General features: G+C 48.1%; 107 protein-coding genes across 107 annotated transcripts; 55 read left to right on the forward strand and 52 right to left on the reverse strand.

Annotated features, from left to right (window-relative positions):
• Positions 1-1328: 1328 nt before the first annotated feature.
• Positions 1329-3435, reverse strand: N7508_007077 (transcription factor domain-containing protein; the record flags this gene model as incomplete). The annotated part of the gene is made up of 7 exons (XM_058465142.1): positions 1329-1548; positions 1615-1832; positions 1881-2366; positions 2422-2705; positions 2756-3174; positions 3236-3357; positions 3409-3435. 7 exons carry the CDS (start codon positions 3433-3435, stop codon positions 1329-1331), a joined length of 1776 nt encoding a protein of 591 aa, XP_058318995.1.
• Positions 3436-4232: 797 nt separating this feature from the next.
• On the forward strand, positions 4233-8582 carry N7508_007078 (ABC transporter permease/ATP-binding protein; the record flags this gene model as incomplete). Its single annotated transcript, XM_058465143.1, has 9 exons — positions 4233-4412; positions 4467-4544; positions 4605-4720; positions 4774-4828; positions 4890-5491; positions 5544-6120; positions 6168-6738; positions 6791-6963; positions 7020-8582. The coding sequence occupies 9 exons, from the start codon at positions 4233-4235 to the stop codon at positions 8580-8582; spliced, it is 3915 nt and encodes a 1304-aa protein (XP_058318996.1).
• Positions 8583-10316: 1734 nt separating this feature from the next.
• N7508_007079 (uncharacterized protein) lies at positions 10317-12217 on the reverse strand (the record flags this gene model as incomplete). Its single annotated transcript, XM_058465144.1, has 3 exons — positions 10317-10993; positions 11042-11906; positions 12146-12217. 3 exons carry the CDS (start codon positions 12215-12217, stop codon positions 10317-10319), a joined length of 1614 nt encoding a protein of 537 aa, XP_058318997.1.
• Positions 12218-13163: 946 nt separating this feature from the next.
• N7508_007080 (uncharacterized protein) lies at positions 13164-14414 on the reverse strand (the record flags this gene model as incomplete). The annotated part of the gene is made up of 3 exons (XM_058465145.1): positions 13164-13734; positions 13784-13906; positions 13957-14414. 3 exons carry the CDS (start codon positions 14412-14414, stop codon positions 13164-13166), a joined length of 1152 nt encoding a protein of 383 aa, XP_058318998.1.
• Positions 14415-15973: 1559 nt separating this feature from the next.
• On the forward strand, positions 15974-16219 carry N7508_007081 (uncharacterized protein; the record flags this gene model as incomplete). Its single annotated transcript, XM_079040912.1, has 2 exons — positions 15974-16008; positions 16054-16219. 2 exons carry the CDS (start codon positions 15974-15976, stop codon positions 16217-16219), a joined length of 201 nt encoding a protein of 66 aa, XP_078897041.1.
• Positions 16220-16564: 345 nt separating this feature from the next.
• Positions 16565-17659, forward strand: N7508_007082 (LLM class flavin-dependent oxidoreductase; the record flags this gene model as incomplete). Its single annotated transcript, XM_058465146.1, has 1 exon — positions 16565-17659. One exon carries the CDS (start codon positions 16565-16567, stop codon positions 17657-17659), a length of 1095 nt encoding a protein of 364 aa, XP_058318999.1.
• Positions 17660-18334: 675 nt separating this feature from the next.
• On the reverse strand, positions 18335-19808 carry N7508_007083 (MFS transporter; the record flags this gene model as incomplete). Its single annotated transcript, XM_058465147.1, has 4 exons — positions 18335-18390; positions 18435-18608; positions 18667-19653; positions 19712-19808. The coding sequence occupies 4 exons, from the start codon at positions 19806-19808 to the stop codon at positions 18335-18337; spliced, it is 1314 nt and encodes a 437-aa protein (XP_058319000.1).
• A 2555-nt stretch (positions 19809-22363) lies between these two features.
• N7508_007084 (uncharacterized protein) lies at positions 22364-23926 on the forward strand (the record flags this gene model as incomplete). The annotated part of the gene is made up of 1 exon (XM_058465148.1): positions 22364-23926. One exon carries the CDS (start codon positions 22364-22366, stop codon positions 23924-23926), a length of 1563 nt encoding a protein of 520 aa, XP_058319001.1.
• A 593-nt stretch (positions 23927-24519) lies between these two features.
• N7508_007085 (isocyanide synthase family protein) lies at positions 24520-26425 on the reverse strand (the record flags this gene model as incomplete). Its single annotated transcript, XM_058465149.1, has 3 exons — positions 24520-25647; positions 25696-26012; positions 26065-26425. 3 exons carry the CDS (start codon positions 26423-26425, stop codon positions 24520-24522), a joined length of 1806 nt encoding a protein of 601 aa, XP_058319002.1.
• A 637-nt stretch (positions 26426-27062) lies between these two features.
• N7508_007086 (putative C6 transcription factor) lies at positions 27063-29440 on the forward strand (the record flags this gene model as incomplete). Its single annotated transcript, XM_058465150.1, has 4 exons — positions 27063-27077; positions 27151-27636; positions 27693-28075; positions 28132-29440. The coding sequence occupies 4 exons, from the start codon at positions 27063-27065 to the stop codon at positions 29438-29440; spliced, it is 2193 nt and encodes a 730-aa protein (XP_058319003.1).
• Positions 29441-29659: 219 nt separating this feature from the next.
• N7508_007087 (uncharacterized protein) lies at positions 29660-30469 on the reverse strand (the record flags this gene model as incomplete). The annotated part of the gene is made up of 1 exon (XM_058465151.1): positions 29660-30469. The coding sequence occupies one exon, from the start codon at positions 30467-30469 to the stop codon at positions 29660-29662; it is 810 nt and encodes a 269-aa protein (XP_058319004.1).
• Positions 30470-30759: 290 nt separating this feature from the next.
• Positions 30760-31485, forward strand: N7508_007088 (uncharacterized protein; the record flags this gene model as incomplete). The annotated part of the gene is made up of 1 exon (XM_058465152.1): positions 30760-31485. The coding sequence occupies one exon, from the start codon at positions 30760-30762 to the stop codon at positions 31483-31485; it is 726 nt and encodes a 241-aa protein (XP_058319005.1).
• A 423-nt stretch (positions 31486-31908) lies between these two features.
• On the reverse strand, positions 31909-33468 carry N7508_007089 (isocyanide synthase family protein; the record flags this gene model as incomplete). Its single annotated transcript, XM_058465153.1, has 1 exon — positions 31909-33468. The coding sequence occupies one exon, from the start codon at positions 33466-33468 to the stop codon at positions 31909-31911; it is 1560 nt and encodes a 519-aa protein (XP_058319006.1).
• Positions 33469-34392: 924 nt separating this feature from the next.
• N7508_007090 (glutathione S-transferase family protein) lies at positions 34393-35194 on the reverse strand (the record flags this gene model as incomplete). Its single annotated transcript, XM_058465154.1, has 3 exons — positions 34393-34818; positions 34882-35105; positions 35158-35194. 3 exons carry the CDS (start codon positions 35192-35194, stop codon positions 34393-34395), a joined length of 687 nt encoding a protein of 228 aa, XP_058319007.1.
• Positions 35195-37452: 2258 nt separating this feature from the next.
• On the forward strand, positions 37453-39587 carry N7508_007091 (C6 finger domain protein; the record flags this gene model as incomplete). The annotated part of the gene is made up of 3 exons (XM_058465155.1): positions 37453-37634; positions 37691-38021; positions 38046-39587. 3 exons carry the CDS (start codon positions 37453-37455, stop codon positions 39585-39587), a joined length of 2055 nt encoding a protein of 684 aa, XP_058319008.1.
• A 167-nt stretch (positions 39588-39754) lies between these two features.
• Positions 39755-41818, reverse strand: N7508_007092 (uncharacterized protein; the record flags this gene model as incomplete). The annotated part of the gene is made up of 1 exon (XM_058465156.1): positions 39755-41818. The coding sequence occupies one exon, from the start codon at positions 41816-41818 to the stop codon at positions 39755-39757; it is 2064 nt and encodes a 687-aa protein (XP_058319009.1).
• An 844-nt stretch (positions 41819-42662) lies between these two features.
• On the reverse strand, positions 42663-43176 carry N7508_007093 (uncharacterized protein; the record flags this gene model as incomplete). Its single annotated transcript, XM_058465157.1, has 2 exons — positions 42663-43071; positions 43103-43176. 2 exons carry the CDS (start codon positions 43174-43176, stop codon positions 42663-42665), a joined length of 483 nt encoding a protein of 160 aa, XP_058319010.1.
• A 1060-nt stretch (positions 43177-44236) lies between these two features.
• On the reverse strand, positions 44237-46667 carry N7508_007094 (uncharacterized protein; the record flags this gene model as incomplete). Its single annotated transcript, XM_058465158.1, has 7 exons — positions 44237-44522; positions 44584-44684; positions 44743-45017; positions 45069-45307; positions 45352-45527; positions 45592-45780; positions 45828-46667. 7 exons carry the CDS (start codon positions 46665-46667, stop codon positions 44237-44239), a joined length of 2106 nt encoding a protein of 701 aa, XP_058319011.1.
• An 880-nt stretch (positions 46668-47547) lies between these two features.
• On the reverse strand, positions 47548-48061 carry N7508_007095 (uncharacterized protein; the record flags this gene model as incomplete). The annotated part of the gene is made up of 2 exons (XM_058465159.1): positions 47548-47841; positions 47888-48061. 2 exons carry the CDS (start codon positions 48059-48061, stop codon positions 47548-47550), a joined length of 468 nt encoding a protein of 155 aa, XP_058319012.1.
• Positions 48062-48282: 221 nt separating this feature from the next.
• N7508_007096 (ATP-dependent RNA helicase ECM16) lies at positions 48283-51955 on the forward strand (the record flags this gene model as incomplete). Its single annotated transcript, XM_058465160.1, has 2 exons — positions 48283-48486; positions 48533-51955. The coding sequence occupies 2 exons, from the start codon at positions 48283-48285 to the stop codon at positions 51953-51955; spliced, it is 3627 nt and encodes a 1208-aa protein (XP_058319013.1).
• Positions 51956-52205: 250 nt separating this feature from the next.
• Positions 52206-52883, reverse strand: cwc21 (U2-type spliceosomal complex subunit CWC21; the record flags this gene model as incomplete). The annotated part of the gene is made up of 1 exon (XM_058465161.1): positions 52206-52883. The coding sequence occupies one exon, from the start codon at positions 52881-52883 to the stop codon at positions 52206-52208; it is 678 nt and encodes a 225-aa protein (XP_058319014.1).
• A 1382-nt stretch (positions 52884-54265) lies between these two features.
• Positions 54266-57119, reverse strand: N7508_007098 (mRNA-binding protein PUF3; the record flags this gene model as incomplete). The annotated part of the gene is made up of 5 exons (XM_058465162.1): positions 54266-54678; positions 54726-56312; positions 56350-56835; positions 56883-57024; positions 57078-57119. 5 exons carry the CDS (start codon positions 57117-57119, stop codon positions 54266-54268), a joined length of 2670 nt encoding a protein of 889 aa, XP_058319015.1.
• A 3915-nt stretch (positions 57120-61034) lies between these two features.
• N7508_007099 (uncharacterized protein) lies at positions 61035-61565 on the forward strand (the record flags this gene model as incomplete). The annotated part of the gene is made up of 1 exon (XM_058465163.1): positions 61035-61565. One exon carries the CDS (start codon positions 61035-61037, stop codon positions 61563-61565), a length of 531 nt encoding a protein of 176 aa, XP_058319016.1.
• Positions 61566-62621: 1056 nt separating this feature from the next.
• On the forward strand, positions 62622-65908 carry N7508_007100 (mannose-ethanolamine phosphotransferase GPI13; the record flags this gene model as incomplete). The annotated part of the gene is made up of 2 exons (XM_058465164.1): positions 62622-62812; positions 62917-65908. 2 exons carry the CDS (start codon positions 62622-62624, stop codon positions 65906-65908), a joined length of 3183 nt encoding a protein of 1060 aa, XP_058319017.1.
• A 3573-nt stretch (positions 65909-69481) lies between these two features.
• On the reverse strand, positions 69482-74134 carry N7508_007101 (putative GTPase activating protein (Tsc2); the record flags this gene model as incomplete). The annotated part of the gene is made up of 1 exon (XM_058465165.1): positions 69482-74134. One exon carries the CDS (start codon positions 74132-74134, stop codon positions 69482-69484), a length of 4653 nt encoding a protein of 1550 aa, XP_058319018.1.
• Positions 74135-74877: 743 nt separating this feature from the next.
• Positions 74878-76866, forward strand: N7508_007102 (putative CTP synthase; the record flags this gene model as incomplete). The annotated part of the gene is made up of 5 exons (XM_058465166.1): positions 74878-74915; positions 74977-75009; positions 75061-75163; positions 75218-75283; positions 75345-76866. The coding sequence occupies exons 1-5, from the start codon at positions 74891-74893 to the stop codon at positions 76864-76866; spliced, it is 1749 nt and encodes a 582-aa protein (XP_058319019.1). The 5' UTR covers positions 74878-74890.
• A 343-nt stretch (positions 76867-77209) lies between these two features.
• N7508_007103 (uncharacterized protein) lies at positions 77210-78318 on the reverse strand (the record flags this gene model as incomplete). Its single annotated transcript, XM_058465167.1, has 5 exons — positions 77210-77675; positions 77735-77907; positions 77960-78103; positions 78151-78219; positions 78265-78318. 5 exons carry the CDS (start codon positions 78316-78318, stop codon positions 77210-77212), a joined length of 906 nt encoding a protein of 301 aa, XP_058319020.1.
• Positions 78319-78498: 180 nt separating this feature from the next.
• Positions 78499-80856, forward strand: N7508_007104 (uncharacterized protein; the record flags this gene model as incomplete). Its single annotated transcript, XM_058465168.1, has 4 exons — positions 78499-78564; positions 78612-78700; positions 78752-79113; positions 79163-80856. 4 exons carry the CDS (start codon positions 78499-78501, stop codon positions 80854-80856), a joined length of 2211 nt encoding a protein of 736 aa, XP_058319021.1.
• A 166-nt stretch (positions 80857-81022) lies between these two features.
• Positions 81023-82355, reverse strand: N7508_007105 (uncharacterized protein; the record flags this gene model as incomplete). The annotated part of the gene is made up of 2 exons (XM_058465169.1): positions 81023-81844; positions 81909-82355. The coding sequence occupies 2 exons, from the start codon at positions 82353-82355 to the stop codon at positions 81023-81025; spliced, it is 1269 nt and encodes a 422-aa protein (XP_058319022.1).
• Positions 82356-83041: 686 nt separating this feature from the next.
• N7508_007106 (sugar porter family MFS transporter) lies at positions 83042-84640 on the forward strand (the record flags this gene model as incomplete). Its single annotated transcript, XM_058465170.1, has 2 exons — positions 83042-83157; positions 83215-84640. 2 exons carry the CDS (start codon positions 83042-83044, stop codon positions 84638-84640), a joined length of 1542 nt encoding a protein of 513 aa, XP_058319023.1.
• A 543-nt stretch (positions 84641-85183) lies between these two features.
• N7508_007107 (uncharacterized protein) lies at positions 85184-88319 on the forward strand (the record flags this gene model as incomplete). Its single annotated transcript, XM_058465171.1, has 6 exons — positions 85184-85244; positions 85301-85611; positions 85665-85835; positions 85888-87596; positions 87645-87824; positions 87872-88319. The coding sequence occupies 6 exons, from the start codon at positions 85184-85186 to the stop codon at positions 88317-88319; spliced, it is 2880 nt and encodes a 959-aa protein (XP_058319024.1).
• A 284-nt stretch (positions 88320-88603) lies between these two features.
• N7508_007108 (peptide chain release factor family protein) lies at positions 88604-89467 on the reverse strand (the record flags this gene model as incomplete). Its single annotated transcript, XM_058465172.1, has 2 exons — positions 88604-89233; positions 89300-89467. The coding sequence occupies 2 exons, from the start codon at positions 89465-89467 to the stop codon at positions 88604-88606; spliced, it is 798 nt and encodes a 265-aa protein (XP_058319025.1).
• An 875-nt stretch (positions 89468-90342) lies between these two features.
• On the forward strand, positions 90343-90770 carry N7508_007109 (serine palmitoyltransferase small subunit family protein; the record flags this gene model as incomplete). Its single annotated transcript, XM_058465173.1, has 2 exons — positions 90343-90460; positions 90529-90770. The coding sequence occupies 2 exons, from the start codon at positions 90343-90345 to the stop codon at positions 90768-90770; spliced, it is 360 nt and encodes a 119-aa protein (XP_058319026.1).
• A 703-nt stretch (positions 90771-91473) lies between these two features.
• On the reverse strand, positions 91474-91852 carry N7508_007110 (uncharacterized protein; the record flags this gene model as incomplete). The annotated part of the gene is made up of 2 exons (XM_058465174.1): positions 91474-91740; positions 91802-91852. 2 exons carry the CDS (start codon positions 91850-91852, stop codon positions 91474-91476), a joined length of 318 nt encoding a protein of 105 aa, XP_058319027.1.
• Positions 91853-92200: 348 nt separating this feature from the next.
• On the forward strand, positions 92201-93098 carry N7508_007111 (dodecenoyl-CoA isomerase; the record flags this gene model as incomplete). Its single annotated transcript, XM_058465175.1, has 2 exons — positions 92201-92391; positions 92462-93098. The coding sequence occupies 2 exons, from the start codon at positions 92201-92203 to the stop codon at positions 93096-93098; spliced, it is 828 nt and encodes a 275-aa protein (XP_058319028.1).
• A 197-nt stretch (positions 93099-93295) lies between these two features.
• cdc123 (cell proliferation protein CDC123) lies at positions 93296-94622 on the reverse strand (the record flags this gene model as incomplete). The annotated part of the gene is made up of 2 exons (XM_058465176.1): positions 93296-94445; positions 94498-94622. The coding sequence occupies 2 exons, from the start codon at positions 94620-94622 to the stop codon at positions 93296-93298; spliced, it is 1275 nt and encodes a 424-aa protein (XP_058319029.1).
• A 181-nt stretch (positions 94623-94803) lies between these two features.
• N7508_007113 (COG1/VPS51 family protein) lies at positions 94804-97265 on the forward strand (the record flags this gene model as incomplete). Its single annotated transcript, XM_058465177.1, has 3 exons — positions 94804-94946; positions 95009-95178; positions 95227-97265. 3 exons carry the CDS (start codon positions 94804-94806, stop codon positions 97263-97265), a joined length of 2352 nt encoding a protein of 783 aa, XP_058319030.1.
• A 1794-nt stretch (positions 97266-99059) lies between these two features.
• N7508_007114 (CCDC90 family protein) lies at positions 99060-100454 on the forward strand (the record flags this gene model as incomplete). The annotated part of the gene is made up of 2 exons (XM_058465178.1): positions 99060-100215; positions 100270-100454. 2 exons carry the CDS (start codon positions 99060-99062, stop codon positions 100452-100454), a joined length of 1341 nt encoding a protein of 446 aa, XP_058319031.1.
• Positions 100455-100708: 254 nt separating this feature from the next.
• Positions 100709-101905, reverse strand: N7508_007115 (uncharacterized protein; the record flags this gene model as incomplete). The annotated part of the gene is made up of 1 exon (XM_058465179.1): positions 100709-101905. One exon carries the CDS (start codon positions 101903-101905, stop codon positions 100709-100711), a length of 1197 nt encoding a protein of 398 aa, XP_058319032.1.
• A 373-nt stretch (positions 101906-102278) lies between these two features.
• On the forward strand, positions 102279-103937 carry N7508_007116 (purine-cytosine permease family protein; the record flags this gene model as incomplete). The annotated part of the gene is made up of 4 exons (XM_058465180.1): positions 102279-102448; positions 102517-102690; positions 102751-103390; positions 103452-103937. The coding sequence occupies 4 exons, from the start codon at positions 102279-102281 to the stop codon at positions 103935-103937; spliced, it is 1470 nt and encodes a 489-aa protein (XP_058319033.1).
• Positions 103938-105682: 1745 nt separating this feature from the next.
• On the reverse strand, positions 105683-107554 carry N7508_007117 (uncharacterized protein; the record flags this gene model as incomplete). The annotated part of the gene is made up of 4 exons (XM_058465181.1): positions 105683-106257; positions 106314-106981; positions 107032-107307; positions 107364-107554. The coding sequence occupies 4 exons, from the start codon at positions 107552-107554 to the stop codon at positions 105683-105685; spliced, it is 1710 nt and encodes a 569-aa protein (XP_058319034.1).
• Positions 107555-107779: 225 nt separating this feature from the next.
• Positions 107780-114003, reverse strand: N7508_007118 (AP-1 complex accessory protein LAA1; the record flags this gene model as incomplete). Its single annotated transcript, XM_058465182.1, has 2 exons — positions 107780-109351; positions 109405-114003. 2 exons carry the CDS (start codon positions 114001-114003, stop codon positions 107780-107782), a joined length of 6171 nt encoding a protein of 2056 aa, XP_058319035.1.
• Positions 114004-114191: 188 nt separating this feature from the next.
• N7508_007119 (post-initiation translation factor DPC29) lies at positions 114192-115069 on the forward strand (the record flags this gene model as incomplete). The annotated part of the gene is made up of 2 exons (XM_058465183.1): positions 114192-114393; positions 114444-115069. 2 exons carry the CDS (start codon positions 114192-114194, stop codon positions 115067-115069), a joined length of 828 nt encoding a protein of 275 aa, XP_058319036.1.
• A 205-nt stretch (positions 115070-115274) lies between these two features.
• Positions 115275-117611, reverse strand: N7508_007120 (Mis6 domain protein; the record flags this gene model as incomplete). Its single annotated transcript, XM_058465184.1, has 4 exons — positions 115275-116351; positions 116407-117434; positions 117492-117539; positions 117596-117611. The coding sequence occupies 4 exons, from the start codon at positions 117609-117611 to the stop codon at positions 115275-115277; spliced, it is 2169 nt and encodes a 722-aa protein (XP_058319037.1).
• Positions 117612-118154: 543 nt separating this feature from the next.
• Positions 118155-120157, reverse strand: N7508_007121 (CLPTM1 family protein; the record flags this gene model as incomplete). The annotated part of the gene is made up of 3 exons (XM_058465185.1): positions 118155-118958; positions 119013-120071; positions 120119-120157. The coding sequence occupies 3 exons, from the start codon at positions 120155-120157 to the stop codon at positions 118155-118157; spliced, it is 1902 nt and encodes a 633-aa protein (XP_058319038.1).
• A 199-nt stretch (positions 120158-120356) lies between these two features.
• On the forward strand, positions 120357-121728 carry N7508_007122 (short chain dehydrogenase/reductase family protein; the record flags this gene model as incomplete). Its single annotated transcript, XM_058465186.1, has 5 exons — positions 120357-120625; positions 120694-120779; positions 120835-120999; positions 121052-121122; positions 121180-121728. The coding sequence occupies 5 exons, from the start codon at positions 120357-120359 to the stop codon at positions 121726-121728; spliced, it is 1140 nt and encodes a 379-aa protein (XP_058319039.1).
• Positions 121729-122022: 294 nt separating this feature from the next.
• Positions 122023-123839, reverse strand: N7508_007123 (uncharacterized protein; the record flags this gene model as incomplete). The annotated part of the gene is made up of 4 exons (XM_058465187.1): positions 122023-122976; positions 123027-123506; positions 123564-123732; positions 123796-123839. 4 exons carry the CDS (start codon positions 123837-123839, stop codon positions 122023-122025), a joined length of 1647 nt encoding a protein of 548 aa, XP_058319040.1.
• A 70-nt stretch (positions 123840-123909) lies between these two features.
• N7508_007124 (SNAP receptor SEC22) lies at positions 123910-124740 on the forward strand (the record flags this gene model as incomplete). Its single annotated transcript, XM_058465188.1, has 4 exons — positions 123910-123943; positions 124001-124035; positions 124087-124196; positions 124272-124740. The coding sequence occupies 4 exons, from the start codon at positions 123910-123912 to the stop codon at positions 124738-124740; spliced, it is 648 nt and encodes a 215-aa protein (XP_058319041.1).
• A 139-nt stretch (positions 124741-124879) lies between these two features.
• N7508_007125 (Elongator subunit IKI1) lies at positions 124880-126046 on the reverse strand (the record flags this gene model as incomplete). The annotated part of the gene is made up of 3 exons (XM_058465189.1): positions 124880-125607; positions 125661-125805; positions 125888-126046. The coding sequence occupies 3 exons, from the start codon at positions 126044-126046 to the stop codon at positions 124880-124882; spliced, it is 1032 nt and encodes a 343-aa protein (XP_058319042.1).
• Positions 126047-127409: 1363 nt separating this feature from the next.
• N7508_007126 (SNUT3/LISCH7 family protein) lies at positions 127410-128164 on the forward strand (the record flags this gene model as incomplete). Its single annotated transcript, XM_058465190.1, has 2 exons — positions 127410-127713; positions 127776-128164. 2 exons carry the CDS (start codon positions 127410-127412, stop codon positions 128162-128164), a joined length of 693 nt encoding a protein of 230 aa, XP_058319043.1.
• Positions 128165-128568: 404 nt separating this feature from the next.
• On the forward strand, positions 128569-129851 carry N7508_007127 (NAD(P)/FAD-dependent oxidoreductase; the record flags this gene model as incomplete). Its single annotated transcript, XM_058465191.1, has 2 exons — positions 128569-128608; positions 128674-129851. The coding sequence occupies 2 exons, from the start codon at positions 128569-128571 to the stop codon at positions 129849-129851; spliced, it is 1218 nt and encodes a 405-aa protein (XP_058319044.1).
• Positions 129852-130027: 176 nt separating this feature from the next.
• Positions 130028-132668, forward strand: cwh41 (mannosyl-oligosaccharide glucosidase; the record flags this gene model as incomplete). Its single annotated transcript, XM_058465192.1, has 4 exons — positions 130028-130271; positions 130342-131407; positions 131462-132365; positions 132420-132668. 4 exons carry the CDS (start codon positions 130028-130030, stop codon positions 132666-132668), a joined length of 2463 nt encoding a protein of 820 aa, XP_058319045.1.
• A 326-nt stretch (positions 132669-132994) lies between these two features.
• N7508_007129 (MMtag domain-containing protein) lies at positions 132995-133793 on the reverse strand (the record flags this gene model as incomplete). Its single annotated transcript, XM_058465193.1, has 2 exons — positions 132995-133703; positions 133756-133793. 2 exons carry the CDS (start codon positions 133791-133793, stop codon positions 132995-132997), a joined length of 747 nt encoding a protein of 248 aa, XP_058319046.1.
• An 84-nt stretch (positions 133794-133877) lies between these two features.
• N7508_007130 (uncharacterized protein) lies at positions 133878-134063 on the reverse strand (the record flags this gene model as incomplete). The annotated part of the gene is made up of 1 exon (XM_058465194.1): positions 133878-134063. The coding sequence occupies one exon, from the start codon at positions 134061-134063 to the stop codon at positions 133878-133880; it is 186 nt and encodes a 61-aa protein (XP_058319047.1).
• Positions 134064-134152: 89 nt separating this feature from the next.
• Positions 134153-136532, forward strand: N7508_007131 (uncharacterized protein; the record flags this gene model as incomplete). Its single annotated transcript, XM_058465195.1, has 5 exons — positions 134153-134200; positions 134258-134265; positions 134320-134368; positions 134423-135701; positions 135757-136532. The coding sequence occupies 5 exons, from the start codon at positions 134153-134155 to the stop codon at positions 136530-136532; spliced, it is 2160 nt and encodes a 719-aa protein (XP_058319048.1).
• A 346-nt stretch (positions 136533-136878) lies between these two features.
• On the reverse strand, positions 136879-138453 carry N7508_007132 (uncharacterized protein; the record flags this gene model as incomplete). The annotated part of the gene is made up of 1 exon (XM_058465196.1): positions 136879-138453. The coding sequence occupies one exon, from the start codon at positions 138451-138453 to the stop codon at positions 136879-136881; it is 1575 nt and encodes a 524-aa protein (XP_058319049.1).
• A 323-nt stretch (positions 138454-138776) lies between these two features.
• N7508_007133 (uncharacterized protein) lies at positions 138777-139808 on the reverse strand (the record flags this gene model as incomplete). Its single annotated transcript, XM_058465197.1, has 2 exons — positions 138777-139673; positions 139719-139808. 2 exons carry the CDS (start codon positions 139806-139808, stop codon positions 138777-138779), a joined length of 987 nt encoding a protein of 328 aa, XP_058319050.1.
• A 1104-nt stretch (positions 139809-140912) lies between these two features.
• Positions 140913-142877, reverse strand: N7508_007134 (RBR-type E3 ubiquitin transferase; the record flags this gene model as incomplete). Its single annotated transcript, XM_058465198.1, has 1 exon — positions 140913-142877. One exon carries the CDS (start codon positions 142875-142877, stop codon positions 140913-140915), a length of 1965 nt encoding a protein of 654 aa, XP_058319051.1.
• A 629-nt stretch (positions 142878-143506) lies between these two features.
• Positions 143507-144302, forward strand: N7508_007135 (phosphatase PAP2 family protein; the record flags this gene model as incomplete). Its single annotated transcript, XM_058465199.1, has 3 exons — positions 143507-143554; positions 143605-143794; positions 143851-144302. 3 exons carry the CDS (start codon positions 143507-143509, stop codon positions 144300-144302), a joined length of 690 nt encoding a protein of 229 aa, XP_058319052.1.
• Positions 144303-144867: 565 nt separating this feature from the next.
• N7508_007136 (FAR11/STRIP family protein) lies at positions 144868-148229 on the forward strand (the record flags this gene model as incomplete). Its single annotated transcript, XM_058465200.1, has 5 exons — positions 144868-146829; positions 146877-146986; positions 147040-147176; positions 147229-147358; positions 147419-148229. 5 exons carry the CDS (start codon positions 144868-144870, stop codon positions 148227-148229), a joined length of 3150 nt encoding a protein of 1049 aa, XP_058319053.1.
• A 209-nt stretch (positions 148230-148438) lies between these two features.
• Positions 148439-149605, reverse strand: N7508_007137 (tellurite-resistance/dicarboxylate transporter family protein; the record flags this gene model as incomplete). Its single annotated transcript, XM_058465201.1, has 1 exon — positions 148439-149605. One exon carries the CDS (start codon positions 149603-149605, stop codon positions 148439-148441), a length of 1167 nt encoding a protein of 388 aa, XP_058319054.1.
• Positions 149606-149951: 346 nt separating this feature from the next.
• N7508_007138 (NAD-dependent malic enzyme) lies at positions 149952-152029 on the reverse strand (the record flags this gene model as incomplete). The annotated part of the gene is made up of 9 exons (XM_058465202.1): positions 149952-150283; positions 150337-150433; positions 150486-150722; positions 150760-151021; positions 151078-151211; positions 151263-151391; positions 151460-151642; positions 151695-151916; positions 151964-152029. 9 exons carry the CDS (start codon positions 152027-152029, stop codon positions 149952-149954), a joined length of 1662 nt encoding a protein of 553 aa, XP_058319055.1.
• A 635-nt stretch (positions 152030-152664) lies between these two features.
• On the forward strand, positions 152665-153879 carry N7508_007139 (lactate 2-monooxygenase; the record flags this gene model as incomplete). Its single annotated transcript, XM_058465203.1, has 1 exon — positions 152665-153879. One exon carries the CDS (start codon positions 152665-152667, stop codon positions 153877-153879), a length of 1215 nt encoding a protein of 404 aa, XP_058319056.1.
• Positions 153880-155134: 1255 nt separating this feature from the next.
• On the forward strand, positions 155135-155593 carry N7508_007140 (uncharacterized protein; the record flags this gene model as incomplete). The annotated part of the gene is made up of 2 exons (XM_058465204.1): positions 155135-155249; positions 155301-155593. 2 exons carry the CDS (start codon positions 155135-155137, stop codon positions 155591-155593), a joined length of 408 nt encoding a protein of 135 aa, XP_058319057.1.
• Positions 155594-157220: 1627 nt separating this feature from the next.
• Positions 157221-158267, forward strand: N7508_007141 (sterol desaturase family protein; the record flags this gene model as incomplete). Its single annotated transcript, XM_058465205.1, has 1 exon — positions 157221-158267. One exon carries the CDS (start codon positions 157221-157223, stop codon positions 158265-158267), a length of 1047 nt encoding a protein of 348 aa, XP_058319058.1.
• Positions 158268-158905: 638 nt separating this feature from the next.
• N7508_007142 (Zn(II)2Cys6 transcription factor domain-containing protein) lies at positions 158906-161394 on the reverse strand (the record flags this gene model as incomplete). Its single annotated transcript, XM_058465206.1, has 2 exons — positions 158906-161263; positions 161320-161394. 2 exons carry the CDS (start codon positions 161392-161394, stop codon positions 158906-158908), a joined length of 2433 nt encoding a protein of 810 aa, XP_058319059.1.
• Positions 161395-162268: 874 nt separating this feature from the next.
• Positions 162269-163935, reverse strand: N7508_007143 (aldehyde dehydrogenase family protein; the record flags this gene model as incomplete). Its single annotated transcript, XM_058465207.1, has 4 exons — positions 162269-162419; positions 162480-162549; positions 162616-163817; positions 163928-163935. The coding sequence occupies 4 exons, from the start codon at positions 163933-163935 to the stop codon at positions 162269-162271; spliced, it is 1431 nt and encodes a 476-aa protein (XP_058319060.1).
• A 735-nt stretch (positions 163936-164670) lies between these two features.
• On the forward strand, positions 164671-165850 carry N7508_007144 (zinc-dependent alcohol dehydrogenase; the record flags this gene model as incomplete). Its single annotated transcript, XM_058465208.1, has 3 exons — positions 164671-165336; positions 165399-165753; positions 165804-165850. The coding sequence occupies 3 exons, from the start codon at positions 164671-164673 to the stop codon at positions 165848-165850; spliced, it is 1068 nt and encodes a 355-aa protein (XP_058319061.1).
• Positions 165851-167915: 2065 nt separating this feature from the next.
• On the forward strand, positions 167916-169206 carry N7508_007145 (uncharacterized protein; the record flags this gene model as incomplete). The annotated part of the gene is made up of 8 exons (XM_058465209.1): positions 167916-168106; positions 168177-168266; positions 168315-168418; positions 168488-168541; positions 168599-168667; positions 168724-168899; positions 168972-169108; positions 169158-169206. The coding sequence occupies 8 exons, from the start codon at positions 167916-167918 to the stop codon at positions 169204-169206; spliced, it is 870 nt and encodes a 289-aa protein (XP_058319062.1).
• Positions 169207-171311: 2105 nt separating this feature from the next.
• On the forward strand, positions 171312-171701 carry N7508_007146 (uncharacterized protein; the record flags this gene model as incomplete). Its single annotated transcript, XM_058465210.1, has 1 exon — positions 171312-171701. The coding sequence occupies one exon, from the start codon at positions 171312-171314 to the stop codon at positions 171699-171701; it is 390 nt and encodes a 129-aa protein (XP_058319063.1).
• Positions 171702-172309: 608 nt separating this feature from the next.
• On the forward strand, positions 172310-176363 carry N7508_007147 (uncharacterized protein; the record flags this gene model as incomplete). Its single annotated transcript, XM_058465211.1, has 5 exons — positions 172310-173285; positions 173346-174174; positions 174253-175477; positions 175536-175824; positions 175975-176363. The coding sequence occupies 5 exons, from the start codon at positions 172310-172312 to the stop codon at positions 176361-176363; spliced, it is 3708 nt and encodes a 1235-aa protein (XP_058319064.1).
• Positions 176364-177061: 698 nt separating this feature from the next.
• N7508_007148 (high-affinity nicotinic acid transporter) lies at positions 177062-178737 on the forward strand (the record flags this gene model as incomplete). Its single annotated transcript, XM_058465212.1, has 5 exons — positions 177062-177184; positions 177237-177376; positions 177434-177549; positions 177659-178324; positions 178376-178737. The coding sequence occupies 5 exons, from the start codon at positions 177062-177064 to the stop codon at positions 178735-178737; spliced, it is 1407 nt and encodes a 468-aa protein (XP_058319065.1).
• A 1504-nt stretch (positions 178738-180241) lies between these two features.
• On the forward strand, positions 180242-182620 carry N7508_007149 (uncharacterized protein; the record flags this gene model as incomplete). The annotated part of the gene is made up of 3 exons (XM_058465213.1): positions 180242-180649; positions 180718-181616; positions 181816-182620. The coding sequence occupies 3 exons, from the start codon at positions 180242-180244 to the stop codon at positions 182618-182620; spliced, it is 2112 nt and encodes a 703-aa protein (XP_058319066.1).
• A 1765-nt stretch (positions 182621-184385) lies between these two features.
• N7508_007150 (uncharacterized protein) lies at positions 184386-185135 on the reverse strand (the record flags this gene model as incomplete). Its single annotated transcript, XM_058465214.1, has 1 exon — positions 184386-185135. The coding sequence occupies one exon, from the start codon at positions 185133-185135 to the stop codon at positions 184386-184388; it is 750 nt and encodes a 249-aa protein (XP_058319067.1).
• Positions 185136-186968: 1833 nt separating this feature from the next.
• N7508_007151 (uncharacterized protein) lies at positions 186969-191589 on the reverse strand (the record flags this gene model as incomplete). The annotated part of the gene is made up of 11 exons (XM_058465215.1): positions 186969-187358; positions 187412-189335; positions 189383-189660; positions 189714-189999; positions 190072-190096; positions 190151-190315; positions 190366-190542; positions 190606-190804; positions 190851-190901; positions 190961-191296; positions 191368-191589. 11 exons carry the CDS (start codon positions 191587-191589, stop codon positions 186969-186971), a joined length of 4053 nt encoding a protein of 1350 aa, XP_058319068.1.
• A 2641-nt stretch (positions 191590-194230) lies between these two features.
• N7508_007152 (uncharacterized protein) lies at positions 194231-194589 on the forward strand (the record flags this gene model as incomplete). Its single annotated transcript, XM_058465216.1, has 2 exons — positions 194231-194445; positions 194541-194589. The coding sequence occupies 2 exons, from the start codon at positions 194231-194233 to the stop codon at positions 194587-194589; spliced, it is 264 nt and encodes an 87-aa protein (XP_058319069.1).
• Positions 194590-195525: 936 nt separating this feature from the next.
• N7508_007153 (uncharacterized protein) lies at positions 195526-195711 on the forward strand (the record flags this gene model as incomplete). Its single annotated transcript, XM_058465217.1, has 1 exon — positions 195526-195711. One exon carries the CDS (start codon positions 195526-195528, stop codon positions 195709-195711), a length of 186 nt encoding a protein of 61 aa, XP_058319070.1.
• A 980-nt stretch (positions 195712-196691) lies between these two features.
• On the forward strand, positions 196692-197335 carry N7508_007154 (guanylate kinase; the record flags this gene model as incomplete). The annotated part of the gene is made up of 2 exons (XM_058465218.1): positions 196692-196701; positions 196761-197335. 2 exons carry the CDS (start codon positions 196692-196694, stop codon positions 197333-197335), a joined length of 585 nt encoding a protein of 194 aa, XP_058319071.1.
• Positions 197336-201157: 3822 nt separating this feature from the next.
• N7508_007155 (uncharacterized protein) lies at positions 201158-201994 on the forward strand (the record flags this gene model as incomplete). The annotated part of the gene is made up of 1 exon (XM_058465219.1): positions 201158-201994. The coding sequence occupies one exon, from the start codon at positions 201158-201160 to the stop codon at positions 201992-201994; it is 837 nt and encodes a 278-aa protein (XP_058319072.1).
• A 114-nt stretch (positions 201995-202108) lies between these two features.
• On the reverse strand, positions 202109-202596 carry N7508_007156 (uncharacterized protein; the record flags this gene model as incomplete). The annotated part of the gene is made up of 2 exons (XM_058465220.1): positions 202109-202315; positions 202372-202596. The coding sequence occupies 2 exons, from the start codon at positions 202594-202596 to the stop codon at positions 202109-202111; spliced, it is 432 nt and encodes a 143-aa protein (XP_058319073.1).
• Positions 202597-203210: 614 nt separating this feature from the next.
• N7508_007157 (Serine/threonine-protein kinase HT1) lies at positions 203211-204122 on the reverse strand (the record flags this gene model as incomplete). Its single annotated transcript, XM_058465221.1, has 1 exon — positions 203211-204122. One exon carries the CDS (start codon positions 204120-204122, stop codon positions 203211-203213), a length of 912 nt encoding a protein of 303 aa, XP_058319074.1.
• Positions 204123-205828: 1706 nt separating this feature from the next.
• N7508_007158 (uncharacterized protein) lies at positions 205829-206360 on the forward strand (the record flags this gene model as incomplete). The annotated part of the gene is made up of 2 exons (XM_058465222.1): positions 205829-205847; positions 205897-206360. 2 exons carry the CDS (start codon positions 205829-205831, stop codon positions 206358-206360), a joined length of 483 nt encoding a protein of 160 aa, XP_058319075.1.
• Positions 206361-208422: 2062 nt separating this feature from the next.
• Positions 208423-209694, forward strand: N7508_007159 (uncharacterized protein; the record flags this gene model as incomplete). Its single annotated transcript, XM_058465223.1, has 1 exon — positions 208423-209694. One exon carries the CDS (start codon positions 208423-208425, stop codon positions 209692-209694), a length of 1272 nt encoding a protein of 423 aa, XP_058319076.1.
• A 2598-nt stretch (positions 209695-212292) lies between these two features.
• On the forward strand, positions 212293-213448 carry N7508_007160 (uncharacterized protein; the record flags this gene model as incomplete). The annotated part of the gene is made up of 3 exons (XM_058465224.1): positions 212293-213019; positions 213070-213235; positions 213286-213448. The coding sequence occupies 3 exons, from the start codon at positions 212293-212295 to the stop codon at positions 213446-213448; spliced, it is 1056 nt and encodes a 351-aa protein (XP_058319077.1).
• Positions 213449-213455: 7 nt separating this feature from the next.
• On the reverse strand, positions 213456-213650 carry N7508_007161 (uncharacterized protein; the record flags this gene model as incomplete). Its single annotated transcript, XM_058465225.1, has 1 exon — positions 213456-213650. One exon carries the CDS (start codon positions 213648-213650, stop codon positions 213456-213458), a length of 195 nt encoding a protein of 64 aa, XP_058319078.1.
• Positions 213651-216324: 2674 nt separating this feature from the next.
• N7508_007162 (guanine nucleotide-binding protein alpha-2 subunit) lies at positions 216325-217237 on the reverse strand (the record flags this gene model as incomplete). The annotated part of the gene is given in 3 exon segments (XM_058465226.1): positions 216325-216696; positions 216750-217078; positions 217096-217237. 3 exon segments carry the CDS (start codon positions 217235-217237, stop codon positions 216325-216327), a joined length of 843 nt encoding a protein of 280 aa, XP_058319079.1.
• A 607-nt stretch (positions 217238-217844) lies between these two features.
• Positions 217845-218925, reverse strand: N7508_007163 (uncharacterized protein; the record flags this gene model as incomplete). The annotated part of the gene is made up of 2 exons (XM_058465227.1): positions 217845-217892; positions 217957-218925. The coding sequence occupies 2 exons, from the start codon at positions 218923-218925 to the stop codon at positions 217845-217847; spliced, it is 1017 nt and encodes a 338-aa protein (XP_058319080.1).
• A 1731-nt stretch (positions 218926-220656) lies between these two features.
• N7508_007164 (uncharacterized protein) lies at positions 220657-222459 on the reverse strand (the record flags this gene model as incomplete). Its single annotated transcript, XM_058465228.1, has 1 exon — positions 220657-222459. One exon carries the CDS (start codon positions 222457-222459, stop codon positions 220657-220659), a length of 1803 nt encoding a protein of 600 aa, XP_058319081.1.
• Positions 222460-227219: 4760 nt separating this feature from the next.
• Positions 227220-227977, reverse strand: N7508_007165 (uncharacterized protein; the record flags this gene model as incomplete). Its single annotated transcript, XM_058465229.1, has 2 exons — positions 227220-227843; positions 227915-227977. The coding sequence occupies 2 exons, from the start codon at positions 227975-227977 to the stop codon at positions 227220-227222; spliced, it is 687 nt and encodes a 228-aa protein (XP_058319082.1).
• Positions 227978-228957: 980 nt separating this feature from the next.
• Positions 228958-229338, forward strand: N7508_007166 (uncharacterized protein; the record flags this gene model as incomplete). Its single annotated transcript, XM_058465230.1, has 1 exon — positions 228958-229338. One exon carries the CDS (start codon positions 228958-228960, stop codon positions 229336-229338), a length of 381 nt encoding a protein of 126 aa, XP_058319083.1.
• Positions 229339-229503: 165 nt separating this feature from the next.
• Positions 229504-230211, reverse strand: N7508_007167 (uncharacterized protein; the record flags this gene model as incomplete). The annotated part of the gene is made up of 2 exons (XM_058465231.1): positions 229504-229873; positions 229925-230211. The coding sequence occupies 2 exons, from the start codon at positions 230209-230211 to the stop codon at positions 229504-229506; spliced, it is 657 nt and encodes a 218-aa protein (XP_058319084.1).
• Positions 230212-231779: 1568 nt separating this feature from the next.
• N7508_007168 (patatin-like phospholipase family protein) lies at positions 231780-233985 on the forward strand (the record flags this gene model as incomplete). Its single annotated transcript, XM_058465232.1, has 4 exons — positions 231780-232374; positions 232404-232792; positions 232874-232986; positions 233043-233985. 4 exons carry the CDS (start codon positions 231780-231782, stop codon positions 233983-233985), a joined length of 2040 nt encoding a protein of 679 aa, XP_058319085.1.
• Positions 233986-234163: 178 nt separating this feature from the next.
• On the forward strand, positions 234164-234599 carry N7508_007169 (uncharacterized protein; the record flags this gene model as incomplete). Its single annotated transcript, XM_058465233.1, has 2 exons — positions 234164-234355; positions 234405-234599. 2 exons carry the CDS (start codon positions 234164-234166, stop codon positions 234597-234599), a joined length of 387 nt encoding a protein of 128 aa, XP_058319086.1.
• Positions 234600-234881: 282 nt separating this feature from the next.
• On the forward strand, positions 234882-235522 carry N7508_007170 (uncharacterized protein; the record flags this gene model as incomplete). Its single annotated transcript, XM_058465234.1, has 2 exons — positions 234882-235261; positions 235309-235522. The coding sequence occupies 2 exons, from the start codon at positions 234882-234884 to the stop codon at positions 235520-235522; spliced, it is 594 nt and encodes a 197-aa protein (XP_058319087.1).
• Positions 235523-239279: 3757 nt separating this feature from the next.
• Positions 239280-239822, forward strand: N7508_007171 (putative proline-glycine rich protein; the record flags this gene model as incomplete). The annotated part of the gene is made up of 1 exon (XM_058465235.1): positions 239280-239822. One exon carries the CDS (start codon positions 239280-239282, stop codon positions 239820-239822), a length of 543 nt encoding a protein of 180 aa, XP_058319088.1.
• A 56-nt stretch (positions 239823-239878) lies between these two features.
• Positions 239879-240945, reverse strand: N7508_007172 (uncharacterized protein; the record flags this gene model as incomplete). The annotated part of the gene is made up of 3 exons (XM_058465236.1): positions 239879-239926; positions 240057-240268; positions 240315-240945. 3 exons carry the CDS (start codon positions 240943-240945, stop codon positions 239879-239881), a joined length of 891 nt encoding a protein of 296 aa, XP_058319089.1.
• Positions 240946-242474: 1529 nt separating this feature from the next.
• Positions 242475-243914, forward strand: N7508_007173 (uncharacterized protein; the record flags this gene model as incomplete). Its single annotated transcript, XM_058465237.1, has 1 exon — positions 242475-243914. The coding sequence occupies one exon, from the start codon at positions 242475-242477 to the stop codon at positions 243912-243914; it is 1440 nt and encodes a 479-aa protein (XP_058319090.1).
• A 384-nt stretch (positions 243915-244298) lies between these two features.
• Positions 244299-244547, reverse strand: N7508_007174 (uncharacterized protein; the record flags this gene model as incomplete). Its single annotated transcript, XM_058465238.1, has 2 exons — positions 244299-244352; positions 244419-244547. The coding sequence occupies 2 exons, from the start codon at positions 244545-244547 to the stop codon at positions 244299-244301; spliced, it is 183 nt and encodes a 60-aa protein (XP_058319091.1).
• A 418-nt stretch (positions 244548-244965) lies between these two features.
• N7508_007175 (uncharacterized protein) lies at positions 244966-245645 on the forward strand (the record flags this gene model as incomplete). The annotated part of the gene is made up of 2 exons (XM_058465239.1): positions 244966-245137; positions 245203-245645. The coding sequence occupies 2 exons, from the start codon at positions 244966-244968 to the stop codon at positions 245643-245645; spliced, it is 615 nt and encodes a 204-aa protein (XP_058319092.1).
• Positions 245646-246467: 822 nt separating this feature from the next.
• On the reverse strand, positions 246468-249356 carry N7508_007176 (uncharacterized protein; the record flags this gene model as incomplete). The annotated part of the gene is made up of 7 exons (XM_058465240.1): positions 246468-247296; positions 247347-247998; positions 248049-248386; positions 248455-248564; positions 248611-248862; positions 248911-249133; positions 249181-249356. The coding sequence occupies 7 exons, from the start codon at positions 249354-249356 to the stop codon at positions 246468-246470; spliced, it is 2580 nt and encodes an 859-aa protein (XP_058319093.1).
• A 1785-nt stretch (positions 249357-251141) lies between these two features.
• On the forward strand, positions 251142-251791 carry N7508_007177 (uncharacterized protein; the record flags this gene model as incomplete). The annotated part of the gene is made up of 3 exons (XM_058465241.1): positions 251142-251346; positions 251392-251454; positions 251505-251791. 3 exons carry the CDS (start codon positions 251142-251144, stop codon positions 251789-251791), a joined length of 555 nt encoding a protein of 184 aa, XP_058319094.1.
• A 1676-nt stretch (positions 251792-253467) lies between these two features.
• On the reverse strand, positions 253468-254770 carry N7508_007178 (uncharacterized protein; the record flags this gene model as incomplete). The annotated part of the gene is made up of 4 exons (XM_058465242.1): positions 253468-254229; positions 254286-254446; positions 254499-254600; positions 254683-254770. The coding sequence occupies 4 exons, from the start codon at positions 254768-254770 to the stop codon at positions 253468-253470; spliced, it is 1113 nt and encodes a 370-aa protein (XP_058319095.1).
• Positions 254771-255625: 855 nt separating this feature from the next.
• N7508_007179 (uncharacterized protein) lies at positions 255626-257727 on the forward strand (the record flags this gene model as incomplete). The annotated part of the gene is made up of 9 exons (XM_058465243.1): positions 255626-255925; positions 255980-256081; positions 256138-256302; positions 256394-256481; positions 256538-256631; positions 256685-256752; positions 256825-257053; positions 257111-257350; positions 257412-257727. 9 exons carry the CDS (start codon positions 255626-255628, stop codon positions 257725-257727), a joined length of 1602 nt encoding a protein of 533 aa, XP_058319096.1.
• Positions 257728-258176: 449 nt separating this feature from the next.
• On the forward strand, positions 258177-259931 carry N7508_007180 (uncharacterized protein; the record flags this gene model as incomplete). The annotated part of the gene is made up of 1 exon (XM_058465244.1): positions 258177-259931. One exon carries the CDS (start codon positions 258177-258179, stop codon positions 259929-259931), a length of 1755 nt encoding a protein of 584 aa, XP_058319097.1.
• A 124-nt stretch (positions 259932-260055) lies between these two features.
• N7508_007181 (uncharacterized protein) lies at positions 260056-261060 on the reverse strand (the record flags this gene model as incomplete). Its single annotated transcript, XM_058465245.1, has 1 exon — positions 260056-261060. One exon carries the CDS (start codon positions 261058-261060, stop codon positions 260056-260058), a length of 1005 nt encoding a protein of 334 aa, XP_058319098.1.
• A 758-nt stretch (positions 261061-261818) lies between these two features.
• On the forward strand, positions 261819-263432 carry N7508_007182 (uncharacterized protein; the record flags this gene model as incomplete). Its single annotated transcript, XM_058465246.1, has 1 exon — positions 261819-263432. The coding sequence occupies one exon, from the start codon at positions 261819-261821 to the stop codon at positions 263430-263432; it is 1614 nt and encodes a 537-aa protein (XP_058319099.1).
• Positions 263433-264324: 892 nt separating this feature from the next.
• N7508_007183 (DUF3433 domain-containing protein) lies at positions 264325-268026 on the reverse strand (the record flags this gene model as incomplete). Its single annotated transcript, XM_058465247.1, has 1 exon — positions 264325-268026. One exon carries the CDS (start codon positions 268024-268026, stop codon positions 264325-264327), a length of 3702 nt encoding a protein of 1233 aa, XP_058319100.1.
• Between the last annotated feature and the right edge of the window lie 558 nt (positions 268027-268584).

The raw sequence follows: 268584 nt of genomic DNA on the forward strand, positions 1-268584 counted from the left end.
TGATATTTCTGTTCACGACCAACTGGGCCGCGGTTGCCCTATCCGGGACAGTGCATGCAATAAAAAAGATTCCAAAAGATTCGGTAACTTACAGCGAAGACTCAAACAAGCTGAGAGGCATGCTTGGTGCCGCGTTCAATGTCACTTTTTGGGGAGTTTTGCATGCGGCTCTGCAACTCTACGTTACTTGCAGCAGGTCTGATAATTTTCGTATCAAAGCTAGGACTCATCGCGTAAGGACTCTCGCTCTTGGCCTGTTTCTTCCATCGCTGGCCTTGATACGATCGATGCATCATGCAAGCAACGATTTAGTGCCAGCTTTGTACTGGCAAGGGATGGAGTCCTCCCACCATGTGTTCGTTATGGTTCTTGCAACTCCATCGGGAATACACATATTTCCTTTGATTGTTGCTTTGATATTCTACTTGGAAATAATGCCATTCCTTAGAGTGATTTCCAGGAAGTTAAAAAGAGTAACTGCTGGAGGCGCAATTCCCTGGGCGACATTGCGGTACTGGATGCAAATCTTACAGCAACTAATCTTCATTGTCGATCTTCTTTTACTCGGAGTCAGCACTATTATGTTTGCAATAACAAGGAGCCAAATATGGGCTCTTGTTCAATTTGTTGCAGGGATTCCATTTATGAGCCTCCACTTAATCTTTTTGGCCCCGATATTTGCATTTTCGTGTTTGCTGTGTGCCGCCGCGTATTACGCTTTCAGGGCTTACGTGACTCACGGTGTGAAGGCCTTTGAGTCTTGTTTCTTCATGCCGTGCGCTCCGCAGTCCATTAAAGAAGAAATTCAATCTTTTGCTTTGTTTGCGGGTATTTTGCTTTTTCTGGGGTGGGAAGTCTTTCCCGTTTTGACGAGGTGGTTTAAGGAACGGTATCAGAACAGGAGGGGATTCTTTCAAGACGTGGAAAACCGAATGTGGCAACTTGAATTGAGAATATTGATGAGATCAGTGTACAGTGGTAATGAAGCTTTTCGGAGGAACCGGAGTCAGAGAGAGGATTGACCGTGGAGCTTTTTTTTGACTTGACCGAGGAACGTGCTGAGAACTTTGGGCAGATCAAGAAACACTATCCTTACATTATGCGTTCGACAATACAACATTGAAATTAGCAGCTCAGATATAGCTGAATGGATATACCTGCTAATGAGAGCTCCTAACACTCTGTTTTGAACCTCACTTATACTTTCACTCCTTCTTCTACTTCTATTTCTACTACGCACGGTAGAGTAATTCAAAGTAATACAGTAGAGCCTTGGCTCTCTTTCTAGAAACTTACTCTTGGTTTATGTATCATCTGACATTAACGACTCAAGATGGACAACTTCGACCTCGATGGCAAGCAAGCACCATAGCCTTCATGATAATCATTACAGGTGTCAGCTCTGTTCGCTCCTCAACCATTTTTTGAACATAATCACTGATCCAGGTCACTGAAATAATATCTGCTTCAATCCCAGGACGCTCAGGATTCCCAATGATATCCAAGCATAGTATAAAGAAGGGAATGAACTGGTGCAGTAAAATGAGACTGGATTTAGGAAAGCTTTTAGTGACGCAACAATCATGTTGGAATGGGATGTGGCTTTTTGCATACCTTATTCCCCAGAATGCGTGTAGTGATGACCCGACGATAGACTGGAACATTTGAACCGATTTTCTGGAAATATCCACACTTTGAGGTGGTAGTTTGTGCCTGTTCTGGTTGCATTTCTTTGACTGGTGAAGAACAACGAGGAATTTGTAGCTGCTAAACACCATGTCAACGCAAAACCATGTGTCTACTTGGGTCTTGGCCATTCTAACAAGTTCGTCCTTTCTTAGGTCAGCATAGGTAACAAAATTCAATGGGGTACATCGTACTGTATTCCAGTCAGACATAATCAACTGCACCTCTTGAAGGAAGCTGTCGATTGTTGCATCGTGCAATACTGGGTCTAGATCTGGAGCCAAGTCCATCCAGTCCAGGTACTTCAGCACGACCAAGGCTTGTCGCATAGAAGCTAGGAAATGGATCTGGATAAAACGAGAGCCTTCATCGTCGATGCCAGTAATAGTGGGATCAGGGAAATTGACCTTCCAGGACCCAGCCGGCATAAGAGTGGGCTTGCCGAAGGACAATCTGAACAGACAATCCGTTCGAAGCAGGTGCCAGAACTCGAAGCGCTTTCTGTTTTTATCTGTTTCAATTTCGTTGATATTCAATCTTTCTGTGAGAGGTGGCTGGCCATCTGTTCCTTCTGGATTCCCGTCAACGGAGAAGTAACCCAATGCCTTGGCAATCTTGCAGGCGTGGCCCAGCATCTTCCAAGCCACATCGCTATCGCAGGCTTCTAGCGCCATTGATGTCTAATTTATTGTCAGTCTTATTTAATATCAACCAAAGTTTGGTCGATTCACTTGCCATCAAAACTGCAACAAAAAGATCGGGGTAAGCGTTCTGAATATTCTCTAGCCAAAAATCGCTGAGAGCAAGGCACTTTCTGTATAGATGTCTAATCAGACTGCCGTTATCCTTGTATGGTCTGGGATCCAATATAATCCCTTGAAGGCGAATAGTATGATAGATAATTTGTGAAGTATAGTCAAGCTGAACGTGAGGGTTATCGAGTAGGTCGGGGATGGATAGCAAGAAACCCTTCTCCAAGGGAATTTTGAATCCTTCGAATTGGTAGCACTCATAATAATCTGAGGAACACATTAGCGAACAGTTGATTTAATACAGAAAACAATCTTACTTTGAATGAAACTCCTTGTAGCTTCTTTGGGTATTTCGGGAATCGTTGGGGTTGGGTCAGCTGCTGCGTTCTGCAAATATTCAATTTCAGACATTGCAGCAGCGATGGCTCCCGTGCAACGTTCATTTTCGAAAAAAGACGATTCGACCGTTCGCAGATGACTGAAAACATTGGAGAAGAGCAGTGCCCGACTCTGTGGGTCTTTGATGCGACTCAAGATACTCTCAATAACGCTTGGTATGGTCGGAGCATGGGAGTTATCCGAACATAAAGGTTGATCAATATTGGAAGAAGACAATGATGTCGGAATATCGCCATGATCATTAATATCTGGAGACTTCTCCAACCCCCAGCGATCTTCTAGGCGTTCAAGGCGGCGAAGAACGTCTGATAGAACACCATTTTCATTGGTATCGCTGCTATAGTCCGTCAGTCAAACACGCCTGGGCTATTAAAGCCAGATCATAAGCGATCAGTTACGCTTGCTTCTTCGTTCGTGGCTTGCGTGGTACATATGTACACTCCGCACCAATAGATTCACATTTGTCACATCGAGGGGCGACTCGATCACATCGAATCTTTCTAGACTGGCAACGACGGCACTAGTATTTTTGATTAGACGTATGCTCTCATTATTAGCTAAAGAAGCTCACCGAAATATTCTTCAAGGGGGTCGTCATATCGCGTAGTTGATAAGAAGAGGTTGGAGAAGCGGGAATAGCAAAGTCCGAGAGTCCGCATACGAACTTGGAATATGTGGGTCCTACGGTGTCAGTTCTATTGGCTAAAAAACCACTCTGTTGCCTACATAGCCTCACTTTAGCCAGACTTTGCTCTTACTTTCATAATACTCTGTCCTTACTTTCGTCTTAGATGCATCTTTAGTAGGAGCTATAATTTTTGCTTGGTGGAATTAATAAAAGTATAAAGGATATATACACGAAACCCTCAAAGCGACCGTTTCGTTATATGTCATTTTTGCCCTACTCGACCTCTCCTTGATCGCGTCTTTTGTCGCATCTATTATACTTTTATTCAAGTGTCTCGAGTTGAAACTATCTTGCAACATGTGCTATCTAAGGAAATATACAAATATGGGTTATAATATGAAAAAAAAGCAAGAGTCACAAGCGGTAAAAGGGGGAAATGACTTATGAGCTAATGGCATCAAAAAAACAGTTCTACTATATGTCCGAAAGTCCGGGCTCCACTTTGCCCTCTTAGGCCCAGTCCTACCACAATTCAACTATATCCCGATGGGAGGCCTTAGCTATTCTATTCTTCGGCCTGGAGCGATCAGTGCACTCTACCTATCAGAATCAAATAAAATCGCCGAACCACTTTCCCGACTCTGGTTTCGTTTTTTTGCACCTTAAGCCAGTGTGCACGTCTGCCTTCATATATATATCTTGGATCTTCCCCTCTTTGCGGAATATGCTTCATCTCACATATTGAAACTACGCGTCTTCCCAGAAAGATGGGAGCATTGCAAGATGTGCGTTCACAAGAGACCGCGACTGGAAAAGCGACTACAATTGAAGAGTCATTTCTAGCATCCACAGATGATCATTCCAACGATCAGGTCATGGATCTCTCGAAAGAGACCCCTGAGGTTAAAGATGCGGCCCAACAGCCTACTTCACTCAAGGATTATTTTGTATGTTGTTTCTCGGGTGAGATTTGGATGTGATCCTGTGCTGAAACATCTCAGAGAATTCTATCGTATACGACCACGAAAGATCGCATGGTCTTCGCGGTCGCCTTGGTATGCGCTGTGGGGTCTGGTGTGGTATGTCATTTCACTATTCTCTTCTACCAACCGGAAGATCTGAGACTAACCATAGATCAGCCCTTACCGATCATGAACATTATCTTTGGTGGACTGGTTGGTGAATTCAATTCATATTTCACCCCCGGAACGTCGACCACTGAAGCCGAGTTCAAGAAATCAGTCAGTCGGCTGAGGTAGGCAACTAGTTATTTCACTCTGTCTCCTAGCAAAACTGACTCTCTGGAAGTCTGTACATTGTGTATCTCTTTATTGCAAAGTTCACGTTGACCTACTTCTCCATGGTAACCACCCAAGGCCCCAAGATATTCAACATTTGGAAGAAGCTGATCCACTAAAACTCAGTACTGCTTCCGTGTTATCAGTCTTCGAGTCTCCGCTGCCCTGCGACTGGAGTATATGAATTCGCTTTTCGCTCAACCAATCAGCAAGCTTGACCAAGTTTCAGCTGGAACAGTCGTCAATACAATCACCACTCTCTCCAACTCGATCCAACAGAGCGTATCTGACAAGCTGGCTATTTTATTCCAGTCTACCGCTCTTCTAATCGCTGCATATATCATCGCATTCAAATACTCATGGGCCTTGACCCTCGCCACCAGCTCTTGCATTCTGTTTATTCTCGTCGTCTGCAGTGTAACGCTACCCGCCATCTCCCAGATCCAACAAAAGACGGACAAGGCGGACGAAAAACATTCGGCGATTGCAGCGGAAGTCTTCGGCTCAATTCGAACCGTGATTTCGCTGGGAGCCGAAGCGCCTCTAACCAATAAATATAAACAATGGGTTATGGAATCCCGAGACAGAGGCCGGAGCATGGCTGTCTTTCTAGGGTTCCAGTTTGGACTAATTTTCTTTGCCATGTACGCCAGTTACTCTCTGGCATTCTGGCTTGGCTTGAAACTATACCGAGAGGGTCACATCCATGACATTAACACTGTCATTATGTAAGTGATTCCGCTACTAGTTACTATTTTCTCATTCTGATTAATCATGCAGTGTATTCTTCTCGATCATGATTGCAGTGAGTGTTCTTGGGAGTATTGCAGCCCCCTTGACGATGGTGTTCAAGGCAGCCAGTGCATCGACCACATTCTTTGAGATCATTGACGCAGAGAAGATTGCCGCAGGCGGCCTTCGTGATTCGGAAGCACTAGCTCAGGGTGATATTGTCTTCCAGAATGTGGACTTCACATACCCCACGCGGCCGGATAGCAAAATCTTCCGGGGACTAAACGCTCGATTTGAAAGAGCCAAAACCACAGCGTTGGTGGGTCCATCGGGGTCTGGAAAAAGTACCATTGTCGCTCTTCTAGAGCAATGGTATACACCAGAGCAAGGAAGTATCTTCCTGGGTCAACGAAAGATCGAAGACTTAGATGTCAAATGGTGGAGGTCTCAGATAGGACTCGTGCAGCAAGACTTGTTTCTCTTCAACGATACGATTTTCAAAAATATCTCATTTGGTCTTGTTGGTACAAAGTGGGAAAATGAGCCTGATTCTGTGAAGCTCGACTTGGTCAAGAATGCATGCAAAGAAGCATTTGCAGATGAGTTCATCGAGCGTCTTCCAAAGGTACGTCAGCTGTACTCCTCACGGTTGCGTTTCTCTGATTGTTAAAGGAATATGACACAATTGTGGGAGAGAATGGTACAAAATTGAGTGGCGGCCAAAGACAGCGTTTGGCTATAGCCCGAAGTATCGTGAAAGAACCTACTATTTTGATTCTGGATGAAGCCACTAGCGCGATTGACGTCCGTGGAGAGAAAATTGTCCAGGCAGCCCTTGATCGAGTCGCCGAAAATCGGACCACAGTCGTGATTGCACACAGGTTGTCCACTGTTCGACGCGCAGATCGCATTCTGGTTCTCAGGAACGGTATTAATGTTGAGGAAGGAACCCACGAAGAGCTTCTTGCCATAGAAGACGGGCTTTACAGGAAACTTGTCAATGCCCAAAGACTCGAGAGCGCCGCTGACGAGGATGACGAAGCCGGTCCAATGGAGGTTGCGGAAGTCTTGAAAGAGGAACTTGAAAGGTCCACTGCTGTCGTTTCTGAGCAGCAACAGGAAACGGACAAGAGGAAGGTAAAGCATCGTGGTTTTTTCCGAAGCACGGGTGTCTTCATTTACGAAGCAAGAACGCATTGGTTCCTTTGCCTCAGTGCTTCGTTGGGAATATTGGGTGCTGCGTGTGAGTCCTTGGCTTTGATTATGTTGCAGTGCTGGGCTAACTTGTTGTTAAGCTGCTTTTCCATTACAAAGTTGGCTATTTGCAAACCTCATCGATGTGTTCCGTCTCACAGGACAAAAGCTTAGCGATGCCGCCAGTTTCTGGGCTTTGATGTTCTTTGTTCTATCCCTAGGTATAGCCGCCTGCTATGCTCTGGTCGGGTACTCAGCCAACAGGCTCTCCATTGTAAGTGATTAGCTTCTTTCCTCACGTTAGAAAATCATGGTCTAACCAAAATTTAGGAAATCTCCTCGTCTTGTCGAACAGAATACTTCCAAAACATTCTGAGCAAGCCCGTGCCATTTTACGACATGAACGAAAACGCCTCCGGCTCCTTGGTTTCGCGTCTAGCCACTGACCCGAAGCAAATTCAGGAATTGATCGGTTTAAACGGAGTTTTCCCAATCATTTCAATCTGCAGTACCATAGGTTGTATCGCAATCGCCTTCTCCTTTGGCTGGAAACTAAGTTTAGTGACGGTGTTTGCTGCTCTGCCCTGCATCTTCCTTGCCGCATTCATGCGCATCCGATACGAACTGGAGTTTGAAGCTTTAAATACAGCGGTATATGCTGGGAGCTCCCAATTCGCAGCAGAAGCTATCGAAGCATTCCGGACTGTGTCGGCCTTGACCATGGAGAATTCAATCTTAGATAGGTACTCCGGTCTTCTGAGAGAACAACAAAATCAAGCTTTCCGCAAAGCTTGGATTGCGACATTGGTGTTTGCTTTCTCTGACAGTGTTGAGCTCTGCGCTATGGCACTTACCTTTTGGTATGGCGGGCAGCTTCTGGCTTCCAAGGAGTACCAGCCAGCCTCTTTCTTTGTCGTGTACATGTCGATCATTCTCGGTGGTCAACAGGCAGGTCAATTCTTTAGTTTCGGCCCAAATATTGCTCAGGCTACATCGTCCGCGAATCGGATTTTGAACTTTCGACCGGGCTTGGAAGATACCAGTGCCTCATCTGGACAGCCCATGGCTGACCAATCTCGCACCACTGGAGCTCAAATTGATTTTCAAAATTTAGGATTCAAATATGCATCACAGGAAGTCCCCTTATTCACGAGTCTTGACGTTAGCATCGAAAGTGGCCAGTTTGTCGCGTTTGTAGGCCCATCAGGTTGCGGCAAAACCTCTTTGATATCGATCCTGGAGGGATTCTACAACCCGTCTCGAGGGACTGTTCTCATAAATGGCCTGGATATCAGCTCCGTTGATCAAAAATCATACCGAAGATGCCTGTCACTGGTGGCTCAAGAGCCGCGACTTTTCGAAGGAACAATCCGTGATAATATCACACTCGGACTCGATAACTCCGAGTATACAGAAGAAGAGCTGGTGCAAGCATGCACCGACGCCGAGATTCACAGCTTTATCATATCACTTCCAGATGGATACTCTACAGAGCTAGGAATAAAAGCACAGACAGCTCTTAGTGGAGGCCAGCGGCAACGTTTGTGCATCGCGCGGGCCCTATTGCGGAAACCTAATTTGCTCCTCTTGGATGAGGCCACGTCGAGTCTTGACTCGCAATCCGAGAAAATTGTCCAAGCTGCCCTTGAGCGACTGGCGGCACGGAGAAGTATGACCATCATTGCGGTTGCACACCGACTGGCGACCATTCAGAAAGCAGATGTGATCTTTGTCTTTGGGGAGAATCTCAGTGGGAAAGGATCGCGTGTTGTTGAACGGGGCTCACATCAGGATTTGCTTCAAAATAGGGGGATGTATTGGCAGATGGTTCGCATCACATTCCTTGTCTCACCACTTGTGCTTGAAAACTTACTTACCATTTTTCAATTTTAGTGTCAAGCAAATGGGCTGGATCGATAAAGGCCGTCCACATACATTACGGCAAAGAAAATTTCTGGGAGGGAATGGCCAAATTGATCATTAGGGCCTTTCTAGGCACGTGCACGAGCCACCCAATCTTGTATTATAACATCCAACTCATCTCAAGGACTGAATATAATTTCCACTATGTCAAGGAAAAGGATTGTAGGGTAGTCGATACAACATGCAAGGTGAAAGTCACGGAATCTGTTGGTCAAGGGCAATTTAGGCCAAATTTTGTTTGCAGGTGATGGTTATTTCAGCATTAGAGGAATTCCTCATGCTTGAGAACTCATCCTCGCTCTTCTTTTAGTCCTTAGGTTTCGCAGAGCCATTGATTTTTCCATTCTCTTTAGGGCGTGGCCGTAGTAAACTGCCGTAGCGGTAACGAAATGTGCGGTCAATGCGGAATGGGAAAGCGTCTGCGACACGTGTATCTTACTTTTTTACCTCCCGAAATTGCTTTAGACCTAACTTGGCCCAACTCTTACATAGTTACAATTATCAAAGTGCTCTATCATCAAAATACCACACTGTTACTTACGTTGGCTCTGGTTCATACGCTAAACTATGATACTTTTCTAGTATAACCTCCTCGAAAAATCAAGAATTAAGCAGAATAATCGATATTTCTTATTACTAACCACCTTTTCAATTGGCAACTTTGGGGTGCAACTTTTACATTTAGTAGAAGTTTGCGTGATCAAAGTGTATACAACACTTGTACCTTTGGAGATTAGATATAATCACAACAGAAATCTGATGTTCCTTCTTTAGTTTGAGTATTTTGTATTAAATAACTGGCTATATATCAATTGACTATAGTAGTCTAGTATATAGTAAGATTATATTAATCAAAGGTGTTTTTTGGTAGTGTTAACCCTGATTGTGAATATCTATGATGGGGGTAGGATGAAACTTTTGAGGACTAAGGGGTAGGATTTAGGGTGGAAATTAGATTATTACTACGTTTTAGCTAGGGTTTCTGGGTTTTCTAGGGTTTCCCTACGATATTAGGTTCGGCGTATATAGAGGTAGGGCACTCTAACTAATTAGTCACCGTCTTGAAGTAAATTTTTATGCAATTGATATATCGCGTTTGTAATATTCACTATCTATAGTTATTTTTATATCGTTAGTTTCTCTATTCTCTCTTTGTCCCTTATGTACATTCTTATGCAATTTATTACATCGCAAAGTTAGTAGTCTAAGTTTGCATCCTCTCTTTACCGTAGTGATCAAGAGAATCTAAGCTATCTTACACTATCTAACTATATTTACTAGCCAAAGGATAAAGTCCGAGATCTCAACGGATCCCAGGATTAGTAAATCGTTTTCTGGGTCCTGTTGAACTTTTTCTGAGTCCCGTTAAACTGGAACTCGCGTCAAAACTAGCAGTTTTCTGAGCCTAATTTACCATCACCTACCGTTGTGATGTAAACCGAACAGTTAGATTGGAGTAGGAGGAAGTGGCATCATGGTTGAAAGCTACATCCTCGCGACAGGGCACATAACCTAACCGAAAGGTTACATTTGATCACTGAAGTGGTTGTCCTTTCGGTACAAGAGCTTCTCTCCGGATGTCGATTTCGTTAGGCGGTCATGTATGTATAAGAATAGCCTTGCTCTAACATTGCAACGAAACTCCATCTTGAATTGACGACCATCAGTAGTTGTTGCCAGGGATATATACCTCCACGAGCCGAACTAGCCAAGACGGGCGTGACGGTCTTCTGCGCGCTGCTTTCGCAACCGCGAAGCATACCTGACGCCAAAACCATGCTTCAAAACCTCGCGAATTTCTTCAAGATGTAGTCCCGACATTTCAGGGTAGAAGAGTATGATCATCACCCAGCCTATGAACGTCAGACACGCATAGAACCCAAAGGCGCCGGATGGCGTGATTCCTTTCATCATAGACCAAAATGTCGAGGATACAATGAGATTTGAACCCCAACAGCAGCAAGTCATATACATAGTACCAACGGCGCGAACCTCCATAGGGAAGAAGTCTGCACTCATCCAGGCGGTGTTGCCAATAGACACGCCGTAAAAGAGCACGAAGAAAATGATAAACACTAGAACGATGATAGCCGGTGTTGTAATGGACTTCGTTGTCACTTCAAGTGTTTCCAGGTCTACGGGGATGTATGCGAATGATACTGCGACTGCGACTAGGCTGGCTGACATTCCCCATGCTGTTGTTATCAGGAGACGTCGACGGCCGAAGGAGTCCACGACTAGCATGTTGACTAGAGTCATTCCTAGAATTGTTCCTGATACAACCAGACCGACTGCGACGGGATTGGAGAAGCCGACTAGTGCGAAGAGCATACCGGAGTAATACATCAGGACATTGAAGCCTGACATTTGACTGATGGTCACTGGATGATGTTAGTCAAGTGCCTCGCAAAAAGAGATGACAAACTTACTCAGACCACAGGCACACACCAAAGCACGGAAATAAGCGGAGTTGGTGTGGAGTTGATTCAAGATGGACCACCTGGTCTGGTTACCAGTAGAAGCCCGCGACTCCCGGACACCAGCTTCAATAAGAATGGTCTTGTCCTGAACCTGCTCAGGAGTTGCAGTCATGAAAATACGGTGCAGGACTGCTTGTGCTTCCTCATACTTGTCGTGATACACCAACTGGCGTGGAGACTCCGGGCACAGCGGAAGCAAGACGGCCAAAAGTATACTAGGAACGCCGCCCAAGCCAACCATATACCGCCATCCATTGGGGACACTAGAAAATGCAGCACCCAGGCCATAACTAATGACCCGCCTTCCAGTCATGCTAACATTGTTCAATCCGATCATGCGACCGCGGTGCTTGGTAGGTGCGATTTCAGCAATGTAGGCTGGCACAATCATTGCTGCAGAGCCAACTCCAAAGCCGACAATAAATCTACCAACTGCCATCTGTGGAACAGAGTAAGCCGTGGCTTGTAGAATCGCTCCCACTGTGAATAGAGCACATCCAATATACATAGGCGCTTTCCGTCCATATCGGTCGGCTGTCAGACCAGCAATGATAGATCCCACAAATGCCCCAGCAGAACACAGAGATGTGATCATCTCTTTCTCGCTTGCTGACAGCAGATGACCCAGACCGTCTTCGAGGTATACCAGGACGGCTGAGATGATTCCGGTGTCGTATCCAAACAGCATGCCACCGATAGAGGCAGTTAATGCGATGAGCCAGATGTACCATCCCGTGTCTGTATGCTCGATCTCATCAAGGTCGACGGCATCGTGAATTGTTGCTTTTGCCACTTCTATCTGGGTGCTGTTGGGCTTTAACTCTTAGTCTTTTTCAAGCGATTTTCGCCCGTCTTTGAGTGATGTAGAGGACATAATTCAAGTGTAGTAGGATTGTACTCAGCGTTATAAAAGCTGATGCTATTACGATCATTGACTAGGGCTGAATGCCTCCTTTATATCTGTGAACCAAGTCAAGGCATATCTCTACAGTCCATAATCGGCAAGTCTGCCCTGTGGAGACATGGAGATCTGGAGTAATGCGGGGAACATACTGGGGTAGAATACAGACAGCAATCGCCGCCGAGATTGTCTCGATTTCTAGTCAACGGCCCAGTCTTGTACATTTTCAGTCTTGGCGGCTAAAATTCCTTTTTTGGGTAACTTGGCCCCAAACTCACTCTGCGCCTCTGGTATGTTCTTATTGGCTGGGACTGCGGAATGATGCGAGTACAACCCCCTTCATTGGTGCTCGCTACAAATGACACCTTAATGAAGAATGCAGGTGTGGCTAGACAGTCGCACCTACCAAAGCAGGGAACACGCGCCGCCGTTTGCCTCACAGGGGGAAAGTTCTGAAACGATAGTATAACCCTCAAGCTCTTCTACGGCAAAAAGTGACGAGGAAAGGAGGCATCATCAGTCAGTTGTGCATGTGCAACCGGTGAACAGGCATTTCAGCTCCAAGGTGTTTATTCGACAGCAAGATGCATTTAGCAGATTGGCACCAACAGTAATCCAACGTGGGATGATAACCCGCTTTCTTTTTTTTGTGAGAATATGTCAAGCATGTAGCTGGTTTACCAGGTGATATGCTCGACTAAGCCAACAGATTGTTTTGATTTAATAATTGTTGTTCAGTCCTAACTCACCACATTCCTAGTAGACGCCGTCCCTTCATGTGGTTAGGCGCCTTCCTGTACAGAGTCAAGTTAGAGTACAATTGTGCCTAAAGACTCGTCCGATTGGCTATAATGCTTGTTCGTTTGTCAAAATCACCTTGAACTTAGACGCATAAAACACCGCCAATAGCCCTGCAACACAGTACACTATCTAATTATTTGAATTTAGGCGCTAACGATGAGGCTCTGTGATGGAGGTGAAGAAGTCGCGCCTATACGCGCCCCATGTTTTATCTGTTTGCACTCTGTATACTCGTACTATGTGCAGACTCGAACCATAGTATTCATAGAAGAAAAGCAGAATATTAAGATACATGAGTGAATGTTTGTCAAGCAAATATGAACTAAGATCATATGTAAAGACGTCCCAAGAAACCAGCCATCCCCAAACCTAGTCGTCATAAGCCACAATAACCTGGCGACTAACGACAATATCAGCCTGTCCGGGTCTTTGACCGTTATCAAGAATATCCTTCTGGCTATCGCCATCACTCAGACTGCCCCGTCGGTTGTTTTCGATGGCAGACGTGGTGGTGACGTTCTTTCCGTGCTCGGCGAGCTCATAGTTTCGTGAGAACATTGCGCCTCCAGTGCGGTGAGAGCTGAGTCCGGGTGACTGGTGGTAGTTCTTATAATCGGAGGTCTTGCGATCGCGGAGGATGCGGAATAGAGGTCGGAGAGTTGCGATATTTCCAACGATCATACCGAGGCCGTTCTCTGCAAATCCCCAGATGACGACGTTGGAGACCTCGTATAGGAAGTCGGTTTGGTTGGTGAGTGCGACGGTATATTTCAGACGGACACAGGCTGAAAGAGAGGCACTATGGGTAACAAATGTTAGCTGAGGGGCGAGCGAAGGAGGGAAATTCAGATTCACACACAAGATACCCAGGCCCATAAGACCAACGATTGATATTTTGGTGTTGCGGTTGATCTGCACGTTCCAAAGGAGAGGAACTGGCCTATTTCTGTCAGTCTGTTGTTGCAGATAGATATATCGGCAACTCTTACAAGAAAGCTGTCACCCAATCAGTGAGGATGTTCACAGCAGTACAGGCATAGTAAACGTCGGCAAGGACATAGCTTGGCTGACATTTGCCTCCATTGTCGAGGGCTTCTTGACTCCAGGCAGCTCTGTAACTAGGTAAGCGGGTTTCTTGCAGTTGGATCGTGGAAAGACCTACTCGACGGGAATGCAGTTGATCAGAATGAAGACCAAGGCGATAATGTTCATGACCACGAATGTGGCAATAACAACATATTGTACATAGAGGTACATCTTGCGACCTTCTGCGACTCGAATCAACATCCAACTGATGCTGAGCTTGATGGGAATGATCGCAGCGCAGTAGCCGACTTCGAAGATGAGGAAATACTTATTTCCTTCAGACGAGTACTTTTCATTGCCAGGCTCCGCAAGTGTCGAGTTGTGAATTCCAATTCCATTGAATGCGCCTCCAACACATCCTGCCACTAACACAGCAAATGGGATCAAGGCTCCTGTCATGATCCAATCCTCCATTCCCCATGACTTGCGAGTCAACCTGCAGTAAACTCGCAAGCCAAACGTCAACAGACCCAATATCGTCAGCATGATCGTGCTGCCAGCTAGAGCCGGGGCCGCATCGGTGTAGATTGCCATGGTGTTGTCAATGGCGATGTCACTCAGCCTTAGGGTGCTGTCAAGGGCCGGTTTGTCTCAAAATCTCGACTCCTGTCAACCTGGGGTTGAACTTTTTTGTGGAGCGATTGCAAGGGTGATATAAAAAGGAGGGTCTTTGCCACTGCCGATGGTTGTCGAGGCCTAGCTCAGCTAGTGTGATACTCTAGTGTTGTTTTAGGATGGCCGGGAAACGATGTTGCTGGAAAGCCGGCACTTCGGAATACGAAGACCCTCCAACCTAGAGTGATCGTCCATTGCGCTTGGCGGTCCGAAGGGGATACTGTTTAATAATTGGTTCTGCCCAGTTCAACCCTATGGAGATTGCCGATAGCGCTGCTGATTTGACGTGGAAGGCGTGGAACTCTGCCGCAGAGGAGAAGGAAAGTGGACGGAGTCTCCACACTCAAGCCCTAGTGTCGTCTAGACCTGAAAAAAGGACAGCCACAGGCGACTCGTAGATGATTATCGTCAGGAGTTGTTTCAGATGTCGCATGATTCGTGCGCGATTATCACAATTCTGCACTAGATCAGTTATGTGTTTAGCCAAAGTATATTCCAGCTTAGTCTGCAACCTAACGACTTGTGGACCAATTAATACCGGTAAATGCTAAGGATCTGACGCCAACCAGACTGCCGGGATCGAGTCGCTTATTCAGTAGATTAAGCCACAGGATAACGATCTCGTATTACTGTCCCCACAGTGAAGTCCCATTTTTAGAGGCAGGGCTATACGACTGGAGCGAGATGTTAATCTGGACGACCCATACCGGGGATTTAATTTGTTGCACACTGGCCGACCAAATTTACCCCTGGGTTTGCCCCATAGAGTCTTTCCGACCTCTATGGTTGGTCCTCTAAGCGAGCACTCTGGTTGGCTCGGACTGCCAAGTCCGCGCAGGCTTCCGATTGCTAGGCTCACCTACCATGGTTCATCGTAAGGTTGGTCTACAGCAAATTCCTATACAAGCTTAGTATATCTGTCTAGAATGAAACTTATGGGGGTACGGCTTTGAGGGAAAAAATATTCAGGCAAACTACTGAAGCTATGTGGTACGGAGTACGCGCCAAACATGTTTTACCAGGGATAAGAACGCGTGTTGAGCTCCTCTTTACAGCGCGACCAAGGCCAATCACTAATGTCAACACTATCAGGGGTACCATGAAGTTTGTATTTGCTATGGTTTGAGGACATACTTGGCCTACTTGAGGATGTCTCTTGCTTCAGTGGAAGACCTGTGAGCCGAGGTGACAATGGCAGTGATGCCAGCTTTCGGACCTTGCAATCGACGTGCTACAACCTACGAGACAGTATGCCATTACATTCTCTGGAAAGAGTTGCCACGCTTGTTAGAAGTGGAGCACCTTTCGAAGAGGTGGATACACCTGGGCAGAGTCTTTTTGGACATCTTCGTTGCCCGTCGGATTTTCCGAGCAGCTGTACAGAAAGTAGCATAGTGCAAATAATTGTGAATTGAGTGTCAGTAAGATACTAGAAAGAGACATATATGCTCGATTCAGTAGACGCAAATCTGAAAACAATGGCAAAACAGAAACAATGTCGGAAACGACTTGGGTAAAACGTGTGTGCAAGGGCAAGAGCAACAAAAACATACAACAGTAAGGATTCGCTAGTGGTCACCCACCTAACTACTAACTTACCGGCGTGTGGCTTAAGTACGGCTGAGCGGACGGGAAGCCCTGTTCTCCACACCCTGTGGTCGTATGTACTAGATGGAAAACTAAAAGGAATAGTATATCGCGAAATAAATTATCCAAACTACTAAGAGGGAGATCTTCCACGAAGAAGATTCCCATTGAACAGACTAAGATGTCAGTGAACAAAACGGCTGACCCACTTTTGGATGTCGCGTGACTAGGATATGAGCAACTGCCCTACTATCTTCACTCATCATCATCAGATATCGGCTTTCATAGATGCTAACATATCTATTTAATTGAGTATCAGCCAGGATGTATAGTTTATGATTTGTAACCTCGACTCGGAGGATATTCTTGCGTGCTAAGACGCAATCCATGTATATCTCGCGTGATATCAGCCCACCAACAAAGTAATAAAAGGCAGGTATATCCAAGAGATCAGACTAAATTTACACGAAGAAAAGTTCAGAATGCCCGAATTTATCAGCTTGACGTTCCCTAATGCTTCAACCGAGCTCGACCCTATCCCCAATGCATCCATTGATCCCGAATACCTCATACGCTATGCCCGTACTCTAGATGATTACGGATTCAACTATACACTTGTGCCTTATGATTCGTCTTCTTATGATCCCTTCACTATCGGCGCAACTATTTTATCCGCGACCAAAAGCATCAAAGTCATCATCGCCCTCCGGCCAAACACTTTGTACCCCACAGTGGCAGCAAAAGCACTAGCAACTCTCTCCCAACTAGGCCGCGGTCGAGTCGTCGTTCACTTCATTGCCGGTGGAAGCGACATCGAGCAAGCCAAGGAAGGAGACTTTTTAACGAAAGATCAGCGGTATGGAAGATTGGAAGAGTATATCAAGATTCTGCGCCGCGCTTGGGAATCCGACCAACCATTTGATTGGGAAGGGCAGTATTATCAATTCAAACAATTCAACAATAAAGTCTGTCCGACTGCTAAGATCGAGATCTCAGTCGGCGGTTCCTCAGACGAGGCGTATCGAATTGGAGGTTCGCTGGCTGATATCTTCGGGCTGTGGGGCGAACCATTGAAGGAGACAAAGGAGCAGATCGATCGCATCTATGCCGAAGCTGCCAAGGCCGGCCGTGCAGACTCCGATAGACCTCGCATCTGGGTGACATTCCGTCCTATCGTCGCCGAGACGGATGATCTTGCTTGGGCGAAGGCTCATCGCACATTGGATGCCTTGTATCAGCACCGCACAAACGGTCAGGGCAAGGCCCCTGTCAATGCAGCAGCGCCTCAGAATGTAGGCTCGCAGCGCCTGCTTGATATTGCGGCTCGTGGGGAGGTCCAGGATCGTGCGCTTTGGTATCCCACTGTTACCGCAACGAACGCGCGGGGCGCGTCCACTGCTTTGGTGGGATCGCCGCAGACTATCACTGATTCGCTGATTGACTATGTTGATCTGGGTGCTGATCTGATCTCGGTTCGTGGTTATGATAATCTGAATGACGCTATCGATTATGGTCGCTTTGTGCTTCCCAACGTTCTTCGGGGTTTGGAAGAGCGGACGAACGGGGCTTCGGCTTAACTATGAGACTTTGAAGTCCTATATATAACGTTGCTTCGCGACTAGAATGTGATAACTGATTATACCTCTTCTTGCATATTTCTCTGGGGAAGAGCACTAACAGAATTATGAAGCCAATGAAAACACTGAACAGCTTCCCAGCGTCTTTTTCCTTTTCATAAAATAGCATACTATCGATACAATCAGAGCCGGTAATTTCGCTTAAGTATGACCGCTGCGCGGTACCATGCTGAAGCCGAGGATGCGTATTCCAGGCTCCGGGCGGGAAATCAAAATAGGCTGTCGAGCTCAGAAAATGTGTGAGAAATATCGGATGTTCTGTTTAATGACGAAATGTTAATACAGATATTGTTACAGCGGTGATTTGGTGGTCATTTTACGCACTTAAGCCTCTTTCTAAACCTTGAAGTTCCCGTGGCAGAGCCGTACTATAATCGTACCTCGACAAGTGGGGCGAGAATGGAATTCAGCATGCAATATTTCACTCGAAAGAGGATCGATTATAATCTGAATCATTAGGCATGTCCCTCAAGGCCCTATACTGTCTTACCATCTATCTTGCCCTTTTCCAATACACAATTCCCGCTGTTGCTGCATCTGTAGTTTTATTATATGGAATGTCAAGCAATTTTGCCCAGTACTATCTCTACCCTTGGAGTGTATCACGCAATGTGTTTATTTCGATAAAAAGTACCGGTTTGCAGAGAAAGCGATGATAAGATATGAGAGGCCTAATATCATCAGTAACGTACATCAGTGATTTAGAAGTACTTACCCCATGCCCAGGTCATATATTTGAAGCCTATCAGAGCCTTGAGGACCCCGCCCAGAAGGGGGCCGATGCTCAGGCCAAGAGAGCTTGCAACATCAAGCATAGCAATAACCCTTGATGTCCCACCGTTGGTACCAAAAATACCTGGCGTTCTTTCCTGGTGAGCTTTAGCAGCAGCTATAAGGGATCTTTTATTAGTTCCAGAACAAGTTTTGTGGAGAAGGGCATAGCTTACCAGTGAGCTCTGCTGGTGCAATACCTGAGACAAATGGTCGTAATGTACCTATAGCGATGATGCTAGTTATGCAAATTGCCTTGTTCCTGAGCTGACCCATTGCTATCAGAACTGTGGCTTGAAGGATAGCGCCGAATACAGCAGGAATCCTTGCTCCGATACGGTCTCGGACCCAACCGGCGAGAGGACCGATTATCAAACCCGGAATGACAAGACCGGAAAACAGCATACCAACCGTGCTAGAGCCCCAACCGAAATTTTCCTGAACATACAGAGGAAGAGTAGCTTCAAAGCTTCCAGTAACCGTCACGCTCATGCCTGTAATCAACAAACATGTTACAACACGGCCGTCAAATAGAATAATACGCCAGAAACTATTTTCTTCAGACAGACCATCTTGTTCTTCGCCCGAGATCTCCAGTGGAGAAAATCCAGTGGAAGCAATGTTCGGCGAAGGTAACGCTTTTGGTGGAGGTTCAATCATGACAACACGCGCTATAAGGTCTACTGTAAGAACCAGAATCGGGACCGACCATGTAGCCCAGTAGCCAGTCGCTTCCAAGAGCAGCCCAGATATTACAGGACCGCTGATTGTTCCTGAGTTCGCAAACGACAACATCAACCCCATTCCAAAACCTACCCTATCTGGGCTCATATTGTCCGCGACAGTTGCAAACCCAATAATCCATACAGCAGATCCGGCGATGCCTTGCATCACTCGACCAAAGATAAGTATATGGATGGTATGAGCCCCTGCGACAAGACAAGTGCCCACAATGCATAAGCTTAGAGATATTAACAATGGCATCTTCCGGTCTGGGCTCTTGTCGGCAAGATGTCCAATTATAGGGCCAGTGACCACACCCAGAACACCATAAACTCCAAGAACAGTCGAGATTAACTCTTGAGCATGAGATGGGTCTGATTGAAGGCGGTTCATGAGCATAAAGTTGAGAATGGGAACTAGATATCCATATAGGAAAGTCTCTGTTTCATGTTAGTGTGAATTTGAAAGTGTCTATCTCATTTGTTCAGGTGTATATACCAGCGAACAGCGCAATTGCGATTGTTGCAAGAACGAAAAATTGCGACGAGCGCCATCTGTGGCCAAGAGAATATGACTTCTCACGGATTTCAGCCATGATGAGAGGCGCGCTTGAAACTTGAAATTGGACACCGCAAGGAACTACATCAGGGTTTCGGGAAGCACAAAGCTTAAGAGGCAAAGAGATCGGACATTCTGAAGAACCAGAAAGGGGTGAGATGAGGAATCAAGGGATTGGAAAATATGATGTAGACATGCAAATAATGCGCATGGCCAACAATAGAGTAGGACTTACAAAAAAAAGCAACGAAGAAGCTCTCTAAAGGGGCCATCGATCTCGGAGGGAAATAGCCTGTGCGATGAAGTCTTTACAAAATTGAGGTGATCTTCACAATGATTTGCAATTTTGGTCGATCGCTTGTAGTATCCAAAAATGATTGGCCGATGATCATATGCTTATTCAGAGGTTTAGGTTGCATGTAGTGATCCAGGAATAGCCGATCATTCGTATTGCAGATGCGGTATTCCTCACATCCCTTGCGACCACTGACCAGTATTTGGCTAGGATCCTCAATGGGGGGGGGGCTTTCTTTTTGCTCTTGGGTTATTTTGATATTGTATTTCTGTAAAAGGTATTCAGTAAGATAGTGGACAATACAAATTATTGCATGTAGTTCATCCCAATCGCCCTCTATCACATAGAATACTTGAAAACTTTTGTCTCAACGCTAACAGATTATCATGGAGTATACGCGTTATGTAACATCTCCGGTGATAATTCCAGCTTGTAGTTGAGGCTTAAAGAAGTACATCATGCACAGGTTAAAAGATATACCTTTCGCGCTGAGTGACTTTGAACCAATCAATCTGTTGACATATTCGGGTTTGAATCGAACCAGGTATCATCCTCAGGAGAGCTTGGTAAAAAGACAAATAAAACAGTTCTGCACCATGAAGACATCAACTTCGCAAATAATGTTAGCCAAGTTACCATGGTGTTTAGGAGCGGACCACTAACTTATAGAATACGTTACAGGCTAGCAAACCTTGTACCATCTTTGTCCCGACATCTCCTCTTGTTTGACATAATCCTTGTTTCCTTGCCTTTCCCTGTCCCTTTTCAACAAATGTTGAGTTCAGAATATCGATTGCATCTCTTCCAGCAGAAATAATCTCTATGATTTGCAGCCATTTGGAACTGTTTTGAGCGGAAAGCTCTTTTGTTGACTTGTCGCAGATTGCGCAAAACCTGGTCTGAGGAGTTTTCAATCGTCATTTCATATCCCTGCACTATACTGTAACAAGCGACAGTAGTCGTAGACTAGAGGGCCTCGTATAACAGGGTAATATCAGAGATTGAGTCCAAGAGGTTTGGATGATACCAACTGTGTTTGTGTGACTGCGCAATCGGACCGAGACCTCCTTAATTGAGCTGATTATATCTTCGAAACGCTGTCAATACCACGAAGATCTAACGGCTCTTTACGTTACTTAACACCGTTCGCGCACACGCAATACAATCAAGTTTCGGGGAAGAGCTTTTCGCCTGGCACGAATTGCATTTGCAGTCTTCCCTTACTTTCTCATCTTGAGTTACAATCAAGTCATTTTCGGAGGACTCATCTCGTTCTCGGGTTTCACCGATAAAAAGAAAACAAGATGAAGAGCCAAGAAATATCCCAAAAATGAATAAAGAGACATAAACTCCTTAGATGAAGGATCGATGGGATTCCAATGCACCGGTGACATGATGAGTATCTAGTCGACCTGGGTAGGCGAAGCGATTTCATGCACCGCGTTTGAAGTACCCCAGTTATTCATTGGGCGAATCATAAATGGCATGGGTGCCGGGGTACTCGCCACGGTGGTTCCTATGTGGTAGTCCGAATGCTCTCAGGCCACCAACCGCGGAAGGCATCTAGCTTGCCCACAGATGCAGATGTGCACGGAGACGAATCCAAGGCAAAGATAGAGCAGATGAAGCATTCTGAGCCCCGATCTGTAAAAGACCAATCAATTGAGAGGATTTTGAAGTATAAAGGGAGAATGATACAATTTTTTGAATCAGTCTGAGCACGCACTTGCTATCTATGGAGCAACTCCCTGACCTGAGATAACTTATATTTAGTACATATAGCCAGGTTTCGATAAAAACTCAGTTTTGCGGGTAGAGACTCATGCGAGTAACTGAGTGTTAGCTGCAACAGTAGAAGAGGTATGGAGCCTTGATGAAAAGCAGCAAACCAATTGGGTCCTCCCTTGAGGTCGTTGTCCAGCAATTGATGCCTGAGTCTCAAGGCATCAAGCGACATTTGGTGGCTCTAGGAACAAATCCTGCCTCATTTGTAATTTGAATGAATTTGAGCCACGTTCTAAGTGATTTTCGTCATACCCAGCTCATCTCAGCTCATCTCAGCTATATGTCGATACATCATCAGTGACGGAAGCCGAAATGGTGAGATCGGACTTTTGTGAAAGTCCGCGGAGTTTCGCCAACTTGCAACTGCGTACCTCCAAATCTCCATGGCTCCAACACAAAACAAAAAGAAATACGACATGCGTTCGATCATGATTTATAAAATTGTTCCATTCCCCTTTTTTTTTTTTTTTTTAATTGTCTCCCATCAATATACTTCATCTCCCTAGCACACCATGTCGTCCACCGACGGATCGACCACTCCCACCATAATGAGTAAACCCGACAAAGAAGTCATCTCAAGCCCAGGGGCTGCCGAAAAGGCGGAGCCAGAGACTGAGCCCACAACATTCTCCTCCACCTTCCAAGAAGCTATTTTCATCCTCATTATCGGCCTATCACAACTATTCTCCGTCGGCGGTTTAGGCGTTGCCGCCTACTCAATGGAGCAGATCGGTACAGCTCTCGGCACAAACAGCAATGGCCAGATGTCTTGGTTCCTAGCTTCATATTCCCTCTGTGGTGGCGTCTTTGTCCTAGTCACCGGTCGTCTGGGTGATCACTTCGGCCATAAGTACGTCTTCCTCTTTGGCTGGATTTGGATGGCTATCTGGTCTCTGGTTTGTGGTTTCTCCCACGACGTCAAGTTATTTGATATCGCTCGTGGAATGATGGGAATCGGAAATGGCGCTTTAGTCCCCAACTCCTTCGCACTGTTGGCGCGGGCATTCCCTCCTCTGTCTGTGAAGAAGAATATCGCCTTTGCTTTCCTGGGCTTCTGCGCTCCGTCAGGCTACATCTTCGGCGGATTGATCGGAGCTGCTTTCGGTCAAAAAGTCACCTGGCGGTGGGGATTCTGGTTCTGGGCTATCGGCTGCCTCGTTCTCAGTGTGGCAACCTTTGTGATTGTTCCTCACCGAATCGGCTCCCCGATCCCGGGACTGAGTCTCCGCCAATTTGACTACATTGGTAGCTTGCTCGGCGTGTCAGCCCTTATTTTGTTCTCATTTGCTTGGAATCAGGCTTCGGTCGTTGGCTGGCAAGAGCCATACATCTATGCCTTGCTGATTGTCAGCGTCTTTCTGCTCGTCGGATTTGTCTTCTCCCAATCCCGCGTCTCTGCACCTGTCCTGCCCAACTCCCTATGGCGTCGCCCTGGCTTCGCGCCAGTGGTCACTGCCATGGCATTTGGATGGATGTCATTTGGAATCTTCCTCTACTACACCACCGTCTATATTCTCACTATCCATAAGACCCAGCCGCTTGCCGCAGTGGCTCAAATGGTTCCGCTGGTTATTGGTGGACTATTTGCTACTACAGCTGTTGGGCTCTTCGTCGCCAAGACGCCTGCTCAGTATATCTTCGGCGTGTCCATGTTCTCCTTCTTCATCGGCAACTTGCTCATGAGCTTCGTGAACTACTCAAATGTCTACTGGGCTTTCATCTTCCCTGCTTGTTTGTTTGTTGTCGGTGGGCCCGACTTGTCTTTCGCCTCGTCTGGAATCCTCATTTCCAACGCTGTCCTTCCTGAAGAGCAGGGTGTTGCTGGATCATTCATCTCAACGGTTGTGCAGTACTCCATCTCTATTGGTCTCGGCATTGCCGCCACTGTTGAGTCGCATGTCAATGAGGGAGGAGAGAACCCTATTCTTGGCTACCGTGGCGCGTTCTGGTTGGGAATTGGATTTGCGGCCGTGGGATTCTTCGTTGTGATTTTCTTTGTTCGCGACCACAGATTTGAGTCTGAGAAAGGGGACCAGTCCGGCCCAGAAGCTATCTCCGAGACAGCGGAGCTGTGATTCGATTTGCCATATTTTGAGTCTGATTTTGTTTCTTTGGTCTTGTTGGTCGGTATTTACCAATTTGACCCAAATAATAGATACCAATAGATTGATCTGAAATATGATGTCTCGGTAACGGGAAATTAGGTGGCTAATTGGGTAGATGCTAGGCAATTTACCTATAACACGGGTTTCAGAATGTACCGAGTTTCCATAAAACATTGAAAAATTTGTATAAACACACAAACAAAAGTGTAATGTTTCCTGCGTCAGACACTTGGGAGCTACAGCGGGCGAAGACTGAGGTGCTGTATTCTTTTAGTTCTTGTTCTTTTTGTTGTTTGCGAAAGGAACGAGGGTCTCACATACATGGAAAATCTCTTTCGCGTCGAGGAAAAGAGTGGTTTGCTGATGCTTTATAGTTTGTTCATACCATCTATATACTGGAAGCAAGTAGTAGGCTGTCTGTAAAATTATTGTTTTTACATTGCTTCTCTTGCTGAAAACGTTCGAGTAATTTGTAAATATAGCAATGTATCCATAGATTTCCCAGTAATGTAGCGTCAAAACAAAATATGAGTGAAAAAAAAATAGTCGCAACAAAATGCAATCTAGTTCACATGCACACGCCAGTGCTCGCGGTGACCCTCAGTGAATGCAGTGCGAGTATGGTGAGTAGTAGCATTGTCATTGAAGATAAAGTCGCCAGCCTTCCACTGGTGATGATATACGACACGGCGGTCATAGAGCAGAGCAGTTAGCTTCTCGCAAAGCGCATCACTCTCAGCCTCAGGCCAACCGACAACCTGCACGATAGTTGGCTTGCTGCTTCCAGCGATGCACTTTGATTCGGGCCAAGGCTCATGAATACGGAAAGTATCGGCGCCGGTTTCTGGGTGGGCAGCGATGAAAGGCAGATGGAGATCGTGACCGCCGAATGCATCGTTGACTTCCGTGAAGGTCTTCCATTTCAGCGAGCGCAGCTCCTCGAGAGAGATAGTCTCAGGTCCTAGGAGTGGCAGGAGATTACGCGATGATGCGAAGAGTGTAGCGCCACCCTCGGACTGCGAGGCTGCGCGGTTCCGGAACATTTGGAAGAGAGGTGGGGTAGAGATCCATTCGCCTGTCTTTTCGTCCTGGACCATCTTGAATACTCCATCGTAGTGGAAAGGCATAGCCTCGCGCGTGAGCACGTTGTTCATGTTGATATCTGCGTTCTCGCGAACTTCGAGGATATCACCAAACGGCCATTGTTGAATCTCACCAAGCTGGCGTGCCTTCTCGCGGAAGACTTCTTTCTCAATTTCCATTGTGAACCCGCGCAGGAGAAGAGGTGCGGAGGATAGAGCGAGCCGACGTACACGCTTCATATCGACGTCCTCAAATTTGAAGGGCCCGTGCCCTTCTTTTGGACGGACCTGCATGCCACAAGGGAAAAGTGGCTCAAAGTCGACCTCCATACCTGGCCAGTTGAACAGGTCGCACTTGGCACGCAGCAACCATGGATGGCCTGCGGCGTTGTTGACCACCTCGAATTCGTTCATGTCGATTGTAGATGCGTCAACCATACGCAGGCTGGCGTCGGGCAGAAGTGCTATAGCCCCATGCCATGGGGTGATGAAATCAGGGTTGGTCGCAGGTGGAAACAGGTCAACTGTGATCTTTCCAACATTGTTGGACTCATGGATCGACAAGCGGATGGCTGATGGCGCAGCAGATTCCAACAAAGTTGCGTAAGCCTAAAGATGTTAGCCCCATCTGGTTTTACAAGCTGATGTGGCAGTTACCTTGCCTCGCTGGAGCATAGCATTCTTCAGAGCTGCAGGATGATTGCTCTCCGGGAGAGCCGTGTCGTAGTGTCGGCTGGTCGCTTGTCGGTTCTCATCCTCGGCCGATGGAACGTGGGACATTGAGTGATCGAGGTGGTTACGAGTCTTGATCACAAAGTCGGAATATTCCTCAAGAGTCTGAGCCTCCTGTGGCACAATGCCAGCCAGGGCTCCGGGGCGGGTGAATTCCAGACGGCGAAGGCCCAGAGATGCGGCCAGCTTCTGAAGCTCTTGATGGTAAGCGAAAGCATCGCTCTCGGCGATATTCAGAAGATCTCAAGAAAATTTAGCCGTGTACATCGTAGGATAGGCAAGATGAATGCTTACCGCCATAAACTGATGCGTCTGACACTATCACAACTTTAGCACCACCCTCGTAGATTTCGGTAATAGACTCGGCAAGTCCATTGAGCGTCTGCAAGGCGACTTCTTCGGCCTTGTCTGGCAGAGGACCAAGGGTCTTGCGCTTGCTTCCCTCGACTGGGGCCTTGAAGGGGAAAGCCGGAAGGATGAAACGGACTGCTTCTTTCTTGGAGATGATATCTCCGATCTGCCTCTCAAGCGTAGGGACGAACTTGGAGAAGCGATCGGGGACGGCAGTAGAACAATGGCGATATGCCGCAATGATAGAGACAATTTGTGAGATCTTAGTCTCGACGTCTGATAATGGGTTTCCAGCGTAAGGCATGTTGTGCTTTGAAGTATCAGAATGCTCTGTTATGCTTTGAGTTCATCACGGGAGAATCGATCTAATATATCATCATCTGGATAAATTGACGGCTAGTACTGCCTGGATGTCATCTTTTCCGAATCAATGTCTTCTCACTGTTTGGTGAGGCTGCGAGCTGAATGGAATCGCGGACTCCGCGGATGTCTTCCCAGGCGAGTTTCAAGGGCGCCCGTGGACTTGAAATGAGGATAAGACTAAGCCAGCATTTATCGGACTCCGAATACGAGATTCAATTGTCTGATTCATAAGCATCGGCTGGGTGTTGAAGAGGAACAAGAGGGCGTATTTATAGGGACACATTCCGCCTTATGATCTGTCACCTGCATTTTGCATCGCGTGGGCAGTGCTGTGATATGAGAGATGTATGGAAATTCCTTACCGCACATCAATGGCAATGAGCATGTAAATGGCAATGTGAATACTTCCTAATTTATTTCTAACTGTAGACGTGAGGACAATGTAGATGGCGGCAATCACGGGGCATTTTGGGGGCCGAGCCGAACGGGTTTAGTACGTGCAGGACATCCCTCCCAACTCTTCGTCTTACATCCCACTCAACATGGGCCCCCAAAAAGCTCACCCTGTCTTGTTCAAGATGTCGCGCCTCAAAGTTAAAATGCGATCGCAAGGAGCCTTGTGTGAGTGTGCGAATATCATGGGAATACCAAACTCATTGTTTCTAGCTGGAATGCGTCAAACGCGACTGCGCCCACCTATGTACGAAAGATGAGCGTCAACCGAGAGCCAAGCGAACCAAGACCCAACATACAGAGCAGAGCCCTAGCCAAGCGTCACCAGAAGAAGATGCACCAGAGGTCGAGGAAACAGCGCAGATCTTGGAGCAATTCGTGGATGTCGTTCCACTCCCCACATCGGGTGTGGCCCCTGACTTCGCCAATCGATACTGGGAAAGCCAAGATCCGCAGCGGGAAAACCAAAAGCTTGGCTTCATTCGAGATTTGGTTCAAGCTCTGCCAGAGTGGGATATTGTTCAACTCCTCTACGAGGTTTTTGTTACACGTTGTCAAGGTCCGCTGGGAAATGTGGTGCACACGCCAAGCTTCATGAAGCAAGCCGATCAATTGCGCCACTGCCTGAGTATGGCTTCCCCCGACACAGCCATCGCCAGTACACTGTCAATGGACGCGCTTGCTGGTTTGCTTCTTGCGGTGCCGCTCTCCTTTAAACCCACTTAGTCTAGCATTAGCTGACTGTTTCCACGCAGCTCGTGCTCGGACTCGCCTTTCATCCAACCCCGTCCCTCCTGGGGGTACAGCTCACCCCTTTGACTTTCCGTGTAGAACAATTGCGCGCCTCCGATGAGCCTGCAGCGACATGGCGGTCCCTTGGCGTACGGTGTCTGCAAGGTGGCATTTCCCTCTTTTGCGGCTCTATCTCCAGCTTGCAGGCAGCCATCATGCTTCTTTTGGATACAAAAGAGACCTCTTTGGAGCTTGATGCTGTGTTGGTCACCGCTATTGCGGGCGCGCGCAAACTTGGATTGCACCGCTTGGGCAATGCCAGTTTGGACGTCTCACCTTCCTTAAACTACGGATCTGCGACCGCTGACCCCCCTCAAATTCGCACCGAGGTTGCGATTCGCATTTGGTACGGACCTGAATTCCTTTTTTCTTAGTCGAGGCGACGCGCTCATGAGTTAATAGGTGGACTCTTGTCATGCGAGACTGGTCGCGCGGACAAGCTCTGGGCTACTATACCATCCGCCCCTCACAATATAATACCCGCATGCCGTTTCACATCAATGACGACGATCTGCTCAGGACACATGGCAAGATTCCTGAGCGCCCTCGGTCTGAATTTACCATGCTCTCCTATACGATACACGCGTTGGAACTGTCCATCATTGTGCGAGAGTCAATTGATCTTGGGGACGTCGCAAACGAAGCTTCTCAGCGACGTCAGCATCTAAATCAAAAATACGAAAAATACGTGGCAAGCTTGCCGTCCTACTTTAGATTGGGAAGCACTGTCGGACTTACAGCCATGGGTCCCATGGCCGCCATCCCGGTCCAGCGATTCATGTTACATCAACAGTTGTGGAGTTTACTCCTTCGCCTCCACCGAGCGACTCTCTCCACTCCCATGGGCCGGGCATCCTGCCAGCAGCTGGCTCATAACATTATCAATACGCAAGCCCAAATTCAAGCTCGCTGCACAGTCTGTGGCTCATTGTCCACGAACGAAACGCAACTGTTCAATGCGACCGTGGTTCTAGTCTTGGGTCTGCTATTTGATTCCCCTTCGACTGAGGCTGAGCGCTCGAGTGCCCAACTTAGTCGGCTCATGACGCGAGACCACATCCGAGAAGCCATTGAATTGCTGCGTACCAAAACCTCACCTGACACATGCTCTGGCGATGTTACGCCCAAGGACCCGCTCCATGGCTCGGCATCGCGTAGTGTTGTGGCCCTTGAGGCACTGATGAAGTTGGAAGAAAATTCAGGTGATGATATTAAGTACAATACGGCATCGAACCAGAAGCTTCCCCTCCGCCACCAGGTAGGAGAGATCCTGAAGAACCTGAATACCCAAAATACGCCAACAGACTCACCCGCTCCGGGACTATTGACGTCGACTCCTGGTGACACCTCGTTGACCCTATCAATGCCTGTCGCAGACGGTTTCCCCGATCTAGATGTAATGCCCATTCTTTCCAATGGCCTGAGTCCGAATATGTGGGATTTTTTGGACTTCCAGATACCGGAAGATGTAGTAAAAGAGAAGTCGCCTATGGCCGGAGATATTTACGGGGCTTTGGGCTTTACCAACGCATTGTACCCAAGTCAGAGCAGTAGTCTTTCGGGGACGCGCTTGACACATGAATCTCCCTCCTCTCTGGGGAGTGGGAGTGAGCCTACTTTGAACCCTGCGACGACGCCTTCGAGCGCTGATGCTTTCGCAGCTGCGAACTTCTTCGATGCTATGGGAAATGATGGGCTTCCTTCCTGGTGAGACATTAGTTATACTTGGACTAAGTGTTCAGTTCCACCTCGCAAGGGTCACCAAACGGAAGCGTTGTGATACCACTCCTGCTTAGGTGGGTTGAATTGCCGCAGAACCATACTGAAAAGAAACATGGTATCCGATCAAACTACGAAATAAAAAATAAAAAATCATTCATCAATTCAGAACTGTTTAAATAGCCTCCAAAAAAGCAATCAAGGTCACCCTTTAAGCAGTAGGCAAATCCACAAAAGGATCATCAGCAGGATCCGAGTGCCAGCGATACTCCAGCCCAAAGGCATTCATATGAGTAAATTTCAACGCCTTCTCTTGATTGTAGCCAGGAATAGGCGTCGCCTCCCCGCGGAGACCGACCTCCTGTGCCTCCGCCTGGCGATCCTCAGGTGCCACGTACGTATTCGCAATGAAAGCAAATCCCGCGTCAATTCCAGCCGTCACGCCCGATGAAGTTAGGAACTTCCCATCTTGGACCCAGCGGGCACGCTTTTGCCACTTTACGGCTGGGTCTGAAGAATTACGAGTGTGATTAGCTTTGTAGTTTTGTTTACGAGGGGATGTATGAATAGCAGTGGAATTCAACTCACGCTTGGGAGTGGCCTCATCATAGAGGCGCTTATTGGTGGTAGCCTGGCGCCCATCCAGGCGGCCAGTAGCAGCCAGCAGAATTGACCCTGTGCACACGGTAAACACGTTTGCGGCGCGATCGACCAGCTGGCCAATTTGCTTCAGTAGCATCGGGTCCCAGACTAGTGGCATCATGCCGAAGCCGCCTGGGATGAAGACGGTGTCGAAGTCGTGGTCTTCGCGAAGAGCCTCGGCCAGAGAAATGGTTCCTGCGATGCCGATTCCATTCTTCATGGATGTTTCTATGCCGTGGGGTGAGGTGAAGTTGTGGAGATTGACGAATTCGACTGTGTAGTAATCGCTTCGTGGAACAATTGCGCCTAACGGACCGAAGAGGTCCAGCGCCTCGAACTCGTTGTATACGAGTGATAGGATACGGTGGTGGGTAGGCATTTTTGCTGATTTGTGGAGTTGTGAAGAATAAGAGGCTGAGAGTCGGATCTCACGTCAGATGCCTAGCTTTTATACTTAGTTTGCGCCCTGACCAAAATACGAGAGATACGAAATTCCATGGAGTTTTAGCGGAGTTTCGTTCATTCGGAGACTCCGATCACTTGGCAAGCCCCAGTGAGCCTCCGAACGGTTCGGCCCGGTGCCATTGTTGCTCTCTTTACTTATACTTGCCTTGCTCCGGGCCCCCGTTCTACTCCGTGGATCAAAAAACTAAACTGGAAAGCGCCAACATGCCCACAAAATATGGATCAACCACAATGGGAAGAGACGTCGACACCAAATGGGTCCAATGGCTCGCCAGACGCAAGAATCAAGGTGCTTCACCACCATCCTCAACCTCAGTGCCACCAACAACCACCCTTCATGATTCAGGCCCTCTGCACTCTTGCAGCACTGCCACTAGCTATTTTGCTCTGCTCTCCGCAACTCAAGACCAGCATCAGCCACGTCGTCAAGGTCGGCCGCAGACACCTTCTCCGTCAATGGACTCTTCATGGGTGACTTGGCTCTTTGACCGGGGACGTGGATCCAAGCGTCCGACGGGCGCAAATGCAAATGCAGAAGTCGATTCACAGACTGAGCAGATTTTGACCGAGCCGCAATCGATGCATACGGCTCCTGCGTTTGTCTCAAGCCTTGATTCTCTCCATTTCCCTCTAAATGCCCTTATGGACCCAGGGGATCTTCCCGCAGTCTCGAATGAGCCTTTGGGTGATTTGGATGTGAACTTGGATTTGGATTTAGATTTAGATTTTGCGGGACAAGATGCTGAATTGCTGAATTGGTTGGATGGAGAGTATTCATTTGCAGTGGAGACTCCCGCGAAGTCCGGGAAGCGTGGTCTTGATTCTCCGCGGGACTTGTCCGCCTGTAAGAAGCAGATGGTGGATTGTTCGTCGGTTCTTGCCAAGGGGGATTCTACACCGAACTCTCCTCAAACAGGTTTACATAAATAATAGAGACTAGAAGTATTATGATCACGAATAGATGTTATGAGATGTCAAAAGTGGCCGCGTAGGGAGTTGGACCATTCGAAGAAATTCTCAGAATATTTTGTAGGTACAGCTCTCTTGCTGCAGGCATGATTGGATTAAATGGAGTGCAGCTTGATGAAACCTTAATCACTGCCCCATAATTCATGTGAAAAGACGTGAAGAATGAGAGAGAAATGGCCGAGGTAAGACAAAGTAAGCCGGCTCGGAAATATACTTCGGGCAGGCAGGGTTGCCTCATAGCCATGTGAGGCGTGATTGTCTTCATTTAAAGGGGGGGGAAAAATCGGGCGAATAGTTCGTATCTTTAGCAAAAAGAAATGACATTTCTATAAATAACCTATCTAAGTTTCAATTTGTCTCGCACCATCAAAAAGCCAATCTCCATCAGTCACCACGGAGAACCCTCAAGAAAGAGGGACTAAGATGAACAGGAAGAACAATGCGATGGTCACAAACCACAGCATCACCTGCCTGCCAGCGATGCAAAACACGAAGGCGAACATCGTCCAGCGCAGCTGCTGCCTCAACAAACGGCACAAGAGCATCACCATCCTCCCGCTCAGCAGGGATCTGCACGAAGTATGATGCGACAGCCGAAACTGCAGCAACGCCTTCATGAAGAAGACTCAGCGACAATCCACGCCCAGCGACACGCTGGAACTCCTCGCCGGTCTCGGCGGTATACTGCAAGGAGTCCAAGCCTTCGAACAGAATTGGTGACTGGACCCGAGCCAACTCGGCGACCCTGTCCAGCCGCATTCTTGTCATTGGCAGGTCGCGTGGGACACGAACCTTCAGCCCAAATGGATATAGTGGATGCAGCTCGGGCTGGTGGTCGCTTTCAATTACGCCGTACATGGGGACATCAGCGCATAAGAACTGTAGTCCCAGATCGTCGTGGCAGATTCGATAGGAGGGTGCTCCGTTGGTAGCCGTGCTGGGCTTGCGTCCTAGACTAACAGACGACTGGTCCGCCTCTAGACAGGGGGTGTTGTGCCACGGTGTCACGGGGAAGTTACTATATCGCTTCTGGGGCAGTAAGGCCACAGAGAGCTTGTTCGTGTTGTCACCCGCGTGGATGGAAAGACGAACATGAGGAGGAGACGCAGCCGCGACGAGAGCTGAGAAGACCTGGCCACGCTCGATCATGGCACGAGCTACGACTGCAGAGTGCTTCTTGATGGCGCTCTTGCTCATCTTCTTCTCCTGGTAGAAGGTCGCCAGATCGGACATCAAGAACTTGATGTACCCTCGATACGTGAGGGTGGCATTGTGATCCAGCGTTTGGGGTTTCTCGCCGGAACAGTCTTTGAACAGACGTTCTTTCAGATCATCGATGCGAGAAACATATTCTTCCTCGCTGACGGGCACGCTGGGTGCACCATCGAGAAGATCAAATGGGTCTGCGAAGCGGATATGGCGTAGACCCAGTCTGTCGACGATTCTGTGCAGACCTTCGGTATACCGATATGTTTCCTCATCGGATACACCCAGCAGATCGTTGTAGCAGCAGCCATCACTGACGATAGTGATCTGGGCACCTCCTGGGTAGATCTGGGTGATTCTGGCACCGAGCGAGTTCAGATGTTCGAGAGACAAGCGCTCGCCAACGTCTGGGTCCGGTCCTAGGACTTTATCTTCATGGTTTGGACTTTTGAACGGGTATGCGGGAACCACGAAGTTGATCTCATTGCTGTTCGAGACGAAATACCGCAGGTTTTCGAGAAGTCGGGGCTTGTATATATCTTCGTAGCGGTCATCAGGTCCGCAGATGCGATATGAGGCAATGATCTCTGCAATGCGGTCGACAAGGGCCTCCTGGTTTCTGTAGGCCTTTGTTTGGGGTACGAATTCAACTATGGTCGACGCTCGGATGGCTGGAAGGGTTGCCTCGACTATGTCGATGTGAGGGGCTTTTAGTGCTGTGATCACGTTGGACAACATGGTTGGAGTCTCTGATGGCTGGATTAATGAGTTGAAGGGTATCTTGTAGGTCTAGAAATTTATTGAGAATGAGAATGAATCTATTTCAAATGTCGAGGGTGGAATTGGCTCTCTTCTCTACAAGATTTGATATTGCCTCTTCTGCCCGATTGGGATATATGCAGAAATTGCTGCACTGCCTGCTGGTGTTTCCGATGTCCGCGGATATGTGATTCAGCTCCGTTTAGGCCCGGTTGAATGTTGCATTTGAGTATAGGGAAGGTTACTTCAGGTGTCAGCCATAAGCTACACTGTGTTGTCGTCCGCGGCTTCCGTTTTCATTCTATTCATAGTTATCCATAGTTACTAGCTCGGTGGCGAAGATAGATATTAAGGCTCCAGTCCCGTGAGGTACTCATCGATCTGCATTTCACGGTTTATTGGAGGCTATGAACCGAGACGATTTCAGATGGAACGCACCTCATCCCGTAATCCAAGACACGTTTTGTAATCTAGGCTTTATTCCGTAGGGTTTACCGCGGTGCTGAGCCATATTGTTTACTAGTCTGAAAGAGCTAGATCCGTTTGCATAGGATGACTGAGGAGTATTTCTCAGGCGCAGGTCTCTTCCAAGGTCTATTAACTGGTCTCAATTTCCGATCCCAATGTCAATATGCTATTTGATTGCCTTTTCCTTTCTACAAATTCTGCTAGCTCCGGATCTGAGGTAGAGGTATATATAGGATAAAAATTTCAATTGCTGGGTTCAGGGCGAGCTTGGTCGAGGCTCTATGCTTATCTTTTGAAAGTTATGTTGGTATTCTTGCTGAGCATATTTGAGCAAATCAAACATTTATATGTATTCAGTATGTATGGTACGTCGAATTCTGCATTTTTATGCAATCTATGAGACATGCCGTTAAGAGTCCTATAGCCTTCCAAGGTTTACATAGGAGGAACAGCCTTCTTGTAAGCAGCCTGGACCTCAGGGAGAGCATCCAGCTTCTTCATATAAGCATCAATAGCAGGGTACTCCTCAAAAGACTTAAGTGCCGGGCCTGCAAGGACCGAAATTTTCAACCAAGGGAAGATGGCGAAATCGGCAATGGTGAGACGGCCAAGGGCGACGTAGCCGTTCTTAGCTGAGGCAAGGTGGTTCTCGAGAACAGTGCGCAACCGTTCGACTTCAGCTTGGTAGCGAGCAATAATGCTAGGGTTGGGTTTTTCGCCGTGGGCACCCTCGTGGAAAGCGAGAAACCAGACTAGCTGGCCCTGGTAGGGTCCGAGACCAGACACCTGCCAGGCAAGCCATTGGTTGACGGCGGCACGTTCCTCAACGGTCTTGCCGGCTAGGCTTCCGGAAGCATCGTACTAGGTGCATCATGTCAGGTTTGAAGCTTATATTGAGTGTTGCATATTGCTGTAGATCTTTACCTTGTCTGCCAGGTAGCGCAGGATGGCGGCACTCTCGAAGACAGTGAATTCATTGTTGCCGTGGTCAATAAGACCAGGAACACGGCCGTTTGGGTTGACCTTTGAAGTGTATTCGGAATCTTTGACTGTTCCCTTGCCTTCGCCGAAGCCCAGGGGCACGGTGTTGTATGGGAGACCGAGGTGCTCAAGGGCCATGGCAACCTTGACGGGGTTGGGGCCGGGGCCTAGAGTCGATCAGCGGTATTCGGACAATGGAAATTAGACTTTAATTCTTACCCGCGTGGGTGTACAGGGTGAAAGGAGTGCCAGTCATGATGGATCGAGAGGAAACAAATCTGGTAATGGGAATTGTTGTGGGTTTGAAGCGAAGGCTGTTGCTTAGAGAAGTTGCGAGGCGCATGAAGTAAATTGAAGTAGAAATTGAATTCTTCGGACTGCTTTGACTTGCTATTTGTAGTGTTCAGACATCATGACATCGCAAGTTTGAAGTTGTTGATGTATACTCCGTACAAAGAGCCTCGCTCCGAAACTCCGAGACTCCGGATTCTCGGAGAAAGTGCCAAGCTCCGTGGAAGTTGAATTCAACTGGCCAATTTATTACCACGGATAGAGAATTGATAAGTGGAAGGGGAAGTGCTAGAGTTAACTGTAGTTCCTCGGACTTCGGACACAATATTGGCCTTGGTACTATGCGAGATGCGGCAGCAGAACTGAGAGCTCTATTACTGGTTACACGATTCGCATGGCAAGTAGGTAGAGTATAGATCACTTACCATTGGAATTACCTCTTACAGTGAAGCTATTCATTGGGAGAATGTGTTCTCAAAATCAGCGTCCAATCTGCCTTACTTGGGCTTAGGTGCGGTCAAAGCTCGCTATGACGAAAGTCCGCACAGATATTCATTGGCTAGAACCTGCATTCATGATGGAAAACCCGGTCCTGAATCTTACAGTGGTTACAGGAGCTAGCTAGTGAAACAGGGTCCACCTGACAGCGAAGTAGATAAATGGCTTACGTATCTTCATCAAAATTAGAGTCGGCAAACGAGGTTGGAAAAGACCCCACTAACGGGAGCGGCTTCGGAACCGGCCCGGGCTTCCCTGAAAAAACTGACCTTTTAGTTCAGGGGGAAATGAATGTCCTTGATGCCAGTTCCCAGAGTATATAATAGCACGATTGTCTTTCATTTCAAGCATTCGCCAAGACCAACCGATCACTTGTTCTCCCAAGATCAGGTTACAGCAGATGGCTCTAGGCAATCTCACGCTAATTTCTTTCGGCCCGCAGCGCTTTCTTGGCCTTCCTATTTCGTTTTAGTGCTGACCCTTCTGTGTAGATTTCAGGTTATATCGGCTAATCCGAACTCATTTCTGTGGTGGCAACTGAATGTACTTTTGTTTTCCTCCCAAAAGAAGTGTTCGCGCTGCAAATGACCGTCAAGATGTGACCTTTACTTATTGCTTAATCAAGAACTCGATATAGCTAAGGCGGTCCCCTTACCTCACGCTTTAGCTGTTTTGAGTCTTGTGGTGTGCTGAGACGACTGAAGAGTTATGCAGAACGGTTCGTATTCGTCCGCAGCCCCAGTATTACGGTCACTTCAATTTCCTAATGTAGTTAATGCAGATTGTTTCTTCAGTCATTCCTTTCAGAATTACGCCATCTGCATCAGACATGCTCGAAGGATTCGGGTTGAGCGGCCACAAAGCCTATAGGCTTTTCATGGGCGCATAGAATAGGTTTCTCGTTCCTGCGCAGAGGCCTCGCGTCTGATTACTGCAAAAGCCTGCATGCATGCTGAAAGGTCTAATTGGCAGCATCCTGCAGGATCAGACAACGCGTGCTTACATTGAACAAGCCCCAGTATTGTGGGGGCCGATGATCGAACCTAAAGTCCCCTTCCTGTTGGGATCGCCATTGTCACCACGTTCATCACCACGTTCATGATCTACGCCATTGCTTGGCCGGAGAATTAGAATCTTGCAATTAAGCAATGCGCACGTCACTGTACAGTGGGCCCTTGAAATTATCCGACTCTTGAGATCCTCCGCATAAGCCAAAGCTGAAGTCAATACGAGATTGGCCAAATGACTCTCTTCAGGTCCTAAAACAGGAGTTTTTTCACGGGGGGGTGGCCGAAAGGCTGACTGCATAGACGATATCGATCCACTTATTCCTTCATGGCTCCGCAGCTTTATGCTTTGATGCTACATTTGATACACTCAGACGCCAGCTGTTGGCTTATACTTACCTTTCGGCCCCTGATGAACATGAGGCTTTCTATTTGGATCCACCGTGGCGGCTTCAATGTAACCATCTTCATTTCGTAAACTCTTCTGATTCGAATTCGTCTGACTTGATAAGGCCCCCTGACGGAGTCCAGACTTGGGCGGCTAAAAATTCTCTCTCAGCTGTCGCCTTCCTTCGTATATAATCTAGTACTCCTCTATCCCTATAATCTGACAAATAGCAACCTCTCAATGGTTGACCACTTCACCTATCAAATAATATATCCAGGCACTCCTTAGATTATTCTCATCCTTGGATCAAGTCGAATGTCCGATCTCGAAATGACTACCCAGCCACATACCCCTAATCCTCCTCGGCCAAAGAAGACCAAGGACAAGAAGATCTTCAGCTGCCATGCGTGCCGACGGCGCAAACTCAAATGTGATCGATTTGATCCATGCGGAGCATGCCAGGCACGCGGGGAGGGAGATCGATGTACGTGGGAAGAAGGGCAGAGACCGGAGTATGTGTTGGTTGACTATTTCATCATTTCGATAATATATTCTGATATGAATGCAGGCGACACCATTGTGAAAGTCTCGAACACCTTCCTAAAATGATCTCAAACTTGAGCAAAGAAGTCCAAGAACTCAAATTGCTGAACTCGAGTATCATGGAGAACTTTCGTGGCAAAGGTACAGATGCCATGGCAGACACTGCTTTGATGACACCCGAGCCACGGCCTCATTCAAATGGAGGACTCTCCTATAATCACAATAGTCAGTGGGGTTCCAAACTATCAGAACCCCATCAATGGACCACGTTTGAGTTGATGACGCTGCTCCCTGCAAGCCCCCTTCTCTGGGGTTTAGTTTCACATTATGTTAGTCTTTCCTACATTCTTCCGGAGGTGAATGTTTTCTAATGGCAATAGATCTCTTCTTCCGCCTCACTCACGGGCTTTATCGATGTCCATCAACTCATTAATGACGTTGAAGAAGTCGAAAATATCCGTCAAGCATTTGACATGAGCCAAGCCTGTAAGGCACTCCAGATAAAAGTATCCCGCATCATATCATGCGCCAGCCTCGCCGTCGTGGACTTGGATCTAGCCAAGGCACAAGAGCTAGGAATTGAAGCATATGAAATTGATGCTTTGATTCGTGATTTATATCGGAAGGCACGGATGCTCATTACACCAACTGATGCAGACATGATTTCTACTACATCACTATCAACTACAACAACATCCTCAATTTCCAGCATTCACAACACTCTCGACCAGAGTTCAAACAACGTGGCTATCTCACAAACACCGCCTCCAACCAGCTACGATCCAACTCTGCTCGGGGTAGTATCTATCAAGATCCTCCTTCTTCTCACAGCGCGATCTTTTGCAGCACCCTCTGAATATCTCAAGCTCCATCTAGACGCCATCTCATCGGCAATAGACGTGTCCCTGGATTCAGCCGGTAGTCCAGACATGTCACCCGCTGAGAGCGAATTGCGCTGGCAGTTATGGTCCACGCTATGTGTAATGGACTGGTCATCCCCAGGCATATATCACCACGGTAGCTACTTCATTCGCTCAGAGATGCTCAGAGATCCTCCATCACCATCACCAGTCGCCGATGACAGCAATGCAATGTCCCTAGACCGTCTCCAACAAACGCGCCATTATCTGGAGTACTCACTTGGACTCGCACATCTGGCCCGGCGCGCAGAGAATTGTATTCTACGAACAGGACCCGTACTACCATCTCAGGCAGCGGACCTCTGCGCCGAATTAGATAACTTCGATCACAACCTAAGTTTCTATCAACTACTTGGAAGCGCAAGTTCTACTTCTGAAGGTCGGACTAGCCCATCGTCCAACGGAGCCACATGGCTGGCCAGAGAAAGCATCAAACACTCAGCTCGTCACGCCACTCAGGTCCAGAAGATGCACCTCAGCCTCGAGCTCGGACTTATTCGATTCAAAATCTTCCGGCACGAGGCATTTCACCTGCTGCACGAGCCCTCAACTGCAGCTCCATTGCGACTTATGTGTCTGGATGCCTGTATGGATGCATGCATCCTCGTTCTATCTCTATGCCGCCGCCTTGGGAACGGGGAGGCTATCATAGATCGTGTTCCGGATATCTTTGAGGTTGCCAATCGACCCTGTACGGGGAGCTTGCGTCGCGTTTTACAGCCTGCCTCGGCGGCTGCACTGGTTGGACAGGTGCTGCTGCATGAATCTCGGTCTGCTGATGGAATGGTAACACGGCCTGATCAGCCTGTACCTCCTGGGCGGGACTTCTTTGCTTTTGCAGGTGGCTTTAAGAACAACTGGGCAGTTCCTGCTAGGTTGAGTGAAGAGAAGGTTAGTGTCTTGCAGTGGCATGTCAATACGGTATTGTCGCTGCTGGAGGCGATGCGTGGGACTTCTTCATTGGCAAGGTCTAAGTTGGGGTTACATATGCAATGTATGTGAAAGGAAATATGCTTCTATTTTCTTTGTTGGGGGCTAGGGGGCTCAATATTCACTCAATACAGTATTCGATAGCAAAACAATATAGATTTCATGTACACAGATCAACCAAATAGAGTGGGAACAAACACCAGTAACAGATAAACCGTGCCAAAGTATATATTTCTATTTTAAACTCTCACCGGAATTGTAGACATGGCAGGCAATTCCGTAACCGTTTCGGTAGTCATCTCCTTCTCTGCTCGTGCCGCAGGCTTTGCATCGGAGGCGCGCACCAAAGCCTTGACCTCATCAACCTCGAGAGGAGGGTTCCAAGTGATAGCAGCATCCTCTTCAGAGCGAGTCTCACCACAAGCGTAGCAGCGGCGCCAGTCCGGACGGCAGTGAAGCCAGGTACCACACTCGCGGCACTGGCGAGAGAAGGTATCCTTGAAGGGCTGATCAGGGTGGTAGTTGAGGTAGATGTCGTAGTAGCGAAGCAGACCATCCCATCGGAAGTTGAAGCGACCAGAGTCGACTGCGACGTTCTTGACTGCATTGGAAAGCTCGATCACCTCGCGAACTATGGCATCTGGGATGGTCTCTTCCAGAGGGATCGGGGCCAGGAGCTCAAGGGTGCGACGCGCCACGGAGTCGTACTCTGGTGTCATGGATCCCCAAGCCCAGTTGATGGAGTGGGGCACGTATGTCTTCATGTTCAGGTTGTAGTCCTGACGGATGAGCTGCCAGTCTGGGATACCAATTCCGGCGAAGAACTGCCAGAGACAGGAGACCTGAGGACCCAGGCGGGGATCGCGGAAGCAGACGTAGTTGAATTTGTTCATTTGGTTCAAGGATGGGTAAAGACGACGGGCAAAGTCATCGTAAGGTGCCAGGGTTCGACGAATGCTGCGCTCGGCGGCCTCGTCATTGGCCTCAGTCCTAGCTTGATCCAGAGCCTGATGAGTGAGCTCGGCAGCGTAAGTCGAGGTTGACATAGCAGCGGTGATACCCGGCGAATGAAGCGGGTTGGTGAAGCCACAGGTGTCGCCAATAGCGAGCCAACCGGGACCAGAGACAACAGGGGACTGGTAGGTGAGGGACTTGCGAATGTACCAGGTGGTTCCGGGGCCATAGAGGTTCTCGATCAGGTCAAAGTTGGTCATGAACTCCTTGATAATGTCGTACTTCTGGACGAAGTAGTTGAACTTGCGCTCGGCTTCACGTGTACCGTGAGCCGACATGTCCTCGGGGTACTTGACGTCGTTGCGCACAGCGAATCCAATACTAGTGACCCATTTGAACTTGAGGTCGAACATGCGGGCGAGCTCCATTGAGCTTGGAACCTGATCTCCAGGAACACCGGCTTCGGCACAGTCCAGCAGATACGAGATCATATCCATGAGGTTGGCAGTAGAGCTGCCCTCCCATGAAGGAAGCTTGATAACCCAAGCCCAGCCCTCGGGGAAGCACAGATGGTTAGTGTGGTCACCCTCGTAGTGACGGAGAGGAATGTTGCTCTCATCCGCGGGGGCAGTGAAGTATCCCCAGAAGGAATCATAGTTCCAGTCCTCGAAACGGTGCAGTGGGGCCTTCTTGGATGCAAGCTGGCGGAAACGACCGGTGGCGTCAACCAATAGCGAGGAATTAATGTTACTGGCTGGCTTTCCGTCGAACTTGCCGGGGTTGATGGAGATCTTGCTGCGGTCAGATCCACCGTTGATAGCACTGGCGTTGAAGTCAACCTGGCGGCCGTGGTAGACGTTGACTCCCTTACGCTGAGCCAGCAACGTGAAGAGGAGCTCACTAATGGTTCGCTCAACCTGGAATCCACTGAGGAAGAGACCGGGAGTGCCATTGCTGCAGAAGTCTGAGTATTCCCCCTGGTTCTCGCGGTCGAGGAAGTAGAAGGCCAGTCCGTCCTTGAGACCGAAGAGTCGCAGAAGATACTCGGCTGTGAGGCCATGCATCTTGCACCACAAGGAAAATAGCGGCAAGGTACTCTCACCAATCTTGTAGCCAGGCTTACTAGCCTTTTCGATCAGTGAGATGCTGATGTTTCCTGGCTGATACGTGGCAGCATGGATGGCGTAGATCAGTCCATGAATACCACCACCAGCGACGACAACATCGGACTTCTCTGGAATATCGGCACCGGAGCGGTTGTTGGAGTTCAGGATCTGGGCATCGTTGAAGTTGTTGGCAGCCGCACGATCAGCGAAGGTGTGCTTGGGGGTAGGGCTGGTGATAGTCATTTTGTGAGCGATTGATGAGAAGGTGATTTGGATGTGATGATCGATTCAGAGATCGATTCTTCCTTATATGCGAATCTCGTCTCCGTTGATGAGTATCTTCTCGTGTCCAGAATCCGTGTATACACTGTCCGCATATACGCGGACTGCGCGGAGTCTCCGTCTCACCATCAGCCACCACATGAGAAGATAACATGAGAGGCATCCGTCGCAGGTCCGTTGATGCTCATTGTTGTCAGACCATTTTTCCAGCTGCCCCAGCTGCTCTGTGCCTAGGTCCGGGGCAGGAGTTCAAACGCAATGCAGGTCCGTGGACTCAGATGTTTGAGCGTGGCATTAGCGTGGAAATTATAGGACCTACGGCTATCTTACAGTCAATGGCTAGCGAGCCCTAATTCGGACTTGTTATTGCCGTTTTTGCATTTCCCTTTCATATTCTCCATATTTACAGTATACCGCAAGTCCAGAGGCATTTTTTGGGTGCATTTTCTTCCTCAGTCTCCAGAAGTAGTCACCCAGTAGCAATATATGTTCGTTTCCAATGTAGCCATTATGGAATATGTTCAGGCAATGTCTCCTTCTGACGTGCCTCATTCGAAGATGAGCTCTGGCATTTTGGGAAATCGGCTGACATGTAGCAGGCCCTTCAGATTCATCTCACTTGGAACAAGCCTTGGTCTTTTTTCTCGAGGGTGATACATCTGGCGAGGGTTTGATCTTTTAGCCAGCTTCGTGAGGGTTTATTGGTATTTCCATCGAGCATAGCGTCTTGGTTGAGATATGCAATCACTTGGCTATTCCTCTGGCATTACCAAGATCTCTGCAAGTGTAGTTTTGAATGAGGCTCTTAAAAGTCTCTTTTCCAAAAGCTCAATGAAGATTGGGATTCCTCATCCTTGATCCTGCCGGTGGCAACATTGCATACGCCTGCAGCAACTGCAGTATTCAACCCATCGTAGGCTACCTGGGGCCAGATATCTTGCATATCATAACAAAGGTCTCTCAGGACGCAGAAATCGTGGGCAGCCTTGTAATGACTAATGGACGTGTCATCAACCTCGATGATCCCATAATCCTCCAGCTCAATCTGCTGCAGTTCAGGACGTGAGGCACCGTCTGAGGTATTTCGCTTTGTCTTCGACTTCTGTCCGCACTTGGGATGTTTCTGTTTTCTTGGCCTGGCTGTAGTTGAGATGGTGGTGTCGGCGTCTTTGTCCTCATCCTCGTTTTCATGAACATCATTGTCTTCGTGCAGGCTCAATATTGCAAATTTGTTAGAGAAATCACTTCTTTTTCATCTTCATTAGGCCAGGCAGGTTCTCCCGCTTTTGTTGACTGCCATGTTTTGCCTCCCAGGGCATCGAAAGCCTCGATCAGTCCATTTATCCAAACTTTGTGTGACTCATTGCTTTTCTTGAGCTCCGGGTCTGGGCTGGAAGCGGTGATCTTCAGAAATTTCTCGTGCCTCTTTTGTCTAGCCTCGATGATCGATCGGAAAATGCGAGATGGTGGCTGGAACCGGCCTGATATGTCTCGAGATGAGCCTCGCCAGAGAATCCACTCATGTGGTGTCTCCCACAACTGAGGCTTCGGAGGAAAATCTCTTGGTAATACTGGCAGAGGCATGCACCATCCATTAGACAAGTCGTCTCTCGTCCTGCCTGTACTTGAGATATGTGTTATGGTCCGCCATGACCATATCGTGTCAAGACGGGGATGAGAGGGTGTTGGAGGTGGGGAGAAAAGGAAGAAAGATCATGTGGGTGGGTGGTTGAAGATAAATATATGTCTACCGGTCACAAACAGATTTGCGTATTGAAATATAGTTCTCCCACTTCGGGTAGCGTTGCCTTTGTATACCACCACCTTCTATCAACGTCTACACAGGACTACACCACATGTCCTTGAACAACTCTACGATCTCAATATGGCTGTTTTGATGGAGGCCAGAAGACCTATATCAAAAGATCACACGGGCTACATCAATTTGCGTACGATAGAAAATAGAAGTAAGGTGCTAGATGTATATCGGCGTGACTTGTTTTTACTAGTAATTTACATTAGTCAGTGAATGTAGATACTCAGAAGGCATACTAACGTTAGCATTCAAGCAAAGGTACAATGCTCGACACATCAGTAATGCCAAGAATCAATACATTTGAAATACAATTGCTGCTGCAGGCGTAATAAGGTTTAGCAAGTGGAGAGGGGGTCTTTTAATAATTCCCTACATTGAAGCTACAGCACAATAGATCGGACAAGGAATCAAAAAGACAAAAGAAATTCAAGACCAGTGGCCTCTGAGATCAATGAAGATTGTAGTAGCAACGTGGATTTTGAGCATCTTGAACGTCGCCCAAACATGCAATGTGTGGTAAATGGACAGGTACTTCCAAACGGAAGCAAGGGAGAACAGTCAACTCAAGCACTATACATAAAGGGCTTCCGATTTTGGTTCAACTCAACGGCAGGGACCTTCATGGGAATGGGGATTGTATCCTGGAACAGGTTCACTGGCAGGGGAGCAGGAGCATCATCGTTCTCAGAAGCCTCTGGCGCTTTTCCCTTGCCCTTGCCCTTCTCTGTCTTTTCCAAGTTGTCCTTTGAATCAGTGCTCTTGTTGATAACTGGGATGATCACCCCGCATTCCCAGTTGCGGCAGTTCATCTTGAACTGCCCGCTCTTGCTTTCCTTGGTCAGACGGCCCCTGGTTTGCATTAGCAGGTTTCAAGTACGCGATTGCCTCAGGTCGGAGTAAATTTACGTACCAAGCACTCTCTGACAAGTTCGCACTACCGACGTAAGCCCAACCCCGGCATTCGTTGTTGTTCGGCAGAGGGATTGGCTTGGAAGGATGGACGAAGGCAAGCTATATATCAATATATTTTAGCACACGGAGCAACCTCGAGGACAGACACGTAATCAACCTTGTTATGCATAAGAGCTCCCCTCAAGCTCTCGCAATCTCTCAGTGAGCGTCGAGGGAAATCATCATTCATCCACCATTTCGGATTAAAGCAAATTGTGCCCGCAGTGTTTTCGGGATTTTGGTGTGACGCTCGCACGGTCTGGTCAGATGGAAAGTAGATGCGGAAACGGTCTAGGCATTCTTTGTTGGTGTCTTTCACAAGCTTTGTGTGAGATGCAGCCTCTGATTTGGTGGGCTTTGTGCGGAGAGTGTAATCCAGTACACCATCCTCACCTAGAGCTGACTCGTTAGACTTCTTTTGATTATGCTAATAGAATAGGGAACATGCCTTTGCAAGCGAGGTAGATTGATCGCAGGAAGCTAGTGTTGAGACTTCCCATAGACGAGGTCTGGTGATCACGTAAGTATCTAAGTGCCTAGAAGAGTTAAGAACAAGAAAGCTCACCACATAATCAATGTTTACCGGCGAGGTTGAAATGAGCCCAAGGGTTGTCAGAGCGCGACCTAGGCCACAGTAACCCGTTCGTCGCCACGATTCTCCGGTATTGGCTCCGCCACTTCTCCTGTTAATAAAGTTCTGCACGAGTTGGACATGAAATACACTTACATTGTATGAATGAATGCATAACGCGCCGTTTCACTGAAGTCATACTCATCCAATTTCTTGATCACGTTGCGGTGAAGCGTAGTGGCCCCAAGGAAGTACACCAGTTCTTCATAGAAGGAAGTCTTTGATTTCTGGGTGGAGGTCCCGATCTTGGGCAGATCAATAAGGAAAACAGTCTGTCATGTTGTTAGAATCACAGAAGGAAAGGAAGAAAAGAAAACGTTGAAATTTGTAACGAACGTTTTCCATCAGACTGTGACTGCCCCAGTCGAACGAGGTAAGGTTTGCAGTGGGAATTGCAATTCGAAGGTAGGTGGTATGAAAGAACATCATGAGCTTGGAGTGCATACAAAAAACCTGCCCACCCATGGGGGGGAAACACAGACGAACGTTCTTGATCTCAGCAGTCTCTGCGATGTATTGGTCTCGCTTCAATGTTGTTAGCATATATAAACGCATGTGGAAGCCTTTCTTACCACAGATTGGTCGTTCGCCTGCATGACCAGCATGAACCTAGTTCTCTGTATGTCAAGTTTGGTGAAGAGCCATTCTATATCCCACAAAAACGAGCTGAAGACAGCAAGCTCTAGCTCGCCACGTTGGATAACCTCTTCGATAGTGATGTCATTTTCCTGGCGGGGAAAGCCCTCGAGAGATGTTTTCTTGACTGCTCCCAGAGGCCATTGGATCATTGGTCGGGCAGTTGGCTGGATATCCAGACCAGGTGCATTCGCTGCAGTCTGTGGACAGACATAGGTGCGTTCTTTGGGAATACCATTCGCCGAACTTGAACCTTGCATAGGACACTGCTGAGAAGAATCTGATGGGCGTGCTGAAAGAGACTTCGTTGACACGGGCTCAACTTTGATAAGCTTTTGACTCGGTTGAGCTTCCGGAGAGCCTGTATTGTCGGCGGCCTTGCGCTTAGCAAGACGAGCGAGACGTTCCTGCTCCATCTGCTTGCGGTCGAGCCCAGCCAGTCCCGCCGAGGAAATGGTAGCCTGGGGAGCAATAGAGGTCATGTCGTCGGTTTCGTCTTCGGGAGCTTTTCCCTTGGCTTCGGTGTTGTCCATCGCTAAGGACAAAGCGAGAGCGCGTTGGAGCTCGTCATCATCCTGATCGTCTTCCGTATCAGAATTGACCACAGACTTGGACTTGGTAAATTCCTCTCTTATTTCCGAGTCATTATCGGAGTCTTCAGTCAGATCCACGAAGTTGGATGCTTCAGATGACTTGGCGCGTTGCTGAGAGAGCTCCATCTCCCGGCGCGAAGCCTCGATAGCGGCTCTCATCTCGTAGTCCTCCGAATCACGCATCTCTACGGGATGCCGTTGATCAATGAGGGTGGCGACGATGAAAGATTGATGAACAAAGCACGATGATAGAAAGATCACATGCAGGATCAGCAAGGATGCATCGAGAGATGCATAAGTCCGATAGTGCTATGTTCGATGGTGGGGTGAAGTGCGTGAGCGGTCACTACGCTTTTCACATTTTACTGTTTTTGCCCTCGCTGTCGCCCGTGGAAACCCCTGTTTGTCGACATGTGATCACGTGAGTGGCCATGTCGCGATATCGACATGCCCCTATCCATTCACACATGTGGCTTATAGCCTCCGGCTTAATTTATCGTTGAGTTTTTCAAATGGAGGTCAGAAATTTTACTCTATTTTCGTTGATTTTGGAGCTAATACGGAGATCCAGCTATGTCTACTAAACATGTGACCCGTATTGGAACCAGACCCACGATAACATTAACAAAGGGCTCTTCATTTTGACCGGCAGGTGCTTAATTTCTCCGGAAGGACCTATTAATGCGGGCTTGTGGCATGGGCCACTCAGACGGAGAGTGCAATTCAAGCGGCTCGGCTGGAGAGCAAGGCATGTTTTGTTCGGACGGTAAAACCAGCTGAGCCATGCAAATCCACTGATGCCGTCGCTTATCGACATTCTTAACTGGTGTCGGGATGTGGGATATCATCAGCCTGGAGCCGACAGGTAGCTTCAAGCGGCTCTTGAAATTCCACGGTCAACTGGTTATGTATTGACCTCATATTCCGAGTGGCAATGGATGCAATTGTAAACTTTTTCATCGCCGAGCACAGATGCTCACTCGTTTCATCATTGCAGAAGTGGGGATGTGGTTTTTGGTCCGTATGATCCGTATTTCGTGGCTTTTCATGTAGCGTCCACAATCTAGATGCATTGTAGAACAAGATCGACAATGGCGAAGAACGCATCTCGGTCAGCGATTTCTTTTCCAAGTCCCAGACCGACAACAAGTAGCCTGCTTTCAGTGGGCGTCTTCGTAGCAATGGCAGTTGCAATTTGACGGGCGAGAAGCTGGCCGGTTATATCTTGGCCAGAAGAATGGCCACCCAGTAGAGTCGTCGACGTCAAATTCTTGAATGGCAAGAGGTTATCCTCTCCCTCAGGCATGGTGTGCATACCCTCAGTGCCGGGGTTAAGATTCTCCATGGGTACGTGTAGCTTTGAGACATTAGTGAAGCTCATACCCAGATCCAGAGTTACATACCCAATGCGCCAGTCTACCACCTTGTGAGATTGTAACCATGACCTTATCGCTGAAGCTCATTGTCATGACATCTGTTTGGACCCCGTTCACCAACCCCGCAACCTGTTTTGTGGCCGCTGGGAAAGGGAGCACAAGGGATTCCTGCAATGCATTGACATCAAATGGAGCAGCCATTGTAATGAAGGTCTGTTATTTCTATAGGCGAAGTCAAGAGATGATAGAAGCTGTGTTGTTCACCAAGAGTGTCTGCTTCAAAGGCGGTCAGGCACTTCCCCACAGCCAATCTGGCAGATTTTCACCGCCTCGATTTTTTTCCAGCAACGAAGAACAATTGAATCGCAGCTCTCGATTTTGTAGCCATTTTACTTTTTTTATTGTGGCTGTGGTATCTCAGTATGCCGCCCAAGTTTACGCCACGTCTGCGAAAGCAGAAGCACCGGCAGGCCCAGGCCAATGAGCAGGCCGACACCAATGCCGCGCAGCTCGAGCCCGTCTCCAAGGATGAGAAAGAGGCACGACGACAGAAGTTGCAGGAGGAATTACGGGATCAGCATACCCATGTCTCTGCAAAGAAGCAAAAGCGTCTAGACAAGTACATTGTACGTGAGGCGCTCGCAATGGAAGAATAGCTTTAACATTCCGCAGGAAAACAAACTCCGAAAGGAAGAGAACATTGAATTGTTAAAGAAACTCGCCAAATCCTCGGTCGACACATCCTCCTTGCAAAGTTCGAAAGATCTGGGCAAGCGCAAGAGACAGGAAGACGAATCACTCCTACCGAAGCTTGGCCAAGCAGCGAAACGCGATGCTCCCGTCGATCTCTCCGGGGATGAGACCGACGATTCGGATGTCCATCTTAAGGTGTCAAACCCCGCAACAGATCCCATGGTGGAGTCGAAGACACAACCTGATGCAGCTGTTGGTAGCGGATTAAAGCGGCCACTTGAGCTTGGTCCTGATGGTTTCCCAGTTCTCAAGAAGCGCAAGCGTGCACCCAAGAAGAAGCCCGCGCCTAAGCCTGCAGCAGAGGTTGCATGGGAGGGCTTCGATTCGGATGAGGAAGAGGAGGACGAGGACGAGGACGAAGGCATGAGCGACAAGGACGAGGCCGAATCAGAAAGTGATATTGAGGAGGGTTCTGACGACGAAGACGATGAAGGCACCTCTTCCGAAGGTTCCGAAAACGATGATGATGACTCTGGGGACGAAGAGGATGAGGACGAGGATGAGGACATGGATGATGAGTCTCCAAAGATCGAACCTCGCCAGTCAGCCTTCAAGTCTTGGGCTGTTCAACAGATCAACGAAGTAGTAGGTTTCAAGCCGAACGCTGGCGAAGCCATTTCCCAGCAAGAGCAGATATTCGACCCATCCAAATTGCCTCAGAAGGTCAACGAGGAGGAACCGCTTCCCCGCGAGCTCCAGGTGACCCATGGCGACCCCAACCGGAAGGCATACAGCGTCGCTGTAGAACGCTCAGAGGAGATTCAAGCTGCCCGTCTCGGTCTGCCTGTCGTTGGTGAGGAGCAGAAGATTATGGAAGCTATCCACAACAATTCCACCGTGGTCATTTGGGGTGCTACTGGTAGCGGAAAGACAACCCAACTTCCCCAGTTCCTCTTCGAATCTGGCTTCGGCAGCCCAGACAGCCCTAACCCAGGCCTAATTGGCGTCACGCAGCCTCGACGAGTTGCGGCCGTGAGTATGGCAAACCGTGTGTCCCAGGAACTGGGTCAGCATGCCGACAAAGTCTCATATCAAATCCGATTTGAGAGCACAGCGAACAAGAAAACTGCTATCAAATTCATGACTGATGGTATCTTACTGCGTGAGATTGCAGATGACTTTGCCCTCAGCAAATACTCCATCATCCTTATTGATGAGGCTCACGAGCGAAGTGTCAACACTGATATCCTGATTGGAATGGTCAGCCGTATCGTTGATCTGCGCAAGTCATTGAGCGAGGAGGATCCATCTGTCAAGCCCTTGAAGGTCGTCATCATGTCAGCTACTCTGCGTATCTCCGATTTCACTGAGAATGCAAGTCTATTCCGCCATGGTGCACCCCCTTTGGTTCAGGCCGAGGGTCGGCAGTACCCTGTCTCTGTGCATTTTTCTCGCCGCACTCAGCGCGATTACGTTGAGGATGCATTCCGCAAGGTCTCCCGTGGACACCGCAAGCTACCTCCTGGTGGCATGCTTGTGTTCTTGACTGGACAAAATGAGATTCGCCAGCTCTCCAAGCGACTGAAGCAGACTTTCAAACCAACACAGCGGGAAGATACTACGCAAGCAAAGGTCCAGCTTTCGGCCAACGAGGCACCTCTGGAAGCCGAAGATCTGGAGCTGGGTGAGACAGAGATGAACAATACTGGCGTTGACGATTACGATAGCGATATGGAGATTACAGGCCTGGATGATGAAGAAGAAGATGACGGTTTCGATCTCGGCGAAGAGGCTATGGATTCATCAACACGCGTCCACGTCTTGCCTCTCTACTCCCAACTGCCCACAAAGGAGCAGATGAAGGTCTTCGAGGCACCACCAGAGAACTCCCGTCTCATCATCCTGGCAACCAACGTTGCTGAAACTTCCCTGACCATCCCCGGCATCAAGTACGTCTTCGACTGTGGTCGAGCCAAGGAGAAGCAATTTGATCTGTTCACGGGTGTGCAGAGCTTCCAGATTGGCTGGATCAGCAAGGCCAGCGCAAATCAGCGAGCCGGTCGTGCAGGTCGAACAGGCCCAGGTCACTGCTACAGAATGTACTCATCTGCAGTATACGAAGGCGAGTTTGCTGAATACACCGACCCCGAGATCCTACGCACTCCCATTGAAGGCGTCGTCCTCCAGATGAAGAGCATGGGCCTGCACAACGTCATCAACTTCCCCTTCCCAACACCCCCAAGCCGCCAGGGACTTGCAAAGGCCGAAAAGCTCCTCAAGAACCTCGGCGCCCTCTCATCCGACGGCCAAATCACCCCAATCGGCCGCCGTCTCTCAACATATCCGCTCTCCCCACGGTTCAGCAAAATGCTCCACATCGGCCACCAGCACGGCTGCATGCCCTACGTGATAGCCCTAGTAGCAGCACTCGCAGTAGGCGACCTCTTCGTCCCAGAAAACCAACTAGACCCGAACCCGCCAGTCGCAAAAAAGAGCAAAAACGACGACTCAGACTCCGACTCCGACGTCGAAAAGAAACATATCTACACAAACGCAGACCGTCTCGAAGACACAGAACGCGAACAGCGCGGTAAAGCCCACGCCCGCGCCCACCGCCTCTTCTCAAAGCACGACGATACATCCGACGCTCTAAAAGCCCTTAGTGCAATCTGCGCCTATGCCTACGCATCCGACGGCGAAGCCTTCAGTGAACAGATGTTCCTCCGTGGCAAGGCCTTCAAGGAAGCAACCCAACTCCGCCGCCAGCTGACAGATATCGTGCGCTCCAACAACCCAGGCCAAGTCCCCGAGTACAAAGCCCGTCTGCCGGAACCATCCGCCAAACAAATCAAGGCCCTGAAGCAAATTGTCACGGCTGGTTTCATCGATCAGGTCGCTATCCGCGCGGACCTGGCACCCGTCCCACCGGAGAATCAGCGCGCGTCCCGTCGTGCCATCGACGTGCCGTATCTTACCCTCTTCCCCTCGCGCGATGGGAGTGGGTATCAGGAGCTAGCAGAGCGGGCTGTTTATGTGCATCCATCGTCTCTTCTGGCTAAGCTATCGCCCAGGGAAATGCCCCAGTACATCGTCTACTCGCATCTGCAGCAGTCGTCTGCGGCGCTGGTCACTGATTCCTTGCCTAAGATTCGGATGTTCCCGCTTGTTGTTCCTAGTGGATTGCAGCTTGCTGCTATTGCGCATGATACACCGCTTATGGAGTATGGCAAGCCCATTGGGAAAGCGGATGCTTTGGATGGTGTTCCGCCTAGAAGGTCTTGTTGGGTTGTTCCTTCGCTTGTTGGCGATTCTGGCAGTACGGGTTGGCCTTTGCCTGCTAAGAAGGTTGTTCAAAAGAAGGATCCCAAGGCTGGGTGGGTGATTGAGAAGTTTGTTGCTTGATCTATATCAGTTTTGTTTGGTGTATATTACAGATGAGATGAGGTTATGATATCCAGTGGTTCTTTGGTCATATTGCTTGCAGCATGGAGAGTACATAGAAATGAATGCAGAAGAAGAATATAAATATGAATACCATTGACTCGTTAGCCTATTATCAATCTAACGCCAGACACCAAAGACACCAAACCATAGAAGAATGCAAATGCACATATCACACCACATTTTAAGTCTCAATCAAGTAATCAAGACTTCAATCCCTCTCCCTTCTCCTCTCCCGATTCTCCCTGTTCCCCCAAGAATCCCTCGAACTAGAGATCTCCCCAGTCTCCCGATCCTCCCGAATCCCAAGCGCCCTCCTCAACCGATCCGTCTCTTCAATCTTAGCTTCAGCAAGCTCATGAACCTGATAAGACTTAAGCTGTCTTTTATCCCGTCCCCCAGCAGTAGGCTTCTTAAACACACCCTTGCCACCGCCCTCAAGCTCATCCTCCAACTCCTTAAGCAACCTCACCCGAAGAATCTCGCATCTCGCATCGATTTCTTCTTCGCTAAGGACCTTTTCAACGTCTTCATCTTCGCCTTCTTCTTTAGCATCACCCTCTGCATCCTTCTTGGAGCTGGTCTTCGACTTTGATTTGCTGGTTTTGGCTTGTTCCTCTTCAATCCTCTCATTCTCCTCTTCAAGTCGATCCCGCTCCTCCATAACGCGGACTTCGATAGCGCGCTTCCGGTCGTGTTCGAGGATCTGCTTGTCTGGTAGACGTTGCTTGAAGGGGCGATCCATGGGACTGCTGCCGTTTGCGCCGCTGACCGGTGGGTAGGGGGCGCCGTAGCCTGTGTTGCGGGGTTTGATAAAGGCGCTGTTCTTTTGTACGTAGCCTGATGTGCCGCTTCCTCTTGGGGTTGTTAGGCCCACGTTTGAGGACATTTTGGTGGTTCTTGGTAGTTGATTTTAGGTTTGGTTTGGGTTGGTGGTGGGGGTTGTGAGGTAGTGTGTAGGTCCTTGTCGATTGATTGCTGGTCTCCAAGCTATATTCACTCAGCGACGGTATAACGCGCTGTGAGCGGTGCGCGAAAGAAATGTAGGAGTTTCGGCTGGAGGTTAACTGAGCTGCGGGAGATGTTGAGGTCAAAATGCGCCATTGTTCTTCCCGGTCACGTGTTGATAACACTCTTCATCACGTTGAATTTCCAACTAGCTGCAAAGCATTTGGGCAGGCAAAATGATACGAGTTACGCGAATATAACACATTGATAAGCTCTACTTTCATTATTACGACTTCCATCTATCTGAATGTGGTTACAACAGTAACCAAGAAACCCCCTAGCAAGAAGTAAATAAAATCAAGTCATAATGCATTGGTAATACAGCCACAAGCAAAGAGGTAAACGGGGGTCATTATTCAAGTGTGGAAAATAACGGGATAGGGTGAGACAATATCAACATGGCATGAGGGCAACAAACACGTCAAGTGACACTTTCCATTTTGGTTAGATCGCGAGACTGTATAGCCTACTTTGAATAAACGAGGCAGGTTCAGACAGACAGGCTGAGGGTGGATAAGTCGAGTGAGGTCGAGATGTATTGGATGTCGAGATCAAAATGTTGATATTGATGTTCAATGAAGTCACATGACGACGGACCTTTGATATGGCTTAAGTGTAAAAGAATCGACTAGTGCTGTTGGTTGTTGTGCCAGATGATGAATAGATAAAATCTTCTCGTATTTTGATGCAAGAAATCGTACCCGGATCAAACTCGTCGATCCGGTGAATGTGTCTGATTGAGATTGCAGATAAGTCCCCCCGTGCCTTGAAACCATGACCATGAAACCCAGACCTTGACCCATAACAGTAGAATGAACAATAAAAAATGAGACAAACAAGAGTAGACAAGTCGAGAAACACAAGACGCCATTTCATAGATTTGATCTGATCTGATCCTTAGACCAGCATAAACAGCGAGGCATTGACAAGATGGGTGGTGAAACACCGTCGTAAGAGTAAATGAACAGTTCAAGAAAGGACATGGAAAGGAAAAAAAAGGGTAGAAATAAGACATAGGAATCAACAGGTCTGAGATCGACAAGAAACAAGAAATAAAAGCAAATTCCGGCCCTATTGTTGCGCCGACAAGCCATGTTGGTAAAGGGAGAATCACATAAGACGTTGGTGAGATATATCCGCGCCGGATTCCCCTGTATGTATACGCTCCATATTAGATAAAGAACAAGAATGTTGACTCGGCTTCGATCAGATCTGGATTAGAAATATTATGTTGAGCGAGCGAGTGGAAATGTGTGCAACGAATTAGTGAGCACTGGTGACATCGACCGGGACGGTAACACCGGTGCTGCCCGTCTCGGGACTCGAAACCGAGGTCACTGTGCTTTTGGCGAGGCCCTTGGGCTCGAGAGAGCTATCGACCGTGCTGGGGTCTGTGGGGGGAGGTGTGGGAGGAGCGTTGCCCAAGAAGGCCCGTGGCTGCTCCGTGGGGAGAGAGCGCTTGAGGGGTTGAGGAGAGGACTTGTGAGAGTTTGGGGGAGTGGTCGAGGTAGTGTGGGATAGAGGCACAGTCGCAGGGGAGTTTGGGTCGAATATGAGCTTTTCAATAGCGACGATCTGCTTGCCATAGCTGAACTTCTTCAGCTGGCTGAGAAGAGGCTTGATCTGGTCAATGAGAGCTTCACGCTCTGCCTCCTTGAGTTGACCGAGGACCTTTTCTAAAGGGGGTTAGTAAGGGATGTATCTTGAGTTATGAGGTACTTACGGATAACATAATTTCCATACTGGTCGCGCATGAGACCGAGGAGAGGGCTCTCGCCACGGTCGTTCGGGGAAGTCAAGGTAGAGATGATGTGGTGACGCTCATGGGGAGCACCGAACTCAATGCTCTTCTCAACAACGTTGCTAGCGAACTTGTGCTTAGAGTAGGCAAGGAGTTGACCCATGACGATGTCAATCATGCGAGTGCGGTCTTGCTCATCACCGTTCTCAATTACATGCTGGATGACATAGTTGCCGAACTGATCGGGGATCAAGTTGGATGTGCAAGCGTGCAGCTCCGCCAGGATAGACTGACGGTCGACTTCTTCGCAGTGCTCGAGCATTCTCTGGATAACGCGGCAACCATATGGGTGGGCAGCGAGCCGGTTGACTTGTCCACGGAAAGCGTTGATAATGAACTGAACGTACTGAGAAGGAACGCGCTCGATGGCTTTCTGGATAACATGGTTACCGTTCTGGTCACGAACGCACTTAAGGACGTGATTCTCTAGCTCTTTGACCATGGCAGATTGCTGGTCGGTGAGAATGTGCTCGAGAGCCTTCTGCACGACACGGCATCCGTACATCTGAGTGGACAAAGCCAGAACATGACCGCGCATCTGGTTTGCGAGTATCTTCTTCTGGGTCTGGTTGCCATGCTCAAACAGCTTCTGGACGACGTAGTTGCCGAAGACATCAGTCATCAACTGGAGGCAGTTGGGCTGGATCTCGCGGAAGATCTGCTCCTTCTCGTCGCTGTTGGCAGTTTCGAGCTTCTGCTGGATGAAGCGAGAGCCGTGCTGGTCCCCGCTGAACTCAACAACATGATTGTATATGTCCTTGAGCTCGTAGCGCTTGTTACCCTTGCTGTTGGCACGGAACTCCTCGAGGAGAGGGCTGCGGACGACCTGAGTAGGGTCATGATCACGCTGGGTGCGGGAGACCAGAGCGGTTGCACCTAGTCCACCGAGATGAGCCACCGGATAGAATCCAGACAGAGCGTTCAGGCGAGCATTCTGGTATCCTTGGAAATCGTAAGCAGGAGGGTACTGCATGCGCTGTCCGGCATTGGCAGAAGCCTGAGCAAGCTCCTGTTCCTGGAGAGTGCGCAGGCGACGCTCGAAAGCAGCGGCCTGGCTGTCAGCGACACGACCTCCGGTGTTGCGGTATTGGCCAGTGCCATCCACACCAGTGTAGATAGGGCTATCAATGCGAGCGTAGTCAGAGGGTGAGATCGATCCAGTCTCCGCAGCGCGAGAGCGAGCTTGATAAGCAAGGTGCATATCCTGTGCGGCTTCGGCACTGTAGCCTAGTCCCTGGTAGGCAGCTTCCTCGTTGTTCGGATACTTGACACGAGGGAATGTACCATCGAAGGAGGCGTGAGGGACGTAGGCTGGGCGCTGAACACCCTGGGTGTAGTTACCATCGTTCACCTGGAGCTTGTTAAATCCAGCGTTGAGGTCCATTGAGCCGCCATAACGGCCATCGATGCTGTGGTTCTCAGAGTAGAAAGAAGGATGGGCGGAGTGAGTAGGCCGTTGAGCGGCGTAGGAGGCGGAATTGTGAGAGACGTGGGAAAGAGTGCTGCGGCCTTGGGGGGGGGGAAATGGAATCCTGAATGCCCGAACCTAGTGAGGACATGCCCCTGGCGGCGGCCATGTCGTCCTGACGGGCGCCTTCGAGAGAGTTGGAGAATCCAGGTTTGAGGGGGAAGGTTGTTCCCACCGGACTTCCACCAAGACCGGTGGAGTTCATCTGTCGTCGACCAGCAAATCCACCGAATGACATGCCATCACCGGAGGGCGAGACACCCTCCGAACCAGTGTTGATGAACGGACGGTGGCTTGCGGTACCAGCTGAGCTGCCGATGCCAGTTGTGCGAGGAAGAGCAAAGTAAGAGCTATCACCAGTCTCGTTCATGACAGGCGCACTGCGGTCGTTGGCACGCGTCTGAATCGGGGAGGTGGCCAGGCCACGGTTCTGGAAGGTAGCGTTGTTGTTGACGGTACTCCAGGGAAGGTTGGCGCGACCCGACCAGCCATCGGACTCTGATGTAGACAAGAGAGAGCCTGAGCCTGACTTGCCTTCGAAAGCAGTTTCGCTGATGTGTTGATCTACCACACGTCAGTATAACCTTCCACCATGACCGACGATCACTTACCGTCTCCGAATCCGCCCAGGTTCGAGTCACCCCAGATGTTGTACTTGCCAGCGCCGAAGCTCTTGCCGACATTGTTGTGAGATCCGCGGTTGTGGTCGTTCATCCCTGATGAACCCATGTTGGAACCCCGACTAGACCGTACCTACACCGACGTTATTATTGATCCAATTGCTTTCCCAGTCGCATCCGACTCACGTTATGTACGCTGGTTGCATTAGCGGCCATCGTAGAAGCCATCCCAGGAAATCTCCGATCGGCGATCGACAGTCGATATGTGCTCGAACGGCGAGCGAGTATTTGCAGAAAGATCGAGCGGGTCTGTTTTTAAATCACAGACGCTTATCAAAGAACCGAAGAATTATCGGCCAGTATTTGCAAGCGGGCACCAGGCACCAGAAACGGGCGTACACGAAGGAATATAAGACTGCGAAAAGTGCGACCCTTGTTAGCCAGTTGTTGGAGGAGGTTGCATTGGGAAGCCAGGTGTGAAGCAGGTGCGAAGGTGCCAGGGTAGGGTGTACAGGGACTCACCAAAGGAGGGGACGACGAGTGAAAAGAATGAGAGAGAGGCCTTGAGTCTTCACAAACCCAAGGACATGTACAGATTATACAGGGATCACGAAGAAGGGAGACGGAAGGGAGGAGTAGCGAGGCGAGAAATGCTGGAGGTGGCAGAAAAAGGTCGGGGAGAGCAGATGCAAGGTGACAAAGAATTGGAACGATATTATCACCCTTTCTGTTTGTCGCTGCAGCAGTGTGGGGAGGGGCCAGAGTTGGCAGCCGGAGGGTTCTGAAGGAGGCGTCGCGACGTTACTCTGCTCCGTGCATGCTCCAGGAATCTCCCAATTTGCAGATCGTCGTATGGCGATCCTCGAGAATGGCGTTGGGGCCCTGATAGGCAAGGGGGATGTTGTAAGTGGAATGCGCTTTCGATGAAACTCCCAGAATCTAGTGGGTCGATTGATGAGAATGTGGAAGAGAGGGCATAGATGTAGCTGTCACACAAGCTGACAGCCCAAGCGGGTAAATAAAAGACCTTGTTGGGGACGGAACAAGGAAAAAGAAAGAAGAGTGTAAGAAGAGCAAAGGGGGGGAGAAAGAAAGAGGAAATGCGATAGATAGAAAAGAAAAATGATGCGAGTTTGAAGGAAGATCAGCCGCTGTATTGCCCGTAATACCGTGACGATGAACAAGGTCGATCCTGGCTGATGGTGGAGGTACTTATTGACTAGTATTAATTAATATGGGGATGGAAGTACCCTTCCCACTCACAATACATGGCTTGGGTTTCTGACGGTCACCGCGATCTGCCTCCCGGCGCTTCTTTCTAGCCCCTCTCACTTGCGATTGACTTCTCTCAATTAGCTGATTATAGGTGAAGAATTGCTGGTTATAGCTATATTCCATGGTTAATAGTCTAGCGTCAACAACTAACTCTGGATCATGTCCCTAATCTGGTCCAGGGACACCAGTTAGACCTGGTTGAGCGAGAAACCCTGAAGTCACCGAGAGTTTCATACCGGCCAATAGTTCCTGACCAGTTCCTCCCTGTATTGGCCATGGACGAGAGATCCAGGGTTGATACAATGCCGAAAGAGCCGAATATAACTGATTCAAGTAGTTAAAAGCAAAGAGAAGCTTTATAGTTCCCGGCAACCAACTTGGCCCGAAAGCTGCGGGGCCACTGGACCCTCTAAGTTAAGTTAATTGCGCTTAACTCAAGTACATTCTTCAGTGAGGGGTTGTATATCTCTTCATGATATATTCTATGTATGACGAGTGCTCTATTCTTGATATTCTACTCTACTGTATATATTCTGTTTCCCCTTCAACCTTCCAATAGTTTACTGTGTACCATCCCTGGAAAACAGGTTTGAGAGACTTCCATAGACTCACCCAGCCCCTTACTTCACTCCGTCACACTGACCCTTGTTCCCAAAGGGGCATTGGTATCTAACTCTTTAACATCTGGCATTGGCTGGTATCTGCCATATTATCTGCCATATCTCGGTATCTGTGGCATTGCCAGGGCTGGTATGGAGCATGTTCTCAACAGTCATGACCGTGTAATCCCAGGCCATTTTGAAAGGCCGAGACAGGGGATTTTGATCCTTGCACAGGGGTCGCACAGGTCGAGTGTCAGACCATCACTCGCATTTGGATTTCCCCGGATCTTTGGCTTGCCTTGCGTCCGATTGCTGCTAGATCGTTGCGATCCCTTGGGCTTCGTTTTTCCCGTCGGCCTTTTCTCCGGGATTGTGACAGGTCACTTTTTGGTGGTGGTGGTGTGTGTTGGCCTCTTGACCGCATTATAAAGAATCCAGTGTGGGAGAGGTCATTGTTGACAAATTGACAGGGTGGCGTACGGAGTTGGTTGGGTTTTTGATCTTGAGTGTCAGGTCTTGGCTAGTACTTAGTGCTGTACAGAGTACAGTCAGTTTAGTAGAGTAGATCTCGGTATTTGTAAATCTATTTGATTACATCTTGATTTGAGTGATATATCATGACACTGTATACTAATTCATTCTCTGCCGCTCTAAGCACTAATAATAATACAAATACTGACACTTACCTGGTCAAATACAGGTCAGTCGATCATGCAGTCGGGCAGGAAAGTGTTTCAAAATACACAGCCCAATTGACACTACAGCTACTGATCTGATGTTCAATGACTGTCTAGGTGAATTGTACATACGTGGCGACGGGAGTACTTGACTACGTATTAGTATACCTCAACCCCAGCCTATTCCCCCACAAGACAAAGCACCCTACTACTGGTACATACAAAGTTTACAACAGCCTACCTACTGTGCTTGTAACTGTATATTTGCTGGTGGCCATTTGCACCCTGGTGACCGCGTACTAGTGCGGTGTGTTGCCGATGTGGCGGTCAAACCATGCGAGTTGGATACATGCAGTTGAAGTGATTGATACATTAAGCATCTGGCAAACACAGTAGTAAAATCTTGCAGTTTAGATGGATGTGTCTAGATATGCTTAGTTTAAATGGCAGACTATTGATTCCAAACTGTCCGAGTCGAAGTTTGTGTGCAGATGGTGGAGGTGGTTATCTGTATATATATTCCGCACCACCGCGCTTATAACATAGCTTCGACTCAACTATTTCTATTTTCTTTGATTAATTTACTATCTGTTTAACATGATATATCATGAATGATTTATGATTTATAAACACTCGCACAATGGCTAATTCTACCAGTATTGCATGTTTCCTATGTGGTTTTGATGTACACTTGTTAGGCGCTCACCTGGGCACTTAGGCTTCAAGTGTAACAAACCATCACATCACACTGACATTCCCTACACCGTTCGACTTACAACACTTCCTCCTACATAGGATGGTTTATTTTAATTCAAAATGGCTGTTTATTATTCAAGGGTGAGGCATATAATAGCGTTGTGTACTGTGGATTAATTTCCCATTAATGATTCACTGAGACATTACTGCTTATAGGTGTGATAGTGCATTGGCGCCTATTGTGCTACCTAGGCAGCATTGCGGTGAACGTGAAGTGAACACGACACACGACACACACACTAATATAGGTCTTATCGTGAACATGAACACTACTCTATAGTGGACTATACTAAAAGTTGGCAGTGTTCTAGCCATAACTGGAGACTGGAGCATAACTGGCCATAACTTTAGGGGGAAAACAAGGAAAGAGGCCCCCCCGAAGGGTCCGATCTCCAGGCACCTAACGCTGATTGGCCAACCCCTGGGGCCAAGACCGTTCGTTGGTGACCGGGCAACGCTAAGCTTAGAACAGCTTAGCACGCGTTAACAATAGAATTCTAGGTCTCTCTGCCCTCTGACCTCCCCTTCTCCCCTTTCTGCTTTCCCTTCATTCTCTCTCCTCCATTCCTTTCGCAGGTGTCAGCTTCACTCTTTTGGCTCACCTTGCTGTCCACTCTTTACTAAGGTTCAATCTTTGGTTTCTAGCCTGTTTTGACCCTTTCCCCCCTGTTCACCCCCCCCGGATTCAATCCGTGTCATTCGTTAAAACATCGACGATCTTTCCAAATACAACCAATTTCGATCCTTCTACTTGGTATCTGACGCCTATCGACTATCGACTATCAACACTCAAGTCTGACTTTCGACATCGACATCCGACAAAACCCGCCAAGATGATGAATCTCTTGCCCCGACTCGTCGCACGTGATGACAACAATGGTGGACTCTCCAATGCTATGGTCGACCTTCTGATTGCTCTCCTCGTTCTGGTTCTGCTCGCCCTCGCTCTCGTTGGTGGTCTTATGGTCCTTCGCCGCAAGCGTACCTCGCGCAAGGAATCCCTGCTCCCCGTCTACAACGGTCAAAGCCCTCCCAACAACCGTCGCTTAACCATTTCTACGAATAAGAACGACTCCGTCCTAGTGTATGACGAGAAGCGCAGCCTTATGGAGAACTCCGACAGCCCACCACCTAGCCCTGTGCCCGAGATTCGCATTACATTCCCCGAAGAAGAGGATGAGAGCGGCAAGCGCAAGTCTGGCCGCATGGTGGTAGTTCGTATCAGTGACGCCGGCAGTGTCGGCCTGGAGCCTTGCCATGAAGAGCTCCCACCCTACCAGACCAGCGATGCCGACCGCTTCCAGTCTCTCGACATTGAGCGGATGGGCGGCTTGAAGGAGAAGGAAATGAAGACATACTCCTAGAGGACTATTGGCATCCAACTTAGCCATTGAGCTTGCCCGCAGTGCCGCTCACCTCCACTATCTTCAACGACTTTTCAAAAGCATGACCACCCCCACCACTACATCCGTTCCGATTCTACCTTACATACCTATTCCCCGTTTTGGCCTGATGGCTTGCACATATGCGGATTCAGTCTTTGTTCAACCGGCTTACCCCCATCTTGGTTTTGGAGCTATCCTCCACTATCTCCCTGGGTACTTCGGCCCACTTGACGGAAGCTGGATCATTTATAGCGAGGGCCTGCCGATTTTTCTGCTTTTTGTTACCTGGCGTTGCTTCTTGAGCCTGGTCCCCCATATCCCTTTCAACCCTGTCACGTTCCTAGGGTTCGGAATACATGCACGTGACATTTTTGCTATATTTTCCTTCTCCACACCCCTTTAGGGAGTCCTAGTTTATTTTTTTAGGACCCCCTCTACTTTTCTTCTTCTCATGTGCCTTTTCTCCGGTACCCGGCAGCTGGATAATGTATGTACTTAGTCCTCCTATGTTTTGCCATGGCAAACTCGCAATATCTTTTTCTGTGTGTATCGTGTGTATCTGTGTGTAGTTGTATCCACCCGGCGAATCAGAATCACCGAGTCCGATCTCCCCAACCCGTCCGTTCCGCGACGTCAGAGAACCTCTATTTCTTTTTTTTTTTCTTTAGCAATTCGCTAAACCTTTCATTCCGGCTTAGCCATGTACATGCTATAGCTTCACTATTAATAGGGAAGCCGTTACAGAGACGAGCACAGAAAGGGGTTCGACCTCCGTAACCTCTATACCTCCGACCCTAACAGACCCTCATTACCTCACTCTACCTATCTTCCCCTCCTCGAATGGACCGGACTTAAATCGACCCCCGGCAAAACTCGTGCTTGCGCTGCCTCCGGCTTCCCTTCCCTCGATTACTTTCTCCGGACACCGTGTCCACCCCTCCCGGACTCCTCGGCTTTATACTGAGATCAGACCGGACCGCGACTGGCGCGCCAGACATCGATTTCAGAAATTAGCACGCGCGCTTTTTCGTGGATATGGCTGCGAACCCGCCTCCAGGGGCGATGGGTCCTCTCTGGACACCCAATGTCTCGAAAAGTGGCCCGAAGAGTCCGGCTGCGCAGTCTAGGCACAAACAGACCGGTGTGTTAGATCAGAAGGCGCTGGCGCTGGAGGATGAATTCAAGACGAAACATCTTGGTGTGCTGGGTGTTTTGGCGTGGATAATGTGAGTGGGATATTTCATGATTTGGCGCAGCTTGAATTTCAGGGTTCAAGCTTGCAGACTGGAGGATTTGAAGAAAATGTCGAGCTTACATTGGATATTCGCAGGCTTTTACATGTTGCCGGTATATATCTGTTCACAAAGGGATTCCTTCTTACGCGCATGGTTCTGGAGAATAAATCCTCATGCGATGTTTTACCTTTCGACGATGTCTTAAATCAACCGCAGGGCGCGCTGGGAAACCAGGAGAAGGGTTGTTGGCATGAGAAGACTTTTGATAAGGCTGTTGTTATCATTATTGATGCTCTTCGCTATGATTTCACTGTTCCCTTTGCTTCGAAGGATGAGAGTGAAACTGCTCATCTGTTCCATGATAATATCCCCGTGCTTTACGAGACTGCTGTTCAGAACCCCGCCAACGCCTTCCTTCTTCCGTTCATTGCTGATCCCCCGACGACGACTCTGCAGCGTTTGAAGGGTCTGACAACTGGCACCCTACCCACCTTCATCGATGCGGGGTCCAACTTCGCCGGGACAGCTATTGATGAGGATAATCTCGTTGCTCAATTACACCACGCTGGAAAGAGTCTCGTTCATCTTGGAGACGATACATGGCAGTCTCTGTTCCCAGGCTATTTCAACGAGAACCTTACTCACGCGTATGACTCATTCAATGTCTGGGATTTGCATACAGTCGACAACGGCGTCACAGAGCATCTCTTCCCACTGCTCAACCCCCAGAACAGTACCAAGTGGGACGTGATCTTTGGCCATTATCTCGGCGTGGACCATGCCGGTCACCGATACGGTCCCAACCACGCTGCCATGGCATCCAAGCTACAAGAAATGGACCGTGTCATTCGACAGATTATCGCAGCTCTTGATGAGAAGACCCTCCTCGTCGTCATGGGTGACCACGGCATGGACGCCAAGGGCGACCACGGCGGCGAGTCCGATGACGAAGTCGAAGCTGCGTTGTGGATGTACTCCAAGCGTGGTATCTTCGGCCGAACGAGCCAGGATACAATCCTCCCACCCAAGTTCGCACGTGACCGCTTCGTTCCCCAGATTGATCTCGTTCCGACTCTGTCCTTGCTCCTTGGAATGCCTATTCCATTCAATAACTTGGGCTCTCCTATTGAAGAGGCTTTCTCTGGTGCTGGTGGTAATAACTGGGCTAATATGGCTACTGTTAACCGGTTGACTTCCGCTCAGGTCAAGAGATATCAGCACCAGTATGGTATTGCTCGGGGTGCTGGTGATGACAAGGAATCTATGTTGCTGTATTCTGCTGCCGAGGAGGAGTGGAAATCTGCCTCTAAGAGTTTCTCGTCGAAATCGAGTGCTGCTCGTGCTAGTAATGAGCTCTATCGCAAGTATCAGCGTCATACTTTGGATGTCTGTCGTGGTCTGTGGGCTCGCTTTGATGTGCCTAGTATGATCCAGGGCGTTGTAATTCTCTTCGCGGGAATTATTCTATTGGTTATCTATGCACGAGGCTTGAAGATGGATCGGACTCAACTTACTCCTCGCTTACTTTCCTTTGTGGGAGCTGGAGCTGGAGCTGGAGCTGCTTCTGGCACTGCTTTGGGGTTGATTGGGTTGACTGAGATGACTGTCATTGATTTTGTTGTGCTTCTGACTGCGGCTGGAAGCATCATTGGAGCTCTGCCGGCTATTGTCAAAAAGCCGACGAACTTGACTGTGCCTCTTCCCAGTGGCATGTGGGGTTGGCTTGCGTTCTTCTTCACTGTTTCCCAGTCTTTTGGATTCGCTTCTAACTCTTACACCATCTGGGAAGATGAGATCCTGCTCTTCTTCCTTACTACCTTTGGTGTATGCGCTGGCATCTCCTCCATGCGCCAGAAGCAGACCACAGATCGTGTCCTCGGCGTCTACCACTCCGTCCTTTTCGTGATTCTTGGTCGTGTGGCATCTTTCTCCCGCCTCTGCCGTGAAGAACAAATGCCCTTCTGCCGCTCGACCTACTATGCCTCCTCAACCTCCTCCATCTCCGCCCCCTGGCAGCTCGCTATTCCCTTCCTGGTGACACTCTTCCTCCCAAGCGTAGTCCGCTCCTTCTACGTCGGCTCAAAGTCCTACGAAGGCGCCGCCTACCTGTGGATCGGTTTCGCCTTCCGCCTAGGCCTTTTCATCACCTCCCTCTTCTGGATGCTCGAAGGCGCCGACGACGGCGAATGGCTCCCCATCAGCAAAGAAACCCTCAAATCCGTCCGCGTCTTCCTCGCCCAACTCGTCCTAGCCCTAGCCCTCGCAGCAGGCACGGGCGCATACCTATATTGCAAGCCCTGTGTCAGCATAAACGTAACAAAACAACCGGAAGACCCAACCACCCCTCCAGACCCCATAACCGCAGGCCAACCACAAGGCCCGCGGACAACAGTGACAATCCTCGGCTTCGGCAACGTCTACGGAACCCGCTTCTTCTTCCTAGTCATCAACTTCGCCCTGGCAACAATCCTCATGCAAAAACCAATGGGCCAAGGCGCCATCGCCCTCCTCCTCTGCCAGATTCTCTCCCTCCTCGAAATCCTAGACACAAATGCCCTGACTATATCCAACTCGTCCATCGGTCCCATAATCCTAGGCGTCCTGGGTTCCTTCTACTTTTTCAAGACAGGCCACCAGGCTACCCTCAGCTCAATCCAATGGGAGACGGCTTTCATCCCTCTCTCAACTATCAAATACCCCTGGTCTCCGCTCCTTGTCATGCTCAATACCTTTGGTGCTCAAATCCTTGCCGCTATCGCTGTTCCCCTTACCGTTCTTTGGAAACGGCCGCTCCAGACTCATGATCGTGTACCTGCGTCTGAACCATCGAAGAATCCTGCTACGCGTCTTCTCTCCGATGTCGTTCAGGCGGCGAGTACACACATCCTCTATCTAGCAACTATCAATCTCGCGACGACGATGTGGGCTGGTCATCTCCGGCGCCATCTTATGCTCTACCGCATCTTTAGTCCGAGATTTATGATGGGGTCGGTTGTTTTGGCGGTTGTGGATGTTGTCCTCATGGTTGTTGCTGTTGGTGGTGTGAGGTGGAGTACCCTTAGTGTTGGTGAGGTCTTTGGTTGGTGATGGGTGAGTGTTCTTTGCATTGGGTGGCTTGGTTTTCTTTTGCATTTCTTGCCATTGTCATATCATCTCATACCTTGCGATGTCTTTCCTTTCTTTTTTTTTTTTTTTTGGATGATTTGAGTGATTTGATTGAATCGCTTGGTCTTTGTTGGCGCGCTTCTGCTTCCGCGCTGCGCTGTGACTATGTGTACATGCGCTTTTATCTTGTAACACCTACCTCACCTACTCATTCTTTTCTTCCATTCTTTCTCTTGTCTTGTTATCATTTTGTTCTACTATATTTGTTGGTACTTATAGACTTATAACTATAATTCTAGTCCTTAAAGTTATATGTATCCAACTAAGTAGACATGATTTAGTCTGCTTTGCAGATGGATGACAGCTTAAGATTTGTATCTCAGCATTCCGAAGGAGATAATGTCCACGGAATACACCAAGCCCTATCAATTATACCCGAACGGCCAGCGAAGCACTTCATATGTATACACTACACCCTAGAGATATAAAGATATACGAAATGGAAATACACAAAATGACAAGCATGAATACGGCCCACGGGCTACGGTAGCACTGAGGCGTTTGGATGGGTAGATGACACGAGCATCATTGCTGTCTCAAACAGCTACGAAGAGAATGTCTGGCTTATCGAGAAAGCTCTTGAGAGAGCCGATCAGTGGGCCAGACGTCATGCAGCGAGATTTGCACCCGACAAATTTGAACTAATCCACTTCAGCAACCCGAAAACAACACCCGTGGTATCTAACACCATTACAGTGGTGCCCAATACCACCGCCATTGTTCCCACTCCCTCTCTCGGCCCTTCGTCCTCTGAGACAGACATCTGGACTGTCCCGGATGACCCCTGTGGACATGATCAAATGCCAGTGGCAATGCCAGGCAATGAACCAGTCATTATACAACCAACCGAATGTGCCAAATACCTCGGTGTTTGGCTTGACAAACAACTCAAATTTGATACACACCGCAAGAAGCTCCTTGCAAAAGCAGCCGGCAGCCTGGAAGCCTTACGAGGCATCTCGGGGTCTACGTGGGGTGCATCATTAATGTCTATGCGTAAGCTCTACCAAGCAGTTGTCGTGCCTCAGGCTCTCTAGGGCGTCTCTGCTTGGTACTGCCCTACAGCACGCTCAATGCCGGCATGGGAAATGACGCGCCTAGTCAATGAGCTAGTGAAGTTGCAAAAACGCGCAGCTGTTTTGATCAGCGGCGCGTTTAAAAGCATCTCCACTGCTGCATTAGACATTGAGCTCTTCTTGCTCCCAATGAAACTGCGCCTACAATAGTCTATCGAAGAATGCGCCATTCGCATCCTCACCGGACCTCAGTGGGCCTATCCCCGAACGGCAAAAATAGCAAGGAAGCCGATCGAAAGACGTCTGGGTGGATGGACACCGTTGGAAGCCCTAGTCTGGAGGAATGGACCAATCAAACTCAACATAAAAACGAATATAGAAGGTGCGGAGAAATGGGAAGAAAGAGCTGCATTCGTGCTGCCACCCTAGGAGAGACGTATCTTATGTTACATTGAACCCTCGGAGGCTGCGAAAGCAACTCATGAAGCCATCATCCAAAAGAAGTGGACTAAAGTAGGAAGTGAGACTTCCTTGATATATACGGACGGCAGTGGCTTTGAAGGCCACATTGGTGCGGCTGCCGTCAACATCTATGACAGTGATACCGTTATCTCAGACCGCAGACATCTCGGTACGGGGAGACAGTCCACGGTGTACGCTACCGAGCTCAGCGGCATTGAGATGGCACTAGCAAGGGCGATAAAGAACAACAAGGCAAAACCCATAAAGGCTCGAGAGGTAACCCTCTTCTCTGACAGCCAGGCCGCCATTCAGGCGGTCCAGAACCCACAACGACCGTCGGGCCAGTACGTCCTCGGGGTGATATACGATCGCGTACGGACCCTTCGATCGAGACACTCGTCATTTGTTACCCTCCGCTGGATCCCCGCACATAACGGGGTGCCTGGCAATGAAGTTGCCGATAGTAGTGCGAAACTGGCAGCCATCGAAAGTGCGGGAGGTGCGACCGACGGAGGGGCCGGATCGGATAAACCGACGATCCGACTTGCTGCCGCCGCCAAGCGTATGGTTCGGGCCCGTATTCAGGACCGCTGGCGGAAGCAGTGGGATGCGGAGAGGACTGCCCAGCCGACAAAGCGCTTGGTGGAATGGCCGAATAAGAAGGTCCTACGTCTATACGAAGGCCTATCTAAACCCCGCTCATCGATCATAATACAGATACGCTCAATGCGTATTGCGCTGCGGCACTTCCTGTACAAGATCAATGCAGCGGATTCGGACAAATGCCCGTGTGGAGAAGGCTCTCAGACCCCGAAGCACGTCTTGCTTCAATGCCAGACCTTTAGTGGTCTAAGAAGAGAGCTTTTTGATAAGCTATTTCAGGCCGGGGCTTCTAACCATACTGACTACGACACTCTAGTGTCAGACCCGCTGGCGATCCGCTACGTCGCCAAATTCATGCATCAAACCGGCCTACTTGCTCAGTTTCAACACACTCAGCAAGAAGAGTCCGATGACGAAACTGGAGATCCTGAGATCATGGAGCAGAGTCCCGAAGACGCTGGGTACTCACCACCGCCTGCGCCGACGTTTGAGGAAGGAGAGAACCTCACTCAGCTATTCGAATATACTATACCGGACTGGATTAAGACCCATGTTCGGCCTGATGAACGATAATCAGCAATTGAGGCTGAAGTGAGGATGTCGGAGAACGGGGTTTGATCTTGCTGCAGCAGAGACTGGCTGGCATCTAGATCGAGAGGTGTCTCATGGGATGTGAGAGGACAGGGGAGGTGGACGGTGCATCCACGCATTCATTTGTATCCAGTGCTTCCTAACACTGGATCTCTCATTTGTACGGGCTTCTTATTTGGGTATGGGTTTGGCTTACATGTAGGGCTGGTTCTCTCTCTCGCTTCGAGACTAGCCCATTCTTCTGTACTGGAGCATGATCAGGCGTACGGGACACGAGTTCTTGCTTCAACTGGAAAGAAGCGCCTGCATAGCTATTCGATACTAGATAGGCTGCAACAGGTTAATAGAACTTTGATTGATTGATTGATTGATTGACAAGCATGAATAATTCCCACAAACTAAACCCCTATCCTAATCCTAATCGCTAGCAGAAGAAATGAAACCGGAACAAGGGCCAGATAGAAACAGAAACAGAAGAGACAAAGCAACAACTTTTGGGGCAGAGAAGGGGTATTCACAAATGCGACAATTGTCTGACATCACGAAAAAAACACAAAATGATGTACATGAAGTCGTTTCTGGGGTCATTTTTCATAGAGGGGTCTGTCGTATATTTTTTGAAGGTGGAAGGGGATGGAGGAGAGGGATGGAAAAGGCAAAGAGGGATTAGGGAGGAAAGAGGGGATATGATGAGTGTGGAGTATGGAATTTGAAGGTTGATAGGTAACAGAAGGAGTGGAAAGGTGGGAAGATAGAGCGAGAGAGGTAGAGAAAGAAATATGATCGTTTTATCAGGGTGCCAGTTGACGGGATTCTCGAACAATCAACGAGACCATCGGGAGAAGTCTAGGTTCTGCAGGATGTTCGTGTCTGCCGCTGCATTCCACTCTGCCGCAAAGTCGGTCTGCACCTGGGGAGTACGCGAGGGCAGTTCCTCAGAGAAGATGTTGGCCTTGGTACCACGACGCTGGCCAGGGTATGCTCCTTCGGGTTCGGCGGGTTGCGCCTGGGCTGTAAGAGCACGCTCGCGAACCTTTTTGATTTCACGCAGCCGAGTGCGCCATGAGGTTGTGTGCTCACCACCCTTATTATTCCAGACAAGCGAGAAGACGGAAGCGTTAAGTGCAAGAATGCGTACAAAGGCTGCCAAGTTCTTGCCAGAGATGACCTTCGGTGTTGCAGCAGGTGAAACATCGGGGAATCCGGGCTTGCTCATCACTTGGACACTGTAGAAGAGGTTCTGCGGGTTGGTTTCACCTTTAACGTTGTCATCTTCATCGTAGGCAATACGAGACGACGGAGTGATGACAATGTTGATGGAATTGAACTCGGACGGGATTGTGTCAAAGTTGAACGGCAGGTTAGACCGGTTGAACACAATGGTGACATGGTTATTGCCAATGTTTCGCTTCTTGTTGATACAAGCTGGGTCATGCTCAAGGTTCGTAGGCATCATTGTCGCAACGTGGTACACGATTTCGGTAACACGATCTCGCCAAGCGTAGGTATCTTCTCCATCGGTATCGGCATATAATCCTTGCGGGTTAAATTGAGGGTTCCGAAGAGACACTTTGGTTCCTAAGCCGGACAGCAGATGCTCGTAGTCCGCAGATCCTCCAGTGTTGGCAAGGATATCTGCCTCCTTGGTCTGGCCATTACCGACGTAGACAATGCCGATACGGTGACCATCCACAATGTCGGTTCGATCAAAGTTGCTGATCGCACGGCGGGTGATATCGTCTTCTGGAACCGGGATAGGCTGCATGACCGTTGGCGTAGGGAAAGCAGTTGCAGTCAATTGGAGCATGATGTGACTTGGAAGCACGGCTGTATGCATTGAGTCGGAATGCAAATGGGCGTCGGGTGTTGGAGGCACTTGATGTGGCAGAACCGGGGCGGTTCGCTGTTGATAGACAGAATAGGTGGTTCCTGATGCCTGGCGCTTGGTGATTTGGGATATGCCAGATACTCCAGCAGTCTCCACGGTAACAATACTCATACCGACAATCCAAGACTTTTTCGCAACAGGACCATCCTCAGGGGAAGGAGGGAACGTTTCAAAAGGGATGGTCTCTCCGAGATCCGAGTAAGCAACTCGCTGCATCAGATCAATCAAGACTTGACTTTGTTCTTCAACCACCTCCTTGCCGTGTTCGTCGTGGTAAATGAGTCTGCTCGTGATCCAGTTCACATGTTTAGGACGGTCCTGCAGTCTCAAAGACAAGAACCAGAAAACCATGACATGGTAGGTGAGATTGGAAATGTATTTAGACATGCCGTCTTGTGGAGAGGGTTCCGTAGTCTCGGCAGTTTGGGACAATTGAGCTGCTTTGTATCGCTGCTCCCTTGAGGTCTGCAAAAAGCGAATGCAAATTCCAAACACAGTGCGGACTTCTTCTTCGCGCAAGTTGACGTACACATCTGGTAGCCGCGCAAGCAAAGCCAGGAACTCCAAGATATGGACAGCGATGTTTGACATGGTAATCACCTTGGACATCCTATCAAGAATGCTGGTCAATGATTTGGTCACCGACATTGGGATCTCGTAACAACAGAGCGACAGAGCTTGAATGCAACCACGGGAAGTGCCACCCCATGATCCGATGATACCCTGCATGAAAGCACGAACAAGGTCATCCTCTTCACTTTTGGCAAAGTGCTGGTGATAACTGACGAGCATGCAAAGTGCATCGAAGATACAGGCAGCCACATCGCTTTTCTTCAACCCAGTAGTCTCAGGAGGTTCGTGGAAAGTGCCGTTCTTGACTTGATCACAGAGAATGCTACGCAAAAGCGTGACCTGAGGAATGGCGTCTCTGAAAAAGTCTTTGTTGCCAAGCTGAGGTCCCAAATGGGTAAGAACATAGCTGTAGACATCCCAGTTGGCCTCCCGTTGCAGCAGAGTGATTACAACCTCGAGCCACATCTTGACCTTCAGTACTCCTGTGATAGCTAGTTCTGGCGCAATCGACTCGGCAGACTCAGTGGGGTTGGTTGGCTCTGGGTGCGTGTATGCAAAGACGACGGGGCTGGACTCTCCAGGAGGTTGCTCAGGAAGCACTTGCGGGAGAGCATATGTCCATGATGGAGCAGTCAGCTTCGAACCACGGGCAGCGATAGAACCACGTCCTGGAGCCGACTTTGAAATCGATGATTCTCTTATTGGAAGCTTTGCGTTGGGGGAGCCTGGGAAAGGATCCTGCTGGGGAGCTTCGCGGACAGTAGGGCTGTCGCCGAGGGCATGTAACTTAGAGCCACCGTCGAGATTCCGACCCAGAACGTTCATTAAGAAGTCATTCTCCGAGGTTGATATGACCGTAACAGACCCATCCGAGTCACACCGCAGTCGGAAGAGTAGCTTCAAAACAGTAAGACGGGAGTCCGTTGGGCGGGATGCAGACTGTGCAATGCCGAGGAGTGCCTCAAAAACCATCACGGCTTTGGTGAAAGAGTGATTCAAGGCACGAAGCATCATCTTTACAAGACCAACAGCACAGACGTTTGTCAGACTCAACTCCAAGACACTTGCGCTCGTGGTGGATGTGCGGCGGGGAGGAGATGCGTAGCTTGAGGGATCGCGCGGTTCGTCTGGGCTCGAGTCTCTTTGCATCGGCGCCCCAATAACGTCTACTAATAACTTGAATGTTTCGTCATCACTGTGTTGGATGGCCGGGTCAGTCAGCAACGAGACAAGCGACTCTAGGAAAAGAAGATCGTGCTCCGTCGAGAAATCTCTAAGCAAAAGGTTAAGAAGACCGTGCTCCTTGGAGAAGATCGAAGCTTCGTGGTCCGAAAGAGCATCTTTCAGCGTGTCCAAGGCTAGAATGCGAATGTCCGAGCTCTGTTTACGAGGTTGAACAAATCGTTCAATAAGCTCACGGCAATGCTGGACCCATGATGAATCTTCGCGCGGCTCACACAGTTTGTCCTCTCTCATCAAGTGGATGATGAGTTCAGCCTGTGTAGGCTCGATGTGCTGGTAGATCTTCATGAGGAATCGACCGGCGTGCTGCTTTTGCTCTTGGTTGAGGTGTTCCCACTGGTTCTCAAGGACGGAAGCGATCAAGTTGAGATTTGTGAGAATGTAGGATTTGATGTCTTCGGTGGGCTTGGAACTGGCTGAGATGGGAGAGATGGCTGACTCTTCCACAACTCTGCGAGAGCACAACACTAGAAGGTCGGCAAATGCCTTCCAGTCACGTGCCAAGGCAACACGAAGATAGTCTCCTTCTAGGATGTTGAGACATAAATCCAAGATGTCTGAGTCCACCCGACCATCGTCCTTCTGGGCAACCACTTGCAATGACTCTATCAACTGATCAAAGGGTAGTTGGGGCATGCCATCTTGACCATATGCACGAACAAAATCCGAAAACACATAAATCGTGCCACGAAGGACATTCATGTTACGAGTCTGTTCAACAGCACACGATTCTCTTAAGAACTCGTGGAGAGTGTTCACCATTTCTGCTTGTCTGCGAGACTTGGCCAGACTGCGCACCGCTCGAGATGTGGGCCCAGAGAGTGCCTTGACCGATGCATGAATGCTGCAAAGAACTTCGAGGAGAATGGGAAAGCTATTATCGGGTACATCGGCATACATGATCACCGCATCAAATACAGACAAAGAGTTCTTGATGTCTGCTGCGACACTGGTTCTCCTGCATGTGGTGAACGACTCCATGAGAAGCATTTCAATCTCCTCCTGTGTTGGCTTCTTTCGCTGTAAAGTGATCAGGTCTACCGCAAACTGGAACAAATCTCCCAAAGCTGCTTCGTCGTGACTGATCCCGGCCGGTTTGATGACCTTCCCTTTCTTCGCCTTGGACCGCGCCGTTGCGATATAGTCATAGAGAGGAACGATCCATGATGAGATGATATGGAGGATTGAAGAATTGGCGAAATCCAATTTCCTACCATGATCCGACAAAGAGATCAAGGCTTGCACGCGTGCAGAAATTACTTCGGGTACTGTTGGGGTGGCTATCGATTCAAACACTTGACGTCTAGCTGCTTGAGACAGATCCTGACGTGCTGCAATTGCCTCTAATAATTGGGCACCACTTCTCTGAGCATCCAAATCACGCTCATGGCGCAAGAGATGTTCGCCTGCTTCCCATAGCACAACGGACTGCTCGGAGCTAAACCAGGGCAAAGTTTTTGACAAATTCTCAGCCTCCTCAATCGCCCGAGTCAAGTTTTGAGTTTGCGACAAGTGTTGAAGAGACGTGTCAAAGTCCGGGCCACTGGGCGTGTCCGACGAACTCGACACGACACTGCCGCGATGCATTGATTCGAGTCCGTAAATAAGTCGATTGGCGCTGCGACCGTCAGTGTGCGATAGCGAATCACTGCTACTTTCTTGCAAGGAAACCGGAGAATGAGATTTCGGACGTCCGACACCTAGCGTCTTGAAGACATCTGCGAAAGTAGAAGGCTTGTGTTGAGGTACTGGTGGAACATCGTCGGAAGACATCCGCCTCACGGCAGAGATGATACAATATCAGGCGCACGGGTGTCTAAACTATGCAAAGAGTCAGTATATATGGCATCATGTATTGCATCATTTATGATAGAGCCGATAAGTGGAAACTTCTCCGCTTTCGTGAGCCTCATTGGGATCATTGAAATCTTGGAGGAACTCGCCTTTTTCAAATTGACAAAGAAGAACGCTTTACCGCATGGGCAGCTGCTAGCAGCAGAACTCGCACATGTATAGACAGAACGGATAACAAGCTAAAGGATTGAGAATAAACACTGATCGGCAATGAAAAACAGTGAATATCAGAGCCCCACCAGGTCGATGACAGCAAGTGATGTGATGCCAACGGAGGGGAATCGGGCGGGCTGTGGCTATGGAATCATCGGAGACGAGGTTATTCCAGCCCAACCTTGGAAGTCACCTGCTACCTGTCTCACCGCCCTATAGATCGGGCATGAAATATTCAGGCGGTGAGATGCATCCACTGTATGTCACGTGCCTCGCCGCTCATCAGGCTGGCAGAAAAAGTCAGCACAGAAATCTGCAAAGTGGGGGGCGGTGAACCACAGGTAGCGATTTACAGCTTCATTTTTTTCGGTTTCCATTCTCTCTTCCCCCCCGGCAGAAGCCAGGAACGGCACCCTACATTTCTTTTTCCAAGGGTTATTAGTGGCACTCGAGATTCTTTTCTAATTTAATCTCAACTCTCATCTTCCTTGTCTCGATCGGTTTATTCACCTCATCGCCAGGATGAAGTACGTCGTGGTTTCCGGAGGTATATATGACTCATTCTCCATTGAAGAAGGAAGAAACAGTAACTCACATGTATATTTTAGGTGTCATCAGTGGCATCGGAAAGGGCGTAATTGGTACGATCCTCTCATTCGAGCAGTGAAGAACCTTCCTAATACTATGTCCAGCCTCGAGTACCGGTTTGCTGCTGAAGACTCAGGGTGCCCGAGTCACTTCCATCAAGATCGACCCTTACATGAACGTCGATGCCGGAACCATGGCCCCCACTGAGTATGTGGATTCAATCTCAATATCTGAGTACTGTTCCTAATAGCAATTTCTTAGGCACGGAGAGGTGTTCGTGCTGAACGATGGTGGCGAGGCGGATCTCGATCTTGGAAACTACGAGCGGTAAATTTTCCTCCGTGACGTGAAGCTAAGCGACGAGAGGCTGATAGTTGGCCTACTATAGGTACCTTGGAGTCACCCTCGGAAGGGATAACAACATCACAACTGGAAAGGTCTACAAGCATGTGATCGAGAAGGAGCGTCGGGGTGACTATCTTGGACGCACTGTCCAGATTGTGCCTCACTTGACTGACGCTATCCAGGAATGGATTGAGCGTGTGGCAAGAACCCCTGCCGATGACACCAACGAGGAGCCCGATGTTTGTGTTATCGAACTTGGTGGTACTCTTGGTGACATTGAGAGCGCTCCCTTCGTTGAGGCTCTTCGTCAGCTGCGTCGTCGCGCTGGCAAGGACAACTTTGTCCAGATCCATGTCTCCCTGGTTCCTGTCATTCACGACGAACTGAAGACTAAGCCTACCCAGCAGGCTATTCGTGACGCTCGCTCAGCTGGTTTGAGCCCAGATTTGATTGCTTGCCGTTGTGAGCGTCCTCTTGACAAGGCCACCACCGACAAGATTGCTATGTTCTGTCAGGTTGAGCCAGAGCAGGTGATTGGCGTGCACAACGTCAACTCCACCTACCACGTCCCTCTGCTCCTTGAACAGCAGGGCTTCCCCAAGGTCCTGGGCAACCTCCTCAATATGAGCAAGGTTGAGATCACTCAAGCTCAGTTGACCAAGGGTCAAAGCACTTGGAAACAGTGGAAGACCCTTACAACTGCCCAGGACCACACATTTGAGACAGTCAACATTGCCCTAGTTGGAAAGTATGTTTCTCTTCACGACTCTTACTTGTCCGTTATCAAGTCATTGGAGCACGCGTCTATGGCTTCTCGCCGCAAGCTCAACATCATCTGGGTTGATGCTTCCCACCTTGAGACCGAGTGGGAAGAGACCAACTCCAAGGAGTACCACAAGGCCTGGTATGATGTCCACACTGCCCACGGTATTCTGGTTCCCGGAGGTTTCGGTACCAGAGGTACCGTCGGAATGATGCGTGCTGCCCACCACGCCCGTACCAAGAACAAGCCTTACCTCGGTATCTGCCTGGGTATGCAGATTGCTGTCATTGAATACGCCCGCAACGTCCTCGGCCTCGAGGGTGCTAACTCTGTCGAACTTGACGAGCGTACCTCCCACCCCATCGTCGTGTACATGCCCGAAATTGACCAGGTGAACCTCGGTGGAACCATGCGTCTGGGCTCGCGCCCTACACTCTTCCAGGAGAACAGCGAATGGTCCAAGCTCCGCTCTCTCTACGGACTTGAGCGCACTTCCATCGATGAGCGTCACCGCCACCGTTACGAGGTGAACCCAGAGTACATTGAGAAGCTGCAGGATGCTGGTCTCCATTTCATCGGCAAGGATGACCTTGGCGAGCGTATGGAGATTGTTGAACTTAAGGAGCACCCCTGGTTCGTTGGTGTCCAGTTCCACCCCGAGTACATTTCTCGCGTGTTGGCACCTAGCAAGCCCTTCCTTGGCTTCGTCTCTGCTGCCGCTGGCTGCTTCGATCAGGTCAAGAACATGTCCCAGCAGAAGGAAATGGACTTGGCTAACGGCGTTGCCAACATTATTGTCTAAGCATATTGAGGGTTTCGGAGTTTGTATTTGTCACGAAAAAATATTACGGTTATAGAGAATTCAATCAAAGATACATTATTTGACTAATTTTACCACGAAAGTTCGGTAGGTGATTAAAGCTAAATGGCCTTGACTTGGGTAGAACATTGCTTCACCCACTGGGTAGTACACTCTCCGCTTGATGCTTGATGCACCCTGATTAAGTCGTAATGACTTAGAAGGCACAATGAAGCAAGATGGAATCTCGTTTAAGTTGAATATATGTATCTTTTACTTAATCAAATTCACTGCCAACATAACATACATATCTTAATCAAATCTATTCTTTCTATACATTTCCGAATCACCTGTGTGTCTTAGGAGACAAAATGGCCGCTACTTCTTCGTAGACAGAGAACACGATGCCACCACTCAAAAGCAGTCGACCTAGTCGCATAGAACTACCCTTCCAGAATCCACGAACTCCATAGTCGCGAATGACACTCCGAGATGCCTCAACAACACCAACACCCTTAACACCTTGCGCCCGTGTCTTGATCGTGTCAAAGGGTTGCGTGGCGTAGACAGTAACAACACCCGCCACGGCGCCGATTCCAAACGTCGTGAACACGTTCGTCTTGACATTATTTGCTTTGACAGTCTCTTTAAGAATATTGTATGTCCCCATCCGAACAGCTGATGTTGCTGATTGCTTCATTGCGGTTGATAAAAGACCTCGGTACAGCTCTGTGATACCATGTCTTTGGACTAAAACTTTGGTCGCATGGAGACTTGATTTGAATTGTCGAGCTCCCTTTGCATCGTCAATTCTGTGTTTGAATCAGTCACCTTGAATCAAGGATCCTAAACCATGATAGGGGTAACGAACAGTGCGGTCTTGATTCTCTCCGTGGGGGTTACTGCCAGTACACTTTCTACAGCTCCTGCAAACATTCCAGCTAGCATGCCCCGGCCGGGTGAGAGAACCCCATGCTCGTCGTTCAGGGAATTGCGGATTGTATCGTATGACACAAAGCGGACAGCGGCTTTTGCCGTGGTTCCCTATTTGCAGGTCAGTATTGAGCTTAGGGTCGAAATAGGATTAGGAACGAACGATAATGAGAGTTGAGCAGCCCATGTACAAAGCACCGACGCCTTCCTGCTTTGCGACTTGGCAGATGAGACGTAGGGGATTAGACGTTTGGACAGCACTGTTGTCTAACAGCTGAACGCGAGTCTTGGAGTATTCAAATGGATACTGTATGGAATTAGTGCTGTACAGGCCTGCGTGACCTCAATACTGACCGTCATGGCTGCCTCCACTCCACCTGCAATTCCGCCAGCCACGAGTGAGACCCATTGAGGCGTATTAACCTGGACTGGGTTAGCTGCAGGATCTTTCTGGGAGTGATGACCTACCCGTTGCGGTTTCTTTGCCTCGGACTGTACCGAATGAGAAGCAAGTGCAGCCATAGTGTGAGATGGAAGTAATCAGCCGTTTTGGCGAGTAGTGGGATTGGCTCTCCTTATACAACTCGAAGACGTTGATTGTGGGGAAAACGTGGGGAACGGAAGGAGAGTTGCCGCGGGAAAAACGTCCCGTCCTGTATATTCTCTCCTCAACCCGCGGAACAACTTGGCCTCTCTAACACAATGGAAAGAAATACTCCGCCCAAGCGAAGGGCTGTCAAGGCTTGTGCATTTTGTCGACGTAGAAAGGTAAGCCGATATATGTGTTTAAAGTGCCATGGACTAATGGGAGTCAGTTCCGCTGTGACAACGAACGGCCGGTATGTTCCAACTGCAAGACATATGCACAAGACTGCATCTACATTGCAGGACCAGATAAGCCGAGGTACGTCATCGACTACACACCCTACTCTGTACCGCCACTAAGTATGTGAAGACCAACAAAAGCTCGGCTATCTCATTTAGAAGCCGAAAATGAAGAACTTCGACGGCACCTAAGGCGTGTTGATGCTCGCTCAGAAGACAGAAGAGATGTAGCCGAAGATAATCCGTCTCAGTTAAAGCAGCAGATACAAGGTCCCCCGGAGAGTCCGAGTGCAGATGTAAGTGCCGATCAGCGCCAGTCAGCTGTATCGCGCATATTCATCTCGCCAAATGGGGACTCAAGTTATCATGGACTCACGAGTACACTTTTCAGCGATGCATCGACCGATCAACATGGCCATCCCCGGTCTATAGATCCGAAGATACCAGTAGAGCATATTCGAAAGCAGTTGATCGGGGAAGCTGCCTACCAACGTGAGATCCCCGGTCTATGGAAAATTTACACCATCTAACATTTGAGTAGGGCAGTCAGAAGCATTGAACTTACGACAAGGGAAATTGGACTTCGATGGAGTCGACCCAGAGCTTGGAATGCACCTTCTATCTCTACATTGGAATCGACAGCATCATTCCTTCTTGATTACATATCGCCCAGCATTCATGCGAGATATGGCCACTGGAGGTCCCTATTTCTCCAAACTCCTCTTGAACGCGATTTACTTCGGCGCGTCAAAATTCAGCAACCGTCCTGAAGTTCGTCGAGATCCGGATGATGTTCGCACTGCAGGATGGACATTCCGCCAGCGAGTGAAAGAATTGCTGGGCAGTGCTCTTGACCGAAGTGAGATAACAACGATCCAGGCCCTGTTGGTGATGACCAGTTCGTTATTTGCCTTGGGAGACGAACGCAGTGCTGCGTGGCTCTATGCCGGTACGGCATTTAGAATGATCATCGATCTCGGCATGCATGTTGATCCCACTATGCTGAGAAATATGCGGCGTCTTTCAGATGAAGATATCGAGATTCGTCGTCGAGTTTTCTGGGGTGCTTTTGTCATGGATAAGATCCAATCTCTATACCAGGGTCGTCCTGTAAGCATACAGGAGTTTGATACAAAGGTGTCCCTGACACTTTTGGACCACTATGAGGAACTTGAGCACTGGCAACCTTTCGCGTATACGGATGTACAGTCATATCCGGGATCTCCTGCTTACAGCGTTTCGACCTTCACGCAGCTGTGCAGGCTATCGCTGATATTGAACTGTATCTTGAACAAGGTCTACTCGGAGCGAAGCTCAAACCGGTCATCTCAGGAGTTGGTCTCCACATTACAGGCGTTAGATGCACAACTCAACACATGGCATGACGAACTACCAGATCATCTACGCTTCCGCTCTTCAACAATACAGATTACGCCCCCACCTCACGTCCTTTCTCTCCTGGCACTCTACAATGTACTTCTCATCCTTTTGCACCGACCGTTCGTGGCAGAAGGGCATCTCCACACAACCGATCCATCCGTGGCCATTAGCTCGTTTACTACTTGCACAGCGGCAGCAGCTCGCATAATTCACATCCTACAAGCATACGATCATGCATTCTCAATCAGACGGGCTCCTTATCTGATTTCATATGCGACATACGTTGCCGCCACGATCTATGTTCGAGTTGCTGCTCAAAGGGAAGCAAGTAGTAGAGCCCATTCAAATCTTTGGACATGTCTTGACATCTTTCAGAAGAACCAAGCAACTAACTGGGCTGTCCGCCGTGCCAAGAATGTGATTGTGCACCTGATGGATCGTATGGGAGTTGATCTGAACATTCGGCACAGAGAATACGAGGAGGCCAGACCTGATGAAGATTCAAGCGAGCAAAGACGTGTTTTAGAAAGAGAAGCTTGTACTGGTAAGGAGGGTGTCAGGCAAACGCCTTTGCCGACTCGGATGACACCACCTGAGACAGAGGTCTCGGAGTTGGATATGGATATGATTATCCAGAGCTTCATTCGACAGCAGACAAGGACAAATGATGAACAGCTGTTCGATGAATCAAACTACAATCCTACGTCTGGTACTGCAATTCCTCTTGGGACGCCTGGTGTCCTCGCTCCCACTGTTCTTCCGGGATATAATGATGCATGTTTTGATGCGCAGTTTGACGATGATATGCTGTTTGGCTTCAACGGTTCTGTTCAGGATAGTATGCTGTATAAATAGGGATTTATTATCATTCGATTATTATTTTGGTTGCCGATAAGACCTAAGACGGCCAAGTTGCACTGCTTGTTATTGTTGATAGGTGGTTTATTATTTACTCAAAGAACCTATTTTTTTCCCTCTCCACTAATAAGTAACGTGTAGGAGTATCAAATCTAGCTATCTACTATGCTCGGTAGAATACATTTCCTTCAAAAAGCCGACGTGCCGTTCGAAAGACAGCCACCTTTTCCACATTCATTTCGCCTTCATGGTCCATTCCCAGCATCGTCTCCACAAATATCACCCCAGCAGAGTGACGAATGCCAATTGGCAACGGCGATGCAATATCATGTCCGTTCAAAGACATCCCATGCTTCGGCACTCTATCCATTCCTTTCCTCCCAGTTATATCCCACGCAACAGTTCCATGAACCGATGCAGCCGCTCCGAGACATACAGCACCAGTTAACTGAAGACTTGCATGGGGCTTACCCATAGTAAAAGCAAGAACCGTAAGATCTGCCTCCTTGTCATCTTCAGCCGTCGGAGACAAAAAAGCAATCTTTGGAGTCCCTCGCACTAGGCCCGCTGTCTCTATATCCGCGGCCAGCCCGAACCGCACAGCGCCTGTACGGCGAATATCTTCGACAACGGAAACAAATTTCGTATCGTTTGCGTCAGGCCATGAGGGGTGACCTGTAATGGAAATCGAAGATGAATCAACCAGGACAAAGGGATTCGCAGCGTCAACCAGACTAACTCGCACATCAAACTTTCCCACGGATGGTGAATCAACAGTCAGGATTTCCTGTGTTGCCCCGCTAGGAAGCATTCGACCTGTCATGCTGCCTCCTGGGTTGAGAAAAGCGACTTTGATAGGGCTCGACGTGCCTTGGACACCGGGAATACGAAAGTCGCCTTCTTCCTGGAAACCTCCATCGGGAGCTACTTGGACTGTTTCCACTAGAGTCTGTCTAGTGTTTGTGTTGAGGATTCGAATATCAATCTGAATGAATCGGTTAGTAAGTTCCAATTAGACCCATATCCATTCGAAACGCAATTGCCCTTACCTCTGTCTGTTCCGGAATCGCCCTTACAATGCCCTCATCAAGCGCAAAAGGCCCAACACCAGAGGCGATATTGCCACAATTCCCAGACATGTCAATCTTGGCTTGATCAGGCGCTACTTGGATGAATGTGTATTCGACATCAACATTGGGGTCTTGCGACTTCGCAACGACTGCTACCTTTGATGTCGTAGATGTAGCGCCACCAACCCCGTCAATCTGTTTTGCATTTCCACCTTCAGAGCCCATAGCTGATACCAGAATGGGTTCCCAAAGTTTGGTCGACGCTGGAAGGTCTTTTCGGTGGATGAAGAGTCCCTTTGAAGTGCCTGATCGCATCCATACTGCTGGGAAAGCCTTTTTGGATCGCCCAAAGAGCTTTCCATTGATATGGTGGATGTTTTGTAGCACGGGGGGCTCCGTGATAGTGATTGAGGCTGTTAGGGTCATGATGTTGCGACGTTGGGTGCTTTCGATAGATTGTTTCTTTTGCTTTTGGTGGGTGGTGCCATGATAAATAGCTTGACTTAATTATTTGCCGTTTCCGTTCTCGACTTTATTTCCTTTGCCATTCTTGTGGAACTCATGTCTTTCACGTTTGTGCCGGCTCAAGGCTCACCCATGGCATTGTATATTCCGCGGGTATAAAACTCCATGGCCAGTCTCGTTCCCATGCTTCTTTTGGAGAGCCGATCTCAGAAATCTGTGTAAGTGATATGTGGTGATCACAAGGAGGAAAACTTTGAAGAGTATCACATCAATTATCGGCGGTGAAAACTGGATTGATTGGACATGTATAGGCATATCTATGAGATTTGTATTCGCAGAAGTCTACCTAGCAATATCCAGCAACATGGTCCAAGGTCTTGACGAGAACTATCAGACTTGATCCTCCAAGTATCAGAATAACTATCATAATAGATAGATACTGGACATGGAGTCTTTTCAAATCCATCTGCGGCCACGGGATCTCATATGCCGCGGAAGCTCAACAACCCCACCTCTGTTCCTTTCAATCCCCGGAAAATTGATTCTGGGGTCCCCAGATTATCGACATGTGCCGGGTATATAAAATGAGATCTCCCATGGGACTGAAAGATTGACATCACTATTTGTCTGTACCTACCTCCGACACCATGCTTCGGGGTAAGACGCTCCACCTCGCGCAGCTGCTCCTCACAGTAGCACCTGCATTCATCACCTACGGATATAATCAAGCTGGAGTGGCGCCACTTGCAAGTCTGCAGTCATGGTAGGATTGTCCTAGCAATGAACATTGGGATAAGTCACAAAACTGACCAACTTCCAGGGTCATACATTTCCCAGAAATTGACACAGTCGGCACAGAGGGTGCAATCAAACAGAGGAATTCGACACGGAAGGGTGCAGTCATTGCCTCTCTTCAACTGGGCGCCCTTATGGGTGCGCTCTCATGCGCCTACTTTGGTGATCGCCTTGGTCGACGCAAGACTATATTTATGGCTGCTGTTATCACTATCATTGGAGAATTGCTGCAGACTTCATCCTATGATATAATTCAGTTTACCCTTGGCCGAGTCATCCTGGGGATTGGCATCGGGCAACTCAGTGCTACTGTTCCGGTGTGGCAGGCTGAATGTAGTTCAGCGAAGCATCGTGGCCAACATGTCGTGGTTGATGGAATCTGCATGGTACTGGGCTTCGTGATCACCAATTGGGTGGATTACGGCTTCAGCAAGACGAATGGAGAAACACAGTGGCGTGTTCCATTGGCGCTGTCTTTGATCTTCCCCCTGACCATTCTTGGGTCTGTATTCCTGCTGCCTGAGTCACCACGATGGCTGGTCTTCGTATCTAGAACGGACGAAGCAGCAAAAAGTTTGGCGGCTTACAGAGATCTCTCTGTCAACGATGAAGCAGTGCAGACAGAAATTGCGACTATAGAATCGTCTCTGGAACTCACTGCACAATCAAAGAGCCTCACGTTCCGAGAGCTATTTCTAGGGAGTGATGAGGAACGTCTCCTATATCGATTTGCTCTCTGCCTCGTCATTCAATTTTTCCAGCAGATGTGTGGCGGCAACCTGATCTCGACTTATATCTCGACAATTTTCGAGGAAAACCTACATCTAGGCTCAGAATTGTCTCGAATTCTCGGCGCCAGTGCACTGACATGGAAGTTTGTCTGTAACTTCATCCCCTTCTTCGCAATTGACCGACTCGGCCGGCGCAAGGTGTTTATCATTAGTGGTGCCGGCATGTCTCTTTGCATGATAGTATTGGCTATTACAACAAGTTTCGAGAATGCCTCTAGGGGACTGTCAATTGTGTCTGTGGCCTTCATCTGGCTTTTCAACATGTTCTACCCAATTGGCTTCTCCGGCGCAAACTTCCTTTACTGCACCGAAGTTGCTCCAATGCGTTTACGTGTTGCTATGTCGTCTGCATCCACGGCGAATAAATGGCTTTGGAACTTTATCGTGGTGATGATTACACCTGTTGCACTTGACACAATTGGGTGGAAATACTATATCATCTACGCCGTCATTTCGGCGTGCATTCCTGTCACAGTATATCTTTTCTACCCAGAAACAATGGGTCGAAATCTCGAGGCCTTGAATCATATTTTCCGCGATGCCCCCTCCCCTTGGCATATTGTAGCTATGGCAAGAAAGCTTCCTCAGGGAGATTTGCCAGATGTGCATATTCAAGAGCCGGGGGAGAAGGTGATGGTGGAGCTGAAGGAGCATGCTTAGGCTGCACTAAGAACGGCAGCCCCATTTGATTACCTCTTTGTGCATATCTTTTGGGATTACGCTCGACATATGAATTTCATCTCTTCTTGCAAGTTAGAATAATCTTCCGTTGTGTCACTAGGGAAGTAGGTATATATATGTATACGCAGAAGTGATTCTACAGCTCTCTAATCTTGAGACAGTACTTCTATCGGACTTAAAACTTAGCATATAACCAAATTAAATACAGGAAATTGAAAGAAATGCCGAATAAATAAAACAAAGTAGAAGTGTATAAAATGCAAGTGACGCCTGAGGCATGAGGCTCAACATGTGACGTTCTAACCGTATTGGGCCTAGGGTGTTGATGTGGGCTGCCGTACAATTATCAGTTATTTATTATTGTCTTCGAGCCATAACTTTTTTGTCTGTGATTGCCATCTTCCTCCACTTTGGCATTTTGGCATACATAAACTCCTCTCATCGACTGTATCTTCTCCTGCCGTCTCTCCTTCTGCCCTTTTTCCTTATTCCCCTCACTTCTATTGATACCCCACGTACAAGATGGCGGAGGGTCTTGGAGCTCTGTTAGAGGCAAGCTTGGACCCCAGGAGGAACAAGGAAGGTAAGTGACAGACCGATTGGATATCGACAGCCTTGACTGACCTGGTTTCACTCTAGCCGAGACCACCCTTCGTCAGGAAGAACAGAAACCTGGATTCTCGCTACAGCTTCTTCACATCACCGCATCGGATGCCACGCCCTACAACACACGCCTTGCTAGCGCCCTTTGCTTCAAGAACTTCATCAAGCGCAACTGGACCGACGAGGACGGAAACCACAAGCTGCAGAGCGAGGAGGTTGAGACCCTCAAGCGCGAATTGATCACCTTGATGATCTCGGTTCCTGCAGGTATTCAAAGCCAGCTGGGTGAGGCCATCAGTGTGATCGCCGACAGTGATTTCTGGGAGCGGTGGCAGTCTCTTGTGGATGTAGGTTGTCCAATCTCGCGTGGTGATGCAATGCTGACCTTTGGTTTATTTAGGATCTCGTTTCCAAGCTGTCGCCGAACAACCCTACCGTCAACATTGGTGTGCTCCAAGTTGCGCACTCTATTTTCAAGAGATGGAGACCTTTGTTCCAGTCCGATGCGCTTTACACTGAGATCAACCATGTGCTTGGCAAGTTTGGCACTCCATTTCTGGCCTTGTTTGAGGTAAGTCTTTCTTCCCATGCGCTCGAACGAATTAGATAATAACATACTCTAGGCTCTGGACAATTACCTCGAGCAAAACAAGTCGAACAAAGAGAACCTCACCCAAGGGTTCGCTCAGCTCAACCTGATGGTCAAGCTGTTCTACGATCTCTCCTCCCACGATCTCCCTCCCATGTTCGAAGACAACATCTCTGGAATCGCTGCGATTTTCCTCAAGTACCTGACCTACGACAACCAGCTATTGCACACGGATGACGAGACCGAGGCTGGTCTCTTGGAATACGTCCGCGCTGGAATTTTTGAGGCTTTGACCCTCTACGCGCAGAAGTACATGGATGTGTTCCAGCCTCACGTTGAGCAGTTTATCCAGAGCTCTTGGAGCTTCCTCACAACCATTGGCCAGGAGACCAAGTACGATATCTTGGTCAGCCGAGCTCTCCACTTCTTGAGCTCCGTCGCAAGCATGCCGGAGCAGTCTCAGGTTTTCGCAGCCGAAGGTGTCCAGGCTGAGATTGTCGAGAAGGTCATTTTGCCCAACGTGAGCTTGCGTGAGTCGGACGAGGAGCTGTTCGAGGATGAGCCCATTGAATTCATTCGTCGGGATTTGGAAGGATCCGACAGTGAGACCAGACGACGGGCTGCCACTGACTTCCTCCGACGACTGGCGGAGAAGTTTGAGTCCTCAGTGACTCAGGTTGTCCTTAAGTACACCCAGCACTACCTGGCCGAATATGCGAAGGATTCATCCAACTGGAAGGCCAAGGACACTGCGACTTACCTTTACTCTGCTATCGCTGCCAAGGGTACCGCAACCTCCACCCACGGTGTTACTGTCACCAACCCGCTGGTCAGCATTGCCGATTACTTCCAGCAGAACCTTGCCGCTGATCTGATCTCCGACAATGGTGTTCATCCTATTCTCAAGGTCGATGCTATCAAGTATCTTTACAGCTTCAGAAGCATTATCACAAAGGAGCAGTGGCAACAGGTTCTTCCTGTGCTGGTGAACCACTTGGCATCATCTAACTTTGTTGTCTACACATACGCCGCCATTGCTCTGGAGCGGGTGCTGTTCCTCAGCGATAGCCAAGGACAGCCCGTGATTTCACCTGCTGAGATTACACCGCTGGCCAAGGACCTTCTGGAGCACATCTTCCAGCTAATTCAGAATGATCCGGCCCCAGAGAAGGTGCAAGAGAACGAGTTCCTGATGCGTTGTGTTATGCGTGTCTTGGTTGTTGTTAAGGAGGGTGTCGTTCCTTTCGCGGACGTCATTCTTCAGCGATTCATCAGCATCACCGAGATCATTCGGAAGAACCCTAGCAACCCCCGATTCTACTACTTCCACTTCGAGGCCATGGGTGCCTTCATCCGCTTCGCTGCTCCTGCCAACCCCGACAAGCTCGAACAGGCTCTCTATGCCCCCTTCGCCAGCATCCTGCAGGAGGACGTGCAGGAATTCATTCCCTACGTTTTCCAGCTCTTCGCGGCCCTTCTCGAGGCCAACTCGTCTGCCACCCTTCCCACCTACTACCAAGAGCTTATTGGTCCCATCTTGATGCCTGTGATGTGGGACTCCAAGGGAAACATCCCTGCCTTGGTCCGCCTGCTTTCCTCAGTCATTCCCCGTGGCTCGCAGTACATCATTGAGCACAATCAGATTGAGCCTATTCTTGGTATCTTCCAGAAGCTGGTTTCTACCAAGGCCAACGAAAGCTTTGGCTTTGACCTATTGGAGGTAGTCGTTGCAAACTTCCCACCGTACGTATCTTTCCAACCTTCATCTCACTACCATCTAACATCTGCCAGATCTGCCCTCGAAAACTACTTCATTATGATCATGCAGATCATTCTCCAGCGTTTGCAAGGTTCCAAGACTGAGAATCTCACCATGCGTTTTGTTCGTTTCTTCCACTTCATCTCGGCACATGACGACAAGGGGTACAGCGCCGACTTCTTCATCAACGTCACCGACAAAGTGCAAGCTGGGTGCGTATTCTCCCGTTTTAAATTGAAATAATGCTAACTCCTTTCAGACTCTTCAAGCAGGTTTACCTCCACGTCATTCTGCCTGAAACCCAGAAGCTTGCCCGTCCTCTGGACCGCAAGACTGCCATTATCTCCTTCACCAAGACCCTCGCCAACTCCCATGAGTTCACCACTACCTATGCTCTGAAGGGATGGGGACTCACCTGCATGGCCTTGCTGAAGCTTCTCGAGCTTCCCCCACTGCCCGTCGGCAGAGATGATCTGATCGCCGATGCCGACATCGAAGACATGTCCTTCGGTGTTGGCTTCACCCCCCTCAACACCATCAAGGCCCAGCAAAAGGACCCCTGGCCCGAGACCGGCGCTGACCTCAAGGCTTGGGTTGGCTCATACCTGAAGGAGGCCGACGTTAAACACAACGGTCGTGTGTCGCAGTTCGCCCAACAGCGTCTCGAAGACGAGCCCCGTAAGGTGCTGGGAAGCTACATTTCGTAATTTGGGCTTTTATTTGTTGCTTTCCTTTCGAGAAACCAAAAAAGTTCCATTATGCCCCTTTGCTCTCTTCGTTGAGCATCTTCCCAATTACCCCTGCGCTATGCATGTTATGAGACCCTAGATCCATGAAATAAATGCTTCTTGATTTACAGTTTTGAGAGTATCGTACTCTATCGCATAGATCCAGACCTGCTGTACTCCTTAGTTCAAACATCAAAATGCCTCGATATTAGGCCAATATCAAAGTAAGCCTACTACACAAATCCTAAAAAGAAAAAGATTTGTCAAACACTCTTTCCAGACCCCTTCTCCTCCACGGCCTCAGTCTCAGTCTCAACCTGTGTCTCCTTCTTCCCTTCCACTTCTTCCTCCACTATCTCTTCATCCACAACCCTCCCACCCTCATCGTCCTTCCTTTCAACTTCATTCTCAACTTCCTTTTCCACTATCTCTTCCTCCACTATCTCTTCATCCACAACCCTCCCACCCTCATCGTCCTTCCTTTCAACTTCATTCTCAACTTCCTTTTCCACTATCTCTTCCTCCACTATCTCTTCATCCACAACCCTCCCACCCTCATCGTCCTTCCTTTCAACTTCATTCTCAACTTCCTTTTCCACTATCTCTTCCTCCAATATCTCTTCATCCACAACCCTCCCATCCTCACCCACCTCTCTCCCCTCCAACTCCCGATACTTCCGCCTCGTCTTCTTCATCTTACTAGCCTTCTTTCTCCTCGCCGCCTCAGCCTTAATAGCAACCCGACTCTGATCCCCCTTCAACTTCGCTTCAACCCGATCCGCCAATAATGATCGCGCGATCTTCTCGTTCTGCGCTCGGGATCGTGTCGCTTGGCATTTTATTACCACTCCGCTGGGTTTGTGGCTGATTTGGCAGGCTGAGTTTGTTTTGTTCTGTGGCAATGTGTCAGGTCAGGATTATTTTAAGAGTCTATAAAGGGAATTTATGTGGTAACATACGATCTTCTGCCCGCCTGGTCCTGTGCCTTTCAGGTAGGATATTGTTAGGTCTGCGTCGTTGATTTTTAGACGCGGTGGGAGGGCTTTGGCGGGTGTTATTTGGCTTTGGCTGAAGAATCGGATTTGCTTTGCTACCTGGGACGCTGGGCCTCGGAGGCGTGGGAACATTTTTGCTGTTTGCTGGTCGTTGGACGTTGAAGTTATTGAGGTTGAGGTTGACTGATAAGCGATAAGGGAGCATGAAGTTTGGCGTTTTATACTCGATTTAGTCTCCAAAGAGAAAGATATATATATATTTACCGCGCTACTATATTTCGAATACTCCTAGACAAATTTATGCAATTGAACTGGAAACTTATATGTTAAAGCACTCTGGGTTTGATCTGTATGTAAGTCGCCAGAAAAGCAAGGTACCTGCACTAGGTACATGCAGTTGACAAGCACTAAATTAATGAGGGTGTAATTGATCTAAGTTACAGCCAGTTTGAAGTGCATAAAATAAGATAAAGAGTCAAATTGTAGTATAAATAGTGGGTGGTCAAGCTACAACAAGTACTGAGAACCTCACACTCACGCGGATAGTGGCGGGAACCCGAGGTACAAGGTACATAACACACGACCTACGCAAAGGGGAAGGTTTTTTTGCACTTCCCCAATCTCAATCTCTTCTTGATCCTTAACTCATCTACTCAACAACCTAGCCACCACACCTCCCCTCTTGTCAACTCATACTCTCCGACCCTAAATTCCCCCCTGAGTACCCGCTCACCTCCCCGCGATCTCCGGCGGTCTCGGCCGCTTGCTTAGCCCCCGAGTCGTGTTGAACAAAACATCGTTCTTTCACGACATCACCAACCACCTCGCAAGACGGATCGCAAAGGTTCTGCTTTGAATTTAACAGGATCTACTCGACACGCTTGTCTGCGGCGTACCTTGGTGGTCCAGAGAACCCCGAAAAAATCGAACGAACCGCTTCCCGATCCTCTTCGCGCCAGGCACCAAAGACCAGGCCATCCTCGAATTCCCTCGATAACCCCGCAACAATGGAAATCATCATCTGGGCCATTGCCACTTTGATCCGTTGGGTGCGCCTGAAGATCTACCAGTATGAGGTGACCTTTGCCATCTACATGCTGACGCCAATTGAGAAACTCATCTTCAGTACGTTGCATCCCTCACCACCACCAGATCTCTTCAAGTCCAAAAGACTGACCCTCTTTACTTTGCAGACACACTCCTCCTCACGCTCATCACCATGATCATCGCTGGAATTTACATCTACCTACCCGACCACCTCCGCGCCATCTACGGCCGCCTCTACTACTACTGGGCCGGCGAGCGCCTGTTCAGCTCCAGCCGGCTGTCAGTCAGTTCAATCTTCGGAGAAACCGCCACACAAATGGGCGAGATAGTGTACGAAACCGCAAAGAATGCGGCCGCAGCCACGACCGCCCGCATGGCTGAATTGTGAAAAAAAAAAAGTCCGACAAGGGGATTTGCTGCATTTACATTCTCTCGCTGGTAAGAGTGAATATGCTATTAATATCCTGGGGGTGGATTATGTCTACACTCCGGGAACCCTTGCATGTTCCTCTTCTAGTTGGCTGGCGCTTCTTGGAGTTCTTGTGATCTGGGAACTAGGGACATTCCTATTGCATTGTCACAGTGTGGCACACCGCATTGTTAATAATTCTTGTCGTTTATTTTCTTGGGGTCTTTCGTGCCACGGCTCATGGACTTGACGCACCCTTTCTGGCCATGCTTGTCTGGTCATGCCTGTAGCGGATTGACCGTATGTCTTATCATTGGAACGTGATTATGATTCAAGTTGGTATTTGCAGACTTGTCCATCTGGATGATATACATAATATGTAGATGGTTGATTTTAAAACCATGACGAAAAACCAGACCCCCAAACGCCTTTTATGCCCAGAGTAGAGTGTTGTACAAGCATCACATCAGCAAAGATGTAACTCCCACGCATTGCCTATCTCCTTCAGTCATTTCATAGCGAAGAGAGGAAACGCCCCGATTGCTGCGTTGCAAGACTAAAATCTTCCCAAAGCAAAGACCTTGACAATGCGCGCATGTCACATCCCAGACCACCACACACCCTTCCCACCATATATCACCGAGACAATCTCAGCGCTCGCAAATTGCAAATTGCCAATGGCTCATTGCTCACTCTGCTGCCCCTGTCCCTGTGCCTGAACCTGTGCCTGAGCAGCAGCAAATTGAGCCGCCTGCGCCTCCCTCCGCTCCCTCCGCATAGAATCCACCATCCGCATACGTGCCAACTCCTGATCAATCTCCTCCTTGTCCAGGGGAATCTTGTTTGATTGTTCGGCGGTGGGCCAGAAGTTTTTCGTGGCGAAGCGGTCGTCCAGGTTCGTGCCGAAGTAGTACATCCAGCCGATTGGAAAGAGAACGTACATGCCGAACTATGAAATGGATGTGTCAGACATGGATTCTTGTGGGAGTTGCTTCGCAAACCCTATTTACCTTGAAGACTTCGAGGTTGCCGCCCTGCAGCTTGCGGATAAATTGCGACATGGTGGGTATATGTTTTGGTTGGATTTTGGTGAATGATATTTGGTATTCGGATGCTGCGGATGTGAGAGAATTGGCTCTCGGTAAGACTGTCGTGAAACCTGCAACCTGCAATTGACTGTTATGCAGTGACAGCACCAAGATTCGCGATGATCTTCAAATCGAGTGGCGCCACAGCCAGTCACGGGCTTGCTTATGTGAGCAAACGGGGCAAACAGACACCTCGTCCCTCAGGCCAACATCAGACCGCGGGCCTCGGCTCCCCGCAAAACAGAGTCGCCGAGCGTACTTTTATATCAGGACGAGGCTGCAGTTCAATTCCTGCATTCCCTCACCCTTAACACTGCAATCATGTCGAACGAACAGCTCATCACCATCTCTTACCAAGATCGCGTTGCGGTCGTCACTCTCAACCGACCTGATAAGTTAAACGCCCTCAACCAAGACCTCTACTACCTCCTCGCCGAGCGTCTCCGTGAGATCGATCAGCGTGAAGAAATCTTCATCACCGTCCTCACAGGTACTGGCCGCTTCTTCTCGGCGTATGTATCCCAATCAAGAGCCAAAAGACCCAATTGACGAGAACAACAACTAACCATCACCAATCTACAGCGGCGCAGACGTAACAAGCTCTCGACCAAACGGCGACCTAGCCGGCAATGGCCGCCGCGAGCTAGTTCGTGGCTTCGTCGCCAACAACGTCGACGTAACCCGCACCTTCTACACCCACTCCAAAATCCTAGTCGTAGCCCTGAACGGGCCAGCCGTCGGCCTTTCCGCCGCACTAGTTGCCCACGCAGACTTCATCTATGCAGCACCGCACACATTCATCCTAACACCCTTTTCATCCCTCGGTCTTGTAGCCGAAGGCGGTGCGAGCCGCGCTTTCGTCGAGAGACTCGGTATCGCTAAGGCTAATGAGGCGCTTATTATGAGTAAGCGGATTACCTGTGAGGAGCTTGTTGCTGCGGGCTTTGTGAATAAGGTGTTTACGCCTGCCTCTGGTAATAAGGAGGATTCGGATGGATTCCTCAAGCTTGTTCTTGAGGAGGTTGAGGAGCGCCTTGGGACGCATTTGAACCAGTCTTCCTTGCTTAAGATTAAGGAGCTTGTGAGACGGCCTGAGAGAGAGCTTTTGGATCGTCAAAATGGGCTTGAAGCTTTCATGGGACTTGAGCGGTTTATGATGGGGTTACCGCAAGAGGAGTTTAGGAAGTTGGCTTCTGGTGAGAAAAAGCATAAGCTTTAGATGGATGAGGGCTTTTGTATATAGCTCGTTGGGGTTATACCTTCGAATAACATACACTATTTTCGGATTTTATTCGATGAGAAAAATTGCGTAAATTTATATTCATTCACGATGCAATGCGTAATCGTCATATTCCACTCTAGCCAAACGCCATACTAAACATGCTTTTGGACAACACTCCCTGGGTGTTGGATGCCTTAGTCCGAGTCACTGCCTGCTGCTTGATCCTCCTGCTCTTGCTGCTTGAGGATCTCATGCCACTTGCCCATGAACTCGCTCATACCGCCAGGTCCCGCAAGCGAAGCATCCACCAGCTCCTTAGGCACTTTATGGGCCGAATACTGTGTTGAGCTGAAGGCATATGCTTCTGGATCATCCTTCTTGATCAGACGGAATTCAGGAAGGAAAGGGGCTTGGTCGTCGTCCTTCTCGGGGTCATCATTCTCTTCCTCCGACTCGGAGCTTGAATCTCCAGCATCGAGCTCCTCTGCCGTTCCAGAGGTAATAATGCTGCCGTCACGGAGTGATATTCTCACGAATCCCTCAGCTCCATCATCATCTTCTTGGATACCAATGGGATCCTTCATATTTAGTATCTCCAGCCAGCTAAAGAGCAACGGGTCTGTCCGCTGCGCCCACGGGTTCACATCGATAAGCCAGACACGCTGATGAGGTGCGGGAATATATACATCGAAGACAAAGTTAGGTTCGGGGAAGCTATCTTTGAGCTTTTCATCGAAGAAAGACTGAATTCGAGACCGGAGCATGTCGCGCATAGGGAAGAGGAAGTCGAAGTGGTTCTGATCACGCTGGCTCATACACAGCAGCACGCGGTTGCGGACGAAACAGCGGAATTCGAGGGAGGGGTTGAAGTTGACATATTTGCGGAGAACCAGGTGATATGGCACCTGCGGCAATGGGGAGTCGACGGTAGGTGTGGTTGTATCGTCATTGGCTGTGTCCGGTACACAGTCATCGAATGGGTGGTCGAGATCATGGGTGATGAAATCACTGCTTTTCAGGAGGAGATATATGTCATTGGGGGTGCGGCATTGGGTGTCGTTTGTGGCGGCCATGAAGGTTGCATCTTTGGGAGCACTCCAGTTCAACTTCGGCGTGACAATGCCACCAAATTCGGCAATGGTGTTCTTAATCTGGATGTGAATGTCTGCCCATTCGGTGGAGGGGTCGACTTCCTCTTCGCCCGAGTCGGAGAATGTATCTATGTTGTCATCGTCGACTGGTGGAGCGGCTTCAGGGGGAAGAACGATGCCGTCGGCGCGGAGGTACTCGACGAATGCGGATGTTAAAGGGATGCAGCGCGACTTAGGCGCGAGGGTGCGGTATCTGTATTCTTTCAGTTAGATGACTTCGCATTGAGTCATATCTAGAAACATACCGCGGATGCCAGTCGTGATAGGAACAATGCAGGATGTGGGAATAAGTAGTTGGCGGGAAAGGCAAGCGATCCGGTAGGTCATTAGATGATGACTCCATCGGAGTCTCAGTATCAATCGACGGCATATTGGACATCTCTTGCTTGAACTGAAGAAAGTCGTCGAGGGGAAAATCGCGGGGACATTTTCCCGTGTCACGTGCTGATAAGGAAGCTGAGTAACCAGGAACGTCAGGCGCCTAGGCATCTACAACATTGGACTACTTGTTCTCCGTGTCAAACTCGCATCTCATTGTAAATCCCAACAGCATGGCCCCCGAGGCACCAGATCCTCAGAGCCTGAAGTCATGGCACGACGCATTTCAGTATCCGATTCCCACGGTCCGCCGTGTGGAGCAGGAGTTGCGCCGGGACATCGCGAGCAATAAGGAGAAGCTCCGAGCTCTCGTGGGGTAAGTGATTGACTCCGGGAACTTGTCCACGAATATGCTAATATCGTTTTGCGACTTCTTAGGATGAGATACCGCGATTTGGTCGGGACTGCCGAGACGATTGTGGCTATGAACCGCGATATCCAGGATGTGGAAACCGTTCTGGCCGATGTTGGGCGCCGATGCAACCCTCGGCTGGTGGAAAGGAAGCATGTTCATGGGAGACAGATCAAGAGTGGGGATGCAGAGAAGGGTACGATTCTCACCAAAGGGTTAGAAATTGACGACTAACCTGTTGCAGATGCGGATAAACATGCCTTTGGCGCTCAGCTTGCGCTCCTGCACAAGTGTACCACATCGATCACCAGACTCTTGCGACGCCGCGCATCTCCTCTGCTGATCTCCAAGATTTTTGTCGTCTCCCGACTATTGCACAAGACATTGTCTCAGCACGAATCGGTCCCTCCATTCCTGGACGATCTGCGCAATCAATTGGCATCCTTGCGGCGAACCCTTCTCAAACGAATTGACAAGCGCCTTGCTTCCACCAGCGTAACAGAAGATAATATCATTGAGTCGCTGGCCGCATATTGTCTCGCAACAAGCTCGTCTTCTGATGATGCTATTCACCATTTCCATCAAGTGCGCCTGGATGTCATTGTAAGCCAGTTGGATTTGTCTCGCGAGAATATCCCCAAGGCACTTCAGCTCTTTGTCCAAACACTGCAGGCTTCGAAGGTCTTGCGACACCGTCAGTTCTCAGACGTGCTTTCGAAAATCAAGGCTCGACCGATTCTTGCAGACCCAGAGATCCGCAGCCTAGATGGATTAGAAGTCGAAGTTCTAGGTCGATGGGTGGCTCCAGATGTCAAGAACTTCACGCCTTGGATCAAGTTGAGTGAGCTCAATAGGGCTGATGGAGTTGATTCGATCAAAGAGTGGTCACGTCAGGCGTTCGAGAAATTCGCTGAAGGCTGCCAAAAGGGCATGGCTCACAGTAATGATTTCTCTGAGCTTCTTGCTTTGCGCCGGGAAACAGTTGAATTATGGCTCTCGTCTTGGGGCTCAACCATCATCCATGGATCACTTGATGTGTTGGAGAGACTGCGCAAGATCTTCAATGACCAGCTGGCACGAATCCTGAAGGTCCAAGCCCTGAGTCTGGAAGAGGTCGGAGGAAGGGCTTGCTCTGTTGTTTTAGACTGGGATAAGAAAGAGCATGAATCTGTTGGGTCTCTGTGGGATGGGGATCTCATTGTCGCAGATTATTCCAATGGTGCACAGACATTCAAACAAACCATGGCAGACAGACTGCTTGGTCGTGATGAAGACGTATCAGCCGTTCTAGTTACGTACAAAGCGTGGCTCACATCGATCCGAGAAGTGAACGAGTCTATCGACTCTCTGCGTCGCATGCGGTGGACCGATATTCTCGTTGGCGGAGAAGTGGAGGATGAAGATATTGACATTACGCCTCGCCTCAATGAAGATGACCCACGTCTTCTGTCTGAATCTCTGCATTCCGCAGTTCGAGAGTCATTTAGCAACCTGCAAACGTCATTTAGTAGCGCTTTCAAATCATTCGGCTCATCGCATTCCAGCGAAAAGGCTACTTTCCTGTTGAGGCTCATTCGGTTGGTACGGCGTGATATCCCGACCAGCTTTGTGGCAGGGGACTTTGTTTTCTCAAGTGATATTGTTCCAGAGTTGCAGAAATTGCTTGCCTCAGAAGCCGTGGCCAAGGCCGGTTCTTTGAAGATAATACCATCTTCGAAGACACATCCACAAGCAGGAAAAGCCAGGATTGTACCTGGTCGGTCATTATGGGAAGGCAACCCTGCCTTACCGGTCCAACCCTCTGCGTTGACTTTCAAGTTCCTGCGCCGGCTCACGTCAACGATGGACTCCTGCGGATCAGATCTCTGGGATCCCTCAACGGTGCAGGTATTGAAACAGGCTCTCAAGAAAGAACTAGAGACTGCTATTACATCTTCTCTCGATGATCTCGAAAGCCCGGACTCTCCAAGCAAATCCGAATCTAACAATGAAGAGCCTATCACAAATGGTGACAACGATGACGAGGTCCAAGAGAAAAAATCCAATGGTAACAACAATACCGAAGAACAAATTGAAGTTACGCGGGATTGGAAGATCCAGCTCTTCTTTGATTCTCTATATCTGTCTAAGATTCTCGGTGAGCAACATCAGCTGGCTGATGTTGTTTCTCGCGCTCAAAAGAGTGCTGAAACTAGTGCGGATGCTGTGAAGACCATTACACAGTCAGCAGACGAGTACTGGACTCGGACAGAGCTACTTTTTGGCTTGTTAGCGGAGCATTGAAGATCCTCTAGATCTCCGCTGTCGGAAACGTCTGTAGATTACTCGCAGACTATTTACTTTTGCATCTATTTCTTCTTTGCCTTGAATAGGAGAATAGGACAACATTTTACATGACATTAAGATCCCAAACGTAAACATACTGAATTCAATCGTAGCTAGGTAACCTATTCTGTGCTGGGGTTACGAAATGGCAAGGGCGGATTGATCGATCGAGCTAATGATCAGGGCTCCTCTTGGATTATTTGTAGCCAGGATCTCCTTGTAAAGCATGTCAGAACCGGCCTGAAAGAGGTCACTGAGCGGCTCATTCGACTTACTGCGCCCCATGAAGAGTTTACCGAGTTCCTCCGTGAGGTATCTTCCTCGATAAAGGGGTGCAGCTCTTGCAAAGACCTCAGCAACGGTGAGAAGATACTGAGGGGTCCTTCTTACCTCTAATCCGTCAGTCATCTCAATTTTCATCAGACTCACCCTAAATCTCGCGCAAATCATTTCATCCGAGACCTTCCCATGACCAAAGGAGCAGTCTTCGGCGGACCTTGGACAGTACCCAAATCGAAAGTGGGTAGTCAACAAACTTGACACGTTCAGATCTTCAACGAGGTTCATAAGTCTTTTCACAGCGCTATGAAGTATTAGACAAGATTCAACCAGAATCACCAAAGGGAGCACCAATTCATGCATCATTTGTGCCCGAATTTGGTCTCTCCTTTGTCACCTCTCTTTGGGCCATTTCGAGGGCTTTGGGTAAATCAGTAGTATCACATAAAGAAAGGAGCGTGAAAAGACTTATGACCGTTGTTGTATGTCAAATACCTTTTAGAATCTGATTGTTACATGGCATCGGTGGCCAATCTTCATGTGAGCCACAGCAGTGTCATGGAACAGAGTAAATGATTCGCTGGGATTGTCTTGGACAACCTTTCAAGCATAATTGAGCATCTCCTGCATCAAGCAGGCTTCGAAAACATATGGGATCTGCAGAGATCATTTGCAGAAGCTTGCCGACTTGTGATATCATGTCCATAGGAAGTAGTGATTCGTTAGATCGACAGAAAATACTCATGTCGAAGGTGACGGCCTAGAAAGAGTTAACATAGTGACCGAAATTTTACAAGAAATATGAACTCGCATGCAATATCTGGGTCCATATTTAACTTCTCTTTGTTCATCTCTTTTTGTCTATTTTCAGGTGCCTCGGCTGAGCCAATCAGATCATATAAATATAGGGGCGTGAAAGGACTGAAATGTAGTACCTGATTTTGACAGGATCACCTTTTCTCTAGGTCATGTCAACAGGGACTATATGTCTTCTGAACTTGTGTCTCTATAGCTGTAGCTTTGCGTCCTTGGGCGGGCTAGCATTGTTGAGTCTCCTGCTTGTCCATGACAGGTGCGACAGGTCGTTCTTTTTATTCCCGTGAATCACATATTCCCCAGCTGTTCCCACAAAATTGTCTTCTTCCGCCAAAGCTATTCCCTGAATTGTTCGGCTAGAGCAGGCCGTTTCTGGTGCGTTTCGGACAACACAAGATGTGGTGTTCTGCAAGTGGATTTGTAGGAATGCACTACCACTTTGAGGTATGAAATCAGCTCCGCTACTATTACGCATGATCATCGATTCACCATTGGCAAATTCTGGCCATTGACATGTTGTGTAGTATAGAAAACGAGACGGTCCGCTGCCAAATGCTGACTCATCACGGTTCCCGCGGGGGATCAACGTCACCGAAAGCTCGTCCGCGGGAAATGGTTTGTCTTCTTCATAGCTGAACACTCCTTCAACCTCGCGTCATGGCTACGCCAAGGCTCCCATTTCTGTATCCGAATTTGATGCGCGCTGTTCGGTCATGTGAACCGAGCACATATCGTTCCTTACGATTCCCATACCCTCCCAATCGCCGTTTCCATATCAGTCGCCGGCATGAGCGCGAAGCCTACCAGCGACGCTATGGTCCAGCAGTCGAGCCCAGTGTTCCCGCAGCGTCGCGACTAAAGAAATCTTCATCTGATCAGATTCCGGAAGAAATTCCAGCGCAGAATGAGAGTCAGGATGCCTCCGAGCAGGAGGGAGCTTCTCCGGAGGAATCACAATCGGACCCACCCCAAGACAACCAGGACGCGGCCAACAGCTCTTCCTCTGCGAGCCCAAACTTAGATCAGCAAGAATCGATCGAATCGAAGAAAGACGATCCTCCGACAGATCGAGAGCCACACGAAGAGTCGGCGGCAGAGGAGCATTCCGAGCAGGACCAGGCCTCGGCTTCGTCAACATCCACTTCTGGGAACCCGCCTGAAGAGAATACCGAATCCTCTCCATTCTCCGGCCAAACACCATTCGATGAAGTCCTTCATATGCCCTCGCCGTCCGTCTACCTCACCCCTTCCGGGGAACACTCTTCGTCTGACGATCGCCCGCCACATCTTTCCCCGGCACCCTATGTACACCATTTCGATACGTACTCCTTGGTCCAGGATCTTTCTAAAGGAGGTTTCAGCAATGAGCACTCGACTACCATTATGAAGGCCGTGCGGGCCATTTTACAAAACAATCTAACTCTTGCGAACGAGAGCCTGACTTCCAAATCTGACGTTGAAAACGAGGAGTATTTGTTCAAAGCAGCGTGCTCTGAGCTACAGTCATCACTTCAAACAGCCCGTAACTCCGAAGTGCAACATCAGCGCTCATCACGTACACAACTGCAACACGACACGGACATCATTTCGCAGCGTCTCAGCCAGGAACTGGCGGGCATGAGAGATGAGATTAAGGGCATGTTCAACGACCATAAGATGATTACCCGCGAACAGCAGCGGAGTATCGACACCTCCGTTCAGGAATTAAACTACAAGATCACTGTTTCGCTTAACAGTGATGGAAAGAGCGAGATTGAAGGCCTTCGGTGGATTTTGACACGACGTGCAGCTTTGACCGTCGCCATTTGTGCCTGTAAGTGTTTCAGTTTACCTGATTTGAGAATTTCGTCACTAACTAGCGTGACAGTCATGATCATTGTTTTCCTGAAGTACGCCTCCACTCTTAAGGTTCATGAACCCGCAAAGGTCAAGGAAGTGGAGAAGCCCGTTGTCACCAAAGAAGTCGCTACGGAAACCAGGGTGGTCCATGATAATGATACAACGACTATCCCGTCAACTTCGGAAGCCCACCTAGGCGAGTCCCTTGGTTGATCGTCCGTGTCTAACACTCTCTACTTATACATACCAATCATTCATTGTTTATTTTCTTTTGTCTCGGCCTACTTCTATGTACATATATGCACTGGCCATGTACAACAACTGTATCACCATCAATAGACCAAATGCAATTCTGTCATACTAGGAATATATAAATCAACTTAATTTCATATCTTCCTCATAATGAAAGCTGATCGAGAGCGTGGAGAACAAATGTACATCTGAAACCTGCGAAAGCTTTCCAACCATTACTCATCCCTAACCCAAGGAACTTCTTCAGGAAGATACTTGTAAGCCCTGAAAGTAGCATTACTCAAACAATCAAATCCCATCTTCTCCATCTCATCCAACTCCTCCTTCCCCATAACCCTCTTATAATCCCCCAATTGGGGTACAACAAACTCCCAAACCATCTCCCCACTCTCCAAGACCTCCATAATACGCCCATCATACGCTTCACAAAGTAATACATTCCCATTCGTCAATTTCTGCGCAGACCCCATAAACGGCGTAAAGAAACCCAGCCCTCCAGTCGACGGGTCCTTATACTCCCACTTAACAACCTTCTCCCGGGAAATAATAATAGCCCGCGAAAATGGAACAGCCAGACCAGGTCTGAAGACCCCATTATCGAAAATGAGGATATCACCTGCGTCATTGATCTGATGGGCACAGTGCTGCTGACTGACCGTCGGTGCAGGAAGGTGCCACAATACTTCACCTGTTGCACGACTGATCACGAAAACGCTAGATGCATTCCGTGACGAGGCGATGACATTGCCCTCGGAGTCGAAGGCGACACTGTTGATCAGTGGCCAATGCTCACGCGGGTAATGTGGATGTGCGGCGAAGACTGCAGGGTCCAGATGGTCGATTGCTCGCCACGACCAGAGGAGCTTTGCACCACCGCTCCCACCGCTGCCGTCGAAGTCGGCGGATGAGGAGGTCATGGATGACTCCCAGGGCCGGACGAGCTTGATGCAGTCACTGTAGATGATGCCGTTTGGCGCTTCGCTGCCCGGGATGCCACCCTGCACTCGGGATGCTTCTTCACTGCTGAGTGGCTCCAGGGTTGTGTAGAGGATTGTGCCATCGTCGAGGTGGTTTTGGTCATGATGGGCCAGTGGGTCTGAGTACTGACGGATGAGATCACCGTCTGGGCTAACTTGCATCATGGTGCCGCCCCGGTATTTTGCCCACATCGGGAACAGTCGGGGTGCGTCTGGGTGTGCGCCGTTGTAGGCTAGGTTACCGTTTGGGAGGATGCAGGCGTGTCGGCCTGCTCTGTGGGGGAGAGTCCAGCGATGCACTTCTTTGCCTGACGTTGAGACTAGATGGACCGTGTTTGAGGTTAGAGGTGCGTACAGCACGTAGCCTGGTGAGACGCGCTGGCCGTCGACGCCTCGGAGGCCGAGACCTCGGCGACGGAATGTGTGCTGTTCCATTTGATAGACTTGGAAAGTAAATTATGAATTAAAAGAGGAGTACAAAGCAAAGAAACTGTATGCAGAATGGGAGGATTTTATCTTTGGCGAAAAATGGGGGAAGTGGACATATCTGTTGTTCTTAGGGCATCCCGGTCCGGCATGCCGCGGTATGCCGCGGGGATAAGTATCAAGTTAGATACGCTCGATATGGCGTCAGATATGCCCATGACATGCTTATCGGCGTATTGGGAGCTATGAATGGTCTATTGGAAGAATATGAGTTGGCCTGGTATGTATAAAATGGGGGAAAGTGAGGTATAGAAAGGGAGAGTCCCCTGCTGGATCCTACTACCTGACCAGTTCCACTTTGCAGTTGGAATTTCCTATGAAAATGAAGAACTACAGTGAATCTATTCAGAAGACCCAGTCTGAGCCAGAGACTGAACAAACTGAGCGGCCATGGCATCGAAGATTCTCTATTGAAGAGGGTGGCATTGAACGGGTCACCGATGAAGAGCGGTTGCAGAATACAACCAAGTTTTGGAATGCTGCTACTTTCTGGTACGAGAACTACTCCATGGGATCCTTGGATACGCTAAATTCAGCTGATGCCTCATCTCTATGTACAGGTTGAGTGCCAACATGGCTGTGGCTACCCTCAACATCGGCTCCCTGGGGGGCTCACTAGGCCTCTCCTTCTGGGACTGCTTCATTGTCATCCTGGTAGTTAATATAATAAGTGATCTGCTCCCAGCATGGACAGCAGTGTTTGGATTAACGGGTTTGCGCATGACAACTTTCTCGTAAGTGGTCGCTTCGCTTCCATGATCCACTATGTCCTAACACGGTCTGTCGACAACCAGGCGGTACTCATTCGGCTACTGGGGCAACATGCTCGTTGTCATCTTCTCAATGATCGCAACAACAGGCTGGAACGCGATCAACTCCATATCCGGAGCCACCGTTCTAAACGCTCTTTCTGACGGCCAGTTTCCCACATGGGCTGGTGTGATTGTCATATGTGTATCGGTGTGGGTGATGTGTATCCTGGGCATTACCTGGATCCATAAACTAGATACTTTTATCTGGATCCCCCCTCTGATTGTGTGGTGTGTGGCAGCAGGCACAGGTGCGTCTCACTTCACAGGAGATGATCATGCCGGTCTGAAAGGATCTGATAAAGCTGCTGCTATACTGACCTATGGAGCTTCGATTTTCTCTTTCTCTGTTTCCTGGGTAAACTGCGCAGCAGATTACAATGTGCGCATGCCTAAAGGAACTCCGCAATGGCATATCTTCAGTGCTACTTACATTGGCATTTTCGTTCCTACCGTGCTTGTCCAGACCCTTGGAGCTGCACTATATACAGGAACTGTGACTGATGCAGCATGGAAGGATGCTTACACTGATTCTTCAATTGGGGGTCTTCTCAAGATGTCATTGGCACCTGCTGGGGGGTTCGGCAAGTTCTTGATGGTTCTAGCAGCGTTGAGCTCTATCCCCGTAAGTGAACATTCTATCTCACCGTCCCGGCCCTTCACTTACATTTACTAACATCTCAAAGAACAATATCCCGAACAACTACTCTTTCGCCCTCCATGCACAGAATATGGGGCCATGGGCTATACGTATTCCCCGTGTGGTTCTAGTCACTTCTGGATCCATTGCAGCGGTGATAATAGGCTGCTGTGCAGCTAGATATTTCTCTGATACTTTGCAAACATTACTTAGTGTCATCGGATATTGGACTGTGATCCATATTACACTGGTTATGGAAGAGCATTTCATTTTCCGAAGAGGATGGAAGGGATATGACCTTGATGCCTGGAACAGCCTCGCTGGTCTGCCGTTTGGATGGGCAGCTATAGGAGCATTTGCCTTTGGTTTCCTAGGTGCGGCACTTGGTATGAAGGTGGCATGGTATTCAGGTCCTAGTGCATCTTTGATTGGTAGCAAAGGTGCAAATATTGGACATGAACTGACATTTGCTTTTTCAGGAGTCGCCTTTCCACTGTTTCGGTGGATCGAGAAGCGATATGGAGGTCGGTGAGCGAATATTAACAGTGAATTGCTTTGGAATGTATGGTATTTGGCAGGTGCATATAACTATGGGATATGCGAAATACATCTTTGTGCTCAGTTTTTGATAGACAGGGTCACAAATCCTGTTCCGAGGAACCATCTGCATTGTGTATTTGACAGATTCCAAGTTTTTAAAAGGCTCTACCCAACTGGATCCGATCCCTAATCGGAAACAGACCTCACACTATATCAAAAAGGGTCACAACCTAGAGGGGCTTGACCTCGGAACTGACGCTCAATTAGGGTATATCCCGAGAGCGGCATCGTCCCTGCATATATGCGAGCTCTCCAGGCTATACCATCTATTACTTATTGGCACGGGCAACATGAGAGTGGGGTTGAATACGAGATACAGGGTTGAGCAGTGACTCCCTAAGCGGCTCTCTCGAAGCGAGCCTCCCGAGGGCTTTTCAAGAACATCGAATAGACTGATATAAAACTCATAATCACCTCTATGCCAATTCAGAACAGATGTGCTTCCTATACTTACCTGCCTCAGAGTTCATAGTCGCTCGATCCCCTTGTTTCGTCCAAAGCTACACAGTATGAACGCATACAGATTCATCGCCGTGGCCTTTGCCCTTGGCCGCCTGACAGGCGCTGATCTTCTTCGACCAGCGGCCCCCGCCATCACTGGAGTTCTCAATGCACGACAAGAGCTAACATGTCCCGAAGCCACGCAGACAGTCTGCCCTGATGGAAGCGGAGGATGTTGCCCATCTGGTGCAGCCTGTACATTTGTTAGTGGCCAGCCGAGATGCCAACAGTCATCTGGCCGTGGGCCCCTCTGCTTAGATGGGGGCTGCTGTTCCTATGGGTATAAATGTGACCTAGTCGGCGACTTTTGTTTCCCGGACCCAACAACCTCCAATTCGATACCACCTCTGACGGTGCTGACTTTTGATCTCCCGGTATATTCTTCCCTGGGGCCAATCGAGCCAACACCAACCATACATACTATGCTGGAGCCCACAGAGCCCCCCCCCCCCCCGGGGACCTGGAAACACGCAGGAATCTACGAGCATATCAACATCTTCGAGTGTTTCAGAGCCTACAACCATCCCGGAGCCTACGACTACAAGCTCTCGCCTGTCAAGTAGCGGCAGTGCAGCTCCATCTACCAACTTAGCAGGAACGGCTTCCGATACTACGCCCAAATCATCCACATTACCATCTACGACTCCACCATTGACAGAATCGCCCACAAGTACTGAGGACTCTGGTGCAGCATCGCCATCAACGTCCCCCGGTATTGCCAGTTCGCTTTCAGTGGGCTGGGGCTTCTGGACGGCGTTGGCCATTGTGGTGCTGTGCCTTGCTCGTTAATCATATACACTCAACTAGTGCGCTATCGTAATGCAACACATATAATTTACGACACTCAATGAAAACTCGGGACGCAAAGATAAGGCATCATGATAATATGTTGTCTAGAGTAAGAATAATATATAATCCAGCTCCCTCTCGGCGGCTTTACTATTGGAATATCACATCTTCAGCAAAAGGAGTAAATACATACGCCTATCTAGTTCAAATTCAACTCCAGCCACTTGTTCATTTTGTTGAAATTGCCACTGCATCGTCGTTCTCCTATCTGTTGATTTAAACCCCCTCTTATGGTGATTACATCATCCGTAGATATGAAATGACAGAATCTGTCTTGTTTTGAAACTACTCATTTGACCAAACATTAGAACAGGACAAAAGGGACCCTCATTCATCAGGCGGTCTTGAGCTCTCTGGACTCTGCGGGAAAAGCCCCATATTAGAAAGAAGATCCCAATTCCCATCCGCAGACATTCCCAATCCAAGAAACTCGGGGAAATAATAATTATTAAAGTCGCCCAACATCTCATCAGGTGGCGCATTAGGCGGCGATGCCTCTACACGAGGTCTCAGCTTCTGATGAACCTTGGCGATGATATTGCCTAGGGTATGTGCTGCGTGACAGGGTAGTCCAATGCAGTACAGCCACTGCACGAGATCATGAACCAATGAGTCCAGCTCATTGATGTTGTGTGTTGAAGCGACTTGTTCTTGGTAACCAGTTGAAAGGCGACAGATGACAATGGCTGCGAAAGTTATCATGTGGTAGATGTGATCTGTTAAATGGCGAGTCCGCTCGTCTACCGTGTCCATGGCTAATTGGATTATTGCGGTGGAATGGCGGATCATTTCTGAAACGACTGATTCCCTGGCTCGGGCGGATTTGGATTTTAGAGCGTGTTCATATAGAAGGAGGTGGGAGAAATGGAAACCCATTGATAAGAATTGGGATCTTGGTTGGTCTAGTTGGGCAGAGTTAGAAGGAATTTCGTCGGTAGAAGAGTGAAACCAAACTTACCAAGGACGAACTCCCATTTCCTCTTCCATGCTTGCAAAGCTGCCACGGATTTTAATAAGTCGACTGACTCTTGTATCAAGTGCTCGTAGACAGTCCAGTAGAGATAAATTTCTGCAACCATGCGCACTTCAAAATTAATCGCGTGGTCGGAATCTATAACGGCACGGCATCTCTCAATCTGCCAGGGTTGTAACATTGACCGACGACTCGTACCAACACAGTAATGCATATGAGCAAGACAGAGATGATTCCATAAGTAGCAACGATCCATAGTGGCTTCGTCCAATCTGTTTGGAGGATGAGACTGAGTTGTGACTACAGTAAATAACGGACTTGATTGCGAATGCTGCAGAGCAAAACCGCTCAAAAGCCAACTATCGATGCTCAAAGGTACTTGACCTACTGTTGTCGACCACATTGAAAGAATCAAAGCCGCTTGGAAAAACTCAATTGGTTGTGGCGCGACCAAAAGAGTAGTCGAGGCCAGGGAGCGGGCATGTTCGTACAGCTTAGGAGCGAGACTCGCAGCAACGTTCTCGGAAGTATGCCGCACGGCGATCAGAGAACAAGCGCAAAACAATAGCGGGGATTTTTTCACGCGGCGTAAAAGCTCAGTTGGCTCACATTCGGGGTCAAACAGAACCCACCGACCGTAATATTCGAGGAAACTGGGAAATTGTTATTGATAGGCCGAATTTTTGACAACAGTGCAGCATACATAGTAATCAGCGTTAGTGCAAGATCAGGCGCAATAAGGTCATCCAAATCGGCACTCATCGACCGGATGTCGGAAGATGGATTGGGGCCGGCATCTGTCGCCAGATCACGAATGACCATGATCGGAGCCGCGGAGGATTCCGTCTCTTTGTACGGCACTTCAGACTCGGTCGTCTGTGCAGTTGAAGGTCTGCTGGTCTCATGGCCTGGGGTCCTTGGAGGACCCTCTCCAAGGCGATCGAGCAGGGCAGCTACAGACCTTTCTAGACGTTCTAACCTGAAGACATATTAGTATGAGGCAAATCGGAGGCAAAGATGGAACCGTGATCATACCGCACATCCGTACCGGAGGCGGGGACTACGGATTCCTCATCCCACGCATCAATTTGAACAAGCGAACATTGTTGACGAAGTCGATCACAGCGAAGACAGGCTCGCCCAGGAATACCAGGCTCGTAACATCTGGTCTTCTGCTTCCTGCATGAGGTACATGCCCGCGAGGCACGGCCCCGATCCGGCGGCATTTCGACCTCGAAGGTGGTCTCAAATCACTTAGGGGTTCGAATTAGATCAATTTATTCATAAAATGAGGTCGAAGTCAAGCCAGAAAGCTGAAATCAAAAGGAACTTAATTGATGTCACCTGATTGCGGGGATGAGATAAGCGCGATCCAGGACTACAGTGGAAGTATGTGAATATCATGAACATTTCGTTTGATCTATATCGTATACACTTTCGAATGGAATGTACTAGAAATCCATGCGCAATGCGATACTAGGCGCTGCCTGCGGGGCAATATCTTCTGCTTCCACACCAGACTTTGAAGCAACAGCTCCAACACCGACACTACGGAGGACTTCTTCCAGAAGTCCTTTCTGGTCTGCATTCATGGAAGCAACCATTGCTCGGAAGGCGAGTTGATCTGCCTTTGCAAGTTCGAGGAGATGGCCAGCAGATTCCTTGTGCACGGACTCGCCTTCGCGTTTCGCACGGGCCAGTAAGGCCGACATGACAAGCGAGATTGCAGTTGGGAGTTCCGACGCAGAGAAGGTGGCGTTGGAAATGCACGAGACCAATGTGCGGGCAATCACCGCGCGTGAATTTTCCGGGTCGTTCGGGATATCTCCATTGTCTAGTGGACAGGCAACGAGGAAAGCGATCAACCGCGGGGTGAGATATCGGCTGATCACATCGTCCGTGATGGAGCGAGAACCTGGCTTGACGAGTATTGAGCGGATGCAGCTGGCTGCTACATTGGCGAGTCCAACATCCTGGAGACAGTCGAGGAACTCATGCAGAACTCGGATAAGGACGGGGTCCTGAGGCGGGATGACGTGCCCGCCAGCAGTGAGGAGGAAGGTTATGGCGAGGAGGGTGTTCTTGGCACAGGGAATGGAGATGTCCGATTCTCGTCGCTGGGCAATCGTGAGAATCGTCAAGAAGCGCGTGAGGCATCCGCGGAGTTGGAATGACACGACTTCAAGGTCTTCGGGTGATTCTGTTGTAGTTGTGATGGCGTGGATGAACTGCCGGAAAATCGGGAGAGCTTGGGGAACAACACCTTGTTGGCAAATTCCAGTGGCCAGGATTGTAGTGAAGATGTGCAGAATGCAAGCATGGAGATCATTTCGAATTATGGACGGAAATACCGATGCAACATCGACGAGAGAACGCAGCGCCAGACGAATCAGAGTCAAAGACTCATCTGAAGTGACGTTGAATCGTGCAAGAGGGGTTGATTCGCGAAGATTAGGGAGCATTCCAGCGAGGACCAAGATAATACTTCTCGTTAACTCGAAGAGTTGCTCGATATCATCAGAGAGATGATCGCTGCGTTCCTGGTCACCCTTTGCAGCAGGATGATCCAATGACAGGTTCTGTGCGATCTCGACAATGACAGTCTGGATAGGAGTCGTCTCTGTCAAGACCAGGCGGTCGAAGGTGTCCATCGTTTCCGTGAAGATTGCATCTTGGTAAATAGCATTTCCAGAGATGATTGGTCTCAAGATTCTCTTCAAAGCTTGGAGAATCTCCAGGCGCTGGGAAGCCGAAGTTCCTTGGTCAACTAGAGATTCAAAGGCCAAACCGAACAAGACAAAGAAGAAGGCAACTGGCTCTTCGCGGTAATTAATATCGTGTCCTTTGCCTTCTTCCTTCTTTGCGACCTTGTCTTCCTTTTCCTCGCCATCTTGGCCACTGGGCTCTTCTGGTTCATCGGGCTGCTGTAATTTGCCATCCAAGGCATCAAAGACGAAGTCAATATCCTTCTCGACAAGTCCAGCGATTGCATCAACTAAATACAACCACGTGTCTTGGTAGAACTAAATATGTTGTTAGCCTCTTAGAAACAAAATATTGCAGGGGAAACCCTTACATTCAACAAAGTCTCACGGTTCAAAGCAGCGTATACCTCATCCAAATCGCCACTAGTGCTCGTGCCCAGACTGCCGGAAATATCGGGCTCAAAGCGCAACCGAGCATATTCCTGCAGAGAAGACAGCCATAGAGGTGTAAGCCTAGCAAGATAAGGCTGAACGACCGAGTTCAGATACTCATGCTCGATACTGGCAATCTGCAGCCGAGCCCAAGCAGAGAACAAGGCAAGTTTCACCATCACCCGAGCATTGGAGTTCAGGCCCTTGAGATCTCCGATTTCAGTAGTCCCTGGGTTTTTTGCGAAGTTCTCCAGGCCCAATACTAGCAGTTTCAGAATTCTGCCCATGCGGTCGACATTCGTGACGATTCCGGTGGCGATGAAGGTAGCAGAGACATTGATCGCCTCTGAGGCTAGCTCTGCGGATGAATCGGTTGCAAAAGCGGGAGTAAGTGCAGATCCGATCTGCGCCTGATACTGTTCCAGCAGCGAGGCTTCAGCAAAATCAGGATCAGGGGTCTTGCCAAACATAGTGAGAACCTGGTCAATGATCTTCAGACCCCAGACACGCAGCTCGATGACATTCGCGGTTGATGCCGAAAACGCCATTCGAACGATGTCTCCGACGTTCTTCTGAAGAGCCAGTTCCGCCGGGATGGCAGAGTCTGGGAGGATGGCTTCTTGGACAGTAGCCAAAAGCTCAGAAAGGCAGCTCATGGCGAAGTTGCGTGTCTGCCACTTAAGCAACTCTTGGCCAGAGACACTTTCATTCGCGATGTCACCTTGTCCTTCCCCAGCAACGGCGGATGCGAACCCGGCGACCTCGTCATCTGGGATATCCGCTGCAGCCTGAACGGCTGTGGTAGGTGGTGGTTCAACCTTATGACGTGTCTTGGTCATAATGTTCTGACAGCGCTGGATCCACGCCTCGGTTTCGGTTAGAGCAGTTTGTTGCAACCAATCCTGAATCATCGACTTGAGTGACGCATTGTTTGGCGCATCTTCATATGCAAGCCAGATGTCATCTTCCAAAGACTGTCCTGCTGTCTGTACCACAGAGGCAGCGCCTCGCTTCATCAGGTTGTTCAGTCCGCGGACGGCCACATCCCGCATGAGGAAGTTATTTGCCCGGAGCTCGCTCTGGAGGCGCTTCACGTATCCTGCAAAGTCGACATAGCTCGAGGCATAGAGTGACAAGTGATCCAAGCACCTGGAACTTTCAGTAACCAGTGCAGGATTCTCCTCCAGTTGGAACTGACGAAGCAAGGTCAGGATAAGATTTCGAGTTTTGGCAATGTCCTGCAGGTCGGGACCAAGGACGTTGATGAGAGAGTCCACACATCGACTAATCACGACAGGCGTCAAGAATGACATCTCGATGTTAGAGGTGGCCAATGCAGCGGCCTCCTCGTTGTGGGTATCCGCATTGTACAGCTGTGCAAGCATACCCAAGGAGCCAGAGACAAAGGGTGAGAATGTCAGTCCAGCAGAGTTGGCAACTCTTTCCAAACCACCAAGAGCCCAGAAGTGGACAACGGGATGAGGATCATTGCACAAGGACATTAAGACACCGACAATGGTTTTAAGATGCAGACCAGCTGCCATTCCACCGATCTGCGCATGAATACATCCTAAAGCAGCGGCACATCCAGCTCGAGCATTGGGTTCCCTGTTCTCGACAATGGTATCAACCAACCAGTTGACCTGTGTATTCGTGCAAGTGTTTCCAGCGCTGTCGCAAAGACGTCCCAATGCTTCAACGCCAATAGTACGGACGATTGGATCGGTATCCGTGACGAATTTCTGAAGAAGCTCTTGCAAGATTTTATCGGTGGATGAGTTCAGCTTGCCAGCCACAAAGTCTGTTTCTTTAACGGCAACCTTCAAAGCATGGAGGAGTGCAACAGAGATATTGATGACCAATGCTGCCTTCCGGCCTGGGTTCCTCTGCAAGCCTGGAGAGGTGAGGAATGTGGCAATTTGTTCCACGCTGCTCTCTTGAATCTTGGAAGAATGAAGAGCCAGAGCTACGGAGAATAACTCAATTGCTGAGTTGACAACACCAGTGGTTGGCGGATCAACAGCGAGGGTATCTCCATCCCGCAAGCTATAAAGGAGAACTGCGTCATGTTCGCTAGCTTCGCAGATAGGGAAAGTCAAAGCATCATCAACTGCTTGATCCACGGAGTCAAGTGCAGACCAAGCAGGGCCTTTCTCATCTTTCTGTGTTCCAGACAATGTGAGGCGAATATATTCTCGGGATAGTCCCGTCACGCCAAAGCCGTAGTTGTCGCATAGATCCCACAGCCCATCGAATTGTCCAGCGGAGCCAGAAATTGAACTTTCCAGCTGTTTGTATTGAGCATCTGGGTCTGCAAAAGACGAAATGGCCAAACTGAGAAGGCTAGACTGCGAGATGATGTCTCCATGACTGGGTGGGTGTACATGTACGAGCTTTGAGAAGCACTGCAAGACACGTCGGCGCACCATAGTCATATAATCCTGCAATTGCAGGGAAGGATACAGTCGCTGCGAGATATCTTCCATAGACTTAGGCTTCGGCAGGTCATCCAAGAATTCAACGGTATTTTGGAGCATTGCAGCAATTCTCTTCGCGCCGTCTGCGGTGATCAGTTTGCTGTTGAATTCCATGAATACTAGCAGGGAACTCAAAGCACACTCTCGCACATGAGCCAAGAAACTAATCTCGAGATTACCCGGTTGAGCAGCATTCGCCTTGCTAAGATGCTTTGGCAGTGCATTCTTCCAGAGAAGCATCAATTGAGAAAGGTGGATCTTAACAAAGCTGGGTCCAAGAGGCATCAAACCTCCAATTAGAATCCATGCCACCTGAATCTGAATGCTGGCAACACGAAGCTCGGAAGTGCTGCTGGTCTTGAGAAGATCGGTGGCCTGCGTGAAAACGCGCGCGAACACATCTACTGCACCGTAGAGTGGTTGCAGACGGGAAGTGCTGAGCATTGCAGACAATCCATTCGCATATCCAACACATCGTCGAGGTGACTGGCGAGGAGTACCCAGCTGTCCAATCTCTCGGTTCAGACTGTTCATGCAGATCGTAACACATGACAGCAGTTGATGAGGAGATGCAAGAACAAAATTGCGCATACAGTGCGCAGTGTGAACTTGGACGGTGTAGCTAGGATGAGGAAGGACTTGAAGTAGAGCATCACGACAGCTATCCGCAAGAGCAGTGAAAGCGGAGCCAAGTGATTGAATCAGGGAGGACAAAGCGCTGACTGTGCTAGTCAAGGTGTACTTGCTTGGCTCGCGGCGTTCCTGGATTACCTGAGGGTAGTCTTTCAGAATCTCGTTGATCAGCCATTTGGCCGCACTGAGTTGACTGTTTTCCCGCAACAATTCACGTCCAATGGTATCCTCCAAGATGCTCTTGATGAACTTTCTGGTCATGAGTAGACGGAATCGGTTGTATGAGACCGTCGGATGGTTCAACAACTCGACAAGCAGATTAGTTGCAATTTGTCCATAGCGTTCTTCAACGATCTTGTCACCCAAATTGCGCAGAACATATTTGTAGCATATACAGATACCAGCACGTGTGCGATTCGAAGTGGTGCTCTTCAAGTATTGGGTTGAAAGTTGTCTTAGGAGGTCAGGGAGAAGGAAATAGAGACGGGAATCGGCCTTTTTCGGAGCTGGCGACTCTGACATTTCTGCCTCTTCCTCGTCCCCCAGTCCCGAAGTAGGTTTCTTGGACATACGCTTCGTCTTCTTCGATTTCGGCTTCGGCGCAGCTGTAATATGTGCATCTGTCGCATGCAGTTTGATCAGTGCTCGACCAAGGACTGCAGCCACAGCATGCCGCACTGGCGCCGCAGGACTGTCAATAACCTTCCATACAAGTGTTTTGAGATTCTCAAAGTCGGTTGTATTATCAAAAAAGGGTTCCATAGCAATCAACTGCTCCAAGCAACGGCATGCATGCACTTGAACAAAGGTAGACTTGTCGCTCGTCGCAGCATTTCGAGCCTGTTTCCAAATGTCGCGTGCGGTGACTTCATCGAGTGGGACACCAATCCCAACAATAATCTTGCGCAGCACGGCAAAGGCAACACCACGTAAGCCAGTATGGTTGCTCGCAGATTTGAGGAGCTTGATCATGGTCGAAGTCGCAACATTCGACTGCATGAACGCACTTTCGCCAACTGTCGCAAAGACCTCTCCCAGGCAATGCGCCGCAGCGAACTTGGTCTTTAATTCCGCTTCACTCTTGCTGGCATTGAGGATTCCTAGCAAGTCTGTGATTGTTTCGAAGAGGATCCCGCGATCCCCTTTACCGAGTATTGCGCCGAAACATCGTCCAATATTGTTGCGGAGGACTCGCGTGATGGTCGGTGAGGGCAGGGCTAATATCTTGAACAATTCCTTCTTGAGATCTTTCTGTTGGGAGGAGACTTCGGCTGGTTCCAATCCAGAGATATATTGTACTAGATCGGAGGTGAACGTGAGCATGTAGAGGTCCTGTTGTTCGGAGGGGAGCGCATGGAGCTTGGGGACGTCGAGCTCCGGAACAGCACTTTGTGGCGGTTGCGCGGGGGTATTTTCGGAGGCAGACATTGGATAGAATCAGGGCAGGTGTAGCCCCATAGGAATAGAAAGGGAGGAAGGAAGGTAGGAGAGTGAAGGTCAGTTGCGTCAACATCTCCTTATCGTGTGTCCTCAGCGTCCGCGGAGGTCGGACAAACTGTCGGCCCGCTGGGAATGTATACGCTCCGCAACGGAGTTCGAATTTCCTCCTAAGTACTATGGCTCTCCGGCTCAGGTTACTGCGACCGTTCCAGCGGGCAGAAGATAGCTGCGTACCATGTCGCTCATTCAGTGTATCTAGCATTGCGTTCTCTGGTCACAATAAATGGTCAACGATCAAGCACGACAAAGCACGGAACGACAAGGCGAAGAGCAAGGAACGTGCAATGGTTGGCAAGGAAATTGCCAGCGCTACACAGAGTGCGTATATCATGCAACTATGCAAATTGCTTGTATCTAACTTACACTAGTGTGGGGTCCTGATCCGAAGTACAATCCGCGACTGACACTTGCGCTATCGAATGCGAAACGAGCCTCCATTCCAAAGATTATTATCGAAGCCGCAATTTTACGAGGGCAGGGACTGAGTGTATCAGGACAAGCACTCGAAAACGTCACAATTGAGGCTATGCTACCAGGTTCCGTGGCTGCTGTCGTGGAATGCCAAACCGATCAGAAGGCGCGCGTACTCCAAGATGTCCGCTATATGATCAAAGACAATGGAGGAATTGTCACACCAACTACATATCTCTTTGAAAAGAAGGGAAGGGTCGCTTTTGAAAAGAAGGACGGTACAAATCCAGACGACTTCCTTGATCAGGCCATCGAAGCTGGTGCGGCGGACATCACCACAGATGACAAGGGCCGATTAGTACTGTTCACTGACCCTTCGGAGACAAAGAGTGTTGGTGAGACTTTTGCTAAGCTATCTGGTCTCAGTATTGAGGAGTTGGAAATCTTCTGGGATCCTAATAGGGATACCATGGTCGAGGTGCAGGATGAAGAGCAAGTCAAGGCCCTTGAAGATCTCTTGGCAGGTTTGCGTGAAGAGCCCAGTGTCCAAGATATTTACTTGAATTCGACGGAGAAGTTTTAGATTTCAGCATAGCCTGAAGCTGTTTCACCTCGAGGACGAGCAATGTACAATATGTGTATAGCGATAGATACCAAGCATTCAAGTGGCGTTGTGCATCTTCATTCCCAGATCTATCAATACTAACTTGCCGAAAAGCAGAAAGGATAATACCATAGACAATGCTCCTTATGAAGTCAAATGCTTGCAATAGAATAGACATCACGAGCTACTCCTTGCGCAAAGCTTTCATTGTACTCCTCATCAAAACACCAGTACCCCGAGACCCAATGGCCTCTAACCAATCCAACATATGCACACGGTACTCTTGCCAACTCATCTTAGCACCGCCGTCCTTCTCAAGTGCAACAAGGGCTTTATGAGTAACCGGCTTCCCCAATTTCGGACGATCACCCGTGACATCCTGATCTTCCTCCACGTCTGCAAAACAAGCGGCGGACAAATTGCAAAACGCAGCGTGGTGACTGAGAGAGAATAGCGATGTTAGGGCAATGTGGAATGCATTCTCACGGTGATAGTGTTTGGCAGCTTCATTCACGTCGCGGACGTAGGTTGTCAAAGCAGTGACGGTCTGGGCGGGGATGAGGCAGCCTAGTGCGTTCGGGTCTTCTGTGTTCAGGGCGCGGTTTCGCCATAGTAGGTTGCACATATCCATCACATATCCATTGAATCGGCCCACCAGGTCTGTGCTGTAGGCTGGGGTGCCTTGTGCTTGGAGGACTTGTGAGCTGAGGGAGGCTTCGAATGCCCCTTTGTAGACGGCTAGTATAGATTCCAGGCTTGAGATCACGGAGATGTTTGGGATGAAAGCGAGAGTGTACACTGTTTGGGCGTATGGAATTGTGAGTCGGAATCGAGCGTCTTCTGGTGCGTGGGAGAAGAGGTCTGTCAGAACCTTGTAGAACTCGAGCACGGAGTCTGCCGCCGGCTTGAAGGGTTTCTGATCTTCGTCTGCGGGGAACTCTAGGATGGAGGATGCTAAAAGTTCGACGTGCACAATCATCTGGCTCAAAGGGTGTGAATGTTCTGGTGTTGCTGGTTTTGATCGTAGACTCACGCCCCATTGACTGATCAGTGCTGAGTAGAATCCTAGTAATGATGTTCTGGAACCAAGGCTTCCATCCAATACTGCAAACTCCAGAGGTGACAGTAATTCACTGCGTAGAGATTCAAAAGGTGCGATTTGGGTGTATTGCAGAAGTCTGAAGACATTTTCACCATTATCTTTGCCATTCCATACTTGGAGATAGGACTGCAAAAAGGAACGGATTGACGATGGAAGGTCCTAAGATTTTTTGAGCGTCTGTCTGTCATGGCCATATCCCAACTGAAGAGCATACCTTGGTGAAAGAGACGTATCCTACAACATATTCCAACACATATGATAGTGTCTCAGGTTCATCATCTTCATCTTCGCGAATCATCTCCAGCTTATCTTCCAGGAAACTTCTCAGCCATTCATCAAGACGATGATATGCAGCTTCAGATTGAACCAGATGAAGATACTTCTGAGCCATTGCATCGCCTAGGGTTGAGATGATCTGATTTGGAAGCTCAATTTTCTCGATCTTTTCCACAAAGTGGCCAATATCACGAAGTTCCTCAATCGATGTCTGCTTATAGGATACCCGTGAAGTTTGCAAAGTCGGAACAACCACCTCGATCCTGCTTCTTTTCACGGTCCCCCGATAGACGACCTGGAAATTTGACTGTTGATTAGCCTGCACTTTTTCCGCATTTTTATCCTGGAGTCCCTTCGCATGGCTTGACCATTCAGGGTCGGGATGTTTGAAGAAAAGGGCATTTCTCCTCGGTCCGCCGAAATCACCAAGGATAATCTCAGGATAGTAATTCTTGAAGATCCGAAGAAGACTGATCAATTCTTTATCATCACCACCCGAAACCTGGATCAGCTCCATGAGGGCTTGAATTCGGAAAGGCTTGACATGTTTTCGCCTCGTGATAAGCGAGAGAAGATGGCACAATGGCTTGCGCAAACTGATCATATCCAGATAGTTGAAAAGAACCGCATAGAGCTTTCCTAGATGGGACCTCTCTTCAAGAAGATCATATGAAAGAATCAACCAGCGCAACAGCAAAACCTGTGTCGCTGGACTGGGTTTGTTCTTGCTAGGTCCAAGACAGCAGACGACTTGCGTGACATTTTGGGACGCGACTATCTCTTGTGGATATAGATTTTTGACCAGGGATGTAAGTGTGCCTTGGTCCAGGTTATTTCTCGAAGTCAAAATCTTCAGTAGACGGGCAAGCGCGGGTTGCGGAATGCCGTTCTCGTACGCGTCTGAAGCGATTTTTTTGGCTAGTTGGCTAACATCTGTGTATCTCTGCTTTGGAGGAACGAATGCAACTGCCATCTGCTGTTAGTAGCGTTTCTTGTCATCTCAAAGATGTGTGCTGACCATACCGGCTTCCAAGTGCTCGACCGCATCAAGCAGACTGCTGGATTGGTTGTCTGAGTAATTGTCAGTCACTGTTTGGTTGGAGAAACGCAATATAGTCACAACTCACCTGTAATTGTCTCCATTTTTACTGGCTTCGATGATTTCAATGATTGAGTTGTCTTCCAGTCCTGGCTTGCAGTTGCGTGAGCTCTGGTGCTGGCGCAGCCGCAATAGGGCGTGCCTTGGCTTCAATTACACGTGTTGGAGGGCGCAAAAAACAGGATATTTTGTGCAGAATAGTTAGTAGTTATTTAAACAAAGCAGGAATTGATGCTTTGGCGCAGATCTCCCTGGCAGTTGCATAGAGAAATGAACGTGGGCGCGACGGGGAAACACCCTAAGCCTAATCGGGTAGCCGTCAACAATTGTGTAGATCTCTTCTTCAACACTTTTAAGGCTATATCTACTTGACTTAGAGGCAATAGTGAAATTCATAATCTACAATCATCATTGAAGAGTCCGAAACTAGGAATTTAACTGTAGCACATCGAAATAGCGACAGTGTGATTCAACGGTCGCCAACATCAAACCAGCAATAAAAGGCGAGTTCAAGCTGCACCAAAATCTATGCAAACGGACTAGCTCATCGACTCAGACACCGATAGAATCTGTTTCTAGGAAACCGTTCACTTTCTCTTGCGAGTGTCCGACTTGGGAGTAGCCTTCGAAGAAGACTTAGCAACCTCGGGCTCCTTCTTGTCCTCCAAGGCAGGAGTAGTCTCCTGTTCCTCGTCGCTGTCACCACCCTGGCCAAACTCGTTGACACGCTTGTAGTCAACCTTGTACTTCCAGCCCTGGTAGAGCCAGATGAAGAAGATGACGTCGTCGCGGAGCGTAGCCAGGCGGTGGAGCCAAGGCATCTTGACAGTGAAAGCGAAGAGGTCATCAATAAAGGTGTTGAGGAACTTGTAGGTCAGGGCCTTTCCAGGCATGTGGGCAACAGACTTCAGACGGTAGTTGATGTACAGACTGGGGACCATCATGAGAAAGCCATACGCGTAGACACTACCCACGAGAGTCTCGATGATGTAGGAGTACCAAGACTTGTGAGTGTTGTAAACCAAGCTGTATCCAGCGTAGGCCAGCAGGAGGGGCACGGCCAAAATGTACAGGTAGCGGAAAGCAATCTCATCGTATTCCTGAGTCTTCTGCTCAGTTTCGGACAGCTTGTGCTTGTCCTCGAAGACGACCACATATGGCAGGAAGGAGAGCCAAGAGTTAGCTGGGGGAGGGCGCATGCGAACATCAACAGTCTTGGTAATCTTCCAGAATTCCAGCAGGATACCGAATCCTTGACTGGCCAAAATCATCCAAGAGGTGTTCTCGCTGTTGTCCATAAGGTACAGGAAAATAACAGCCTGCATGAAGACGTTGGCCAAAATAGTCCGAACAGAGGTACCGACAATATCCTTCTTCTTGCGCCAATGGGACTAAGATATCGACGTTAGCAATGAGAGATCACAAGTCGCAACACTTTCACTTACGATGTCGTTCTTGAAGGCCAGGGTCTCAAACAGCATATGCAGGATGGTGACAATACCGGTGGTACCAAGGAGCCAGATGTTAGTGTCCAACAAGATCTCCTTGACCATCTCCCACTCAGTTCCATCACCACCACCAGGGGCAGAGCCACCGTAGGCAGCCTGGCGAGAGCTTTGCTTAGAGCCCTCATCAACACTAGCGAGGATGCTGAACTTCCAGTTGGCCATGTTGTTGACAGTGATGCGCAACGGGAGTGTCTCAACGGTGGAGTTCAACTCGGTCATGTGGCTCTTCAACTGCCAGAAAGTGTTGAAAAAAGCGATGGGGTAGTACCATCCGTTCTTCCCAGTGGCATCGCGAGCACCGGTGCGCTCCAGCTGCAAGTACTGGCGAGCCGCAGGGTGCAACTGGCCCAACTTCTGGGTTCCAGAATCTGGGATCAGAGAAAGGGTGAAGTTGGGGTGGTAGTAAGACATGGTCTGGACATCCGGGACATTGTCATCATCCTGCTGCTGTTCGGCCTCCCCGGCAGTAGCCAGGAGGTTCTTCAGCTTCTTGACCTTCTTCTTGGCGTGGTACTGGTTCAGAGGGCGCAGGAAGTGAACAGCATCGGCGGTGTTGTAGTCCTTGGCAGCTGGATCCAGTTGGTATCCGGTACGAGCCAAGAAAAAGTGAGCCCAGAGAGTTCCATTCTGCTGGACCTGCTTCGGAACCTTGATGGTGGTGTCGATCTCGCGGGTGTCACTGTAGTTTCCGATGGTGAAGTTCTTCTCCTGCAGCACAAGTACGCTATCGGAGGACTTGAAGTTGGGTACGATTATGGAGGGTGTCACGTAGATGCTGAGATCGACGGCGCTGTCGGCCGGCCAGATAGGAGCGATGAGATCGGGGATGGCACTGGACTCGGCGATCTCGCTCGGATGCGGGCGATCAGCGAACGCAGGAATACCACCCGAACTGGCACTGGGTGAAGCACTCTGCTTGTTGCCAAAGAATTGGCTAACAGCAAACTGTCCCAGCAGGAAGATTCCGAGGCCCTGGAGGGCACCCTTGAAGCCCGACTAGAGAGGGGTCAGTACAGAGATAAGAGCAAAACATCGACACATACGTTGGACTCCTCCTGTCTTCGAGGCCTCTGTTCAGGCATAATGTGGCAAAGTACCTGAAAAGCTGAGATGAGAAGAAAAGAGAAAGGCGAAGTGGCCAGAGAAACAATTAGTTCCAGGCCCGAGCCCCAAGAAGCTACGGGAAGCGCCTTGGCATTCTCCGACTGCAACTCCGCATATCGCAGTGCTTCTTTCTTGTCGCGCAATGGATATATATGTATACTGGTGTTGATTGACTATATGGATCCTTCTTTCGATTCCCGTGCGCAATTTCCGGTGCACAATGAGCCTCGAGTATGGGTGATCACTGCAGGGGATTCACCCATCGGTATCTCCGTCGCGCGGCAGGTCCTTGCGCACGGCGACTATGCGTTTCTCGGACTGGCGCATACGGCTTTGGAGCGTGATGAACGTCGTCGCAATGAATTCAACGATTTCCTCGCTGAGGTGGAGGGACATCGCGGCGACGGATGGGGACGGCGCATGAAGACTGTTCCCTTGGATATCCGGTGCGCCTCTATATCCTATCACGGGAGATATTAATTGTACGCAGTAGCTGACAACTCTTGTGTCACAGAATGATGGGTGAATGTCAGGCGGTTATCGCAGATGCAGTCGCGACATTCGGAAGGGTTGATATACTTCTATGCTGTACAAGTCAAGGTACGATGCCCTGGTATTCTCGGTATGGTCCATCAGACCGCTAACGTCTTCAAAGCCCTCATTGGAACAGTCGAGGAGCTTGCGGCTTCAACCCAAACCATGAATCTCGTGCGCGACCAATTCGAAATCAATTATTTCGGCCCTCTTAATATTATCAAAGCAGCCCTTCCTTATATGCGACGAGAGCGTTCGGGGCATGTCATGATCATATCAGGAATCAGTAAGGTCTACAGCTTATCAAGCAATTGGCAATCGGTTCTGACCATATACAGCGGCACATATCGGCACACCTGGACTAGGAATGTATTGCGCTGCAGGGTGGGCCCTTGAAGGATTCTGTGATGTCAGTATCTGTTCACGCTGCCCTAAAATCACCAGTAACATACTAATCAACCCACAGAGTCTGGCGTACGAAATCGCCCCGTTCAACGTCAAACTCACCATCTTCCAATGCAGCATTGAAATTGGCATCCTCACAAATCTAGTCACAAGCGTTCCCCCAATCTTCCCCGCCTATTCCCCCGCCAACAATCAAGCCCCCCTCTTCCGCGGGATTCTCAACCACCTTGTTCCCCAATTGCCCGATGCAGCCGGGTCCTCTGGAAGCCCAGCCTCGCCCAGTGCAACACGGGATGACAGTGCCCGAGTTAGCTCCATTGAAAATGGACCGTTCTCTGCTCCAGAGGTCGTCTCCATGCACCCGCCATTAAGCTCTGCACATCTTGAAGTTCTTGTTTTAGAGACTGTATTTGCTATCACATCTATTGGCGGTCATGAAAACCCGCCTTCGCGACATATTGTTGGACAGGAAGGTGTTGCTAGTGTCAAAGAGAAACTAAAAACTGTCAGTGAGGAGTTGGAGGACTTTATACAGGCTAGTTTTGCTGTTGATGTTGCTGCAGACTCGGATCCTATGGCTCTTATGCCTGGAGTGAATGACGGGTCTTAGTATAGAGCATGCTTACCCTAGAAATCGCTATATTATATAATTCCCAAACTTCCATTTCTACGATCCTTACTTGTCGGTTGGTAGGAGCTTGAAACCGAAATATTTCATTGGCAAGCTGCAAAAGCAAACTTGGAAGCTATGGAGTATGTTCTCTCTGAATAACAAAGAAGAAAAGGGTATGGTCCTCCGAAATCACAGAAACTGGGAATTGCGCTGATTCAACGCCAGGGGTATGAGCAAGGGTATGAGTACTCAAGGGCTGAGCACGGGGGGTCAATTCTGAAAAGATAGCGCCTACTTCTGTCCATTCCGAACGAACCAAGCCTCTCGGACATCAAAGAGACTTCCTATGTCCTGGTTGTTTCGGATGCATCGGATGTCCTTCCAGCCATTGGCAACACGGCCATTGGGCATGCGGCCATCGATCTGTAGCATCTTCACAGCCAGGCCGTTCGGCGACATGATGTTTGGGACAATGATGTCATCAAGGTCATTTTCAGTAGCTTGAGATGAAGTAGGATGCAAATCTTGCGGCTGAGAGCTTGCAGGGTTGTCGGTGTCATGCTGCTCAGTCTCCGGGGACGCCTCAGCCTTTGCTGGCGAAGGATCAGGGTTTTCCATGAGTTGTTTAGCTCTCTCATCTTTTATCTCGATAATGGTGGGTTTCTCTGCAAATGCAGAAGGTTCAGGAACAGATGTGACAGGATCCACTGCCACGGCGCTTGAATCAGGAGGAAGAGTGGGTGTCGATTCGCTTCCCTCGGTTTTAGATACCTCTGGCACAGGCTTCGGTGCGGGTGCCACCTTGGGAGCCCTGGAAGGTCGTCCTCGCTTGCGTTTCGCTGAGGGCTCAGATTCAGACTGAGGAGTTGGGGCTGGGCGCTTAATAGCGTTCGACTCCTTCTTTCCGTCGGGGCTGACAATGATAACGCTGAAGTCTGTAGTCATTTCGGAATCCTTCTCATTAGAAGGTGCTGCGACAGTCTGCCTCTCTGTCTCAGTGTTGACTTGCACCTCTTCGTGTTTCGGGGTTGAAGGAGCTTCGTGCAAGGGACCTTCTGTGATAACTTTCATAAATGTATCGTTGGAAGCTGCAGGAACTGTGGGCGTGTGATTATCGTGTTGTGTCGTGTCCTCGGCCTTTTCAGGAGTAGCGCATTTCTGGGCTTTATCAGACGCGTCTCGGAGAAATACCCGTTCACCAGGTGGGATTGCGAAGGTCATCTTTGCGCCATCGAATTTAAGAATCTGTAGCGGTCAGGAAGTGGTCTGGCTTGGCCTGAATGATAGATACATACCCTGGCCTCTTTGTGGATAAATATTCTGTCCGCGCCCTTGCCGTAGACATATTCGAAATTCCAGATATCACCCAGCCGGAAAGCACCCTCGTCAATGAGGGTTTTAATTTTCACTTGTGCCATCTCTCCAGCAGCTGCATTCATAACAGCCTTTTGCTTCTGCCCCCAAAACCGCTCGTATTCCCGCTCTTTGAAGTTGTCAAAGTCACCAGCCTCACGTTTCTGTCTGGCATCTTCAGCCTGGTGCAGCCATTCAGGGTCGTAGCGGCCATTTTGTAGATCAAGTTGGAACTGACGAATACCATCACGCCAGTTATTTGAGTAGCGAATGAAGCTGTTGGGGATTGGAGGTATTCTGGCGCTTGGGTCGTCCGAGGTGGTCTCCGCATCGGGGTGAACACTTGCGGGGAGTAAAGCCAGGATCTCCCGCTTCTCGCTTTCTTCAAGGCAGTTCCATGCTTGAGGTTGCGCAAGCAGTTTCTAAACCAATCTTTTTTAGCTTGGAAGCTCAACAAGTAAAAGTTGTGCCGGTCATACCACTAGGTCGAAATCAATGAGGAGAGACTTATCACTAGTAAAGAGCTGCTCCTCACTCCATTTACCTCTCGCCGCGGCTCTCCGAGGATTCCGGGCTCGTGAGCCTTCAGTGGGGATTGACATAGCAGAACCCAGTCGTCCTGCTACGTTAGCAGAACTGGCAGCACCACTAGGACATTATTATACAAAATCAATAGGCTGCAGTGAGAGAAAACGCGGAGTTGGAGCTTACCCGGACCTGGTACTGCCCCTCGCGACCGCCTTTATCGGCGCCATTCTGGCTTCACTTCCACGGGGTAACACAACAAGGTGCTGTGCTTCCCACCGACAGAGTAAAGTCGCAAAGATGGTCAGATCAACGCAAATTGCAAGATTAGATGGTGAGTCTCTTTCTGAGTGATTTGAAGAAGTTAAGCGCTGATGGTGAGGGAAAACAGGCCTTATGTTGGCTGCCTCAGTCGACGATGAGCAGGTAAGTAGATAAGAGATGACCGAGATGATCACCAGCTTACATTGATCGCAGGCTGAATCGGAGCTCGCTGAGATCAAGGGCCAGGCTAAAATGATCTTCCGCCGCTTGAATCGCAATTCAGCGCCTCAAGCCAGCATTGAATCCGGCCAATACAATCTCCAGTAAGCTGCTGCAACCAACGTCCTGGATGGGGCGTAAATGGGACCATAATAGGAAATGTTCTAATTGCTTTACAGCTACACTATTCAAGACGACCTTTGTTTCCTCTGCATTTGCGACAAATCATACCCCCGCAAGCTCGCCTTCACTTATCTTGCTGATCTGGCCACCGAATTCACCACTACCTACAACTCCTCGCAATACCTCTCCCCTACCCTCCGCCCGTACGCCTTTGTCGAATTCGACACCTTCATCCAGCGCACGAAGAAACTATACCAAGATGGCCGCGCATCTCAGAACCTGGACAAATTGAACGATGAGCTCCGTGATGTCACAAAGGTCATGACGAAGAACATCGAGGACCTTCTGTACCGCGGTGATAGCTTGGAGCGCATGGGCGAGTTGTCGGGAAGATTGCGCGAGGACAGCAAGAAGTATCGAAAGGCGGCTGTGCGTATCAACTGGGAATTGTTGTTGAAGCAGTACGGACCGTTTGCTGGTGTCGGGCTTGTCATTTTCATCCTTCTCTTCTGGCGATTCTTCTGAGTTCCTTGCTTTCGAGGGCCGTTGCCCAAGCTCTCCTTGTATGAATGTATGCATAGTTAATACCTCGGTGGTTGCGGGATACAATCCACCAATTCTAGAATGCAAAGAATTATGTCAAAACATGTATTGAATTGGATGTCTAGATCTCATCCTCTTCTTCATCAAAGTCATCTTCTTCGCCCATGTCGTAAAGAATCCGACCACCTTCACCAGGGCCATTTCCTTGCTGGGCATCAAAGTATGGCAACACCACACCCTCTCTATCGCGTCTTTGCCGGTCAGTAAGGCCAAGCTCAAAAGTCGATGTAGGCTCCTCGTCTTCAGGACCGATGTGTCGCGCCATAGGAGGATTGTACAGTACATTGTCATCGAGCAGGGTCACCACTTCTTTCAAGTGCTGTGGCGAATAGCGCGAGGCGGGCGGGAGAAGATACCACTCCAAAACACCACGACCACTCTTCCTCCTGTGCTCCAACTCAATGACAATTCCCTCTACGGAACCGGTTCCAGCCAATTTGTCCAATCGGCCCAGTAGAACGCCTTCCTGTTCTTCGTCCAGCCCAAAAACTGGCGGCGCTAGACTGCGGTCCCGAGCAGCCTTTTGTGCTAGGATGTGCGAGAATGAATGCAAAGTGATAATGCTTGTGGCAAGATATGTCAATACGGAAATTGGCGATGGCGAATAAGGACTTTGCTGTTGGGGTTCGGGGACATCTTGATGATATGTCACCACGAGCGATGCGTCCACCTTTGCTGCTGGGGAAGCGGGTGCAATAAATGACCCAAGGAAAGAAGGCAAATAGAAGCTAGGGTCTGATTTTTTTGAGCTCAATAGTGGGTTGATTGAATCGATCAGAATAAGACGTCCTAAGAAGCCAATCAATTAAAGCACATGCTCCGCTTGAGTGAATGATACTTACTGCGCGTTGGGTTTTCAGATGCAACAGCACTGACTTCCTTACTAATATCGGCGGGGCTCTTGCGACGAGTTGACACAAAACAATCAACACCTTCTGGTTGTTTTAGGGTTTCAAAGGCGATGAGTGTGACATGGACTTTGGACAGCTATTGAACTGGTCAGCTTGGCTGCCTCCTCGTACTTGGGTGACTCAAGGTTGAGCCCTCCAATATTTTCCGGTGAGCTTACCTTGGCACGTCTTATGTATTCTTTATACAGGGGCGTGGCCGGTTGCTCCAAGGAGTCCTGGACAAGTGTGAGGGGCGACGCAGTGTCCCGCGAGCTCAAGAGTTTCGAGATCAAGAGCAGATTATGCGTACGTCTATGAGAAAGGTTGACAGGAGCCATCTTTACTCAAGTTTTGCTATGGTAATCTGCCAATAGGTTGCAGGAGCGCAGGGTGATGAACGCACAGGAAGTGGGGTGGCGCTGCAAAAATTTCGCGGTGGAATTTAAAGTTGAGGCTCGACGGGCCGGCCCGCGAACTGCGTCGCTCTCTGTTGGGCTCTTTCAGCATGGCCTTAAATGTAGGGCGGAATAGGGTTTGATTGCTTAGATTCTAGGCTCTAATTATATATTCTACCTTAACTTGCCCAAGTATGATCCTTCAATTATAGCTAGTCTTTTGTAACGACTCTTGAATACTGGCTTGGGATTGTTTCCAGTCAACGATTCTTAGTTGCCCGTTCTTGTGCCTTTATGGTTTTCCAAATATTCATAGGGGCTTCAAGTACTTATCAAGCTGGAGTATCGGTTTGGTTATTACGCATGTGGACCACTTCGCCAAATCCACTCTCCTAGATGGCATTACTTACATCTTGATGTTTATTTTGGGGGGATCTATCTCTTTCTTATTACTAGGGCTTTTGTAATTGAATGGAAATCTTTTGTGTTTTAGCAATAGTTGCTATCATCATTTACCTGGATATTGAAAAAGATCTCGCTGGTCTGTACATTTGAATTCTTCTTCGGGTTCGAGTTTCAGCCAGGATGAATTGAGTGGCAATACTCCTCTTAATAATAATATCTCTATAAGGAAGCTATAAATCATTGTATTATGTGGGAGTCAACAACTCTGGTATACACTCAGGTGTCTCATAGGTAGAACTTCCGTGTGAATGAGAGTTTAGTCTAATACTTTTTTGCTCCGCATTGCCAAATTGACTCCTTAATATCTGTGATATCCTTTAGTCAGTAAATAGAAGATAACAAAAATATTGGCTTTTTTCATTAGTATGAAGGCACAAATTTCTTGCATAGCTTGAAACTATATAATCGAATGTGTTAAGAGTTTCTGCACAAGATCCCTTATTGTGAAACCATAACTTGAGGGTTTAGACGTAGTAAATGATTTCTCTGCATATGAATGGGTACCATGCATTCTAACTGTACTTTAAATTAGTTATCAATAAAAAGATTGCTGATGTAAACATAGATCTATCAGTTCTGGTATGTCACAAGCTGCGTGAGTGGTCTTTATCCGCCACCGGAATAAACTTCTCTTTGGACCCGAGACTTGGGCAGACTCACCATTGCGACAACTTGATACCCTCTACACCAATACCCATACGCCCATTGCCTTTTTTGCTTTTGGGCTTGGTTCTTGCAACCAGCTCTATTCAACCGCGAAGCAGGGCCAATCACTACCTGTTCCAGTCAACCACACCCACCGTACGGGGCAACGCCCAGACCTGACCGGGTCCTTTCCACAATGGCAGAACCACCTGCAAAGCGCGCTCGTCGAGTCGACAGCACCGCCATGTGGGATTCGAATGATAATCAGCCACGTGCTTCAGAATCGGAATCGGCTCGCGACCGCAGAGCTTCACCACCACGAGACGATCGACGCGACGGCCGATATCGCTCACGTTCACGAGAACACAATGACAGAAGGCGAGAACGGAGCTGGTCTCGGGATCGCCGCGATAGAGACCGAAGGGACGGAGGCAGAGATGGCCGCGGGGCCCAGGATCGGAAGAAGAGTATCAGCCGGGAGCACGACTATGATAGACGAGGTAGGCGAAATTCCTGATTACGTGGTTTAGCACCATCTTGCTGACTGACTTTGAATGATTAGGAAATGCACCAAAGAGCGTCAAATTCCGCGAACGCTCGCGCTCGCGGTCCCCCGCTCGGAATGGCACACGAGCTCGCTCACCCCCTCGAGGCCCTAAGGGCGATCGCAGAGACCCTCGATCGCGAGAGGATCCTCGGATAGCAAATGGCGCATCAGAAGGACCTCGCCACGATGATGAGATGGACATGGACATCAACGAAGATGCAGATGAGGACGAGATTGAGGCGCAAATGCGCAAGGCCATGGGTTTCACTCGATTCCGCACTACGAAGAACACCAAGATTCCCGGAAACGACATTTACGGTGTGCGGAAGGAGAAGAAGATCGAGTACAGACAGTACATGAACCGCCAGGGCGGTTTCAACCGGCCGCTCAGTCCCTCGCGATGAGTTTTTGGCTGTTCTACGGATGTGCTCCATTTTTTCTTCCTTTTCTCTGTATTCAAAATCCTCTGACATTCCTCTATTTCTCTGGCACGATTTGCATTTGCGGAGCATGGTTTCTTGACATCTTACCCTACTGGCACAAGCCTTGTTGGAACTACCCTTTTGATACTCAAAATATTAGTAAAATAACAACCTCATCCCACAATTTATTCAATTTGATGTGTAGGAAAACCGGTCATGGTTGACTTGATAGCTGGCACGAAATATGACTGGATATGCAACAGGTTGAGTGACGTAGGCCGTTTCATACCCGCATACTGCTGCACCGAACGAACTTGTATTCTCCAACTACCCACAAAGTGGCTGCTTTTTGATCAATAGCCCCAAAAATAGCGCCGAAGTTCAGAATGTCGGCCACAGGAGATCGCCGTGAGATTGTCATTGTTGGTAAGAAGACACTCTTTGCGACTGTACCCCGCGCTTATTCCAATCGCTGACCGGAATACTCACAGGCGGTGGTATCATTGGATGTTGCTCTGCATACTATCTCACAAGACACCCTTCCTTCGACCCTGCCCGCCATAAAGTCACCCTGATTGAGGCCTCTGAAATAGCTGGCGGAGCATCAGGAAAAGCGGGTGGTATGCTAGCGCAATGGGCATATCCGAGCAACATCGTGCCCCTCAGCTACAGACTCCATGCCGAGCTTGCAAAAGAGCATGATGGTATGAATCGATGGGGTTACAGAGAAGTCAACTGTGGTCAACTGGTCGTGAAAGGTCGCGCTCTCACCGAGAAGAAGTCCGAAGATCGGAGCTCAGAGTCCCTTCAGAAACGCAGCACAGCCGCTATGTCCAAGTTCAAGTCCTCCAAAATTCCCCAGGATCTCGACTGGATTGAGCCAGACCTTATGCGGGCTTATGAGAGCATGAGCGGGCCTGGTGAAACGGCCCAAGTGCATCCCTACCAGTTTACTACTTCCATTGCAAAGCTAGCTGAAGAGAAGAGTGTCAACATTGTTCTTGGACAGGTCACAGATATCAATCGCTCAAAGAGCTCAGTTGAATCAGTGACATATACGGATAAGAAGTCTGGGGAAACACAGACTATCGCAGCTACCGATGTGCTTGTTGCTGCTGGACCTTGGACCAACACCATCCTTCCAGAAGTCCCGATCTCAGCCATGCGGGCACACAGCGTGGTGATCGAGCCAAAGGAGCCAGTCAGTAACTACTGTCTGTTTACAAACATCGAGATCCCCGCCAACTTCAACCCGGAGAAGAAGTCACGTCCTACTGTAGCTGCGCCAGAGATCTACGCGCGCCCTGATAGGACGGTGTATGCATGTGGTGACGGAGACAGGACAGTTCCATTACCGAAACTTTCATCAGAAGTCGAGATTGACCAGGAACGCTGCCAGGAAATCATCGACCAGGTGGGCAGTATTTCTGACGATTTACGCGACGGCGAGGTTCGCACGCGCCAGGCTTGCTATCTCCCCAACTGTGATTCTGGCGGTGGCCCGTTAGTCGGTCTGACTGGTGTCAAGGGTCTATACCTGGCTGCTGGTCATACCTGCTGGGGTATTCAAAATGCTCCGGGGACAGGCAAGCTTATGAGCGAGTTTGTGTTTGATGGAAAGGCAAAGAGTGCGAAGATTGCATCGTTGGATCCACGCGATCATTTCTGAGATAGATTATTGGTACTGTCAGTAGCAATAAAACACAACAGTATGTTAAATATGTCAGGTTGACTCGAGATGCCTGCCGAAGTGGAGCTCGGGCCACGTAATTGCGGAGAGGACAACAGCTCCGCGACCTGAGATAACAACTATCCAATTTTCAATTGAGCGACGCGTTTTGCACAATGCGTCACCTCGGGGTCTCATTTCTATTAACTTCGCTTCTGTCTGCGACTGGGATCATTGCAAGCGAAGATCCTAGTGATGTGTCCGTTTTGATTAGAGAGTCTGGACGCGCCAGCAACCAGTCCCTGCTATGGGGACCCTACAAGTCGAATCTCTACTTCGGAGTGCGTCCTCGCATCCCGAAGAGTTTGTCTGCAGGCTTGATCTGGGGCAAGGTCGATGAATACATTGGTGCCCAGCAGAGTATGTTGCCGAACCCTGATCCCTGTTGCTTGCTTGCATTGCGTGAAAGTGCGAAGCTGACACCTTGAAGATTTTAGGCACACCTGCGAACAAAATGAAGGCATGGATGGGTATGGCTGGGACGAGTACGATATCCGCAAGGGTGGACGGGAGACTATTCACGACGCCGGGAACAACTTGGACCTCACCATCGACTTCATCAAGGTCCCTGGCGGCGAGAACGGAGGAAGCTGGGGATTTCGCGTCAAGGGCGAGCCTCGTGAGGGTGCTAGCCCAGATCTACCCGTTTCGATGATCTTTTATACTACACTTGAGGGATTGGGCCATGTGGGCGTTGAGACCGACACCACCGAGGACTCTGCTGGCATTGAAGGCAACGTCAAGCTCAGTGGATACTCCTCGGAGCTTGGTGACTTCTCTATTGATGTTACTACCGGACCCGACACCAACAGATACCCTCGTTTTGACCACCCTAGCTCCACAGACAGGCCACTCACCAACAGCCTGGTGGGCAGTGTGTCATTCCCCGAGGAACAGCTTTGGCAAGCAAAGGGTATTTACTTCACTCAATTGAAGAAGCAGGTTGATGAAGCTCTTCAGGATTATGGCCAGGAGAACATCCCGCCTCCTGCCCAGCTCTTTACGATCAAGCACAAGCCTGGTCAAGGCAATGCCCACTTTGTCCAAAAGGTTTTCACTGGCGCATTCGAGTTCGATGTCCTGTTCTCTTCGGGCTCTGCTCCCGAGCCATTGACTTCGGAAACCCTGACCAAGGAGATTAAGGATGCCTCGGCTTCGTTCTCTGAGACATTCGACAAGGTTCTCCCACCGCAGGCGCCGTTCGACTCGCTGAAGTACTCCAAGTTCTCCAAGGCCATGCTATCCAACCTCATTGGTGGTATTGGCTTCTTCCACGGAGATGATGTTGTGGACCGGTCAGCCAACCCTGCGTACGAGGAAGAGAACGAAGGTTTCTGGGAAGAGACTGCCGAGGCCAGAGCTGCAGTGGAGCCCGTCTTGGAAGGACCTAAGGACCTTTTTACTTGTGTACCCTCGCGGCCATTCTTCCCTCGAGGATTCCTCTGGGATGAAGGCTTCCACTTGATGCCCGTGATTGAATATGACACTGATCTTGCGTACGTCTACACCGGTTCGATCAAGAATTTTGGCCCATACTGACTATGTTTTAGACTCGAGATTATCAAGAGCTGGTTCAACCTTATGGACGAGGATGGATGGATTGCGCGCGAGCAAATCCTCGGCGCAGAGGCACGCAGCAAGGTTCCTGCCGAGTTCACCGTCCAGTATCCTCATTACGCCAACCCGCCCACCCTGTTCATGGCCCTGGAGGCCTTTATGGACAAGGTCAACAGCAACAAGAGCAATGATGTCTTGGATAGCCAGGATGTGACCGCCAGCCTGCGTTCTGCTACTGTCCGCCATCCCGAGTTGTCCGAGGCATACCTTCGTTCATTCTACCCACTCCTGAAGAAGCACTACTTCTGGTACAGAAACACCCAGCGCGGCGATATCAAGTCTTACGACCGGGAAGCCTTCTCCACCAAGGAGGGTTACCGCTGGCGCGGACGTTCAGTGCAGCACATCCTCACTTCCGGTATTGATGACTACCCCAGACCTCAACCGCCTCACCCCGGCGAACTGCACGTTGATCTAATCAGCTGGATGGGTATGATGACCCGCACTATTCGTCGCATTGCTGAGCGCCTCGGCGAGCAAGATGATGCCGAAGAATTCGCCTACTACGAGACCGCTATCACTCGCAACATTGATGACTTGCATTGGGATGAGCAGGAGCAAACATTCTGTGATGCTACCATCGACTCGTTCGAAGACAGTATTCATGTTTGCCACAAGGGCTATATCTCCATCTTCCCCTTCTTGACTGGCATGCTTGGCCCTGACAGCCCTCACCTCAAGGCTGTCTTGGACTTGATCAGTAACCCCGATGAATTGTGGAGTGACTATGGTATTCGTAGCTTGAGCAAGAAGGACAAGTTCTACGACACCGATGAGAACTATTGGAGAAGCCCTGTTTGGATTAACATCAACTACTTGGTATTGAAGAATCTTCATGTAAGTGAATTCTATCTCGATCATATCCCGTCTAAATCTGACATTCTTTTGCAGGATACTGCATTGGTTGCCGGCGACCACCAGGAACAAGCTCGGGAGATGTACTCCCAGCTGCGCAAGAACTTGGTCGAGAATGTCTTCCGTGAGTGGAAGAAGACTGGCTTCGCTTGGGAGCAGTACAACCCTGATTCAGGTAACGGCCAGCGCACACAGCACTTTACCGGCTGGACCAGTATGGTGGTGAACATGATGTCTATGCCGGATTTGGCTAAGACTGAAGAGACTGCCCATGACGAGTTGTGAGCTATATTAGGGATGGATGTGAAATACCGTACCCTTAGATATCTTGATAGCTAGCACCAATTTTACTGCCAGCGATCTTCTCACCTTCTTCTTACCCATGTAAAATGTGCGCATGGAAGATGCGAAAGCACACAGACTTCGACCGGAGGGAAATGATAGTAACATGACATAAATTGGTTATCTCTGTGCAAGATTGAATCCTTGTCACATGGATTAAATATGTAGTGATCGTCGCGAGAGCCGTATGAACCGCCATGTGAATCAAGTCCTCCAACGCCAGGCTAATGTAGTCAATCTGTACCCCTTGTCGTAGCTCATTGAGTAGCTCAATGACGGCGATCACGATCGTCACGATCCCTTCTGCGTTCGGGGTGACGTCGGCGCTCAGCTGGAGAGTAGCTGCGCTCCTCACGTCGCCGTCTTTGATGTTCTTCATCTCTGCGAGCAGGTCGACTTCTAGAGCGCGACGCTGACCGGCGTCTGTGGTGGTCTCTGCCCCGAGATCGTGAGCGGGATCTGTGTCGATGGCTGCGATGATGGCGTTCTCTGTCATCGCGGTGTCTATCGTCGCGGTGTCGTCGGTGTCTGCGATCCTTGTCACGACTATGTTCTTCGCTGCGATCGTGTCTCTTTTCTCGTCGTGGACTCCGGCTGCGATCACGTCTGTGTCTGCGACTCGAACTATGTTCCTTCTCCCTCGACCCGGCATCCGGCATGTCTTCGTCCCTCGGTTGTGTATCATTGCTCCCATTTCCTCCAAGTGGAATCATGTTTGCGTTTTCAGAGGCTTTCGGGGGGATAGGAAGACCCAGGGCGACAGCCATAGCTTCCTCCTCGGCGTCCTTCACACGTTGGAGCTCCTCTCGCTCCTTTCTGAGTCGCTCCTCTTCGTCTTCGCCGTCGCCTTTTGCATACCAGGACAGGTCGCGGTTCTGCTGCCATCTACCGACCGGGGCCATTACTGAATGGCCCAGGTAGTTCTCGCGATGGGCGGAGTCCTTGACATCGGACCATTTGAACTCATTGCGGCCGCCGCTGCGATGTAAGTTAGCGAGATACGCAATCTCAAAGCTCTATATAAGCTTACCGGCTGCCTTCTTTTCGCACACCAGCAACAAGATCCATCATGAATGACTTGAGAAAGGAAAGTAAAGGTACAAGCTGAAGCCGGAGAGGGCACGTGCCGAGGGCGGTGAGAAGTGGATTTCATCATTGCCCGATCCACATCTCCCCGCTGTCATCGAATGTTTCCAGCAGCACAATGTCCTGTCTACACTTGACCACTTTCACTTCCTCTTTCCCACCCTTGGAGATGACAGTACCACCACTTTTGCTGAAGCTTCCCGACTCACACTGCTCATACTCGAGGAAGCACTCTTCCCTTCGTTCCGCCATTGCGGACAAGCGCCCTTAGCCTGGCGCAATGGCTTCCCCCTCACATTGAGGATTTAGGCCCTGCGACCTTCCAACAACGCCTTGAACAGATGCGGCCTAATCTCAAAGCGTTAAATGTCGAAACCCAGGAGCAGCGAGTACGTTCCTTTGTCTGCAAAGACCTCACGTGAGAGCTATGAACTGACGTGCGCTAGTTTCCTAGGTTGGTGCTTTTGTCCTAGATTGCCAGAATGGATTGCGGCTAACTAGCGTGAAGGCGGGGCGACAATTCTGGTCCGGATATAGCTACCTGGAGATGTAACTTGGTCAGTACCTACCAAGGCGCCTTTCGACTTGATCGTCCCATTAACTTTGAACAGGCTGCACTCTCACAACGTCGAAACTTGCTATTTGTAGCTCATGGCTGCGATATATACGCATGGATCCCGAAAGGATCCCGGCAGCTACTTGGGGTCCAACCAGAAATGATCATACACCCAGTGATGAAGCAGCCTGGCGCTGCTGGCTACATCGATCCGTCGGCACCGCATACAATAAACCATATCATTGTGGATGATCTGGGAGTAGATGAAGTTTTGCTACTGGCGACGGACTCTGGAAACGTCACTGGCTACAACGTTGAGGCTATCTTTTCAGAAATCAATCAGTGCGCAGAATTTGGACAGAAACGACCGTTCGATGGGATTGGAGTCAAACCTTTCTTTGCGGAATATGTCCTGAAGAGTGCCTGGGGCTTGGCAACTCACAAGTTTGCCCGTATGATTGCTGTAAGTTCAAATACCGGCAATATCACGGTCTTTGCGTTTGCCATGGTGGACCTTAGGTCAGAGAATGAAGACAGCGACACAGATTCCCCCCACAAGATGGAATCGGGAGAGCCTTCAGGAGAAGAGCAAACTTGGGTCAAAATCAACAAACCGGATCTCCTCGACCAGATCAAACAACAAATGCCCAATCACCGCAAACGCAACCTGCGGATGAGCTACAAAGGTCATTTCGAAAACATCCCGTGTGTGTCGTTTGCCAACTTCGATCTTGACCCGAATGGCTTGTGGATGGTTAGCACTGACATCTTCAACCGCGTTGTTGTCTGGCGAGTCTGGGACAGCTTAAACCCCATCCAGATGACCTATCTTGGAAACCCGCACAACAACCCTCCGCAGAGAGGATGGTTTGTCTTGCCCATAGACCCACGCAGAGTTCAACGTCACAAGCTCAAAATTGAAGCATGTGGATGTCAACCAATACCAAAATTGACACGGAACCGGATGATACTCAATGTCACGACCGCAATGGACCAGGTCAGCGAAATCTCGACGGCCCTTGCCCTTCGGATTTCTAGGTCTTCAATGACTCACAGACCCCTGCCCGATGATATCTTTTCATCCGGTTGCTGTGTTGGGCCCGACTCTCAGTCCCATTATTCAAGCCCACAGCAAGATCTCCCACAAGATTTTGGAGACACCGAAACAAAATTGCACAACACTACGCCGCGTACCCAACTTCGTGCAACACCTGCCATTGTCGACTTGATTGAAGACGACAACAAGAATTCTGACGTCCGTCCATTCGAACTCATTGTACCACCAATTCTTGAGGAAAATGAATTACCGATCCTGGAACGCATTGCTGTTCATCGTACGTAAAGCACAGCCCTAAGTGTGCCATTCAAGAAAGCTAACCATTATCTTAGCATCTAAACCTCGATTCTTCCCACTTCTACATTTCTCCGAGCGTGATATTTGTTTGGCTCCATACCCACTTGATACTGAATTTCAAATGCTCTGCAAAGCACCTCTTTGGCAGCGCTCCTACATGAATGAGGAGATCAATGCTGCCTGTGATCGCTTCAACATGGTCAAGTATGTCCCTGAACTTGGGATTGTTGTCGCAGCATCCCAAAAAGGCCGTGTTGCGATCATTACCATCACTTGGCAGGAGGAAATCGGCACCTCCTTTCGTCTGGACTGGATTGTTCCTTTCTTCGCACAGGAGATGGCCGATGAACGACCTATGGTTCCTCTTCTTGGCATTGCGGTGAGCCCTATGCCAGGATTCGAGATCCCACCGGATGTACCCTGTATCCCTCGGGATGTCGACCCTAAGGAATGGCTCGAGTTCAACTACCGCATACTGAACCCCGACAAAGATGATCAGTCAGATGATGATCCGTCCACCAGACCTTCCAATAATCCTGACCAAGATGCTTCCGTCACTGAGTCTCTACCTGCTGGCCAGGATGACCCCATGAAAGACCAAGGATCTGAAACTAGCCACCGTGGTAGTAAGGCATCCGATAGTCCCAGAAACCTCTCACTTCCTGAAATTCATGCCCACGCCTCGGATGTCTATCAGCCCCACGAGACATGGCATGGATCACATCCATCTCGACATTACAGGCTCCTTCTGATGTACTGTGATCATACAGTCATGAGCTACGAGTTCTGGCATAATTGGAGGAAATATTAGCAGCATTGAAGAGAATGCTGATTGCACTGTAAAGGCAACATTGTTTTCCGAACCCTCAGATCCACTTGTTGGCACCTACTTGTACAATTGCATGTGTAACTAATCAAGCCATACAAACACTACATATTAATTTGGTCCTTCGTGATGGGCCTTGAAGGCCACCAGAGAATGACATTCATCCTTTCACCACACTTCCAACTTCAATTTGCACACCTAATTGAGGCTCTAACGCTTTCAACATGAATGATTCTACGAAAAAAAAAATCTTACGTAGAAAGTTCTGCCAACAACCCTATCAGGTACTTCCCCCACTAGTTTAACAATGCACTGGGAGCTACGAAGAAAGCTACGGAGCTACCCTTTCAAAGCATATCATCTGTCCTTGAAGCGCAGGTTCCAAATCCAAACCAATCTGTCCTGCAATCCCATCATCCGTGACATGAAACCTCGCCCTAACAATGTCATGATCCCGCGGATCCTGGTTTACAACCTCCAGTTTTGCCGTCCAGGATTCCCCAGTCACGTGAACCATCCGAATCACCATGGCGACTTCATAAAGAAGTCGTGAAGCAACGAGTTCATTTCCACGTAACTCAAACTCCATATCTCCATACCCAGCATGATGATACCGCCCAGTATAGCCCTCAAGAGAAAGCAAAGGCGCATCAACCGAACAAGGTAACTCAGGATAGAGCCGCACCAACGCATTGCCATTATCAACTCTCCTCCGATCCCTCAGCTCAAGCATCTTCATCGACCAATCAATCCTCTCACAAACCGGAGTTTCGAGAAGCTCGTCTAGCAAATGCATATACAAAGCCGTTTGCACATAATTACTCGTCCCAGTCGTATTGCCCATCATAACCAATCCCCATTGGAGATCCGGCAAATACATCATCGTCGACCCGTATCCAGTCCAGCTTCCTGTATGCCAGATCAAGCGCCGGCCTCGATAGCTATCGATCCTCCAGCCGAGGGCGTAAGCATGCGGAGCGGGGAATGGGTTTGTGGCCTGCTCTGTATAGTAAATGTGTGGTTCTATAAGTGCGGAGTGTGCGGCGCGACTGATCGGACCGGATTGGGTCATCATGCACCGGAGCCATTTTGTGTAATCGAGGACGTTGCTGATTATTGCACCGGCACCTGATACGACCGGGAAGTTCGGGATCGCTTCTTCGGTGTATGCCTCTGTTGAGGCATTCCATGCGTAGCCGTGGGCTAGGGTTATTCCCCTGCTTGCTGCTTCCTTTACTTCTTGTGGGGTCCAATATGTGTTTGTCATGTTGAGAGGGCTCCATATTCTCTCTCTCATGAATTCGCCTAACCCTTGTCCTGTCATGCTCTCGATTGCATGTGAGACAGCGGAGAACATGTAGCTGCTGTATAGATATTGGGAGCGTAGTTCTGCGGCGAGTGGAAGGTGTCGCAACGATCGGATGCCGTCTTGAAGAGATGTTGTCTTTGGCTTGAAGCTTTTGAGGTGGTCTGGGAAACCGCTTCTGTTGCTCAAGGCATCTTCGAAGGTAACGCGTGATGTTGCATATTCATTCTCTAGAGCAAAGTCTTCCGGTATGACGGAAGAGATGGTCGAAGTCCAGGAGAAACCTGGCGGAATCTTCTCTGTAGCTTCCGTTGACACAGCCTCATCTATCAATAGTGATACGCTAGCCGCTGTAAATGATTTGGTTGTGCTGGCTGTAAAGAATACTGTCTCGGGAGTAACTGGGACATCAGGGAGACTAGCCAGTCCATAGCCCTCGTACCGTGTTAGTATCAGTGCTGTGATACGGATATGGCAGCTTACCTTGGAAAATGTAGAAGCACCGTCAATCACAGCGATTGCAAGGCCTGGAACATGCCATGTCTGCAACAAGTCTTGAACCAATCTATCGAACTCATCATTTAAAGAAGACACAGACATTTCAACTTCTGTAGATGCAAGATAGAATGATGACAGTACCCCTCATTTATAAGATTTGCTGACCCGGAGTCCGGCCGGAGTTGTTATATAGCAGCCTAGTTGAGCCTCATACGGGGGAGATTTGTTGCAAAGTAGAAATACCAGGGAGAAGGAGATAGGATTAGAAAGAGAGAGCAGACCAGATATATGAACTAGGTTACGGATGCGAATTAGTATAGGTCATCCGAAATCTCCAAGCGAGGAAAATAGATAAACAATCAGACATCAGTCCGATGAAGAAACATAATAGATATGCCCGAAAAATAAAATATGTATCTCGCCTTTCACTTTCTCGATAGTTGATGCACAGAAGAAAACAAAGAAGCCTCATCCCACTTCTGGCGTACTTCTGCAAGACGCTGAGCACTACGCGCACCCCAGTACCACTCAGGCGGTTCCTTGAGATCACTTTCACCTATGTAGGAACCCACCGCATGTTTCTTGATTCCGGCTATAGTGTTTTCCACCCACGCTTTGCATTGTGGAGTGTTGTCTTCACTTTCAGCAATGCCATACATCGAAAAGTAGTGATTCGATGGCACACGCATTGCCATATCCGAGCCTACTCGCTGACTGTATGGATACATGGGACACCAGAATGCCCATGATTTCCCAGGAGGGAGATTGACAAAACCCTCTTCCAGGACATCTGTCACATTGGCTCCTTCATCGATGAAGGCATTATCGGCATAATAGTAAAGAGATTTCGGGCTCGCCATTGCTTGGCCATGATGCAAGTTCTCTAGACTCTCCTCTTGGCATACCGATTCTGAAAGAGCTCCAGGAGGGCGGCCGGTATGCATTGTGAGGAGTGCATCCTCAGCTTCCGCAACACTACTTTTCATAGCGACAAAATCAACCTTGAAACATAGCTCGCCATCGGAGTGAAATGCCACCATGACGATCTCGGTATCTTGGTCGGCGGTTGGAAGGACAGATTGGACCCAGTTGAAGGCTTCGCGGTACATCTTTGCTGGATAGATATATGCCGATGATCGGAATCCAGTAGGATAGGGGTTAAGCTGCAAGTGAAACGTAGTCGCGATTGCCGGGAATAATGGCCCGGCTCCGCGGGCAGCCCAGTAGAGGTCTTGATACTGGTCTTTATTGCATAGCAAAAGTTCGCCTTTTGCTGTCACTACTTCCACGGCAAGCAGCTTGTCGGCTGCCCATCCCCAGTTCTAGAGTGTATCAGTAAATGGAGTCGATGGGAAGAAGGAAGTGACATACTCGACAATTCCATCCTTGACCTCCCTGAAGCATGAATCCTCCCAGTCCAACATCCGGACAGTGGCCTGCAGGAAACATGAGTCCATGGTGTGTTTGTAGATAGCGATTCAATTCTTGTCCTGTAGTGCTGGTAGTTACTTTGGCTGTGTTTGACTCGACATCCACAGTGATATCTTTCCAACTTCCGAGATCTAATAGGATCGAGTGTTCTTGTAAACTCCAAACGGAGATTGAATGTCCTCCGGATCGAACGGCTAGTTGACACTTCTCCTGCTGAGCTATTTTCACCGCTTCAATCACATCTCTTTCGTTAAATGCGGTGATCACAGCACGTGGAAAGTATCTGGGGCGATTGAGATTAAAGACATTTCTCACACGCGCTTGTTCATATGTTGCACTGTCACTTGTTTCTCGCCACAGGAGCTTCATGATGTAGGTTGGATGATGGAGTGAGGTCAGGGATAAGCGCAGAGAGGCGTTCTTAAATGCCAACTCCGCATCCCGTGCACACTATAGCTGCATTATGCCTAATACACTTGGAGGCAAATTTATTCCTGTTAGAAGATATAGTTTTCCTGTCTCATTGCCATGTTACTGCATACGGAGGGGTACCTCTTTAGATACGTCATAGCAGCTGCATTATAATATGTTCTGGGTATACATCGCAGATCAACCAGACACATCCAGAGAAAGACTCGTAGTACCAAAACCCAAGGTCAAATAGTAGTCAGGGACACGGTCTTCTCTTATTGTGTTTCTTTCTGCATTTTTTCCAATTGGATAATTTTGTACAGCCAATCAACGCTGGAACAAAAGGTGAAAATTGTTGTGAAAATTCGGATGCCAAATGGAAATATAGCAAGGTACATTGTGAATGCATACTTGAGATCCAAGGTAAGCGTTGACTGAGTATAATTTGACCAAGGATATGACGTTATCAAAGTACCGCCACGGGAATCAACGGTGTGTGTAACCAAAAACAAGTCGCTGGAAGGACACACAAAGTGTGTGGAGGAGCATGTAGCACAGATGATATCAAAAGAGTACGTAGAAAAGTTAAATAGAAGAGTCAAGGGAAGACATAATTCGTTGTCTCATGCATCAATCTCATTATGACGCTGTTTGTGAAACCCAGGGGTTTCATGTATGGTGGTGGTTGTGATGTAGCTTGTATACATCGTGTCGTAATTTCAGAATTCATCGTTCAGCTCATCGCTATCCCATTCATCCTCGCGATCATTTTGCACAAGGGCTAGAAAGCGTTGGAGGCCAGCACGAGCTTCGTCCTCCTGTCGTTGGCCAGGGTGGTTATTGTCCCATGCATGAGGTTCGTCATCATCATTATTGAGAGGTGGGCCCAGATAACCCAGAGGGCCTTGGTTATGTGGAGGAGCTGGGGGGATATCTGCCCATCGGACAGGCCTCCGAGGTCCGTCTCGGTTGTTGCGGTGTCTGACCTCGGCCATTGCACGAGCTTGAGCTCGGCGCTCGGCTGCTGCGGCGCGGGCTGCTGCATGATCTTGTCGACCGGGTCGTCGACCACCGGCATTGACGCGGGGTGGGACTGGGGCGGGTGGAGGTGGATGTCGGTGGCCGTGCAGGTCGTCTTCATCATTATCAAATTCGAATGCAGGGCGATCCTCGTCGCTTTCTTCGGCCTCCTCGTGGATAATTGCTGGCGGTGGATCGTCAAAGACCAGAAGCGCTTCGGGAATGCGGTGAAGTGCTTCGGCTCCGTCTGGATTGAGACCATCGCCCCCTTCCAGATCCCAAAGCCGGTTATAGCATTTACTCTCCAGAGTGTTGAAGTGTTGATAGGGATTGTCCGCGGACAGCCAGCTTGAGCAGAGGTAACAGAAGTGGGTATCACACTGGAAACAGCGCATATGGTTGCAACCCATTTGCTTTTGACAGGGCACATTGCAGGTGGGACACGGAGATGTGTATAGGCGCAGATATTCCTCTGTTGCCTTTTCTTCTTCTGTTTTCTCACCTGCACGGCGTGGGTAGCAACGAATTAGTTCTCCGTGCCAACCTTTCTTGCAAACGGAGCAGAAGGCATAGTTGCAATCTTCACAGATAGCTACGCGTTCTGCCATCGGAGGCAGTTGGTCTTCGGGACCGAGAGGATCAAATCCATCTTCATCATCCGAAATCTCCAAGTCATCGGTCATTGGGTCTTCGGGTTTCGGGTGACGCTTGGATCGTGCTGCTCCCTGGCACCATTCTCGAGGGCAGTAAACAGTGTTCTTATCGGCTTCGATCTTTTTCTTGCGCTTGAGGAAGACATATCGCTGAACTGCCTCCGGAGGCAATGGGATCTGCAAGAGCTCGCTAGGTCCAATGCTAGGATCGCGCTTTTTGCGGCGTGGTGTTTGGCCATCGCCCTGTGCAGGTCTCTTGCTGAGCTCGCAGTCCGGTGCCATGCATTTTACACTATCTACATCGCCCTCGTGGATGCAGGTACCGTAGAAGTCTTGCAGACAACTGACACAGAAAACGTGGGAGCAGCGCAGCAATCGATAACAAAGCGTACCCTTCTTTGGTTCGAGGCAAACTCCGCATTCAAAAGTTCCCTGTTCAAACTTCTCTTGTTCCGCTTTTATATTGAAGTCCAATAGCGCCACTTTCAGATCTCGCGATAAGCACACTTCCCCCGACGCGGATTGAATATCGAATGTTGTCTCCGCCAGTTGTTGCAGATGATCAATATAAGTGTAAACGACCAGATCATTTCCACATTCCTCCCAAAGTCGGCGGCAGTCGTCAGATAACCGATCGATAACCGAGGCGGGCAGCCATGAGGGAACGGTTGTCAGATGAACGATTGGTGGCTTCTCTATAGGATAGCCCTCGGGTAGTTCGATTTCGAGTTTTAGCGGAGGTAAATAAGTCAGGATATGAACGTCCTTAACAGGCAGCTGGTCGAGCTCTCCTTTGGATTCATCCAAGGAAGTCGGAGGGGTAATGGTGGCGTTGAGGGCGACATCGATTGGCTGTTGAAAATAGACAGAGATCGGTGACGATGGGACTACCGGCAGTTCAAGCGCGGCCTTGAAAGGTGACCCAGGTTGTATCTGTATCTCCGGGAAGATGGCGGCGATGGAAGACAGCTCGACAGAGCGGTCGTCCTCGGGGCACTCTAGTTCGGTCATTTTGGCGCGGATGAGACCGATTCGCTGGAATTTCCGTCAGATTGGATTTTGGATGTAGTGATATTCCGTTAAAGCCTTCCGTTAAAGCGTTGTGATGCGATTCGGAGACCGTATATGTCTCCCACAATATGCCCTAGCACAAGAAGGCCATCGCAATCGCAAAGAGGTTAAATGTTGTATGGTGACAGATCGGAGTGAAGTGTCAAGGTCGGGCAGAAATGGAGACTCCCCTGCAGGAACACTTCGAATCAGCGATGCGACTGAGATGCTAGTGGTAAACCAACCAGTAGTTCACGGCGCCCCGAGTATCCGAGGCCACTGTTCGGCAGAACGGGAGGGATCTAATAAATGATGTAACAAGAAATCAGGAGAATATGGCGAGAGCAGCTGCGTCATGGTTTGAAAGATAAAAAGCTATAGAAAGAAAAAGAGACACAGAGGAAGAAAAGAGAAAAGAAAGTGGGATCCCACTCGATGCCTGAGAAAAGTCCCCGCCGTTGGGCTTTGTATCTCTTATCACGGACCGGATTTACCCTGTCCCAGACCCTGAACATCTCCCAGTTCTGTACTTCACCTCACTTTCTCTCCTTTAGTTCACTTCACTCTCTTTACTTTACTCTATATTCACCATGGGGGACACTCCGCTCGCCTCGTTGTCCTTGACTCATGTCCACTATGTGTGTCTCCCTGGTTAAACCCCATCATATTCCTATGCTAACTTACCTAGAACCCCGAGGACCAGTTGTCCTTCGTTTCAGCCTGGTTGGCTCTGATTCCCCAGGCATTGTGTGTTTCATATGCAACCTTGATCTGGTCAACTAGAGAGGTGGAGGTAATCCTCATGTTTGTTGGCCAGATGGCCTGTGAAGCTCTCAACTTTGTTCTTAAGCGTCTAATTAAAGAAGAGCGACCGAAGGGTAAGTGTTCATGGCCGAAACCTCGGAGGTCCTCCAACTGACTGGCTGTTACACAGAAATGTTTGGCAAGGGCTACGGCATGCCCTCCTCGCACGCCCAGTTCATGACCTTCTTTTCCGTCTACCTGACCTTCTTCCTCCTCTTCCGTCATAGCCAAGCTTCCGCCAGCTCCTACCCCAACGTTGCCGTCCTTCTCCGTGTCCTGGTCATGCTGGCCCTTTGCATGGGAGCTGCCGGTGTTGCTGCCAGCCGTATCTACCTCAACTACCATACCCCGAGACAAGTCCTCGCTGGCTGTGCCGCCGGTTTCACATGTGCTTGTGTCTGGTTCATGTTCACCAGCGTGCTGCGAAGCTCCGGCTGGATTGAATGGGCCATGGAACTTACCGTGTCTCGATTTGTCAGGATCCGTGATCTCGTGGTACGTGAAGATCTAGCCGAGGCCGGCTGGCAACGATGGGAAGATCGGAGATTGAAGCGTCGCGGTAGTGACAAAAAGAAAGCCTAAGGACGGAACCCGACTCATTTTGCGTATACCCGGATATTGTAGAAAGAACGCGCGTCACCCTGTACATTTATCGCATTTACCGCATCTATCGCTATTAATTTGAATACAATCTCGAAGTCCCAACATTCGCGTGGACCATTAGACAAGTTACCGCCTTTCTCACCGCCATATATTTGCCATTCTATAGATCACTCGCTAGAGATGTAAGACGTTGCCTAGAGCGCTTTGTAGAGTGGTTCGGTGCTGGAATTATCTAGCATTCAAGTACGGGAGGGAGCTCTGAAGCCCTTTATATCAGGTATCGTGAGGTGTCTGATAGTCTCAGGCGTGTAAACATTGCCCGGGGTCACGTGTCGTCCTCCCAGAAATCAACACCGCAACTCAAACTCGCATCACTAGCTTTGGACGTGACGAATTGAAATGTATAATGACTTACTTGTATGAAACCAACTGAACTCGACATATATCACTATCCACTGGCTTTGCTGATGCCGGGAGTGTGAATACCGTTGATCTGGCGATCCACAACACCTGTCTGAAACCCAGACTCGCCAAACTTCCAGGGATGGATGCCCCATCTGATACACGTGACTCCACGATGGAGGAGCATCACATCGTCAAGGCCGATGAGGTCGACCAAACCGGGACTGATATCTCGCCCGTTTCAGACGACCAGCTCATGGAGGAGGTGGCTGAGGGGCTCCGCCAGGAACGCCAGGAACAGGCGTCTCAGGCCGTACCCGCTGAAGAGACGGTGCTGTCCGAGCCTGAAAAATCCAGGAAACGACCAGAACTCCGCCGTGAGACCTCTGCTCCTCCGCCGCCGTTGCAGCCACCGCCTCCGGCTCCGGTTCAGGAGAACCCAGGGAACCCAGGACAGCCCACGGATTCATTGAGTTTGTCTCAGTTGCGTAAACTCGTGAATGAGATGCCCAAGATCGAACAGCCAGCTTATGCATTTGAATATGCCGACGCTCAGCCTTTTCCTGATGAGTTGGAAGAGTGGTTTCAGTATAATGACTTCGATCGTGTCATGCTGATGGGCACCAAGGCCACATTCAATCAAAGATGGGGTTTGTTTTGTCACCAAAACAAGATATCCATGGTCGCATCTTGGCTGGACGTTTCCCAAGATGTTCACCGTACATTTATATCTCAGCTGCTCGGCGGCCTGCAGCATGACGATGTCTCAGTACGACTGGAGGCGCTCGAAACGATCTGCTACCTGTTAACTGGAGTTTGGGGTATCACTGGTGGCAAGGCGGCTCCAGATTATCCGTCAAAGGAGAGAGCTCACACCTCGACTGAGGCTCCTCCAGGGAAATCCTTGCAGATCGATTGGATCGACGACAACGTCTCCCTCCTCCAGGAATGCTCTGGAGTGACAGCTCTGATACAATACATGTGTCGGCTCTTCGACAAAACTCGCTCCAACATTGGCACGGACGTAAATGGAATGGAGCACGAACGGCTCAATCCTGGTGACATCACCGCCCCAGAGCGTGAGGCCAATCTGCTCCTGACAAGTTTGTACTTTATCGTGGAAGTGGGCCGTCGGGAAGAAACGTCTTGCACTGGGTGCAGCCCCATTCGCGATACATTGATTGATTCGGATCCTAATCTGCTGGTATCCATTGTTGAAATCATTGCTCGTTTGCGCTGGGATGAGTCTGCCAATATTCCGCTCACCAGAATTCTTCTTTTGCTCTGGAAATCGCTCCTCCTTGTTTTCGGAGGTCTTGATGACCTGAAGCGAGCCAAGGACGTCCTGGAGCCTTTCCATTCAGCGGACAGAGGCGATACCAACCGCCGGACTCCCTTCCTCCATGCCTCGCCCTTGGACTACCATGTCTTCCGCCAAGAAATCACATCAAAATACCCAGCTTACAACCCTCCACCACTTGCCGTTCCTTTGGAGTTGGAAAACAACTCGATTCTCCCCCCTCTTCCACACAACGCCATCAAGGTGAACTCATCGAGTGGTATATTCTGTGGCGTTGGTCCGTCAGTTGCTGGCGGCAATGGATCCATTATCCAGCAGTCTGTTCACATCGCAACCCCAGCACCATCTCCACCGCCATCCCCCATTGGCCCAGGAGGCAAGGCAGGAAAGAAACAGAATTACCAAACCAACCAGAACTTCCCCTTTATGTACCCTCCTTTGGATGACTCCAGTAACCGCATCGGCGGCAAGGGTACCACAGAACGTCAGGATACATTGGTTGGCAAGCGTTGGGAAGGCAGTGATGTTCCTGCATCGATCATTGAAGCTGGAAGACTCTTTTCTACGCACGTGAAGATGACCCGTGCTATTCGACAGCTGTGGCAGGAACGCGAACAGTTCATGACATACGATCGTGGTTGGAACGCTGAGGATGCTGCCCATTTCCCCGACGCCGATCTATCAGATGATTTTGAGCATTTGGATCTATCGGAAGGCGAAGAAAAGCCTGAGACGAAATGCGAACAGAAGGAGACAGATGATCCTGACATCCAGCGGCGCTTGGATGCTGTTGAGAACTTCTACGTGAGTTACATTACCTGCTGAATTTGACATTAGCTAACCGTCATAAGGGCAAAACCTTATCCCATCTTCAATCTATTACGATAGTTTTCTTGAAGATTATATTGACGAATGTCAGCTCAGTGGTCAGCCAGGCTGGCAGCTATAACCAGAGCATGAGGTAAGCCCCATGTATCCAGCTTGGATTTGAATTAGTATTAACATGATATCCAGCAATGGAATGAACGGATCGCACGATCTGTTCTCTGATTCGGCCATAGATGAACTTGATAACATCAGACTTCGCGAAATCACCGGAAAGGCAGTCTCTGGAATTTTGGTGCTTCTTTTGAAGTGGTTCAAGCGGTCTCGTGAGTTTCATCGACCTTATTGAGCTCTGAAGCATATGACTGACCTCTCAAGATATTTTGAAATTCGAATATATGACCCAGCTACTCCTTGACTCCAACTATCTCCCTTTGATTCTCAAGATGTTCGCCCACCAAGACGTCGATCAGGCCGTTGCACAAAAGAATGACCGTGAAGACTTGTCGTATGTTGCTCGATTCATCGATTCAAATAGAACACCAAACCAGTTCCTAACATCTACCAGGTTTTTCCACTTCTGCGCCAGTAACACCGATGCTCAAGATAGCGATGATAATTCAGGTGGAGATACTGAGAGCGAGGATGAGGCCATGCCACCTCCAATCTCTCGACATCGCCCCAATCTAACGCGCGGGCTATCCGATGAAGGCTCAGTCACCGATATGTTCAATGGCCCCATCCGGCCTGAAGTCGACGAACTAGGCTATCCAACAGTCCCTCCCCCAAAAGAGCCTATCACGACCTTCTCCTTCCGCAACTTCTTTTCCTCCATCAACTACCTGCACGTGATGCAAAAGATCACTCGCAACAAGGCGCACCGTTGTCTCCTGCTCGTGCAGTACAAGTCTAGCAACATCCTCCGCAAGGGACTCAAGATCCCAGACCCCCATCTCCGCGACTATACCCTCAAGCTGTTCAAATCGCAGGTCCCGTACTGCGGCAGAAAATGGAGACAGGGTAATATGCGCGTCATCACCGCTATCTACCTCTACTGTCGTCCAGAACTGCGGGATGACTGGCTCGCTGGTTCAGACGTAGATGCCGAGGTCGAAGAAGCTTTGCCATTGGAACAAGCTCTGCGCGGTCTAACCCATTGGTGGCATCTGCGTCAATACAAGGATGTGATGGGTGGAAACGAAGGCACATCGATGATGGAAGAAGAGCGTGATTTCTTTGTTCGAGAACTTGAGTCTATGGGTTGGGGATTTGCTGATGATATGCTTGGTGGATCTGGCGATGATCAGGATATGGCTAGTCAGATGGTTAATGGGACTGAGTGGGAAGGCGTGCCTCTGCCCGCGGAAGGATGGCCGTAGTCGGCTTTTTGGTAATGTCTCTGCATAAAGATGAGATCGATGAATTGCACATACCCGCTGTGTCGGTTGCGTTATGATTATGGTACAGGCTTGATTGTAGTCTTATGTCTGATATTAAATCATTAGATACATTCATTGCCTTTAGAATACATTGTTTTTGGGCTATGTGATTGTTCAGTTCTCAGTTATTAGTCTAGTTGCCCTGTTCTCTAGGCACATCTCTTGACATCTTCCGGCCATAACATCTTACGCCTGACAATCGCAACTATAGTGGTAATCCCCACACCTAACCACATTGCGACCTGTAATACCGTCATAATAGATGAAACCCACAGGATACCTTCGGACTGCAACACCTGTCCGATACTAATAGTCGCTATAACGAACCCAGTATTAGGGAATACCATAGCCCAATACACAACTGACATGGGAGGGGCTCCCTCGCCCCCAAACACTCTAGCAGACGCTAAAACACTGACAAGAGCAATGCAGAAATGGAAAAAAGCCATAGTCCAAACGAAGATAGCGACGAAAGAGGCCATCATTACGGCAATGTCACCGGTGCTAAGAGTGACACTCCCAATAGACTCGGGATCCGCGTAGGAAATGATATATCGTGAAGGGAAAATTTCCACTGCCTCCTTTGCCATTCCGATTAAAGCAAGAGCAGTGAAGCTCCACGGCCCGACAGCAATGAACATCTGTGGGCGCTTAGACCGCTCTGGGAGACCGCGCTTGGCGAGGAAGTACTGGTATTCGCCGTAGATGAGCAGAGACTTTATAAATCCAAAGCCTTGTAATGTTACGCCACCGATGAGAATTGGCAATGCTTGGTCCCGTGGTTGACTGGCGGCAATGGATGAAGCGATGGTACCGGAGAGCATGGCTGGGAAAGAGGGCAGAAGTTGTACGATTGGGAATGGCTGCTTTTTTGCCATGGCCAGATGGTACAGATACCAATTGTGGGATATAGCCAGGAGGGTGGAGAGCGCGACATAGATCCAGAAGACGATTCGCAGAGCTACTTGTAGCCAGGGGCCACAGGAGTTACTTCCGTAGCTTTCTGCTCCGAGAATTATGGTTGCGATCGATAGTAGGCATGTCGATGCGAAATAGGTTTCATGGCCGCTTTGGAATGATTCTTTGAGGGCGCTGCGCTTGGAGACGAAGCGGAGAATCATGCATGTTGTGACCGCGAGAAAGAGGAATAAGTTTAAAATATAAATTATCTTGCCGATGGTTTCCAGGCCGGTGAATTTGTGAGGTGTGCGGTAGAGAAGGACAGCGATGCCTCCAGTGGCCATGGACATGGAGTACCATCCCCATGTAATCTGGCAAACTCGGTCTTTGAGGGTGACCTTACTGTCAAGGTCCATTCTGACGGTTTTAAAGTGGGATGTAATATTTTCGTGCGAAATCCAGCACATAGATATCACATTGTAGATCGTTGCGCCTTAAACAAGTTTCGGATATTCGATAGATCTTGGATAATACGCCGAGTATAGACCCACAAGGCTCAAATCTTTTTTTGGTTTCGGCATGCCGATGTCGGGAATGTTCGGGATTGACCCGAGCTGTCCTGCATGTCCGTTCGGGGTGTCAAAAGAAAAATTATGCATGTACAATAGTTTGTGTGTAATTGTAGCATATCACAATAACATCTCTTTTTTCTTTCACATAATGCAGCCCAGACCATCCTTAGTTATCGGATAAGTACTCATTTCAATCAATCCTCTCGAGTGGCCGATACGTGGGTTCCCACATCTGGACGCGAATCCAATCATCTAACTCGCGGGCATCTCCTGGGATATCATATTCCTGCGCTAAACCTTCTCGTACAGCTTCTTGAATAACAGCCTTGGCAATTTTCACGCTCAAATCACGAACTTCTTCAACGTCTGGCAGAAGGGGCTTGGTCGGAGCTTGGAGGGCAGGAGCCGCAGCTGCTAGTGCTTTTGATGCAGCAACTATCATTTTCATAGACAAATGGCTTGTTCGAGAGAGAATAGCCCCCAAACCAATGCCCGGAAAGACTGTAGAGTTGTTACACTCTCCTAGGATCTCGTTAGCATGTATCATCGTGCTGTCATATGACATTGAATGTTACCAATTTCTTTTTCAACGTCTTGATATTTCACTGGAGGAAAGGGGCTTCCGGTCGCAATCAAAGCTCGACCTTCTGTCCAAGTGTTGATATCCTCAGGCTTGGCTTCGTGTAGTTGGATTGCTCAATGGGAACACAATTGGTTGATCCACGTTCTTTGCCATCTCCTTGATAATTTCTTCTGTGAATGCCCCAGGCTGTGTAGAAGTGCCGATCAGCACATGGGGCTTCACTTTCTTTACCACAGAAAGCAAATCATGCCCTTCAGCATCTGCCCATTCCCTGTCATCCCTTGCGAATAGCCTTTGAGCCGGGGTGAGGTCCTCTGATTGAGATTTAAGCAACAGACCGTGCTTATCGATACACCGGAAATGATACGTGAGGGTGTGCTTTGCAAACGTGGATCTGAGCCAGAACATACCATACCTGGCTAGTGGCATCCTCCTTTGAGCCATCAGCCTCGGTGGCAATGGCATCACTGATTTGATCCGCAATGCCAGTACCCGCAGATCCAGCCCCAAAACATACAACTCGAACATCCTCGAGCTTGACCTTGCTCAGATGAAGACCTGCAAGCATAGCAGTCAATCTGACACATCCTGTCCCTTGGATTTCGTCGTTAAAGCAGGAGATTTGCGAGCTGTATTTTTCCAGGATACGCTTCGCATTTTGCAGACCGAAGTCCTCGCTAATAAACCATTAATGCTGTACAAAAGTATATCCGAAATGCTGGTCAAAACTTACAAGTGAATATACGCATGCGGATATCTCTTCTTCGCAGCGCAAACAAACTTCTCCACAAACGCGTCATACTCCTCACCGCGGACTCGGCGCTGGCGAAGGCCCAAGTACAAATCATCGTTGAGAAGATGCTCATTCTTTTGGTTTCATTAGCGCTCGAAGTACAAAAGGGATATAGAATGCCTTACGTTAGTTCCGCAGTCAAGCACTACAGGGAGCGATCTAGACGGATGGATGCCACCGCAGATTGTTGTGATGGCCAATTTGGCGGAGGAGATGAGTACCGCACCCACGCCCTGATCGCCAATTCCAAGGATCTAGAAACAAGGTTAGTAGGGGTGTCATAAATAAAAGGGCAATAACTCGCCTGCTCTCCATCACTGACAACGATGTAGTCAATGTCACCTGGTGGAAGATTGCGAAAGATTTCATCAATCCGGTCCTGTTCTTTAATGTTAAGGAAACATCTCTCCGGCTTTCTAAACAGACGCGAGTAGTTTTGAATAGCTTCGGCTTCGGTGGGTGTATAAATCACACCAAACATTTCCTTAAGATGCGATTTTAAAAGCTGGAGATATGTATCAGCCTAGTCACAACTTACACCCAGTGGAATTACTTACCTGATAGAACAGCACTTCACTCTGTGCCTTCATGCTGGCCAAAAAGGTATTCTTGGCCAAGTCATCTGGGCGACTTTTGTATTGCTGATAGGCTCGTTCCACTTGTTCGTCTAATGTCTGTATATTAGGTGGAAGAAGGCCTTGAAGCTTAAAAGCTCCTCGTTCCTCTGCAGAAAAGGCCGATCCTTTGTTAAACTGCGCACTGTGCAGCAGCGCCGCACCCTACCCTGTGTTGTTAACGATACTCGCAGTAATTATTAGGAACGTACCTCAAGGGGACACTTCAGAGTGCCGGATGCCGCTCGGGGCAAATGTCCAAAGTTTGACTGAGGCATGAGGGATACGAAAGCAGACTGCGGTTCGCAATTTGAGCTGGCTTGTAAAGTATGCCGCCAAATATGGCTTAACAAACTATGATGCCACCGATGTTCGGCATCCCGAGTGGAGCCGAGTGGATCTCGCAGAACAGGGCTGCACGAAAATAAACGTCGCAACTCCACCGTCGGACCATAACTTGTTTCTCGGATGCTATTCCTAAAACTTCCGGACGCCCTAGGAAAAAGCGTGACATATCTCAATTACATTTACATGTACTCACTGAGTAAAACATGGAGTGTTGTTCGGTTATATATTCCATAGCTAAGGTAACGGGCTGGCTACAAAATTTCTCGCATAGTATTGCACATCTCACTTTTGGCTCAGAAACAGTAGTTTGTGTTCACTAGGAAACCAAATTACAAGAGTCAAGCTTTTATTTCGGATTTCGTCTCCATAACGTGACGTCAGCGAGTCTTTACGACCGAGTGCTCTGGATGTCTCAAAAGCTCTTCGTTCAGTTGGGAAGCTCTTCTGGCCAGGCCCGTATAATTCCGATGTGATCATGAATCCACAAGGGAACTTAACTTTCAAAGAAGTTCTCTGGTTCTACTCAAACGCTACATACTTGCATCCCTGTCAGCGATCCATCAACATGAAGACCTCAGCGAATCTCACACCATACACCTACGAAAATGATATATATGGAGCAGGCTTGAGCGATCAAAAGCCCCCAATCTCCTTTGATCCTACGAAATGGCAATCCCTCGCAAAAGAACGCCTCCCAGCTGATAGCTTTGGCTACGTCTGGGGCTCAGCTGGTACCCGCCAAACGGATGACAACAACAAGGAAGCATTCAAAAAATGGGGAATCTTACCTTCCCGCTTGGTGGAAGCTGATTTTCCAAGCCTCAAGACGAATCTCTTTGGCGATGAATACGACTACCCCCTTGCTATTGCACCTGTCGGTGTACAAAAGATCTTTCACCCTAACGGGGAAGTCGCTACCGCAAAAGCGGCTGATGGAGAAAATGTCACTTATATCATGAGCACGGCAGCATCAACGAGCATTGAGAATGTAGCGGATGCCAATGGTTCTGGATCGCGCTGGTTTCAGCTCTATTGGCCTTCCAATGATCATATGGATATCACGGCAAGCTTGCTGAAAAGAGCCAAGGATTCTGGATACAAGGTTCTTGTCGTGACGCTTGATACTTATATTCTTGGGTGGCGACCCAGCGATCTTGATAACGGATACAATCCCTTCCTTCGCGCTGATAATATTGGAGTCGAGCTTGGGTTCTCGGATCCGGTGTTCCAGGAATATTTCCGGAACAAGCACGGTATCTCCATTGAAGAAGATGTCTCCAAGGCAGCGGCTGAATGGGCACATACCATATTCCCGGGTACCAGTCATGGATGGAACGATATTGAATATTTGCGCAGTCACTGGGACGGCCCGATCGTGTTGAAAGGTATTCAGACTGTTTCCGATGCGAAGAAGGCGCGCGAACATGGTGTTCAGGGCATCGTGGTTTCGAACCACGGAGGCCGCCAGCAGGATGGAGATGTCGCGTCTTTGGAAATGCTGCCTGAAATTGCGGCCGCGGTTGGAGACGATCTCGAGATTTTGTTTGACTCTGGTGTGAGATGCGGTGCAGATGTTGTGAAGGCGTTGGCTCTGGGGGCGAAGATGGTTTTGGTTGGTCGACCATATGTGTATGGACTAGCTATTGGTGGCGAGACTGGGGTCCGACATGTGCTGAAGAGCATTTTAGGAGACCTTCAGTTAACGTTGCATTTGTCTGGTATCAAAGATGTGACGAAGGAGAACCTGAACCAATCAGTACTGCGACAGATCAGGACTTAGGACTCAAAAGTTAGGATAGCATACTGCAAGCTGAACGGGTGCCCTTACGTCTGACCCAATTTCATCACAGATCATCGTTCAAGTTCTCAGAGTCTGGCACTACCACCTTGTACTAGCATAACTGGGTGTGTCTGGCAATGTACATCATTACCCGTTTGGGGGGGTTCACGGAATGTAGAGCTGCAGTCATTGCAGGGTCAGTTTTCCGACCAATAACTCCACATCTTGTTGGGGTTAGTCCATCCCTGCGCTTTGATGTCTTTCGAATGGGTGATTTTTGCAGTCTGGAGCAGGGCAGCATAAACAGATGCCGATAGCGGAAGAGAAGTCGCAGGGGCATCGATGTCTGAATCTGCACCTAGTATGTGTTTCGCTAGCTCACGGAATGGCTAGGCCTTCGCTTAGGGAGTTTGTACAAACAGCAAGTGTCGGATGTTTCCTTAACAGACTGGAATGTGTGCCGAATAGAGATGAGAGCCATTTTCCACGAACAATCGTGGATTGATAAAACTCCGATGTTACCAAGAAAAGATTTACCTCCGTCAGCCCTGCAGGTGTCACAGCACGGGTGTTACGGGGGGGGATCTGAATGGAATACAATCCGGCGAATCGGCATAGAGTGGCAGTTATTTCCCTCAGTACCTGGGCATGCAGATAGATCTGATTGAAAAGAAGCATGTAACCTTGGGTCGTTACTATGATCATTCTTCGCTTAATTCTTTCATCATCCATAATTTTAATTTACGCGCTCACATTCTCCCATCGTACCATACTCAGGCATAGCACGCATCCATCCTACCTGCATAAGGATGGAAACAAAAGCTTTCCCCCTCACATAGTTGCGTGAATGTCACATGGCTAGCTCCATTTTTACCCCCATCGGAAATCCTTCTTATCGTCTAAAAAAAAAACATCAGGAGCAAACTGTAAGTGGACTGTCGGATAATTATTTGAGGTTGTATGCTTCAGATCTAGATGGGTGGCTTCCAGCATTGGTCGCGGAATCATTTGGCCCGCTAGCTGAGCATGTGGCTTGATTTGCTCAATCCCATGGCATTTGCTCTTGGCGAGGGCTGTCAACAATGCAATGGAATGCCACGACGGCAGGGTAATTTCTAGTTCTGAACCACTTATAAATTATGCGTTCTCACCCCGGAAATGAGATGAATATCATCCCCAAATTTCTTTGCTACTGAGACTCTCCTGCCTTGTTGCCACCCAAACCTCAAAAAATTTCATTTCTTGACCGAACACAATGGCTCCAACTCTGCGAACTCTTCTTGTGACGCTTGGCTTCGTCTTCTCGGCCGCCGCCGAGTCGAGCTCCTCAATGCCGACGTATGGGATCGACGTTCGATCCGAGGGAGACTGTAAATGACCCTTGAAATCCGACATGGAGTCTATTTGCTAACTAGTCACAGGCATGTCCTGGTATTTACCTCAACTCCGGTATCCTGCCCAGACCTGCAACGACGTCGTCAGCATGCACCCAGGGCTTGATTTGGCCACCTTGCTCAAGCTGAACCCTTCGATTCACCCTTACTGCGACAACATGCTGCTCGGTCAGAAGGTCTGCCTCCGAGCCAAGCAGGAAACTGACTGCCCCAAGGCGGCAGAACCCAGCCTACAGCCTCTGGAAACTAGTCCACCGCAGTGGCAAACTAGTCCCACTCCCAAGCCGCAGGTATCAAGCTCCAGCCATTCTTGGCGTTGATATCGGGGAGAATGCGCAAGGCCTCACAGACGAGAGGCAGGTCTATCTATCAAAGCCCCTTGTTTCGATGACACTTCTGGTCACTCTGAGTGCGGCACTCTACTATTTGGATCCCCATGTCCCTAGAGCGAACACTAGTGTGACCTTTAATTTAATGAAAAATGCACTTCACTTGGCTCATGATGATTTCAGGTCAACCACGATACTCAATAACTAGGTAGACGCTGAAACGATGTAAACCAATGGGAAACCGGTATTTTACATTCGAAACAGGACGTGGTACTTGGCAAGATGACTTGGGATTGAAATATGAAATCTTCTTTCTTGCCATGAAGAATAGTAGTATACGGAGCAAGCCAGTCCCATTTCAGAAAAGAGCAAGGTAAGAATGGGTGCATCTAATTGTTTCCCCTCACATGTATGCTAGGTATCTAGCCAACATAGTTGCATACTTTCGTCTCAATCAGATATGTGAAATCACACCCGTGCGATTCTCTAGCTAAGTCCCAGCCTCTCTTTGTCCGACGCTATAGTCGTATATCGGAACTATAAGCCAGCAGTGAGCAAAACAGAGGCGAAGAAAGAGACGCCAAAGTGAGATGAGCAATATAGAAGCGATACACTCGCTATGATGGCTCTGTCAAAAGTATCAAAGATTTTATCAGTGGCGTTATGCATACGACTACTACTACGGGTTGTATTACCATGTAAAGTTACGTGTATAGCGTCAAGTGTAGTAAAGTACTTGATTCTTCTGATTAGACTCGCCCGCAGAGACCGCGCCTTACAGAGTGCCTTTTGGACACTCCAAACATCTTGCTATGTTTTTATAGTATAGCGCATACGACTGTTCGCATGCATTACATCTCGCTGTTCAGCACTGACTCGTCAATGCCATGGTCTATTCCACGGTATAGCTGTAGCTCCGGGAAACCTCATCTAGGGTCTGATTACTACCCTGGAAAGGAGGGTGAGCTGCACTAACATAACAGACCGACTGCGAATGGAAGTCTACAGTGGCATGGATGGTGATTCACACACCCAAAATGGCAGGCAATAGAATGGCAGACAGTCACAACGATTATCAACTTATCAATGCACTCTCTTTCATTCTCAAAGGCTGATTCAAAATATATTTTAGGTCCTCATTAATCCCTGGGCTGTATTGAATTGGCCGGTAATGGTTATGGGTTTAATACCATAATTCTATCTAGAATCCATTCGAATTTTTGGTGCAAACGAAGCAAACAAAAGGGACATCCTATGAAAAGTGCAGTATTCTACCTAGCCCTCGAGATCAGGGGCAAATTTTAGATGTTAAGAATTCATGCATGCCGGAAAACAAAGCATTGTCATAGGTGCCTTTCAGCCCCACCGCGCTAAAAACTTCACATGGCTGAACACCTCGGTATCAGATGGTCGGATCGACACCTCTCGATGTCGTCTGTGAATGTGCGAATGTTCATTAATCAGAAAAAGCAGTTTCAAGAAGGGATCTGCGTACCCACACCTCGGTTCCCAACGACTATTCGTTGGAATTCCCTGTGCGTCCACAGTTGAAGATGAATATAAGATACGGGGAGAGTGCGAGGGTGTTTGACACCTTTTGCCTATTCTCCCACCTAACATGGCTACACCGATGAGGAACCCAAAAGACTCCATGACGTCCACCTGGCGTTCATGGGATCGCTCGCAGTGGAACGCCGGACACTGGCTTCTCGAAATCCTGAATGTGCACCATGTCGATGTTGATCAAGAAGTCCCAGTTCACCAGAAGGACGAAAAGGTCCCTTATGCACCAGAGCTGCAGTTTCATGTTTGGGTCCTGATCCACGCCTTTCTGCCTATGGCCCTTCACCAACTCTACATTGGTTACTTCGGGTACCCTTCCAGGCTCGTTGCATTTGCATTCTACAGCTTGGCCCTGAAATTCAATGCTGTGCACGAAACACACGTCCTCCGCCGCGTAGGCCACAACATTGGATTCCTTGACGGGGACAAGCATTCTCGCGATGGTGTACCTGACGTGGGAGTCGGGAAGACGGTCCAAACCCTCGTGTCCGTGATCGCGCTCCGTCCAATGTTTACCATTTTCTTCGCGTACCGCGCCGACGAGGGCCCTTCCTCAATGCGGTGGGGGTGGCTCATCTTCGAGACTGGCATGTATGCGCTTGTGCTCGACTTCTGGTACTATATGATGCACCGCTCCGCGCACGAGCTGGAGTACCTCTGGCAATTCCACCGCACCCACCACTTGACGAAACACCCCAATCCGCTCTTGACCGCGTATGCGGACACGGTACAGGAGTTCATTGATCTTATCGGCACGCCTCTGCTCACATACGGCACGATGAAGCTGATGGGATTCCCCATGGGCTTCTACGAGTGGTGGGTCTGCCAACAATACGTGGTCTTCACAGAGATTCTTGGCCATAGCGGCTTGCGCATGATCGCCACCGCGGTGAATCCCTGGACCTCGCTGCTACGGTGGTGCGACATGGAGCTCGTGATCGAAGACCATGATCTTCACCATCGCAAAGGCTGGAAGAAAAGCCATAATTACGGCAAACAAACGCGGGTGTGGGATCGACTGTTCAATACTTGGATTCCTCGTGTGGAGGGGCATCGCGACAATATCGACTATGTCAATACAGTGGATATTCCCTTGTGGTAGGAAATACGAGTACCGCTTCGTACTCATACAGCTTGTTGATCAAATGGTTTCGCATTATATACTAGACCCAAGACTTCTTTGCAAACTCTCCGTTCATCTTGTCCAAAGCGGGCGATTATCACATCTTGGGGCTATCGATCGACGACTTAATGACATGGAGGCCTTGCCTCTCGTTTTTTCATCCGCTTGGTCGCTTGTCACGAAGTATATATGAATAGAATAGATAAATCGCTTTGTATACGTTGAGATAATCTCCCCGTAGCTCTAATTTTGAGAGATTATCCCTGTCGACTTGATACTGTACTTCATGAAAGATCGTCTATCAGGCGAGCGTCCATATGCAACTATATAATGCACTTCTCGTGTACGAAATTTCAAATCTCATATCATGGGTCACTTGTCTGCACATACTGCTGTTAGGAAAACATTGAGTTTTCTATTCATGAATCTCCTCAAGCGATCCTCATTTATCATGCATAGTCCTTTCCTTACTTTGGGATCCCTTTTTCTGCTCATCCAAAGAGCCCTTGCGTCGAAGTTGAAGTATGACCGATTGATCATTTATGGAATATGGAAGTAACTATGACTCCTGTTGTAGCAACTGGCAGAGGCAGATTGACTAGCTTCAAAATTTGTTCTTATATCCTCATGCTAATCTTCAAATCCAAAGATATCGATAGATTATCAGCAACCAGCGAAGCCATATCAGACTTTCTCCCGAGATATTGAAGCGCAAAGATACATGCTTCACAATTATCTCTGAAGCTTTCGACCAATCCATCATGCTCGTCTGAAGTATCCAAATATTCCAAAGATATATATCCCGCCTTGGCAAAACAATGGACAAGAACAACAGTCCATGGCTCAACTAAGAAGGCGACTTCATTGAGGGAATCATGGAAATGGCCGCTCATGGTGGGATCTTGTCCCTGAAGTGAAGATCGAGCCAGTGCACCGACCGCAAAGGCATTATCCGTCCTGAGCTTCGACACAATATTTGTAGCTTCACGAGTGCGACGTTCAGTGATAGAGCTAAGTCTCCCTTGGTCAATGCTCTCTATCACATCTGCCAAGAGCATCGTAGCGAGATGCCAATGGCCGTCAAGTATAATGTACCACGACTGTATGCGAGGGGGAAGTAGTCCATGGTTAGCAACGCAGTCTAGCATGAATCTCTGATACATCGAATTCCAGTGCTCATAGACTAGCATGGTCTTCTTGATCACGTTTTCTAGGCAATCGCTACTTGCACCTCGATAGACCAGGGTTTGAAGTTGCGTGATTCGGCGGTATAGCAAGACCTTGACAGGGGTTGCCTCGGAAAGTACCGACGCAGCTTCTTCATAGGAGCATGGCCATCGCGGCTGGGATGGTGTTGATTCTGAGTCATCGGTCGGATATCGGAGAAAAAATTCACCCCATACGTCTTTCCTGTGAAGACTGTGGCTTTCAGGAATATTCCAGCCGTTGAGATCAACCTCGTACCTGGGTTCAAGGATGGTAGGCGATGCTGATGCAATTTGACTGTCTTCATCCGACACCACCAGCGGGCGCTGATACATCGCCGCGCTCAAAGTATCGAACATGACTCCCAACCAGAACATAAGGCCAAGCGTACTGCGGTGCTCATGACTGGTAAGAATCGGATCATTTCGTGGAGAGGAAGGAGTCGTCGTTTCGAAGAGATCAGTCATCGTAGATCCTATTGATCCTCGCCTACTCTCTCGTGTGAAACAAGACGCCTCTCGTTGTAGCCTTGTGAACTTATGGCGAAGGGTGAAGAGTTGACGGTTGGCGTTTTCGAGGAATACCGGAGCAGGGTCATTCTCTAATAAGCGGCCCAGGCGGGAGTCCTGTGTTTTATCCAGCGGACTCTGAGTCAAGGAGAAAATGATATTTGCAAATATAATCCGAAAGGAAGGGATCCCGGTTGACCGCTCCAACGCTTGTCTTGCTTTGTTCCACACGTTCACTCGAATTGCTCTTTCATCATGCTCAATTTCCGCTGGAACAGATAAACCTGTACCTTTCTGGGCATGCTGAGTCCACTGGGAAGCAAATGCCATGATTGCCAAATGTAGAGTCTTGAATGCTGTCCTATCCTCTTCTGCACTCAAAGCCCGACCACGTATTGACGAGGAAGCACGATCCAAGCGACAGACCCTGATACACATTCGGTTTGACCAACTAGGTCCCCAATCCTTCATTCCTCTATCAGGTAGCACAACCCCAGTCGAGTCGCTGTAGGGACAGTTGTGCTCTGTCAACCAACATGATAGCGCGTTTTCCATACTGTCATGGTATATGCGGATCAAGTTGCGTGTCATCGTTGCACGAGCAAATTTCCTTGCCGTATTGTCGGACGCAATACAGAACGAACGTGGGGCACTGGGACTCGAGAGTTCATTAGACGTAAACATTGGGAAATATTCTTGAGTTTTACGCTGGATCGCTGGCTGCGTGGATTCGGATGAGGAATTGTTAGATCCATCTTCGGGCTCTTGGGACAGCTCAAAGGTGCTACCAAGGCAGATTGGCAGAGAGCTATGCCAACTGGCCTGCAAGTCAATACCTTCCAGGGCCTTCTCAGACCCCTGAATAACTGCATCGGCATCCCAGTCATCTAGGCAGTCACCGATCCAAGGAAATACTCCAGACTGGCCACCTAGTGGCCCGTTTGACTCCACGCCTTCAGTAATTGCTTCTTCCGGGAAAATCGATGACGGCGAAGAGGAAGCGAAACTCAACACCTCGCACATTTGCGTCGGGTTGAGAGCATGCCACTGTGAAGGCGGTAGCGCCTCATCAAGCAAGACACTACACGAACTCGGAATGGAAGAAACATCACAATTCCGATCTGAATCAGCCGCAGTTGATGGTTGCCTTTTCTGGGCTGCGGTGTGAGCTGTGTGCTTCAAGGCAAGCCAGTTGAAGGTGCAATCTTTCTTCCATCGTTTGCAGTTCGAGCAAGAGAAGCCATTCTCCCTTCGCATTTTCTGGGATCTTGAAAGTCAACATCGTCCAACGCTATGTTGTACCAAATTTGACTGACCGGTGCATCGCAGCCTCTCTTTCCCTTGCGGCATTGATCGCAGCTATGAAGCTGACGTCTGCGGGACATCGGCATGGCCAGGGCGGAAGATGATCAGACAGTCACAGCCTGAGATATGATGGTCCTGCTAAGTTTCTTGATCGGAATCCACCTTGAAAGTAAGACAAGAATTCCCAGGCTATGGTATTTACCAGTTTCCGGGGTACCCGACCTTAGCAAACTTTTGCGGGGTTTGTGGGGACTGGAAGTGCGTGGCGTCGAGGATAAGATTTCGGGTCAAAGGAACCAGGAAGAGATACACCGTCTAAATATTCATTGGTCTAATGTTGGATCGACCGAACAGTCAAATATGATCATTTGAGCTCTATGGAACGGATTATGCTAAAGGGTGCAGATGCTCGCTTGCTCACGAAGCAGCGCATGTTTTGCCTAGTGAGGTTCACGCTGGGAATATAGAGGGGGGGGAACTGAGTGAGATCTGGGGAAGGGGTGGATTGTGGCGTCAGTAAACCAGTAATGACTCGTCTTGCGGCGAAACGTCGGAGTCGGACTGGATGTGGGGATCAGCAGGATTACGTTCAGCGCCTGTTGATCATCGACGATCCACCCTCTGTTTGACAATGATTGGCAAATCACCAAATATAGACTAGCAATTATGGGTATGTGATCCGAGAAAGGGTTGACAAGCATCACGTGGTACAATTCATACATTCATACGGAAGAGTCTACATGTTGATTATTTGCTGGTCCCGTTATTTCAGATGACGCGCCCCATTATTCATATATGCAGCCAATAGACCAGGCACTGAATAAACTTGAACAGCTTGAATTTCTTGTGGAAACTAGTAGAACTAAATAATTAGGTGATCCTCCACAATCTGACACGTCGAAAACTGCAAAATCGGGCATCCAGAGAGAGACAAAATACGAAGCACGGCAGTGAGGAAGCTCAGGATTGGGATAGTTGTACACGGACTGTTTTCACCTCTGTGTAGTTCTCAAGAGCATACGAACCCAGCTCTCGACCGATTCCTGATTCCTTGAACCCACCGAAGGGCATCTGATAGTGCAGAGTGTTATAGTTGTTAACCCAAACAGTTCTGATATAAGTGGGTTGTCAGCAAAACCATAGGGCTATTTGGTATAAAAAGAAAACTCACCCTGCCTTGATCGCATTTGACACCCTGATAGCGGTGTTGATGTTGGTCGTGTGAACAGCCGCAGCTAGGCCTGGGATTAATCAACAGTCAGCGTAGGCTCCCATAGAATACAACGTCTCCTAGTTTGGGTTCTTACCATAATTCGTGTCATTGGCCACGCGAATAGCTTCCTCTTCGTCGCGAACCCTCTGCACTGTGCAGACAGGCCCAAAGATTTCCTCCTTCACAATTGTCATGTTTTCATCAACATCAGCAAAAATAGTGGGTTGAATGTAGTATCCTTCGGCTCCGTGTCGATCACCACCGGTGATAACCTTGGCACCTGCGCTTTTTCCATCGGCAATATAACTCATGACTCGATCATATTGAACTTGAGAAACTTGAGGTCCCTGGAAGGTTTCGGCATTGAACGGATCGCCAACCTTGTTTTCTTCGGCGCGCTTCTTGAACAGCTCTAAGAATTGGTCGTAAATGGCTTCGTGAACAAGGATTCGAGAACCGGCACAGCAACATTGTCCATGGTTGAAGAAGATGCCCATGTTTACCCATCCAATTGCCTCCTCCAGATTTGCATCAGGGAGAATGATGTTCGGCGACTTTCCTCCGAGTTCGAGTGTAACTTTCTTCAGGTTGCTATTGGCAGCCTCTCGCATAATTTGACGTCCGACCAAAGTAGACCCGGTGAATGCGACTTTGTCAATATCCATGTGTGCCGCAATCGCCGCTCCAGCATTCCTTCCAAATCCTGAAATAACATTGACTACTCCAGGGGGAAAGCCGGCTTCTTTGATAAGCTTAGCCACATATAGTGCTGAAAGGGGCGTTTGCTCCGCAGTCTTCATGACAATCGTATTGCCTGTCGCGAGGGCAGGGCCGATCTTCCAAGCGAACATCAGAAGGGGAAAGTTCCACGGAATGATTTGGCCGCAGACCCCGACCGGCTCATGTCGGGTATAAGTCAAACTATTGGCATCCGTATCGATTGTCTGTCCATAGATCTTATCGGCCCATCCACCATAGTAGCGCAAACATCCGGCTGAAGCAGTGACATCGCCTTTAGCCATTGTAACACCCTTTCCATTATCAAGGGCTTCGATAGCAGCGACAGTGTCGATATCACGTTCCAAAAAGTCAGCGAGACGAGTCAAGAGGCGGCCACGATCAGAAGGAGTGATGGTTTTCCACTCGCCCTCCAGAGCTTTGCGGGCTGTTTTCACGGCGATGTCCACGTCTTTCGCTGTGCCTTCGTGCACAGCTACAATGGGCTTCTCATTGTGAGGGTTGATTGTCTCGAAGGTTCTACCTTCCACACTCTTCACAAATTCGTTGTTGATGAACCTAAACGGTCTCGTTAGAAAATGTATGACCTTCGACGGGGGCTGAGTGGGGGAACTTGCAGTCCCAGTGGCTGTTCGTATGTGACCACTGGGGTCTTGATTGTTTGGAACAAAGACATTACTGAGGAAAAGGCTGGACGGGAAATTCTCATTTGATGTTTGAATGAAGAATGTGTGAGAGTCGTGTCTAGGCTGGGACTCGAGGCGATTTATATACCCAGCGGTTATAGTATGTGTGAGTCCAGACGACGGATATCACCGGAAGATCAAGTAAGGGGAGTATGACTGTATCCATCGATGCCCGCTCGGAGTTTTTCCATTGCGCGGGAGACTGTCCATCGAGCGCTTCGCAGTCCGCATTCACTGACCCTGGACTTAACCGGGGCAATGGATATGCTGAGCGCTTTTCTAGCAGTATTTTGACAACCGCAACTTCACTTGACATCAAGAATGTCTTGCGATGGCTCTAAGTTCCAAAATAGGCAAATCCGAGTTCTATGAGAGGTGAAGATCGCCTTGATCAGCCGTGCGGCTCCGCATGCGGGCCCCCGCAAAACCCCGCAACGTTTCCCTCACAGTTCACGCATCATCGCTTGTGTGTCTGGGGAAATTCTTGGAAATGGATGCACTTCCAATCACCCGCTTGTCCGAATTAATTTGTCTGATTGCAGAAATTCCGAAGATGGAAAGGGGAGTCAGGGTTCTTTATCAGAATGGCCTTCTCTGGCTCCATTATTTATAGAGGCTCGAACAACACCATCTGGAGTCAATCAGTTCAACATTTTCACAATCCTCCAGACCCAAATTCAACACACTACCTTCACTGTTTCTCTCATTCGACTTGATTGACCAACATGACTATCTCCGAGATGACCATCCCTGAGATGCAGTGGGCACAAGTGGCCGAGAAGGTCGGAGGGCCGCTTGTGTATAAGCAGATCTCTGTACCCAAACCAGGTCCTGATCAGATCTTGGTGAAGATTCGCTACTCTGGTGTTTGTCACACCGATCTACATGCGATGATGGGCCACTGGCCTATCCCAGTCAAGTTCCCCCTGGTTGGTGGACATGAAGGCGCTGGTGTAGTTGTGGCTAAGGGTCCTTTGGTTACTGGATTTGAAATCGGCGACCACGCTGGCATTAAGTGGATCAATGGATCTTGTTCTGAATGCGAGTTCTGTCGCCAATCGGATGACCCCCTGTGTGCCAATGCGCAGCTTTCGGGGTATACTGTTGACGGCACATTCCAGCAATATGCTGTTGGCAAAGCTACCCACGCCTCGAATATTCCAAAGAATGTTCCTCTTGACGCAGCCGCCCCTGTTCTTTGCGCTGGTATCACTGTTTATAAGGGGTTGAAAGAATCTGGAGTCCGGCCCGGTCAGACCGTGGCTATTGTTGGAGCTGGTGGTGGCCTCGGCTCCCTTGCGCAGCAGTATGCCAAGGCTATGGGTATCAGGGTAATTGCTGTTGACGGGGGTGATGAGAAGAAGGCCATGTGCGAACAGCTTGGCACTGAGGTATGAAAGACAAGAGCCCAGACTTCAATACAGAGTACGCGTGCAAATCTAACGAGATTTAGACTTACGTTGATTTCATGAAGTCGAAAGACTTGGTGGCTGACGTGAAAGCGGCCACGCCTGATGGTCTTGGAGCGCATGCCGTTATTTTGTTGGCAGTGTCTGAAAAGCCCTTCCAGCAGGCCACGGAATATGTTCGCTCTCGAGGAACAATCATCGCCATCGGTCTGCCCCCGGACGCGTTCCTCAAAGCCCCGGTTCTGAACACAGTGGTCCGGATGATTAGTATCAAGGGCAGTTACGTTGGAAACCGACAGGATGGTGTTGAGGCTCTCGATTTCTTTGCCAGGGGCCTAATCAAAGCGCCGTTCAAACTCGCTCCCTTGGAGGACCTTCCGAAGATCTTTGATCTCATGGGTTTGTCGATCCCTTCTTTCTTTGCTGAAGTAATTACTGACTCGAAACAGAGCAAGGAAAAATCGCCGGTCGCTATGTGCTTGAGATGCCGGAGTAGTGGATTATTTGTCGAGATCTGGAGTACGATTCATGGGATTGGAGTTGAGATCTATTTGGGTGACGACGGCTGCAGAGGGAATGTACATAGGGCACGGCACAAATTGTAACTTTGATGTCATTTAACCAGCATGAATTGATTTACTTGAAACATATGTTGCTTGTCATTTCTCTTTATTCAAAGAGCTGATACTAGACTTTCTTTATGCTCCGAGTTTCCGCAAAATTTCTGGCCTTCGTTGTATGTGACTGATGTATGACTGAACAAATGAAGAGCTACAACATGTATTCGAAGCAATATCATCTGAAAATAGGGTCATGGCGAGACCCAAAAGATCTAATAATCGATCACGCTGACACGCTGACACAGTGAACGTGCTCTACCTTTTGCTCGAATCCGCGCAGTCAAACGCAGCTCAGCTCGACATCCAACGTGGGGGCGCCTCGGACGACCGCGTATCTCCGTCTAATCGATTCACAATCTTTAGCTGACTCACTTGCAGCTAGGCGCCCCAACTTATATTCATAGTTCGAGTTTACACACGAGATCATCCCCAACGAAGAGTCGTTCGGCGTTCTAATTCCGGTCTATATCCTACGTCAAACAGAGTATTGGGACTGCTAAATATGGTCACCCCAGCTTGATTATCGTATCTATAGAAGTGCTACGCGACCCAATTTAAAATCCATATAGCAAATTTTTCTAGACGGGAAAGAATGTACTTTCCCAGCCACTGCTGATAGCAAATCCACAGCTTGATCCACTACCTGGGCATTGTGTGGTTTCATCGTCGATTTGAGCTTTCCCTTTCCACATTGTTTCAATTCTTGTCAAAGGTTCTAGGTCCAGATTTTCATTCTCAATGTGGAGTAGACTCGGGTCAATGAACTCTGGAAGAACTTCCCCAAACGTGTCTCCTTCAGGGGCATGTACAGCCGCTTTTAGGGTGTTAGTACACTCGGTATCCTTATTCCTACTCAGTATATTAGTCATTTGATTCTGTGAGTGAGAAATCAATACATTACCAATCAAGTGAGACCTTGCAATCGGTCTGTTTATGACGATCGGTCAATTGTATAAATGGAACGATGCGCGGCAAGGCTGTTCTCCGTTCACTTGTGAAGAGACGAAGATATTTCGGTGGCTTCCGATACCCATCAACACATGCATCTGGAATTCCACGCCTTGTACATTCCGCACATGGGCGTTTGTTTCCTATAATGCGCTGTGAATAAACTATGCTGGTGATAGCAACGGATGCACAGGCTATAGTGGACTTACCGCATGTCTTGTGTCCCCGCTGACAATTAGAGCAGGACCTTCTAGCTTTCTTCCGGCGCTGAGACATCATGTATAAGGTAGAGATACTCGGTGGTTGGGTGTTCTGGGTCTGGACGGCTGCATTATCGGCGTTGAAGGTACACTGCATGAGGATGGCGCGCACTGACTGGTAGTAGTCAATATATATATTGCTTGAAAACGCATGGAATGAAAAGTCCTGAGATGTTGCGCCGTGCCAAGAACTCCAAGCCCCAAGCGTTGCCGGCAGGTGATGTACATATCTTTCCTGAAACCAGGAACTCGGCATTCGCCGTGCGAAATTTGTAAAGCACCGTTCTCTCATAAAGCCCGCATGATTCATCTCCGTATTGTTTTCCCCAGTTATCTTCCCCGGACGCCACACTGATCTGCATCCCCGCAAAATGTCTCCATGCGGATCCGCATCAAAACCGGAACCGCATACCGCGCGCCACCCGACCACTTGATTTTGAGATTCTGGGGAAATGCGCTGATCGCCTTTAATAATTGAGATCTAGATTAGCCAATAAATGAGCCTACATCCTGATTGTTCAAAATTTACCCTGGTCCCCGCGTTTCAATAGCGATCTGCTCCACTTCCGTTCCGCCGCAGCGGACGAAGCTGCGCCAGGAATCGTACTAGCGATATCTTACAATCTGTTCTATCACACGTTTGATAGTCAGAGGAGACAACTGCATCATTTCAAAAAGGCAGCCGCTCCCCTTGGATCCCACTCATAATTCTCATCAATTATAGTAGAGAAACATGGACAGCCCCACGACACAAAATGGCGAAACAAAGCCGTCTTATGAGAACAGGGAAGGCGCAATGCAGGGCCTTACTACAATCCCTACATCAGTGACCCTGTCTGCTGAACAATTCGAAAGACTGTACTTGACTCCAATGACACGACATCAACCTGCAATAGCTAAACAAGTTGGAAATCCGACACCTTTGTGAGTTCTCATATTCCACATACAGAGCAACGTCAAGTTTCTGACTTAACCCCCTTGCTCCACTCTGAAGAGCATTGGGAGGATTTGTTATTACCACGACCCCACTTTCATGTTGTTTGATGGCCTGGAGAGGTGCTAGTGGGAACGGAGTCGCCTTCATGTAAGTGAACGAAATCAATTTGACTGATTGATACCATACTGACACAAGAAGTGGCCCAATCGTCTTTCTTGGTGGCCTTTTATTGCTTATAACTAGTATTCTTGAATTTATACTCGGAAACACGTTTCCCTGCGTCGTATTTGGTACCATTGGTAAGCCCGACGTCCCAATAGAACTCTATGCTTCTTTGTCTTTTGATGTCTAATCATATTTCTCAATAGGAGGATTTTGGTTTGCTTTTGCAGCTACCATGATTCCTTCTTTCAATGCTGCCGGTAAGTTCACCCCCAAACGTGCAAGCTGCGAGACGAACTATCCTAACTCATTGGCAGCGCCTTATTCCTCTACTGCCAAGGATACAGCAGCCGGATTATCTAGCGCTGGCTTTTTGAATACCTACGGTAGGAATGATATCTATCTCAAGTTCCTGTGTGACGAATCTGACCGGTCGCTTTAGCATTTCTGTTCATCACAATGGCAGTTCTCATGTTGATCTTCATGATATGTGCAACACGCACCAATATTGTCTATACCCTCATCTTTCTGTCGCTAATGATTGTCTTCCTTCTCTTGTCGTCAGCGTATTGGCTCTTAGGTGAAGGAAGTGCCGCCACAGGCGACCGATGTGTAAAGGTAATGGCTCAGCTTGTTTGCAGCCCTGCCAATAACATAAAGCGTATACTGACTTGGCATTTCCATTTTTAGGGGGCCGGGGCTTCACTCTTTGTTGCAAGTCTCCTTGGATTTTATCTTTTGATTGTTCAGCTGTTTGAGGCACTGGACTTCCCGTTCCATTTGCCCGTTGGAGATCTAGGGGTGCTGTGGACCCGTACCCCACACAAGTAAGCAATACTGAACGTAGGGCAATAGGTGATGCTAACAGGAAACAAGGGGACAGAAACACGACATTGAAGAGGGTGCTGCTGTTGGTGATAATTAATATTGCCACGATTTTGTTGATTCTTCTCTCCCAATGAAACAACTGTCCTCGGTGATGTACGTCGCATGTTAATCTAGTGTTAATAAGAAAAAGGAGCCTTTCAGAACTAGAAATACAAGCATTATACGCAACCATCATGATCAGACGTCCCTTTCTTTCCGATACTTGAAGCTAGAGAATAGATTTCCTTTTCCGGTTAGCTTTGTTCTCTAACATTTAGCGTATCTCTTCTCCGCAGATAACCCAGTTGCCAGTTGCTCCATTTACTTTGCTTCTCAAACATCTTAGTCTACATGGCTTCCCCTGCTAAGCGGCACAGACGTATTTATGTCGCGTGAGTGACCCTTGTTCATCGTTTCGTAATCTAACAAGTTCCTAGTTGTCTACACAAAATCAAATGTTCTGGCTCTCAACCCTGCTAAGCATGTTCCTTGTCGAACCATCCTGATCGATGTGAATTTCCTCCAAGGGATCGCAAGGTATCGGTGTCGGAGATGTAGGTAGCGAATATCCACTACGAAAACTCGCACACTTACGATGAACATGCTCCAGGTATATAAAAAGACTGGAGGGGGAAATTGAAAGCTTGAGAGCTCAGACACAGCAACTGCGAGAACCCACGCCCTCTGTAACCATCGACGAGCCTTGCAGTGATTCAAATAATCAAACTAGACCAGCAACAAATTTCCCCGATACCGACGTTTCGAATCCGCTGCTTGGATTGCCTGCCGGCTTTGTCACTGCTGGCTCTGCCTCACTTCCATCATACATCGGAGAGGCTTCAAGTGTTGGATTTGGAAATACTGTTTTAAACTGCGTTGATAAAGATGCTGACCTTGCTATCTTGGCTCCTGCGGCATATTTCGAACACGAAACCTTTAATCGACTTGCACGACCAAGTGTCCAACTGCCTGATCGAATCGAGTCCCAATTGTTGGTAGAAATTGCGATCTAATTTATAGGCACCGATTATCATCTCGTTCTCAAAAGGTCTTTCTATGAGAAACTTGACCGAGTGTGCTCGGGGGAGGACCAACAAGACCTTGTGTGGCTATGCAAGTTTTACGTTCTGCTAGCATTGGGGGAAATTTATTCGAACCGAGAACGCTGAATAATGACTCAACATGTACCTGGAACAGAATATTTTCTACGTGCAGTTGGACTATTGCAAGACCGATATGAGAGCCCATCGCTTGATCAGATCGAAGTAATAATTCTATTTGTCAGTTGGTTGGCCCAATACCTGGTCCGGTCTTACTGACCCCATATTGCAGTGTATTTACTCAAATGCATTGGGGCGTTCTAGATCCGCATACAATTACATTGGCATCGCTATGAGGATGGCTCTTACGATGGGACTCCACCGGAGTCTGCCAGTTGAGACCGAATTTACTCCAATTGAACGTGAAGGCCGAAGGCGTGTCTGGTGGACACTATACACATTGGACAGATTGTGCAGCTCGATCTTGGGATACCCACTGCTGATAAGTGACTCTACAATTGACGTGGAGCTGCCGACGAGTGACAGCCTGTCTTCCAACGAGCAAGAGGAGTTTGCAGATCCAGCGCATTTGGTTGCGATCGTCAAACTTGCCAGGATTACCGGTCAGATTTGTAAGAAGGAAATCTCAGCTTTAATGGCATATGTTTCACAAATCTGACAAAATATGATTCTAGTAAGCGACATATACTGTCTACCACAACGAAGCCAAGAGAACGTCGTGCAAAGAGTTCACCGCATTCTCCTGAGTTTGCGTAAATTCGGCGAAGAACTGCCTCCTAGTCTGCTTTTGCGACAAACCAACCTGCCTCGGAACGTCACAAGTCTTCATCTGCATTATAATCAGTGTGTTATCTCAAGCACTCGCCTGATTTTGCTCTATTTATTCAAATCTCGTTTCTCCCTGAATGCTGCCACCGCGGAAGCTACACCGAGAATCTTTTCCTCGACATTTCTCGCCCTAGCAGAAAGCTGTGTTCAAGCTGCCAAGGCTTCAAATTCAATCTTATCAAAATCATTTGTTGGGGGAACACTTGCATCTTTTGGATATTTTGACGCACATTATCTCTTTTCGTCAACTCTTATTCTGATAATTTCCACTGTCATGGATCCAAATGTTGTTATGTCTGATGCTGTCTCATATGCTTTCACTATCCTCAAGGCTATGAAGGAAGATGGTAACCTTCCTAGCTGTGACTACTATGAGAGGCTGCTGCGTACAAGAGTCAGCGTGGGAAAGATGAAAGAAAAGAGCGAGGCACATGGTCGTGCACTGGTAGTTGCTGACGACGCTCAAATTGTGGAAACGCAGACATCTCATCAGCTGGACGGGCAGGTATTGGGATTCAGCGAGGGTCTACCTTTGGATCACCCGTTGATAGATAGCTTTCTGGCCGATCAGGGTACATGGTCTAACGGAATGTCCCCCGAGGATCAATTTTTGAGAGATTTAGCTTGTGAACTTGGCGATGAATTTCTATTTGGGCCACAGTAACATATCAAAATCCTCATGTCAATATCCATTTATCAACCATTGCACTTGCAACTATATAACGTGTAGAAATGACCATGCCGATGATTTGGGTACTTCGGTGATCTACCTGATAGTCCGGATATTGGTCCGAATACGAAACGGCGCACTTGAACTAAATTTATACGCTTAAGACATAGACAACTACCTTGGGCATGAGATTATGCTCGGTCAATTTAAGGAGAGTCTCTTTAGCTTATCAACCTTTCTTACTTGGCTGAAGGAAGGGATAATTTCCGTATGTTTGGTGGACGCGTTCTAGGGACACTCAAGCCCCCATTCTTGCTATCAATGTCGTGCGGGGTCGGCTTCGCGTTTCTCTTGCCGGAAGTTGCATTTTCTCGGCTTCTCGACTATTTTACCGAGTGGATACCAAAGCATGAGGCCGTCAGATGCGGAGGCGATGATGCCAGATAGGAATCGGAAAGACATGGACGTGCCGAAAGGGCCATACGCACTGTCCGAGCCGTTGCCCACTTGACTACTTACTATAAACAGTGAGCAACGAACGCGTTCCGTCTGTCATATTCAGTCAAATATTTTACTGTCTCACACTGGAAATCTTATAAACCATGACTGAGCATGGAATTCGAATTGCGATTGACCGTGGTGGTACCTTCACCGACGCGTGGGCGCAAATACCCGGTCACTCCACCGATATAATCTTCAAAGTCCTGTCTGTGTGCCCAGAGGAATACAACGATGCGCCCACAGAGTGCATCCGAAAGATCTTAGAGATCACTAGTGGATCATCAATTCCACGAGGCACTCCCCTGGACCTTGAACCAGTTGAGTGCATCCGAATGGGCACCACAGTCGCAACCAACGCACTCCTCGAACGCAAAGGCGAGCGAGTGGCCCTGCTTATTACCAAGGGATTTCGAGATCTTCTCAAAATTGGAAATCAGTCCCGACCAAACATTTTCGATCTCTCTGTGCAACGTCTCACTCAACTGTATGAGACAGTGGTTGAAGTCGATGAGCGAGTTACTGTCGAAGGCTTTTCGGAAGATCCAGAGCCCAAGGATATAGATGTTAACTCAGATTCAGCACTACGAAGGGGATTAACCGGTGAAATTGTTCGTGTGTTGCGAACTCCAGATCTCGAAGCAGTTCGAAAAGACCTTCTTGCGGTCTGGGAGCAGGGATACCGCTCTGTGGCTATTGCACTCATGCACTCATATATGTTTCAAAACCATGAGATATCCGTCGCTGAAGTTGCCCGAGAGCTTGGTTTCAAAGTCATTGCATCTTCGGGGCTTCAGACAATGGCAAAGCTCGTCCCTCGGTGTCAATCGGCTGTGGTAGACGCATATCTTTCACTCTTGACTGAGAAATATTTGAATGAATTCCGAATGGGGTTCAAGGGTGCATTAAAAAATCAGCATGGGAGGAAGCTCTTTGTCAATAAGTCTGATGGTGGATTGACTTCGCTTTACAATTTCTCTGGTCTTCGGGGAGTGCTGAGTGGCCCCGCTGGTGGAGTTGTTGGCATGTCCCGGACGTGCTATGATGCCGACGATGGAACACCTGTGCTGGCATTTGATAGTAGGTGATACACCAAGCATCTCCCTATTTGCAATAGGAAATACTAACATCCCTCCACAGTGGGCGGCACTAGCACCGATGTTGCGCGATATGCGGGAAGTCTAGAGCATATCTTTGAAAGCAACATAGCTCAGGTTACCATCCAAACACCGCAGCTCGACATCAATACGGTCGCTGCTGGTGGTGGATCTATGCTCCTCTGGGAGAACGGGATGTCCAAAGTAGGCCCTCATAGTGCAGGCGCCTACCCTGGTCCAGCATGTTATGGAAGAGGCGGTCCGTTGACTGTGACGGATGCGAATTTCTTCCTTGGACGCGTCATCCCCGAGTATTTCCCCATGAAGCTGGACTTCAATGTCGTAAAAGAGAAATTTGTTGTCCTCACGACCATCATCAATGCCGAGAAAGGTGGATCCTCGGAGCTTACTGCCGAAGAAGTGGCTATGGGATTTGTTTCGATTGCGAACGCCACCATGACTCGCCCCATTCGAGCATTAAGTGAGGGTCGTGGTTTTGAAACTGCTGCGCATAATCTGTGTTGCTTTGGCGGTGCCGGTGGACAGCATGCTGTTTCGATCGCCAGGGACCTCGGGATTCGAAGAGCCCTGATTCCGCGATACTCGAGTATCTTATCTGCTTATGGTATGGCTCTTGCCGATGTGGTGGTCGAAAATCAAGAGCCCGAGGCGACATCGTTTAGTATTGAGGCTATCACAAGGCTAGAGGAGCGTTTCCTAAGACTCAAAAAAGCCGGCGTCGCTGGTCTCGTCTCACAAGGATTTTCAGAGACTCATATTGTCCATGAGCTCTTCCTAAACATGCGCTATCAAGGAAGTGACACGGCTTTGATGATTGCGAAACCTGAAATAACAGAAGAGTTTGGGACCGCGTTTGTTGCTCGTCATCAGCAGGAATTTGGTTTCACATAACCGCGGGAAATTCTCATTGATGATGTACGTGTTCGGAGTATCGGAAAGGGCATGGATGTCACCCTATCTAGTGCATGTGCAGAGTTGAAAAAGCTCAAGGATTCACCTCCTGCTAGTCCAATCCAACCAAAGCAGAACACCGAAGTTTACTTCGATCAGTCAGGCTGGACCAATGTCGGCCTCTACTCGCTCAAGGTCCTCTCTCCTGCCACACGGATCAATGGACCGGCCATGATCATCGACAAAACTCAAACTATCATTGTGGATCCAGCAAGCGAGGCCATCATCCTCCCGGAACACGTCGTGATTGAGATCACGGGGACTGAAAAGCCCAAGTTGAGCACTAACGTCGTTGATCCCGTGCAGCTCAGTGTCTTCGGTCATCGTTTCATGAGCGTAGTAGAGCAGATGGGTCAGACTATGCAGAAGACCTCTGTTTCCGTCAATATCAAAGAGCGATTGGATTATTCTTGCGCAGTTTTCTCCGCTGATGGCAGTCTGGTCGCCAACGCACCACACATTCCGGGACATCTTGGATCAATGAGCTATGCGACTGCCTATCAAGCGAATCTCTACAAGCCCGGCGAGCTAAATCCTGGTGACGTCCTACTGAGCAACCACCCCAGCGCTGGTGGTACCCACTTGCCAGATCTCACGGTGACTACCCCTGTGTTTGACAATGATGTGAGTCCAACAAAGATTTTGTTCTTCATTGCAAACCGTGGACACCATGCCGATATCGGCGGTATTCAGCCTGGCTCCATGCCACCTCAATCTACTGAGCTCTGGCAGGAGGGTGCTGCAGTGGAGTCGTTTAAGATGGTCAAAGAAGGCAAATTTGACGAACCAGGCCTATTAGAAGTGCTGGTTGAGATCCCAGCATCTTACCCTGGATCAAGTGGCACTCGCACGCTTCGTGACAACATTGCCGACCTCAAAGCTGCCATTGCTTCTAACAACAAGGGTATCCACCTCATACAATCATTGGTTCAGGAGTACACGTGGCCAGTGGTCGAAGATTATATGCAAGCAATTCAAGACAATGCCAGCCAGGTGACTCGTGATCTTCTTCGGATGATTGCCAATCGATTCGACGGACGTCCTCTCGAGGCCATCGATTACATCGACGATGGAACGCCTTTGGCTTTGAAAATTGACGTCAATCGAGAAACTGGAGATGCGATATTTGACTTTACTGGCACTGGGCCCGAGCACTTTGGCAACTTGAACTGTCCTCCGGTCATCATGTACTCTGGAACCATGGTAAGTCAATTAATCCTTCTCCGGAGTTTCTCCAAGAAACGTTCTGACAAACTCAAAGTATTGTCTCCGCTCCATGATTGCATCGGATATCCCTCTCAATCAAGGATGTTTCAAGCCCATCAAGCTTGTCTGTCCACCAAACACTCTCCTATCACCCTCACTCAAAGCGGCCACGGTGGGATCCAATGTTGAGACCTCCCAACGCGTAGTTGATTTGATCTTCAAGGCTTTCCGTGCAGCCGCAGCTTCCCAATGCACATATAATAGTCTTACGTTTGGCTATGGTGGCAGCGATGCAGAGACAGGAGAGGTTACAAAGGGCTTCGGATACTATGAGACAATTGCTGGTTGATCCGGAGCGGGAGCGGACTGGAATGGTGAAAGTGGCGTACATACGCATATCACAAATACACGCATTTCCGATCCTGAGATATTTGAACGACGCTATCCTGTGATTCTGCATGAATTTTCAATTCGCAGTGACAGCGGTGGTGCAGGTCGACACAGGGGTGGTGATGGATGCGTTCGAGATATTGAGTTCCGGCTCCCGATACAAGTCTCTATTCTATCAGAGCGACGAGTGATTGCTCCATATGGTATGGCTGGTGGCGAGGAGGGTAAACGTGGTGTCAACATTTGGTTGCGAAAGTATCCGGATGGAACGAGTCGGTCAATCAGCCTTGGTGGAAAGGCCACTACTCAGATGAGGGCCGGTGATCATATTATTGTTTGCACTCCTGGAGGAGGAGGCTACGGCAGAGACCCAAACAAGAAGCCGGACTATGAATTTGGGGATGTTTTCAAGATTAAAGAGAAGTTTATTCCTGGCTCCCTCCGGACTCAGAGCAGCGTTGCGGGGAAGACTGCTATGGCTATGGGCAATTGAACCTCGCATCATCTTCACATATAATTATCTCGAGAATCTAACTTTGTTCTTCCATTATTTTGCTACGTGATATAGTGTGATTGACATTTCAAAGTTTAGAAGACTGTACAAAGAGTGTCGTGATGAAGTGGTAGAGCAAGGACGACTTCAAAAGTTATATGTACACTACAGCTAGTCGTCTGGTTTCAAAGTGGATTTACGCAGTTATGGTTTTCAATTTTCCCGGTTCTTTCTGCGTATTTTTAGAGACAAAAGTGACTATAGGCGGCTCGCAAGTTGTAAAGATGCTCAACGACCGCGTCGAAGTAGAACAATCTCCAATCCAATATATCGGGCTAGGTTTTTTCGTCGGAAACTCGAAAGTTGAATGAAAGATAACTTGAATTTAGAAACGTTCGCAAAGTTCAAGCCTATCTCGATCAGCACTGCTTGTGTGTAGACTAATCATACAGATAGTGTCTAGACCTGCACATCCAACGCCGATTGGATCGGTTACAGTCTAGCCCAGCCGAAGACACAATCTTTATCTCTGGGCCTTATCTTTTTTGGATACAGCAACTGACATGGGCGGCTTTTGTTATGCTGATAACTACGAATCTGGCGTCAGATGCGGCGTCACTGACATTAATACATATCGGTGATGCTCCACGCCAGGGACACTACGATTCATACTTTTGTCATTGCCCTTTGCCTTAACAATGGAGATTGTATCCGTCAAAAACCAAAGGAATTCCCAAGTCTCTAGGCCCGATAGGAGTGAGGGAGCAAGCGAAATTTACATAGACCCAGCGAAGGAAAGCCAAATGATGAGAAAATTTGACGTGAGAAACCATATAGGTCCCCACTACATACATTTACTGACGTATGATGCAGTTTTACGCAGTTGGAATGCTAGGGTTGTTCTACATGATGGCAAATTTGGACAGAAGCAATATCGGCAATGCTCAAACAGCCGGAATGCCGGAGGACCTGGGACTAGTGGGAAATCAGTTCGGAACAGCTACAACCTTGCTGTAAGATTAGTTTATGCCCCTTGAGTGAATCTGTTCTGACCAGCTTTGGGCAGCCAGATATGCAACCTACGTCCCATTTGAAGGTCCAATAGCAGTTCTTTTGAAGATCGTCGGACCTAAGCCTCTGCTTTCTACATGCGCGTTCTGTTGGGGAGTTACAACTTTAGGAATGGGTGAGTATTGTCCAACTCACATTATGCACAAATAATAATGGATTTTTAGCTTTCATCCAGTCCTGGAAAGGGCAGTACGCATGCCGCTTGCTGATGTGATTTTTTGAAGCGGGTCCGATACCATGCATCAATGTCTATATCGCCCTGGTATACAAGAAATGTGAGCGCGGGGAGCAATCAGCTATTATCTTTGCATTTAGCGCGTTTTCAAGCGCTTTTGGTGGACTGCTTGCGTATGGTTTGACGCAAGTCCACGGGCCCAACGGGTGGCAGGGATGGCGTTGGCTTTTCGCCGTCGAGGGAGCTATGACCTTAGTTCTTGTTCCACTTTTTTTGTTTCTCTTTCCCAACAAACCCGCCGTAGCGTGGTTCCTGAGTGCCGAAGAGAAATTTATGATGCAGGCGCGGTATGACAACGATCCGCATTGGGGTCAAAATGAAGAATTCACCTGGGCCGAGTCACTCAGTGCGTTCACCGATCCAAAGTGGTGGGCATTCTGGATCTACCAGTTCAGCTCCGATATCAGCCTCTATGGCTTCACGAACTTTCTTTCAAAGATTGTGTCCGGACTGGGTTACGCCGGAGTAAAGGCAAACCTGATGACAATTCCCATTTACATGGCTGGTCTCGTTTTTTTCCTCAGCATTGCGTATTTCTCGGATCGGGTAGGGCTGAGAGCTCCGTTCTTGGGTGTCTCTATCCTATGTCTTATCATTGGATATTCAATTCTCATCTCAGTAGAGAGCTTACGGGTCAGATTCTTTGCATGCTTTGGTAAGACTGCACCCTATCTTGAATGCTCTTCCCCTATCTGATCACCGCTAGTCATTGCGCTCGGCATTTATCCTACAACTGGATTATCACTCATGTGGCTGCAAGACAACACAGCCCGTCATTTCAAGAGAGCCACGATGGTAGGAATGACTCTTTGTTTCGGAAATACCGCCGGCGTTGCCGTTGGCCAAATCTTTACAACCCAATCCGCACCCCGATATGTGAAGGGGCTGTCCATTGGCCTTGGTTTTGCCGTTGTTGCTTTATTCATGGTGGCAACTCTAACTATTGGAATGACGATTGTGAATAGGAAGAGGGCGGCAAGGATTCGGAATGCAGAAGAATCAGGGGAAGTATTGGAGAAGAGGCCAGAGAAAGGGGATTACGATGTATACTTTCGCTATTCGCTGTAGAACTAAATCTTCTGTTGAATTTGAGAAACTAGGGAACGAACGAGTCAAATAGATGTTCCGTATTGTGAATTGGTTATTGTAATAGTTGCAGGTATCCACGCCCATCTCCATTCGGTTTAGTGTAACGGCAATAAGTCTAGAGGTTTAAATATTAGAAAGCAATTAGACTAAACGAGAAAGGATAATCACTCCAGAGTGAACGGTTCGACAAGGCCAGGGCCAATTCTTCCCAGGTGAGCAATTCAACCACAGATTTAATACAGTTTTCTCTCAGTAAGGGAGGAAGATACTATCATCTACATGGTCAGATTTTGTTTTCTGAGCAGGTGTAAGCCACATGAATAATCCGATTCCAGGGCAACTGTTCTATGACAGAGCGGGATCTGCAAAGCGTTGGATGTGATGTTCTTCGGACGAGTTACAGAATGCACAGAATTCTCCGACGTTAGGCCGTAAGTTGTCGCAGGGATGATTTGAATAGGTGAAGGTACATGGGCCAAGGATACTATCTCAGCCTTGTGTTTGTCATAATTAGGCAACAGATCTGCTACTAATCAATTATGTGTCATTATATTCCTTCATTTGCGGTATATCGCGCATCATGCCTTCAATTACGGTATATCGCGCATCATGAACCTGACCACTATGAAAAAAATGCACCTCGTTGTGCGGTCGAGATGAGACTCGCCGAGATAGTAGGGCGGAGGGGTCAATTGGCCAAGATTTCTGGGCAAGCGGAATACCCCACGAATTTGAGGAGACGCCAGCGGTGGAATGGAGGGGATTCTCAAATTGTGCAAAACACGAACTGCTCAAGAGAAAACCAATAGTTTGGCTTATTTTTGGAGGTGTAGTCAAGAAGGCAATCATTTTACCAGGGTAACTCGTGAAAATACTAGAGACAGTCTACAACGAAGGACACTTACGTTGCAGTTCCAAGCACTGCCCATTAGAATATGCCAGGAGTGGACATGTGCGGGGTAACCAAGAGCCGCTGAACTAGAGTGAAGAGGAGGCTGAGTCCTGAGGCTTCGGGGATCGATCGGCGTAGGGGTCTGCCAAGGCATGACCCCGAGGCCGGGGGCCAGCTTCTTGGTCAACTGTCTATATTGAGTTGAACTGAATGTTTATGACGATTGAAAGGACTTAACTTGCAGCCTTGAAATTCTAGTCCGCAATTTATGTTAACCTCGACTAATTCTCATCCCGACTAGATGGTAGTTTGTGATCCAGGGACGTGAGTGAAAATTATGATTGGACTTTTGTATCTTCGCCCCCAGACTTGAATCCACACTTCTGCGCAAGCGCGGACAATCGGGCGGTTTTTTCAGCCGCTGTCCTACCGCAATTCGCCTAGAAAAATATAAAGCCTCCTTCTTCTTGGCTTTCACTCCCTTCTATCTCTTTGAATGCTCAGTCAGCTTGATTCTCTCTTGAGTCGCAGGGCCTTCCAAGGTTGTTCAGAGAAAGCCTGGCCGCTCCCTCGGCGAACCTTTCTCAAGATATGGCTGAAAATGCCTCGCTCGGGCAGGATACCGAGTTAATTCCGATTCGCGGGAGCTACCGAAGCTCAGATCGCCTTATTCACAGCCTTTCTGAGGAAGGCCAGGCAAACGAGCACCACAGACAATCCTTAGATGAGTCCCAGTCGAAAGAAGAAGAATCGGTCCGTCAAAATCGGGGTCTTTTCGAAGGCTGGAAGTTCAGCGCATTTTTGGCTTTCGTGTCGAGCGTGGTCGTATTGTTGTTCAATATGATCTTTCTCATTTACTCAGCGGCTACCACTCGGAACGCGGGTGGAACGACTCTTATGCGAGGAGATTGTGGAAAGATGCAGCATTTGAGTACTGTAATGCACTGGGTAATCAACTTGTTGGGCACTGGTGTGCTAAGTGCCAGTAACTTCGGAATGGTATGAGATTTCACATGCTCTTTTTCGCGAAGGGAAAGCCTACTCAACTAACTGTTTCATCACTGCAGCAATGCCTGGTAGCTCCGACTAGAACAGACATCGATCGTGCTCACAAAAAGCACAGCTGGCTCGACATTGGCGTTCCCAGTGTTCGAAATCTATTCCGGGTATCTTCCAAACGGTCATATCTATGCCTATTTTTAAGTTTCTCGTCTCTTCCTTTCCATTTGTTCTACAACTCCGCCATTTACTACACAACCGCGGTACCGGCGTATGATATATTCGCTGGCTCTGGATCTCTGGGTCAGATGAATTGGTCAAACGTCCAGTTGCAAAACTTAACCCAGATTCCGGGCAAGGACAACTCTCTCAAAATTCTCCAACGTGCCGCCAAGAATGGCACACTGCACCGTTTGGAAAGTGGGAGTTGTATTGCTGCCTTTGCACAAACATACCAAACAGCATATGACAAGCTTCTGTTGGTAACGGAAGATGTTCAGGGCAATGATTCATACGCACTGGTCTTCACGAATCCTGTGTACCAGGCCACAGGTGGATACACTGCCGTAGCCATGGATCCCTACCGCTGGGTTTGTCCTCTAGATGGTGCTTCGCAGCACGCTTGCAAAAAGACCGGAATTTCCGTCGTTCAAAAATGGGCCGATAGCAAAAGTTGGACCGTGAATCAGCAACCTGGCTATTTCACGATTGACGATAAGTCGGCCGATTTTAACATCCAGTACTGTCTGGCTAAGCCAGCGAAGCAGCAATGCAGCCTGCAGTATTCGCCCCCTTCAATGATTGCGGTCATTATTTCCAATATTGTGAAGACAGCAATCCTGTTATACATATGGCTTGGGGTGACTAAAGCTCCTATTTTGACTATCGGTGATGGAATTGCATCTTTCTTGCGCCGCAATGATATCTACTCACAAGGCATGTGTTTGCCCTGTGACGGCAGCGCAACGTATATTCACCCGATCCGCCCGATATCTCCATCACTATATAATAGGGCGTTCCGTCATCCTACCGAGTACAGAGATAAACAGAGACGATGGGGTTCTAGTATCTCTACTCGTTGGGCCCTTTTTATCTTTTGGTGGGCTGCGCCCTTTTTTCCGGGTGTTTCTGTTTCTGGTTTTGCTTGACGCTGACATTTGACACAGGTGGACAATGTCTATCCTAGGTGGACTCATTGTGCTTTTTTTTGGATTGATGAGGATTGACAATATCGGGAGCGACATTTGGGCTACAAAGCTCGGAGACATCACATCGCAAACAATCATCAGCACTGGCAGCAGTCAAAGATTTGTCACCAACTCGCTCATAGCCAATTCTCCCCAACTCATCTTCTCATTCCTCTATGTGGCATATAACAGTCTTTTGACTTCGATGTGTCTTTCCGCCGAATGGAGCCGCTTCGGCAATCTGCGCAAAGGTCTCCGCGTCTCTCACAAACCCATGCTATCACAGCGAAGCAACTATTTCCTCTCGCTACCATACCGCTTTGCAGTGCCACTCATGGCAGCCTCGTCGATTCTTCACTGGCTTGTTTCACAGAGTCTGTTTGTGATTGCTATTGAAGCGTACGATTCGGCTATGAACAGAGATCCCTCGCAGGACGTTTATGCCTGTGGGTACTCGCCCATGGCCATTATTATTGCAACTTCGGTCGGTGTTATCATGTTTACGTGTCTCATTGTTCTAAGTCTCCGCCGGTTTGAATCGGCGATGCCAGTGGCGAGCAGCTGTAGCTTGGCCATTGCTGCAGCGTGTCATCCGGAATTCGACCCTAATGTGGATGAAATGGGGCCTGAACCTGTGGAAGAAATTGAGTCTGAAGACGAGGGGGAAGATATAGCCTTATTGCCTCTTCAATGGGGGTCGATTGCAGTCGATGGTCCTGTTAGGCACTGTACTTTTGCTTCTGGGGACGTATTTCCTCCCGAGGAGGGGCAAAAGTACCAGTGACATGAGAGAGCTGTCTTTGGGGATGACACTTCCCTTCATTGAATTGAGGCTTTCTGCAACAAGTATTCCGACTTTTCGGTTTTAAACGCTTGCACTCTCCTCTGGTTTGGTGGACGGATGCCAGCAAGTCTTCTCACTGGGCCAACGTTGGTGACAGCAAAAATCAACATATTGAATCGGCGCGTGGGGCCTGCGGGCGGACGGGACGGAGCCCCACAAGAGGCGGCAACGGGAGCCCATTGGAGCCCCCTGTGGTCCGCTCATTTCAACTGAGGTCCAAAACATATTAAATTCCATCTTTTGCAACGCTATAAATCAATAGCAACAAATTTATCCCTCTTATTTTGAGTGTGCTAATATTCCGGGTAAGCAGAATAGTATATGCAATAAAATATTATTATCTAGCGTTGAGGTGAAATATTAGATCGAGGAAGGTAGATGCCTATCATAGTTAGACCTCGTGTGTTCGTAATGACCTAGAGTGGGGGCGTATTGCGAATCCCAGTCGGAAGGATCAGGGTCTGAACTTGAACTTCATCACCGTTGAGATAGGAATGGTTAATCATCGTCCTCAATTTCCTAGTAAATCAAACTTCAGCACTTTTGGTCATCCAGGGTTCAACAGAGGGTGGGACCCAAAGAATCTATCATATTGTAGGGCGGTTAAATCGGCTTGTAAAAATCTTTCGTCTCACCAGTATTGTCTCTACGTAGGCCTTCGCACGTCCACTTATGCAGGACTATCGCTATTACCTGACAACCTCTAGATGGATTCTTACTTATTGCATCCCACTGTAGAAGGACGGAGACAAGCTAAAGGACAAGGTCAGACAACAGCAGCCGGTCGTCGTTAGTGAGATACGCATGTTGGGGGCCTTGAGCTCTGGGCGCTTGCATGCGGAAGTCTCCAGCTGGCTGGGGACATGACTGAGCGTTTTCAACGCCAAGAGATTATCTCTCACATTGCTAGGCCATGTTGGGGTCCTGCGGGTACTTGTCCTAGAACAGGACGAGGGAATAGTGACGGCCTAACGGGGCTTTGGCCAGGCAGCGAAGCATAAGGGTGTGGCCGAGACTTCATCGCGAGGGGATAGCATCTTGCCAGATTATCTTAAGGCTCACTCACCCTAATGTCAACCGGTAGAAGCTAGTACCAAATATTTGTGATCAAAACAACCCACCTTCGAGAAAAAATCAGTATAGGAGGGGAAGGACACGTCAGTGGTTCAAGGGCGTACAGGATATTCAGGTGTAGAATAGTGGTGTTCAGGGCATTCAGGTGAATAGGCTGAAGGGGCTGAAGAGTAGGGCGGCAAGAGGGAGTTTCCGAACAAGTCAAAAAAAACGAATGAATGCGGACATATAACAGTAAGGATTCGCTAGTGGTCACCCACCTAACTACTAACTTACCGGCGTGTGGCTTATGTTCAGAGAATAGTTGGGTGGGTGTCGCCCGGGTGAGTTTAGGGTGAGAGTCGCGCGACCGGGGGTGACAAGGGTGAGTGCTCTATAGACGGGGTGAGAATCAGGGTGATAATCATCCAAGTCGCGCGACTACTGCACTGACCCCCTCAGCTGAACAACAACAGAATGTGGTTGGATTATACCCATCCGCCTGAAACACTTCGCATCTTGGCATCTGCACATAGCCACAACTAGAAACATCATAAAACCAGTTTTAGAGCCCCGGTCTTGGGTAGGGCCGCTCAAATTATCTTGGTTCAGAGGACTACAAGAGTTTTATGGATGAGTACTGGAACAATGATCATTTATTTGGCCGCAATGCATACATTTTGACCGGTAGGAGTTTATATTGCTTCGGAAATCCAGTTTGCATCTCAGACTTGACCACATCCATGCCAGCGGCATTGAAGATCTCTTTGAACTTTGAATCCATCCTTGTGACACTGCTGTCCAACTCGTCATACATGTCATTTCCGGAGGGGTCAGTGGAGAGGTTTTCCTTTACGACCATGAGCCCGGAACCTTTCAGGCACTGACGACATTTTGCGATGTATGCGACAAGCTGTGCATCTGTGAGATGTCCCACACACCACTGGGTCCAAATCAAATCGTATTTCTTGTGCGGGCTCCAATCCTGAAGACCAACGTTGTATATATCTCCAACCACGCCCCGCTGGCCCAATTCTCCTTCCTTGAGAGCTTGAGTAAACTTTTCTACCGGCTCGACGATATCCACCACTTCACAGACATCGCTGAGGAAACCCTTCGTCACGCGACCGACGCCCGCGCCGCAGTCGACACCTAGACCAAGTTTTTGGCAATCGGGAAAAGTAGGAATCAATCGTCGGACTTTAGCCAAAAAGTTTTTGGATCCTCGCAGTTCGATCCGTGTATACCAGGGGAAGTTGCCTAGCATGGCTAGCATACCACTCGAGGTGGCAGGAACGGTGTTCCAATAATTTATCGACGTGTCATGATCAATTTTGGAATCCGCAGTCATTGATTCATTGAGCGATAGACCGTTGACTGCAGGAGGTGGATTTTGAGGCATGCTGCAGAGGAATTTAGAGATTCCGTTCAGGTTAGGTCCGAGATTTTCGCACTTGCTCCGGGGTTGATGGCAGATCATGTGATCGAAGGCCTGAGGCATCAAATTCATAGAGAGTTCAGTATACACATAATCTGCAAAGTAGCGGGGAGCTCTGTAATCGTTTTATTTGATATAGCGAATCAAAGTCTATTTTCCAATATTTGCTTCAACCACTTAGCACAATCAAAGGTGGAATCCAGAGGCTCTTTGTCCAATCCCCATACCTCAACAAATTGTAGACCCCGAAGGGAAGAGAGCCCACGGATGCCTGTATCGAGTTTGAATTCCTCGCACGGAATCATTGACAAAATGTCTTCATCGAAAACAAGACGCAAGGACCTTAGTCTTTTGAACTGCTTCAATAGTTGCACGCATCTTGAAACGTGAAGAGAAGGTAAATGCAAATCAACATCTTTGGGGTTCGATATGGCCTCTAGGTCGCTGCTGCTGAGCCAAAATAATTCCAATGATTCCACGTTGCTGCGCCCTATTCGACCAATGGAAAGTGCAAATTTGACAAAGTCATCCATATCATCGAATCTGAAATTAATTGATCGATACGCGAAGGGTAGTGCTTCTTGACGCATCCATTTATTGACGAGTAGAGCGCTGGTGTTCTGACTTAACGGAAAGTTAAATCCACTTGAATCTCCAATTGATCCCGGGAAAATGTTATCAAGAAGTTCCGATGGGTCTGTGTATTCCCACTCTTGCTTTTGAATGGCGAGTTGAAGGATATTTAGTCGAAGTTCTTGCGGAACTTTCACCAAGTTACCGCAATCAGTCTTGATGGAGTCTCTTTGAAGCTGTATTATTTGTTTGAGCTTATGATTCCTTCAAGTCATAAAGGGTCGTTAATACCTTTGCATTCGTCTTAACCTGAGACGCCTCGATTTCAGTTAATAGGAGAGGTAGGCCCAATCCAAATAAAAATTGAACGTCTAGTAAGAAAACGTAGTATCCGACATCACTACAACGCTTCAAGGTAATCGTAGCCTCTTCACTATGAAGTGACTGTGCTGGAGTTAGGCAAAGGGCAAGCTAAATCGAAGAGGGACTGAACAAATGGGACAGACGTACATGAATCTCGCCTAACCCTGGAAGCAGAAATTCACGGGCAGTGTGGCGTTCCTGTAAATTTCGCCTTCGATGTTCTTGTAGCTCTTTTTCAGTTCTATGCAACAAATTATTGGAGACAGGTGACAGATCCGAATAAAATCGCTCTTCCTTTCGAGTTTCATCGTTTGGGGGTTCAATCTGAAACCCCAGCTCTTTTTGCATTTCAAGAATCGTAACAACAGGTCTTTGTTTAGCCATTCTTGGAACGGAGGTTACCGAAGAGCTTTACAGTCATACGCAAAGAAGGGGTGTGGAGTGAGGAAAATCCGCGTGATGAACATCCTCATAATGAGGATTATCACGGACCCGTTCGGATAATAGTTATACCGAATGAACACCCGGGACCGGAACAACACACACTTTCTGAAAGCCACAATTTGCTACAAATTTTAATGCTATCGATTATTTGTTACCAACCAAGCTTGCTATATTTCTCAGGACCATTGAATAAATCGGAAAAAGTTTTCGCACCGCAAAGATGTTGTTCTGATGTTGGCTCGGAAAAGCTACTATCTTGCGACTCCGCACGGCCATGTTGTATTCATCGCCCATCAGCCTCTTTCTAAAATCTTGCAATGGCTTCACTGTATTGTGGAAAAAAACTTATGTTTAGAGGTATAAAATCATCACAAGGGCCTTGATGACGCTTTTGAAATCTAGCTATGTTCGAACCTCCTAAAAGAACAGCCACGAAGAGCCGGTCATCGTCGTGTTATCTGCTTCAATATCGAAATCTCCATCGAAGAGCAAGGCAGCCGCTTTATCTCCCATATTATCTACCGCAAGCATGAAGGCCGTTCTGCCCTGGTCATCTGAGATATCCGACGCTGCGCCTGCATCAAGCAACATCCGTGCAACCTGTGTTCTTTCGTTCAACACGGCTAGATGCAAGGCTGTTTGCCCAGAACAGTCCCGTGCATTGAGATCGGCCTTTGCCTCCAGGAGACACAAGTTGATCGATGGGTTCCCAATTGTCGCAGCAAGCATCAACGGTGTCATCCCGTACGTTTCCGCATTGACATCCGCGCCATATTCGATCAGTAACGGCACGACTGATTCAGTGCCCTGTTCGATAGCATGATACAACGGGGGGCGTTGAGAGAGCCTCGTAAGTTCACATTGGCTCCGTATCCCAACAGAAGCTGCGCGACCTGCTTGTGCCCCAGAAAAGCGGCAAGCTCAAGCGCAGTATATCCCGCAGGATCCTTCGCGTCGACATCTGCTCCTTTCTCAAGCATCATGCGCAGCCTACCGAGCTGGGCTTCTTGTGCCGCTACGCGCAAGCCACTCGTCACGGTGCTCCCTTGTCTTTTGTCTTCGGCAATTCTCTTCAAATTTAATCGCTTTCCAGAATTTTCCATTTTACTGGTCACCGAATCCAAGGTGTTCTTACTGTCGCCGGAATTTCCCAAAAGGAGACTAACCATCGTCGCATGCTCTTGGACAGCGGCACCGTACAGAGGAGTCCACCCATCTTTGTCCTGAATATTGGGGTTGGCTCCTTTTTGCAACAGTAAAGCAGCTATCTGCTCATGTCCTTGCAATGCGGCGATATGTAACGCAGTGGCGCCATTCTTGTCCGTAAGATCGGAATCAGCTCCACTTTCTAGCAGCAATCTCGCTACCGCGGGTGAGCTATCTTGCGCAGTCCAAAAGAGAGCAGTCTGTCCAGCACAATTCTTCGTATTTACCAAAGCTCCAAATTTCAGCAACAATCGAGTAATCGGCTCATGTGTAGCAGCCCAGTGAAGCGCAATGTTGCCACCCGAATCGGTCGAATTGACATTCGCTTTCTGAAACAAAAGCAACTCAACAGTGGCCACATGAGCTCCTGACACAGCAAAGTCTAATGCAGTGCTTCCATTGCTATCTTTTGCGTTGATGTTGGATCCACTTTCAAGAAGCATCTCCACCATTCCCTTGTGACCTTCTTCCGCTGCCAGAAAAAGCGCTTGGTTCTTGGTATCTATACCAGTGCTAGAACGGGCTTTCGCGAGCAATAAATCCAGCACTTCGCATTTTCCACCAACAACAGCCCAATTGATTGCGGACCACCCTTCGTGGTCCGTTATAAGCTCGGCGCCGCGCAGGAGGAGGACTTTGACCAAATCTTTGCTCCCGTTCTTAGCAGCCAACATAAGAGCTGTTTCTCCAGCAAAATTTCTTTCGTTGATGTCATTCCCATAATCAAGGAATAGCTCGACAGCCTCCCTCTGATCGTTCTGGGCTGCAACGAAAAAAGGAGACTCACCGCGGCTATTACATATGGTAGTATCAAAGCCCTCACTCAACAAAATCTTAATGATCCTTGTAAGGCCCCACCAAGCTGCGATGTGTAAAGGACCGATTTGTTTTGGGTACCGATTGAACCAGTCTTTGACCCGTGGCGAGGTCGCGTACAGAACTTGAACGGCGGACAAAAGCTTATTATTGTCATTGAGGTACCTGAGAATCAAGTTCGTATAATCGTCCTGAGAATTTCGCACATGATAACCCCAGAAATGGGCTGCGTATGGAAAGAACACGTGGTTTTCTAGTCTCATTTGAAGCGCTTTGCCGTCCGCACATGGTCCGCTGCCAAAGGCATCAAAAGAAAGGTAAACGAGGCATGCTCTCGCAATTTTTGAATCAGGATCTTCGAAAAGCCGCTCGGGGAAAGTTTTGAAGTATTCTTGCAGGGTTTGATGAACAAGCTCTACAACATCTCTCGTTTCGTCGATTTTGACCAAACCAGTGCAAATACTGATGAGAAGCTTGTCATCAACACACTGAGTTTCTTCAAAATCGGTATCATTCGCCCACACTCCCAGGGCATGGCGAAGCTCGTTTACGTGAAGGGGTCTTTGTGCATGAGTAATGAATGAAAGTGCATCCTTGGCAAGGTCACAGAGTACCGTTTCTTGTTGCTCGATTCTCTCCATGGCCTCATGATAATAGTCAAAAATGTTGTCTGGCAAACTAATCAACGTTTTCCGCACACCTGATATATGCGGTTGTTGGCATATCTTTTCGACGTGATGGTAGGCGAGTAGAAACCTGAAGCTTTTTTTTTAGCACACACCCCTCAACATTACTGCTTGCTTCCTTACATTCCCTTAGACTTAGTGATGATTTTTTCAATAACTTCCGCTTGTAAGCTAGAGTCGGTTTGAATGACAAACTTTTGAAAAATGTTTCTTTTCGAAATCTCTGAGTCAAGGAAAATCTGCAGATCAGATGGATTTGCCGCGATATGAATCCGCTGAAACCCAGAAAGCTTCACAGGAAGGGTAATGTGCGGGCGAGATGTGAACATGAAGCGAATGCTGGTATCCAGCATTTTTATGAAACGAAAGAATTCGTCTCTATTATATTCCGGACACTCATCCTAGCGAACAATCAGCATGTGCATGACAGGAACTTTTTGTACTGAGTATTTACCAGCGCATCAACGATAATGATCGTTTTGCAGAAGAAACGGCCGAGAGACTTGATAAGTGTAACCCATTCATCACCCGTTGGGTCTCTTTTTCTCATGGCCTTTTGATCGCGAAATTCTTTTACCACAGGCGGTATGTGTTCGATTTGCGCAGTTAGTTGTCGTGCAATGCTGGACAGAAGAGCAAGTTCAGAATGTGTGTTCGTGTCTTTATAATTGCAGTACATGAATGCAATAGCAGTGCCAGTTCCACGGGTCTTTTCATCAACGTCATTAATAATTATTGACCTAAAACGTGTAGTGACCAGTGTAAGATTAATACACTTCCAAGCGTAAAATCCAATTCGCGTTGATACATACGTTAATATAGTTTTTCCACTGCCGGCTTTCAGGGATTTAGCATTTAGGCAATGGCATTCAACAACCAAAGAGTACTCACGATCTCCGCAACACCAAAGAGACGAATTACCGGTGCCGTTCAACCATCGTTGGAATGTTTCGTGGCTCAGGACCCATTGACAAGTTCCATCGTGATGTTTGCCAAACTTGTCTTTCTGTGTAGCAAGGAAAGTGTGTGCTGAAAGGTCTTCCAACACATCTTTATCTGAAATGAATGAGAACGGAACGTTTTAGGTGCGCAAGTAGACAACGTACCTCCGAGCTGCTTGTACACTCGCTCAGACTGCTTTAGAGAGCGATTTGCTTCACCCACTTCGACGAAAGTGAGAGTCACAATCAGCTCTTGTTCTCGCTTGACCATCTGATGAAACTTATCGTAAGCCGAAGCGAGCTCAACATCTTCTCCAGATACGAGATTTCGCAATGCTTTGGCTATTTCCAATTGTATAAGTTCGCATTGCGGTTTCAGTGGAGGTGATTTGATTCTTTACTTACCGAAGCGTCTTTTCTTAGTGTATTTCGTGCAAATCCCACATAAGATCAGCACTGACGTTAAAACCTCAGACAAAACAAATTCAAGCTCAGGTACTGGAGGTATTTTCTCCTCAATTGTCTTCAGTCGTTTGAGATACGACTCCACATCACCAAAGAACTCAGCAACCTTGTCAAAATCCGCTGACACAGAGTTTGCAGTCTATGTATTATCAGCAATAACAAATCATAAGAGGCTGATACCTTACCTTCAATAGATGTCGCACTGCCGTGAAAATAGCCATGCTAGGCGGAAAAGACTATGCCGACAAGACTCATGTTAACTTTAGTGCCTAAAAGAAGCTTTATCGGTACGTACGTTTGACGCTCCCTGAGCAACAACCTCGCTGACCGTTTCAATGGACTTTAGGCTTCGGCTGATAAGACTTCTGAATTTGTCAGTCTTCGAGCCATCATGCCGAGTTCTTTTGAACTCGTCTTTGCGAGTGTCTATCTCGCTTAATACATCTTCAACACTGTTCGCTGCCTCAATTGAGCCGATATCAACTTGAGTTATATCCTTGTATCGGTCAATTGCAGCTCGCCAGATTGCACCAACATCAGCCATGTCATTAGCACACATTTCAAAGTAAATAACCTCGGAGCCAAGAAATACAGGATCAAAAAAATGGAGGGCTGCCTCAAATTCACCGTTCTATATCCAGATGAAAATCGAAAACAAGTTTCACGATGCTAAAGGTTTAACCCACCAGAGGCGGGGCGTACGCCTCCAGTCGAGACTATTACGGTCGTTACGCCGCCAGTCGAGGATCGCCTCGACTGGCGGCGTAACGACCGCTGCTTCACCCTCTCCGCAAACGAGGGCGAAGTCCACGCGTTATGAACAATCGAACTTCCCAGGCCCCCGTTCCGTTCACCCTCCAAACGAAAGAAGCCTTCCTGCAACACGTCCTCGAAAATCCATCTAGTCGTCGAATATCTCGACATGATACGGAAAATCTCCTCGAATGGTTGACGAACCCTTCAAAACGACCCACCTCGCAGACAGAGTTCAGTCGACGGAACTACGTTCGGAAAACTTTCACCTGGGACACTGGTTCTCGAAATCTTCTCGCAAAGCCAAAGTCTGGTGAAGACGGCCATCGCGTGGTGGTTTGCGAAGATAGAATCGCGGACATCGTGGAGTGGGTCCACGAAAGCAACGGTCATGCCGGATGGGATAGCACTTGGAAGAATATTAGCACCTCCTACTATGGGATATTGCGGTCAGATGTCATTTATCTGCTGAAGCAATGTCAGATTTGCGTCCATGACCCTTCCAAGCGTCCCAAGAGAACAAGAGCCAACATAACAGACCCATTATCAGCTCAAGAAGCCCAATCTACTTCGAAAAAAGAGGCAATTGAAGATGATGATATCAATTGGGGCTCATGGACGTCCGAGTACCCGGACCAGGCCGAAGCCAATTATGGCAAATGTTGAAGATCAGACAAGGCTGCTTACTCCCGGTACAAGGGAGGCTCTAGGTAAGCGACCTATTTCATTGCCCTTGTGTCCCATCTAAACCAAGTAGTATAGGACACATCTATTCGAACCTTACTGTCTCATTATGTACTTATGAGACCGTCGATATACCCGTGACTACATCATAGCTTTCTGAGATAGGACCGGTGGAATTTGAGTTTAATGTGTCATTTTTGCTTGCAAAAGAAGCGAACTGAAAGATCAAACTGGCTCAAGCTAATGTATCAAGAGACTTTCTACAAATATCCCTGATTTGAATCCATCTTCGTAGTAGGGTGGCAACCTTCTGGTCTTTCAAAGCAGGCGATGGGTCCTTGGAAGAACAAATCACTCCTATTACACCGGTATTTCCCTCTAAACCATGAATTGCTAACAGGCTTTCTTCCCAATAAGTTCTGACCCATTTACGGACCCATTCGCTTGCTTCTTCAGAGATACGGCCCGACGATGGTGGATTAAGAACATGCTTTTCCCAATCTTCACGCTTCATGCATTTGAAAGACGCGACAATACCCACGGCAAGGCTGGGTCCAGATGAGTTTATCTCGTAATGGCTTCGACAGAAAGTAGATTAGCTTTATGTTCCCCCAATCTAGGGCAAGAGGATTACCCATAGTATCCATGGGCACGCAGAGCCTCCTTGTCGTCGACTGTGATGTCTTGGAATATGACGTCATCTAAATATATAGCATCGCTTTCATTTCGATCTAGGAAAAAGCCATCTATGCGTGCTTGGGTCAGTACACTATTGAGCAGAAGTGCAATGTACAGTAGAGTATACTCACATTCCACAAGAAGGTAATCATTGGGGTGTGATCCGTAGCTCATGAAGACCTCATCCCCTTTCTCTAAATCACGACGTAAGTTGTCTGCCCCAATATAGGCGATCAAGAGAAAAAAAGTCCCTCACCATAACGAGCAGTGGCTCTGAATGTAGACATTTGTCCGTCAAAAACAACTTCGCAAGGCTATTTCACTGTTTTAGATCAATCTGCGAAGCGTGAAGCATGCCAAAGAGATGCTACCTACCGCATTGTCCGCATGATTAAGGTAATCGCCGAAAGGTACCAAGCCTATGGCATCATTCCAGTCATCAGGAGGCTCTTTGCCAGGACTGACATAATAAAAGCTTCGCGTATTCAGTATAAGCCAATGATATGAAAAAAGGCTCCAATCCGTGGTAGGGAACACGGATAACACAAGTTCCCAAGCATCATGAAGCCGCTTTTGCTGTTGTCCCAAGACATTTTGATACATATATTGGCTTCTTAAATCGCAACGGGGGTTGGAAAAGGTATTCCATTGTCCAGATGCGGAAGGGGGCAGGGGGATATGCTGTTTTTCGTAACCTCCCGTCCTTTCAGACCACAGAACTGGCAAGGTCTCTTGGAAGGTTTGGCGAGAAGGCCACGTATTACGCCATGCAGCCCAATGATTAAGTAAATCCGCATCTCCATGTGTCAAGAATGCGGCGAGAATCCCATGGACGGAGGCTTCGTGCGGAAAGCGATCGATAAACTCTCTCGGAACGCAGTCAATTGTAAGCATTGTTGACACAGGAACAGCAATCATGATCTCATTCGACTTTATTACGTGCAGTTCGTTAAGATTCTGCCCGAATGATGCTAAAAAGTATTCGGATGTAGCTCACCTCTATGGTTCTGGTCGCGATAATTCCCATACCGCGTCCAGGGATTCTAACAGGGGCAACCCCGTTAATTCGAATACCATTGAGCAACGCCCATTGCAAAAAACAATGGTGCTTGGCATCAGATTCTTGTTGCCTGGGCATTTTCAGATCGAACAGGATTGGTTGTTGCTGGATTGACGACAATCTCAGTTTGTCATTGAATCCACGTGATCTGAGCTCCCCCTTAGTAAGCCACACATCTACCAAGGTGTCATTGGATTGCCCGGAACTTTGCATATCGCCAATTGTCTTGATAAGTCTAGTGACTTACTGAAACAATCTTCAAGGGCACTAACGTGTAATCCAGAAACACAAATTGAGATCCGCCAAGGAAAGGCCGGACATAAAGCTTCTACATCTACGAATCACTGAGCGTGACTGATCCTCCAGACTTACTCAGACAGCTCATGCTCAATGAGGGTTCTATTGCGCGATTTTTCTGTCTGTGATGGCATTGCGGACTTCGCCGAGCTTGGTCCCAACGGGCTTCCGAGCTTACTTCTCATCGACTATGATGAACTTTCTCATGGTGATCACTACGAGTCGTCTCAGGTGCTCCTAGGCCGTGATATCGCTCCGCCTGACGATGAAGCGTTGCCATTTCAGGTGTTTTCACAAGCCGAGCATGAGTACGCTTTTTATCGTATAGATGGAGCACGGAATACGTTGCGGTCATGTCCAGCAGAACCGATTGTTGAATTGGATCATCGGATTCAACGAGCAGTTTCCTATCATCTTCAGACGACATTGATGGCTATGAGCCCGACCTCTAATTAGCTATGCTCGCTAGACTACTAGACTACGTCATTTATACTACGCTCTTTTCAATTCACAATATCAATTTTGCTGAGGTGATGTATAGGATTGGCAACGCTTATTCAGGGCTGACGGCAACTTTAAAATGAAAACTACTCATTTAAGGTGAACAAGATCAGCCCTTCTTCGAGCATAATCAGATTACCAGCTACCAATCTCTAGGATGGAACATAATTTGAGATAAAATGACACTGATCAAGCCTTCTATTGTGACCGGACGAAGACACTAGGGCCAACATAGTATTATCTCGCTCTAAAACTCTAGATCACTAAAGACAACCCGCATTATCGCACCCTCTAGCTGCAATAGATCGAGAATCGCGCAAGGTAGACTTCGTAGTACCCGGATATTCTGGCTTGGTGAAAAGGTAAGCTATAGGCTGAGGAAAGGGTGAGTGCAGAAGAACAAGTAGATACATACACAGGGCAATGATAGAACTCTTAGTAGTGATTGTAATGGATTCAGGGCGAACTGAAAGAGCTATCAATGAAAGGAAGCAACTAAGCTCTTATATATGTTGAACCATGGGGATAGAAATACAGTTTTATCCCCCGAGGCTGCAAGTACAGTGTCTATGCTTGGAACCTCGAATCGACAGCCATACTTATTATGAATTAGCGCATCTTCATTCAGAGCTCGAAAATTGCATTGTGAGAGTGTAAGGGAAGCTTGTTTCGAATATAATGAACGACTATTTATAAAGTCATCTGGAAAAGTACCGAAAATTCCAACTTCAAGTATGTGCCTGCCATTTCTCCAAACATGACTCCGTGTATTGTCTAGAATCTTACTCCATTCCAATATTCCATGTCTGCGATCGGTCGACCAAGACGCATCATTGATATCCATCCTGGTTCGAGAATATGTTAAGAGGTGCTCGTAGTATTTAAGAATGTTGGTTGCATACACTGGCGGTGCGGAGCACTGGCTTGGCAATCAGAGCACATATTTCCCTGCGAATATGGCTCGGGATGCTCGCCTCCGCAAGAAGGGTATTTGCCGCATCGTCGCACGGTTGCGGCTCCCATTTGGCTCATACACCGGCTGCAGATTTCGTAAACTCGATCGCACATCGTAAAACCTTTGTGATTGACAGGAAATTGAAGGATGTGGAATATGGTGAGGTAGAATTTGTTCTAAAGATTGCGATATTGAATGTTGAGGCTTTTCTCAAACGAACGGAAATGCCGGAGGTTTTATACTTGGTTCAGACTACCAGATCTATTGTCACCAAAAAACTTAGAGATGAGCTCAATCGGTCGTCTAGACAATTAACCGCTGATGCAAGGGTTCGAACTATCTAGGCGCTTAGCCAAATATTTTGACTATCTACTACATGTTGACGCTAATTTTAGGAAGAGGAGGTATCTAGGCGCTTGGCTGAATGTTCCATCCATTCTGTAGTGATTATGGGTCTGTAAGCGCCCTGTGATATTGAGCATGTCTCAGACTGAGTGCTTTTCCAAACAACTCAGATTTGGTGACCTAGACATTATCCTGATTGAAGCGCCGGAGCGGTCAATGTGGCGATGCTGCGGAGACACACGCATGACGAACGCCGCTCCCGCACTTCGATCGACACTTCAGTCGATATCTTGCCTCGGAAGAATTGGGGTTTGCTCCTCTTTTTAGCTGTATCCTTCGAAACACATGTTCTACATATCGCAATGAGACGATGAAACATGAGAGCTCATTCGTCGATGTCGCGGACTCCTCGTTTCGTAATCGGCATACTCGTAGTTAATATTTTTTCTTTTGATAATAATGTGGACAACAATAGTAGTTTCCTCGTTTCGCCTTATCTTTCATAAAGACTGAATGCAATTAACGAAGATATGTTTGGAAAGGTGAGATTACGTAGCCACGTACCAATAAAAACACTACTTTCAATCGAGCTGTGCGTAAAGTGGGGCTGCACATGACCCAAGAGCCTGAGAAATTCAAGTCGGATTTTGATTGATAATTCTGCTTATTGTCAAGGTGCGCACTCCATCCGCCTACGAGGACCTGAACGCGACGTTGCACTGATTTATGAGAAATTGCTAATCTCTTATCGAAATGGTCTCCTGTAGGTCGCCAATGGTTGAATCAAATGAACAGAATTCAAACTAACATCCTTTCTGACAGCGCCTAAAGATCATCGACCCATCGTCATCTCCGGTCCTTCAGGTGTCGGCAAAGGGACACTTGTTCAAAAGTTATTTGATAAACATCCTGGCACATTTGGATTTACCGTATCCCATACGACGCGAAAAGCGCGACCGGGTGAAATCGAGGGCGTCGCTTACTTCTTCGTCTCTTCCTCCGAGTTTTCTTTCCTTTGCGCCCAAGGTGCTCTCGTGGAGCACGCCTATTTCAGTGGCAATTACTATGGCACTAGTAAGCAGACCATTGACGACCAAGCAAGAAAAGGGCTAGTTGTGGTGCTAGACATCGAGATGCAGGGCGTTAGACAGATGAAGGCGAACCCCAGCATCGATGCGCGATACGTCTTTATCAAACCACCGAGCTTTGAAGCTCTTGAGGCGCGTCTCAGGGCCCGCGGAACTGAGAACGAGGAAGACATTCAGAAGAGGCTCGCCCAGGCTCAAGTCGAACTTGATTATGCCGACTCTCAGGGCAGTCATGATAAAATCATTGTCAACGATAATATTGAATCGGCGTATGAGGAGCTGGATATGTTCGTGTTTGGATCGACATAGCGAGATAACACTGTAGTTACTTTGCGATCAAACTATTAGGTTTCGACCCACCATGTCTCCTTACTTCTTGACTAACACATCGATCGATTTGCATCATCGAAAGCATGATTCTAAAGAGAGGCAAATAAGACAATTAGTATGCCAATAACAAGAAGCGCCGGTCAGAGAAGCCGAGACGTTCTCGCAAATCAGCTCTGCCAGGTATGAGTTTCCACTGAATTTGATCATAAAGCTGTACCACCAAAAAGTCTTGTGTGAATATCAATGCAATCGTAGTCAGCATCTCGACTTATAAAAATTCGCTTCCATCTATAGGCCTTCTTGCTATAATTTCCGAGTACACATTTTGGTTTCGTCACGGCCTCATGCTCTCGTGACGTTGAAACTATCTTGACCGCTCAGTTGCGTTAAGCCCTCATTTCTTCTGGAGAGCGGGAGCCTTCAATGTTATTATGTAGGAGAAGAATGGAGAGGAGATGAAATGGGTAACGGTACTGTATAGAAAACAGACGCAATATGAGTGTATTGGTGCTCGAAACTCTCATGGGACCACAAAAAGAGAAAGTGAGGCTATTTTCTCACTTCTAGAATACATACAACCTGCGGACTCAATTCAGCTCACCTTTATTAACACAGTCCCAATCAAAGATGTTGCGAGCCAATTTCGAGAAGGTGCGTGTACTCTGATGTTCGTCGACAATTCGATCTCTGGGTCAATGTCGCTTATTGTCACCTATGCCGATCTCTCCACACGCCTAGTCGTTGGAACTGGCTTATCCAACGGGTTTGAAATAGGCGTGGGATAAGTAATACCTGCGCCTGAATACAGAGATGGTGAGGATGTTCCCACAGCTGAGCGGTTTTCATTTGGGATTTTGCCTGACATCTTGTTGTGCTTCTCCTTCAGCATCCGATACTTCCACCTCATCCAACCCCCCTTCTTGCATGGTGCCAGTTGAAACATAACACGGTGGAGTTTCTGTTGACCTCTCACCTATCCCTATAGGACAGCCGCAGACAGGAGTTTGAGACGTTTGGAGGCCAGCGATGTGACCATCTTCATCGCTGTGGTCCATTGGCCTTCGGACCCTCCCGTCAAATGTAATATGGATGATTCACTTACTTTCGTGGGATCGCGAGACCCAGGAGCAAAAGTGAGTGAAGGGACTGTTGCGTTATAATTGTCACATTATCGGAGTGCACAGTCGATTTCAATGTAGGGACAACAATCGTGTGGGATGAGGGGAGATGGATTGGCACGGAGATTGTGGACTGTTTCTGTAATCCAAAGTGAGCCTTTGTTCAATTCTCAAAAGCCCAATCTCTGTGGTGTTTTGGACATTACCGCGTGGGGTGAGGTAACTCACGCGTTCGACAGTGCCGGGGTTTGAAAACGGCTAGGACCAGGCGTTGGTGCTGGCATCCGTGCAAGCGAGATTCCATTGATAATTTGTGGGTCCTATTGCTTAACTAGCAAGTGACGGAGTGATTAGCTCATGTAGATATGTACGTATCAGACACAAGCGGGCATCTGACACGTCATGATGAGGGCGCTTAGAGCGATGGGTTTATTTGATGATATTCGGTTACCTGGATTTCTCCTTACCTGAGTTTGTGTAGGAACCATGGAATCTAAGCTGAAGTTGTAGGACATGGACCGAATCGGAAATGGTTGCGTTTCTAGCACTGCCGTATTAGTTGACCAACTACCTAAAAGCAGGGACCCCACATAGTGATTTTTCAAGTGTAGATCAGAAGACCAGCGGACAGGATCCTTTGCCGGTTTCCCCCTAAACCTTGGATTTCAACTTCGAAGAGAACAAACAAAGAGAAAGCAGCACTTAATCGTGAGTCCCTGACGAGAAGTGCCGAGATTTAAGGTGAATGTGAAGCGATATAAAGGGTCATTCGGTGGAGGTCATCAGGAAGGAGCTGCGCTTGATTCTCCCTTTCAGCTGAACAGCGGTCGGCGTGACGGCCCGTGCCTCGTTGACTTGTACTTCCCCACCTCCCACTTGCTGTTGCCTGCTATGATCACGCTGCCATCAACTATACGAAAGCATGTTTATGAGAGATCTGTACCATAATTCTTCTATTCCAAATGGGCTTATATAGGTTGGTGTACATGTGTATGTCTATATGAAATAGGTGCGTGCTGTTTCCCCTGAATTGGTTATGACTTTTGCAGCCACGTCGATTGTAGTTCGACCAATCCGCTTAAGGGCTGACAGGGAACTGACAGCATGTGACCTTCGAAGTGTCGACGCGACTGCCCCTGACTTTTTCTAATCCTAAACCTTTTATTGCAGTTCCTCAACCCACGCAATCATGGGCCTTTCACAGAGCAAGCTTTTGAGCCAGGCACTCGACAAGGCTTGCCGGGACTATGAGTCTAGTGGGAAGAATGGCTTTAGTGAAACCCTTTTGGATCGTGAAGTTTGTCTTCTATAAATACGCAACCAGATATACGCTAACATGGACTAGGTCTTGGACTTGGCCCGACGATTTTGGGCCTCTATCCCTAAAAACTTTAGGAGAAAGATTGGTCGTAATATAGACGGTCGCCATCAAAGAAACCCGAAGAAATTCTTAAGGAATTCCCACGATGTCAACATTACCGTCCCTCCCGCTTTTCTAGCCAGTATAAATCGATGGCACGGTAACCCAATTTCATTCTTCACGGAAGGCAGTTTTCATCTTGGTTCAGCCGAATCACCTTTGGGCCAACTTTATATCTACCTCAAAAACCTCGAAGGGAGGATGGAGAAGGATGTACTACGCTCTCGCCTGATAAAAGTGTTATACTACCGTTTGAAAAACAGGCTATGCATTAACAACGTCCGTGCCAACGATGTGGAGATAGTGACCCAGATAACTTCCAAAGCTGGCATAATGAGCGTTGACCTAGAAGAGGTCAAGAACACTATCTCCAAATGGATCAAGGAAGGCATGAGACTCGATCTTTTATGCAAAGATATCAGCAAATCCGATTCTTCGGAAAACAAACACCTTGGTGTTTTGTTTTGCTTGCCTCATGATGCCAATGATAAATTGTGTGTCTCCTCCATTGGTATAAAAGCAAAAGCTGACCAGTTCATAGTATACATAGCTCAAGGTTCAACGGGGAATCCCGATCCAAGGAGATAATTCACCTCCAAGAACGTGGTATACTACGCGTTGAAAGAAAAGAGAGTATTGACGCTCTGGCGAGCAAAATATTTGGTGCTCTGTGGCAGAATGTTGAAAGTTCTATACAAGACATTGCATCCGTATCAGATTCAAGTAAGTAATTGGCTACCCTTCCTCGATATTAATTGTTGACTGAGCGGCCCTCTAGATTGGGCGATGCAACGTACCCAGGCCTTTCAGCTTCAGATAACAAGTGAACCAGGAAGCGATGGACTGAATGCAACAAACTCTGGCTATGTGCCATCCCCAGACGCATATTCTTCGACTCCAGAATCCATAGTCATAAATTCCTCAGTGAATCCCCCACCGAGATCCAATTTTCTGGCAGAGAATGATAGACCGAGAGAGCGAAAGCCCGGTATGACCTGCGCGCAAAATAAGGCAGATTCAACGCATACCTCAGAGATGTCCCATCATTCTTCTTCACGTGCACACGAAGCTCCACATCTTCTAGCACGGGATGCAGCACATCCAGAGTCGTCGAACTTCGGACCTGGAACACAGAATAACCGGTCCTCTCAATCGCATGATTTATACAATAGGGATTTGACGGGATCACAAAATCGTCCGAACACAAATTCTTCGGCCATACATTCAGCAGTCACCGCTTCCATCGAATCTCTGAGTTCGTCAATGAGATCAGAAGCAGAATCTAGTAATGACTTGGATGGCGAGATAAACCAAGTTCTGCGATCCATAGGAGGTGCACAGTATGCTCCCTTCCAAGATGGCCAAGTCCTGACTGGACCGGGTACCTCATATAACCTTCATGAAGGTGGACAGGAACTGATGGGAGGAGTACCACACTGCCTCCCCTTCCAAGATGGCCAAGACCTGACTGGACCCGGTATCTCATATAACCTCCACGAAGGTGGACAGGAAATGGTGGGAGGAGTACCACACTACCTCCCCTTCCAAGATGGCCAAGTCCTGACTGGACCGGGTACCTCATATAACCTTCACGAAGGTGGACAGGAAATGGTGGGAGGAGTACCACACTGCCTCCCCTTCCAAGATGGCCAAGACCTGACTGGACCCGGTATCTCATATAACCTCCACGAAGGTGGACAGGAAATGGTGGGAGGAGTACCACACTACCTCCCCTTCCAAGATGGCCAAGTCCTGACTGGACCGGGTTCCTCATATAACCTTCACGAAGGTGGACAGGAACTGATGGGAGGAGTACCACACTGTCTCCCCTTCCAAGATGGCCAAGACCTGACTGGACCCCGTACCTCATATAACCTGCACGAGGGTGGCCAAGAAATGAGGGAACTATCACACTATTTGCCAGTTCCAAACGGCCAAGCTATGTGGGGAATAGAGAGGACCATGAACCTGGATTCGACAGCAGACCAGAACCCAACATTACAAACAACTTCTATCACTGTCCCATCTATACCTGCTGGATCTGACGAAAGCCGAAATAACCACCAGTCGTCTTTCAGTTGGCCAATTTCGGCAACCTGACGATTGTTTTTCTGATGAGATGTACCTGAATGAACCATAAAAATAAATCAATCACAGTCTGAACTTAGAATATATACACTTAAGTTAAATAGGGCATATCCACGAACATCTATCTTAACCAAGAGGCGGAGGAACAATGAAAATGACAGTTGCACCTGCACTGAGCACTGGCTCATTGGTAATATAGGTGTAGAACCTCTCTTCCAATATTCCTCCGGGCGTTAGAGTGATATTATTAGATAAAATGACCAAGTAGCCTGACTTCCGAGCGTTCTCGAGTTTGGTGTCTTCCGAGAAATGGACCAAATGCCAGCGCCAGTCCTATTTACCGGTCAGTCTACCGTTCCAGGAAAAAAAATTAAAACCAATGGACTTACACGGCCGATTTGTAGATTTCCCGCAATACGAAGTTGTTCCGTGAGAAGAGAGACTTTTTCTGCGAGCAATTCGCCCCGGTATGTCTTATTTCCATTTTTTGTTTCGTGTGAGATCGACCCTTGGTCTTCCACTAAGTGACTCGGGGACGTAGCAGTTTCAGGTATCAGTTCCTTTATAGATTTGCGAATGGATTCGGCCGCAGTAGGGAGTTTATGGTGAGTCATCCTGAATGCCTAGCAAATAATTAGCTCTGTTATCACTCGAGTATTTATGTTTAGTTACCTGAAGAAAATGAATACTTGATTTGTACTGGATGAGACCCAGATATGTGGTGGTGAGGGGCAGGGAGTGAGGGCAACGATGGTTGGGCACAGCTGATTTAAGTCACATGATCTATTTTTCCGAAATTCCGATATGCGTAGACGTCAGGCGACTGGCCCACTTCCACGTCTCTTCTTTTCGCTCAGCAGCCGGTAAATGGAATCAGAAGAGCATCTGGTCTTTTATCACGGTATCATGCCTAACTAATACACCAAAGCATTCTTTGCCGTTTTCACACCCTACCATCGTCTTGAAAATGCGTATATCATGGGCTGTTGTTTGATCAAAAACATCAAGGCAAACGAGGCTTATGATGCCTGACTTACCGAATTGCTCACACAGAACCAAGAGTGCTAGCGAGGTACCACTATTATACACAAAATTATTCTCTCGGTATACCGGCGTTAATGCTCAAAAGAAATCTGGCAAAAGAGAGGGAGCTACCTCAGCGCTTAGGATAATATTATCACATCAAGTACATCGATCACGAAGAAATGAATCTGGGATAGAGCCTAGCTCATAGCTGTTTTCTGTTAATATACAGGGCAAGCGTTCCCAAGGAACCGAGGATGACTACCAGCGTCACTATTTGCCGCTCCTCGACGAACTTTTGAAAACCTTTCGTCAGGGAACGTCTTTCGTTTAGAGACTCGGTAGCTGGCGAAGTTAAGGCGATTGAATCTAGTGCGCGTAGCAGGCTACCAGCGTTTTGAAATCCTCCGTCGATCCAGCAGTTTTCGATAATTGAGCCAAGCCAGACATTTTCGGTGCTGGGAAGAAACTCTCTCCGCGGCCAAGTCGCTCGACCATCAGTTGGAAGGTTGTCTTTGAAAAGATCGATGTCGCATTTCTTGCCGGTCACAACTTCATAAATAACTGCTCCAAGAAAACCAAGGTCTATTCGAGTTGTGTATCCGTTATCATCGAGAGTATCCATATCGACATCCAAAGGGAGGAGAGATGCTTCGGAGAAATCGCAGAATTTAATTGTCATATCTGAATCGAGAAGGAAATTTCGACTGGCAATGTCTGCCACAAGCACACGTTTATCGTGGATATACTCGAGCGTGCCAGCCATTTCACGAAACCAAGACAGTTGGAGCTGTTGAGGTGGCTGGTTGGTTTCCAAGTAGGTGCGAAGATCTCCATTTGCCATGTAAGCAAGTTGGGTAGTCTCTTTTGAGAAACCAAGGCAGGTGACAATACCACCACATTGGGGATTGGATGATTGGAAACGACGATAGACATCTTGCTCACGTTGAATGACTTCGACGTTCATCTTAACCTCTACATCCGAGCTCCAACAATATCTCAGAGGCGTCTTGACGGCCAGGCCGTCACGTAGGACCACAACCGCTGAAGATCCCGATCCAAGGACTTGTTCCAGAGGAATCGAATCTCCGTAGAGATCTAAAAAGGGAGACACCATACTCTATTGTTGATAATGGAAGGTACGAGCTTTGAATCGGATTTACTAGGCTGAAACAAGGGGTAACTCCCTTTTTTAAGGTACATTCTCATAATCACGTGACCAAAGTCCAATTCTCCTTTCCAGATACCTGGTCCTGAGTATCATGCTCAGTGTGCTTAAAATCGAGACCATCATCGGTGCTTGGGACAGTTCTGTTTGCGTCTAGTCGAACTGCCCTGGCTTGTTGGAGTCAATGCATCGCATACTTTGCTACGCGCTTCGGCGGGTTTACACCACTGGATGTGGTCACGATCGGGATCGAAATGGATGCAGTTGCCTTCTGACTTTCCTTTGCAATCAACGAAGGTGACAGGGGTCTTCCAACGCTCCCAGCACATCTTGCTTTCGGTCTATTAGTTGAAATCCGAAAAAGGTGAGGACTTGAAGCTCGATATACATACATTTAGCGACACGATAGGTCTGAAATAGATTTTAACCAGTGGAAGCTTTTGTGTCTTGTCTTTGGTTCAAACATTTACTTGACGAGAATTGCGTTGATGGCGACGATAGCGACGTTTAAATACAAAATGCTGATGCTTTCTGGGCATTTGCAGTGTGTTTGTGCGCATTTAGATAATATGCAAGCCTAACGAGCTATGCGCCAAAAATAATTTACGAGCTACATTAACCTGTGGGACCATAAAATGGATCAGATAGGCTTGCGGAGCTGTTTACTATACCATTCTGGGCGAATCTATCTGGTCATTGACAGACTTGACCTACTAGAAAAACCATAAAACTTTTAAAAGACGGACTTCCACATTACGTCTCGAGATGAAAGCGGGGTTGACGCAATATTCGGGTTTGGCTTCCCCTTGTCCCCTCGTCATAAGGTGGACAAGCCCGGGACCTTAGGCTCTAAGTTTCTCATCGTGCCCTGTAGGATAGGAAATGAAAATGCAATCTACCAGTTGGGCAATTCCAGTCTGCAACTCATCACTTTCTGTCGCGTTCACAGACCTCGAACTATTCCATTTCGGTCGATTCCGTCGAGGACCAGACAAAATCGACCAAAATGGAATAGCTCGAAACCTAGCCCCTTGTGACCTCATAGCAGGGACCGGGGGACGTCTCGTAGTCTCATCATACTAACCAATTCGAGCAAATATGTCTGGTCTTGACACAAGATTGATATCTACGCTTTGAGCGCAGAATCCTAAAAGCAACAAGAATTGTTGTATATCCACCACGATATGTGCTGTATTCAATGGTATACCTATCTATATTGTGGAGACAAGAAAGAGGTCGCCATTACTGCTGCTTCATGCCAAGCTGTAACAAAGCCGAGGAAAGAAATCAAGAGCTTCGACAGTATTGTCGTGTTTGTGGAAGCTGCAATAACGGACAACAAAGCTCAAAGTCTGAAAACAATAGATGAGATGACTATTGTTCCGCGGCAAAAAGTTACGGAAACGTATTCTGTTCACTATCGATACTGAAGGGTGTACCCAATCTAGTGCCCAGGCACAATACCTTTTTTTTGTTTTCCCGACCACTGCCACAGAGCCCACATTTGTCAAGTATAAAGATCAGGGGTTCGAGAACGGCAGCACATTAATCTTCCTAAGCACTGCTTTGCCGTTAAATATCACAAGATTGAGCGAAAGTATTAGCCAAGTACCACAAGCCAAGCACTTCCATTTGCCACGCCATAAATTGACTGAATGTCCAATGTTCAAGAGTGTATGTGCAAAGCAAATAGCCCTTGAAATTTGTCACTAATACAGAGTAGATGTCATCGAGCGCCGCAAAAATGAGCACCATATCGTTATACCGGTATCTGTGCTTGATGCCTGGGGCGCGAAATACGGGCCAGATGATCTTCTGAAAATGATCTTCGATATCGAACGCGCAGTCAGAGCCATTGACGAGTCACGTTCGAGAAACAATCTGACACGGGATGAGATACCGAGGGAATTATACAACCACATCTGCAACAAGAACTTCTTACAGAATGATATAGGAAGGTTTGTCCAAGCTGCCATGCTGGTTGGTGATGATATAGATCCTATCAGATATTTTAAAGGATCAGACGCTTCGTGGGACGAAGAATCGAGGGTGAAGATGATAGGTGTCTCCCTCAACGGAGAAAAAGATCGTCATGGGCGTGATTTGATGCTGCTGCAGGTTCTATACGGGGGACTCCCGTTGAATATGGTCAAAAACGCCACTGAAGTTCTTCAAATCTTGTATTAAACTGCACATAGTACATATCAAGCTCACAGTGCTGTGGTACTGACGTGATGCTATTCTAGCAAGACAATTGCAAACTTTCCAAGAGCAAGTTCCACGTAGCCCTTTTGGGGAAAAGCCCATGCTTTCAGCAATTGAGATGTATATCATGATTCTCAGCTGATAGTAAGTATTATAATGTACTAGTCAAAATTACCGCCTTCGACGAAGGTCAGATCAGTGATATCTCAGATCCGCTTTATAGGGTTACATCCTGAGAAAGTCTATACATACACTATTTACCTAGTCCATCTTGGGTATTTGCCAGGAGAGTTATCGGCATCCCCAATCCTGAGGTTTATAGTGGTCCGTTTGTTCACTTACCTAACGGAGGGACATTCCAAAAAGGTAAGGTCAAGTTTGAAAATGAGTAGATTTTGTCCTTATAAGACGTGGTTGCTCTCAGGATGCACCTTCAGTGATAGCTATTATTACACCATAACCTACCTTCCTCTTGCCTACGAAGTCGAGAAATGCAAGAAAACCCACTTTCCCTCTTTCAAAATCTCATCAAGGTTCCGTTCAACTTGATGCAGATAGCTTTGGCTCTCAACTATCTTTTTACTGCGCAATCGGCAGCCGGGGGTGAAGCCAAGATTCAGCATATGCTCAAGCTAGGAATCAGCGAGTGGCAGGCTGCCTTCCTCCCTGGATGTGTTGGTCATGCTTCGGACTGGTGGATTGAGATACGGAGGAAACTGTTGGAAGCGGAAAGCCTACGTGCCTTCTCAGTGGAGGACTTGAAATGTCACCTTGGTTTCATTCTTTTCATGTTGCAGGGTATCTCACTCGAAGAAATACCCTCTGTGTTCATTCCATGGATTCAAGGAAAGTCGTGCACCAGGCCATTTGGAGGCAGGGCCAGCCTAGCACTTTTTTGTTCCAGCTTTTCCATTACAACTGTTCCGAACAACCAATCAGCCGATATATGGATGTTTCACCGAGGGTTTGTGATAGAGATGCATAGAGATCTCGGCAAGTCGCCTTTGTTTGATACCGGCATCAGAATAGAACACCTAGACATTCTGCTCAGGAATGTTGAAGCTGTTCTTGATTTAGAGAATGAGCGATCGGCAGCAATCCAGCCTTATTCTCTTAACCTCCGAAATTTGGTTGAACTAGAAGCATACTACGTGGCGGCGTTCCGTGCGATTGAACCAGGCGTACTCCTGAATATCAGGGAGAAGTGGAAGACGGTCTGGAACCAGTACCAATGGGACAGGAATAAGAGCTTACGGATTCTTGGACCAGTAAATTATGGTGAGATACAATGTCCATGTTTCCCCTGCGCGGTACCACCTTCTTATATTTTCAGATACAATGATCCAACAACTTGTTCAAATTCTATGGAACACTCAGCTTACAGACACACTACGTGCGATGACAAAACATATCAAAGGTCTACGGAATTCAAGGCCGGATAGAATGATCATGGGTGAGATACTCTACGTCAGGAGATTTCAAGAACGATGGAAGAGCGATCAATCTGGTTAGTTGTCCGGTATGGAATCACAAAAATACTCACTGACAAAGGTAGCAGAAGGCTCATTTTCTGTTCAAGTATCTCAGATATCCCCCAGCGTGTAAGCCTGTTAGAGCCGTGGAAGCTACAGTCAAGAACAAAATCTAGCAATAAACATATAGAAAACTGAGGAAGACCTTCACTTGGGATATTGATGTTTCCAATACATAGAATGCTATGCTAGATTTCTAGATTTCTTGAGCTTGGGGTTCGTGATTGGGTTGTAGTAGTACTAGTAAGATTGAAGGTTATCAGTCGCGAACCCGCTCAAATTTCCACATACAAGAAAATCTTGATAAAAGGTACTGGCTACATGAAGTTGTTTGTGCGTTAGCTAGCCAATTCGCTGCGTGCTTTCGAGTCTGCGCCCAGAAACCAAGACATGGCGATATTTTGCTAACAGCAGATAAATATAAAGGACCTTTCACCCATTCTTCAGCTTCAGTTTCATTAAGCCCTTGACTGAGATTACTTTGTCCCAGAGATTAATTCAACCTGATCAGCATGAAAATTTGCAAAAAAGCTACATCCAGTGACCCTTGTCTCCTCGACCGAATTGAGAATTTGCCATTGGAGCTCATAGATTTTATCATCGAAGCAAGCATCTTCTCCGAACCGAAAGGATCACACGAGGCCCTACACACGATTATGAAGCTGCATCGAGTGGAAGTGGGAACTGTTTTCAAGTCAAGGATCGAGACTGTCTTCAATAGTCGCTCGCTTCAAAACCACATTATAGCCAATTGGAAGATGTTCCCCGATTTCTCTCGAGGTGAAAAGAATCGGCTTACTGTGGACGAACACGCATCCTACGATTTGGCCTCATGGTCTATCAGAAATTGTTCAGAATGCTTTCAGTTTTTGCTTCGGCAGCACGCTATCACAGCCTCATACTTCTGTCACACAGGAGAGAGCTTCTATTGGATTGCTTGGAAGGATCATAACCTCGAACAGGGAGCTGTCATAGTAGCATCGATGAGCGATGAGCATCTTTTCCAGCCGTTTTTGATAGATCGGCTAGGTGAACATAGCAAATCCATATTCCAATCTTCCACATGGAGCGAGCCGTGGTTTAGGATCTGCTGGGACCGCGTGAAGACACAATCGCGTAGCGCACTGTCGTCACTTGGAACTCACGAAATTGGGCAGATTTGTCGTTTCGCAGATCCCGGACTTGCGCAGGAGCTGTTGGATCATGGCTTGGAATTGGGGAAAGTCCACACCGGTTACAAATCGCCTTGGATTTATGTGATGGCCCAGAAGGACCCAGAACCAATGTTTGAGTGGCTGTGGGAAAATGATTACCGCCCCCCTGAACACTTCTTGGAATCTGCGACGAGAAACTATTGCACCAAAGCTGCAGGCTGGATCATATCCCACACCGAGTACCAAGATTGGTGTCAGGCTCTCCTTTTTGCAGCTGGGTACACAAATGAAAGAAGTGTGGAATTGTTCCAAGTCCTGATTCAACAGGAACAGTTCCCGTTGAGAACGAGAGAATCTTTTGTTTGCGACATTCTTATCAGACTCGTGGATGAAGTCTGTGCGGCATCCCAGCAATACCACGAATTTTACCAAGGAGCTATCTTTCCGCAATGGCGGGATGATCCAACCGATTTCAATGACACAATCTCCAATCTACAAGAAGTCGCGGTACGTAAAATCGAAGCTGTCAACCAGCTGGTTGATGGAGTCGGGGTTGTGGGCATGAAAGTGAAAACAAGGCACGCTGGATTGCACCAGGTAATGGAGGCCCTAGAGAACCTTGACCGATGAGTTATGTTGCACTGGTAGCAGATAATACTTCAAAGTAATGATATGCTTTGCCAAGACGTGATTGGTACCATGCGGCACTTGGACAGTAATGATTCGTTTGCCTTACATATGGTGACAGACCAGCATACCGTAGCCAAGTTATAAATTAATCGGCCTTCCTTCTACCTCAGGCTCTGGAAAGCATTTCTACCTGACATTGGCAAGGATGGATAGTACAACCATTCAATCGCTTCGAGCCTGGGCTCTGCGATGGATTCGATCTAAATCCATTTTACCAGTCAGTCTTGTGTTTTGCTGGTCCACAGATGATGATTCGGGTACTCAAGCTACTACCAAACTAGTAATTCATGCCATATTTGCTGACTCACTAACAGACTTAGAACGAGGAAACACCGGTTCTCGCGATCGGTCACTCCGAAGAACTTCGACAGTAAGCGGGGATTGCATCATTCTTCCAAGCACACTTTCTTTTCCCACGATGCAATTCACATCGACAACACCACGACCAGATGATGAATTCATATCTATGCAGCCGATCTCCCCTGAGCCATACTCCTGCAATCGAACTGCGCCACTTGAAATGCCTAGACCCGTCTATGGATCTCCAAGGAGTACCTACCCACCTACATACTGATCGACGTTGCCTGCCTGGGGTGTGTGATTTGGGGATCAACATTTATTGGGACAGCCATCCAAGCAAATATCGTGTATTTAATAAACTCAAAAATAATCACAAACCAATGTGAACGGACCCTTTGAAGCCAGGGTCTAATGAATTCCGATCCCCTTCAGGCATGATCTCCCAAAGAGCCACAATCTTATTCAAAAGCCAGCTTTCCCCCGGGACTCCAACTGGAGCATTCAAAGACCAATCCGCTCCAGCTACCATGGATACTCCTCTTAGCACCCCGTCATTCCAGGCACCTGCATTAATCCATGGACGCCTGTCATTCTCACAATTGCTTCTCATACTTTGTTATACACATCTTCGTTCATGTCTACCTTTGACAGTTGGAGATTACCGACCGATCCATGATCTACTTTGTCGTCAAGATAAAGACTGGGTTCCTTGCATTGGCGGAGAAGAGCTCTCTGAGATGAAGCAAACACAATGGTGCACGACCGACCATGCAACACAAAGGGTCTGGAAGCAGATTCACAAATGGATGCTATCGCAGAATATCTTCCCTCCTGGTATATCGGCAGCAGAGCTTCGAGACCACCTGTGTTCTCTCCTTTGTCGGATTGAACAGGTATCCGCGCAAGGGCTTGATGCACTTCAGACACGGCGCGAAACATGCTCGGTACCAAGAGTACCTCTCAATAGCAAGGGAAGCTTGGTACTTCTCTGCATGAGTGTTTCGGTGGTCTCAATCCCATGCGAGATCGCCACCTTTGGCTTTATGGAGGACCCGTGCGCTATGCGATTGATGCTCAAACATCTTCAACAGTCGGCTCTATTCCCAGACGTTGTGTATATGCATCAGCTCAAATCAGCCCTTGACTCACTCGAGTTATTGTTGTGCAGTGGAGATGGCCTAATAAACTCCCTACCCCGGACCAGCACAACCGGTTACTACTACTCAGCGAGGAGTGCATACGCGACACAATTACACCGACATAGTCAGGATTCCGGATTCCAAGAATCGTATGCCATCTCGCAGTATGGACTTACGGAGCACTGCGAGGATTCCTACGGGACGCTGGTTCCCACGAAGCGCCGGAAGATGGCTACTGCAAGGGGTACAAAGGACAGAGGTCATGGGAGACGGTACTATTCTAATTAACTTGAGTCGCTAAACCTTGGTCGCGGCCCATTCTGTGGAGCCAACTTCATATTTATGCCGATCAACCAAGTCGAACTCGAGTGTGCTAGCAGTGACCCAAGTGGTGTCGTTTTTCAATGATGAATTATCTGTCCAATTGCCTGCTCCTTGATGACCCCTAGTATTAAAATCGCAACTCACTGAATCTTGATTGATTAAAAGCAGCATCCATACCGCTTAGTAGATGTGTAAATGTGGACCTCACAACCCCCAAAGAGCAGATCTGAGCTCAGTATTTGATGATGTGGGAGATGGTACAGTTGACGTGTCCGAGAGCACTTATTAGATGAGATGCTCGAACATGCGAGAAAGTCGTAACGAGGCACACAAACAGTAACCAGTGGGGTGCTCGACTTGCAACAGCGAATGAGAAACCTTTTCAACGCGCAGATATGTTTGGATACGGAGGCAGCATCACGGAGCGGCGGTGACCGACTGCTCCCAAATCAGTAAGACTTGTACTAATCTGGCTTCATGGGTTGTACGTGCCCTGGGTACGTGTAGTTGGATACATCCGAGTGCCAAAGGACCTGCCGGAAAGACGCCACTGAGGATGGAAGTCGCCTAAGAAGGAAATATGCAATGGCTCCATACAGTCGAGACTGTATCTTTCGTTGCCACGTCAATCTTGCCAGAACTGATCACATTTTCCACGAACAGACGCAGGCTATGGAGGCCACTTCCTGATTAGGAATCTACTCGCGTAGATTCCTTTCTGGGTTTAAAATGAGAAGCGACCCGCAGGTCATGCCCCATGTATCCCTTCGACATTATGTCTCAACGAATGTTTGATTTCCATGGCGACGACCAAGCCTACATCTCTTTCCTCGAGTGTCAGCTGATCAGTGCTCAATGGGCTGGTTTTATGGAATTCCCCAATACTGCGAGGGGAGAGATCTTGCAGGAGGTGTCTTCGACGAACAGCGTCCAGTTCGTGCCATACACCCCCTCAACGTCTCATGCCCGATCCAGCAACCCTGGGCAAAATGAGCTACCATGGAAGCGACAACTTGACAGCTTTATTTCCGCTCTTCCCACCGAGAAAACCTGGAGCGAGGCGAGGAAAAGAGCTGGAATCGACACCCCAATCAGAAACCAACTGGCAGTGCGACTGATGCTAGGTCACACTAACCATGCTACGTTTCGCTGGGTCCAACAAACTGCGTCGATTTCTCGAACACTTCCATCGGAGGACCAGGACCTTGTGCGAAGAGGCTACCAATATGCACAATTCATTAATCGCTGTGCGGGTGACCTCAGCTTCAAGACATCCGTGGTGTCCTTCCAGCAATTGATATTTGTCAGCTACTGCACGGTATTGATTCAATTTGGAGTAACGAAGGATACGGTAAACGATATGATGAGGCGATACATCGACCGGAACAACGATGATAGCACCCTCGAGGGCTATCGTCGTGGAGTGGTGTGGATCAATCGATGCATTGCAGCTCTTCTTGCCAATGGCTGGGGGCACAAAAGCTGGGAGATCTTCTTGCTGGGTAAGTCTTGCGGCTCCGAATGTGACTGACGCTAACCAGGGCCGGTTTAGAGAAGCGGTCGCTGGCACAATTCGCCCGCTTCGCAGCCTACGACGCGCAAAGTTATAGAACGCTGGTGCAGCGGCTACAGAAAGCCAATGTTCCGTTGCAAGAAGACGGCTGGACACCATACTCTATTCCCTGTATCGTGCAGTGTTTAGCGGGCAACAACATTGAGTACGTGGTCATCGGCACTATAGAGAATCTTCACTGACGAGCCGTGCTAGATTGTGGCGCATATGTCATATTCTTGGCTACGGGCCGCTCCAGGAATCCCCCGTGTTATCTCTGTCCCCAGGGTTCATGTATTCCTTCAAACAATTGGCTGGTGAGCCAGCCGAGCCATCGGTTGGTACCAGCCTACCACCAGCAAAGGCTCCGCTGGAGTGAAATTCATCTATGCCTGCCCCTCCGTCGTCCTCTCCCCCACGACCAAAACGTCCGCCTCGGGGCTGATCACGATATCCATGTGGAGTATGTAATAGTATCCCAGGAGAAGAGTTTCGACACCATCCCGGAGGTTGATGATTTCAGGAACGCCGGAGAGAATGTTGATGGGAATCACGAAGGATGCACGGTAGGTGGAGACCATTTTGACAATGGTCGTTCGAAACATCTTGTACTGGCGTCCCTACTCTGATCAATATGATTTCTGTGTTTTGTTTATCGTGTCTGACAAACTTGTAAGCCCATTACTTCGAGAAGAGGGCTGACCAACGGCGCCATTTTGGAGACTTCGTAAACTCGGGTTCTATGTTCATCGAGAGTATAGTCTTCCCCCCGGATCCGAGATGCAGAGACCCATTGAACCAGTGACCGTCGGAGAGACTCGGCCTCCCGCGTGAGTAGGAGAGGACCCACCATTCTCCTTGGATAGAGGTCATTGCCGGCGAGAATCAAATCATCTCCGATCGGATCATCTCCCAACTGTGCCATGGCAACGATGTTCTCTCAAGCCAGCTGGATTCGGGATCGAGACAAATATCATGGGCTGACTGAACCACGAACTAAGATTGGCTTACCCGCTCAGTGGACCATGGCTCAAAGGGCGGGCGGGGATCGCGGACGGTATGGGATCACGTGAGAGGACCTGCGTTAGAGGCCGGGTCCTTGGGTCACAATTGCTCGCCTACGCTGTGAAGTGGAACGTCCATTAAAATGATGTGAATGAAAAAGAAAGCTAAGCATGGAGGTGTGTTACCTGCATTGAGAGCTCTGGTCCTCGCCGATCTACAACATGGTTTGTCACGGGATATATGTTCTTGGTGGTACTTGTTTATTTGCCGAGCCTGTGTTGGTTGTGAGGACTGAAGTTCTGCTACGCTCGGAAGTCTGATTTTCTCGTAGTTGCAATCAAGTTCAGGGCTAGTTCGGACTAGCGTACCGCGTAAGTATGTCTTGGAAATGGTTGTATAAAGCCCTTTCCCCCCACACGGGCTGGCTAGTCTATAGAACAATTGGCGCAAGCTATATATATTCCAGGACGGAGCACGGAAGGGGGAGGGTGTCCTACACTCCCTCGCTCGAAACTTCATTGTTCATTCTCGCTTCGCATTACAGCGAGCGGCCTTCTATCTGCGCGGATATGAAGCCAAGAGGGTACCGCAATGACATCGCCTTTATCTTCGAGTTGGTCATGACCAACAGTCAGTTCTATCAGCTTGCAGAGATGCTGTTGAGCGGACTTACCGCTACGGAAATATCCCTGGTAGCGCATCTGCTCGGGATAACAGACAGTTTTCTTTACGCCAACAAATACCTAAACCCTCTCGGGGAACAGGATCCATTCATGATGTATTTTCTGCCACTTATACAGCAAGGGCATCGGGTGCTGATCCTTGGCGAGGGTCTCTTTGAGTTGATAGAGAGAATCCAATCTCCGGCTACGTACTGGAGCAATCGGAAGACGGAGATCGGTTATCTGGTGGCTCCGCCGCCGGAGATTTGGATTGTGGTTATTTCGCCCACTGAACTCCATCATGAAGCATTGGCCGAGCTCGTAACATCGAACCGCTCTTTTGACACTTTGATTCAGCCGGCGGGGAGCAAGTACATGCACAGGAATCCCGATGCGAGCATGCCAGCGATGCGATTCAAAGGTACAGGCCTGCTCCTGAGATATCGGCACCCTAAATCCGAGAGCCAATGGTCGAAATATATGTGCACTGTGGGCTCATGCTCTTTCGAGGTTGATTGGGATGATCTGTATAACGACATACACCCCAGCTCTACTCTTCCCTACATTGACGCTACAGAAGAGCCCCACACGATCCAATTCTCAAACGCCGATGCCACAATGGAGTTCAAGTCGGATATTTATAATGAAGATCGCTCGATGGTGTTATGGCAGAAAAAGTACAGCCTCGCTTCGAATTACCTTTTTACTGGAAGGGCATTAGACGAAAATGGGAGGGATATCTTAGACGAGGTGAAGTTTTCGTTTAAATTTCCATTCAGAGAATAATATACGGAATACATTCGTTGTTCGACATGCCTTTCCTCGATACATTCCTCCCATTCAGACGAAAATTAGCTGCCGTCGGTAATGTTCTAAGAGGTTGGTCATACGATTCAGTTCAAAATTGAACCAGTCGATGAGTCGTCGATCATTTGTCGCGTAGACTGGGCTCGCCACCAGGTGGTATTGGTGTATCATTTGAACCAAAGCGCTGACCGCGGTTTCCGGATACGAACGACCGAGTTCGGCTGCAAAAAGTGGATCAGAGCTCAGCAGGCGTAAATGACTCGCGTCAGAAAAATGGTGTTCGATTCTCTTGACGGTGAATTGGTGTTGAACTGCCAAGTCAAATTGATTCCTCCCCAGAGGGACGGCCAGGATGATAGAATTCTGGAGACCGGGTTCCATTGATTGAATCTCCGATTGGATATGAGCGAGGGCATGACATTTGTCGGATCCCTGGTCGCAAAGGTCGCAGCCCAAAAAAGCTTGAATGCGCATGGTCTACGCGTTGGTTGTCAGTCATGATCATGGAGGTAAGAAACCAGCAGGGGGCACTGACTGAAAGACGTTCCATCCGGAAACCCTTAGCCCACACAGGCTAGAGTTGCTAAAAGCTTTGTATTCGAAAAGTCCATGAGGGGAAAGGTAGCTATATATAGGCGGATTGTATCCATTTGGAGGCAAACAGCCACCGCTAATCCGTAGGAAACCTCGGCCCATGATATATATTTAAGCCTAAAAGGTAATCCTTATATCGATTCAGTATTATATAATATCCTTGGAGTCAATTACATGCGAAATGTGTCTATGCAGACCGCGCCACCTCGTAACTGTCGGGTAAACCCTGGGTACGAAGCTTTTGTGCCATAACCATTCGATACATCAGAGCCATCGTCAACTTCAGTGAGTTAGTGTCGGTGGTATTCATATAATGAACGTAGATTTCACGGCCCTGTGTTCTGTTGATTTGCTGGAAAAGGTGGCCAATATATTCCGCCGCAGCCCACGAGGTGGTGTCTGAGGCGTTGAAGTCTGGAAAGTGTCCAGAAATAGGTGAATAATAAAGCTTCTCCTCGAAGATTTCCAGTTTGTCCAAGATAAGGAGAATGGGCTTGTTTTTAAAAATGTCGCTGTTGACAAAGGAGTCGAAGAGCTTCATTGCTTCCCGCATCTGGTTCTGCTGACGCATTAGAACTCATCATTGAACACAGGATTTGACTTGATACGCACAGTGCAGTGGCCTTCATCTAGGCATTGATCATAAGTGGATAGTGCGACCACGAACATAAGATAATCCACGTCTTCAAGGCACCGCATCCACTTCTTTCTTTTTAAAGATTGGCCACCTAGATCCACCATGCGCCAATTGGTGTCAGACAGTGTAAAGAAGATATCGGTAGCTCCGTCCGTTGGGCTTTGAGGGAGAAGAATGCCCTGCCGCTCATGCTTAGAGAAGTCATCCAAGGACATCATCCGCATTTTCTCGAAAATGGTCGATTTGCCCGAATTATCAGGCCCTGAGGCTCGGCTTCGGTCAGCAATCCTTTCCATAAGTTGACCTAGCCCATATACTCACCGAGTAAAAGAACAGTGGTAGTCTTCCTCGCAGCCTTTCTTTCCGATTTGAGTAGACCCTCGATATGAGAGTTGTGACGTGATGCTTCATCATCCACATTGTTTGGTCCCATCCACCTCGCGACTGACTTTTTAAAGAACATAGTTTAAATCTGACAACTGTGAAAGTAGATCCAATCTCATTCACTCCCGACCGGGCAAGTGAATGTTCGATGAAGAAAAGGATGGACCTACAAGATGCCAGAATGGGTGAGCTTATACTTGTAGAAATAGAAGATTTGGACAGAGTCAATACCAAACTCTCGAACAGAGCTGTTATATCTGTCGCTATATGATATGTCCGGATGTGGTGACAGATCATTAGCCACTAGGTCAATGACGATTAGATTGCACACTCGAAAAGAATGGGATTTCGAATCACGTTACTCCATTTGACCCGCCTTTCTGGCTCGGCACAAAGGTTATGCGATATAAGATTTCTTGAGTTCACTATCCCTGAGGGCGAAGAGCCAAGGCTAAATCGAGTTAGCTCCATGGTTCTTTCTGCAACATAGTCGCGAGGCATGACAAATTACCCGATGCTGAAGCAGTCATTGCTACATAAGCCTATATTAGCCGATAACGTTACATAGATTAACAATTTCTACAGGATCCTCCTTAGCATCATTTCTATGACTATTACAAAGAAATAGTATAAGGTGCTGGGCCTGGAATTATAAAAATCTAAGCAGGCCTACTCAAAGCCAAGTATTAGCAAGGAAGATCAGAAACCCGCGATTTGACGCCAACTCCTATGATCTGAAGCAATTTTGACTGGTCCTATTAGCTGAAGAAACAAACGAGTATGATTCAGCACACTTACATCATAGTTGATGACCAGGTTCTTTTCAGGGCTCTCCCATTCATGTTCCGAATCGTGGCTTCCCAGTTTCGGTGCTCCATACCATGCAGTCCACCGCTGACCGTCCCTGACCCGGATCGCTGTAATGCTACCAGCTCTGTCCTGAACAATATGGATACCTCTCAGTGATTGGATGGTTAAAGAGACAGAAAGATTGCGACCGGCGAGTCCAGCAGAGCCTATCACTTTTCCATCATAGGCAAACATAACAAGTTCCAACATAGGCCATGAGCCGGGGTGTGGGACTGGGCGTGTTCTGAACGAGAATATCAATCTGTGGCATTGTTCGGCAGGCACAGAGTACTTGATTACAGCTGTCAGGCCGTATAATTCGGGATCGAGCGTCAGAGGCCGGGGTCGAGGTAAACTTCGAAAGGAGTCTAAGGCACTCTTCGTGTTGTTCCATGCAACCCAAAGATTGAAAGTCTTCGGTAGTCGAGATGTAGCACTTGCTTTCAAACTTTGTAATGCTCTCCGTAAATGAGGCCTAATATCGGTATCCTTGTCCGTGGCCAGCTGATAAGGAATGCCCTTGATGAGACAAAAGGCCAGGAATTGGTCCATCTTTTGAACGTCATCTATGCAAACAATTCCGGGATTCCGCTCAAGCCAAGAAGAAGCTTCTTGGATCATTGAATGCAGAGCTCCCTGAGTATCTTGCTTACCAGCCGACTCGATTCTGTCGCGAGACGGAGTTTCCGCCCAAAGCTCATGATCAATATCGTTTGTCTCACAATCGAACAGGGTCTTCGTAGCAAAAGGCCTTAGATAGACAAGGTGGGACGTGAATTGGGCCAGCCAAGAGTCTTTGAGGGGTGGACGGCCGAGAACATTCCATGCAACTTCCCAGCAGCAAGAGTGGATCATGGCATTGTTTTTTCGCGAAGGATACTTTTCAACGGGCAGAAGTTGCTCAACACATCTCTCCATTTCCATTGGTTGATGGTAGCTTTTCCAGGTGTCGCTTTCCCGAGTCGAAGGCTCGATTGGCCGCACACATACAATACACTCTATATAATAGTCAGGAGACGGATGTACGTGGAGCCCGACGGCAGCTCCCAGCGTAGGTTCAACTGGAGGCGGAGAAGCGGCATGCGGAAATGACATTGGTAGAGGAGCGGTCCGCTGATTGGCCATGACGCGAAGCGCATGTATCGATCTTGGAGGTGCTGGTTGAGCTGATTGGGACGTCATCGGGAAAGATGTTCTGTTCAATGGAACCCCAGGTCCCATACGCGGCCGAACATCTGGCTTGATGATATCGCTTTTCTCTTGCATTTAAGGAAGGGGGAGAGAGACTGGAGACTAATCGGATGATGGGGAAACTCAGGAGGAAGAGGAATTTTTGAATGGGCAACGCGCGACCTGGCAGGACGATGACTTTAGTCTCCGACCAATAAATGGCTGTGCGCAGGTTGGTAACAGTCTACGGGAGCCAATCTCATTGAGAGGGAGGATATGTACAGATATATACAAAAACAATCGATATTGGGTAAGGATTACGTGAAGTGGGGCTAATTAGTGGATTTCTGCCCCCAATAGAATCTTCGGCCCCCAAGTATTTCCAGCCTTCAATTTCGGCTCACGGTCCCGTTGTGAGCTGAGAGTCAGTAATAAGTTATTTGCCATCGTGAGAGCCAGAGGCATTGGGAACGCGATGATTAGTTCCTTCCGGAACGAACATGACATAAAAGCCGTTGATAAATCCGGACTGCCGTTGAGGGGTTCTAGGTACGGAGTTCGGCCCCTCGGAGTGCAGCTTCGCTAGCGAGAAACCTTCCGATGTAACATCAGTATAATACAAACTTCCATAGTGGTCTAGGCCGATCGATTCTGTCATAGCTGCGCTCTATTTTGCGCCGATCCTCATAAAATGCTAGCACACCCTCATACCTGTAAAGGGTTCATGGCAATGCGAGTGGTCGGATCACATTGGCGCCCCGTCGGCACTCGCTCGGCTAGAGCGTGCTTGCAAGTTGACCAATGATGGCAGGTTTGCTGCCGCCGTTGGTGATAAACATGATCAGGTTTGCAGGGTGGAACTGGTGGTCTACGCGGCTTAGATGATCACCAAGGGCTAAGTTGTGCTCGTGCGGGGCGATATGGTTTGGAACGGTTCATCTCGCTTCACCTGGCTAAAATCCGAACTGATCGCCGCCCGGAAGACTTCCCCGGCACTAGTTCAACCGCTCGGACTGTGGAGCACGTGCTCTTCTGTACATTGGTCCAGGTGGATGCGGCCCTACATTAGAAAGCCCCAAATATGTAAAATGATGTGTTTACATTAAAGCGTCTGTTCAAATCCGCGAAGGCTATAGAGGGATGTTGAATGGATCGTGAAGCTCTTAGCCGGTACAGTGCGTTTCGATATCATGAAATTGGATATCGCGGGGGATACCGGCACAGTGCATACTATTGATGCTTAAATCCCTAGTTTGGAATAAACACAAGTGCGATAAATGAGAAGCTGAGAAAAATCTGGCAGTCTGTAAGCTAAACTAGAATAATAGAAATATGGCTACAACAAATGGACACGTGGAAAAGCTAACTAAAAACGAAATAACAAAATACTGCGGTCGAGGGATCACAACCGAAACCATTGAACTTCAAAGTCCGACTAGCCAGTATGTTCCAGCATAAGATTAAAGCTCTATGTGCTCATCAAGCGGTGCGATGCCGGTCACCTCGACGTTGCGGTCTTCGCTGCTCGTCGCGCCTGCTCTGAGGGGAGGCTGATCCACGCATATTTAGTCGCCGAATTTCCCGCTCAAGTATTTTTACTTGGGCTGTTGTGTCCTTTGTCTTGACAGGGTCTGGCTTGCGTCTTTGCATGGATGAGACCGAACCAAAGGCTGGTTCACTGCGGTATCTTCTGCTACGGTGGTATTTTGGCTCGGTAGAGGCGTCGCTCTCGAAGTCACTGTCATCAGAGGACTCAAAGTGGTTTCTCGTTTTTCTTTTAGATGGATCCGAGTAACGAGCAAGCTTGCTACGATGCTTTTCGATGCGAGCTTGTTTTGGTCGAATAGAGACGTCACTCGCAGTATCTTCATCGTCATAGTCTTCATCATCCAGTCCGTACTTTTGGCGGTATGTCGTCTCGAGTTCTTCGGCCTTTTGGTATATAACTCTATCACCGTCCAAGACTGAGCCAGTCGTGATGCGGCGAATGAAAGATCGCCCCTCCAGAGTAAAAAGACCGTCTTTCCACTTGACAAGAATCCTAGTTTGCGGGTAGATTATGCCTTTCGCGGGCAGCAGCAGGCCGAGAGGATCTAGACCCTGCTCGTCATCCTCTTCAACCTTCCAACCGATGCCAACGAAGTTCTCCACGTCTTTTCGCTGATATTTCCAAAACTCTTCAGGAAGCCCGTTCCTGGTCCCGATCACTTTAGCGGTCCCGCGAGTCTTCGTTGTCAAAACGCGCTCTACTCGACTTGGATTGTAACTCTCGTGTGACCCAGCCCGAATACGATAGATTGGCGTAGACCGGCTTCCATAGCGCACGAAGATCTGAGAGCCAGTACCTTTGGGCCACCAATACATTACTTTGGCGGAGTTCAATTGACGTTGCTGTTTTATGGTTCTCGCTTCCAAAGCATCAAGCCCAGTGGGTTCATCGACATCAAATTCAATGTCTGATTCGACACTGGAATCTTCACTGGCTGAGAGCTGACGGGTCGGATCAGGCTGGTTATCGTCACTCTCAGAAGAGGAGCTAGTATCTTCCTTGTCTTTGGGATTCGGTGTTCCAATTCTTTGCTCAGCCCACACTTGACTGATATTCCAGGTCTTAGGAAGATAGTGTCGTTTATTGAAATGTCTCAGAACCTCACGGGTATTATTGAAAGCCGCCCAAAACTCCACCGGGGAGCCTTTGGCCACTGCGTTATTTGCTGCGTGCTGCCAGGTCTGGCATAGGCCATTGTAGCCAGTCTCGGGTATAGTACCAGTATCAATATCCGTAACGTCGTGCTTCTCATTGGCCCCTCGAATGTGGTGGTTAAGTCTTTGAAAGAATTCATGGCACCTTTCGTACTGAGGCTCGTTGGATGTGAAGAACTCCTCAACCATCCTTTCCGACTCTTTCGATGTCTCGCTCCGAATGACTTCCTTGACCCAGTGACTCAGTGGTTCTGGTTTGTGCTCAACCGGAGCTTCCTGATCAGATGCATCACTCAGCTCGATATCTGTTTCGTCGTTCGATTCGTGTTCACTTGCATTTGGGGCAAAGTCACCGGCACGAGTTGGACTCCTAGCAAATCTTGTCTTTCTCTCAGGAGCTTTGCCTTTCTTATGTTGAATAGACGTTTGCCCCAAACCTTGTGCTCTTGAGGATTCAGCTTGTTGGGATTCAGAGTCAGAGCTCACTTCCGTAGGTGCAGGGGTTTGGATATCACGAGCATTTCTCTGGGCCTCCAGGGCCTTTTGAGCCTTCTTTTTCTCCCTTGATTTCCTAGACATAGCCACAAAAGTGTTCCAAGCCTCTGTTGACGCCTTTTACGAGGAACAGGACTGAATTTATATAATTCAACCGCCACAGCAGGTATACGAAGGAGTGCACTTGGGCAGGCCGCTGCGAACTACAAAACAATGCTGCTGACTACAAAGCAACATTGCGGCCTAAAAACAATGCCGCAGGCTGCAAGCAATGCTGCAGACTATGAATGACGATGTAGAAGCAAGCCTAGAACTTGGGATGAAACACTAGTTCCGTAGGTAATTTCCAAACTTCTCCATCCGGAAAACATCACATGTGAACGAACACTCAGATGTGGTGCCAATAGCGTTTGACTACTACTCACCTTATGAATTGGGATGCGTCATCAATACTCCCAGGCCGAGAGCGTATTTTTCGATAGTGGGCAAAGCTTATGAATTGTGATAAGATTATATTGTAGACGGTCAAGTGTACATGCAAGTCTCCTTTGTAGAATGATACCGGCTTTCACTGGCATTCAGATGCAGTTTGTTGCAAAAATGCCATCATTTGTCCCAATACATTCGAGCACCTTAGAAACTTGTTCTGGTACCACTCAGCAACAGACACCCAGTTTGAAATGTCTTGTTGGTAAAGGTTGATAGTCATCTGTGCTTCCTCGATGATTGATTTCTGGTCTTTGATCTCGACTTCCGCTTGTCTTGCAGCCTCTTCGTAGTGAGACACTTTCTCTTCGGCCGCCATTAGTTTTTCTGTGAGACTAAAATTTTCAATTTGTATGTGGGTAACAAGGTTAAGGTCCATTTGCGCCTTTTCGCGCTGTAACTCATGAGCTTCATAATCTATCATCGAGGGGCCACTCCTTTTACCTTGTCAGGGCGTATCGCACGGAACTTCTGGCCCACCTCCCGGTGGAGTAGCTTGTAAGCTCCTACCGAGTGTTTACTCATATGCTTCTGGAAAAGATGCTCCAAAGACGGATCATCTATCTCCCATGTATAGGGGCAGTCGTCCTCTGTCTTCAATCGTACTTCGGAAGGCTCTACTTCTATCTCAAGCCTCTCAACTGATCAAAGCCTTTAGCGAATATGCTTAAAAGAAGCTTTGCGACTTACATATGTGCTGCGAGAGTCGAGTTCGGCAAGTTGACCGCCAAGAAGCTCTCTTCTTGTTGCCCAAAAGCTGAATGTTTTCGTTCATATCAGTCGGAAATCATGCGTCAATTGTACAAAGGCTCGGCTCCTTTTTAAATTGCTAGTCCCTATGCGACCAGTTTCAAGTGCCGCAGTGAAATGACGCTCAATCATTCATAAACTTCCTGGCTGATTCGCCCTAGCCTTCCAAAAAGACAGTCAGGGAAGAAGACAAAAGAAGTAAACTCCGTGTTTAGATACATTACTCAGATCCGATTTTCTGTGAGTAAAAGGCTTTCCTGTAAACCCAAACTTTTAGACCAGAGAAAAGGCTTCGACGGAACCTTCAAATTTAGATCACCCCCACTGTTCCATATCTCATGATATAATTGATCCTTGTCTTTGAAATAGGCATGCAGCACTCTTCCATCTTGAGAAGTTAGAAATTCTTCTAATTGCAGACCTACAAACCAACACTTCGCCAGTTCAATCCTCCGCAAGGAAGGCAAAGGAACATAGGATACAAACTCCAGAAACCCAGGGCTGTCAATTAGCGTCAAGCGTTCAACCTTTGCTAAAGCAGCTTCTGCAAGTTGCAGAATATTTTTGTCGTCAGCGGTCAGTTTGGAATGCATTCCATCAATTTCTAGGCCGTTGAAAACCAGTCCAGTGGGTTGAGCTGCCGCCATCCCCTTGAGTATTGCCTCAAAGTGAACAAGAAGTGAATTGTCACCGCCAAGGAAACACCTATTGGAGAACCATAGAAGCTGATCTTCCTTTGCTCCGTCAAAGGATAACTTGATAGTAGCCAGGTTGGAGAGATGCTGGAGTGATTCCGTAAATGTCTGAATATCTGTCCGCTCTTTCAAGACGATACCTTGAGATTTGGCAAGCCTTTTGAAATAGAGAAATGTTTCTTTGTAAGAAAATTGCTTTCCTCTGAGCTCCCACCGAAAATCTCGCTGATCCCTAGCATACTCCTGTGGTGTATAAATGCAAGCAGCGAAATAACCAAAGTTCTGAATCACTGTACGGATGAGTAAAAAGCCAAATAATAGACCTATGGATTCACATACAGGGATCGACCAACTCTGATGCATCATAATGAAGTACCCTCACGTATTTTGCAAAAGGAGAAGCTGCAAACCCACTGAACCTTCTCATCCCTTGATCTGAGAATTCGACTTTGAATGTACGAAAGATATCTGAGGTGCTGACGGATCTGCAGGTTTTGTTCACGAGTGAAAGCGACTTCAGGGAGAAGTAATTAAGTTCGACAACAACTAGTCTCAATAACTCAAAGGGTAGATCGGCAAAACCTACCATCTTGATATGAAGACCGCAGATTGTATGTAGGACTGATACTTCTTTGGGAGTGTATGAAGAACCGTTTGGCCTGTTCTAGAGCCATATAAATACGCGGTCTTTTATTTACAAGCCAATGAGTACCGCTCGTCAAGATTCAGATTGTTGTGGTTGAAACTAAGTGGTAAAAAGCAACCGGTTACTACCTAGTGCTCATTGTGGCAAATGCTGCGACACTGTTCTCGGTACTGCGGTCTGCTTGCCAGGAGCTTGCCAGCGTCCGAGCTCATTTAAATTCGCGATAAAAGAAATTCCATCCACTTTAGTCTTCATGACCCATGTTTGAGGATAGATTAACTAGTTTCATACCTTGTCCTTGCTCTCGAACCTAGACGTGTCCTTTAAACATTACTCTGGTTTTGATTGCACGGCTCATTGCTATATATATAAATGACGTGGACGATTTGCTCTTCATTCGTCAAAGTAGCATGCAGGGTCTCATTATGTATCAGAAGCCCAGGGTGGAAATATACGTATTCATACATTCTGTGTGCCTGCAAATACTAGTATCTCTTGGAATAATCTAAAATGAGAAGCAGAGGACCACAATGGCTAAGGCCTAGTGCATACATTTATGATAAATCCGTCCCACATTTCTGCTCGATGGTGAAGCACAAAACAAATTTTCCCGTTGATTTCAGTACTGCTTTCAAGCCTTTCTTGAGTCACGAAAAGTGAATAGTACCATCTTTTGGTCAAAAAAGTGCTATCACTAAAATCGAGCCTATGGACCACGCTATCATTGAGGCTATGGCAATATACGTCCAAAAATTCGTATTCAGTGGAGTCGCTGCATTTGTACCCTTTGAAATTCCAGTTGCTGTAGTGATTTGTGTCGGCGACCCCGCTGGATTTGTGGTAATGATGTCGTCAATCGTAGTTGGGGCAGAAGGTTCAGGTAGAATCTTTGTCACGGAAACAACAATTGGATATTTCATCAAATTGATATCCTTGCGCGTCAAAATAGACTTAGATGTTGCGGTCTCGTCTACACGACAGCAGTCGACTGGTCCTGAGGGGTATGCATAATGTGTGGCGATGCTAGTATCAAATTAGCATTATAAGACAGACCACAGAGCCGAGGTACTTACTTTTGTTGATCTTTGACTGATATCAGCTCAGTGGGGATAAAGACGAGGGGGGCTGTCACCATCTCCCCAAAGGCACTGTTATCTGAAGCCCGGGTGGCTAATGAGGAGTTGGCCCATAGAAATGCCATCTCTTCGTTCTTGTTTATCGTAAGAGCATCAGAAGGTTCCCAGTTGTACTGGTGGGATCGATTTCATATATACCTGCACTGGGGTGCTTGGTGTTTGTCTATGATCTTGACCACTTGAATGGAAGCGATTGGCAGTGCTTTCTCCAGCGTCACAGTGGTACCACACATTGAAATGATGTGACAGAAAGACGGTCTTTTAAGGGAACTACTCTATTCGAGCCTCAAAGGGTAAACCGACGAGCAATGCATGATACGCAGCGTATGAACAACTCGAAACAGTGCTGCTATATCTACACAATATTGCCAAATCATTGATAGATTATCGTTGTGGCACCCCCACATGAACCAAATCAATTGCGACTCTCAGACAGTGTCGCACTGTCGCAGCAAAACAATAATCTTGATGCAATTTTTTCTGGAGCCTGCCTTATCGATAAATGTGATTCCTAGCTTACGTCCAATTTTTTATCAACTTCTGTGAGAGAAGTTAATACTTCAGAGTTGATGGAAGTAGGCCGATGGCAATTTGGGTCTGTGCTGTAGTATATTAAGACACACGGTCCACTAACCCGAGCGGGGCTTCAAGCGCCAATCGGAGTCGGCCGGAATCCCCTACTTAGGTTCCCCAGGAGTACAGAACTTAAATAAAGCTCCGCTCGAACGATCCATCCATGCTAATGATGCACTTATGGCTCACAACAACGACTCGAAACTTGTTGGTTGAGCGTAAACATGATAAAGAAATTACTAATTAGTTAGTGCTATGTCATCGCGATGTCAGGAGCAAAAAGAAAGGGGCGGCAGGTAAATCCCTTAAAAGGCTCGGAACGGACCGGCAACTCCAGGGCAGTTATTTTTAATTTTTATACGGCCCAGCTTCCATATTTTTGAGTTTCGGGGAATACGGAACGTGAAACACCAGTTCTTTGTCTACCATGACTCAGTGCAGTGTCTAGGCACAATGGATACAAGTGAACGAAAGACAAGAAAGACTTTCCTAGATAAATCGGAGAAAATAGATTGAGCAATCTGGTGTAGGGAACATTCAGTGGCCAATATCTCAGCACTAAGTGAAAGGCGTTTCCGTGATTATTTCGGCACTCGATTCTTCCGACGAACGAACGGCAGGCCCGTGAGAACCGAATACGCCGTCTTCGCCTGTGTTTTCTTGGGGGAGTTGCTGAGTCAACTGGTCCAGAGTAGCCTGAAGGTCTTGCACAGTCTGCTCGCGCGTATGTAGGATAGACTGAAGACAATCAATCGACTCGCGCTGGCGTTGGTTTTCTGAAAGAAGATGTTCTAGTGTTCCTCTATCATCGACGGATTCAGACTTTTGCCTGCTTTTGTCTAATCGCTCTAGCCATGAATCAACGCTTGGGTACAACCCATTAAGACGAGACTCAAGCTCCCGCACTTTGTCCATTTCCAACCGAACGCTTTGAGACATGACTTGGCAAGTTTCGGTTGCATGACGTAACGAAACCTCGAGTTGGGATCTTTGATGCTGTGACCCGGAAACCGATCTTTCCAACATCATGCAATAGGCATGTAGCTTTTGATATGTCACAGAGTCGGTGTGAATCCTGAACTCTAAGCGCCCTTGGTAATACTTGGATTGCTGTTCCTGGTGCAGCAGCTTCTCTACCAAGAAAAATATGTCACATTTATATCTTGCAGTGTTTGCGTTGTCCTAACATTTCAGGCATCATTAGCTTTATGCTTCAACTTGGTCATATGCTGTCACTTGAATGTAGGATTTACTTGGAGAATAGTGGTAGCGGACGGCACTGCCTCTGAATTTTGATACTGGGCTTCATAGGGCATGTCTTGAAGAATTGGTTTGGCTTATGAAATAACAGAAATAATGCAACACGAAGACCAGTCTCCTTTATAAGTCGGTGAACCCGAACAATGCAGTAGACTATGGACTGCAAGGTTTCTACATTGAATAGGATTCAGTGTCGCAGGGCTTTGCCGGTATTGCAAATCGATTCCAGTGTCGCAACTCTATTTCGGTGTCTCGGAATGATTCACGGAAACCTTTTGGGTACAATCTAGTATGATTTTTCTATCTTGAGCAGGTACATATACGTATTTCTACAAGTTTTCTTACTTTTATTTTTATTTTGGCTTTTATTTTAATTCTAATTATTTGTCTATCATTTGTTTCAACATGTTGTGTCGGGTTCCTGCACACAAGGCCCAGCGGAAAGATGACCCGGAAACCGTGAACACTTAGGCTGCCCTATCCACACGAGCAGAACTAGTAATCGAGAAAATCAGGCAGTGAATTGTTTTCTAATTAATTGAGTTGTACCTCTTGATGAACCTAAAAAATCATATTTAGCATTACTTGGGTTCAAGTCTAGCAGATACCAATGGTTTCGTTGCCGCTCTTGAATTTGTCAATGGTGACGTTGCTGCCTGTAGATCCCACTTCCGGCATCCGCGTTTTATTGGACGAGAATTCTCAGCAACATGCGCTAAATCCAGCGAGTATCATGTACAGGGGTTGTTACTGGAATTGACACCTATGTCAACTCTTTGGCGAATCCTTCAAAACAGTCGTAAGTGGCGCCAGACCTGGACCTCTAGGTTCCCAAAGATGCTAGGCATACTTTGTCACCCCTGCTTGCATCATAGGGTGAGAAAAGAACTGTCAATAACACTCACACGCTTTTAGGAAAGGCATTGTGTCCCCTATCACCATCCTTTAATTTACCTGAGGTGTTTCCAGACCACCATCAACGAAATTTCTGCATCTACCGCCCTGGCCTCATTTACCACGAAACACGATTTTCAACATGAGTCGATCTGCTGGCCAGCGCCTCGAACCGATTTCAGAAGAGATTACTCCTGCGGATCATCAAATTCTATGCCTTGGGGGCACATCTTCCAACCTGGAGAGATTACAGTCCCGGTTACAACGTGCGAAGCGAAGATCACCAGACTTCAAGATCCAGCTGGAAGAAACAGCATATGAGATGAGCTATCTCAGAGCAGAGCTCCAGTGGCATAAAGAGACCAAGCAGATACTCTTGCAGTTCCAAGAAAGCATGTTTGATATATTTGGCGCCCTGGAAGAAGCCCTCACTCGAGCAACAGCGCGCCTGCACGACTCAGAACAAGAGTATCTGATGCTGTGGAATTCAAATTCCAGAAGTGGAACTGGAAGCTACCTTTAATTTTCAAATATGCCATGGCGTGAATAAGATCCGAAAGGTATCTCGGCCGTTGAAGGTGGGAGTTTCTATATGGTACTGCAATTGAACTGCATTATGAAGACCGAAAGTGGCCATCTTCATCCTTTTAATAAACAGTAATGTATAGGTTTATAGATCACAAATTCGTTATATGTCCCGCTCATGGTAACGACTTGCCATGTCACCAATTTCCTGCATCACCATCTGCTCCCTCTTGATAACTTCGAGCAGATACCCACTAAGCGTATTGAACTTCGATTCCAAGCTTTCCATTCCTTGGGACAAATCATTCATGCGGTGCTCCATATTTTCCAGACGGTGCTCTGCATGATCAAAACGGCTGCTGATGCCTTCGAGTTTGTTACCAAGCGCCTCTGAAAGAGCACTACACTGGCTCAGCACACTATTAACTTGCTTTACCGTGATAGGTAGTTCTTCAAGCGTGTCAGAGTCGGCCTTGGTCTCCTTGGTATCGTACGTACTAGTGGCAGACGAGGATCGTACTTCATCGGGCTGACTAGGAGGTCGTTATTTGTAGGCCAGGGACTCGTCATGTGTAAGAAAATACCTAACATCATGTGCTCTGTAGTCACATCTATCACGGTAAAATTCTGTTGACGGGACACTTGAGCGTTCCGGGTACGCCTCAGTCTCAGAGTTAATGTTTCCCATGACCACATCCTGCTGCTGAGCAAAAGCACTGAAGTCGTTGTATGAGTCAGTGTTTGCTTGTGGGTGAAACGCATTCTCATTGGTGCTGAAGTAAAAAAAGGGATCACGAGGCTCCCACAGATCGTTCGGGTTATTGAGCGCCAAAGAGGCCTCATAGGCATAATCTTGCTCAAAGTCGGACATGTTTAAGACATTTCAAGATGCAAGTTGATTCCGGGTACCAGCGCCGCATCTTATATTTCATGCTTTGCTGCTAAGCGCCGGATTTCCGAAGACAAGGATATGACCTCTAGCTGTTGGATAATGAGAGCTCCCTATTGGTTGTAATATCCGAAAAAGATATCACGAAGGGTAGGGTTGAGCCATATGCTTTAATTGGTGCTGTAATCCCTGCTTGTCTTTTGCCCCCCCTCGAATCAGTGATACTGATAGATGCTTTGACAAAAGTACAGCACACTATGATTTCTAAACTAGTAAATGAGGGTCAGGGTGAGAACAGGGTGAGAACTCTTTTCTGTAATTGACTGTCTCAGTTACTTCAAGCATGAACGGAATTATCACCCTACTCATGAAACACGCTATCGAATTAAGGAGTTGCGTTAAGATTTAAGTATCGAGCACCACGACGCATAAGGGAAGCAGACTCGAGAGAATTCTGGATTGCTTTACTACTCCCATTATGCAGAACTCGATTGATATTGGCTGGCTTGACGTTGGCACCCATGAAGACTCCACGTTTGCCGTCCAAGACCATGGTAGGCTGGGACGTGTGGTATCCGAGCTTTGCGACCAAGATAATCAATTTCCATCATTATGTGTGTTCCTGGGCGGGAAAACCAAGAGCCATGCTCTTCAACAGCTCTATCCTCTGAACAACATAAAAAGGCATCAGTCCAAAGCGCCAATCAAACTGCGCTACGATGTCGCTTCTTTGCAAAGCCGCCGGCCAGTACTACTTGCAGATGGTGATATCCTGCATACTGACAAATATTATCCCTCTAAGAGGCTGGATGCCGGCGTTGGCCATCCCGTCTCTTGGGAAAACCATTCAGCGACTATCATACTCATGGTGTTATGGTCACGGTTGATATTTGCCTTCACGGATGTGGTTTGTATCTTTATCGACGACGCTGCTTGCTTTGAAAAGGTTGTTCATTTTCTGATCAACTGTTTGCAATTTCGCTCTGCATCTTCATTTCCGTCGCTACATTTGCCAAGGGTGGTATTTATTTATGGATTGGCCGTTACCAAAGAAGAGAGAGATATGCCTGACATGGGACTACTCAACCGCAGAATCCAAGAATGCGGTTATAATGATCTATCCGGAGTGTTCTCTGGGATTACGTCTTTATACCTACATGACAGAAATATCTCTGATCTTACGGGGGTTCAGCGGATCAAGACAGCGATTACAGAACAGGTTGATGCCATTTCCTCTGTCCGACAGGAGAACCTGGACCGGCCGAATGGAACGCAATTAAACGCATTATTTCAAGCAGCGATTCGCCACACCTTAAAGAATATCGCGCACCCATTCGATTTCGTGAAAGCTACGAGGGAGGACCGCCCTGTAAATTCGTGCGCAGGGTCGCAATTAGCGCATTATCTTGAGATCGGTCACTGCGCCAAAATCCCCCTCTCCAGGTTAGCTCCCACAATTGCGTCGGCGCTTTTTATGGACCACTATGTACCTGGGATGCTCGGTTAGTCAGGCCTAAACATCCTATTGATGAAGGCTGACATCACTAGCTATGAATCCTAATATGGTATTTGGGATTCTGTATCGGTCTACTGTAATTGCAGCATATCGCCTCTTTAAAACAGCATGGCCCGATGTGTGTCCCGCAAAGGAAACTGAGTTAGTTGAAGCACATTTTACTTGCTTGTTCAAGCGATTCTCGGAGAACGCAGTCTCGTCGGCAGATTTACGCAGAGAACAACTCAAGTCCCTCAGTGGTCGATTGTCTCGCATACGGAGTAATCGTATTTGCTTGGTCTGTCTTCTGCATTCTGCGCAACATATTCTAGCTTGTGGACATACAGTGTGCGACCGCTGTGCTCAAATTTTCGGCAGCCCTGCCTCCGGATTAGAGTATCAATTCACTCTCAAGGGTTGTCTTTACTGTCTTTACCAGAGGCCATTAGTGGTAGATGTCCTTCCGCCAACTATGAGTCCTACAATCCTTGCCATCGATGGGGGTGGAGTGAGGGGAGTAATTCCGTTGGAATTCCTACTTCTCGTGCAGGAACATTTGCGTCCTTGCATGATACAAGAGGTGGTAGATCTCTCACTCGGAACGAGTTCAGGTCAGCCAAACACCCACGAAGTAGTTGTGCCATCTTCGAGTCAGAAAACCTAACAAACAATATTTCAGGAGGGCTGATTGCCTTAGGATTGTTCGCACTATCCTGGGAGGTTACAGATTGCTCGAAACGATTTGATACCTTGGCACGTCGCATTTTCCGCGAAAGACGCTCATCTGTGTTGCCTCTACTCCTTCGTCAAATATCTGGCTTTAAGTCAGTCTTTGGCGAAATGACGCGATGGATCCAATGGCTACTACATGACAGCTGCTACGATTCACGGGTCTTCGATGCCGCGCTGAAGAGTGCTTTTGGGGAGCACCGTTGTATCTTTGGTGCCTCGAGAGAAGATCCTCGGGGACCGATACGCTCAGGATCAAAGGTTGGTGTGGTAACTACGAGCATCTCCAGGGAAACGAGTACCTTTGTGATAGGAAATTTCAACGCCTCGCACGACTCAGTGGAGGAATACGGCAAGTTTAACGACTTCTTCATTCCAGCTCCCTACTAATGTGACTAGACTATCAAATAATACGCCCAGATGATACGCGGAACGAACCGACAGTGTGGAGAACGTAAGTCCGAAAAAATGCGGCCCAGTATCCAGTCATCGCTAACTGAATCTAGAGCAAGAGCAACCGCCGCCGCACCTTTGTAAGTCGATCTTATGCAGTAGGCTATATGAGTGGAACTGACCATTGGATCACAAGCTTCTTTACGCCTGCGGACCTGCATGGAATTGGTTCATTTCAGGATGGGGGACTAAAGTACAACTTCGCAGGAGAGATCGCAGCTCAGGTTTCTCGCCAAATTTGGCCCATGGCCATGGGGTCCACAAGAATGATATCATTAGGCACTGGAAAGGCACAGCCAAGTGATGAGACCCCGCATTTTCGCCATGTCTTTCGTGATAGTTTCGTACGCCGAGGATTCGATGCATGGATGTCAACCATGGAGACAGATAGCGATTGGAGGAAATGGCGAGGTCGCCTGAGGGATTCGGTCAGAAGTGACAACCACCGCCTGGACGTGTCACTAGGGAGCGCACCTCAAAACATTGACGCTGTCGGGGCTATGGAAGACTACCGCAATCTTGTCATCCTCCAAATCGGCAGCGCAAGAATGGCCCGGGATGCAGCAACTACAATGCTCATTTCCAGGTTTTTCTTTGTGGTCGATTCATTGCCAGAGGATACCGCAACACCATTCTGGTGTCGCGGATCAGTGCATTGTAAAGGATCAGCCCAGAAGGTGATCCAGGCTTTGGAAAATCTCTACCCTGATGGGCTTAGCTTTGTCTCAGACTCTGGATTGATCGACAGATTTGGGGGCCAGAACAGTCTCTGCCCTTTGTGCGGCTGCTATAACCGCTCAATCTCTTTCTTGACCCGCCACCTGGACTTTACAGTCAATTTATATTTACAAAACGCCTCCAAAAAGCGATGGAGAATTGGCGGATTCCCAGAGAGTGTGGCATCGTTTGTTTCAAGACAAGGCCTGCTGTCTTCGTTTGGCCAAGAGAATCACGGGTATCCCTGTAGAGAACCCTGCCAGAGCTGTGACGTAATCCGAAGCCCCCTCAGGGGTAGGCGACGTAGGCGCGAATCAAGAGGCTCTACAGAATTTTATCCCAGGAAGCGCGGGCCTACATAGTCTGGCGCCGGACCTGAATTTGGTTTCTGACGTATGCGAAGACAGATTAGAAAGAAATTTTGGGGTTCACATGATATACTTTCCTTCAATGTATTATAATTTTACCTGATGATACATATAAGCCTGTAGGCTCTTTTATATTTTCTGGTTACTTCCACAAATAATAATAATCGAAGCCATGGGTGGCCCTGATCCTGACAGGAACTCTCGAGTCAAATTCCAGAGGCGATCTCAGACACTGAAAGATAAAGCTCATGAACTTGCCAAGTTTTGCGATGCGAATGTCTACCTATTCGTCAATCACCAGCGAAAAACGTTTGTCTATAACTCGGTCGAAGATGGGTCGTGGCCCCCTAATGATGAGAGCCTGGTAAGTAAGATGTAGCCCAAGCGAGGTGCCATCAAGCTGAGAGTAGCAGGAACAACAGTACTCCAACCTTGAGCGAACGAACTTCAGCGAAATGGACGAGCCGCACCAACGCTCCAGGGATAACTTGTCTCGATTCACTCAATACTTTTCTATCAGAAGAGAGCTCTTTCGGTCTTTGGAGGACCTCTACAGGGATATGGGCCTCGCCAATGTTAGCGCTGATGAAGAGTCCTCAGGCGCATAATTATGTCCTTTAGATTACGTTCTCTTATGGAATAATGACAGTATAGTTGAAATTTCTTGGTAGTTGCGCCCCGTTTCTGATCGTGTGAAGAAATATATAATATCTCATTGTTGGGGAGAGAGTAGTGAGTGAAGACCGCTTGTTTTAAATTAACTTTTGCTTTTTTTACTGACATTTTGTTCTGTCCATGAAATCTTGTGCGAGCCGTTTTATATGGCGCAGCGTGCCTTAAGAAAGGGCCTTCGCTGCATGTGGTGATTCATTCATGTCAAAATTGCGAAAATGGCACCTCAATCCCCTATTATTCATTATCCTCAAACCGGTGGCTTGACGTATGAGCCCCTTGAATCCAGTTACATAAGGATGATTTTAGAAGCAGACGAGATTGCCTGGCAATACAATATTCTCGCTAGCGCAGCTCACTGGATACTTCTTGCTGGATATTTAGTGATGCCTGGAACGTTCACGTCTCTCCAGAAGTCCGACGCTGTTTACAACAATCTATCCGAAAATGAAGCAGGTGAATTGATTTTGAGCACTATCCAGAATCCTCCGCTTCTCGCGACGGCAATTGTACTGTTTGTCGCAGGCTTGGCGATCATGGGATGGCTATTCTGGGAATATCGCGGGAATTACGTCTGGCTTATCAACCGTATTTTTATGTAGGTTTCACGCTTGGATTCTACAAAACAGTCGCTAATTATATCAGGCCCACACTGTTGAATGCACTAGCGGGTTTACTCACTACGATTATTAACTTATACACTGCTCATGGCGGCGATTGGTCTATCATGGCACTCTTGACTGTGATTACATCTGGCCTTTCCGTTGCTTCCTCCCTAAGTTTGCTCTTTCTTTTTAAATTTGTGAAACTAGGGCGATTAAAACGGGAACACAATCAGATGTTCCACAACTACGATTAACCTCTTCGTGTCTAAGAATTACCGATCCTACGTGCAATGTGATTTCGGGGAAATGATCTGGAAACCGTGAGGAATAAGACATGGTTTCTCTTTTTGTGTACTCTGGGTCATAAATTTGTACTTCAGCCTCTTGAAAGGAAGTGAGAAGATGGATTAATAAAACAAATTCAGTTATCTCGCCGCTTCTTGTGGCTGAACCCCACAGTACATGATCGTATCCAGGTAATGAGGTATCAAATACCAGGTTCGACTATCTGGTTCAACTTGTTGCAAGAATGCGTGCTGTGGATTGTGAGTGTGGGCCTGAAGGAACATTGCAAAGGGGCCGAACCTCGAATAAGTAAGAATACGATGCTGAGCTAATATGCTCTACAAAGTGAATGGCATACTTCGACAGGCTACATCCAGGATTGTAGACCCCAGATTCTTGCTCAGGCCTGTTCAAGGATTTTTGCGATCCACCAAGTCGAAGCAATAGTAACCCGGCTTTTTCACGATCTAATTCCATGGACGTAGGAGCATTCTCAATCATGCTGTCGCCGATGTTTGCTAACCAAGTTAGACTTTGATATGTGGTTTGAGGATTATGATACTGACCTATTTTGATGCTTCCATCAGAACATAAAAGAATATTGTCACAGTCGACATGCCCATGGGCTATCAGGAGCCGCTCATGGATATACTCAAGACCCTTGAGGAAGCTCCGGCAGATGCTTGCTATGTCGATTTCACTTAACTGCACAGCGGGAGTTGAGCTGACTTGCGACAGATTGACTGCAAAGCCATGGTAATTATAAACCAGATGAATGGAGTTGCTATCGTAGAAAGCCTCTACCAGCCCCACCAGATTTTCGTGAAACGCAACTTGAAGTTTAGAAAAGCTAGCAAGCTTATTATCGGCGCTTTTTCTTTTGATCAAGACAGTTGAATATCCAAAGTAGTTGCCGAGGCTTAGCCATCCGCAACCTGCCTGATCGACCTTCCAATTCAAAGAATACTTCTGGGTGGGATGTCCAAGGTGGGGGAAACCATGTCTAGATGGCATTTTAGTATTAAGTTCTCGGCACAAAATGCGATGGAAAACCCACCTCTGAGGAACAAGCCTATCGTGGTTAACGTTCTTGGATTTGCAATAGAAATCATCTAGAGCGATGGCTGTTGGGAAGGGATTATTCAAATCTTCAAGTTGAGACATCCTCGTCATGGGATTGAGTAAGATGTAGGTTGTTGGCGAGGCACCGATGCCGAAGAAGCCCCGTTTTATGGCCTTGCCGTATGATACTACCCATCCGGTGAATATTCATGCATTTTCTTGGGGCGTAAACGTTTGAGTGAATTGAGGTTCACCACCTTCACCGTCTTACGTGTGATATTGGAAGCCACGGGCGGGACGTTGACAGCCAGGTTAGGTTGTGATAGGGCCGTGGCAAAAAGAAAAGCTAGTGGTTTCCCGATTTCAGACCAATTTGCTGACCCTTGGCTGGAAGGGACCTGACACAATACTGGGTAGGAAGGCACAGCCGCCGACACGAAAACAGAGTCGCGGACATGAGTCGCGGACACGGAAGCAGAGTCGCAGACTGACCAAGCATAACCAACTATCCCAACTGGATTAGATCGACCAAATGTGCTCATTCCCCACTACAACAAAAACAGACACTCACCAAAGACACATCAGCCCCATACCCGCCAAAACCAACAATTTAAGTTTGCAGGACTGTTTTGCCACACAAGCACCAGCAGTAGAAGAAAAGTAAACATGTGTCGAGGACATATAAAATCACAGTTAGTATCCGATCCAGTAGGTGAATAAATTTCTCTGTCCTCTCATCAAAATGAAATTTCTCGGCCAAAATTATCTTATGTCTACTCCGGTGGCAATCTACGGTGCAGTGCTTATTTTGACTATGGTCTCATTTGTGTTGTACAGTTTTGCAAAACGCATCTACTTATCTCTGTCAGCTTCATCGCTGTGGTCTTCTCGCATTCGACCGTTCTTACTGAGACATGTAATTTATGCACGATTATATTGGCGCTTCTTGGTATTTGGCTCTACGCCAAGGTCTCATTTGATATTGACCCTTCTTTATTTCACCGGCACTGGCATCTGCAATATTGTTCGGGTTCATTCCATCGAGGATGCTGGAAAGAGAGCTGCGCAGCTTTCGCTCCTTAATCTAATTCCGATGTTTTTTGGTGGTAATTACGAATTCGGTGCCCGGCTTCTTGGGTTATCTCTTCGTTCCTATGCGTTTCTTCACCGTTCTTTTGCGTTAGTGGTGCTTATAGAGGCTATTGTTCATTTTATCATAATTGCTCAGACAAGAGTGGTATCGTGGAAAGATGACATCCAGTTCTATGGACTCCTTGTACGCCCTCCAATCAAAGAAAGCTTGTGCAAATACTAAATGCGATACAGACAGCAAGCTTGACCTTGGCTTTAGTCGTTCTCCCAATTGTCAAGAAAAGGGTCTACGAGGCTTTCCTTGTTACCCATCTGGGGTGTGCTACAACGATGGTTTACGCACTTTGGCGGCATACCCGCGCGACTGAAGGGAAACTATGGTTGTTTCCATTGGCATATACGTGCATGTTCGCCTTTACTGGAGCTTTACAGCTCATTCGTATCATTTATCGGAATATGGTTTTGGGAAAGACCCAAGTCAGGTTGAATTTGCAGCCCCACGTAGGTGATGTTGCATTAATAACACTATCCTTACCTCGACCGTGGGTTGTGCGCGCTGGCCAACGTATTAACTTGGGTGTTCCCCACGTCGGAATCTTTTATATTTTCCAAACACATCCTTTCGCCATCAGTTGGTGGGAAAACAACCTGGAGGGACAGGCAGTTTCTATCTCAATATTGATTCGGCCTCGTTCCGGGTTCACAAAAAGGATTTTTGATCGTGTTGAGCCAAACCGAGAAACTAGAGCTTGGATTGACGGTCCCTTCGGTCCCTCCTCTGTAAATTGGAGTTTAACTGGAGCGGTTAGTGACTATGGGCATATCTTCATGGTCACTACTGGAATCGGCATAGCGGCTCAGCTGTCTTATATTAAGGAGCTTTTGGATGGCCATGACAAGGCGCAGGTCTCCACGCAAAGGGTGTCGTTAGTCTGGCAGTTAGAAAATGTGGGTGATTGGGAAAGCGTGCGTGACTTGCTGCAGGTTCTTGTCAGGCAGGATAACGGATACGTGGGGCCTCACTTCAATCTTTTCAAATTCCCATTACTAACGTTGCACAGATGCTACGTGTTTCAGTCTATGATCCTATACACACAGAATCAGAAACTGAAGTTCAGAACATCGGAAAGAATGGCCTTATTCACGTGCACCGCGGCTATGTAAACTGGGAAGAGCAGTTAGATCGTGAGACAGGGGACCAAATTGGAAATCTGTTGGTACTAGGTTGGTTTCTAGCCCTCTAAGCTAAGGCTGAAACTGATAACGACTAACTTGGAGTGAAGTTTCTGCACAGTCGCAGGTGCGGTATCAAGTCCGCAATTTGGTCAGGGCGCGAGTGAAAAAAGGAGTGGAATTATTTGAAACGGAATTTCAACCATGGAAAAAAGCCGGAGGTTTGAAAGCTTTTCTGAAGCCATGAGTTGGTATCTCTCTACTGTACCGCATAGATCATTTCGAATAACACAGAGCTCCGAGACGGAAAGCTAGCTGCCTACCTGTATCTCGAGAATGTTTCAATGATGTATCAATCAAATACTTATCACTGTGCCACTAGAGATTATTTTATGCAGTATGACATGGTGGGCTCCCGCAGGACTGAAGGCTCCCGCAGGACTAAAGACTCCCGCAGGACCGAAGGCTCCCACAGGACTAAAGACTCCCGCAGGACTAAAGACTCCCGCAGGACTAAAGACTCCCGCAGGACTAAAGACTCCCACAGGACTAAAGGCTCCCGCAGGACTGAAGGCTCCCGCAGGACTAAAGACTCCCACAGGACTAAAGGCTCCCGCAGGACTGAAGGCTCCCGCAGGACTAAAGACTCCCGCAGGACTAAAGACTCCCGCAGGACTAAAGACTCCCGCAGGACTAAAGACTCCCGCAGGACTAAAGACTCCCGCAGGACTAAAGACTCCCGCAGGACTAAAGACTCCCGCAGGACTGAAGGCTCCCGCAGGACTGAAGGCTCCCGCAGGACTAAAGACTCCCGCAGGACTAAAGACTCCCGCAGGACTAAAGACTCCCACAGGACTGAAGGCTCCCGCAGGACTAAAGGTTCCCGCAGGACTAAGGACTGAATGCGTCTTTAGGACTGAAGTCGCTATAGATTTTACATAGAAAAAAGAAGGAGATCACTCCAGCATATAAACATATTCCTCATGTGTGTAATTTCCTTAGGCTTTAACTAGCTTTTCCATCTTCCGAACTTCTAATTCGGATGCCTAAAGGCAAAGATTTAAAGTAGTGTCGTTTCAAACTCCATGCTCCGCCTGGGTTTGCAAGGCGTAGGAATTCGTCCTTTTCATTGAATCAGCAACGTTTCGGAGACATAATAAGGCTAGTAATACTCACATCTACCAGTTGCTCAACACTTGTATCTTCGTTGGTTTTTTGCACAAATGTATGAGCCAGCTTTGAAAGGGACAACGTGTTTATGCCAGAGCTTGCCTCGAGGAACGTGATTGTTCTGTCATTGAGGGACATTACAATGGACCCAATAGCTTGAAAGTCCTTCTGGAACATACTGGAGGCTTGGCTGTTCAATAAACATTCTCCAATATTTGCTTCTCTTGGGTTAGACAGGTTTTAAGTTGTGTAGAGAACACATACCGAGTTTAACTTCGCCTTGCCAGGTAAGGAGAATATTGCTGAAATCTAACAGGCCATATGATGTCCGCAAAGCCGAATGAATGAATTTCAGACCTTCCAGAATTTCTTTGCAAGTTGTTGCTATGTCTGCTTCGGTGAACTGAACAGTTCCTGCAACACAACCAAGACTGACTGCCAAGTGCTCATACTCATAGATCAAATGAACTGTGACTTCAGATTGGAAGTAATCAATCAAGGATACCAGATTCCGATGACTAGCAAATTTTAGTCCTCGAATATGCCTTGATTTGTGGGTACCACAGTCCTTGATGAGATAAACTGGGAGATTTTCCGTATCTTTCAAAGCTACCATGCCTCGTCCGGCTTGGTCAATGCTGAATACCTTATGGTACTCGTCGAGTGTGCTTTCCTTGGAAGTGGCAAGAGATTCGCCCTGTTTATCTGACTTGATGGGGATCCCCAACCGGGTTGAATGGTTCTTCCCAAATACCTTTCTCGGCCAGTTTGTTGAGCCCCCCGTGCTGTTATCTATATCGCTTGCATCGAAATCGTACTGCTCCGCGTTTGCAACTCCTCTCTGGGACCATAATCGATTGGGCAGGATGGTCTCCCGTTTGGAGCTTGAGTCCATTTGGCAATCGCTTTGTTGTAGCCCTCGGGCTTTAAAGGGAATATTTGGTGGTTGGTTGCTTGACGAACTTTCGGCTTTTGCTTTTCGCTGAGAGAATCGACAGTGAGTTCTAACGAACACAGTTCCGTGGCTCGGATCCAAATTTATGGACCGCTCCCGGCTTAGATAATACTTTTATTATTGGATATCAGCGCCTTGTTTCGTGATTCCGCGGACATCAACTCGCTGGCAGGCCCCCCTAGCCAAGTTTATTGCCACGGCCTACCGAGCGGTCCAGAGTCTCGAGGCTTGGCGCCGATCTGTGAACCCAAAACAGTGTCGCAGCACCATTTAAGACCCGATTTTGCCGCTCACTGTAGAAAAGCAAAATGGACGTCTCCAGTAATTTTCTCGGGCACCGGACCAATCACCTTGCCTCCCAAAGACTCCAATTCTACCGAGGCTGTGCTGTCATCGAATTCCAAAACTTAGAATTTGAAACAAATTCCTTACTTGGAAGCCGGATGTTGGATGAACATAACGTTGACAGAATCCTCAAAATTTTTGAAATTGAGGGTTGCGGCAATTTAGAGCCGGAACACAGAGTTGCTGCTCTCATAAGCCAGGAAACATTGTCAAAGGCGCTTTCGCTATCAAACATCGCACGCGAGTCACTTTTGGATCCAACAAACCATTTGCAGCTGTTCCTCGAAAATGACGCGCAAGTAACCTGTATATACGGGAGGCACCGCTTGAAGGCTGCTGAAGCATTCGGAGAAACAAAGTGGTTGGTGGATATATATCTGGATGGTACGTAAAAATGAGGATCTTAATCGGAATGTTTCTTAATGTGATAGCAGTCATTCCTTCAGACGCTCTTGCTCAACTTAGAGAAGAATCGATGAAAAGTCTTGAACTCACTGATGGCGAAATATATCGCACACTCAGGCTATATCAGATATCGCAGAACAAAGCACAGGAAAGAAAATGGCAAGCGAAGCTGAGATCTGATGGGCGACGCCAAGATATTCGGCGCTTGCAGCGTGATGAAATTCTTGTTGGAATACTTGACAGCCTTTTACCATTTGTGGGACTGTGGAGGCCCATAAAGTCAACGCAAATTGAAAGAATGCTTGGGCTAAAATGCCCGGAGGTAAAGTGCCAATCGCTTCCTTCTAGCTCACTTGTCCTGCTAATTGAAAAAGCTTTTATATCATTATCTGAGTCACATACATGAAAGATGGTCTCGGGTTTTTGATGGAGAAGCCGCGTCATTTGTAGACCCGATTTCTGTTCATTTGGTTGAAGGACTGATGCCTCAGACCTCTCTTAGCGATCAGCGCCGAATTGCCAGTCTTGTTGAGTCACATCAGATTTTTCCCTTAGTTACTGGAGCTGGGGATCGAGGGACTTTGCGAGACCGTCTTCTCTCAACACCTGGGAGGATCATATCATTGAATACCCTGGCTCAAGACTCACTGTTTCTTGAAGAACCGGCAAAAGCACTTCGTTGTCTCTTTCCTAATTTTACAGGAAGCCTCAATAAAGTCATGCGCCGTCAGTGGGGTCTAGTGGGAACTCAAAGAACACTGGAAATCCAGAAAACCGAGCATGTATTCGAAGCCACGCAAAGCTCCGCCAACTCTTTTTCACTCTGTATGATGCAGCTTTGGCTTTTTGCATTCCGGCACTTTATCCATCAACGGCGTCGCACAAAGAGTAACAGGCGCAATTTTGGATGGTCCACAGAGGACCACAGCTTGACAAAATTAGCAAACCTGGCTGATCGCTTGGGATTCAAATCAGATGAGATTACCACGCTGCTTCAGGAAGACATGTACCAAAACATTGCCAAAGGATTGATTGAATCTCTATGCAGAGAAGATTTCTACATTATCCAAGAGAGTCGAGTACAATTGTTGTCAAATCAGATGCGTAAATTTTTGCGAAATCTTCCAAGATATTCCGAAGAGGATCTTGAGGCAGCGGAGTTCACAACGGATGATACTGAAAAACGGGCCAAGAACAGATACAACAGCCCAGTGCATGACCAGTACGAGCATCAAAGAAAACATCTTTTTTTGGATCGAGTTCTTGGACAAGATCAGCCAGCTGCACAATATCCGACTTCCCTTGGCGTAACAAGAGAGATTCTGTGCTGCTTCTTTGGCCATGAGATCCAAACAAAGACATCGAGTCAGCCAGGCAGAGCTCCGGAGACCTCTGCGTTCCAAGATACTCTTGAACCTACGGGTGATGATAATATGACGATGGATGCTTCAGTTGCGGCAAGTCCTTCCATAAACGAGAGCCTAATCGGACAAATGGATGCGACGCTCGAGAACAGGCAATCAGCACAGATGGATACAGAAGAGCCACTGCCAGATCAGTCTTCCAGTCGGTATTCCCGAAGTCCAAATGTGCCTACCACACCAGTGGATGATCCAAGTGAGCCAGTCGAGATTGAACCTTACCCAAGTGGAACACCAGATGCTCCACCACTACTCGCCCCTGGCTTTGAAGTTCCGTCTTGTAATTGCCTAATGGAGACGAAGAACTACCTTTCTGTGCGGCGAAAGGTTCCTGAGATTCTCAAGATATGGTTTCAGTCACAACGAGAGGTGATCGTAATCTTTCTTTTTGAATCGCGGGCCTATTTCAAATTTAGCTTGGTAGGTGGAGTCAACCTGCGATTGGTGTTACAAGACCTTTCTAGGGAGCACATTTTCATAGTCATCAATGAGTTCGGTATTGAAATGCCGGACATAAACAAGACATATGAGGAGGCATTGAAAGAGCGTTTGTTACTGGTTAGCAAAAGAGATAACCCAGCTCAAGGGAAGAATGAGGTTGGAATGATCTCATTGGACAAACTGCGAGAGTATGTCTTTAAATATGATATCCATACGGGAAAGAGAAAGGCTACTTTAAACGAGGAACCCCGCAAGCGCCATGCAGGAACAACAAAAGACCCTTCGGAAGAGATCTGATGCTGTGGATATTTGTCCTGTTCTTTCATTTTTACATGCCCCTACCAATCAGATTATTTGCCTCTCAGATCTGCAGTAAGCCTCGAAATGCAAAGTCTCAGGCCATAGCTGAAGACCCTATGAATTGTCGCACTTTGCTTGAGAATGTAGTTTTGTGAAGGTATGCGAGTGAAAACAGTAAATTCAAGAGTGCAAACGTGATAACATTCCGAACTTGGGGCAACCGCCTGGACACGACTACATATTTCAGGCATTCAACAATCTATTGATTTAAGCCAAAATGTCTACTGTACAGTTAAAATTATACAGGATATAATATCAAGAGCATGAAGTCGCAATGTTCCTGTAGTATTATGAAGCGCCCGCCGGATTTGTCATCATTTTCTAAGAGGGCATCAGAATGCCTTCTTTTGATGAGCTCGTTCCTTCCTCTTGAAGCTGTATATTGATATCCTGAATTGAATGAGTGAGTGAACCTGCTTCAAATACTGACTCGATACCTACCGTAGGGTGGTCCGAAGGAAATGTGGACTGAATAAGACGTAGACCCCCGTGACGTGAGCGGCGAATGACGATGACATGGACAACCTCTAGCCCAAACCATTGTGCCAGTCTCGTAAGTGCTCGAGGCATGATCCAAGAAGGGGTATGCGGTAGCAGTAATCCTTCTATATAAATAAGGAGATTGTTTGGAAGATAATATTCTTGTTCTGGCGTAGAACAGATTTACTATACTTTAAATGTCGACGGAAGAGAGGCGAGGTATTTTTTGTCTTTTTCTTGGTTCCTCGCATTACTGCGGCTATCTTGGAACATACGGGGCCGAGGGGCCAAAATTAGGTTCAGGACCTTGTGGTACCTTGGACACTAAAACCTGTGCCGCAGTGTACCGGAAAGTGTGTCGCAGAGTGTGCCGGGAAGTGTGTCGCAGGCTTTTTGCCACACATTGTTATAACATATAAAACTATTCATAAATTTAGTAGAGGATATCGTGGCTTTTTATCTTACAGTACCTTCAGCTCCCACAGAGACGGAAAGAACAAGAAAGAAAATGCATCTTTTTTTCTGTGTCCCTCTCATTGCCCTCTACTTTTGTGCATGCCTTGGTGGTACCCTTGAGGTGATTGATTACGATGGCCAGTGTGTAATGTGGTCTGTCCACAACCATGGCTGCACGGGATATTCTGCGCCTTTTGGATTAATTGACGGAAGTGACTGTTCGCGTGAGTAAGGACTGCATACACTATATGGAGCACGGTATTAATTCCCGCTTTTCTTCTCGATTCAGACTTGAGCGAAGTTGAAGACGGAACACGCGAGAAAAAAACCGTTCTTAACGTTGATGCTTGTGGCACGGAGGACGGCGAACCAGTTGCATGGATTACGGTGAATGAAACCGGTCTCGTCACGTTCTCCAATAAAAATGGAGCTAAGACCGCATGCACCTTGAATGACGGACTTAAGGTTGGTAGCAGTTGTGATGCTACCAACTCGGCATCTTCATCTGTTTCTCATCTGTGTCCTACATCATCAATTACTAGCTCAGGGCCTTCCTCTATTCCAAATTCTGCGGGACCTACCCCCAGCCAGGAGACTATTTCTTCATCCGATTCCGTCAAAGGTTCTGGATCTTCGTCCACTTTGGGGTCTTCATCAAGCACACTATTTAGTGAGACCCCACCTCCAAGTCCATCGGGCTCGCTCGGTTGTGGTGGTCCTGTGTTGCATTAAATGGGTTTCCGGGGAACCAAGACTGCTTTCATGAACTAGTTAAGCTGGTTGGTCCTTGATGTGCTGAACTTGAACTTTTTGTTATTCCAGTCTGCTGAGATTGTTTGTTATCTTTGATATTCTTGATATTCTTTGAATTAAACTTGAAGTTTCCTTTGCTCGCGAACTCACGTATCCCAATAATACAGTATAATGTACTATTATCAGACTTGACGATCGCCCTTCTCGGGTAGACATTCTTGCCCATCTTGGGTCCTTTTTATGTCCCTCCAACTAAAAGACCTTTAGGCAGGGACCTAATCCACTCGTTGATGTCGCCTAGTATGCGACCATCTTGTGCAAATGGCGTAACACAGTGGAGCATTTAGTAATCCTCAGAAGGTGCAGTACAGATCTAGTAATCTTCTGCCACGTATTTTCATCTGCACGACACAGAAAGCTCTTGCGAGAGCTGCATGATGAGATTGAAATGTGGCTCCGTATCGCGTTCGATGTAGGTTATTATAGAAGAAACATATACACCTTATACTTTGGAAAAGCTTACACCTATAAGCGCTCATACCTTTAAGATGCGGGACTGATCTAGCATCCAATTCATATCTGAGCTTGTGCGGAACCATTATCTTTATGCGAAAGCTCTTGTGCAGAACTAGACATTGCACGAGCTTTTATGATTGATCATTCTGCAATCTTTCAGAGACACATGGCTCGTTATTGGTTTGGAAAATATAATGATAAGATAAATGCACAGCTGTCCTATAAATAACGGTATGGCTAGACATATGGTAATCAAAGTCACTTCACATCATCTCAATTTTATTTTCACAGGCTTTCTAGTATACGCTCAGCCTCTAGGCTCAGCATCTGGCAATCACCAAGTTGTATGAGCTCTTCCATAAATGCATCCTCATCAGAGGTTTGGATGTCGTCGATGTCGGTCAATACAGGCTTGCCGTAGCAGCCTTCTGGATTGGACATTGTCCTTTGAGCCCGGTCATCTTGGTACGTCTTTGTAGCCTCACACTCAGACACGCGCATTCTTTTTCGGTCGGCCAATATAGGCGTAAGACAGTCCTCAGAAATTGTTTCTATATCGTGCCTTTCATCCCAATCATTTAGAGGCACAGGTTCAGCCTGCCACTTCCTTTTTCGCTTGACACAATTCGAGCGCGGCTCCTCAATAGAGTGTGAATCAAACATGTGGCGACGAAGATGGGACAGATCTTGATACTCCTTCTTTTGACAACATGGGTGTGGGCAGAAGACAGCTGTCAAAGGGTCCAGAGAATCAAAATGCTTGTCGATGTGGTTTAAGAGAGTTGCTTTGGATATCCATTGCTGGAACCTCTCGTCTGGGGCTTTTCCTTTGTCGCCTAAGCAGAATGGGCAGAAGCCAGGGGCAACAAGTGTATAGCGAAATGTCAAAATACCACATCGAGGCTGAAGATTGTCGAGGTGGCTTCGGCAATGGTTTGACCATGCGTCTTCGTCACAGACTACCTCCGCACAGAGATAGCAAAACTGAACAAAGTTGCGTTTTACGCGTCGATGGGCACGTTTTTCATTTCTGTATCGTTGCTGGTATTGTGGTCCACCTAAAGACCTTCTTTTACACTGTAGGATATGTTTTGCTCTTCCCTGCATCGCGATACTAGTTTGATTAGCACTAGCAACTCACTTTAGATGGTTAGTCGTGCTTACTCGAACATAGATGTGGAACAGACTGGACATTGGCCGTCTTCAGGAAGCATATTTGGGTAGTAAACGACGCGCTCTCTCGATGTGCAGAGCGCAACCATGTCCCGTAGGCACTGTTGACCAATGTTGCTATCCAGCGTTGTTTTCGTAAATAGGAAATCTCTGAGGCGGGCTCGTTCCGGTAGGTACTTTTTGTATATGTCGAATACTGGTGTTTTATCCCGCTCTGAGAAATCATTGCCGGAAACATATTCTTCGTACGCAGAATCCCACCACCTTTGAACAAAGTCTTTCTTCCAAGCCAGCAAGAGCTTCGCTTTCTTGTTATAGAGCTGCGTACGTTCAATGGCAAGTTGTTCATGAAGCCTAGGTTTTCCAGCAATCCTAGAGGTCAATGACGCAATGTTCTCGTTTATCCTCTTGATATCATCCCTCTCTCTAAATGCAGTGATAGCAGCCGCATCGAGTTGCTGGGGAGCGTTAGGGTCTCGGTGGTGAGCCATGCTTTGCTCCATATCCCGGCATTCGTAGTCGGGCTCTAAGTCGTAAAATAACGCCTGGATATCCAGCGACTTAACAGAGGATTGGTATTTGATATAGGTATCATGGTTTTGATGGTCAAGCGCTTGGCCCCGTGTCGCCTCGGATGCCTTTGCTAGACGAGTTTAGTCAGAGTTCTATCACTGACAATGAAGGAATGCTCACGGTCAATGCGGTTCGCTACACCACCACGAATCCCATGCACGCGTAATACATCTCTGAAGCACTCCCGACGAGCCAGACTCGTAAAGTTGTGTCGCAATGAAGAGAACGTCAATGCTCCATTTTGTTTGGGTCCTTCCGGCGTAACCATTCGAAAAAAAGGAGTATCTCTCACACTCTCCTCCCACTTGAGCGTATATGATTCTCTACCCTTGGGGGGCTTTACATTGAGAACCTCCGCTACAGTACTGAGGCCTTTGAAAGCACCGTCAGCTATGCCATGCACTATCACCCAAAAAACAAAATTCATCCCAAGAACTGGATGTTCTCTGAACCAGTTCCTAGGCCTTGTGTGCTCTGAATTAGCTCTTCGGGGTTGACTATAGTGTAGATATGGCTGCGGTCTTACAAAATTGTATCGTCGCGACAACGCCATCCTTTCAGAAACTCTGGATCGATTGTTACCCAACGTTTGAGAGAACCAGTTTGAGGGCTCCATTTGACATTCAATGTGATATGCTGTTATCATTAGCATAATATTCGATGGCATAGGCCAAACACAAACCCTGTAGTATAAACATTCGTTGGTGTTGCGATAAGCACTTGACTCAACCACAGCACCCGCCCTAGCACCAGATCCAGAAAACATTGCGAGAGCACTTCCAGTCTGGACACGTGCCCTCTCGTGTCTGTAATCGTGCCAATCGTTGCCAAAAAGACCGCGAAGAAGATATTCTATATCCTTAGCTGTGACTGTGGAGCGTTCTCGCGGCTTCGTCGGTAGATTGTACTTGGCTGTCAAATCTGTCCTAATGAACTTCAAAACATTAGAATAATTCATAGAAAGCCAGTGCATAGGTCTTACATTCAGGACATCATCCTTGATTTCACGAGGAAGTGAGCGAGAGGTTTCTCGCTCCCATCTCGAAGTGAAGCTGATAAGATTTAGACAAGCAGTCTTCTGTGAAGGAAGGTTTTTTCTTGTTGCAACATAATCCTCCGCAAAAGATTTCAAGATTTGCGGAGTTGGGTCTGGTTCATCTTTGGAAAAGTTGGCATCGGCCGCTTCGTTTCGAGAAAGTCTCCATCTGCTAAATATTAATGTGCGCCTATCAACTACAATCAGACAACTTACAGAGCCCAGTTCAAGACAGATTTATCATATTTGTTGACTGTAGCAGGTGCTAGCGCTTTATGGCATATAACGTTGTCCTCTCTTTCTCGCTCGGTCTGATACTCGTGAGTGAAGCCACGTGATGCGGCAAGTGCAACACGCTCATCGAGAGCTCTCTGGAGATCTTTAGGGAACATAGTCTTGAACGCTAGGGGAAAGAAAAATATAATGACAAGCCGGAATCAATGCCTCGGTCATGTATTTATCACCTTGGGTACTTATGCGGAGGGACATCCATCATCTTGTCACCAGTTCTCACCCCTTTCTCACCCCGTTCTCACCTCTATCACCTCGGTCTCCAGAATTCTCACCCATATCACCCGCACTCACCCTAAGACAATTTTTTTAATTACTTTAATTTTCAGGGCGCCTCGAGAATTGGCCGCGTAGAGAAATGGGCTTAAGTACGGCTGAGCGGACGGGAAGCCCTGTTCTCCACACCTTGTGGTCGTATGTGCTTTAATCCCAGCCGCAGCTCGTCATGTAGATTATTTCTCCCGTGCTGTTAGGAGAAAAATGGACCTCAGTTCCACTGTTATTCTGTAGATCCTCCACATCCGAGACAATACCACGATTGTTTAGCCAGTACTATACGGAAAACTTGTACGTCTAATCTCTTCTTCTAGTTCTTGGATTTTCACTTTTTCCTCTACTTTGATAGTGAAAACCCTGGGCCGCCCCGGAGAAATCCCGCGCCGGGCTCAATTGGCTCTAGCGCGGAAATTCTCAACAAATATAATCGGCCCGCGCCAACATCTCCTTCTCCCTTTTCTTTTCTCTCCATCTACAGTTTACATTTCGATGTAAATCAATTGGGGCTCCACATTGTGGCTTGCTGAAGGTTACTCTATGGCTTCGGCCTAAGTGGGTTTCTTTCCGTTCCCGGCCCTGGAGAGGAACGTCGCTGCTTTTTCCTAAACGCTCTCTACGCTGGTTATTCCCCCTCCGGGAATGCCTAGGGTGTTGTCCGGTGAGAAGGCGTACACTATTTTCTACATACATGTGATATTCTAGCGAATATCTACAACACAATCAATGCACTCTATTTGCAATATTAATTTTCCCTGATGCTTCCTCTTGAAACATAAAGGTCACTGAATTCAACCGGTGGACAGGATTCAAGCCAGGGCCCCCCCTGATACTCCATAGACCTTAGACCAAGAATTCGAATTCATTTAGTCGGAAACCCACAGACAAGTTGGTGTTCCCATGGGCCTAGACCTCATCATACTAACGCATGTGTCATAGTCAATAACTTCGCCATATCTACCCCGTTTTCCGAACAGCTCATTATTGACCTCCGATGTCGTCTACTTCCGATTTTACATTGCTTCATTTTGGGACAACCTCTATGGTCCTGCATTGATGCTTAACGACCACTTTCCCGCTATTGACTATCACCGAGGATGAACCCAATGTCACTGCCCGCGTGATCGTTGTCAACCAAAACAGTGAAACAAAACAAAAAAATTCTCGAAACTGTCAGTTTACTATCAAAATGCCCGGGGAGGAATTCCGACGGTAGATCGACATGGATATGGTTCCTTCTGAGGTCTGTCCAATCAGGGTCTTTCCGGCAGCAGATGGCCGGCCTCAATTAGCATCCATCCCTGTCCTTTCAGAACGGAATTCATTCCACATTCAATTATTATATGCCTTGGAAACTACTAAATGGCTAGCCATATACTGAAAAGTTTCGGATTTGTTAGATAAATCTGTCAGCCAGTCGTTACCAACATGGCAACTTCCGCACAAAATCATTGCAAGACGTGCCGACCGAGACAGTGTCTTCTGGTTGTCCCCTGCTCTGTCACGCTTCGTCAATGGTCCACTGTACAATCCCCCCACACCCCCCCCCCTTCTAGCCACATTTCCATCCAGGAGTCTGTATTTACCTCAAAGACCTCTCATCTTACGTCGAAATGGACATGCCGGAGAACCCAGAATCCAAATCCCACCACAATGCACTTCCTGTGAGTAGAATTGAGAAGGATGGTTTATCCAAGTCGCAAATCAACACCGCCGGCCCCAAAATAGATGGCAATGCACCAAACAATGTCAGAGAGACTCTTTTCATGATTGCGATCACCTTGACCCAACTGGTTCAGATGATTCCACTCGGTGCCGGTATAAATTCAGGCCTTTCAATTGGGTAGTCGCTAGGTGCGACAGATGTCCAGTCTGTGTGGATTGTTGCATCGTACGCTTTGACCCAAGGAGCGTTCGTTCTCATCGGTAAGCTTTCCCTTTATCACACACCTCATTAAACTAAGACAGCTCATTAGATGGCCGCCTGGGAGCTGTATATGTTCATAAGAATATATTCTCAATTGGTTGTATCTGGTGGGTTGTTTGGGCCCTGTGTGGAGGATTCGCAGACAACTTGGTGTCCATGTGCTTCATGAGAGGGCTGTGTGGAGTTGGCGGCGGTCTGATGATTCCGAACATTGTGGCATTGCTAGGCATCACCTTCCCACCTGGAAGGAAGCGGAACCTTGGCTTCGCACTATTCGGGGCAATGGCGCCTGTCGGTGCGGCGGGTGGTTCTCTGGTCTCTGCAGTTATCGTCTAGGTGACAGAGTAGAAATACTTGTTCTTTATGCTGTGAGAACGCATTCCTCCGGAATTGAAGTTTTCATTTGCTAAAATGTTCCCTCGAAGTGGGCTATTAGGCTTCCTGTTTATGGGACTGCGATTATCTCTGTTCCTCCCGATGAGCTTGTGGATCCGAATGGTTCAGTGGATTGGATTGGAGCTTACCATGGAGTCGGCGGACTTATTTTGTTCAATTCTGTGTGGAATTAAGTTCCACCAACGGAAATTTTATGAAAACCTGAAGTCTATCAGGTTTGCAGCCAAGTCCCCCTTGTTGGTTGGAACAGCCCCTACGAGTTCGCCTTTCTGATCCTGTCGATTATTCACTCTGGTGCATTTTCCTTCTGGGAAATGAAGATGGCCAAAGAGCCGATACTGCCGTTTAATATATGGAAAGCACCTTCTTTCAGCTTTCTTATGCTCACCATATTCTTCTCATGCATGAGTTTGGGTATCTACTTTTGGTACATGAATGTGTATGTGATTACCATTCGGGGAGACAGCCTCATCAAGTTTGGGGTTCAGTATCTTCCTCTGACAATCGTGGGTTATGCAAATGCATTTTTCGCAGCATGGGTGTGTCTGGCAATGACCGCCATCAATATTCTATTGGCCACTTTTCCAGAACACCTAACATATTGGGCAATGGCTTTTCCAGCCATGTTTCTATCTGCGTTCACAATCGATTTGATTGTCACAGGCGCTCAAATCATCGCTAGTAACACATTATCAATCAAGCATCAAGTTGTTGCAGGGTCCTTAGTCGGAAAGTTGCTCAGTTACGGTATGAGCACCGGGCTTGGATTTTGCTGGTACCGTGGAGGTAAACACATTTGACAATGGGAAGGGTCTTCTTCAAGGTTATCATTGTGCTGCCTATCTGGCTGTGGGCTTAGCTGTCGCTTCTCTAATCATGGCTATGGTATTCATCCGCATCCCTAGAGATACACGGGAGGGCTGAGTGACGAAGATAGGGCAGAATAAGACCTCCAACAAAGATTATGTGTAATCTGTGTTGAAAGTATTGCATAGTGCCATGCACAAGCGTACTCTTCGTCCAGCTTTGTTATTGGTTACTTAGGTTGTCTCCACGCCACCTATAACCCCCCTTTGGTTTCTCTACGAGATAATGGTACTTGAAAATCTCTCTTAAACTCTAGAGCGTTGGATCCATTCTGTCTAAACAGTAGTGCAACAGAGGTCATGAGTCTCTCCAGATCCCACGCGATAAATTGACAATCTTTGAACAACTCCAACCCGAGGCACATGTGACTAACAAGAGAACGGAGGTAATGCACAGGCAAACTCAAACCGGTACCTATGTATGAAGGGCTACGCTTGCTATGAGCGTTTCATGCAGAAAATGTTCCGCACTTGATCAATGGCGCTGCCCATAAGCTGGTGGTGCGTCTTGTACTCACTCGCTGCATTGCTCTATAATCCGGACACTAATTCGTTGCCATAGACTTTACAGGCTGTCAGGAATATTTAAACATACATATCCAATGTGATAGGGTAGCTCATTGATTGGTGGCTATCTCAAATAAACCTTGTATTCGTAGCAAAAAAAGAATACACTAAATTGTATCAATCCAACACGCCAAGCAAGTCATGAGTCCACCCGAGCCAAACGAAAATTCACAACACAGCACTTCAATCATAATATCTGGCTACCACTCCCCCAATGATAGGCTGCTCGCCAATTTCACTTCGCGCCTCACCTTTGTCGACCCCCTTCGCAACTCTAGCTTTCACCCACTCCCCAGCAGTAATGCCGACCGCACTTTGGTCGGGCGTTTGATCATACCCTAAACGGTGCAGTAATTCACTCACAACCGGTCGCAACTCAAGATTGTCCTCAGGTCGAACAAAGTATAGAACACCTAAACGGTCGATATCCCTCTGGTCTGGAGGAGGCGCGACTACCCGATGTATACTACTCTCAAGGAACCCATTTGTGAGGAACTGAAGTGAGTCGGCAAGGTTCACTGTAATGCTCTCTGGGTAGGGTTTCACCCATTTCCACTCGCCTTCCGGGGTACGAACCTGCAGCGCAGCAACTGGCTGTCGGAATAGCAAGGTCAGGCTGCCGAAGTCTGTGTGGCCTTTGGACCAAATTCCGGCAGCCCTCTCATTCTCCTCCTCGCTCCGGCGGTGATACTTCATGTACCGCAGGTGGCAGTCACTTTTCTCCTCATAACGGTGTACATTGAGGAAATAGTCTTCAGGGAGCTCGATAATGATAGCCAACAGTATGAGAAGTTTACGAACAATATTTTCGTGGATGTGACGTGCGAAACTCTCAATGATCGGACGGTTTTGGCTCACGATATCTGGCTGTGGCCGTTCAAGGGCAGGGATGAATTTTGGAATGTTGAAGATTTCTGTTTTGTCGAACACCCCGGGACTGATTTCCTATTCAAAGGGTCAGAGCTTTATCTTTGAACATCACGGTGTCTATTTTTGCATACTCGAAGACCCGTTGGCTTATACCCGTTGTAGTCACCGTTTTCCAGCTCTGCACGGAACTTCAACTTCTCCTCAATTGGAAGCTTGAAGATCTGCTGACCAATAGAGAATTGCTGGTCAACATCTTCTTGCGATAAGCCGAAGTTGGTGATGTAGAAGAAACCTAGAGACAAGTAAGTATGTAAATTACGACGGAATGGTTTCGCAGTACTAACCGATATTTTGAATGGCATCGAAGAGCTGTGTGGCTAACCGAGTCTTACCACCAGGCAGGTCAAATTGAGATAGATCCAATGTGGCAAGGTCCGCCCAGTCCACTAGATTCAAGTAATAAGTTACTCAACACTACTATGTCACGGCCCATGCTTGACTAGTTGTGTATAACATAGAGAAACTTACGATCGAGAGAGGTCTCTGGGACCTGGTGGTAAGTTGGAATTTCGGTGCTTGGGCCGATTGTGGCTGGGGTTTGAGCTAATGTTGCCATGGCGAAATAATGCCAGAAGCGGATTCACGGAACAAAATATTGTGACAAGCAATGTTAGCAAGGCAGTATTGTTGTGGAGTTTTCAAATATACGAGGAATGCGCGTTTTTATTAAAGCTTCAATGTTGAGGGCTTGGCGATAAGCTCAGAATTGACAACCAAAAAAATGCAATAGCTTAGTCCAATCGGTCAATTTCTCACTGTCCGTAAAGCAACTCTCATATTTGACATGCAAGCTCGTCTCGAGCTTTGGTATGTTGCTTGACCTGTCTCCGCTTTCGCGTTCAGTCAATACCTCATCATCTTTTTCTCCGTTTGCGTGATCGATGCCAAAAATCCCTGTGCAAATGACGACTTCACCAGCCACCATCTTCCAAACCCCCAAAATTTCCATAATCTTTGCTCTTGGATGAGAACAGGGCTATGGAAAACAAGAAGTTTGTATAATGAATAACGCAAAAAAAACACACAAGATGCGGAATTAAAGTAGCCAACTGCTGCTAGAGAGATTATAATGAGAACAGCATAGCCAAAGTCAGACAAAACATACATCAATACTAGGCTGTAACGGTTTACTACAACCCCAGTTTATCTTTCACACACATAACGTGCCTACCCGGATATTACGATACGGTTGTTTCCAATTATCTCTGATAATGGAAGTTCATCTAGTCCGTTATGTGCGCAATACATGTGGACTATGAGACAATCTGTCCAAGGCCTGGACCTTTTTACTTGGCATCAGCCTTGATATCATTTTTCGGAAAGTCTCCGGACTATCATAGTAGAAATAGCGACTTGCATATTTATAATTGAAACTTGGTCTGTCAAAAAGATATTAAGCAACACCTGAACCATGTCAGACACAACGCCCGACCAGGTCATATCCAAAGACTTTGGTAGAACAACGGCGACCGATCTTTCCTCGACCATCGGAAGTGACTCCGGCCATGATCTTCATTCCGTCAGACGTGGCGAGGCTCTCGGGGAAGCTTTGTCGAGCCAAGAAAGTATTGATGGCTACAATCCTGACCTGATGAGTGGGAGGACACTTCTCACGGCACAAGAAGAAAAGAAGCTGCTACGCAAGATTGACTGGCGGTTAATGACGCTTTGCTCGCTCATCTTCATGTTCAAGAATTTGGACAGCAACAATGTATGCATTGTCACTGACCCTCATGTCGATACAAAATGGCTTACCGCTCTGTAGGCATCAAATGCTCGTATTATGAACCAAGGAACAGACCAGAATATTATGACACAGCTTGGGATTGCATCAAACGAGTACAATCTTGTGACTGTCCTCTATTATGTACTTTGCCCCGAATCGACACCAATATCATGAACAAGCACTAACATATCTCTTAGGTCCCATATATCGTTTTAGAAGCACCCTCAAACCTTTTTCTCAAGAAATTTTTTCCTTCAAAATGGCAGTCCAGGATTATGATCAGCTGGGGTGTTGCTTTAATGTGCAATGCTGCAGTGAAAAATAAGGGGGGGCTATACACAACACGATTCTTGCTAGGTCTAGTATGTTTTCCACCTATCAATTTCTGAAATATCTAGCATATTTCTGGATCACCCCTAGAGAAAGTTATGAACTTCACTGACACCATTATAGGCTGAAGCTGGGCAGTTCCCTGGTGTTATCCTCCAGATGACATATTGGTATCGACCGGATGAGATGTCATTGCGACTGCTTTACTTTTGTAAGTCATCAATTTCTTGTCAAGGTATCTAGTGTCCTAAGGATTGTGATAAACAGATATCTGCGGAAACGTCTCGGGTATCTTCAGTGGTCTTCTCGCCTACGCCTTTGACACTGTGTCAGGTGCGGCAGGGCTTTCCGGATGGCAATGGTAGGCGACCAAAAAAACAACTTCTATGTTTCTTTATGCTAATCTAATCTTAGGCTGTTTCTCACTGAGGGCATTGCGACCGTGATCTTTGGTGTTGCGATCGCCTTCCTACTACCAGACTGTAAGGACCCTTTTCCATTTATAAGCCACCCCTTGCTCGCTCTCTAATATTGATATAAGGTTTAAAATGCAGTTCCCGAGACAGCAAAGTGGTTGACCAAAAGAGAGAAGAAGTTTATTCAAGATCGGCTACCAGCTAACGCTCCGCGAGCGAACGAGCAAAACTTCAATTTCCGGGAAGTCATCGAATCGCTGAAAGATGTGAGATTGTGGCTTTTCACATTGATCTGGGCTTCCTTTACCGTTGGAACCAACGGCGTCACCTTCTATCAATCGACCGTGATCGCGAGTCTTGGCTACACGTATGTCTTATACTTAACAATGTGTTGATGGAGCAAATTTGGCTGATTAGCTCGCAGGACCGTTGCTCAAGCACAACTGCTCAATATCCCTATCACAGTCTGCGGTCTTTTATTCATTGCTGTCACAGGCATCGCAGCAGACCGCAGTCGCATACCTCGGCCTCTATACCCACTCTCTTTCCTCATCGTGATCATGATCTGTTACGGTGTGTTCGTAGTGTATCCTAGTACAGGCGCTGTATATGCTGTGACATTGATTGGAAATGCCCTACATGCGGGATGGTTTCCAGTCATGTGGTATGTTGTTTCTATTTTCATCAGTTCTAAGCTTTCAAACATGACTGACAATCTACAATAGGCCGTGGCGCGTGCAGACTACGTCCCGAGCTACAGGATCTGCTTTCTCCATTGGGTTCGTCAACAGCTACGGCCAAATCGGAGGTGCCATCGGTCCCCAGTTGTTCAACAGCAAATACGCCCCGCGCTATACACTGCCTTTCTCCGTGGCCATGGGCTTAGTTGGTCTATGCGCAATCCTGACGCTGATTACATGGTGGGTGACTTGGGATACGGAGCGTGATACTAGGCGCCTGAAGCTTGCCAAAATCGCAGCGGAGAAAAGGGGCGAGACTATTTTGGAAGATATTGTGGACAATGACTTGAGGGCTCGTTAATGTACAACGAGACTTGGACATTTTCGATAGAGCTAGGTTACTAATAGGTCAAGGCCTACAAAGTACTGTTGTGCTGTTGGGGAAATTGGAATTCGAAGATATTTCACTGTCAGTGTTCGCAGTATATATTTTGGCGACAGTGAACTTTTGTCGAGCTTGAGCTGTTTCAATCCCCCAGTTTCCGAACTTGGTCATATTTACTGCATTCGTGATTAATATCCAGTGTCTCTAGTCGATCTGTAAATATCCGACATCGCAAACCAAAAGGTCCGAGGGGCCAATCAGAATCAGACAAACACCCCGGCTGTATTGAAAACCATCCGAGCCTATAGAGAGAACCCCCAATCTTGGGCTCATTTCATGTGACCTTGGAAATTCGACATTCCTTTCGCCTATGATGAACAGTAATCTCTTGAAACCCTCGGCAATCGGCTGACATAGCTCCAAAGATGGCCTCAGCTGAACCTCACCCGCCCGCACGACCATCCAGCGACCCCTACTTCAGCCTGGGAACATTGAGTCGCCAAGTCAGTACCAACTCACAAGAAGCCCAGATATGGTTTGACCGGGCGCTCGTCTGGACTTACTGCTTCAATCACGACGAAGCAGTCACCTGCTACAGGCAGGCAATCGCGCACGATGAGAACTGCGCAATAGCCTATTGGGGGGTATCCTTCTGCTCTGGCTCCAACTACAACAAAACATGGGCATTATTTGACGAGAAAGACCGAATCAATGCGATTAAGCAGTGCTATGTATTTTCTCAAGAGGCTCTGAAGCGGCTCGATCATGCATCAGCTTGGGAGCGGGCGCTCATCAAAGCTCTTGCGAAACGATACCCTAACGATGATCCGAGCAGGAATCTGGCCGCCTGTAACAAAGCATACGCGAATTCCATGAGAGATGTGTATTTGGTACTCGGTCGCAACAACTTCGACATTATCACCCTCTTCGCTGATGCGTTGATGAACTGCGCTCCACGGAAGCTATACGACGCCCGTACGGGACTTCCAATTGCATCGTCTCCAGTGTTTGAAGTGAAAGATATGCTGGAAAACGCGCTGAAAATGCCGGGAGTTGAGCAGCATCCAGGTCCCGCGCACATGTACATCCACCTGATGGAAATGTCAGCAACACCCGAAGCTGCTTTACCAGCGTCAGAGATGATCCGCGAGATATTCCCCGACACCGGTCATACATTTCACATGCCAGCCCATATCGATGTTCTCGTGGGCGATTATCGTCGCGCAGTCGAATACAACTTGAAGGCCACCATTGCGGATGACAAATTCTTTCAACAGAATGGCGGCTTGACGTTCTATAGCTATTATCGACTTCATGATTATCATTCTCTCATCTACGCCGCGATGCTCGGTGGAAAATCAAAGGCGGCATTGTCAGCGACAGATCGAATGGAAGCTACCATCACAGAAGAGATTCTGCGGGTAGAAACACCTGCACTCGCGAATTGGATGGAATTTTTCAAAGCTGTCAGAGTTCACGTGCTTATTCGCTTCGGAATGTGGGAGGAACTTAAAAAGCTTCAGCCCCTCGAGGACAGGCATTTATATTGTGTTACAAATGTCATGCGGCACTACGGAAAGGGCATTGCGCATGCTGCTACATTGCAGCTTGAAGAAGCAGACAGGGAGCGAGAGCTTTTCAAAGAAGCTTCCAAGCTCGTCCCGCCGACGCGTCTCGACTTCCCGAATAAAATCATTGACATTCTCAAGGTGGCATCTGCTATGCTGGATGGCGAAATCGAATACAGAAGTGGAAATTACGAGACTGCATTCAGCAGACTACAGGATGCAATCACTTTGGAAGATGAGCTTCCTTTTGCTGAGCCCTGGGGTTGGATGCTTCCTGCAAGGCATGCATATGCAGCTCTCTCATTGGAGCAAGGGGAAGTTGAGCGGGCTGCACAAGCCTACGCTGAGAATCTGGGGCTTTCTCCTACACCGAAACGGGCACACCAACACCCAAATAATGTCTGGGCTCTTCATGGCTATCATGAATGCCTCGAACTATTGGGTCGTCAGGCGGAAGCAACCATTATCAAGAAGCAACTTGCTCTTGCTCTTGTAGAGGCGGACGTTGAAATCACATCCTCCTGCTTTTGTAGGTTGGGGAATATACCTTTGTCTAGTGGAAAGCCTAAAGCGAATGGTTGTCATAGTGGGAAACAGAAGTGTTCGTGTTAGGTCTGGAAACTTTTCTTTTCATTATTCATATATAGGAAAGCTTGACGAACTACCAGCTTCATAGAAAGTCTTTCGCGTGCTTCAAATTGGCCCCATCATAAAATAACAAATTACAAGATGGGTATTATACAAGGGCAACTGCAAGATCCTTGATCATTCCTCGAACTTCCCCGACGATTCGAAAACAAGGCACTAACTTCCTTGCCACTGGGTCTTGCGGACAGAGATCAAGCGGATCGTAATTCATGTCTTCTTTCTTCCGGCAGCCACCCTCTAGACTGGGGCAACTTTCGTGGCCGACCAAATGCCGATTGCGCTGCCGCATTGCAAACTTATGTCCTAGCACTAAGAGATGTTTTGCATCAGACTGTAGACCATGCGTGACGAGTTCGTAGAACTTGTCGCCACTCATTTGTAACCCGGGGCCTGGTGGAAGTCCAAGACCTGCATCTAGATTGATGGCCTCGGTTTCATTCCTCATCTCAAGCTCGGAACAATATTTTCTCAACCAACGGAGGTACTTCTGGTAGCCGGCTGTTACTCCGAACATGAGTTGCCCGATCAGGAGCACGTTTTGAACGGTCAATCGAGGCGGCTTCGACACATCGTAGCATATTAGACATGTAAGAAGCCTTTCTGTGAGAGACAACCCTGCGCGAATCGTATTGATGGTATCATGCGACATATTCGTGCGACTCAAATTGCGGATTATTTTCGATACCTCTTCGTCACATTTACACGACTGGGAGAGTGAAACCGGAGATGCATAGGCACCAAGGGCTGTCGACTGGATTTCAAGCTCATTTGTTACGCTCTGCTGTAAATTCTGCCATGTTTCCAGTGGAGCAGAGAAAATGTTCCCGTTCTCGAGCATCTCCCAATGCAAAGGGTCAAATCCACAATTTCCGGAAATCTCATATGGCAATGACTGGAACTCATCCGCGCTGAGTAACGGGTCGACGGCTTCTGGAAAGTGCACAGCGGGTCGAGGCCTGTGAGGCGAAAGACTTGACGAACTTGAGGATTCTGTCTGCTTATCTTCATTTTGGAAGCTATCCTCTGGATGGTCCTGTCGCAAGCGCTTCCTGGGCCTCCCGGGAACCCCTTTATCTTTGAATTTACACGTCATTGACACGCCTTTGCAACGCGAGCAGCCACTCTTTTCTCCCGAGCATCTCAGCTTTCGAGTACCTGGTCATCGTTAGCTACCTATCACATGGTTCGGAGAATAGACCTACGGCAGGCCTCGCATGAGTTTCGTTGTCTTGAACTCATTCTATGTTGGAGTTATCTCAAATATGCCAACAGGCGCCGATGAAAAGTTCAAGATCGCTCGCTCATTCTCTGCTGAGATGGCGAGCTTCGAGCGGGGTTCTACAGTTAGCGGGAGATGCCTTTTGGGTAAAATATCCATTCGGAGGCGTTTATATTTAGGACGAAATTCAAATATGTTGTGTAGAAAAGCATATTCCGAGTATACAGACCCCGCGCAACTCATGATGATTATGAGACAACAGTGGACAGGTCGTTCACAGTGCGAGAAGCATAAGCAACAATTAACACTTTGACTCCGGTGGCACGTAGGAACTACTTTTCGCCTAAAATTGCCACTCACACTTCCTTAGCATTCAAATCAACGCAGATTTGGAGGCGTAACAAAATATATGAAGACGTGACGGGACTCATGCTCATTTCCTTGAGTGTGAGCTGGTGTGTTTTGCGGGGCCACTACAAAAGCGTCCGAATAGCTCCGAGCAAAAAACGTCCGAGCACAGTTTGTGCGGCTACATAGTGAAGATACTCGCCTAGCTGCATTGTATCAACTGGTAATTCGAACTTGCTATCTCAACTCATTTGAAAAGTTCATTCTGAGACCCACAATGCCAAATGGCGAGATATACCACTGCACATGATGTGCGTCATGCCTGGATCATAGAACAAGAGATTGCCCTTCTGGATGTCCGTGAAGAAGGCCCATATGCTGCGTCACATCCTCTTTTTGCAGTCAACGTACCAGTATCGGAGATCGAGAGCAAGCTGCCTGCACTGGTGCCTCGACTGGCTGCCCCGATCGTTGTCTATGACAGTGGCGAGGGTTACGATGTTCGAGCTGTGTCCCGGATCTCAGCCATGGGATATGAGAATGTATCCATACTCGAAGGTGGGCTCTCTGCATATTCTCTCGTCGGCGAGGTCTATCGTGATGTCGGTGTTCCATCCAAGGCATTCGGCGAACTTGTCGAATCCATCAATCACACACCATCCATTTCAGCGACAGGGCTGAAGGATGCCTTGGAGAATAAAGAAGACCTCGTGATTCTGGATGCAAGACGATTCGAAGAATTCAATACTATGAGCATCCCTGGTGGACGGAGTTGTCCCGGAGGAGAACTGCTCTATCGCTTCTTCGAGACTGTGCCTTCACCCAAGACCACGGTCGTCGTCAACTGTGCTGGGAGAACACGGAGTATTATCGGAGCCCAGTCTTTAGTCAATGCCAGAGTCCCCAACAAGGTGTTTGCCCTTCGCAATGGGACAATTGGGTGGATGTTGGAAGGTTTCAAGCTGGAAAATGGTAAAACAGACCGAGCTTCACGTCCTTCAGCCAAAAGATTAGCCAAGGCATCACGACACGCAGACTGGTGGACCTCTCAGCTTGACATTGCTCTTCTCGAACCGTCTAAAATCAGTGACCTGGCCGTAAATGGGCAGGATCGGACTCTGTACCTGCTCGACGTGAGAGACCCAGAGGAGTATACGCTTGGGCACCCGTTTGGATTCACCAATGCCCCAGGTGGTCAACTGGTACAAGCGACCGAAGAATGGATTGGTGTTCGAGGCGCTCGCATTATCCTCTATGATACGGACTTCGTTCGAGGTCGCATGACAGCCAGTTGGCTCTATCAGCTCGGATGGGAGGTTGACGTAATGTCTTCTGTATTATCACCATATCCTACTGGGCTTTCAGTACACAGGCCACCCTCATTGCCTCACTTGAAGGTCCATGGAATTTCAGTCAATGCCCTTCGAGATCTTAAAGGGGCAACCGTGGTTGATCTTGCTCGCAGTCCGTCCTATCGCAGAGGCCATATTCCCGGTGCATGGTTTGCTTCTGGACCCGAGCTTATTAGAGATTTGAAGACTATCAAAGGGAACGAACATATCGTGCTGACCTCGCCTGATGGTATCGCTGCAGCCATGAACTGCAAGGAGATACAAGAACTATCCGGCGGACGAGACTCGGTCATATACTTAGAAGGAGGAACAGAGGCGTGGGTGGCAGCCGGATATTCCCTTGAAACCGAGTCCCGATGGCTTTCTGAGCCGATAGATGTCTACAAAAGACCATATGAGGGAACAGGGAATGCGAGGGAAAACATGCAGGCATATCTTGACTGGGAGTACGGCCTTGTCGCTCAACTGGCAAACGATGGGGTGGCCCGTTTCCGCGTTGTACGAGGCCCGCGCGCAGGTGATGGAAGTGAGGATTGTGATCAGTAATTGATTTTTCTCCATTTAAGTTGAAGTAGTCAGTTCTTCAGCTTGAAACCTACTGAAAAGGGCGCAAGTGCCCAATTCGTAGGCTAGAGTGCTCGGCTTGGCACAGTCTTTGTTACCCCAAGCTGACCGCGTTGGGCGTCCGGTTCTTAATAAGGTCGTGGTTTGAGATGACCTCAATAGATGTGCTCAGGTCGGCCTATTGAAGCTGCGTGTGAGTATGAGCTGTTGCCAACTACCTTGTTTGACCAATCATAATTGGTCTTTTACCTCCTTACTGTTATTATTTGCTAATTCCGGTTTTCTTTTGGGAAGGAAGCAAGTGGCTTGTGTTCTTAGCTACAATTTACCGCTCCGCACAACGCATCTCATATCCTTCCATCTAGTGTACAAAGCTGCGATTTCCCTAGAGCAGAGGCATGAGATTTAACCTTGTATGGCGGTCAAAGTTCCGAGGTCAGGAGAATTTGAAAGGGCACAGTTCCAGAAATAGCGCGAGAATCCCGCCTTTTCCCTCTATTTTGCGATGTTTACACGTCTCAGGTGGCGGTATTTCCCTTGACTATGTGATAAGCTCGAGCAAACGCGTTGTCCTCGGCTTTCTTGGTCCTCGGACAGAGCAGTTCTCCCTCGGGTCCTTGCTCTATCAGATCAATTACGGATTTGAGGCTTACAGAGATCGTTGTCTCACCCCTGAGGATCCCTATGAGCATAGGCGTAAGACTCTGGACTTGCTGCAGAACATGGAGTTCCCGCAGTTGAACGGGGATCCTTTGCTTGACTGACTGAACAATATTGCGAGAATTTGTATGCTACTTGAAAGACAAGGCGTTTTCTTACTCGCAACAGAAAGTGCGAAGTCATGATTGTCATTATTCATTAACCCTGAATTTACTCAGGGGGTATTTGCAGTAGTATGTGTATCTACAAGCGTTGACTCAGATCCCACAGCAGCCAACGACACCTCCAAAGGAAATACTGGACCAGAATTGCCCAAAGGAGGCGCATCATCCATTTCGTACTCCTCTCCCCTGCCAGCTTCCGGCACCTTTTCATCATCATAGTCAAGGGCCACTTTCCCCGGTCCACCAAGCCCACTCGAAGCATCGAATTGCCCGAAACGATATCGTCGGCCAAGTGCTTCGAGATGATCACGCTGTTCGGTTTCAGACCAAGCCATGGTGCCCCGGATATCAGATAACATGCGGGTATTTGCAATCCACGGCATGAGTGACCCGATCGAGCGTGGAATGGGTGGTCCGTTGTAGTATTTCCGTCTAAGCCAAAAGACAAATATTAAAACGGCGAAGTCGAAGGATAATATGATGATCATGATGACAATCGTTGTGTCGGAGGGTGGGACATCCCATACCGCTGCGGTCAAGGTACCATTCACTGGTTTGGTGCGCGATTCGTCCGGGAGAACATCCAGGTACAGATCGCGCCAGAGTGATGTGTGCATGCTGAAGGTCGATTGATAGACAAGCTTGACGGCCCGCAGCAGCGCGGTCTGGTCTTGAGGTCCGAATTTAAATCCCAAGAATCGTTTTGAGGATGCATACATCTCGCTCGTTACCAGTGCTGGTCCGTCATGGTCTCGCGTGAAGGCCTGTGTGAATGATGCCAGGCTATCTGATGCGTTTTGGAACATGCGCCCTTGGGTTATCATGCTGCCAGCGACTGGCGAATAAGATTGTATCAATCCCTCTGGGCAAAAATGGATGTCATAGTCTTGGATTTGGATCTTTGGCTGGCAGTGGAATGCGGTTGGGTTCGCAGAGACAATGGTTTCTATGGCAGTTGCTCCTCCATAGCTTACTAGCACGAAGGACTTCTGGCATGCGATATCGGTCTCGGTGGGTGAAATCAAAAAGGTCGATTCATTCCAGGCGTGATGGTAATGTTTAGTTTGTTGAAATTCCGCAGTGCATTTCATACCGGATGAGCTGTGAGAGGGTGTATATGTCCAGGACCTGTTATCGGAGATGACGTGTGAATTGCTGGAAGAAATCTCTGCGCATTGAAGGTCGACGCCAATACCCCGTGTTCGGGCCGTATACAACTTCCAATCCGCGAACTCGTCGTTCTCTTTGACTTCGAAAGGTACAAATGAAGTATTGGCCGTTGTCCACGCCAATATAGAATGGTTGGTAGACAGAGTATCTTCGATGAGGTTATAGCCATGGAAATCAACCCTAACTTCAGGGTTCAAGAAGTGGGAGTCATGATATTGAGGCACCAGGTCTGCCGTAACCTCAGACCAGTGGTCGACCGTTGGTTCGAACATTCCACTGCTGACAACGGTCAAGAAGTAGTCAATCAAACACACCGAGGAAAGCATTACTAAGATAGGAGGCGCATTTGAGCGGAACTGTTTCCAGATCGTGATTGGCGTTTTGGATCCATAATTGACACTCAGAGACTCTCGCGCCGAGGCAGCGCCCTCTTTCAGTTGGACCCAAGGCTCCAAGTTACTCAAATGACGATGGACTGAGATGAAAAGAGAGCTGATAATGGAGGCGATGACAGTGGGTCCATAGATCAGATACAAGTAGAGGATTGTCGCCCCGGTAGTAAGTGAGTAGCCAAGTTTGTCTAGATGAAGAAACTGGAAAGACGCTCCGAACCCAGCGAGAACGCCCGCTATGGCTATGCATTCGAGTAGAAACCAAGGCGTCTTCACGAAATGAGGCTTCGCATTAGACCGTGGCCGCCGTGTTGCTTGTCTTGAACGACGAGCTCGGGCGAGCTTTTGTAACCGAGACGTGCGTGAGCTTGAAGATGCAACATACACCTCGCGCGGGATGATTTCCATCTGCCTTCTGTCGGGTCCATCTATCCATCGGCACCATAACGATCTGGCAAATTGGCGAAGCTGTCGCGGGGTAGCAGTGTGAAAGTCGATGTCAGATTTGATCACCGCGTCTGTCGAAGTGAAAATATCTGTAATGATAGCGCACTGCACTGCGATGGAGCCGGGATCCGATTGGAGAAAATTTGGTCGACGTTGATACAGGAAGAACATGGAAAAGAGTAGGACACATGATGCCAGAAGGATTGATTCCGCAACAATGGCGGAGTGAGAACTCACGCTATAAACAATCCTCAGGGTGGATTGCCTCGCGTTGATTCGGACTGGGGGAGTTGTGGTGTTGAAGAATTTGTTCATCGAAACCGTAAAATGCCGGTTCCAAAGGTGGCGAATCTCTTCTTGGTAGTCGCCAACGTTCGAGGGCTTCAACGGGTCGATTAACGAGCTATTCACCCCTGTTGATCGAGTCAAGCCAGGATGGGAATATCGGTATCCGGGACCCCATAACGGAAGCTCGCCGTTCTGGTATCTCCGTAGAAGACTCCTTTCGAGGCCTGTTATGCTGATTTCTGATGAGGTCATATTTGTTGTCTTTTTGGAAATGTTTGTAACAGTAGCGACCGAGGTGTTTGCGGGAAGCGAGATCTCCGCCATCGCGTGCATGTATGTGCTGCGACATCCGAAAACCGTAGCATTCGACGAAAAATTTCCCGATGATGTAGAATTGATATTGATAGTGAGGCCGACCAGTGCAAGTGATTCGCACCCGGTACGAGTCAAGGTTGATGTTGAGTTGACAGTATTATACGGGTCAAGAGGTTCCCAATGTCGCAATTGGTATGATCCTTTGCGGTCTGGGGAAGAGCTATTCAAAAGAATATCCACCTCGCATTCGGAATCATCCCTAGCTCCAGAGGCTTTTTGGAGTTGGACGTTGCGTATGTTCCAGGTCAAGGTTGCTGAGCTGTCGTTGCTGGTAGCACTCGTGGAATTTGAAGTAGTCCAAGTATAGGGGACAAGATTCTCCAACCTTACTTCTGTGCAAGTCAAATTGGCCCAGTAAGCAGGTTGATTCAGTTGCCACGTCGCACCATGCTCCCAATGCATTGGCCTAGAGATGGGTGGTGTGGCGTAGTTGAGAGTTCGATAGAAGAAAAACGTGTCTGCGTGAAACTCAGTCTTATTGCCACGATGATGTCTGCCCTCTTCCAGCCAATCATTCTGATTTTCCAGATTGGCCAGACTGGGCCAGGTATAAACAGATTCCAAGGAGGTCATGTTAACCTCGTGAAGCGACACAAGCCCTGACATAAGGGATGGCAGAACCATTCGTTGAATCATCGCAGTAAATGATACGAGAACCACAATCCAATGCTTGTTTCGAATCGCCGTTATTGGAGCCAGAATGCCGAAGAAATAGCAATAGTTGGTGAACAGCACAGTCCCAGGAGCTCCCTCAGGCTTGGCCAACTGGAAATATGGCTCCAGCCGTAGCACATCGAGGGAACATATGTTCCATAGTGTGAATGCTAGCACAGCAAATGCTGTTGGCAAATATGTGGGCAGCCTTGTGGAGAAGTTTCCAAGCTCTGTGTAAGAGAAGAGATGAATGAGACCTTGGTGGCGATTGGAATATTCACGAATGGCTTCAATCGCAATGCACATGGACAAGTAAAGAGCGGCAACACTGAAAAGATATGGACGCCTCAGCGAGGTTGGGATCCAGCACTTCTTTTTTTCGGTTGGAATGCTGGAATTCTCCGAGCCATCTGCAGGCTCGGACATTTTCCCTGCGCCAGTGGACGTATTAGGCCCAGAGTTTTCCAGGGCTACCCAGAAGCATTGCAATGAGCTTCTGAATTATCCTCTCTATTAGCTGCGGATTCAGACAATTGACGAAGCAGAGGCGCGTTTCAAGTTTGGGTTGTATAAGGTTTGCAGGGTTTGCACACTTGGCGTGGCGCAGCGTCGGTCTGACCGATGACTCGAACTGCCAAGAATTCTCACTCCTTTTCACTTTGGTTCCTCATATCAACATTTGATGTTCTATATTGAATCATTACTTTGCAGCTGTCTGTACGTGCTGACAGCTGGCGCCCGATGTCGCTGGGAATCACGTGCACACTCGCCACCGGGCTCTACGAGGCCTCGACTCTGGCCGCCGCTTTTGCTAGTACTTGCGGCACTAATTTTATCTTGGAAGGTGACTATGATCTGGGATCTGAAACCTGACCTATCCTTGAACTTGACGGCCATAATCTTACATGTGGGGGCGGCTAAACGGGACGATGCTTAGCCCCTTTTTTAGAGCTCTGTTCTCCATAAGTACGGAGCCGAGATGTC

Source organism: Penicillium antarcticum (genome assembly GCF_028974205.1).
Source record: "Penicillium antarcticum strain IBT 31339 chromosome Unknown utg000006l_segment0_segment0, whole genome shotgun sequence".
Classification (NCBI taxonomy): domain Eukaryota; kingdom Fungi; phylum Ascomycota; class Eurotiomycetes; order Eurotiales; family Aspergillaceae; genus Penicillium; species Penicillium antarcticum.